General features: G+C 36.2%; 1 protein-coding gene and 1 pseudogene across 10 annotated transcripts; both read left to right on the forward strand.

The window, feature by feature from the left end:
• Positions 1–4,581: 4,581 nt before the first annotated feature.
• HTR1F (5-hydroxytryptamine receptor 1F) lies at positions 4,582–156,832 on the forward strand. 10 transcript variants are annotated; one of them, XM_078059891.1, is made up of 7 exons: positions 4,582–5,011; positions 5,866–5,955; positions 19,014–19,139; positions 32,615–32,736; positions 61,341–61,482; positions 66,862–67,049; positions 154,755–156,832. In XM_078059891.1, the coding sequence occupies exons 6-7, from the start codon at positions 66,959–66,961 to the stop codon at positions 155,909–155,911; spliced, it is 1,248 nt and encodes a 415-aa protein (XP_077916017.1). In that variant the 5' UTR covers positions 4,582–5,011; positions 5,866–5,955; positions 19,014–19,139; positions 32,615–32,736; positions 61,341–61,482; positions 66,862–66,958; the 3' UTR covers positions 155,912–156,832. The 10 variants fall into 10 exon arrangements, 9 of the variants coding, with proteins under 9 accessions (XP_077916017.1, XP_077915996.1, XP_077916055.1 ...); XM_078059870.1 differs by lacking the exon at positions 19,014–19,139; XR_013443113.1 differs by lacking the exons at positions 4,582–5,011; positions 154,755–156,832 and adding an exon at positions 5,297–5,479 and having other exon boundaries at positions 66,862–66,964.
• LOC144380156 (UMP-CMP kinase-like) lies at positions 47,078–48,446 on the forward strand (annotated as a pseudogene).
• Positions 156,833–201,964: the final 45,132 nt, after the last annotated feature.

The following is a 201,964-nucleotide window of genomic DNA, read 5'->3' on the forward strand; positions in this document are numbered from 1 at the left end:
TGCTCAGCGGGGAGCCTGCTTCTCTCTCTCTCTCCCTCTGCTTGTGCTCTCTCTGTCAAATAAATAAAATCTTTAAAAAAAATTAAAAAATAAAAAAAATAAAAAAATAAAATCCTTTGAGAATTGTACTTAATTAAGCAATAATAATTTATCAACAGCTTTACCAAGCTGTTAGCTGGTTAGTCTAATTTCACATTCATAAGAAGCATACATACAAAAACATAATAAACATATTAATTTTTAGTAATCACAATGTGTTCTCCATCAACAACACGTATCAATCTCCTAAATAGTATTGTTTTGGGGTAATTTTGTTCCATGTTAAACACGCAGAGTCTACTTTTTTGTCTTAGTAAATTTCCAGTAGTAGACATTAATTACAGTAGAGCCTGTTTTACATATATTTTAAGGGTGTCTGGGTGGTGCAGTCAGTTCAACGTCTGACTCTTGGTTTCTGTTCAGGTCGTGGTCTCATGGTCCTGAGATCAAGCCCCATGTGGGACTCCACACTGAGCACAGAGTAAGTTTGAGAGTCTCTCTTCCTCTCCCTCTGCCCCTCCTGCTTGTACTCTCTCTCTCTCAAATAAATAAATAAATCTGAAAAAAAAAAAAAAGAACTGGCAATGACCCAGCATAGGGTTTTACTTTGATTTTTCAAAAGCATCCTTGTTTTTACTGGCATCATCTCTATCACTACATCTATGTAGAAATAACCAGCAGGACATTGTGAGGACAAGAGAGAAAGCCATGTTTATCTTAAGTACATACTGTTTTTTTCTCAATGTTGCCATTCAGTACTCTGGTTGATTGAGTCCTCACTGCTACACATGCATGCAAAGCACCTTCTCTGGCCGTCCAGAGCTATCTATGCAAATTACACTTCTATGAAATATCTTCACTTTAAAATTTAGTTTATATGTGTTGACATGATAAGATTCTGATCCAAAGATTAGTAACCTTGAAAATATTTCGTAAAGTGTCAAAACCTGATGGTTTTGTTCTGATTTCCTTGCTAATTTTCTTCACATAAATTTGATCTTCTGTTGTGTAATACTTTACTCTTTCTACGAAAGTTTATATAGTATATCCCAGTATACTCAGGATAACTTCTAGAAATAGATTTGGCATTAATCCCACCTGGAATTTTAGGAAGCTGAAACTGGGAGAAATTAAATATCTTCTTTAGGTCACCAAACTGCTTAATGGCTAGAAGAAATTGAGTCAAGTTAGTTCAGCTCTAATGCAAAGCTCCTTCATGATCCTTATGCATAGTTTTCTCATGAATACAGAGAGAGAACTGCCATTTTCCTGTTGCCTTAACAAATACAGACTAAATGACAAATTGTGAAGTGGTATTGAAAATATTAAGACTAATATAAATAATGGCTAAAGGTAAAACACAATGATAAAATAACTGAGAATAGCATCAAAATTATTAAGAAACATGGCTGTACTGGTGTTGACTATCTCTTAGTTGGAGGGTTAGAATATACAGCGGTTTCATGTTGTTCCTATCTCTTTAACTAAATGTGATCAACAGTTATTCTCCCATGATACCATCATAGTAGACTTAATAACAACTTGTTTTTATACTCGCATAGTCTTCAACTTTTTTGCCCATTCATATTATGTGTCATAGGCAAAATACCAGGTTGCTATTTTTTCAGTTGTGGAACCAAAGAACAACTTGGCAACAGATAAGAATATCATTTAAGTGTTTATGTTTATCTTGTTCACTACTCTTCTGCCCAATAAACTAACTGTGCCCAATTCACTTATGGTAAGATTGTTCCATAGAGACAGACCTGCAACCTTCTAGTTAAGTGGTCTTTCTGCCCTATCATATTGTACCTGTTTGGAAAATAACTCATGAATTTAGCTAACTAGAATGAGAATTTTAATGATTTATGTATAAAAGAACCAATCTAAACTATGAACCCAATTTTTCTTTGGTGTTTTAGGTATTACAGTATTCTCCTAGGGAGAGCTGCCTAGGCATATTTTCTACTTACAAGAAAATAAGCATTATTTTATAATAGGGATTATTTCCCAATCCAGTCTTCCCCTACATATTATGGAATTATTCAATTATATGTATTCAACCTCTTCAATAAGTACTTTTTTATTTGACTTCTTTCCAAAAGAACTGAGCAATTATCTTATGAATTTAATGAATGAATGAAGTCAATCTAAATTATTATGCAAAAAATAAAACATTTTTCCTATAAACTTAGGGAGAGGTTGCTTATTTGATTGCTTTAATTTGCATTATGAGTTTTCATTTTACTCTGCAGCATTTTTTCCAAAATAGAAAAAAGCAGTACTTAAAATAATGCTCCTAAAAAGTGACCTTTTGATGTGATGGAATGAGTCAGTGGATCTTACTTGTGAGGTTTATGAGGTCAGGTTTATCTTCTGTAGGTAACCAAATAAGGAAAATATAAGCCATTAAAGGCAGTCTACATTATGTAGACCTGCACTATTTGTGTTAATTTTGTCTACATTACTTACATCTTTTTACAACTTCTCAGCTTTTATCTTAATTTTACACTTTATGTCTGGCTTTTGTAGTTATTGGAACAGTGCTGTCAGCTTAATTGAAAGGAACAAGGGAGCTTCAACTTAGTCTTAAACTGAGACCAATCAATAGTATCAAAATAGTGCAATTTGTCCTTAATGAAAATCTCCTTTCTGGCAAAATCTCAAGAAATAGACTATTAGTGTCTTGCCTATTAATACATGTCCCTGCATATTTAAGATTAAAAACAAACAAGATCTTTAAGCACTGACACTTTCTGGATCTTTCATCTAAGCTTTTGAAAAGAACTTGTCTGTGATGATTTAATTCATCTTAAACAACTTAAAGCAGTGAACTTAATAACTGACTGAGTTTCTGGTCTTTTTCTCACTGAGACTCAGGCTTCTAAGCTATAGTAGGATATCTAAGGAAGCAGCCTAGTTGCTCATCCTCTAGTTACTCGGAGTAACCCTCACTGAGTGCTATGATTGTGTCTTGCCTACTGGGTTAAGTATCTGTGAACTGAATAGCAACTGGAATATCTCTGGGGTACAACATGCTGTTGCAGCACGCAAGGTACTGTTTCGTCACTGATACCTAAGCAAATTTGTTTGCTGCAGTCGCAATAGCAGAAACAACTGAAACCTTAGATCCCTCCTTGTATCGTATGTAAGGTCTTTCCCACATCTTCACCTAATATATATCATTTACTCCCCAGGTGCACTTTAGAATTGGCAACTCCAATACCACAAGTCCACACAGGGCATCTGGGAACATCCCTCTGTGTAGGTGGATACATTCCCCATTTGTTTGTTGAGATGGTATAACCTTGGATTCTTCCCATGGCTGTCATCTACAAGATTTATTACAAATTACTCTGGATACACGTGTAAAATCAAGGTGGTCAATATTATATCTTCTGGGGAAATTACTGTGTTCTATTAGGAAAGTTATAAATCTTGACTTCCTCTGTGATTATTTTCACTATGCTTTCCCAAATGAGTAGCCATTACCACATAGTCATATATCTATAAGGGACGAGGGCTGAAACTGTGCAAATCATGGCACAGAGAATCAAGTTCCCTTGTTTCAGAATTGTGAGAGAATAAAAATATGAAATAAATGCCAATGATAATCTGAAATCATTACCCATAATTTGGGTAACATTTGGCTAACATTTCTTGATGACTAAGTGCCAAGCATCATGTTTAATGTTTTTATGCAATATCTCATTTAAATATGTGATTCCAACAGAAGAAAGATGGGCTGGAAAATACAGGTTTTATCTATAAAGAAGATGGTCTTTGGGAGGCAGAAAGTATTGAGAAGTGGGAGAGCAGAAAGGATCTTCAGTAACAGGAGTTCCCTTCTGGGGAAAAGGATATAGAAGGCAGGCCCAGGGTGTGGGAGGGGCAATCGGTGAACTGTGGGGGTGGTGCTCTGTACAAAAAAAAATCTGTCCCATCCTTCCTCGCTTTGGAGACCTGTTCCAGTGCTGGAGAACTGCCACCTTCCAAGAAGCACTCAGGTTTCTAGGGGAGTTCTTGGTAGGCTACAGCTGAAGAGACTGTCTCCTGGGCTATCTATCTATCTATCATTAGTCTGGAAAAATGATTTGAGGCCAGCAACAGGAAAGGTCAAGTATTTTCTCAAGGTCACATCCAGATCAAAACACTAGAGATGTATTCTAAGAACTTGGAGAATGAACTGCAATGGATGCCTTAGAATAAAGCCTTGAATAAACTCAGGTCCCATTACCCTGCCTATCTCCTTTGTCATCCTTCCCCCTACCCCATTTTTTGAGGAAATGCCTGCTTTGTGAAATTGTGGGTAAACAGATCTCTGGGCCCACTCAAAGGGTGGTTCTCAATCCCACTTCTTGAAGACTGCTGCCTCTTGACCATTTCTTCGCTTTCCTTATCTGACCTCACCTCATTCCTAGCCACTCAATCAAAGGAGACAGAAAGGGAGAGAGACACTGACTTGGAAGGAGAACCAAAAGGAAAAGGAGACTAAAGTCGTTTTATTCTAGATGTTTTCGGAAAGGTGTTCACGTCATTTCCAGATTCCATGAAGAGATAATCTCCAAGGTATCACTCAAGTTAAAGAGACGGGACTTTTTCCCTCCCCCGCCCTTCACCACGCACCAGTGCAAGACGAGGGAGGAGACGGCTGGGAGAAGAGGGAGGAAGGGGGAAAAGTGAGAGAAGCAAGATGAGAAAGGGGTGTTGAAGGAAGAGATGAAGGCAAGAAGAAAGGCGTGTTAGGGGTGGTGGCGAGCCTCCGGCGACGGCCCGCCCGCGCTCCGGACCCAGCCGGGCGCGGCGCCCGAGTCCCGCAGCGCGCAGCCAGCCCGCGGCCCCGAGAGCAGCCGGGACGCGCCACTCTCCGCCCGGCGGCGGCCGGCGCCCCGCACGATAGCCCCCGCCCGCGCGCCCCCGGACCCGGAGCGCCGCCTTCCCGGCTCCCGACTGCTGCGGGGCAGCGCTCCCGGTGAGTGTGCGGGTCGCGCCGGAGCCTGGCGCGCAAGTGGGGAAGCCGAGCGGGGGGGAGCCCCTGGCAGTGTCCGTCCTCGGCGGGCGGGCCAGGAAGCCCTGCAGGGCTGGAGCCTCATTCCTTTCCGACACTTCTTTGGGGTGAACGAGCAGCGCTGGAATTAAAGAATTGCCCTTGCCCACTCAGCCCGCAACCTCCGCTCCCTGGTGGCGAAGTTGCGGGGAGCAGGAGTGGTTCTGGGCGGAGCAGATGCTCCAGGCTGGGAGGGAGGGGCCCGACCTAGGCCCAAGGGCGAGGGGTGGCGGTCGGAGTCCGCGACACCCCACTTCGGGTGCAGGCTTCCGGCGCTCCTACCTTGAGGAGCCGCTGGGGTGGAGAGAGACCGGGCACCGGCCAGAATCCAGCACTGGAAGGACAGTAAAGTCTTCGAATCCATCCCCCGGTGGGATGAGTCTGAGGAAAATGGTTAGAGAAATGTGAGGAGCCGGGAGGAGGCGTAGATCGGGATAAAAGGTTGTAGTTTTCTAACTTGATTTCCCGCGGGTACGAACCACTGAGGTAAAGGGCAAGAGAGAGCTTCCACCTCGCGGCTGCAAGGTGCCTGGGCGGCTGCAGGTCCTCCCCGACGAAGGAAGGCGCCTTCCTGTTCAGAGGGGCGGTTGAGCAAAGGAGAAAGGGGGTCTGAATGAGGGTTGTTATTCAGGGTTCCGGTCCCCAGAGGGGCTAGGAAAGCCGCATCTGTGAGCCTGGAAAGTTAGGAAATGAAACGCAGGAGATGAGGAGAGCATGTATTCGGAGTGGAGCATTTTGGGTGCCTCAAATGCTGAATGGTGCTCCTGGGTTATTTCCAGAGGCGGCCCCTGATAGCACACTGGATGAGAGCTAAGGATGCACTTCCACGCACCTTGGAAGAAACCTTGAGAAGACTTCGTTTTCTGCATGTAAAGTATTTCCCTGGCACTTGGACGATTGTAATATAGTTAAGCTGATTAGTTAAGTGAACATTTAAGATTACATAAGCAGGAAGAGTCATCAGCCACTCATATCATTTTTTCTGAAATACCTATGTAATCATTGCAGTTTGACTAAATTTTAGTGGGTGTGCTATACCAAAATCCAGGAAAAGGAAACAGGTTCGAGATGGGTTTTACTCTGGTTCCATTTATATACAAATCTTTGAGATTTGATTTGATGATCAAAAGCCTAAATCCTTACGTTTGAGTTGCGCCTTTTGTTCATGTATTTGCTGAGGAAGGAGGACTGGACTCTAAGCTGGTTTTCACTGCGGAGTGGGAGTGTCAAGAGGCAGAGCAAACCTGAGGAAACCTCTCCATCCCTCTGGGCTTACAAATGCTGTTCCTCCTTCTCTTTCCCTTTCTCCCTCTCCAAATTCATAGGCAGGTTTGAGCATCATCACTGTGTGTCTCCTCCAAGGCAAGTGTAGTTCTTGCTCCTCTCCAACCCATTCAAATCTGTGTGTCACAGTTGGTCTTGATAACAAAAGTAGTTATTCACTATTTCCAACCAGAAGTGTTTTTCAATATGCTTTAGGTAGATTGTTCATTAAACTCAGATGTTTCTAGAACAAATGTTATACTTGCCTGGTATAAGCTTAGGAGTTCCCAGATGTGAAAAATAACTTATTTTGTCCAAGATATTTTAATGTATTTTCCTATACCTCCTCTGGTCGGTATGAATCATTTGTCAAGCCTGGTCCACTGAGGCTTATTACAGAGTTAATGAGCTTAGTTACATCAAGGGTGTGTTCCCTTTCAACAGTATAGAAAGATCTCTGTTGGAAGGAAGACTTAAAGCATAATGCAAATTTTGAGACTTTATCTCATTAGGCAAGTTTTATAGATGCCTGGGATTGAGCAATAGCACATTTGTAAAGGCAGCTTTTTCAGTTTTAAATAATTAATGTATTACTTAGCTCATTTTATAAAGTTCTTAAGCATATTGTTCTTATAAAGACTATCATAAAGCTGCTAATAAAAATAATATACCACAACTTTCCTAGCTTTTTTTTTTTTTTTTTTTTTTTTTTTTGCTTTTAGTTTAGGATTGGGTGCATATCTCTTTTAAAAGACTTGCAAAATTACAACATAATTCTTAACTGGAAATGAGAGGAGTGATAGTTTGAATTTTCGTATCTAGTAAGTATGGTCCCTTTTGATTAACTATTACTGAAATCACTTCAAAGATTTTTAAAGGGCACTTTCTAGTATATTAGTAATAAATGGCTAGTGTAAAACAACATGAATATGGTAATATTTAAAAGACCATGGCAGGATTCTCTTTTTTCAATATGAATTTAAGAAGTGGGAGGGATACTGTTTGAGGCAGAGTAAACAAGATGTGGTTTGTTGCTTTCTGATTGCTGTTAACTGAAAGCACTAATAATCCTTAGGTAATAGAGTCCTGAGAGCCATAGGGAAGCATCTGCAGTGATCTGATATTGAACCATAATTCCTGTACCCTACAGTGAGAAACCTTGCTTTTCCATTCCCTCAGCCTTAAATTAGACAGACAAGAAATATTCACTTCGGCTCTAAAAGTGATGAACTCTTCAAGTGTACTAGGGAAACTCAGAATTGGCATCTGTAACAGAAATTATTACTTCTACTCGAGAAGTACCTGGGTGGTGCAGTCAGTTAACTGCCTGACTCTTGGTTTCAGCTTGGGTTTGATCTCAGGGTCATGATCTCAGGGGTGAGATCTAGCCCTGCCTGCGGCTCTGTGCTCAGCAGGGGGTCTGCTTGAGATTCTCTCCTCCTCTCCCTTTATCCCTCCCCACCCCCCACCCCCCCACTCTCTTTCTCTCAAATAAATAAATAAATCTTTTTTAAAAAGCAATTATTACTTCCACTTGAAAAGGTACAAAGAGAAATGTCAGAGCCTAGGACCGAACATTATAAGCAAAAATTAACATCAATGAGTGCACATACGTATTAAAGCAGGGACTGTATTGATCTGATAATTTCTCCAATTTCTTGATGGTGTTTTCTTCTCTCAGAAGTAATAGGTGGCCTTTTAACCCATGGTATGGAGTTTCTATTTTCTTCTATGTACAATAGGAGGCTATTAAAGCATTTCTAGTGGGGAACAGTTTTACCAGGATCCTCCGGCTGTTGTGTTGAAATAATTTTTTTAAAAATAAGAGGGAAAGAAAGGAGACTGTTATGAAGCTACTAGTTTCCTAGCCTCATCTTTGACTAGGGTGATAGCAGTGGATATGCCAAACCCTGGATATATTTGGAGGTAAAGGTGACAAGACTTCATGACATATGAGATGTGGTTGCTGACAGAAGGAAAGGAATCAAGGTTCATGCCTAGATATATGATCAGAGCAGCTGAAAGAGTGCGATTGTCGCCAACTGATATGGGAAGAATAAGGAAAAGCAGTTAAGTTTTGAGCAGCCTATCAGACCTTCAGATGCAAGCATGCCAAGAGTAGTTGGGACAGAGCTCAGGGGAAAAGTCAGAGTTGGAGATAAAAATGTGTAAGTCACTACTGTGTAAATGATATTTAGAACAATGGGACTTCATGAAATGATTTCAGGAGAAAATGTATTTAAAGCATCAGACTGAGAAAAGAGCTCTAGAACAATCCAAAATACGGACACTGGAAAGAGTAGGAGCTAGAAAAGGAAACAGAGAAGGAGCAGTCAGTGAAATAGGGGGAAATCCAGAAGAGTGTAGTATCATGGAAGCCAGAAGAAGAAAGTATTTTTTAAGAAGGAAGAAGTGAGGATCAGCTATGTCCAATGCTGCAGAAGAGTTAAGTTATATGAAGACACAGAATTACCTTGAAATTTTATTTGGCCTTGGTAAGAGCTATTTCAATTGAAATGGTGGTGATAAAAGATTGACCGATAAGGACTGAACAAAGACTGGTGACCTTGTGATTCCAGTCCAAGGAATTTATCTTACAGTTATATTTGCACTTACGAAAGATCATTTATGTTCCAAGTTACTCCCTGCAGCTTTTTATAGAGGTAAACAATTGAACGCAATAAATACCTGTGAATAGAAAACAAGCCAAATAAACTATGCACATTCATTCAATGGAATACTATCCAGCTGTTAAAATTATTAAGTCAGCTTTCTATGTACTAACGTGAAAAGATTTTCAAAGTATATTAAAGAGAAAAAGTTGCAATCTGGTGTGCATGGTATGTTATTTATTAAAGAACAAAGAAAAATCAACCTATATATGAAGTCATATATAAAAAAATAGATAATAGTGGTTGCCTATAGGGAAGAAAACTGAGCAGTAGGGTGCAATAATAGCAGAGAGATAACGTATTCTATATACTTTAATATCTTTGAGTTATGTGCACATAGTTATTCAAAATACTAAATAAAAGTTTATACACAAATCTGAAAGAAAATTGTAATGTTAAATAATAATAATGAGGAAAAAGGAAAGATTGGAAGGCGAGGAAGTGAAAACTCTGTATAAAATAGCTCTTTCAGGAAGAGGATTAAAAGTAGCTAGAGCAGGCCCTGGAGATTTGTTTTTAAAATGGGAACTTTAATGGTATTAGACCAATGAGAATGAACCAGCAGAAGGAAGAGTTGATTTTGAAAAAAAGAGCTATGGGAGCAAAGTCGTTTAATAGTTGGTAGGGGGTAGCATTGCAGAACCTAGTGAGGGAGAGAACTAGCAACACTAGGAATAGGGACAGTGCCCTTTCCTACAAAGCCCCAGACCTGTATCAGTCCTTCGGTCAGCCTCCTTACATTCCTAGGGCTAAGTGCTGCCTGGGACATTTGTATAAGCTCTTTTTTTTTTTTAACAATTGCATTGTTTATTATTGTCATAGAATTTATCAGTCAGTGACAAAAAATAAATAAAATTAAGTCAGGAGCAGACTCATGCTGTCAGACTTTAAAGTATGTTTTATATTTAATTCAAGTTCTCCAGCTTCATTACATCTTTCCTTATAGTGTACGTAAACTTCTCAGATCTTCCCCTAGAGTAGGCTACCTAGGACATAAGGGGCCATCCCTCTAATTATTTCCTCATTTGCATATAGATTTTCTCATTTTAATACTATGACCATAGATGGGTATAAAGTGCATGTATCATCACATTTCTAGTATTGGACACTCGATACAGTTGGACCCCTGTATACAGTTGAGAGTTTACTATACTGACAATCTTATATCCTACTTTTTCATTTATTTTATTTTATTTTATTATGTTGTGTTAATCACCATACATTACATCATTAGTTTTTGATGTAGTGTTCCATGATTCATTGTTTGCGTATAACACTCGGTGCTCCATGCAGTACGTGCCCTCTTTAATACCCAACACCAGGCTAACCGATCCCCCCTCCCCTCTAGAACCCTCAGTTTGTTTCTCAGAGTCCATAGTCTCTCATGGTTTGTCTCCCCCTCCAATATCCCCCCTTCATTTTTCCCTTCCTACTATCTTCTCTTTTTTTTTTTAACATATAATGTATTTCAGGGGTACAGGTCTGTGATTCAACAGTCTTACACAATTCACAGCGATCACCATAGCACATACCCTCCCCAATGTCTATCACCCAGCCACCCCATCCCTCTCACCCCCCACCACTCCAGCAACCCTCAGTTTGTTTCCTGAAATTAAGAATTCCTCATATCAGTGAGATCATACGATACATGTCTTTCTCGGACTTATTTCGCTTAGCATAATACCCTCTAGTTCCATCCATGTCGTTGCAAATGGCAAGATTTCAGGGTTTTTTTTTTTTTGATGGCTGCATAATATTTTATATATATATATATATATATATATATATATATACACACACCACATCTTCTTTATCCATTCATCTGTTGATGGACATCTTGGTTCTTTCCATAGTTTGGCTATTGAGGACATTGCTGCTATAAACATTGGGGTGCACATACCCCTTCGGATCACTACATTTGTATCTTTGGGGTAAATACCCAGTAGTGCAATTGCTGGGTTGCAGGGTAGCTCTATTTTCAACTTTGAGGAACCTCCATACTGTTTTGAGAGTGGCTGCACCAGCTTGCATTCCCACCAACAGTGTAGGAGGGTTCCCCTTTCTCTGCATCCTCGCCAACATCTGTTGTTTCCAGACTTGTTAATTTTAGCCATTCTGACTGGTGTGAGGTGGTATCTCATTGAGGTTTTGATCATTTCCCTGTATAAGCTCTTCTAATTGATGCTACTGTAAAGTCTTAGTTCTAATGTCATTTGGACACTTAATCTCTCATCAAAACTTCTCTTACCAATGGTTGGCATTTTCTACCAGTAGTTGGCACTTTCCAGTTCTCCAAAACAGCCTGAGCACAGCTTGCCACCCTTCTCCTAGCTCTGTCTCTGTCCCTGCCCCCTTTGCTCTCAGGATGATTCTTCTTTACTAGGAATTCAGACACTCCCAGAAATGAAGCTCCCTCCCCTCGTCTGACTCTTGTATATTTAACTGCTCAGCTACTCTCCTCCCCTCCAATCCTAGAGTCAAGCCGACCTCCCCCTCTGCTCTGGATCCTACAACTGCCCCATTCCAATCTGAACCTGGCTTCATGCTGTCATGTCACTCCTATTCTCAAACAGCTTCTAGAAGAAAACCAATTCTTATTTCTTTTTTTTTTTTTTTTTAAAGATTTTATTTATTTATTTGACAGAGAGAGACACAGTGAGAGAGGGAACACAAGCAGAGGGGAGTGGGAGAGGGAGAAGCAGGCTTCCCGAGGAGCAGGGAGCCCGATGTGGGACTCGATCCCAGGACCCTGGGACCATGACCTGAGCCGAAGGCAGACACTTAACGACTGAGCCACCCAGGCGCCCCAATTTTTATTTCTTGCCACTATCTCCTCCCGTCCCATTAATTCCTTTCCCACCATAGCCTGACTTCCACCCCTACCACCCTGTGAAGCTCCTGTGGCCACTGTCATCATATTTTTTAAAACCAGAGGCTACTGATCGCTGAAACCTTAGCTTGCTAAACTATGTAGGAGTAGTTGACAAAGTTAACTATTAACCATCCATGCTTTCTCTTCCATTAGACTCAAAGATAACTTTCTTGCTCTTGAAGAAGGTTAGTGACAGCACTCTCTTGGTCCAGTTTCTTTGTCTTTGAATTTTACTTCTCCGTTCATCCAGTGATCCTCTTCCACTGTCTGTCCTTAGCTCTCTTCTCCATTCACTGCCATTTTTTTCTTATTCCCCTTTGGTCAAAGATCCCTTTGAGAATCTAAAAACAAAAAGAAACAAACAACTATAGTATGTCTTCCCAGAAAAATAAGGCACATAGATAGAAATATTTGCAGATAATTTTTGTCAATTAAGAGACTCACTGAAGTGCATCCATGAGTATCAGGAATCCTTCCTACAGCTTCTTATAAAATAATATCGGGGCACCTGGGTAGCTCAGTCTGCCTTTGGCTCAGGTCATGATCCCAGGGTCCTGGGATCAAGCCCCACGTCCGGCTCCCTGCTCAGCGGAAGTCTGCTTCTCCCTCTTGCTCTGACTGCCGCTCTGCCTACTTGTGCTCTCTCTCTGTCTGTCAAATAAATAAAAATCTTTAAAAATAAAAATAAAATAATATCATTACCTCCTGTGGTTTCAGTTACCACCAAACGAGATCATGGGTCCTAGTTATTTCAAAAGTGAGGACGAACCTCAGTTCTAACATTGCCTATTAATGATTCTCTTTCTCTGTATCCAAGTCCCAGCACATACTACCTTCATGAGTTTTCCATATTTTCACACTACATTATTTCTTCTTTACATAATTTCTCTTTAATTTGAATCACATCTTAAAATATAAATAAATTATAATTTTATCACTGTAGTATGTAAAATCAATATTAATTCACATATAATAGGCAATGATAAAAAAAAAAGTGATACAAAAACAAAAAGAGTAGTGGTCTTGTTAAATTTTAATCAGTGTTTATTGCCAGGTAAAAGCCTTGAGCCTGAGGCCAACTTCCCCTATGCTTAAAAGGGAGATAGCAAAAGTTAAAAACAAATCTTCAACAAACTGCAACTCTCTCAAGGGCTTCATCCAAAGGGAAAGAACACTGAAAAGGGAATTCCTCACTTTGTGATACAGTGTTATTTAATGCCATGACCTAGTGCAAGTGAAGTCATGTTGTATAGCCCCAGTGGGACTTGGACTTGGGAAAATTTCCCTCTCTTGTACCTATCCAGCCCAAACTTCCTCATTAAGCTACAGACCTGGAGATCACCGTATGGACAGACAAATGACCTCTAGGTCCAGTCGACAGGTTCACAATTAAACTCATCTTTTTTCTCCCCTAAATGTAGAAGTCTCTTATATTCCATTTCCCATCAGAGAAACTCCCAGATTCCTTTTGTAAAATGTTTCTGCATACCCAGCCAAACTCAATCAGTCTGTTGGGTCCCTTGAATCTACTTTCCTGATCATCCCTTAACTTACTTTAACTCAATATGCCTGGCCTGGACCTTTTTAAGTACCTTTAACGTCATCTCCCTGGGCCAAGCCTTGCCCCCATGAGTCATTTGTCCCATACTGTCACGAAATTAATTTTAGAGATTAGTTCTGTCCTATGCTTAAAATCCTTTGGTGGCTTCCCATTTCCTTCTGGGAGCAAGCCAAGCTATTTAGCTCCTTCTTCTAGCCCTCATTTACCTGGATTTCTGCTCCAGCTTCCTTCCCACCACTCCCATCCTGCCCACCTGCCAGCCATGCTTCAGCAATAGGGAACTTCTCACACTCATCTGACATATGAGGTTTTCCTCTCTGTTCTTCACTTAGCTCTGGATGTCCTTCCTTCTACCTGGGAAATTGTTAGTCATTTACCAAAATTCAGATTTATTTATTATCCTTTCCAGACCCTTCCTTTAGCCAGAAAACAATTCACTCCCGAGCCCTGGTTATGAACCTTTTGCAAGCTTCTGTGCTGTACTCACCAGGCTATTTGTATTTTATTTATTGAGACATGTCTTCTCGCCAATAGACCAGTGAGTCCTTGGATGCCAGAATTGAGGCTTTTTCATCTCTGTTTGCCCTGACCGAATGAACAGTAGTGTTTGGTACAAAGGGCATCAAAGGCAAACTTGTCTGACTCCCCTGCTGCTCACGGTGAAAGTGCCCATAAAGAAGCCACAGCCCTGAACACTTCACAAATACCCTTGGGTGGGAGTGATTTTGGAAAAATCATTTCAAAAACATCTCTTTCTCTATTCAGTGGTGTCTCTCTCTGTGGCATTTCACTCTTTCGAACTATTTCACAAAATTAAAAGGCCAGAAAATTCAGAGAAGCTTCCTAACGTAATCTTCTATACCCACAATTTCCAAGACAGATGGGCTGTTTTCTTATATAATGAAATCTCAAGAGAGGGATATTATATAACCTCACTCAATAACGCACTTTGGTGTTCAACTACCTTTACTTTTTTATACAATATAAATTGACATTGCTGTGGTCACTCTGTTTTTTTATGAAGTGGACAATACATGGTTACATTTTCCTTATATCAACTTGTCATCTATTTCAAAACAATGTCAACTAATATTGAACGAAACTATCTCAATTAAACCAGGATTTATTGATATTCACTCATCTTTTGCAAATGTCTGCCTCTTAGCTATTCAAGAGGTCTTTGGCTCCAGTTCAACTTACATCTTTCCTCTCTTTGTTATTTCTCCATCTTATAATTAGTATATGTCAGAGTATTCACACACTCATGGTGAGAAACTGATGGACTAAAATCGCCTTTGAGAGAGAGATTTTATATAAGTAGAAACCAGTATATACACTAAAGCAGTCAAGGTTATGTGCAAATACCTAGCCATCAAAAGCCCTAATTTTAGAATTATGTTTTTTAATCTTGCGACACTTCACATTTTGAGGCATTTGTCATATTTTTAAAAAGTTTATAAAGTGTGGGGCGCCTGGGTGGCTCAGTCGTTAAGCGTCTGCCTTCGGCTCAGGTCATGATCCCAGTGTCCTGGGATCGAGCCCCGCGTCGGGCTCCCAGCTCCGCAGGAAGCCCGCTTCTCCCTCTCCCACTCCCCCTGCTTGTGTTCCCTCTCTCGCTGTGTCTCTCTCTGTCACATAAATAAATAAAAAAAAAAAAAATCTTAAAAAAAAAGTTTATAAAGTGTGATTGTTTTCTGATTGCCATAGCAAGCAAGATTTCCTGCCTCCTGCATAAATAGCTAAAACAATTTCAGGAAAAGACTGATTTGGCTCATGCTTACAAGCACGGGTGGTTTAGTTAGGTGGTACAAGTAATAATGAACAGGTTAGTTGCATATTTTCACAACTTCTGATTAAATAATGTTTGCAATAATGAGTTCCCCATTTGGAAAGTGGTCATTTCAACGTTCTGTCTGCGCATTACCCAGTGCACCCACTGCAGCACAACACTCATAACTCAAGGCATCTTTTAGCTGTGCTTTGGCATCTCGGCAGCTGTGCTTGACAAGGCAAGGACCCTTCAATCTTTATAATTCTAGTTGAAATAAAAGCAATGGAGCTCTCTATTCTTACCTTGCATGACTAAAGTCTAGACTGTGTGATTTTGACCCTTTCTGTTTTGAGAAAAATAGCTTGAATTTTAAAAAAAGCTCGAAGAACCATTTTCCCTCAAATTCATCTGCGGATCTTTCTTTCCCTTCTTCCCTGATTAAGTTCAGTTAGCCACCATTATTAGTCCTAAAACATATCAGAAGAGAGAAACTCATATTCTTCCCTTCATAGGCATAAGCCTGGAAAGGGCTTTCAAATGAATGGGTTAAAGTTCTGACAAACTTCATTTTGGTCCTAAAGAAGGTTACCAAGATTTAGCGAAAATCTATGCAAGTTTCCTTTCCTCTCCATATACTCTGTCGCTAAAAGCATTTGCGACCTTTCATTAAATATCATTGCTACCTCAGAAGCTAAGTGGAGAAAATCTGTCAAGATTGTTGCACTTTCTAAAAAGTATAGAAGTGTTTCCACCATTGTAAAATTGTAGACAGACAGTAATTCTGCAGGGGCTAAAGAAGGTTACATTAAAACCAGTATCACATGTTGGAACATTAGATTTTTTGGAAAAACATCTCATTGAATATAAGGTACAAATATGTAGAATTCACAGTGAAACAGTAGGGAAGTGTTTTCTGAATGAATAAATGTATGATTGTCTATAGCATACAAAAGTGGTATTGGACTCACAAAATGAAAATGAAAAGTAGAAGGAATGCTCCTGCTCTGGACACAAATTAATTGAGTGGAAGAAAAATTGACAAAATTAGAACTATACGTAATTCCATGAGTATAATCATAATGGCTTGAGAATGAACTGTTTGATAATTTTTATAGTTGCTTTCCAATGTAGTAGTATATTTTATCTTCACATCCAGGCAGGAATGATTATCCCCATTTTACAGAAGAGGGATGTGATGCCCAGAGACTTAAATGGTTTGTCCTAAATGGTGAGACTGGCGGGGGCCGGGTTGGGGGGGAACCTGGGGCACAAATCCACATTTCACCTTGGTCCATTCATCTCCCAGCTAGAGTATGTTGCCCTTTGACCCTAAAGTATTGGAGAAAAAAACTACATCCTCCTCTGGATTCTTTTTTTAAGGTACATTTTATCATTTTCATTGTTAGGTTTAAAACAAAAATGAGTTGCAAAATTTACACTTAAAACTGAAAAGTATTTTCTCTCATATTACTTTACAGATGCTTCCAATATACAAAAATGTTATTTTATTCTAGTAACATTTTCCTTGTTATTGAAAACATGAATATATAAAACTATTTAAAGAAAAAAAATAAAAGTCTCCATAATTCTATCACAACATTCTCACAAGAATTGTGTATTATATCATAGTTTTAATAAACTTATGCTGAATTGATAGGCAAAATTATATATCTCAACTCTTGTTGATATTGGTGTATTTTTCCTTTGATTTCTTATAAGGTTGAATATATCTTTTTTATTTTTATGGTCATTTGAATTTCTTCTTTTTGAATTATCCATCAGTGCTTTTTTGATTTTACTATGGACATATTTATGTTTTTCCAAAGCCTTGTTTGTTATATGCTGTAAATTTTCCCCTCTCTTGATTTATAACTTTGACCTTGTTCCATGGTAATTACTGATAACACTTAAGTTTAAATTTTATGTGGTTCAACACTTCAGTTTTTTACTTTACTTTAGTTTTAGTTTCATGAAACCAGAAGGAAGTTTACAACTTTCCATCCGAAGATCAGCTGGATATATGTTGGTATTTTCCAATATTTATTATCTTATTTTCTGTTTAGCTCTTTGATCAACCTTTAACTCATTTTTATATATCATGTATGACCTTTTTTTTCTAAAGATTTACCCTATTGTCTTAATACCATGTTTTGAAAAGTCATTCTGTCTTCACTGGTATGAAATATTAAATCTATCATCTTCTAGATGCTTCTGTTTGCAGTGATCGGTTCTGTTTCATTGCTGTCTCTCAATTGTTGTAGTACCTGAACTACTTTTAGTTATTGTGAATTGTGCATTATTTTAGCAACTGTTTTTGGCAAGGGTTTTCTATCATTCTTCTCCAAAATTTTGTGTATTTTTCCTGTTTGTTCCCCCCTTAATGAGCATGGGCAATTTTCTGAGATATCAAAAAAGTTAAGATTTAAAATAAGCATTTTGAGTACATTTAATGTGAAAGGACTGACTGGATTTCCCATGGAGGAATATGATATCTCTCAGTTTATTTAGGACTTGTTTCATATTGTGAATAAAGTTTTATAATTGACTTCTCATGGGTTCTACACATTTCTTCTCTGGGTTTTTCCTAGGTATTTTATGTTATGGAATATTAATATGACTTATGATTATTTCTTATCACATCTTCTTGTGGTTATGGCTAGTTCACAGGAAAGTCACTTATTTTTATTCATTTATCGTTAATCTATTTAGTTTGCTAAATTCTTGTTAATATAAATAGATTTTTTTATTCTCTTGATTATTTAAAATAGACTATAATATATTCCGAATCCAAAAATTTTGTCTGTTTCATATTTTAAGCAAAAACAGTAGTATATAATTATATTTATAAAGCTATGCCATTAGAATTACTAAATATCATTCTCAGTAGTACAAACCAAATAGTATACCATTGAATTCTAATGTTCTTCTTTAATTTAAAAGTTATTTTGAAGAAGCTATTATGAGTGACAAAGTTTTAGGTTTTTGTGTTTAAATATTTTCAGTTGATGCTTATTTTTATTATTACATTGTATCCAGAAAATGCGGCCAGCATGATTTCTATTTAAGATGCTTATGTAAAGTTTTCTTTTTGGTTTATATGTGTTTAATTTGTGTAAAATATCACTGCACACTTGAAAGAGTGAATTATGTGCTGTGTATGGCACTAAAATTTAGCATTATATTAATCACTTCTATACTCTTGTTACTTTATATGATTAATCTGTTACTTATTTATAGAGGTCCATTAAAGTTTCCATCTATAATTGTATTTGTCTATTTTCCAGTGGATATCCAACTTACATTTTTTTGTATATTGTGGTGCTTGATTATTGGGCACTTAAAGATATATGATTGTCTAGTTTTCCTATGTGAAATTTACTTTCTCTTTTTTTTTCATTGAATTCATCTTGTTTAATAGTAGCCTTGTTGTCCTTCTTTTCTTTAAGTTTGCCTCAGGTTTATTGACCTGAATCATATTTGAATTTTTCTTACAAGCAAAATATTACTAGCTTTTATTTTTACCTAATCTGGATACTCGGTCTGGGTATTTTCCCTTTTAATAAATGAGCTTTCCTTACATTTTTAATTAACTACTTTAAATACCACATTCCATTATACCTGGACCAAAAATTTTTCAGTGTTTTCTTCTTTTTTCTTTTGTCACTACCTTTTGATATTGATGGATAATTTCTTGATTTGATTTTATTCTTTTTTGATAGTATAGCCAAGTGGAGTTGATGTGTATTCTATTAGAAATTGATACAGGTCATTGTTTAAATTTCTTATAGGAAGTGAAGGGAACAAATCGTTCAGTTATTTCAGGACATTCAATAGAGTTCTGTTGTGAAAAGACGCATTCCTACAGACAAGTGCTCAAACTACTTGATTCAATAGCTCTTGGCACAACTACACATGTAAGTTGCAATTTTAAAACGGGCAAGGTAGGGCTGTGAATAAATAAGGGGGGGAAAGGAAATTGATGGGTTTTATTTTATAATAGTGGGAAATCTTTGAAGCATAAAGGACACGACAATAATGTTTCAAATGTCAACAGATGAAAACTCAGCTATGAAAGATATATAATAGTAAAGGAAAGAGATTAATGTTAAAATGATTTTTTAAAATGTTTCTAAAGATTTTGGATGAAAATGTTTTGACTAGTGGTATTCCGGTAAATGTTTATCAACCAACAGGGGGAGGGAGAGCAAGAGCCCAGATCTGTAGAGTTTGCTGATCTTCATAGTGCAAACAATATAAATGCCCCTGAAATAATCAGTTCCAAACGACCAATGTGAAGTCACTGAACACAGTTCAGTGGAAAGAAATGTGCCCAATGACTTTTAGCCAGTGGGAGCCAACTCCAGCGTACCTCTAGTATAATCTCAGTCACACTTTTTTTAAAACGATTACCAGGCTATGTAAGATCTAACCGGTAAAAATAAAGGATTTTTTTTTTTTTTTTACCTGGTTGTATGTACTTTCATGTTTAAAGTAATGAACAAGGCAGTGTGGTACAATCCAAAGTGATTGAGACCATTAGGATCAGAAGCTGATTGGCTTCAATCCCAGCACCATCACTTGGTGTGTGATTTTAGCAAAATTACCTAATTTAGCTAAGCCTTGATATATTCATCTGTAAAATTCTGAATAATGAAAGCTATTCCACAGGCATCTTGTGATGACTAAAAGATACAATAAATAAGAATGTAGCTGATATATAAATAGATAATAAAGAATTATTTTTTCTCCATCTTCTGTACTGTTCATTTCCTTCTTCCTGTCCTTACTCATTAGCAAGTAGAAAAAGGAGGTCAGAATTGATGCAATATAATTAGTAAGGAAATGGTCATAGGGTCTCTAGTGTTGGCACACCTACGTAGCAATCTGCACAAATGGCTTTTAGGGGCGCCTGAGTGGTGCAGTCGGTTAACTGTCCGACTCTTGGTTTCTGCTCAGGTCATGATCTCAGCCAGGGTTGTGCGATTGAGCCCCATGTTGGGCTCTGAGCTCGATGGGGAGTGCTTGAGACTCTCTCCCTGGTCCCTCTGCTCCTCCCCCTGCCCCGCACATGCGCACGCATGCTCTCCCTCTCTCTCTCTCAAATAAATAAATAAATCTTTTAAAAAATGGCTTTTCTATGGGAGGGAGAATTCATGAGAAATGCAGACACCACAGGAAGAATTCAAGAAAAATAACCTACATTTGTTTTCTTTTCCATCTTTGAAGTGTCAAAATAAAATAAGCACAAAACTTTGCAGAAGCTAGGGGCAGTGGCACATGGATAATCTTTATGACCCGATCTCGTGGCTTATCATTTTGCAGCCTCTATGGTGAAGGAAAAGGAAGACAAAGAATGTGGAAAGGGTATTGAGTGGATCAACCTATGTATGGTATTTGCCACAAAAGTACAATTCTGCGGAAGGTGGAAATAATATGTCTTGGGAATGCATGGAAGAAAATAACTTCTGGCTATAATAAACAGGAAAGTCTTAAAAGCCTGACATTTAAAATGTTATTTGCAGGATTTTGTTGAATAGAAATTGTCAGATTTGGGGCATTTTCAGTGAATCAAACAAAAAGAATGAATTGACACAGAAGTATAAGAGATTTTTTTTTTTTAAGATTTTATTTATTCATTTGAGGCACAGAGATAGAGAGAGAGAGAGCACGAGCAGGGGGAGAGGCAGAGGGAGAAGCAGAGGGAGAAGCAGAGAGAGAAGCAGGCTCCCCGCTGAGCCAGGAGCCAGACGTGGGGCTCGATCCTAGGACCCTGGGATCATGACCCGAGCCGAAGGCCGATGCTTAACCATCTGAGCCATCCAGGTGCCCCAGAGATTTTTTTAATGAAAAAGTGAGTAACCTAATGTATTTCAAATGCAAACTAGACCTAGAGTAGGATCAGGAGATCTACTACAAAAGTAGCTTGGTACCTAATCAACAAATGAGTCTATGTAAGATTTTCTGTTTAGTGTATAATTAACATATTTGAAGATGCATGCACTATATTGGCTGCTTTATGTGTTTCTATTTCATTCCCAAATCAATACTAAAAAGAAAACAATCTCATTTTATGGAAAAGGAACCTACTGCCAATTATATATGGATGATCTAGGATTATACAGCTTATCAGCAAAGAGACATTTGAAAGGTTTTGACCAGGGAGGTAACATGATGGGGGTACAAATTCCTATAGTTACTTGATGTGTGCTAATTAAAATTCGTAACTTTCTCTACACCAAATGTAAAATTAGAAGCTATTGATTACTAAGGCAGAGAAGTGTCATTCTTCATGTAGCTGATGATAATGTCTTAGTAGACTTCCTTAAGAAAGCAAGAGTGACCACCCTAGCATTTTACTTCCTCCCTCTTTACAACATATCATTGAAGGTGCTTTTGCCCTTTCTGGTATATAAAGCCAAAGTTATCTAAGTAATTATTTCAGGATTATTATCCAAGTTTTCATTGAGGAATAAGTTAACCCATCTACTCTCCTTCAGTGATTAGTTTGGATTAATTTTTCAGTTTCATTTGCAGAGAACCACGCCTTAAGGAAATTTGAAACATGACAAGAGAATGTGATTAAGCAAAGAACATGTGCAAATATATGATTCTAGTTAAGAGGAAGGACTTAGTTGAGTGGCTAGGGAGATATCATTCTCTTGTAATTGTTCGTTCTTAATGAAATCACCAGTGCCCTCCAAATTGATAAATTCAAAAAACAATCTTCAACTTTCACCCTATCTTATCGCTTGGCAGTATTTGCTATAATTTACAGAAGTTACTTCTCTTTTCTTTAAACCACTTTATTGAGGTATAATTAGCATATAAAAAGCAGTAAATTCTTAAAATATGTATACAACTCAATATATTTGACGATAAGTACACATCTGTGAAACCATCACCACAATCTATGTCATAAACATATCCATCAATTCCAGAAGTTTTATCTTGCCCTCTTTATTATTTTTTGGTAATAAAGACACTTAACATAAGATCTAGCCTTTTAGCAAGTTTTAAAGTATACAATACAGCATTATTAATATAGGTGCTATGCTGTTCAGTACATCTCTAGGACATATTCATCTCCCATAACTGAAATTTTGTACCCTTTGACTAATGCCTCCCCATTTACCCCTCCCCACTAGGCCCTGGCAATCACCATTCTACTCTCTGCTTTTATGAGTTTGACAGTTTTAGATTCCCCGTATAAAAAGGATCATGTAGCAGTTACCCTTTTATGACTGGCTTTTTTCTCTTAAGATAATGCCCTACACGTCTATACATGTTGTTGTGAATGGCAGGATTTCCTTCTTTTTAAGGCTGAACAGTATTCCATTGTGTGTGTATTTATAAATGTGTATATATATAATGCATATATACATTTATATATCCAAAGGAATTAAAGGAAATAAAGGAATTAAAGTACTCTTCACAAAACCAAGATCAGGAAACAACCCAGTGTCCATCAACAGAGGAATGAATAAAGAACATGAACAGAGGAATGAATAAAGAACGTGATTACATACACACATATATATATGTGTATATATACACATATATGTATAAATATATACATGTGTATATTTATACACACACATTTGTATAAATGTATAAATGTACATATGTATAAATGTATATACATATGTATATGTGTGTAAATGTATATATGTGTATATACATTTATACATGTATTTGTGTGTATATATAATATTTATATATATATAATCATGTTCTTTATTCATTCCTCTGTTGATTGGATTGTTTTGTGAACTTGGTTTTGTGAATAGTGCTGCAATGAACATGGGCATGTAGACATCTTTTCAAGATTATGATTTTAATTCCTTTGGATATATACCCAGAAATGAGATTGCTGGATTATATGGTAGTTCCATTTTTAATTTTTTAGGTATTTTTCATACATTTTCCACAGTGGCAGCAACAGTTTACATTCCCATGGTAGTGCACTAGGATTCCCTTTTCTCTACATCCTCAACAAATTGATCTCTTGTCTTATTGATAATAGCCATCCTAACAGACGTGAAGTGGTATCATTGTGGTTTTAATTTTCATTTCCCTGATGATTAGTAATGTTGAGCACTTTTTAATATACTTGTCAGCTCTTTGTCTGCCTTATTTGGAGAAACATCTATTCAGTTCCTTTGCCCATTTTTTAGTCAGGTTTTTTGTTTGTTTTGTTTTGTTTGTTTTTGCTATTGAGTTATAGAAGTTCCCTATATATTTTGGATATAAACACTTTATCAGATAGATGACTTGCAAATATTTTCCCCCATTCCCTAGGTTGCCTTTTCATTCTCTTGATTGTTTTCTTTGCTATGAAAGCTTTTTAGTTTGATATAGTCCCACTTACCTATTTTTTGCTTTTGTTGTTTGCACTTTTGGTGTCATGTCAAGGGTTATCGCTAAGATCAATGTCAAAAAGCTTTTTCCTTATGTTTTCTTCTAGAAGTTGTAGTGTTTCAGGTATTATGTTAAGTCTTTAATATAGTTTTAGCTAATTTTTGTGTACGGTATAAGATAGGGGCCCAATTTCACTCTTCTGTATGTGTATACTCAGTTTTCGCAACACCATTTGTGGAAGGGACTGTATTTTCCCCATTGTGTATTCTTGGCACCTTTCTCAAAGATCAGTTGATAATATATATGTGGATTTTATTTCTGGGCTCTCTCTTCTGTTCCAATAGTCTGTATGTCTGTTTTTATGCTAGTACCATACTGTTTTGATTATTGTACCTTTGTGATATATTTTGAAATTAAGAAGTAATGATACCTCCATCTTTGTTCTTCTTGCTCAAAATTGCTTTGGCTATACAGAACCTTTGTGGTTCCATATGAATTTTTAGGATTGTTTTTCCTATTTCTCTGAAAAATGACTTTAGGATTTTGATAGGGATTGCACTGAATCTGTAGATTGCTTTGGGTGGTATGGACATTTTAATAATATTAACTCTTCCAATCCATAAACACAGAATGTCTTTGCAGTTATTTGTGTCTGTTTTTCTTTGATCAGTATTTTATAGTTTTCAGTGTATGTGTCCTCCACCTCCTTGAGAGAGAGAAAGAGAGAGAGAGCCTGAGTGGAGGGAGGGACAGAGGGAGAGAGAGAATCCTCAAGCAGACTCCCCGCTGATCTCAGAGCCTGATGCAGGGCTCAGTCCCATGACCCTGAGATCATGATCTGAGCCGAAATCAAGAGCCAGCCACTTAACTGACTGAGCCACCCAGGCACCCCTAGTTAAGTTTATTTATAAATATTTTGTTCTTTTTCATTCTATTGTCAATGGATTTTTGTGATTTCCTTTTCAGATAGCACATTGTTGGTATATAGAAACACATGTAATTTTTATATGCTGATTTTGTATCCTGCAACTTGCTGAATTCATTTTTTAGTTCTAATGGTGTGTGTGTGTGTGTGTGTGTGTGTGTGTGTGTGTGTGTGTGTGTGTGTATAATCCTTAGGATTTTCTACATATAAGATCATGTCATCTGCAAAAAGAGATAATTTTACTTCTTCCTCTCTTCTTTGGATTCGTTTCATTTCTTTTTCTTCACTGATTGTCCCAGCTAGGACTTCTAGTGCTATGTTGAATAGAAATGATGAGATCAGGCAACCTGGCCTTGCTCCAGATCTTGGAGGAAAAGCCTTCAGTTTTTCACCACTGAGTATGATGTTAGCTGTGGGTTTTTTGTATAAGACCTTTAGTGTGTTGAGGTAAGTTCCTTTTATACCTAATTTGTTGAGAGTTTGTATCATGAAAGTGTGTTGATTTTGTCAAATGCTTTTTCTGCCTCTGTTGAGATGATTATTTAATTTTTATCCTTCATTCTTCTAATATAGTATCACATTGATTCTTTGGCATATGTTGAACCATCTTTGCATCCCAGGGATAAACCCCACTTGGTCCATGTGTATGATCCTTGTAACATACCGTTGAATTTGGTTTGCTAATATTTTGTTGAAGAATTTTACATCTATGTTTATTAGAGAAATTGGGCTGTAGTTTTCTTTCCTTATGGTATTTTTATTGGGCTTTGATATCAGGGTGATGGTGACCTCATAAAATGAGTTTGGAAGTGTTTCCTCTTCTATTTTTGGATGAGTTTAAGAAGGGTTGGTATTAATTTTTTTAATGTTTGGTAGCATTAACTTGTGAAGTCATATGGTCCTGGACTTTTTCTTTGATAGGTTATCTTTTATTTCTGATTCAGTTTCCTTGTGTGTTATTCATCTGTTCATGCTATTTCTTCTTGATTCAGTATTGTTCTATTGCATGTCTCTAGGAATTTATCCTTTTATTTTACATTTCCAATTCATTGGTATATAATTATTCATAGTAGTCTCTTATGATCTTTTTTATTTCTGGGGCATCACTTATAATGTCTCTTTTATTTTTAATTTTATTTATCTGAGTCTTCTCTCCTTTTTCTTGATTAGTCTAACTAAGGATTTGTCAATTTTTGTTGATCTTTTCAAAAAACCAACTCATTGATTTTTTCTATTTTTCTATTATTTATTTCATTTATTTCGACTCTAATCTTTATTATTTATTTCTTTCTGCTAACTTTGGGCTTAGTTTGTTCTTCCTTTTTTAATTGCTTGAGGAGTAAAGTTAGGTTGTTTAATTAAGATCTTTCTTCTTTTTTAATACGGACATTTATCACTACAAAATTCACTCTTCATACTGCTTTGCTGTATTCTATAAGTTTTGGTATGCTGTGTTTTATTTTCGTTTGTCTCGAGATAATTCTAAGTTCCCTTTTGATTTCTTTTTTGACCCAGTGGTTGTTCAAGAGTGCATTGTTTAATTTCCATGCATTTGTGGGTTTTCTCCTTTTCCTTTTGTTATTGTAGTTTTATGCCATTGTGGTTGCCAAGTGGCATTTATGCCACTTACTACATTTATGTGTAGATTATGTATAAAATACTCGAAATGATTTCAGTCTTCTTAAATTTGTTGAGATTTGTTTTGTTACCTAGTATGTAATCTATCCTGGAGAATGTTCTACATGCACTTAAGAAGAAATGTGCATTCTGCTGTTGGGTGAAACATTCTGTATATGTCCGTTAGTTCAATTTATTCTAGTGTTGTTCAAATGATGTATTGCCTTATTGATTGTCTCCATTATTGATAGTGGAGTACTGAAGTCTCCTACTATTATTGTATTGTATTATATTGTATATCTTTAATCAAATTTTTGTGGTTATAGTTATTCTTAACATTTTTAAATTTCAGAAACCACTTAAAGCTCTCTAGTTTCTACAGCAACACTTTCCTGGTTTTCTGACTTTTAACTGTTCTTTCTATATTTTATATATTTTGTTAAATGGTTTAATTTTTTGGGGGGTGGTACTTGGGAGGCAATAGGTTTGGCAAAAGCAAGGAGGTAGAAGAATGATAAAATCAGGTACCTTTAACCTGGTGTAAAGATTCTTCACACTCTGGCCTCTGTCTACATTTCCAACTTCATCTCTAAACCAGATTAACCTGCCATTCTGAATTTCCTAACGGAAGCAATTAGCAATCGCATCCTCAACAAAATCTTCCTAGAGTCTCTCTACAAATTGTTATTCAATTTACTGGCCTCTCACAGCTCTTATTTGTATATATTTATAGTTGAGCTTACTACATTTATGTGTAGATTATGTATAAAAATATCTCCCCCACCCTCACTATGCCGTGAGCTTCTGAAAGGCAAGGAATATGTCTTTAATTATGGTGTACCCAGTGACTACTAACTAAAATAAGGTTTTAAAAACTCAACAAATGCATATTTAATAAGCAAATGAAAGTTTAATGAATTAATATTCCCTGGGCCTCTTATTAATAGTATCATCTTGGTAAAGTCTGTAAACATCTTTGTGTCTCTGTTTTATTTACCACAAAAGAGCTAAAATAATTCTTAGACTCCTTAAAATCTCAAAATTGTTGTATCAAAATAAGAAAATGAATTACAGAAATATTTTATAAACAAAAGGTATTATATGCATAAGTAGGACCAACTTGAATGTTATGAGTCCATAGTTTCTCTGAAATTCCAAATAGCTACTCACATGCATGCAGGCACATGCACGCATACACACAAATGAAATTAAATGCTGCCAGATTTATCGTCCTTACTAATTCCTACACTTCCCAATGTATAGAAAAAGTATCAGTTTTGCTGATTTGGTAGCCCTGCAACTGAATGCTATCAAAGAGGAGGCATTAACTTCACTCAACATAGCTTTCTGAATTGTCTTGTACTACATCATTATTGTTCTCTTAGATTTTAAGTTCCTGAATATGAAAAGTGCATCTTTATATAATACATATCATTATATACAAATCGTCAATAAAAAAGCATCTTTGATAGTGATAATGACTTTCTGAATCGTTATAAATAGGATTGGAAGTAATAATAATAAAAAAAAAACCTGATGCTCAATAAGAAGAGTCAGGCAGTGGTCCTTATCATCCATCCCCATTACGAAATTCTACACAGAACAGTACGCATTTTAGCTAGCAAAACATTTCCAAGTCCTTGAAACTATACTAGTTGGGAGTGCTACACTTGTGGAACTGCTGAGAGCTCCAGCTTTTTATTATCGTTCTGTTCTGTATGAACTAAGCCATGCTTTTGGCATCCTGCAAACTGTTAAATTTTACAAATGAGACGCACAGCTGGAATGTGACTCGACCTCTGCTTCTGGCAATCTTTCAGATGCCTTAACTCCAAGTGACATAAAGGAAGCTTTAATCTAAAAAGTTAGAGAAGACAAAGGGTAAGATTACTAAGATGTTTCAAAATGTGTGTCAAATTTATCATCATTCACTGCGTTGGCAGATGCCGCGTCGGTACCGCTGCTCACGCCGCTGAGGAAGCCATGCTATATAAAGCACAGCTCTGTCAACTCCAAGGGAGCTAGCAGAAAGATATTCTTTGTCAGACATGGAATTGACAAGTACATTTTCTGTGGAAACTGTCTGATAACCTTCAGCATGGCACTCTGCTTTTATAGGATCCTGAAGAGACACCATTATCAGGAAGGAAAACAAGAGTTCTTGTGATTTATTTTTGGTTGCTTTAAAGAATTATACAAATGCTGTGTAACTCTGGGAATTCTGCACATGTTTATTTGCTTCATGTTTGAAGAGCTCTCAACAGAGAGACCTTAGCTTAGATGTAAAGCAACCCTCTGAATGAATCAGAGAACCTGTCAAGTGCTGTACCAGGTACGTGCATATGTAAGACACACATCTTCAGATTTTTTTCCCAAGTATTTCCCAAGTATTGATACTGATACCAGAGTATCAGAGTCCAGAGAGTTTGTGATAGGAACTTTAAAAATAATCCATGTACAAGGCAGTGGGACTGATGGTGGGGTGACAGTGAAGAGTCAAACCCACTGTTTAGCATAGCGAGGTTGCATATTTCCTGTAGGTCGGAGGGAAAATCTGGACAATTCTGTATTTGAGACGTCCTGCCAGTACCACACCATGAAGGCTGCTCACAGAGTAAGCCAACTCCAGAAGCAAAGGGATCTGTGGAACAGGAGGAATGGTGGAAGATGACAGCATACAGCATAGACCTAAATGTCCTCCCAGACCTCCACTTGATCCACCTGCAACCCTACCCTGCCAATGGTGGGCTTTCAGGCTCCTCCACTGCCACCCCTCCTTCAGCCCCTCTTCCCTCTCCTCCTATCCCTTTCCTTTCTCTAGTTATGTTTTCCCCTGTTTGTGTATCCTACAGACATACCATTGAGTCTATAGGCCAAACCAACATCCAGCTAGTAAAGAAATCTAGAGCAAAATATTTAAGGAGGCATTTACTCTCCGGGCTGTGTCTGTACCTCCTTCAGTTTTGCTCACTGGGAACCTTACTTGTTTCATCTCAGTTGCAGATGAGAGGGAAGGGTATAATAGGGCATCTTAGTTCAAGATGCTATTACAAAGTACCATAGACTGAGTGGCTTACAAACAATAGAAATTTATTTCTCCCATTTCTGGAGGCTAGGAAGTCTCAGATCAAAGTATTCACAGATCTGGTGTCTAGAGAGCTTGTTTCCTGGTTTATAGATGGCTGTCTTCTCCCTTCTTCTAATCCTCGCAGGGAGGTGGGGTTAGAGGGAGCTCTGGGCTCTCTTTTTTTTTTTTTTTTTTTTTTTAAAGATTTTATTTATTTATTTGACAGAGAGATAGCACAAGTAGGCAGAGAGAGAGGGAGAAGCAGACTCTCCACTGAGCAGGGAGCCTGATGCGGGGCTCGATCCCAGGACCCTGGGATCATGACCTGAGCCGAAGGCAGCCGCTTAATTGACTGAGCCACCCAGGCGCCCCTGGGCTCTCTTTTTTTAAGGGCACTAATACCATTCATGAGCGTTCCACCCTCATGACCTAATCACTTCCCAAAGGCCCCGCCTCCTAATACCATTACATTGGGGACCAAGTTTCAACATAATGAATTTGGGAGAGACATAAACATTCAGTCTGCAGCATGGGGTAACTTTGGGATCTTCTCTTTATGCACTGCAGGAATTTGACTAGCTTCAACAACTCATTGAAACTTATAGAACCTTATCATTAGATTTATAAACTTATATATTGGTTCTTGTTGCCTTCTGGATTGAGCTTTGGCCTAAAATTCTAGGGAACAAGAAAAATATCCTTTAACTTCTTTTTATACCCATAGAACAACAAAGAGAGTTTACATCAAGTTTTTCACTGGTATAAACAATTCAGTGAATTGTCTCATATGCATACTTTTTTACTTCATTTAAATTATTTCTGCATGATAAATATCCAGCAGTAGGATAACTAGTCAAATGATATGAACGTTATTGGGACAGGTTGCTTATTGCCACATTTCTTTTGAAAAGAATTTTACCAGTTGTCACTATAAATATGTATGGTTGTATTCATTTCTCCACAACCTGATATACATAAAAGTATTTTAATTGCTAATCAATTGGCACAAGATGATAAGATTTTATTCTCAACTCTTGAATATTTTTATATAGTTTTGTCAATTGGTTCATCTTTTGACTTATTTTCATAGGGCAGTTTTATTTTTCATCTATTTTGTGAGTTTGGATATTTTAAATTCAAAGAAGGCAGCTAGAATTTTAGTGAATTACCTCAATAACTAGACTCTTCTTTGTTATTTTTTCTCTTTTCTTTTACATCACCATTATAGTGCTATTCCTTTTCAAAATATCTTCTAGTTTTGTTTTGTTTTGTTTCCCTGTTCATGCTGGGTATGGTAAGTTGTAGAAAGAAATAAAACTGGAAAATTAATTAATTTATTATTTATTAATTAAAAACTTTATAATTAACCCGTATCTCCATCACACTAACATAAAAGATCATAAAGTTTTAATGTTTGTAATAAGATAATAAAAGAACATTAGCTATATGAAGTAAAATGTTTTTATATTTTATAAATTACCTAAAATGAGATTCAGTATTAATTAGTATTTTAACCAAAATCCATGCTTAATATTGACAAACTACAGACTTTAGTAAAATTAGGAAAAATTTAATATTGAATGTGAAAAATTTAATTCAAACTTGTTAGACCTCTTTTCAAGAACATTGCACTGATAGGGGCACCTGGGTGGCTCAGTTGTTAAGCGTCTGCCTTCGGCTCAGGTCATCATCCCAGGGTGTTGGGATCGAGCCCCACATCGGGCTCCCTGCTCTGCGGGAAGCCTGCTTCTCCCTCTCCCACTCCCCCTGCTTCTGTTCCTGCTCTCGCTATCTCTCTCTCTGTCAAATAAATAAATAAAATCTTTAAAATAAAAAAAATAAAAAAAAAAAGAACATTGCACTGATAATTTTATTTTTTAGCTTTCATTTTCTGCTTTTTTGCATTTCTGTGTGGATATTTTAATTTCTTTTTGAGCAATAGAAATACTTCAACCCAACTTTGGACAGTAATAATAATGAGCAAGTTTAAATCTTAGAATCTGATAGACAAAAGTGAAAGAAATAGACATGAGTAAATATTTCAATAACATTAGTTTCCTAGATTATGAACCATTTTACCATGATTAATACTTGGTTAAAATCAACCTCATAAATGTGTTATTTTTTTGTTGTTGTTACTATTAATGTTACTAGTTTTCTATCTTAAAGGCAAAGGAATAAACCTAAAATAAAGTGGCTAAGATTTACAAATTTGACCAGCAGTAGTATTTATTACCCTATTTATGTTTTGTAAGTTTTGCATGACCATTTGAATACTAATTCAGGTAAATCAAATTGTAAATTTATCTTGAATGATACTAAATATGGCCAAATCAAAAGCCAGTGTAAGCACTCTGGAACATATCAAATAAAATAATTTTTTTAATTGAAGATTACGTCCATTGATTTCCAGACTAACTGATTAAGACAAGCAGTAATAGGCTTGCCAATTTTAAAACAAAGGCATAAAATAAGTTACATTTATATAATCCTTGTATTTTCCAAATTACCTCTAAGTACATTTTCTTTGATTTTCTTATCAACTGTATGAATTAGGAAAGACCAAAATTATTGGTTTCTTTTTTTTTTTATGAGAAATTCACCCCAGCTGACATAGCCAGCAATCTTATGGTATTCTATCCTTAATCCCACAAAGCATGAAATGTAGTATGCTACTAGCTTATTTTATATTAAATGTTAACAACTTGATGCCCCACACCTGCTAGAAAAGAGACTTCCCATAACCCCTTAAATCTCAAAATATTTGTGATTGCTTTTCCGTTATTGATAACACTAGTCCTGCTCCCTGTGTGGAATAAATAGTATCTTTTTTTTTTTTTTTTTTTTTTTTGAGAGAGTGAGCGAGAGAGAGAACACAAGCCAGGGGGAGAGGCAGAGGGAGAAGCAGACTCCCCGCTGAGCTGGGAGCCCTTTGCGGGGCTCAGTCCCAGGACGCTGGGATCACGACCTGAGCCAAAGGCAGACGCTTAACCCACTGAGCCACCCAGGTGCCCCAAATAAATAGTTTCATAAAGAGCAGGTCAATGAACCCATTCTCCCAAGTGTCATAATTAAATTTGCTCTCGGTTCTCTAATTGATTCTCTAATCCAATGTCTGGTAGATATTGATAAATGTTAATTACAAAAAGAATAGCCAAATATCCTTATTTAGTATGCATTGTATAACACAGCCATTATAGTTTATATTCTCACAAACACACACGCGCGCACACGTGCATCTTTTTCTCTTTTGACTTCTAAACCTGATGTTTCACTTTTAAAAGTGGCTGTTGATGGGGATGGAAGAGGAAGGGCGACTGCTACATCAGTACATCAGAACCAGGGCATATATTGGCTGGAAAAGTTTTGAGAGAATCAAAAAGAAATAATTTGCTTCATTCTTTTTTTTTTTTTTTAAGGAGGAGCTAAGAAGAGAGGGTGAGATTAAAGTGGACTGTGAGCCTCTTGCTGACTTCTCACAAGAGCAGGAACATGAGGAGGCAGAGTGGTGATGAAAACCAATAATTCAATCTATCACAATATGGTGAGCATTCTCAGATTTAAATGATGAAGAAAAATAAGTTGTGAATTAGGGAGAGTATGATAAAAACAATGTGGTAAATCAAGGAACTAAAAGCAGATGTGACACTAGAGGGATGAAGGTGTGAGTACTGTTTCCAGGAAAGGCCACCACCATTGACTAATCAGTTTGCTAATGGCCGGTCGTGTTTAAAGGTGCAAGGAGGATAGACCCGAGAACCTGCTGGAAGAAGATACGGTAGAAACTTAGAAATGTTGCTAAGAGAACAGCTGAGTGAGTGAACATGGATCAACGAAAAAGTGAATTAAGATAAATGCTTCTAGAAAATGAAAAATAGACATAAAATACTCTATCAGAAAGAAAACCTGCAGAATTTCAGGTTTAGCAAAGAATTTTTACAATCATCATCATCACTTGGAAGATCCAGTTTTTCATTTTTATTCTTTGGAGGGATGATAGCTATCTCTAATAAAATGACAAATCGGTTTTAGCTCTTATCTCCATGTTTCTGCGACTATTAGACGTAATGGTCAAAGTGAAGTATTTTAATCGCAGCTACTGATTAGCTTGCTCAGGCTGCTTACTGCCCCGTGTGAAGGGCATTCATACCTTACCCATGCAATACACAGTCTGCACAACCCATACACGTCTCTGATTCTAAGCATAGATAAGAAATATGCTATGGTGAGTGCTGTGAATTGTGTAAGACTATCGAATCACAGACCTGTACCTCTGAAACAAATAATACATTATATGTTAAAAAAAAAAGAAGATAGTAGGAAGGGAAAAATGAAGGGGGGGAAATCGGAGGGGGAGACGAACCATGAGAGACTATGGACTCTGAGAAAAAACTGAGGGTTCTAGAGGGGAGAGGGTGGGGGATGGGTTAGCCTGGTGATGGGTATTAAAGAGGGCACGTATTGAATGGAGCACTGGGTGTTATATGCAAACAATGAATCATGGAACACTACATCAAAAACTAATGATGTAATGTATGGTGATTAACATAACATAATAAAATTTAAAAAAAAGAAGAAATCAAACCACATAATAAATGGTGTGATCTTGGGAAGAGCAATGGATTAGAGTCATAAGATCCTCATTCAGGTCACATATACCTAGCTGGATGACATTATTCAAATCAGTCAGCCTCTCTGAATCCCATTGTGCCTATTAGCAAAATGATGATAATATTTACCTTCTAACCCTTACATAGTTGTCTGAGTTAATCAAAGAATGTTTCATAAAATTCCAAGTTTTATAGAAACTCTTATTATTATTTAGGATATTAACACAACCATAAGATAACTCTGTTGCCATGTATATGGATTTTAATAGTTCTTAAGAGACAGTCTGGCATATTATCTCATGTAAGCTACAGTTCCAAGCTAGAAGTATTTGTTTAATAATTAAACTATTTTTTTGTTAAATGGAAAGCCAAAATGTTACCATCTATGAAAAATACTTTTAAATTTATACTAATTTGTAATTCTATGTATTAGATTTTAAAACTCCAGTGGTCCCCAGTCTCTTATTCTTTTTAAAAGATTTTTATTTTCCCATTGCATAGATTCTCAGTTATGATAGAGAATATTAACAATTTATAAGCTGTAGTGCTTGCCAGTTTGAGTTACAGAGAAGTAATGTAGACAGTAGAGGTATTCTGTATCAAGAGCCTCTTGCCCACGTAGTCTACTTTGCAGTTCATCGTCCTTTTCAAGACCTCGAGATGTAGGAATGCTCTTGGAGTCTCAGGCCTCTTCCCTTCTTTATCCTTATTCATATTGTCTCAACTGTTCCCACAGCTTAAAAAAAATTTACATATGCAGAAGTTTTCCAGATTTAGAGCCCCAATCCTGAATTTCCCATGACCTCTAGACTTAGACAACAAATGGCTCTGCACCATCTTTGTATCCAGTCTACATGTCCAGATCAACTTCTCAGTGTTCTATCTAAAATTGTTCCTCCCCAGTTTTTCCCTATTTTTCCTATGGTGCCACTAAACCCTTGGTTGTTTAAGTCAAAAATATGGGTGTCATTAGTGACCCCTTCCTTTTCCTCTCATTGTCATCCAATCCATCATCAAGTTCTACTGATTCTACTGTAATATATATCACTTATCATGCCCTATAAAATGCTATATGATCAGATCCGTGGCCACTATTTTAAGCTCAACTATGTAAAACAGGCTTTTTTTACTTGTTACTCTTCATATCACAAAGCCCTCTTGGAAATTATATTTCTATTTATATGGGGTTTTTTTTATTGTCTCTTTCCCCTATTAGGAAAGGACTTGTCCAGTTTTATTCTCAGGTCCATACCTGCAATGCTGCCTGGCACAATAATACTTGTGAATGAATTAATTCATAGCCATTGTATGAATCCATCAGTGGAAACAGGCTTGGAATCCCCAGGAATCAGATTAACAGCTGCACATGACCATCAGTGTGCTAGGTGTGGTTCCATAAATGCATTCTTTGTTTACGAAGTACATTCTTGGCATTCCTTTTGAATACAGATGGCCAAAAATACCATATTGATTCAAAGATATAATCCTACCTATTTTCAACTCAGGGTAATTCTATAAGAATGGAAACTCTCAAAAACTAAGAAAGGGAAAGTCATTTTTGTTTTTGTTTGTATTATTCATCTCTCCAACTTCCATCCCTACCTCCTGAACGTTTATACTTAGGAACATCCTTTGTCTTTCCCCTCTTGGTCAAAAATGGTATTTGGACTTGATGATAGTGATCATCAGGAGTAATATTATGCCAAATCCTTTCAAATTGTGCTGTAGCTAAAGCATAAAAATATGTCATGGTGGAAAAGAAATGTCATGATGGTAAATCTGTTTTACTACTCTTCAGACCTTTTATTTGCCCTAACAACTTTTCAGACCATAGCCATAATAGATTAACTTTGCAGGGTGGATTTACATATCTCTTACCAGAAAAAGTAGTGTCTGCTTCAAATCTTTAAGTTGTATTTGAAATATTTCCCAAATATTGACCCTCAGAGTTGTCTGGACCTGACTGATAACGAATTATAGTCTGCTATGGTTGGGCTTGCAATAAATTAATGACCAATGAATGTATGAAATGTGGTATGGTAAAATCTCTGGTTCCTCTCTTGTGAATTTGTTTGAACTAAAGTATGTCTCATTGTTTTCAGGTCAAATTTAATCTCCTAATCATGGAGCTTGTACCTCCTCCTATATTCTGTATGTTGGTTGATGGTACCTTTTTTTTCAATCCAGTCTCTCAAGACAGAAGATTCATTTCTTAATGCCCAGCTTCCCCTCATTTAATATTATCTATTGGGTCACCATATCCTCTGCTTACAAAATATTTCTGGCATCTGATCCCTTTTCTCCATCACTGTGACTTCTTTGAAAGATTGACCCATTCTAGTCTCACAGAGGTGTATTGACCTGGTTTCTGACTGCACCATACCTTCCCTATAAAACCAGAGAGGGGTCAGCTCAGAATCATGTCCCTGAGAGGCAGTATGGTTTGGGACTGATGGGTTGGAGAGATGCTACATTGAAATAGGAGATTCTACAAAAAAGAGTGTAAGTGATGATACCAGACAAGCAGGGTTTCAGATCCTGTCTCTGCCTCTACCAGTGGTATCACCTTGGGTAAGTTCCTCTCTGGAACTTAATTTAACCATATTTGACTTTGAGATAATAATTCACACTTCATAGGGTTATTGTGAAAACCACATAAGATTATGTTACTAAAAAGTATTTCCTGACATGTGTTGAATGCTCACCAGACGTTAGTTTTCTTCTTGCATTCTCCTACCACTCTCGGCACCATTGTCTGTTACCCAGAATGCACTTGCAGAAACCCTGCTTGCTTTCCTAGGCGTCTTGTACTGATCTCTTTGCAGTAGCAAGGATTTCCTTTTTTCTCTATACCAGGATAAAGGAACTCAATAAGACCCTATTCTGTCTCAGGGAACCTGTTTCTTTCTATGCTTCTGCAAATCCTCATTCTAGAATACCTGAAACCTATTTCCCTTCATGCTGTTTTCTTGCTTTGATATACATCAATGACCCTCTCTAGGTGAGAAACAAAAATACAGATTTTTTAGCCTTCTCTCCCCTACCCTTGCATATTTTTCCAAACTCAGTTCCAACACTCATTCTTTTCAGCTGCTTGGCTTTCTCATAAAGTTCATCTTTGTTCACTCCTTTGTACCCACATGACCAGCCTCTCCAATTAGAATGCCTCTCCCCACCTGCTGCTTATATGTCCAGTGAATGCCTGATAGTTTCAGATAAAGTCCTTTATAAAACTTTGTCAGCCTTGGCCTCAGTCCATTTTTCTCAGCTTAGTATTCCCCTTGCACTTGGATATGTCTCTATAAGCATGTATCTTGTCATATCAGTACTGTTTATGTGCTATTTGTCTTACCCACTATCAAATCAATTCCTTGAATGGATGACAGTACCACAGCACCTACAATATGCTTGAAGGTCCATAAATAATGAATGGCTAATGGAAGGTGTTATCATCATTATTCCTATTGCCCTATTTAAAAATTTATTTCCAAGATTTTATTTGTCAAACTGTACTACCATTTTGTACTCTATATCATGAACAAATATGATTTTTATGTAAAGCTATTTTCATGTAATTCTGAACATCAAGATGTAAAAGCCTAAACAAATAGTCTAGTATGTGTGCTTTTCTCATTTGCATGAAAACAATGTTCTGCAATTGAGATTTTAAGTTCAGAAATTTCAAAGCCCTGATTTAAAAAAACCGAGTCCTTAGTAAAAGTTATCCATATTTTAGCCAGTTTATTTAAATAAATTGGAAAGCAGTGGGGCGAAATTTCATCAACCTTCAAAATAAGCACTCACCTTTTATTCACAAATTTCTTTCATATTAGAAATTAGTGCTAAAAAAATAGATCTACCTTGATAGCCTTGAGAGAAACTCCTTACTTGGAAAAGGGTGAGGAGATAGGAGAATAACCGGCATCCAGCTATTGTACCACATTTAAGCTCAATACAGCCAGGCTAAGCAACCACACACATCCACAATCTAGATCTTTCTCTCCTAGGATAACTTAATGAACTTCTCTGGTTCCCTGCCCTGGGTCTTCATCACTAAGGAAAAGTCAGAGAAGGCAGAGCATTTGAACATCTAGCCAGCAAGCCTACTCTACAGTAGATCTAGACCAGCAGGCTTGAAGATTTCTATAATTTTATCTGGGGATGGGGAGGGTAATTGTACTGTCTTTTCCCATATATGTGATGTGTTTATATTATTTGCATTATTTTAAGATATTGTTATAAATTTTGTTCCATCTCCTAAGAAATCTGGTGGATTATCTATGTCTTTACATTCTTTGGTTCGTGTGTGAGAATTTTCAAGAACCCACTTTGTAAAATAGCTGACAAAGTGGGGAACTTGTACTTCCTGACAGAACATGAGTTGAGAGTGTCATTCAAGTTCAATTAGTTAAGCATTAAAAAATATTAGTCTCATGCCTGGGAAAAGATAAGAATATCTTCAGCCCCTTTTCATTACTTTAAAAGGAATTTTCTAACAAATCCAGTTTAAGTATAAATACAACTCCTTTTTTTTAAGATTTTATTTATTTATTTGAGAGAGAGAGAGAGAGAGAGAGCAGGAACAGAGGGGAGGAACAGAGGCAGCAGGAGAAGCAGACTCCCCACAGAGCAGGGAGCCCGATGTGGTGTTCAGGGTTCGATGCGGGTCTCCATGCAGAGCTTGATGCAGGGCTCAATGCAGGGCTTAATCCCAGGACCCTGGGACCATGACCTGAGCCGAAGGCAGATGCTTAATCAACTGAACCACCCAGGAACCCCATAAATACAACTCTTAATTGTCTATAACAATGGGGAATAGAAAATTGAAACCTACAGATAATCCAAAATTTTATTTTAAAGAACACATTAAACCTGTTACCAATGAGCTTCTTAACATTGCTCAGAGTTGAGAATTAATTAGTGTGAATTCTCTCTTTTTGTATTTGACACCTCACCCATGGAGGATGAGCTGATCAGTAGTAAATTAGGCACTCAGTAGAGAGTAGCCAGAAAAGACTGAAATCAGAAACCAAAGGACTTGAAAATTTAAAATAAAATAAATCTTCGTTTTGGTTTTATTATAGCAATGAACATTCTGAGAACTAAATACAAAACATTTTGAATGTGTGGATTTTCTAGAAAATATTATCTCTTGTCATTCAAAAGTATAGATTAGTATCTTTGATTCAACTCTCTGAATCAAACAGTGAAATAACTATTTCCTACTGTCTCAAGTCCATTCCTTCCTGAGCAACAACATAGAGAAAAAGAAAAAGAAACTTTCTCTGTTTCCCTTCTGGATTTTCCAAGTGCTCTTCATCAACAGAAAACCATTTGTAGATGGGGTCCCGTTTCGAAGGTAGACAAGTAATAGTTTTTATTTGTGGTGTAAAGTCAGCATGCAAAAAAATAAATAAATAAAAAGTCAGTAAGATCTGTCCAGATATCTTTGGTTCTGCCCCTCCCTTTGAAAAGGCTCACCCCCCAGACCAGCAGTACCACCCAGCAAACAAAGCCACGACCACAGAGAGCTTCCTCCACAGGCTCACCAGCACTTCCTACTGCCTGTTGCACAACTTCAGTTTTGTCTCCAAACTCTGACAGTTTGCTTGGGTGATTTCATGAGAATTAGCCACCAATTTCTGAAGGGATATTCATTTTCACTTACTATCCTTTGAGGATAAGTCATATTCTGTATTTGTATGTAACATGCAGAATCTGAAATCCAGCACTGAAATTCTCAGATGAAGCATAAGTGACCTGTTGGAGGTGCCTAAAGAAATAGGCATCTTCCTTAATAAGCTAAAATCCAAAGCCTCCAAAGTTGGCACAGGCACAGAGAGAGAGGAATCCTGCACTCATGGGAAGGCATGCAGACCCATACCCTTCACAGTCATGCTCCTGGGACTTCCCATTTCTTTAGAGATCTCTTGATTCCATTTCCACATCCACAGTGGCTTGAGTGGAACTGACAAGTGCTGCATCGAGGTTCACACACTTGCCTTCCATTCTCCAACCATGTAATTACGACTGTGTGTTCCTTCAAGGACACCAGCCAGTCTTGTAAGATACACCATTAGTCTGACAGAGAAAATACTCAAGTCCTCCTTTGGAAAGAACGTCATTTACTTAAATTGTGAAAATACTGATGGAGACAGTGCTTTTTAATCAAAGGTGTATGCAATTTGTGAATACTTTGGAAATTACTGATATCCTCACATAAAGCCAATAATAAATATTTTCGACAGAAGTGTAAATATGATCTCAGTGAAAAGATGAACTATCCTTTGTTTAAAGTTTGTAGCCCCAAAATAGTATTTAATCTAACATATATAATGGTATTCCCCTAATTTAAGCACACTTAACTTTTAATCTTTTTACAAAATAAATTGAGTCATATTATAAGATTTAAAAATGAATTTTAAATTTTCAAGTGAAAATAATTTGGCAGAGCATACTTCAAAAAAAATCTCCCTGGTCATTTAAATATTTAATGTAGATACAAGTTTTTTGTAGTGTATTCGTTACTCTAGATACTATTCTAGAGGTATTACAAGCCCTTTGAAATCATGTGCAAAAATGTACATGTCTGCATATAATATTTTTGGGGAAAAGATAAAATTGCCTACCTCAGAACCACAGCATAAAGTAAAAATCCATTTATGATGTGTAAATTCCTCTATGTGTGCAGGTTTTTAAATACTAAAAAATATCCATATGTATGGATTCACTGAAATGTATAAGAATATCACAGAGTCCTGGGGAGCCTGGGTGGCTCAGTCTTTAAGCGTCTGCCTTAGGCTCAGGTCATGATCCCGGGGTCCTGGGATTGAGCCCCGCATCGGACTCCCTGCTCCGCGGGGAGCCTGATTCTCCCTCTGTCACTCCCCCTGCTTGTGATCGCGCTCTCTCTCTCTCTGTGTCAAATAAATAAATAAAATCTTAAAAAAAAAAAAAAAGAGTATCAGAGTCCATCAGCATATGCTCGTAGATATATTTTCAGAACAGCATGAATATTCTTGGTCACAAGATAAATGATATGTTTTATAATGATACAATTTTATTATTCATTAGCTCATGTTGTTATGCTCTGGTTAATCATCATAAAGATACTAATTTCTCATGACTTCTCTTATTCACTTTATGGAAAGAAACTCTTTATTGAAAAACCAAATAGTAGCAAAATAGATTTGAGAGGATCTGTTTAATGAGTATTTAGTGATATCTCACTACATTTTGGTTGCTTTATTTTAAAATACAGAAAAATATTTTGGATGTTTAAAAAGTGAATGTGCAGTGGAGAGTGACTAACGTGAGCACCAGCATTATATTGCCACCCATGTCTTGAACTAGGAGACTGATGGACTTGCTCCGATAATTTGTATGATGAAATTTTGGGGTAAAAATGGATATCACTTAACAAAAATGCTTTTCCATGGTTCTTTTTTCTAATCAATGCTTATGGCACATTTGAAGTAGAAATGGGTCTTAAATATCACATATAAATATAAGTTACAGTTTCATAAAAGAAAGGACTGTGTCCCGTTCAGTGCAGTATTCTCAGAGTCTGACATTCAATCAATAATTGACGAATGAAGAAACAATGTTTGTTGAACAGTATATACAGTGAATCAATAGTTATTCTTCTGATCCCTGTAAGTAGTAGGTGCATTGTGTGAGCGAAGAATAGCCTAAAGAGCTAGATGTTCTTATATAAATGAGAGGAATTTACTGTTATGATGGACAAACATCATGATGCAGCAAAGTGATAACCTAGTTGGAGTGCACAAACATTTTAGCCTACAAAATACACAATAGTAATAAAAAATTAGTAACTAAGTTTTATAGGGTCCTCATACATTAAAGGATATTAAGAAAAATTATATAAACAAAGCAAGGGAGCATGCTTTTAATATCTAACAGGCACACTCCAGATTATTTAATCATCTAAAGAACGTGCTTTGATAAATTCACTGTTGGTGAAAAGTCCACATTTCGTTACATGTTAACTTGCAGATGTTTTTCTAACACAGAAATAATTTCTGTCCTGGAGAAAAATAAACGCAACTATCATAGATTATTATCCCATAGGACATTAATCAGTGTTGAATTTTACCTAGATCTTGTACTAATAATGTTTCAAAATGCCTATAAATGCCCAGATCCTCAAAATGCTGTGAGTCAGCCTTGCCATCTGATTGGTTTATCCATTAATTAGTGGGTTGAATAAAATCTTTGACCCATATTTAACTTATATTTGTAAATGAGTCATGTTAACTTTTTGAAAATTATACTTACACTATGGATTATTGTACTCTTCACCACCCCATGAAGTAAATAAATACTAAAATCATCCCCAAGCACCATTAATATTACTAATCGTATGACAGGTACTACCATCACCCCTGTAAGGAAACTGAGAACTAGGGAGGTTAAGTGACTTGCCGAAGGTCACACAGTCAGTAGGGATTGCAGACTCTAATTCCACAAGCCTGTGCTCTTAACCACTACACTGTGACACCCGTCTAGAGGCTAGAAGAAAACTCACACTGAATAAACAAGCTAAAAGCCATGTCTCACGTGAGTCTGAAAAGCATTGTTAAAGGCAAAGTGAATTTATAAAAGTACTTGCTTCATTAAATGAATGTGATGACAGATACAATTAATAATATATATAATGTATAATATGTATGATACATATGTATACACGTGCACAGGTACATACATGCGCAGAAATACTCTTTCTTGTAAGAAAGGATCATCATAGTGCATTCTCTGCAACTGAAGTCATAATAGAGGCAAAAACCTTTGTCTCTTTCACCAAGTCAAGCTAAAGCTTTTTCAGATCGCCCCAGGGTTTCACATTTGACGTTATCAAGAATTCATATTATAGCAAAATAATGATGTTTGAAAGTTGTATTTGAGATATTTGAAACTTGTATCAAAATCTCAGGAATAAAAAGCCTTTGGATGGTGGATGAATAGAGAAAATATTTGCAAGGTTTTGTTTGTTTTTGTCTTCAAATTGGCAAATTTCAGACTTGTATAACAAGGTTTAAGTGTTTTGAAATCACCATTTTTTTACCTGAAGGTTTTCTTTAGGGTGTGAGAGTCTGAATCAACAACACCTTTTCTTTAGCTGTTAAGAAAAGGCCATGTATGAGAGATTTTGGCATCTTGTTTAGACTGAAGTTGCAAAGGGTAACACTCAGTTTGTCTTTGTCTGCACTGTTCTTCATCCTGACTGTAAACTGCTTAGAAAATTGCCATTGTTTCCACTGGTAGCCTCTGCTTCCTTGAGAGTCGTTTTAAGTAAAAGCATATAGAGCAAACAGGCTTCTGTCTCTTTTAAGTGCCTAGAATGTTCCTAAACTGGAACTAGGAAAAATAAAAATAAAAGCCTTAACTGTTTGCCTCTTAAAGCCTTTTCCCATATGTTGCCCCGAGCCTACTATATCAAAACAACCTAATCTACCTGTTTTTAAAAAAATGTATATTTCTTGGCCTTGTTCCTGACCTACTGGATCAGAACCTCTGAGCTGGAAACGAGGAGATAGTATTTCAATAAGCAAAGCAGATAACCCTTGCACTCTACAAAGCACGTTTTTAAAAAAAATCCTCCGTATATTTTTATACAACTTGGACATATACACAGATTCTTAACTTTTTACTCTGAAAAAAGCATCTACTTACATTTTAAATAAGTAACTTAGGAATCAGAGTTCACATGCTAAATTCTGATTAACTTTAAAGGAAAGTTAAAAAAAGAAAAGAAAAAGTTATTTTGTTCCATCTGCAAAATATATATAGATTGGGTACTTAACTCAGGAGAACATTTTGTTTTATGCATGGCAAGAAACTGCTTAGTAAGATTAATACCCTAACTGCTGCAAATTAGCTGATAATCATGTTCATAATTCAGCGGTTGTATTTCTGGGACAGAGATAGTGTATTTGGATATAAAACCCAAAGGGGGAGTCCTCTAATCGGTAAACTACATGTAATATGTGCTTGAATTTCTAAATTGGAACTGTAAGGTGTGGGTGTGTGTGTGTGTAGACTGATGTATACATACACACACATACAAGTTATGCATAAGACTTACGTGTATATATGTACATACATGTGCACACGCACACACAATACACTGTTACTCTATCACAAAACCAGATATGATGCTTTCCCAAGTTAAAGAATCTATCTGTGCCCAATTTATACAGTAATGCAATATTTGGTATCTACCTCAAAAAGTTAGAAAGTCTATAGACCACACATATAAAGCAATTAGCAATGTTCTCAGCTATTTATTTTTCAATTTTCTGTACTTCCTTCCAGGACTGATTCAAGAAGTAGTATTCCTATCATACAAGACTAAATGTCATTTCCCAGTTCTTAAGTTGAAACCAAATTCCTTCCTACCATGAATTTCATCTATGCCTGGATCTTACATTCTCCTAGAGAGATGTCCAAATTAGAAGTAAATTGGACCATTAGTTGGATCCATTTTGATTCCTTGTGAATAAGTCTTTCCCAGAGCATTTGTTAACTAGTCTGTACCCTGTGGGTACACACCTTCTAAAACTAATGAGAAACGTTCCTCAGGGCACTTTCAGACCTTTGCATTAGTTGCAATCTGCCAGTGCAAAGAATCCTCACTTGATAGTTTTAGGGTCACAAGGGCTAATCCTAAATGAACACCTTCATTGCTTGTCCTGATTATTCTCCAGGATTCTACCCAGCAGAAAAGGAAATATCTTGCATTCCGCTCACTATCAACAGAGCAGTCAACATATATTTTCTTGTCTGCCAGGGGATATACTGCCCCTCGGGTCAGATGGACTCCATGCTAGTGCTTAGCTTCTTTTGGAAGTCTTTTTGTGGCTCTGTGCCACCAACTCACAGCTTTAGGAAGAAAGCAGTAATTCTACTGTTACCACAGAGAACTCAGATTGTGAACTCAATGCACTCATAAAAGCAGCATCAGCAAAAAGATTGCCTCTCCCATTGAGATGATTGTTTTTAATATGAGAAGGCCATTTCCTCTTTTAGTTTTTGGGTTTTTGTGCTGAGTCACACAACAATGTGTCCTAGTAAATAATAATTTCTCAGAAGATTTTGTTTGTTTTTCATATTAAGTCACACAACTTTTATTCGGAAAAAAATTTTGGTATCCACGAGTGTTTTTTTTTTCCTCCATAAAAACGAGTCATTTGTTTTGGATAATGGAAATATTCAGTAAGTGTCAAATAAAGATGAAGCTACAGAATTCCTTAATGCTTTATTTTTTTTTCAGAATTCCTTAATACTTTAAATATAATAAGTTCTTAACTTATTAAGGACTGATATTTATTGGTATGTGAATATAGCCATCCAATTATAACTCCAAATTATATTTGTAATGCCCCCATCTCTGAGAAGCTGACAGTACTGTATACAAGTAATCCACGATCGTTTTGCACTCCAGTATCTACTCATTCCTATCCTTAGTTGTATAATTATAAATTAATGGTGGTGATGTTTAACTTTGAATTATTAATATAGTATCATTACAACAAAATAATACTTTGTAGAATATAGGGAAAGCATTTCATACAATTAATATCAATGCATTAGATAGCACCTTTTTTTTACTTTTTATGCTATTTTTTTTACTTCAAGTATAATTAACATAGAGTGTTATATTAGTTTTAGTGTAAATATAATGATTCAACAATTCTATACATTCCTCATCAAGAGATTTGTACTCTTAAACCCCTTTATCTATTTCACCCATCCCCCACCCACCTCCCCTCTGGTAACCACGGGTTTGTTCTCTGTATTTAAGAGTCTGGGTTTTTTGGTGTCTCTTTTTTTTTTTCTTTTTTGTTAGTTTGGATTTTTTTTCTTAAATTTCACATATAGGTGAAATCATATGGTATTTGTCTTTCTCTAATTGACTTATTTCACTTAGCATTATGCTCTCTAGTTCAATGCATGTTGTCTCAAATGGCAAGGTTTTATTCTTTTTTATGACTGAGTAATATTCCAGTGTGTGTGTGTGTGTGTGTGTGTGTGTGTGTGTGTGTGTGTGTGTATATATATATATATGTGTGTGTGTGTGTGTGTGTGTGTGTATACACATAACCCACTTCTTTATTTGTCTAACGATGGATACCTGCGTTGCTTCCATATCTTAGCTGTTGTAAATTATGCTACAGTAAACATAGGGATGAATATACCGTTTCAAATTAGTGTTTTTGTTTTCTTTGGGTAATTACCCGGTATTGGAGTTACTAGATCTTATGGTAATTATTTGGTTAATTTTTTGAGGAGCATCCATACTGTTTTCCACAATGGCTATAACAATTTGCATTCCCACCAACAATGTATGAGAGTTTCTTTTTCTCCACATCCTCATCAACACTATTTCTTGTATTTTTGATCTTAGCACTTTTTTTTAGTTGCAATATCAGCAATCCAATTAAACTTTTATTAACAAAAGAATTTGTTAATAAAAAAGAATTTGACTGGGGCGCCCTGGGCTGCTCAGTCAGTTAAGCATCTGCCTTCAGCTCGGGTCATGACCTCGAGGTCCTGGAATTGAGCCCCACGTTGGGCTCCCTGCTCAGCAGGGAGCCTGCTTCACCCTCTCCCTCTGCTGCTCCCCCTGCTTGTGCTCTCTCACTTGCTGTCTCTCAAATAAATAAGTAAAATCTTTAAAAAAAAAAAAGAATTTGATCGACGTAACTGAACAGGCCATAAATTCAAGGTCACACACAATAAAGGCTCAGTTTTTCTCCATATTCTCAACTCTGCTTTCCTCTGGTAGCTTCATTAACAAGCCTTCATTATCTTTATAGAAATAGTCATAGCAACTCCAGGTTTATCGTTTGCTAGCCTAGCAATACTAACAGAATAGAAAAGCTCTTTTCCAGAAGCTTCAGCCAAAGTCCTGAGATTGGCCATCATTGCAATTTTTTGATTAGCCACTGTGAGGCATGTTCACAGTCTAGAAGCTAAGAGTACACACCTAGCCTTGCCTGAATCACAGGAGAAAAGAGTAAAGAGGAATAGTTTCCTAAGGAAAATCAGATGTTCTTCCTGGGAGTGAGGATAATGAATTCTACATAGGGAAAAACAGGAAACATCCTCCATAATTTAATAATAGAAATAGATGAGAGATTCAAGGAAAGACACTTGCCTGGAGAGGGCATGGAAGCCCTGTACCCTCATGCTACGCATCTAGCTGGATGTTCCTGAGTTACATTCTCTTTATAGTAAACCTGTGATCTAAAATATGGCTACACACACCTGTCTGCAGGAGAATTTCTTCATGATGAAAGGAGCAACCCAGACTCACAGTATGATGAACTCATTGAAAAATACATTAAAGATGTATAAAGATCGTGCCAGTTGAGATAACCATCAGTTTGTTAAAGAGGGAAATGGAACAGGGGTACGTGGGTGGGGCAGTTGGTTAAGCAGCTGCCTTTGGCTCAGGGCATGATCCCCGGGTCCTGGGATTGAGCCCCACATCAGGCTCCCTGCTCAGTGGGGAGCCTGCTTCTCCCTGTCCCTCTGCTGCTCCCCCTGCTTGTGCTCTCTTGCTCATGCTGTCTTTCTCAAACAAATATATAAAATCTTTAAAAAAAAATTTTTTTAAAGAGGGAAATGGATCAGACAATTGCTGCCAATGCTCAGAAGAATGAATTCTTGATTGATGGGTTTCCAAGAAATCAAGACAACCTTCAAGGTTGGAACAAGACCATGGATGGAAAGGCAGATTTGTCTTTCATTCTGTTTTTTGACTGTAATAATGAGATCTGTATTGAACTATATCTTAAGAGGGGAAAGAGTAAAGTAAGAGTGATGACAACAGAAAGGGCTTGGAAAAGAGAATTCAAACGTATCTTTAGTCAATATAGCCAGTTACTGGCTTATATGAAGAAATGGGGAAAGTCAAGAAAATAGATGCCTCTGAATCTGTCATTGAAGTTTTTGATGAAGTTGTGATGAATTTTTACAAAGAAAGTAAACTCTAAACCTGAAAGCATCCTTGAAATCATGTTTGAATATTGCTTTGATAGCTGCTATTACAACCCCTTCTTAAGGCAATCTTAACCTTTCATAATTACACCTCAGTTAATGGCTGGCAAGTATATAGTAAGACAAATTAAAATTTTTATCTTTAATTTTTTTTGGTCACAGGAGTAGACAGTGAATTCGGGTCTAACTTCATCTTACCTATGGTACCCACAAAACAAAGATATCAGCTACATCTTTGTTTTTACTCGAAAAGCATATCCTTTTATAATTTGTGCCTTCTGTGAGCAAAGCTTTTTAGTATGTGTGTACATCCCTTTAGTAATTACAGCACGTTAGGATCAGAGATTCCCCACTTCCTCATTTTCTTGCAGGTTTTAAGTTTCCAACCTGTTAAGTGAGTTTGTGGGCCAAATACCAAGGAACCTTTTGTGTAGTCAGTTCTTAAAAAATGTATTTGGTAAACAAACTCATAAAGTAAATTCCTAGAAGTGTTTTAATATTGGGGCTCCTGGGACCCCAATATTAACCAACTGAGTTGGTTACGTGGCTGCCTTCAGCTCACGTCGTGATCTCAGGGTCCTGGGATCAAGCCCCGCACTGAGTCCCACATACAACTCCCTGCTCAGGGGGGAGTCTGCTTCTCCCTCTCCCTCTTCCCCTCCCCCTGCTTGTGCCTCTCTCTTTCTCTCAAATAAATAAATAAATAAATCTTTAAAAAAAACATGTTTTAATATTTATCAAATAACTGACCATTTCCTATAGAAAGGTAAGAAAACCTGGGCTTTGTTTTATTACAACTTATACAAAGTTGTGTGATGTGACAGGACATCTTCATTGTTTCCAGGGATTGGGACGTGGTCATTGGGGGTTCAGAGCCTGGAAAAATTGTCAGCTTTATTCTGACATAAATCTGAGGATAGGAGGCAAGGATCACATCCAATGACCTGTGTTCCTGTACTCTATTACGTAGTGTTACTAATGCTTAAACTGATCTTAACAAAATTCCTAGCAGTGGAATCTTGTAATGCATGTACTGGGTTTATGGTAAAATGATTTGTTTAGCGTTTTAATAGTACTTCATTTAGAGTTTTTTTGTTTGTTTTTTCTAGACTAAATGTGGGGTTTGTATGAAATAAAGAAATCTAATGGTTAAATTTCCCATCTGTGTTTCTTTCTTTTTTTTTTTTTTTAAAGATTTTATTTATTTATGTGACAGAGAGAGACATAGTGAGAGCAGGAACACAAGCAGGGAGAGTAGGAGAGGGAGAAGCAGGCTTCCCGCGGAGCAGGGAGCCCGATATGAGACTCTATCCCAGGACCCTGGGATCATGACCTGAGCCGAAGGCAGACGCTTAACGACTGAGCCACCCAGGCGCCCCCCATCTGTGTTTCTTGAATACTTTTTTTCAGTGACTTGTTTAAGGATATTTAAAAATCATTGCACTCTGACCAGAAAAATAATAAATATATCTTATAAGTGTTAAAAAAAGAAATAGATGAATCTTAAAGACTCCAAATGCATCTTGATAATTTATTATTAGATAATGTTGAAAGCATATTATATATTGGCTAACAGTTTTCTAAATTCTTGCCTTGTACTCTCTTTTGTAAATAGAACATATTTTTTAAATAAATGGTACTTAACCTATTTCCCTGGATTAAGTTACATTGAATGTGTTCACCTCCTCCCTTCAGTTAAGGCAGATAAAATGTTGTTATTACCATGTTATGGCTGAAGAATCTTTTTATCTTTTATCAAAAACCGGTGTGCCATATTTCTATTTACTTGATATTTTTCTAGAATTTATTTTATCTGTGGGAATACTATCTGGAAATAATAACTGTGATTGTTGAACAATTTTTTTCAGAAAGCAAAGGTATTTATTTTGAGATCTCTGGAAAGAAACCAGATTGAAGCCTCCAAGAAGGCCCACTCAAAAAGTGGGCCATATAATCATATAATAATTCCTAATAGGAACTGACCCATTAGGGAGGAGAGATGTTAAGGGCTGAGTTAGCTGGGGATGGAGGAAGCCACTACTAATCAAAACACCAACCTATAATTCTTCTATCTCCTCTCAGTGGAAGAAGGACCCTTTAAGAGCCAGGATAAATATTTTCCCTTTCTTCTGTATTCCATACCCTCCTGCCACTTCAGAGACCTGAAGTGTCTCTCTATCTAGTTCTCTATCCCCCAGGTCTCTCTATCTTCAATCTTTCTCCATGATCCTTTCTCTTCTATGCATATGATTTCCCTCACTCTGTGTCCACGATGTATTTGTTTCTAACTATTGCCCATCTCTCTCCTTTCCTTGGCATCTGTAATCCTGAGACTGATTTCATGTGATATTATTCACTTTTTCATCTTTTATTTATTCCTCAACTATTATTCCCAGTAAACTCAAACTGCTTTTATCACAATTGCCGTGGCCAAGCATTGCCTCAGAGCATCAGATGCTCTGATCTTCATACTCATTAGATGTTTGGCTCTTTAGACAAGATTGGGTGTGTTCAAAGTGGTATGGCTGTAGACTGATGTTTGGCTCTTTAGCTTGACTACTCACCTATTTTTGAATCCTTTTCACCTCCCCCCCCCCCCGCCATAAACAAGGATTTAACTATCCCTCTGACTCCATTCTTTTTTTTCCATTTACCACTCAATCCACTTCAAAGTGACTTTTTCCCTATCCCTTTATTATAACCAATGAAATCACCAAGCTAGCAAATCAAACAGCCAGAAGTTGAACACAGTTCTGCTGGTCCCAACCCCATACTGGGTTTCTGTTATATTACTCTGTAGAAAGTGTAATGTCACATTCATCATTTTAAATTCTCGATCCATATAGGGAATTTAATACAGAAGATAAATTACCATAGCCCTTTTTATTGATACCAAGGAATTTTTAGAAGTCCATGCATAAAAACCCAGTAAAAACCCATAAAACTACTATAATCTTTTCTCCCTTCTCACTCTGAGACTTCCTACATGATTTTGGCTGGTACATTTATTAGAATCAGTTTTCTTGAGTTCTGATTCTTGCCTTTACATTTTGAAAGTTTTAATTTGTTACTAAAATATAATATGCAGGGGAGGTAACTGAACACAAAAGACATTTTTTTATTATATGAAAGACTTCAAGACTTCAAATTTGGGTTTATTTGGTATCTCTAATATATGACAGGATATTATAAAACCTATCTTAAAAATGAAATTCATGGGTAAAAGTTTCAAGTGATTAAAAGACCGTGATTATTTGCTAATAACCATGGTCCTTAAAAATTTATTTTGGAATAATTAATAGAGTCACAAGAAGTTGCCAAATAGAACAAAGGGGGTCCCAGGTACCTCTCACCCTGTAAACTTGGTAGTTATATTTTATATAACTGAAATACATTATCAACATCAGGAAACTAGTTTTGGTAAAATTCACTTACATATTTCTGTGCCATTTTATCAAATGTGTAGATTTGTGTAACCACCACCACAAACAGAATACAGAACTGTTCCAACGCCACAGAGTTAACCCCCTTATACTACCCCCACACTCTCCCACAACTCCTAGCTCCTGATTACTGCTAGTATGTTTTCCATCTCTGTAATTTTGTCATTTTGAAAAGGTTATATAAATGGACTCATGTAGTATGTGAAATTTTAAGATTGGCTTTATTCACTCAACATAATGTCTTGAGATCCATTCAAATTACTGTATGTCAATCAGTTATTCCTTTTTATTGCTGTGATTGCCTGTTGGTACTTTGTAATTGAAGCGTTTTAGATTTAAATTGCTGCAATATTACTCAATAATGGACTGAAATGAAAACAAATTAAACTATACACACACATTATGGAAAAAATATATAAGAAAACAGGGGCCCCTGGGTGGCTGAGTCAGTTAAGCGTCTGCCTTTGGCTCAGGTCATGATCCCAGGGTCCTGGGATAGAGCCCCACATCGGGCCCCCTGCTCAGCGGGAGCCTGCTTCTCCCTCTCCTCCCCAGTCATGCTCTCTTCTCCCTATATCTGTCTCTCTCTCTCAAATAAATAAATAAAATCTTAAAAAAAAAAAAGGAAACAGAATTGGGACAACTCCACATTTTTAAAATCCAAGAGTCTCTTCAATGGGAAATTCTAGAAAGGACCTAACCTGTGTCTAAAGTAGAATGGGTGACCTACCGCATGCTAGAATCTGAGTGGGTCTGAAAGCTTCCTTCCAAAAATAAATAAATTAAATAAAAAATAGAATACTTCTCTAGGTTTGCCTTAGTCCCTGGATTCTCCATCATTAATCAATCCTTTTGATTATACCTGGCAATGAAAACTCTTCTTTACTTATAATTGCACTTTTTGAAAGGCAGAGATGAACTAAAATATTAATCCATTATCCCATTAATTGTTATAGCAAATACATGAGAATACAAGGGGAGTTGAGCACTCAGGTGAGTAGAACCACTAATTTAAAGAAAATGCATTTTTTTTCTATATTATTTGGAATTCTAGACTTCTATGAAACTCAATAACGTAAAAAACTAAAGTGAAATAAATTTCATGTTTTGAAGATTTCCCGAGAACTGCAGCTCATACCTCACTCCTGGTCACTTTTTTTTTTCTCCTTTTAAAATTAAAAGTTGATGAGATTATAAAAGTATCTCTTCGTTACCACTAAGATTACATTGTATACTCACTCTTCTGGAAGTCGAAGAATATTTTAATATTAACAACTCAACAACTCAAAACAATAACTTTCATGAAGAGACCCAATACATTGAAATGAGTTATAAAACATCATTTGAGCTGCAACAGAATTTCAAATATCTAGGATTTTGTATCAGTAAAATAGTTTCCTGGAAAACAAATTCTTAAAATAATGGCAGCCTCTATACTCAGAGAAATCGTAATGAAATATTACTGCATATGAGATGGCTCTAAAATTTTTATACCAAACAGTACCCACATCTTTTCTGGAGGAAGAACCAGAAGCTAGAAATCTCTACAGATTACAAATCAGAAAACTTTGAAGACTTACTCCTTATGAAACAAACTTACAGCACTTAATCTGTAGTGTATCGGGATGTCTGCCTAAGGAAGAAATGTATTTCCCTCCACCAGAGACCATAGTCAAGTAATTTTTAAAAGCTGAAATATCCCTCTAAGAACCATGCAACAACAGGCACACATTCACTACAGGATTGAAAGGACATGAGTACAGATACTGTGGTTGGTTGGGTCTTAGTGAACCTGGGTGTCATGCTCACGGTCTCCAAGTTCAGACAAGTTTTCATGACTCTAGCTCTGAAGCATGGCTGGCCAACTCCATTATTCGAGTGGACCTGTGTAACTGAAGCCCCTGAGATTGCAGTTCCACCTGTGTATCCGGAACGATGCCAGAAGTTTCCTGCAAGTAGTGATAACTTATATTCACTCAAGAACAATCTCAGAAATAAAAATATTAATAAAAGCAAAAGTGAAGATAACTTGTAAAGCCTTTTGGTTTATGTTAGTGGTGTCAATAATACCATTTAAAATTATTTTAACTTCTTGAGGTAACCTGCATATGTAACTCATTGATATGTTTAGCTGGATTCTGTTTATGATGTTATTTCTTGAATATTTTATATATTTCATCCTAAAACATTAAATGTGAACTGTGTTCTTCCTGAGTGTACTTCATAGTTCTGTTTAATGTTGACATTGTATCCTTTGAAGTATCTTGTGACCAAACGCAATACATTTATCGATATCACATAAACTTACTGCTGCCCCTTCACTATCTGACTTTCTTTCTCAAACAAAGGCAAGGCCTGGCATAAGTTCTATTTACAAAAGAAAGAGAAAAAGAAAATCTGTTTCCGTGCATTCCTCAAGTTCTCATTATCTGATTTAAGTGAATATATTTGTCAAATGATTTGGACATTTTATATGTTACATATTTCCCATTTTTAACTCCTAGTTTCTTATTTAGAGATGGAATATATTCTCCTCTCTGAAAAGATTATTTTGGCATTTTCCCTCAGAAACTCATCCACTGGATTATAAATTCCTTCCGAGCATGGGTTTTATTCATCATCAGATTTGACATTTTTTTTAAAGATTTTATTTATCTGTCAGAGAGAGAGCACAAGCAGGGGGAGCAGCAGGCTCCCCGCTGAGCAAGGAGCCGGATGTGAGCCTCGATCCCAGGGTCCTGAGATCATGACCTGAGCTGAAGGCAGATGCTTAACGGACTGAGCCACCCAGGCGCCCCTTTTGACAGTTGTTAATGGAGAACTCACTGTGTGCCTGCACTCTTCTAGGTGATAGGGGTAAGCAGTAACTCAAAGTCCTCACTCCTGTGGGGTTTGACATTCCAGTGGGGGAGGAGACCGACAGTAAATATAATCAATAAACGTACAGTGAGTTACATAAAGGTGGGATGAAGACAAAGCAGGATAAGTGAGAGAGAATGCCAACTTTATAATTTATAATTTAATAAATGAGAAAAATAGGCTCATGAAAGGTCAAATGACTTTTCTGAATCACCCAGCTAGATAGTAACATAGTCAGCATTCCTATTTGTTGTTTTTTTTTTTTTTTTTTTTAATTTTTTTTATTGTTATGTTAATCCCCATACATTACATCATTAGTTTTAGATATACTGTTCCATGATTCATTGTTTGTGCATAACACCCAGTGCTCCATGCAGAACGTGCCCTCCTCAATACCCATCACCAGGCTAACCCATCCTCCCAACCCCCTCCCCTCTAGAACCCTCAGTTTGTTTTTCAGAGTCCATCGTCTCTCATGGTTCTTCTGTTTTTTTTTTTTAATTACAAATCCAACTTCATTGTCATGACTGAATGCTGTCTTCAACGTTTGACCGGAAGGAAGACACTATACTGTAATATTACAGAATCCTCTTGAGCATGAAGTTTGATTGAAAATCTTCCTGGTTAAAGACAAATTCTTCATGGATAAGAATGTAATTGTATCTTAACTGCATAATATAATTGATAACTTTTGAAATAGAAATTCCAAGTTTTTCACACTGGAGTTTAATTTTATAGAAGTCTTACAGGAATTTTCTAGCGGACAGTAAAATGTCATTTTGTGGCTAATTACCTTGTTAATTTGCTTTAATTGAAAGTAAAATAATCACATGGTCATTGTATTCAGAAATGTCCATTTTTCCAGATAAGTGTATTATTTTTTTAATTAATTTATTTGAGAGAGAGAGAGCAAGGGGGAAGGACAGAGGGAGAGGGAGAGAGAAAATCTCAAGCAGACTCCCCACCGAGCACAGAGCCGGATGTGGGGCTCGATTTAACCACCCTGAGATCATGATCTGAGCCAAAATCAAGAGTCGGACACTTAACTAACTGAGCCACCCAGGAGCCCTAAGTGTGTTAGTCTTTTTTAAGGTATGTAGCACATACACACAAATATCCAAATCCAAAATGGGGGGAAAAAACTGAATATAAAATTCATTAAATAAAATATACAAATGGTTATTTATCATGAAAAATGTACAACTTTCCTCAAAAGAAATATAAATTAAAAGATTAATGAAATGCTTTTGGGAGGTTTAGGCTTTTATAAATTAACAAAAATTTGTAAATAGTCATAATGATGATTTGACAGAGGCACTTTCATGGTATACTTTTGGCAAGGGGGTTAATTGGTACAAATTTATATAGTTCTACTTGACAGTAAGTATCAAGTCCTTAAATATCAAGTACCTCGAGCTTGGACTGAAGAATTCCACTTCCAGAAATTTATTCTTAGAAAAAAATCATAGAAAATCAAGATGTTTCATAACTTATTGCAGTGTGTTGAGTCCTTTTTTATTTTTGGGTTTTGAATAGTTAATATTCAAAGATTCCTTGTTTTCAAGAAGAGAGAGTATACATGTGACCTGAATGGGAATAGAGAGATTCTTTCTCAATCTAATCAACATCTGATTTTAGGAGAAGAGGGGGAGAAAAAGTGACCAGGAATGAGGCATGAGCAGATGTTCTTGGGAAATCTTCAAGAAATAAAATTTGTTTGGGGCACCTGGGTAGCGCAGTAGGTTAAGCGTCAGACTCTTGGTTTCCACTCAAGTCATGATCTCAGGGTCGTGGGATCGAGCCCCACATCAGGCTCTGTGCTCAGTGGAGAGTCTGCTTGAGATTCTCTGCCTCTGCCCTCCCCCCCTTAAAATAAATAAATAAAATCTTTTAAAAAAGAAATAAATTTTTTTTATTTTAGTGTTTTAAGTTATTAAGCTTTAAAGAAGTTTGATATTTCAAGTAATATATATATATATATTGAAGACTTTTTTTAAAGCAGATATTAGGTACAAGATGTTTAGGATTCCAAAAACAGATAATTTAAATGTTTAAAAATGAGAAAATGATTTAACATCAATAAATTATGATACATTCATCAAATTAAATGTCAATATGAGAAATATTTTCAAAGATTAATGATACAAAAACACAGTATTTTATTAAGCAAAAAGTATAAAGAAAAATATATACACCCTGAAAATGCAAAATGGCATATACAAATTTTGTATACAAACTTAATTATATACAAGAACAGAAAAAATACTAGAAAAAATTAACAAAAAATGATCGGTATTTCTGTGTTCTGGAATTAAGTGATTTTTATTTTCTTATCATAGTTTTCTATTTACATAAGTTTTCTATAGTTTTCTGTAATATGTATATACTGTTTTTTTTAATTTTATTATGTTATGTTAATCACCATACATTACATCATTAGTTTTTGATGTAGTGTTCCATGATTCATTGTTCACGTATAACACCCAGTGCTCCATTCAATACGTGCCCTCTTTAACACCCATCACCAGGCTAACCCATCCCCTACACCCCCCCTCCCCTCTAGAACCCTCAGTTTGTTTCTCAGAGTCCATAGTCTCTCATGGTTCGTCTCCCCCTCCAATTTCTCCCCCTTCATTCTATACTACTTTTCTAAAATTTGTATTCATTTGATTGTTTTGTAATAATTGAAGCAGAATAGCTATCTTAAAATGCAGAATTAACGATTTCTACCTGCCTTCCAACACCTCACCTCTGCTCTCATCCCAGCAAAGTAAGAACGTTAACAAGCCTAGGATGCCTCTTTCCACCTTTTTCTCATAGTTGATAGAAACATACCTTTTTAAATACTTGTTTCTAATTTCTAATTTTCTATTTTTTTCTAATTTTCTTTTTTTATCAAAACAAAATTCCACTATGCCCATTATTTTGCAATTCTCTTTTTTCACTTAACACAGTATCATGATCATCTGACAAGCAGATAGATCTAATTCTATATTTTTATTTGAATTTCTTCATCACATGTGTCATTTACACATGTATGATTTTACCGAAATGAAATGTCATGTGGATTTATTATTACTATCTTATTTAACATTCTCTCACTCAAGTCTGTATGCGTCCAAGTATTCCATTCCCACTCCCAGGTAGTAATCAGTCAAAATCTACTTACATAATTACTCACATGTACAAGGGGTTTTGTTTGCTTTTTAAAAATACAATAGTGTGTACACTTATTTGCATCTTAATTTTATTGCTTAACATTTCATGGGAATCTTCAACTATGCTAATTCACTCTTTTTAATGACAGCCTAATATTCCATGTTGTTGCTGTGCCATAATTAATCCAATTATTCCTCTATGGTGTTCTTTTTACGATGATACAGTAAACATCCCGGAACATTGAGCCTAATGAATTGGTGCTTCAATTGCTATGGGATAGATTTACAGGAGTGGCATTGCCAGATCTAAGGATATGTTTCTTTTAAATTAAAATAGATAGTGCTAGATTCCTCTCCCTCCCACACACAAAAAAACATTTACAGATATATATAACAATGTACACTATGTACATTTCTACAAACAAGATTTGAGAATATATTTTTCTCAATATCCTCACTAGCAATAAATATTTTTGCCAGCCCGATAGGTATGAAATGGTACTTAACGGTTACTTTCATGCTCATTACCCTGACCAATAATGATTTTCATCATATCTTTTATATTAATTGACCTTTGGATTTTCTCTAGTGTGCACGGATTTTCCATTTTTTTTCCAGTCCAAGTTTTGATTACATTTTGTCTTCTTGTCAATTTAACAATTTTTTATTGACGTTTAGCTTTAACCTACCATACTTACTATAAATTTTGTAGCAAAAAGTCTCTGTTTTTTAAATACTGTATGCACTTCTGTTTTTGTTTAAGAAGTCTTTTCCATCCTTGGCTTTTGCAGGTAGCCTCCAATGTTTACTTCTAAAACTGTTCTTCCTTAATACATCTGAAATTTATTTTGCATATGATGTAAACTGGGTCTTCAACTTAGTTTCACCCTGAAATAATGCCCAGATATGTTTATTAAATAAACCACATTTTCCCCAACTGAATTGATGCTGCCTGTGTTATACATTAAATTTTCATATATTCTGCAATTTGTAGAATCTCGATTCTGCTACATCGATCTCTTTTTATCTGTACACCACAACTATATGATCTATTTTTTTAATATAGACTGTTTGCTAAAGCCAGTTCCACCTTGGTAATCTTCTTTTTTATTTTCACTTGGCTGTTTTTGACAGCTGTTTTTCCTTGAGAAATGTATATTTGTCTTAGGTGTTTTAAACCACAAAAAACTAAGCTGCACTGTGATTCTAATTACAATTTCCTTCCCAGATATCTTGGCATTTCATTGCTATATTTTTATGTCCTTTCATAAAGTTTCATACTTTTTGCATAATCTGACATAGTTTCAATAATATTTTAAAGACTGCCTTTTAAAAGCTAATAAAATTAAGCTGTGAATCCATCTTGATGCCTCTTTAATATCTTTATATTGATCCATTTAAGTTTGTCCCTTCTTATGTTAATCTTAGTGATTTGTCTTTCTGGGAGAAGATTTTCTCTAGGATTTAAACTGCACTTGCAGAATGATGCATGTATGGTTCCCTAATGATTCTTAACAGTTCAGAGGGTGAATGCTCTGCAGTGGCTTTTTCTCCAGCTCCCTCAGCCAGTCTGACTGGCAGATGCAGAAAAGATAATTTACTTTGACGTTGAGAACGGAGAGAAAAGTGGGATGCATTTAGCTGCCACATTTCTCGAATCCTGTTTCTCCATCCATTGTGTTACCTCTAATCAGAATAAAGTAATATATTAAAATTGGGTAAGGAGGGCGGGGAGTATATGTCAAGTCTCTGTACTTCCTATTCAGTTTTGTTGTGAATCTAATACCACTCTAAAAAATAAAGGCTGTTTTTAAAAAAAAGAAATATGTAGAAGTAAATATATTTGAACATGATTTAAAAGTTTAAAGTATCCAAACGGACAGTCTGTACTTGTCTTGTATGGCGTATATTTGATATTTATACCCCTGGTCTTTGGGGCATGTGCAAAACGAAACTGCTTTCTGCAAAGAATTTCTTCCAACATTACTGAGGAAGATAAACCTCCAATCAGTTGCTAACACAGAGTTATTAAACCAAAAAGGTTAGGGGCACCTGGGTGGCTCAGTTGGTTAAGTGTCTGCCCTCGGCTCAGGTCATGATCCCTGGGGTCCCTGGATCCAGCCCTGCGTCAGGCTCCCCGCTCAACTCCCTGTTCATCGGGGAATCTACTTCTCCCTCTGCCCCTCACCCAGCTCGTCCTCTCGCTCTCTCTCTCAAATCTTTAAACCAAAAAGGTTAAAAAAAAACAAAAAACAAAAAACTTGCAGAATATGCAACTAACCCATTTTCTCCAAAGTTTGTGCCAATGTAAATGTCCATTTGGACAAACGTAATGTCGTAGAAACTAGTGCAACCTGCATCATATCTCTAAGAATGGAATAAAAGTCTTAGACTGCTATTATAAACTTCAATCTGTGTGTCTTCACATTAAGTTTTACCCTCTGAGAATCTCAGAACACAATCCCTGGGACATTATTAGTAAAATTGATGCACATCAGCTTCTATTGATTCTGGCGATGTTTTCATGCAGTTTACAGCCTGTGTTAGTTACCCTTTCATTTCTCCAGACTTGTTAGTGTTTTCTATGTTTTGCTCTCTTCCTTTATGATGTTGCTCTGCCTAGGACTATTTGGTGAAACAAGAAATTATTTTATCATGTTCACATTTGCTGCTTGAAGAACACAATGAGGCAGAATGGAGACGAGCAGGAGAAAATTGTCTCTGAATGTTCAAATATACAGTTTGCCAAATATTTTTATGTTGCGCCAAATTAAGTATTTTCCAACAAACAGAAAATTCTAAACACACTTGTCTAGTTCTGGGAGAGAATACGTATAACTACATCATCGTAATTTATATTCCATATGCACACTATAATGACTAGGAAGAATATCAAATGCATAATCCAAATTTTAAAAATTAATTTAATTAATTAATTCCTTAGCTAAAGCCAGCCATACAGATTTATAACACATGACAAATGCCTTCCAAAAGGAAGAATGATCCTAGGGGTGTTTGTTCCATCATAAATAAACCCAAAATAGGAAAAAAAAAGGGTAACTAATTTTGAAGAAGGTATTTTAATATGTCTTTTAAATGTCCATGATCTTCATTCCATTCAGAAGAAGGAGGAATCTCTTAAAGCCTTTCAAAATTGTTCTTTAATAGACAAGATATCTCGGATTCTGGACTTCAGAGTCATGCAAATTTGGTTACATATCTTGACTCTGTCAGTGGCTCTGAAACTGTCAGTTTCCCACTCTCTGTGTTCCATTATCACTGGAATAGCATTCCCTAAGGTTCTGTCCCAGGCACTTTTCTTTCCCCCTTGGTATACTTTTGTCAGTGACTCCCACATATGTTTCTCAAGCCCAACCTGTTTTCTGAGTTCCAAATCCATATATCTAATGCCAACACAGTCTCCTTACGTGAATGACTCAAAGACATTTCAAACTCAATATATCCAACAGAACTCATAATATTTTTTCCCAAACATCTGCTGGAACATTGCCCTTCACGAAAAATCGCCCCATGTTCCCTGTAGTTGATGCCAGAATTTTAAAACTACTGTTGGACTCCAAATGCCCCATGCCAAATCGAGTCCATGCCAAGCCTAAATATTTCTTAAATGTAGCACATTCTCTCAATCTTCATTCCTATCATTCTTCCCTGGTCTCCCACTATGGCCTTTTAATTGTCCTGGAAAACAACACTTGACCTCCTTTCCGATCCATTTAAACTCTTGCAACCAGAGGAATACTTAAAATGTGAACATTTTTGAATTGCACACTAGTTTAAAATCCTTCACTCATTTTTCATTGTTTTTAAGATGAGATCCAGGGACCTCCCTGTGCCCACCTCTTCAGCCTCACCCAGACACTTCTTCCCTTCTTTCGGTCATTCTGGTCTTTGGGGCATGTGCAAAACTCTAAAGTTTGTGAAGTACTCTAAACTTGGCTTTCTCTCTAGACCTGCCTCCATGGTATAGCATTTGCTCAAGAAAGTGTTTCCCCCACCAACTTCCGTCGCTTCATCTAACTTACTCCATTCTAGGTCTCATCTAGGACATGGTATCTTCAGAGCATTCTTCCCTGACCTCCTGGGCCGTATGCTGGTCTCAGTTTTACAGGCCAGCAGCACTCTGATTTTGCCTTCCGTTTCCAGCAAAATGTAAGGACAATGCCAGAAGACTTAGGTTGGTGTCATTCTTTATTTTTAACCACTATGTCCCAGCACTTAAGATAGAATTTTACTTATTATAGGTTTTTAATATTTTTTATAAAGTGGATGAATACGGGAGTGAGTGAATATAAAGGCTAGACAAATTAAGATTTCTTCATCTTTAAACTGAGGGTATTAATGCATATCTCCTAGGGCCATCATAAAAGATCAGTGTAAAGGGGAGGGCTAAGGTCAAATAATTTTGTGTCCACTCTTTTTTTATCAGTCTTGATGTATTCATTTTCAAGTGTTGCTGTGACAAATTATCACCAACTTAGCAGCTTAAACAACACAAATCTATTCTCATTCGCAGGTGAGAAGTCTACTTCAGGCTACACTAGGTTAAAATAAAAGCAGGGCTGTGTTCCATCTCCAGGCTGTAGGGAAGAATGTGTTCCGCTGCCTTTTCCAGCTTCCAGAGGCCACCCCCATTCCTTGTCACCTCTTCTTCCATCTTCAAAGCCAGCGACGGCAGGCTGAGTTCTCTCACACTTCAACATTCTTCTCCTTCTTTTCCTGCCTTATCTCTCACTCCCACGAGAGAATGTTCTCTAAGATTATATTGCGCCCACGCAGATAATCCAGGATAATCTTCCCATCTGAAGGTCTATACTCTTAATGACACCCAAAAAGTCCTTTTTGCCATGGAAAGTAGAATATTCACAGGATCTGGGGGTCTAGAACATGGACATCTTTGGGGGTTATTCTGCCTACCACAAGGTGTGATGGTGATATCACTATTATTTTTATTAAACTAAATTTCTTCAGTATTCTAATGCCTTAAAGGAAAATAGAAAAATGAAAAATGGTAAAAGGCACTGTTACTGTATTTCTCCTTTGGTAAGGAATGCAGTAGTAAAAGGAGAAAGAGAATCATAACCTATTCTCTACCCCCAACACAAACTCAGACCCTGGTCAAATTACTTTCAATAAATCTCAAAATGTTGTTCGTGGATAAAGGAGTTTAAGGCTTGATAAATATGCCCAACATGTAGAGTCTAAGTGAGTTCACAACTTTCGCTGAGCAAAGTAACATATGGAACAATGTCAAAGTTTGTGTACCTCAGGCATATGCCCAGGCTCGGATAGGCCTATCACATTGTGGCTCGTGATCACCTACGACCCTCTGCTCATTCTTAACTGTCTGTATTGGGCTTAATCGTAAAAACTTCACTCTTAGCCAGCGTATTGCATTGGTTAGTCTGAGAAGATAACATTACCTTTTGTTTGTGCTTTGCTACTGCTTGGGCTTCTCTTTCTACCAACATGAAATGCCCTTCATATCAACCACCTTTTTGCCTTTGCATATTTTACTTTTTAAAGATATTTTGGAATTCCATGTGCTTCATGAACTTTCTTATATGTCATTGTCCCTATTTTAGAACCCTGAATACCATTTTTGCGAATGTGGTTTCAGTGCCTTCAAGGACCTGCAATCACCTGTAAAATTAATTTTATTTGAGAAAGATGGATATTCTATGTTTTTTTACCAACAATGGGATATTTTGTGTACATTTCCTCCTTTTTACTAAAACCAAGCATATCTTTACTAAGAATGACAGAAAGATGCTTTACCATAGAAGTCAGCACTTACTTTGTAATGGATCAAACCATTTCTATTTCCTTTGCAAATCCAGGCTGCAAAGTCACAGATCTGAGACACGTGGTTGCAACACTTGGGTTTTTATTAATTTCCCTCTTCTACAGTGCATTTCCTTCCTTGAGTTTAAGAAGTTTTGTCAAAGGAATGTATTACTGCTATTCATTGCTATAGCACATTAGTCTCACGTAAATGGTCATTCTAAAAAGATACTAAATTGGACTGAGTCAGGTTTCTGGAGATTGGCCAACACGACCAGCTGGTATCTTAGTGTGCAGTATGTCATTCCATAGACAACAGGAATGAGGTACTAAAAGAATGTTGCTTCTAGAGTAGAACCACAAAAAGCATCATCCCTACAGCCATATGACATTGATTGGTTTTCATAGCTACAATGCTAAGGAATCAATAGGGCCACTAATTAAGGGAAGCAAACCTTTTTTTTCATGTTCAACACCTAGGGAATTATATCATCTACTGCTCCTATATTTACCCCTAAAGGGTAAGTTCCTGCCTAAAACAACAGTATTAATTATTAATATGGCAGACAGCAACAATAAGTCTGTCTTCTGTGGAAGGGATGAGCTGGAAAGGGGGTGAGATTTATGAAGCACTCTAAAGTGTGGTCTATGAGCCCAACACCATTGACAACACTTGGGAGCTTCTTACACATGTCAGCCACTTATGCAAAGTCTACATAAGACATTGAAGATAATGTAGAAATTTCAAAATGCAGTGCATAGATATAAAATTTGCTAAGAAATGTTTATCATAATTATCTGAATATATTATTTTTCATTAAGAGCATTTTAGATAACATGCAGTTTAAAAGTGAAAAATGGAAAATTTTTATGAATATAGGTAATTGTAAAATCAATTCTCTTGTTTAGAGTGCAACCAATAACTTTTTTTTTTTAAGTAGCCTCCATGCCCAATGTGAGGCTTGAACTCATGACCCTGAGATTAAGAGTCGCATGCTCTACTGACTGAGCCAGTTCAGTGCCCTCAATAACTATTTTTTAACTTACTATGCCAATCAATAAATATAAGGGTATTTCTATAATATGTAAATACATGAGTACCATTGAATGCTGGGTTACAGTTTGTGTTATTATTTAACTGAGGCATAACGTACATTGGGCTGTAATTTTTAGGGAGCATCAGGCTGAGTTAGGAATTCTTTTGTTGTACTTTGTCTGTGGAACTCTGACTCAGGGCACATCTGTACCCAGACACACCTACTTCTTTGGCATTCACCACCCCTCCCCCGTTTTTCCTCTATTGATTTTTATTATTTCTTAGATTCACAGTCATTTTTGGTTGTTTTGATAAACTGCCCTATACATTGAATTTTATATTTAACTTTCCTCTCTTATCATTACTGATGTAATAAATATACAGAGTGAGATATCCTTTTTTTTCAGTTTTGTTAAGATCCAGGTTTAGAGTCAGAACAGGATATTAAGTTTATCTCAATCACAGTTCAGCATTTCTTTGCTTGCATAAGGATATGGCATAATAATTGGAATATTTAAATTAATGCTTTGCCCAAGAAACCTTTAGACTCAAAACAATTTTAAGTGACGTATTGAATAAATAACTCTGGAAGAGAATGCCAGAGTGTGAGCCCATTTTACCTAAGAAGGTATGAAATTTTGCTTTTGCTTGTAAGCAGAAAATTGAAATAGTGGCTCCACTGTTTTTACCAGAAATTAGGTTCACCTATTAAGAAGAACATTGTGTCACCCTTCCTATCACTGTGAATACTAAATCTGTTATGAATGAAGTCAAAATAATTAAATTTTGAAGTAAAGCCCCAAAAGTTAGGATGAAGAATATTACCTCCTGGAAATGACAAGCTTCTTTAATCTTCTTAGAAGAAAAAAATCAAAATGATTGCCTTTACAAGAGCTACATTTCCATTAATATGCCAATAATAATTATTGACATTAGCCTAAACATCTAGATAAGCCATTTTCATCCCTTGTGTAGAATAGCAATATTCAACATGCCTTACAGTTTATCTTATATGAGATTTAAATTTCTCTTACCAAAGTTTAAGGCCACAGAGCTCATAAATATTTTTAGAAAACACAAAAATAGTTTTTTTCCATTGCACTGTGAAAATTAGATGGCTGCTTCCTTTCCACACCTCTTCTAGTTACATAAATTTGTGTTTTCCTAAATCTTTGTTGATGGTCATTTATATATATTGGGTTTTAGTATACTTTTAAATGACTTAAGGAATTATAAGGAATTATATCAATTATATCAATTAAATAAGGAATCATATCCTTAACTTTTCACATTTTAGTTGCAGTTAATATAGTACTACTACACATAAAATATCAAAACCATGTAACCATGTAGATCTATTTACCCCCCCATCCTTTATGTTATTCACATGTATTACATTTATATATGTTAGAAACTCCACCATCCAGTGTTATAATTTTCCTTTAAACAATTATTTATATTTTAACTAAGAGGGGAAAGAACAACTTGCTCTTATATTTACTGACACATTTACTATTTCTGATATTGTGCTTTAGTCCTTCCTAAAGAGTCAAGTTATCGAATTTGATCCTTTTTGCCTGATAGTTTTTCTGTAATTACATCTCTTTAATTTCACATTTTACTCTAAGAAGCAAGAAGAAACCAAGCCACAGCTTCAACACTTTGCTCAGAAATTTCCTCAGCTAAATATTCCTGTTCATTACTTACAAGTTCTACTTTCCTTATAACTGCAGAACACACTTCTGCTCACTTCTCTGCTGCTATAGGTCCCCTTTTTACAGTTTCCAATAGCATGCTCCTTATTCCCTTCTGGGTTCTCTCTAGCAAGTGTATTAACATCCATGTTTTTACTAACAATCTGTTTAAGGCAATCCAGGCTTTTCCTATAATGCTCCTCAAAAAATGTTCCAGCTTTAGTCCATTGCTCAATTCCAAGGCCACTTCCCCATTTTTAGGTATTTGTTACAGCACCACCCCACTTCCAGTACCAAAATCTGCATTAGTTTTCTTTGGCCTTTGTAACAAATTACCACAAGCCTAGTGGACTGAGCAACACAAATTTATCTTACAGTTCTGGACATCAGAAGTCTGAAATTGTTCTCACTGGGCTAACATGAAGATGTTGGCAAGACTGCATTCCTTTCCAGAGGCATTTAAGGGAGAATTTTTTTTTTTTTTTCTTTTTCTAGTGTCTTGAAACTACGAATTCCTTGGCTGGTGGCTCCTTTCCATGTTCAAAGCCAACAGTACTCTTTCTCATATCCCATCACCCTGAAACTGATTCTGCTGTTTCCCTCTTACACATTTTAGAACCCTTGAGATTACATTGGGCCCACAAACATAACCCAGAAAATCTTCCTCTTTCAGTTCAGATGACTAGCGACCTTACTCCATCTACCTTAATTTCCCTTGGCATGTAATTTAACATACTGACCAGTTCCAAGGATTAGGACATGGGCATCTTTGGGAGGCTTATTATTTGACCTACCATACATAGCCAGCTTAAACCTAAAACTATTTTTCTTGCAATGGCAGCAGCCCAAATGTCAGTTCATTTTTTGTAGCCTTAGCTGTGCTGTTAGGAGTCTGTCCCTGCTTATGTGTCGTTCAGATCAGTCAAAGAACTAGTTAGTGTTGATACATGGAATTCGGGGCTCCTCCTCTTAGGCTCTCTCATTTTGGGAATCTCACCTGACATCATTCAGTGACTATGGTTGACCCAAATTCTGTCCTCAGGTTCTTCAAGCCAATAAGATTATGGATTTTTTATTGAAGTTTTAGCTACCCTACATGATGAAGACCGGTGCTTGTCATCAGTTGAAAAGTCATATATATGGGAAGCCCACTCCGTGTGATTCCATTCTACCAAGCGTTGATTTGTCTCCAATGTCTGTCTACTTTCGGACACTATCTAGTGCCTGCAGGTAGGTTTTCTTTTTACTTCAGACATAAAATATATCTGTGTGAAGGTTGGTATGAAAGTTAGTCCAAGGGTTGATCCCAGCCCTCTAACCATACCAGAAGCTTTGATATTCATTTTTTAAATTGCTGATGACCAGGCAATTTCTCACTAAAATGAGCACTAAATAATTTATAAAAATAACTTCAATAAGTCAATATTCCAGTGTTCTAAAAGAATTTCAATTGATTGTCCACTGCTTCTACCTAGACTATTCAAAATAAGAGCCTCAAATGCAAAAGCAAATATTGTTACTAAGGCGTTATCAACATATGTCCAATCTGAATATTTATAGTTGGATAGAGATTTAAAGCTGCTAGTCAGAACGTGACTTTAGATTCAGATCCTTGCTGGAGAGAGACTAGTTAAAGCAATTAATTTTGTTTATAATGCATCCATAAGCAAAATCATAAATACTTTGAACAAAAAACAACCAGTTGCTTCAGAATGTCTTTTGAGTGTATTAAAACACATCCTCATCTTTACTATAGGGCATCACCAGATTTTACCCTATACATTCCTATACATACTTACCTTATACCTTCACATTATAAGGGAATTCAGAAATTGACCTAGAGGGACATATCAAAACACAGGGTGTTTGCTGGTTTCATTATGCTTTCTACTGTTTTGTTTCTTATACACAAGATTTCTTTCTCTGTACTTGTAAAAAGAAACAAAAACAAAAAAGTTTTAATGGTTTTTCCTGTAAAATATGTGTGTTTGATTTCTTTCAGTTATTCACCAGAGTTTCTCTTAGGCCAGTGATTTCCATAAGGAAGCGAAATTGTTTGGGTTAGGATTTATTTCAGAGGCATGCATGCCAAAAATGTGTGTGTGTGTTTGCACACATGTGTGCATGTGTGTTTGTTTTCAGATGGTAGAGCAATTGAGGAAAAGGGAGGGAGTATAGTCCCACTTTTCTAGATTTCTTTATGCCCACCCCAAGCAATATTTCTGTAAAGAACATTAGCTTAACTTGAGATGAAATCTTAGACAATTGTTTAAAGACAAAATGTTGATGCAATATGATTGTTGGAAGAAGTCAACTGCTTTATGAGAAGTGTTTTGATATAGAATACAACAAAAACAATTCAGTACTAGCTTGTAATATGTTAAAGTATATTTTTAAACACCGGGCCATGGAATCTTTTATACTTCAAAAGGAAATATCCTTGTTTGAGCTCATCTCAACCTGTGGCAGCACTTTCCACTTTCAGTGATGCTGGCTTCATATACTTCAGCATTTTCCTCTTTGATGAGAATGTGGTAGTAAGACAGCAAGTTCTGGGGCGCCTGGGTTGATCAGTCAGTTAAGCATCTGCCTTTGGCTCAGGTCATGAACCTGGGGTCCTGGGATCGAGCCCCATGTCGGGCTCCCTGCTCCATGGGGAGCCTGCTTCTCCCTCTTTCTCTGCCTGCCGCTCCCCCTGCTTGTGCTCTCTCGCTCTCTCTGTCAACCAAATAAATAAATAAATCTTTTAAAAAAGCAATCAAAAATAAATAAATAAATAAATAAAACAGCAAGTCCTTAGAGAACATAGAGGTATCAGATTTTTAAATCTCTCACTGCACATTAAAATTTTCTATCTTACTCCCTCCTTCCCTCATGTTCTCTGTTTTCTCACATACCCACACAGAAATCTTCAGAACAGTTAAAATGGGGAAAAAATGAAACATATATTTTATTTGCTCTAGCATTGGATAAAATCTTTAAGGGGGCAAACATTTTTAATTTTTATTCAGAAACCTCTAAGTAAAATAGATTATCCAGGAAGATGAGTTATATCCTGTATCCTTGAGTGACCTCCAGCAAATTGATCTATATATGTTCCATGGACTATGCATTTCTTACTATAAGAAGCTGGACATGTTCTCTCCAGTGAAAGTCTATTAATTCTTCTAATGCACGGGTTTCTTCACTTAAAAAATATCAAATTCTGTTTCATTCTTATTACCATAGGTGTTCTCATTTTACTCACGGGCGAAAATGCAGTCTGGCTGAAATTTAAAATGGTACCTCTTTATCCATATAATAGGGACCTTGATGTATACTTGCACCTTGATGTATACTTGCACTAGAAAACTTTTCCACATCTGGATTTGACTTCATAGCTTCCTCTTTTTCTTGTCTAAATCATTAATTAAAGACTTAGATCTAAATATCGTCTCTGACACAAAAACAGGATAAATGACAGGTCAAAGTAAATATATTTTGCTATGGTTTATGACTTGGTTTCTTTCTTCAACTTTCATTCGTTATGTTTCCTTTTAGTATTTCCCCTCTGTGGTATTCCTATGGCACTGCTATAATTTGCCCTCTCCTCTCATCTTACAGGGTTAACCAACCACACCAATTCATGAAATAAAGTATGTACAATTTCTGACACTTTAGAAGATGACTTTGTTGCCACACTGGCTCTTAGCTTGGAGGTTTCTCACATTTGTTGGATCTCATTGTTTCTTCTAGCTTTTTTTCCTTTTTTTATAATAAACGAGTTTTGCTCAGATTAACATTTGATAAATTTATGAACAATTATGAAGAACTAATTAGATTAATTCTGTAGTCTCTTTTCCTGTTGAGATTTGGATTAGTGTGTGATTTTCTTTTACTGTGGTGGATAAGTAACACTTGCGAAAAGATCTGCTTAGAAAAGGAGAAAGAAACAGATGGCTCACAAAGATATGCTTCGATAAAAGAGTCAGTGCAACACAAATCTTGATAGCAGATTTTCTTAAAATATTTTCTTATCCCTACTGACTTTGATACTTCTGATTATATTTTGTTCTCTTAGGTGAAATGTTATCTACCTGAATTGTTATAAAGTGGTTAACATTTCTCAAAGCATCAGGAAAAAAAATATATATATATAAGGAGTAAATAAAATTGAACTCCAAAATAGATTGCCTTGTCAGAGAATTATAGAAAAACCTCTATCTGGTTTTAAGCCTGTGTCTATAAAGTACAAACAAAGATTTTATTTATTATTAGTATTTTCTACTCTATAGAGTATAGACTTCAATTAAGTGCATTTAAAGATCTAGCATTCCCTATGGAATTAGCATTGTTGCATTGAATATCAGTGTACATTTACTTGCAACAAACGTTCTGGTCCATCGTCTGAACCCTGTATGGTCTTGCCTTTTTAAATTATTACTAAACCAGGAGAAATAACTGATACAGGCATTTCCAGCAAACTGTGCTCCAAAATGAAAGAGAGATAAAGACTTTAACAGATAAACAAAAGCTAAGTGAGTTCATTACTACACTGGCCTTACAAGAAATGCTAAAAGGAGTCATTTGAATTCAAATGAAAGGATGCTAGACAGCAACATGAAAGCATGTAAAAATATAAAGCTCTCTGGCAAAGGTAAATATACAGATAAAAACAGAATCCTATAACACTGCAATGGTGATCCATAAATCACCTTAATTCTAGCCTAGAATTTAAAAGATAAAAGCATTAAAAATAACTGAACTATATTATTAGATTAGTGGATACAAAATATAAAAATACCTAATTTGTGACACTGATGACATAAAATAGGGAGGATGCAAAGGAGTGGAGTTTTTATGTGCAACCTAAATTAAGTTGTTACTAGTTCAGAACAGAGTCCTATAACTGTAAGATATTTTATGTAATCCCTATCATTACCACAAAGAAAATTTCCAAAGAAGATACATGAAAGGAATCAAGTATGTCAGTAAAAAAAATCAGTGGAACACAAAGGAAGATAAATAGAAAGGAAAAGAAAAATAAAAGAGCTATAAAATATTCAGAAAACAACAAAATGGCAATAGTAAATCCTTACCTATTGGTAATTATTTTAAGTGTAAATGGATTAAACTCCACAATCTAAAGATATAGAGTGGCTAAATAGAATTTTTTGAAAGATTTTATTTATTTATTTATTTGAGAGAGAGCATGAGAGAGAAAGAGAGAGAGCACAAGGTGGGGAGGGGGAGAGGGAAAGGGAGAAATAGACTCCCTGCTAAGCAGGGAGCCCAATACGGGGCTCAATCCCAGGATCCCGGGATCATGACCAGGAGCAAAGGCAGATGCTTAACCGACTGAGCCATCCAGCTGCCCCTAGAGTGGCTAAATAGATTTAAAAACAAGATCTAACTACATGCTGTTTGTAAGAATGACTTTAGATTTAAGAACACATATAGACTAAAAATGAAAGAATGGAAAAAGATATTCCATGCAAATTATAACCTATAGAAAGCAAATGTGATCATACCTTTAACAAGCAAAATAGATTTTTAAATCAGAAACTCACAAGAGACAAAGAAGGACATTATATAATGGTAAAAAAAGGTTCACCAGGAAGATATGACAATTTAAATATTTATGCACATAACACTAGAGCATTCAAATATATGAAACAAACATTGACAGAATGGAAAGAAGAAATAGAAAACAATAAAATAATAGCAGGGGATTTCAATACCCCACTTTCAATGATGGATAGATCATCCAGTCAAAAGCAATAAGGAAACAAAACTCAAACAACACTAGAGAACAAATGGACCTAACAGACATATACAGAATATTCCATCCAATAGCAGCGGAGTACAGATTATTTTCAAGCACACATGGAACATTCTCCAGGATAGATCATATGTTAGGCCACAAAACAAGTCTTAACAAGTTTAATATTAAATTTATATCAAGTATTTTTTCCAACCATGATGGAATGAAACTAGAAATCAACAGCAGAAGGAAAAGGGAAAATTCAAAAAGAAGTGGAAATTAGAGAACACACTCTTGAACAACCAGTGGGTCAAAGAAGAAACCACAAGGAAAATTGGAAAACATATTGAAACAAATAAAATCAAAAACACAATTTAACCAAAACATGGGTTCCTGCAAAAGCAGTATTAACAGCAAGTTAATAATGATAAACAGGTAATTAAAAACAGGAGAAAGATCCCAAATAAAGAACCCAATTTTATATTTCAAGGAATTAGAAAAAGAAAAACAAACTAAGCCCAAGTTAGCAGAAGGAAGGAAATAATAAAGATTCAAGCAGAAATAAATGAACTAAAGAATAGAAAACAATAGAAAAAATCAACAAACTAGAGCTGGTTTTCTGAAAAGATTAACAAAATTGACAGACTCTTAGCTAGGCAAACTAAGAAAAAAAGAGAAGACAACCAGACAAAGATAATATTAGAAGAAAAAAAAAAAAAAACTACAGACCAATATCACTGATGAATATTGATTCCTCAAAAAAAAGTTAGCAAATTGAATTCAATAGCATACTAAAAGGATTATAACATCATAACCAATTGGAATTTAATTTTTGCAATGCAAGGATGTTTCAAAATATGAAAATCAATCAGTGTAATACACCAAGTTAACTGGATGAAAGACAAAACTACATGATCATCTCAACTGATGCAGAAAAAATATTGTACTAATTCAACACCCTTTTGTGGTAATAATATAAACAGTCAACAAACTAGGAAATGAAAGAAATTACCTCAATATAATAAAGGCCACATATGAAAAGCCCATAGATATCATATTCAACAGGGAAATCTGAAAGATTTTCCTCTAAGATCAAAAACAAGGCAAGGATGTCCATTCTGCAACTCTGTTCCACATAGTATTAGAAAGCCTAGCCTGAGCAATTAGGTAAAAAAAAAGAAATAAAAGGCATCCAAATCAGAAAAGAAGTAAAATTATCTTTGTTCACAGATGATATAATCTTCTTGAGGAAAATCCTAAAGATTCCACCAAAAACTATTCAAACTAATAAGCAAATTCAGAAAAGTTGCAGGACACGGTCAACACACACACACACACACAAATTGGCTTTCTACACACTAGTAATGAATAGTCTGAAAAGGAAATTAAGAAAACAATCTCATTTACAGTAGCATTAAAAATAATAAAATATTTAGGAATAAACTTACCTAAGGAAGTTAAAGACTTGAACACGGAAAATAACAAAATGTTGCTTAAAGAAATTAAAGACACAAATAAATGGAAAAACATCCCATGTTCATGCATGGATTAGAAGACTTAACATTGTTAAAATGTCCATACTACCCAAAGCAAAGATTCAATTCAATCCTTATCAAAATCCCAAAGGCAATCTCTTTCAGAAATAGAAAAAACAATCTTAAAATTCATATGGAATTGTAAAGGCCTTGAATAGCCAAAACAATCTTGAGAAAGAAAAACAAAGTTGGGGGTCGCACACTTCCTGATTTCAAGACGTTTTACAAAACTACATGCCAGTATGTACCAACTGACATACAAACCAACTGAACAGAATAGAGAGCTCAGAAGTAAACCTTCATATACATGGTCAAATGACCGTCAACTAGAGTGCCAAGGCTGCATAATGGGAAAAAGATAATCACTTCAACAAACGTGTTCGGAAAACTGGATATTCCAACTGTGGGAAAAAAATGAAGTTGGACTTTACATTACACCCTATACAAAAATTAAAATGAATTAAAGACCTAAGTATAAGACTTAAACTCTATTTCCTAGGAGAAGATATAGGTGATAAGCTTCATGACATTAGATTTGACAATGATTTCTTAGATGTGACAACAACAGCACAAGTAGTAAAAGCAAAAAAATAAGCAAATGGGACTATATCAAACTTTAAAAGTTATATTACAGCAAAAGAAACAATCAACAATTGAAAAGACAACCTATGGAATGGAAGAAAACATTTTGAAAACTATATATCTGACAGGGGGTTGATAATCAACATATATATACAATTCCTACAACTCAACAACAACAACAACAAAAGAAAAAAAAAACCTGATTTAAAAATAGGTGAAGGATTTAAATAGACATTTTCTTTCTTTTTTTTTTTAAGTAGGCTCCACACCCAGTGTGGGGCTTAAACTCATGACCCTGAGATCAAGAGTTGGATGCTCTACCGACTGAGCCACCCAGGCATCCCTTAAATAGACATTTTCTTAAAGTATATATACACATGGCCAATAAGTATATGAGAAGATGCTCAACATCACTAATCATTAAGTATTTTATGAAATAAAAAATTCAAAAAGTATTGATGAAGATGTGGAGATACTGGAACTCTTGTACGCTGATGATGGGAACATAAATGATGTAGCTGCTATGGAAAACAGTATGGAGATTCCTCTGAAAATTAGACTTAAAACTGCCATATGATCCCACAATCCCACTTCTTGGTATTCATTCAAAAAATTTTAAAACAGGATCTTGAAGAGTTATTTGCACCCCCGTGTTCATTGCAGCATTATTTACAATAGCCAAGAGCTGGAAACAACCTACATGTCAATGGATGGATTAATGGATAAAGAAAATGTGGTATATACATACAATGGAATATTATTCAGCCTTTAAAAGAAGGAAATCCTGCCATATGCTACAACATGTATGAACCATAAGGACAGTATACTAAGTGAAATAAGCTCATCACAAAAGATAAATACTGCATGATTCCAATTACATGATGTATCTTTGAGTAGTAAGACTCAGAAACATGAAGTAGAATGGTGGTTGCCAGAAGCTGGGGTTAGTGGTGAAAGCAGGGTTGTTGTTCAATGGGTGTAGACTTTCAGTTTTGCAAGATGAAAAAGTTCTAGAGATCTGTTGCAAAACAATATGCATATAGTTAACACTACTGTACTGTGCACTTAAAAATGGTTAAGGAGGGAAATTTTATGTTTTGGTTTTTTATCATAATAAAAAAATCAAACTTTCAAAAAGTAATTTTAGGCCTAGGAATGTTAAATATAATGTCTAAAGAGTTAATAAGGAAGCATCATTTTTTGGTGGGGTCAGTCCATTGATTTCAGTTAAAATAGAAAAACTGATAAAGTAGAAAGAATAAAATACTTGCAGTGAGTTAAAATCTCTGCAAAGTAACCTAGTTTTGCCCTTTATAAGTTCTAAGACATTAGCCAAACTATATTATCTCTCCAATGTGTTTTTCTTCTTTGTAATAAAAGAAAATAGGATAAGTGTGACCACATAGTATATTATAAGGATTGAATGAGATAATGTGCCTGACTTAGCTAGCCTAGTGCCTGCCCAGAGTAGATAATGAATTTTCTCATTCACTTCCCTTTTCTTTCCAATTCATGAAATATTGATTGGGTGTCCACTGATGCACTAGAAAAATATCCAAAAAGATAGGTGAAGAATTTTTAAATTATGTGGCAGATTAAAGAAAATATTAATTTGATTAAAATATTAATAATATAAAATTAATTATAAATTAATAATATAAAACAATATTGTTATTGCAATGTGCCAGGCACCATAAATGCATGATTGCCTTATATCTTACCATTCTGACAACAAATATGAGGAAGACACTATTATCATTCTCATTTTACCAATAAGGAACCTGAGGTTTAGAGAATTTAACCTATCCAAAACTCCAGCTAGTATGAGCAGAGCATGACTCCATATCTGACTCTAAAGTTCAAGCTCCCAACTGCTGCTATATTGTACTGCTTATGGAGAATGAGCTCAAATTATAACAGCCTTGCCTCGAAATTTAGATCAATCAAAATGTAGCAGTCTTTATCTTAGGTAAGGATAAGGAAAAGGGGAGATGAGTAAGCAAACCTCCTTCATTCCTATTATACTTCCAAATTTCCACCTCTTTCCAGACCTCAAGTAAAATGGATTTTACGGTTTCCCCAATTTCTTTCTCAGTTTTATTGTCTTGGTAATCAAGGCTTTCTAAAATGCTTTACAAATGGGAAACAAACATGGACTTGGACGATTGATACTAGCTTTAATGGAGGAGGGAGAATGAGCTGTATCTTGAGAAATGGGTTAAGTTTGAATAGACTGAGAATATAGGGGAAGGCTCAGAGGTAGGAATTAGCAGGACATTTTTGTGAACAATAATAAGATCCTAGAGCAGAAGTTTTGCTTTGAAAAGATTAAACTGGAACTGTATGGAGCTTTATTAGACCATTCATATATTAGACTTTGACCATTATGACCCAGATCATTGGTTATCAAATCACCTTGAAGAAAAGTCGATATTGCTTAAGATTCTGGAAACATTCCCAGAGCAACCCTGGTAGACCCATTTAGTAACTGCTAAATCATCTGACTGGTACAAAAGGTCTAATTGAACCAGAAATGTTGACAAAAATTATTTCCCACAGGACAGGGATGTAACAAAAGAGGATTTTGCCTTCTTCAGCTGGATCAGACTCTATTGCTCATAGTTTTGTTTCACTTAGAAGCATAGGATGAGGCAGAGGCAATATCTTTTTAAGCTTGTCCATTGTGTCTCTGAGTAAAACTGAGGCATTTTGCTTTCGTATCTACTCTTTTGTATTGATCTCAGTCTTTACGTACACACACACACATATGCATACACACACACACACACATTTTTTTTTCTAATGAATGAGGATAGAGAGAAAAATAAAAACAAGGAAAATACTTGTAGGCTCTTTCCAGACATTATGTAAAGTTATTTGTTGTTAGTTCATCTCTTTCCCTGGTCTTTGCTTGAACTCAAGTTTTATGTATAAGTGTCATATTGTAGTTGAGAAAAGCAATATTCAGTTTGTTAAAGCTATGAAATACAGTAGGAAATCTGTTATTCTTTTCATCTTTCAGTAAAAAAAAAATGTAATTGACACCCCCCCCAAAATGTTACAGATAGAGGTATAAATATTTTTAAGTATACCATGGAAAATGAAATTTGATTTGTGCTTTTTAAGTATGTATGCACTAATCATATAGAATCTTTTGAAATCATAGATGCTATGAATCTGTTCTTGGTTACCTATAGATTTCAACAAAGCTGTTTCATTTTTTAATTTAGAAGTAGGCTGGAAGTCAAAAATGGTGATATTATCTGCAATCTAAGGGGGAATGTACTGCATATCATTTATTGTTAAACAGAGTTAAAATCTTGTTTATCACAATAAACCTTTTCTAAAATTCTCAATTAAAATATTCACCTTGGGTTATTTTTAATCATATTTCACTTCCTATTTTCACTTATACAATATAATTCTTAACACCGACGTATACATGATATTAAATATCATTAATGTTTTGTTATTTCACTGAGTATTAACCCATAACCCTCCATAACTTCAGAGTTGCCTTACAAGTGAAATTACTTTATTGAATGTCGAGTTGATAGTTCATTAGCCAATGGCCCCTAACACATAGACCACACACACACATACACATACCCCTCCTTGGATGCTATATTTAATTAGATTTTTCTGTAATAGTGTCATAACAACATTCTAGTACATGTAGAATCGTTCATTACAGAAAAAGATGTCAATTTCCCAAGATTCTTAAAATTTCAGCAAAAGAAACATTTCTCATGATTTTATCCTAATGTGTAAAGTACTACCAAAATTTCCATAAAATGAATTATTCATTTCCTGTACAGCTTACCCAATATATTTATTTGTAAGTAAAATTTAGTTAGATAAGCAAGATTTATTTAACCTCCATACTTAAAACACCAGCCTACCTTATTTCTCACACTATTAATAAAATATAAATTTTAATGATTTTTTTTTGTTATCTATCCATAATTTTAAAATATACAGAACCTTAGGAATTTCCTCTCCAATGATTCTAATATATTCCCTTATACTTAAGAGCGATATAAAATTTAACATTTAAAAAATATTTTTCATATAACTAGAAGATGAAAATCTGAATACAATCTGAGGGTTAACTCCTAATAAAATTAACTTGACTATGTCTGTGCTTCAAATGATTTCTATCTTAATTCAAGAAATATTCATAGATTTCCAATTTCAATCATAAAATCACTTCATTCAAAACAAATATTTGTTCTGCAACCTATTTTCATATAAAACTTTCATCAGAAGCCACTTAAATATACCTCACTCTAAGTTGCAGAAATGGCTAACATAAACATAAATTATACTCAAGACAAATAGTGGTGTTCACATACAGGATTTTTGCTTCAAGAATGGCATAAGAGGAAGGTTCTTTACAGATTGACACTCCTCCGTGTAACAACTATATACTCCAGACAAAATAAAACAATAACAAAATAAAACTAACAACCTGAAAGCTCTGGAGTATAAACGAAGACATGTAGACCCTTGCAGGAGAACTAAAATTTGAAAGAAGTTTCCAAAATGGTTTGAATTTCCCACTATTGTAGACTTGGTCCAAGAGCAGGCCACAGTTATACAAGCAGCCAAGAAAAGTGACCCACTCTCAAGAAGTAAACAGTCAATAGAAGCCAATTCCAAGATATACCAAAAGGGAAAATTGTCAGAAAAGGACATTCAAGAAGCTATTATAACTATACTTAATATGGCAAAGGAAAATATACTCATATTGAAAACCAAGATAGAAAATCTCAGCAGAAATATGGAAAATGTTTTTAAAATCCCAATAGAGGGGCGCCTGGGTGGCTCAGTCGGTTAAGTGACTGCCTTCGGCTCAGGTCATGATCCCAGGGTCCTGGGATCAAGCCCCACATCGGGCTCCCTGCTCTGCGGGAAGACTGCTTCTCCCTCTCCCACTCCCCCTGCTTGTGTTCCCTCTCTTGCTGTGTCTCTCTCTGTCAAATAAATAAATAAAATCTTTAAAAAAAAAAAAAAAAATCCCAATAGAGAAATTGAAAAATAAAATATCTTAAATTAAAAATTCAGTGGAGATCTATAATAGGATAATGGAGATGACAGAAAAGAATCAGTGAGCTTAAAAGATAGATGGTAGATATTATCCAGTCTAAAGAAAAGAAGAGGAAAAAGATAGAAAAACACATAAATTTTCAAGAATCTAAGGAGAAAAGCAATTAAAATAATTAATTAGGGCGCCTGGGTGGCTCAGTTGGTTAAGCAACTGCCTTCGGCTCAGGTCATGATCCTGGAGTTCTGGGATCGAGTCCCACATCGGGCTCCCTGCTCAGCAGGGGGTCTGCTTCTCCCTCTGACCCTCTTCCCTCTCGTGCTCTCTGTCTCTCATTCTCTCTCTCTCAAATAAATAAGTAAAATCTTTAAAAAAAAAAAAATTTAAAAAAAAAATAATTAATTAATGTGTACTTAGAGTCCCAGAAGAGAGGAGAGAAAGAATGAAGTGGAAAAACTATATGAAGAAATTATGATTGATAATCTCCCTAGTTTGGTAAAAGATATAAATGTAGAAATCCTCAAAGCACAGTAGACTCCAGGAAATATAAATGCAAAGAAAACCATGCCTAGGAACAATATACTCAAACTCGTGAAAACCAAAGATAAAATCTTGAAAGTAACCAGAGTAAACAACATATTACATATAGGGAAACAATGATTCAAATACTCTAGCTTTCTTGTTGAAAACCACAGAGGCCAGAAAGCCTGGGAGGGATTATTTAAGAGTTGACAGTAAAAAACAAAAAACAATAACAAAAAACAGTTAACTCACAATTTCTATTTTCAGTGAAAACATCCTCTGAGTACAAAAGTAAAAAAGAAAAAATTTAGATAAAAGGATTTGTTGCCAGCAAACCTATATTATAAGAAATGCCAAAAGATGTTTTTAGGCTGAAGGGAAATCTTTTTCGAAAGAAGCAAACAGCACTGGAAATGATAAATATCTGGATAAAATAAAAGAATATTTTTCTTCTTAATTAAAAAATATAATCATTTGAAGCAAAAATTAATTTTATAATGCAGATGTAACATGTATAACAATTGTGACTACAAAAATCCTTGTCTAATGAACACATTTTAAAAATACCAAGATGGTATACCTCAATCCATATCAATAACCACATTAATGGATTAAACAGTCTGATTAAAAGGTGAAAAATTTTCACAATAGATGTGAAAGCAATACCCAAATACATTCTATTTACAAGAGATACACTTTAAACATAAAAACAAAGAGAGGTGCCTAGGTGGCTCAGTCAGTTAGCCTCAGGTCATGATCTCAGGGTCCTGAGGTCCAGCCCTGTGATGGGCTCTACACTCAGTGCAGAGTCTGCTTGAGATTCTCTGCCTCTCCTGCTGTCCCTCCTCCCATGTGCTCTCTCTCTAAAATAAATAAGTAAATAAAATATTTAAAATAAATAAATAAATATAATAGTTGAAAGTAAACAGAAGGAAAAAAATCTAGCATAAGTAGTTTGGAAATACTCTATTATAATATTATATGAATAATACTATATTAATATCAGATAAAATAGGCTTTAAGATAAAAAATATGGCCTGAGGTAAAGGAGATTTCATAATGAAAAAAAGATCAATTCATCAGAAATACATAGCAGTCATGAAAGTATACAATAATAAGAGAGCAACAGATTACATGAAACAAATACTGACATAATTAAAGGGAGAAATAAACAGTACTACAGTCTTTGTAAGAGATTTTAACACTCTTTTTTCAGCAATCACTAAAACTAGAAAAAAAAAATTAAGACATAGATGATCTGAGCAATACTATAGGACCTTAACAGCACTGATATTTATAGATGATTATACACAGCAACTGCAGAATACACTTTTCATTCACAAAGATACACCATGTGACAGAAAACACAAGTCTCATTACACTTTAAAGGACTGAATGCATAAGAGTATGTGCTGTGACCACAATTAAATAACCCAATAAACACTAGGCAAAAGATTGAGAGGACACTCTGCAAGAGAAGATGATTGAGCAATTAGCGCAAGATTCTCAACACCATTAGCATTAAGGAAGTGCCATTAAAATTCACAAGGAGATAACACCACACTTATAAGGATGCCTAAAATTAACATGCTGACAATACCAAGTGCTGGAGAGCATGTGGAGCAACTAGAACTCTCAAACACTGGGGTTACAGAGGTAAAATGATACAATAATTGGAAAATTGTTTTACAGTTTTTTTAAATATTAAAGATAGACCTATTTTACTACCTAACCATTCCATTCTTATCCAAATTAGTGAAATCAGTCTTATACATGAATATTCATAGCTTTTTTATTCACAGTAGCCAAAAATTGGACATGATTCAAATGTCCATCAATCAGTAAATGATAAACAAGATGTGGTATAGCCATACAGTAGAATATTACTCAGGAATAAAAAGGAGAGACTACAAATACATTCAGTAGCATGAATGAATCTCAAAATCACTATGCTGAGTGTAAGAATCCAGGCTCAAAAAAGTATACAACATATGACTACATTAATATAAAATTCTAAGAAATGTAAATTAATCTATAGTGACAAATAAGTAAGTGACTGCCTGGTCTCAGGGCAAAGGAAATGATGGACTACAAAGGGACACAAGAAAACACTGGGGAGTGATATAAAAGTTCCATATCTTGTGGTGTGGTTTTCAGGTGTATATGTCTTTCAAAAAATGTATCAAATTATATATTTTAAGTGGACACAACTTACTATACATAGATTACACCTTAATAAAATTGATTTTAAAAGAGATACACTTTTTACCAAAATTAGAACTCTTGAAAAGACATCATCAATAAAAAAACAAATAGAAAATATCAAAAATTCAAGTTGAATAAATAAAAATCCATTTTCTTTTGATAAACTGTGGTTATTGAAATCCTGGCAAGAGTTAAAGTTGATTTAGAAATGTTAGCTGGATTACTCCATTTACCTTGTCAATGCAAATTAAAAAAAAAAATTTTTTTAATTTTAAAGAGAAAGGAAAAGAGTTTTACTCAAGCCTAGGTTGACAGCTGGACAGCTGTCCAGGATTCAAAATCTTCACAAAGAAGAGTATGCTCTGGGGAAGGAACATTTGGTGCAGGGCTGTATACTTTTTTTCCATAAAGAGCTACAAATCATCATGATGAAGGACATTCCAGAAAGTTGCAGACTTTATCTTATGGTTTTAGTATGTGCAAGGCTGTATGACTTTAATCTTATGGGAACGAGGTAGGTTTTTTTGTTTTTCTTATCTTTATATTCAGAATGCTCCCTTTTGGTTATTTTTTTAAGGAGGCAGATGTACAATCAATGTGTTCTCAGGACAGAAATAGAGCCCATGCTTTGAGGTTTTGTGGAGTCATTTTGACCTTCATAAATAGCTTCTCTGGGAGCCTAGGAGCAGGGCCCACAAATGTTGAAGGTTGAAATTTTCTTTTATCAACAGGAATAGACTTAAAATATATATATATTTCTCCAATTTATTCATTGGTACCTAAAATTAAAATTTCTAACTAACTCTTTAAATTGTTCAGCCAAAAAAGTGTATGTGTGTGTGTGTGTATATATATATATAGCATATACATGCATTGAGGAACATCTCCACATATGTACGAGAGAGAGACTGAGAAAGAGAGAGAGCAAATATGTCAAAATGTTAACAATTTGTGGGGCGCCTGGGTGGCTCAGTTGGTTAAGCAACTGCCTTCAGCTCAGGTCATGATCCTGGAGTCCCGGGATCGAGTCCCGCATCGGGCTCCCTGCTCAGCGAGGAGCCTGCTTCTCCCTCTAACCCTCCCCCCTCTCATGTACTCTCTCTCTCTCATTCTCGCTCTCTCAAATAAATAAATCTTTAAAAAAAAAAAATGTTAACAATTTGTATATATAGGTGAACTTATGTGGATTCTCATGTTACTATTTTTTCAATTTTCCTCTAGTTTTGAAATTTTCAAAGTAAACAGTTGAAGTAAAACATAATCAAGACTTACCAAATTTACATTAATGAGTCTGCCCACTGAAATTTTAATACCCAGGAAATTTTAATAACCCAGGAAGTGATGTGAATACATATTTTATAAAGCATTAAAATTGAAGCATGAAATTACTAAATGTATTGAGGATGAGAAAAGAGCACTGTGAGAGCGTCAAAAAAAATCCACCTAATCAAAGCAATTTTTATATCAAGACCTCTGATTATTTTGGGAGTATAAAATAATGACTGGTTATGACTATAGACTCTGCAGTCTATTCCTTCTTGATCCCTTACTAACTATATAACTTTTTTTAAAACTCAGTGTCCTCATATGTAAAAATGAGGAAAATAAAAGTACTTACCTCAAGGATGTTGTAAAGATTAAATGAGATAATGAGCTTAAAGTGTATAATGCAGTGCTTAGTACAAAGTAAGAACTCAAGAAATGTTAGCATCTATAATTCCTATTATTTTAGGAGAAACTGAGGGAGATACATTCATAAAATTGTGAATGACTAAATTTACTATACAAAAAAATTCCTATTTTTATCCTACCACATGCCATTCCCAAGTTATTGTGGAAGACTATTTCATTTTTAGATTTTAGGTCGTTCCGAGAAGACTTTAGATTTCTTTTTACATTTTTATTTTAATTCCAGTTAACCTACAGTGTCATATTAGTTTCGGGTGTGCAATATAGTAATTCAATACGTCCATACATAACCCTGTGCTCATCACAACAAGTGCACTCCATAATCCCCATCACCTATTTAAAGCATTCCCCCCCATCTCCCCCTCTGGTAATCATCAGTTTGTTCTCTATAATTAAGAGTCTGCTTCTTGATTTGTCTCTTTCTCTCTCTCTCTTTTTTCCCTTTGCTTGTTTTGTTTCTTAAATTCTACATATGAGTGAAATCATATGGTATTTGTCTTTGATTTATTTCACAGCATTATATTCTCTTGCTCCATCCATGTCATTGCAAATGGCAAGATTTCATTCTTTTTATGGCTGAATAATATTGCATTGTATATATATACTACTTCTTTTTATCCATCAATCAATGGACACTTGGGCTGCTTCCATATCTTGGCTATTGTAAATAATGCTGCTATAAACATTGGGGTGCATGTATCCCTTTGAATTAGTGTTCTTGTATTCTTTGGGTAAATATCCACTGGTGCAATTGCTGGATCATAAGGTAGTTCTATTTTCAACTTTTTGAGGAACCTCCATACTGTTTTCCACAGTGGCTACACCAGTTTGCATTCCCACCAACAGTGCAAGAGAGCTCCTTTTCCTCCACATCCTCGCCAACACCAAGTTATTTCTTGGGTTGTTGATTTTAGCCATTCTGACAGGTGTGAGATGATATCTCATTATAGTTTTGATTTGCATTTCCCCGATGATAAGTGATTATGAGCATCCTTTCACGTGTCTGTTGGCCATCTAGATGTCTTCTTTGGAGAAATATCTGTTCATATCTCCTGCCCATTTTTAGTGGATTATTTGTTTTTTGGGGTATTGAGTTGTATTAGTTCTTTATATATCTGGATACTACCCTTTTATCGGATATATCATTTGCAAAAATCTCCTCCCATTCAGTAGGTTGCCTTTTATTATTGTTGATTGTTTCCTTCCCTGTGCAGAAGCTTTTTATTTTGATGAAGTACCAATAGTTTCATTTTGCTTTTATTTCACTTGCCTCAAGAGACATATCTAGAAAGAAGTTGCTACAGCTGATGTCAAAGAAGTTACTATCTGTGTTGTCCTCTAGGATTTTTATAGTTTTAGGCCTTACATTTAGGTATTTAATCCATTGTTAATTTATTTTTGTGTATAGTGTAAGAAGGTGGTCCAGTTTCATTCTTTTGCCTGTTGCTGTCCAGTCTTCCCAACACCATTTGTTGAAGAGGATGTTGTTTTCCCATTGGATATTCTTTCTTGCTTTGTCAGAGATTAATTGACCATACAGTTGTGGGTTTATTTTTGGGTTTTCCATTCTGTTCTATGTGCTGATCAATGTATTTTTGTGCCAGTACCATACTGTTTTGATTGCTACAGCTTTATAATAACTTGGTATCTGGAATTATGATGCCTCCAGTTTTGCTTTGCTTTTTTAGGGTTGCTTTGGCTATATGTGGTCTTTTGTGGTTCCATACAAATTTTAGGATTGTTTGTTCTAGTTCTGTGAAAAATGCTGTTGGTATTTTGATAGGGATTGCATTAAATGCATAGATTGCTTTGAGTAACATAGACATTTTAACAATACTTGTTCTTCCAATCCATGACGATGGAATGTCTTTCATTTCTTTGTGTCATCTTCATTCTCTTTCATAAGTGTCTTTAGAGTACAGGTCTTTCATCTTTTTGGTTAGGTTTATTCTTAGTTATCTTACTATTTTTGGTACAAGTGTAAATATGATTGTTTTCTTAACTTCTCTTTCTGATGCTTTATTATTGATGAGTAGACATGCAACAGATTTCTGTACATTGATTTTATATCCTGCAACCAAATTAATTTATCATTTCCAGCAGTTTTTTGGTGGAGTCTTTAGGGTTTTCTACACATAGTATCATGTCATCTGCAAACAGTAAAAGTTTGACTTCTTCCTTACCAATTTGGATAACTTTTCTTTTTGTTGTCCGATTGCTGTACCTAGGACTTCCAGTACTATGTTAAATAACAGTAGTGAGAGTGAACATCCTTGCATTGTTCCTGAACTTTGGGGAAAAGCTCTCAGTATTTCCCCATTAATGATGATGTTAGCTGTGGGTCTTTCATATATGGCCTTTATTATGTTGAAGTATGTTCCCTCTAAATCTACTTTATTAAGGGTTTTTTATCATGAATGGATGTTATACTTTGTCAAGTGCTTTTTCTTTTTCTTTTTTTAAAAGATCTTGTTTATGTATTTGTCAGAGAGAGAGAGAGAGCGAGCACAAGCAGGGGGAGGGACAGACAGAGGGAGAAGCAGACTCCCTACTGAGCAGGGAGCCCGATGTGGGACTTGATCCGAGAACCCCGGGATCATAACCTGAGCTGAAGGCAGACACTTAACCGACCGAGCCACCCCGTCAAATGCTTTTTCTGCATCTATTAAAATGATCATATGGTTCTTATCCTTTCTCTTACTGATGTGATGTATCACGGACTCGTTTGTGAATATTGAACCACCCTTGCATCCCAGGAATAAATCCCACTTAGTCATGATGAATGATTTTTTTAATGTATTGTTGAATTCAGTTTGCTAGTATTTTGTTGAGAATTTGTTGAGGATAAGGTTTTTAAAACACAAAACCCAATTTTATCGACTTAAGCCTAGAGAACATTTTTTTCCCTCCAAATTCGGGCAAGTTTTCTGACTGAGAAGACTTAGAGGTGGAAAAAATCTCACATATCTAAGTTTGAAATGCTACAAGAAAAATGTTAGGCAGTTAAAATAATCTTTTGAAACAAGGCTTGTCTGATGATCCAGACTACAGCAAATTGATTGTTTTCTTGTTTCCTTTAAATGAGCCCATGTTTGATCATTTGACATTTACTATTTGATTATTTAATAACTGGAAACTTATTGCACTCAGTAATTGCCAGCCTGCTGATCTCACAGTGAAATTCTGATATGAAAATGAGATTAATAATTTAACTGTGATTTAGACATGATAGCCTTTGAATTTAGATTACAAGTCTTACATCAGGGACCTCTGTTGAAAATATAATTTGGATTTCATTAAAATAATAAAGCTGGAAAAAAAAAAAGTAATAAAGCTGTTTTAAATTTTCATTAAAATATTTTATCATTCTTTTCCTGGTATCAAATTGTCAGGATACAACTATAACAAAGGTGATCTTATGATTTTAATAGGAAGTTTGAAACTCTGTGTTATATATGTGTGGTTCTTACCTTATATGTACCTTTTATCCTGAACTGCCCAGCGCAGACTCAGATAATATAATGTGATCATGGATAACACCTATACAATGTGCTCCTTTTGAAGAGTTTGTGTTATCCAATCAATAGTCAGTATTCTCTTCATTAATGAAGAGTTTGCTCTTTGTGGCATCTTGAGGAAGCAAAAACAATTTAAGTTAATATTCAATACCTTAACACATTTAGATAAGATGTACTCCTATTTTTAAATATATACTTTAAAACTTAACTTCAAAAATATACCCGAGGGAATATAATTGCTTAAAACTTTTCAGTTTTCACAGAACTTCGTATCTACTCATATCTATTATGGATCCTTTTAGCAATCCTTTAGGGTGTAACAGGTAATTTTAGAGATTGGAGTTTTCAAGAGATTAATGAAATTGGGAGAGAAAAAGCAAATCTTCTTTACAGAAGGATTCTAAATAATATATGTAGATAGCTCTCCCTCCAGGAGGTGGAGTTTAGCTTCCACCAGTTTCAAGTATGGGCTGAACATTAAAAGGGGAAAATAGTAACTTGACAGTGGAGAAACCTGGCAATACCTTAACGAAGTGATCTAGATTAAATCACTAGTAATGTCATATGGATATCATGTACCTTCTGATATGATGGGATAAGAAGGGCACTTTTCATTATTCCAAATTATTCAAAATAAAGTTTAATTTTTTTCAAAAAAGTACTCACATATGGATATCAGTGCTAGGAGTGAAGTGGGTTCCTGCTGAATGTGTTCCCCACTCCACCTCAAATCAATCATTTCCTAATGTACGGGAAGAAAATTTTGTGCATATATATAAAAAGAGTGCTGACACTGGTGCATATTTTAATTTGCATTCAATTCAATAAAATTACAATTTAAATTAAATCTTCAGAGAAATCCTATCTAACAAATGCACATATAAATCTAGTATTTTTGTTAAATAAAAAACAAAACTTGTTCTTTGATCAATGTTCAACTGACTTTTAAGTTTGGCAGATTAATTTCCCCTAAACATTTAGCAGCATTTATAAGCCTGATTAATTCAATTTCCTTAGACATTTTAAATTACAATTACAAATTTTAACACATCCAAGTCTCTCAAGCATTTTAAACACCTAACAAGAGAGATTTGCAAATCTAATAAACAATCTCTTAAGCACTTAACTACTACTTACAAACCTAAAAAGTCTAAATTTCTAGAGTACTCAAGTATCAAATATGTAAGCAATCAAATATCATATACAAACAACTTCTCTTTTCTTACATTTATCAATTTAAAATCGTAAGTACAAAATGTACATCTCTTAGTTATTATTTCTTAAAATCAAAATTATAACATCAAATAAATAATCTTGAAAAATCCCAACTAAAAACTGTAAGTTTAGGGGTTCCTGGTTGGCTCAGTCGGTAGAGCATGGGACTCTTGATCTCAGAGTCATGAGTTCAAGCCCCATGTTGGGCGTGGAACCTACTTAAAATATTTTTTAAACAATTTAAAAACCATAAGCTTAATATCAATCACATTTTCTTAAACATTTAAATTAAAACAACAGATCCAACATGACAGATTCTTTAAAGTCAAATCATCTTCAACATTTACAAACTTAATGAACAAAACACACACAAGTTACATGAGGCTTGAACTATTCCTAAGCTTAGCATAAATGTATTATATGCCTTACTTCCATATTTTCTCTATACGTTGTAAACATTTACATATTTGTAAACATAATATAAACATTTCACTGATGTAAATGACCTGCGGAGTCATTTGCTGACTACAGGGGGAGAAGGCCATCCAGGCCAGATTAGAGGTGTTGGTAAACCAAGATGCCAGTTTATGGGAATTTGGGTTCACCTTTCAAGATGATTTATTAGCACCTTTTTTTAAAGGTCTTTTCTTATAAAAAATGGAACTTTCCAAATGCTCTCCTTTTCTTGCAAAGACTCTACATGATTTTTAATTGTCTGAATAGAATGGAGATTTGGTAGTCCTATGCACACTGCAAATAATCTGCTTACTATCTTGTTGGTTTCTGAACCCTCTTTATGTTTTACTTCTTATCTGTCAAACTCATCATTATTTAAGGTCATTTTATTGATACATTGCTGTATCTCATTTTATGTCACCTTTTTAGATCTTTTTCATGGATGAATGACCATAAAGTTATCTATTCCAGTCTCCAATTTGTTGTCAGATTCCATTCATTATTATTTCATTATTATTTCATTATTATTTTTCAACTCAGCTACTTCTTTCACAATTGCTATCATTTGTACTTAATCTCTTTGGCTACCGTATAATGTTGGCTGGGGTGGGGTGGGGGGGCGAGAAACAGAAAATTTAAGTCAAGCTCATGTTTCTGTTGAACTGTCAATTCAGCACTTATTTTCACTCTCCCATGGGATGTCTTCTCCTCTTCCCCAGATCTTGTAGAAACCTAAAGGGGAAGAATTGCATTAAAATCACGTTAAGTGTTGCAACCCCAATTCTGATATCAGCATCCTTGTTTCTTATCAGAGCCCATCAGTAGTTTTGTGACTTCAATTCTGATGATTGTGGATGAAGCATCTCAATGATACAATTTCATTTAACTTAGATAATAAGCGAAAGATTTATAGTTGAGAGATGCTGTCATGATACTTTAAAGATAAAGAGTATTAAAAACTATGAAAGGGGACATACTGCAAAATAGCCAAATTTAGTTTAATTCTGTTACTGGCACTTTCCCTAGAAGATTCAAATACCTAGATTTCTTTTATTTAATATTTCTATTTCCAGTGATCACTAGAGTTGTCCATTTTAATATCCAGATTCACTATAACGTCTGCATGCTTTATGATTGCCCCAAAGGCAGCAAGACATGGTAGAAAGAACTTAGTTTACAAAGTCAGAAACTTGAGTTTAAATTCCAACTCTTTTTACTTCACTTTTCTGACGGTCAATTTTCTCTTCCTGAACAAGGGGATTAAAACCTGGCTTGAAATGAGTTAATATTTGCAGAGTTACTCAGTACAATTGCTGGCCCATAGTCAGTGTTCCAGAAATAGTAGTACTTTTTTCATGTCATTGCTTTTCAGCTTAGATTAACCTATGGTGTTAATTATATAGAAAATGTTGCTCCAATGCCACCTTTTTAAATACAGCAAAATTATATTATGCACCTTTTTTGAGGGGCTTTGTTTTATTTTCACCTATACTGCAATGAAGAGCAGTTATTTTGCATCTTGGATCTCTTGGGCGAGTTGCAAATATTTTTGTGATGTAGCTAATATCACAGTTGTTAATAAAGCATGACATGCTACTTGGCACCTTTGTCAAAGTTTTTATGAAAAATTGGTTAAATCCCTAAAAAGAAGAGGGTCACTAACATACAAAAAAGAGAGAGAGAGAGTTATCATTGCCTTTATTATAGAACTATATAGATCATTAGATTGTGGGTATTTGACATCTGAAAAAGCCCCTTCCAACTTATATATTTCACTAAAGAGAAAATTGGAAATCAGAGATATGGTACAACTCTAGGTTTGTATGGCAAATCAGCCAGTGAACCCAACTCTTCTGAATCCATTTCGACTGCATCTCCATTACATCATGCAGCCTCGATAAGCTGCTTACCTCATACGGTTCCCTCAACCAGAATTCTTGTGAGCAGCGATTAACTAGCCATCTTTTTAACTCCGGTTCTTATTAAACCCAAATTTTCTTTCTGGTATCCATTTAGTTAAGTAGGTGGCTCAAGCCTCAAATGTAATTTCAGATTTATCCTTATTTGGTTTGGTAGTGAAAACATTTAACTCTGACTCATTCAAAAAGATTATGAAACAAAGATACAAATGCAACGTGTTAAATGAGTTGAAATAGCCATCTTATTTCCTCACTTTTATTTTTTAAAATGTCTCAGGAATCCTACTTTTCCTGTGAGCAGTGGATGGTATTTCAGCATCATTTGGTCTGAATATTCTAGCACCAGTTCTGCCGTTCCAGTAACCATGTAAATCAATACATGCATGTCTGTTCACATTTTTTCATCATTCCCCAAAAACGATTCCAGACACAGTAATGGTTTTAATTCACAATGCATAAATTTAAGCAATTATCAACTCCTTTTAAAGAAAAATAAATTGTCATAGAATCCCAATACATTTTTAGACTCCAGAGTTTTGCGGATTCTCATTTGAGAAACACCAACGAATGGTCTCATCTCTTTGACACTTCACTCTAACATACCAAATTGAGGAATGCTAGGTCTAAACATCATGCCAAGAGCAGCAAGTAGCTGCTAAAACACCTGACCACAAAGAAGAAGTTTTTAAGGACTGTGGCCTGGGACTGTTTAGCTTGTTAGTATAAATTTGTGTGTTCGTATAAAAACCTGACCCATGCTAAAATCCTTTAGAACAACACTGCTTTGCGATACATGACAGGAACCAGTGATTTTTCATAAGATTCATCCTGACTGATCTCAGAGAGTTATACTCTGCATTCTTCCTTAAGAACACAGGAATATATTCATCCAAAATGAATACATGTGTCATTAATTTTATTATGATATTGCATAAACAAGATGCATATAGTTTCTTGAAATTAGTCACTTGTCTCTACACATTATGTTACAGGCTTTACTTAGCCACTTATCCCTCAATCATCTTCCTCAGTTGGCTTAACTTTTCTGAATTATTTACTCTTCAAAAAAAAAAAAAAAAAGTAAAGAGCAAAGACTCTGGAGCCAGACAATCTGAATATGAAATCTCATCTCTGCGTCTACAGCTGGGTTACCTTGACTGAGATACCTCATCTCCTTTTGCTTCAGGTTTCCCAACTGGAAAATGGGGATAAAATAATAATAACCACCAAATGAAATTAAGTGAGTTAATCTGTGTAAGGTGCTGAGAATAATCCCTAGCACATTAGAAGGGCTACAAAATGTTGCTGTTATTAACCACCTCTAAGAATTTTTGAGGGGGGCGCCTGGGTGGCTCAGTTGGTTAAGCGACTGCCTTCGGCTCAGGTCATGATCCTGGAGTCCCTGGATCGAGTCCCGCATCGGGCTCCCTGCTCGGCAGGGAGTCTGCTTTGCCCTCTGACCCTATCCCCTCTCATGTGTTCTCTCTCATTCTCTCTCTCTCAAATAAATAAATAAAATCTTAAAAAAAAAAAAAAAGAATTTTTGAGGGAACAGAATAGTGTGTATAACACCTAGCATGGTGCCTGGCTTATGATTATGGCCCAGTTAATGGTGTGAATAGTACTATCTCTGCTGTAGAACTAAAATACTGAATTAGATATTAGCCCCAAAGGATCAAAGGGATTTAAGTAGTTTGTAAAATTCAAAAACTGTTTTAAGGAGTATCTCCTCAGAGGCAGCTATAATGAACAAACACATGCACAAAAAGGGGGAGAGGGGTACAAACAGATGTGAGTTTGCCTTTTACTAGTTAGATAACACTGATCAGGCTACTTAACTTCTTTATTGACACCATGAAGTTAAAAACACTGATCCCATGACATTATTTTGAAATTTTAATGAGATAATATATATATGAAATATCAGTAGAAAGTAAATACTCCATCAATGTTGTTTCCTGCTCTTTCCCTTCAAAAAAAAAAAAAAAAAAAAGGTTTGCTTATTGGGACTGATTTCCCCACCATACAAAATACATCTTTGGATTTTACCAAATTTATAGCAAGTTCAGTTTATTGGAAAAAAAGGTACTACGTTCAACTAAGTGATTTCTGTTTCTCATAGTTTTCAACTAGCATCTCTAAATTGCCTGTTATTTTCCAGATTAAGTGGGTGAATGTGTCATACTTGTAGATAAAAAGCTTTTTATTTAGTGAGCATTCATTATTTTTTAAAGTTTCTTAAAATGAAATTAACACATTGATGAATTTTTGTATTTTTCCAACAGTTCAGGTAAGTGCAGTACAGGTAAGATATGGGTTAAAACCACTGCACCAAAAAAGAGAGATGGGAGGAAAGAAACATTGGCAGGTGGTGTGATGAGAAAGTGATTTATAGTAGTAATGAATTGAAGCCCTTCCAAAAGATGTATTTACCAGAAGAGTGCTTTAAAATGTCACCTACATTGCTAAATAATAAATACTTTTAAAATAAAATGGTAAAGAGAAACTGTCGTGAATCATTGATTTCATCCACTTTGGGACAATGACATTGCTAGGGAACAACAGAGGACCTACTGGACTCTGAATGCCACCTTTCTCAGTGCTGCTCATCTAGGACCTCTGACTATTCACCTGTCATTCTATTTCATCCCAGAGCCATTAACAAAAAGGGGCCTTACCTGTTCAATGTCTATGCTAATTAATGGTCACAGCTGCAGCATGGGCATCCTCCTGAAGAATGCAAAGGATACCTGGAACCTAACTGAGCTGAATTCAGGAAAGGGGTTTACAGTCCATCTACCATTTTGTATGATTGCCTAATGTGTTCCAGCCACGGTGCTAGACATTATTATATCATGTTACCCAAGATAGAACATTCCTTGTATCTTTATTCAAATTAATTAGCTGAAAGAACACTAAGTGATTTAAATTTAAAAGTAGATCTACCTAACTTAAATTTTTGGACTCTGTAAATGACATAAAAAAATGTTCTTGGCATCAAAATTTAATCATTTAAAATTTGATCAGTTCTCCACTATCTATCTGTTTCACATTTATTTTAGAATATCCTGTCGTAGAAACAGTTTGTTCATCTAAAAGGGATCTTCAAAGTAGTTTTGATTTTTTTTTCATGAAATTAACAAGAGTTTTGTCTAAATTAGTTTGTCTGCTCCGGTTCATAATATTGGTGGATATTTACTATCATCATTTCAATTAAGCAAAGGACTATGTCATGCCTTTAGATTTCTGAGTTCTTATTTTTATAATGAATAATATTGAATGCTCTCTAAGGTGAAATTTAATCAAAATTGGTAAGTGCATAGCTCTGTTACACAGAGGCTCCTCAGGATTATAATGCTGCTGAAATTGATGAAGGCTACAAAGCATTTGTCAAATAAGGAAAATTTAACAAATTCTCTGAAATTTAATTAAGCTGAAGTTTCAGCTTTTAGGATATCCCATTGTGGTAAGTAATATTTTTCTTCAAACTTTTCCTCAAATAGGAAATTATTGCACTTTTTTCTGATTACTAAATCAATATAATATTGTCGATGTAAAATTATAAATAGTATAGGGATGTATAAATAAAATGCAGAAGTCTCCTATAATCTACCTCCAGAGAAATAACCATTTTTAATCAGTCTTATTGGCCCAATACTCAGGTTATTTATTTTTATTAACTGAATCTCTCAACTTAGCATGTGAACTATGTGTGGATCACTTTTTATAATTCTCTCATTTTAAATAACTTCTTCATTTCTTAAAATTTTATTTTTAAGTAATCTCTACACCCAACATGGGGCTCGAACTCACAACCCCAAGATCAAGAGTCATATGCTCTACTGACTGAGCCAGCCAGGTGCCCCTAAATAACTTCTTCAATTACAGAACAACTTTCAATTCAACCTTCTCAAACAGGAAAACTTACTCAGTTTAATTTGACAGTAAAAAAATAAAAACCTTCTTTAATTTCTAAATGGATCTAATGATCCCATGATAATATTAGTTTTTTGAACTTATGAACTTATATCTATCCTACAAAGACTTTACCTTAATGCAATAGTACCCAATACAGTATATAGAACCCTTTGAGATCCAATGGCACCACTTTTCCGGCCTTGTGTCTTATGACCCCTCCCTTTTCCTGCCTCCCCCTGGACACACATATGTACTTTCACAGAAACAACAAATTTGCTTTATCCATTTTCATATTCTTTCATACCTCTACACAAGTCATTTCTTCCATCCTGTCTTCCCACTTCATCCTGAAACTCTTACAGGTACCTCTTGCTGGTAATTTTTGCTATTCTCAACCAACTTTGTGATGCATATTTATGCAACCTATTTATTACACTTACCTCAGTATATTATAATTGGATTAAATGTATGTCTTTCCAACATTGTAAGGCTGGCCCAAATTAAGTGCTCAATAATTAGTTGGTAAACTGAGTGAGTAGATGGCTTGATGGATAGATGATGGGTGCATGGTTGGATGAATGAATAGATGGCTAAAAAAATAGATGAATGTATGATAGGACGCATAGTTGGATGGGTATAAGTAAGACAGAATGGAATTTCCTGAGACAAAGGAACCTCATTTATTCAGAAGTAAGACCCAAGGTTTTCTCTAAACAAGAGGCAGCATGTAGAACATGTAGAAGTTTCCATGATGACCAAACATTTAATAATATCAGAAAAGGACATATTATGCTCCCTAATTTCAAACTGTATTACAAAGCTATAGTTATCAAAATAGTGTGTTACTGGCACAAAAACAGACACATAGATCAATAGAATAGAGAGCCCAGAAAGAAACCCACACTTATATGGTCAGTTAATCTACCACAAAGGGGGCAAGAACATCCAATGGCAAAGAGAATGTCTCTTTCAAATAAATAAAGGGTGTTGGAAAAACTGGACAACTAGAAGCAAAGGAGTAAAACTGGACTTCTTTCTTATACCATATACAAAAATAAACTCAAAATAGGTTAAAGATTTAAATGTAAGACCAGAACCATAAAACTTCTAGAAGAAAATAGGCAGTAAACTCTTGGACATTGGTCTGAGCAATATTTTTTTGGATCTGTCTCCTCAGGCAAGGGCAACAAAAGCAAAAACAAACAAATGGGACCACATCAAACTAAAAAACTTTTGCATAGTGAGGGAAACCATCAATAAGACAAAAAGGTAACCTATCTTTTTGGGAGAAGATATTTGCAAATGATATAACTGTAAGAGGTTAATATCCAAAATATAGAACGAACTCACACAACTCAAAACTTAAAAAAACAAGTAATCCAATTAAAAATGGGCAGAGGATCTGAATAGACATTTCTCCAAAAGACATACAAATGGTCAACAGACAATGAAAAGATGTTCAACATCACTATTCACCAGAGAAATGCAAATCAAAACCACAGTGAGATATTATCTCACACCTGTCAGAATGGCTATTATCAAAAAATAAGAAATAACAAGTGTTGGGAAGTATGTGGAGAAAAGGGAACCCTTATGCACTGTTGGTGGGAATGCAAAATGGTATAGCCAATATGGAAAACAGTCTGGAGGTTCCTCAAAAAATTAAAAATAGAACTATCATACAATCCAGCAATTCCAGTTCTGAACATTTATCTGAAAAAAATGAAAACCCTAACTCAAAAAGATACAGGCACCCCTATATTCACTGTAGCATTCTGTACAATAGCCAATGTATGAAAGTAACATAACTATCCATTAATAGATGAACAGGTAAAGAATATGTGGTATATATGTATATGGTGGACTATTACTCAGCCATAAAAAAAAAAGAAGGAAATCTTGCCATCTGCAACAACATGGATGGACTTAGAGCGTATTATGTTAAGTGATATAGGTCAGAGAAATAACAAATAATATATGAGTTCACTTTTAAGTGAAATCTAAAAACAAAATAAATGAACAAGCAAAACAGAAACAGACTCATAGATACAGAAAACAATCTGATGGTTTTCAGTGGGGGGGCGGTTATAGGTAGGGATAAAATAAGGGAAGAGTATTTTTTTTAAGATTTTATTTACTCATTTGAGAGAGAGCAGAGCAAGAGAGAGAGCACACAAGTAGGGGGGAGGGGCAGAGAGAGGGAGAAGCAGGCACCCTGCTTGAGCAGGGAGCCCAGCGTGGGGCTTAATCCCAGGACCCTGGGATCATGACCTGAACGAAGGCAGATGCTTAACTTGACTTAAGCCACCCAGGCGCCCCAATAGGGGAATAGTATTAAAAGGTACAAACTTCCAGTTATAAAATAAATAAGATACAAGGATGCAATAAGCCACATAGGGAATGTAGTTAATAATATGTAACAACTTTGTATGCTGACAGATGGTAGCTAGATTTATCATGGTGATCACTTTGTAAAGTATATAAATGTTGAAAGTGTACTATGTTGTACACCTGAAATTAATATAATATTGTATGTCAACTGCACCTTAAATAAATAAATAAATAACAGAAAAGGTTAATATTGGTACTAATTTTATTCCCTAGAAAAAGATTTTTTATTTATTTATTTTAATATTTTTACGTTTTTATTGTTTTGCGGGGGGAAGGGCGAAGGGAGAGGGAGAGAGAGAATCTCAAGCAGGCTCCATGCCCAGTGCAGAGCCTGACTTGGGGCTCGATCTCCCAACCCTGAGATCATGACCTGAGCCAAAATCAAGAGTCAGATGCTTAACCGACTGAGCCATTCAGGCACCCCAAAAATTTTTTTAAAAGAAGAAAAAAATGTTCTAATTATAGTCCTTTATATGAACTGCTTACACTTGTATCTAATTATCATTCAAGAATAAACTACTGGGGCACCTGGGTGGCTCAGTCCGTTAAGCATCTGACTCTTAATTTCGGCTCAGGTCATGATCTCAGGGTCCTGGGATCTAGCCCCATATCAGGCTCCCTGCTCAGCCGGGAGTCTGCTTCTCCCTTTCCCTCTGCCCCTCCCCCACTCCTTCTCCCTCTCTCTCTCAAAATAAATAAATAAAATAAAAAAATAAAATTTAAAAAATAATAAATTATTATACATATATATCATTAAATATATGTCAGATGACCTTTCTGCTAGAATTAAAAACAATATGCTTATGTGTCCGAGTACCTATAATTTCCATTCTGTTATCACTATATTTTATATTATATCATTCTATATTATTAGTATTATCTATGGATATAATCCATGAGTCATATTATCCTCAATGGGGTACTTGTGTTTCTAGAATTAGTAACCATCTATAGCTAATCCGAACACTTCAGTGTATTGGGAGACTGCATCTATCATTCTCCCACTGTTACTCTGCACATGGCAGTGTTGAAATCTTCCCTAAAAGACCCAGTAAAATACTATTTTCTAATGGTGCTTCATATGCTTAAGGAAAAAAAAAAACCAGTCATAAAGATGTTAAGAGAGTAACCAACACTGAAACTACTGTGGGTTATTGACTAATACCTCTTACGTACCAGGTAAGGTAAGGGTCGAGCACTGGAAACAAACATCAGACATGGTTCTTACCTTCCAGGTGCTCAGTTTCAAAGAGAACTTAGACAAAATAGCTACTTTAAATTCTTACCAGGAAACAAAACGGGCTAAAAATGACGTAAGTGAAAAAAGCCCAAATTACAATCCAGTGTGATAAGACTTCAGAGAGAAGTCAATACAAATCTGTACCAGGTGGGCTAATTGTGTAGTCTTAGGTTGTAGAATGGTGGAGCCCAGAATTCATCTTCAGTTTTCTAGTCCTAGCCTTTCTTTCATTTTAAGATAGAAAGATGAAGCCCAGAAATACTAAATTCCTTGAAGCCTTGAGGAAGTTACTTAGCCTTTATAGGTTTTGTCTCATGCTGATGTTTTTCCTTTAGGCACAGAACATTGGGTAAGAATCAAATGGCAGGGGTGCCTGGGTGGCTCAGTGGTTAAGTGTCTGCCTTTGGCTCAGGTCATGATCCCGGGGTCCTGGGATCGAGCCCTGCATCGGGCTCCCTGCTCAATGTCTTCATCAAGATCACCATGATCATGAACAGAAAAAATCAAAGACATAATGATTATCCTCAAAAAAAATTTGGCAAAATCAGGGGCGCCTGGGTGGCTCAGTTGGTTAAGCGTCTGCCTTCGGCTCAGGTCATGATCCCAGGGTCCTGGGATCGAGCCTCGCATCGGGCTCCCTGCCCAGCGGGAAGCCTGCTTCTCCCTCTCCCACTCCCCCTGCTTGTGTTCCCTCTCTCACTGTCTCTCTCTCTGTCAAAAAATAAATAAAAATCTTAAAAAAAAAAAAAAGAATCAGATGGCATATATCATAAAGCTAAATCATAATTCATGCCTCAGGAGGTTAACTACTAGTAAGATTAAGACAATATGATTCAGTTCTCTAACATTCTAGTTTTTACCAGAAAAAAATTAGGTACCTACTATGTGCTAGGTTGGCTGATATAACTACAGAGATATGGTAGCTGACCACCTTTTTTTTTCCCTTGGGGACTCTGTATTTCATTTTACCTGTTGTTTTTTTTTTAATGCTTTTGATTTACATACATATTTTTTATTCATCCACCTGAGTTATAATTATTTGCCTGCTGAAATTCTTTTTATAAAAATGTTTATTAATAACCCAGAGAAATTCAAATTATATTTTAAAAATAGATGCTTGGATGTTTGAAAGGCTGATTTAGCAATTATTTCTGAGGCAAAGCATTGGTTTATTGTGTGTGTTTTCTCTCCTTAAGAAATAACGTCAGTCCCTTTACAAGGGAACTGTTTCCCTTTTTGTTCTGAAATTGTAACAAGATTTTGCTGTGAGAAACAAAACATTAAATATACTTAATACGGTTCGGGAAGTAAGCATTGACATTAAATTTTCTGTGACAGAGCTAATTTTTATCATCTGTGGTCCACTTTTAGCCTTATGAATATTTCATTCATCAAAATTAAAATAAATAACACAAGTAAGCATGGCCCTTTGACAAAGCTAGCCAAGCCAAATAATATATTAAAAAAACGAAATCAACTTATCTTCTCAGTCTCAGACACAAAGGAGAAAATGCCCTAAGTATTTTTATGTCATCAGTATTGTTAATATACCATGGTATATTTTAGGTGCACTTTCCTTTGACCACGATAAATACGATCAGAATTCTTTCATTAATACAGCTTTTTAAAAATGTTCACACTAATTTAAGAAACAAAACAGAGGATCATAGGGGAAGAAAGGAAAAAAAATCAGGCAAGACGAAACCAGAGAGGGAGACAAACCATAAGAGACTCTTAATCATAGGGAACAAACTGAGGGTTGCTGGAATGGAAGGGGGTGGAGGGATGGGGTAACTGGGTGATGGACATTAAGGAGGGCATGTGATGTAATGAGCACTGGATGTTATATAAGACTGCTGAATCACAGACCTCTACTCTGAACCCAATAATACATTATATGTTAATTAATTGAATTAAAATTTTTAAAAATGTTTAAAAAAAATGTTCACACTAATCTATTCTTGGTAGCTAGCTCCTTAGTTTTTGTTTTATTTATAACAAAATGGAAACTTGTTAATTTACAAAGGACCTAGTTATATGTTAATAAAAATTAAAGCTCATACAGGAAACTTATACATTCAATACTCTTTTACTAAGCAAATATCATTGCTAGCTATTTACTCAACAGATATACCCAATATATAACACCTATGTATTCTCCAAAGAAAAAATAGAAGAAGGCCCCCAGCAGCTTTATTTGTAATAGATCAAAAACTGAAAACAGCCCAAATGTCCATCATTAGTAGGATGCCTGAAATTGTGGTATATTCGTACAATAAAATAATATACAGCAGTAAAAAAAGAAAAAAAAACAACCATTGCATGCAATCATATGAATATCACAATTACAATGTTGAGCAAAAGAAGCCAAGCACAATAGAATATATACATATCACATGTCTCCATTTATATAAAACTCAAATACTAGCAAGTTAATACGGTGATGGAATTGAGAACAGTGGTTACCATTTGTAGGGGCGGGAGTGATAATGTCTGGGAGGACATAGGGGACCTTCTCAGGTGCTTATAGTGTCCTTCTACAGCCTGATCTGAGAGGTGGTTTATGATATGCTCATTTTATAAAAATCCATAAAGCTGTACACTGATGATTTATTCACTTTTCCATATTTTATTCTTTAATAAAAATATTTGTCCAAAAAACAAAGAAAAAGAAATTGGTGCCACTTACATTAATTGTTGGCCTAGACTTATCTAATATTCCCTACTTGAAACCTTTTTTCTCTTCTTTTGTTCACTGTCTCTTGATTTTTAAAACATACCTATTTTCTTTTCTCTCATGGATATATACTGAGATCACTGATTTGTGACAAAAATTTTGTGTGGCCCTCACAAAGAAAAAAGTGCTATAAAAATAAATTGTAGGAAGTTTGGATTCTTCCCATGACAATATTGACTATCATCAAAACATTTTTTAGATGGATTTCTTCTAAAGAGTGTTATTACTGATTGTCAGTATTTTGAATGAGTAGGAGAGTAATGCAAATCCCATTCAAGAAGGACTTAGAGGTATAACCTTTTCTATTTTAAAGACTTTTTATTTGGCAAAGATGGAAACAGTCACTCCACTTTTCCTTTTTGAGAAACTGGCACCAAGATAGCATTTTAAAAAGTTTTAAAGTAAAATACTTAAAGGCTAAACTGTGGATTTAGCCAAGGATGCACACTTGGGTGATAAAGCACAAAGAAACACAGGGATTTGATATCTGTGGAAGTCAACATAATGGTTATTGTTGGGAGGAGAATAAGGGCCATGATTGGGATGAGGAGCAAAGAAGGACTTCTGGAATAGCTGACAAGGTCCTCTTTCTTGACTTGGATGATGGTTTCAAAGAGTGTTCACCTTAAAACAATTCATTGAAGCATACATTTGTTTTGTGTTTGATTTGACAATAAAAATTTAAAAATAAAGTAAAATGCTTAAGTTGTCACTTGAAAAAAAGTATCCCAATATAAGACTCAGGGCAGGGGGAGGGGGGAATACCAAAGATTATAATGGTAGCCTAACTTTTCAAACTTGGTTTTCTGTAACTCGCATTCATTTAAGCTGTTTATTATAGGGTCTCATGAAACTTACCTGTCCTTTCTATCTGTATTGATATCAAAGTATATGTTTTGTAAAAAGCAATCACTTCAGGTTACTAGAAGGAATAGCAATTGAACAAGTCATTATAGGACTGCTATGCCAAAACTGTTTTCTCACATTCAATTTTGAAAAAAATCCTTTTCTGTTGACAGTCTACTGATAATGTTGTTTGCTGAACTCTTTTAGTTTTAATTAGTAGGAATGAAGAGTTAATGACATTTTTAATCAAATGATTTGAACATAAAATTTAAGTAGCTATGTTTTCTTAATAAAAAACATAATGAGCTGTCCAAAACAAAACTGATTTGCAAGATCTTGTTAAGCCATAGCAAATTTGTCAGATGCTTTAATGGTAAAAATAACCATAGTGACCATTTATTCTAGAAACAATTGTTTTCCATATCCACCATGAGAATGCACTATTCTAGGTTAAAAGGTGTGCAGGAAAGAAGGAATAAGTAAAGTAAATATTAAATAACTAGACTGGAAGCAAGAGAATAAAACAAACCATAATACTAGCATTAAATATAGGTAAATAATAATGTGGTTTCTGAATAAGGAGGGCTTTTTAGCATAAAAGCAGTGGAAGAAATAGCAAAGAGAAAGATAAGAGATTCTGGTACCGTGATACTTTATTTAGAGCAGTTCAATAAATACCACTTTAAGGAAACAAAAGGAATGAGATTGATGACTCTTGGATTAAAATGCCAGTGAATCTTGTATTTTGTGAAAAATAGCCACATTGTTATGTAATCGGTAGGAAATGTTTGAAATGTTTATGTAGCTAGCTAGCATCAGCTGGTCAGGAAAGTCTTCTCAGGATCCTATTCACAGAGAAATCTGATTTGTTTACTTAGATATTATTTTAAAAATTCCCCAACTGGGATAAATGTCACAGCAATATTTTAGTCATGGGAGGTAATTAGTTTAATAACTTAAATGTGTTTGGAGGCTATAATGTAGTTGCTGTATTCTGAATAAAATTATATTTTGAAAGAGAGAATTCTAGAAATATTTAGAATTATGTCCATTTCCCTTCTCATATCCTATATCCTTTTCCCTATGCGCTGGTTTCAATAAGTCTTATCTGAACTGTACTTAAGAGATGCCCCTTCTGTGTCTGCTAAATGAATGGAAGAAAAAACATGTAGGTGCTTGTGAATCTTTAGGATTTAATGCTCATCTTCTTCTCAGGCAAAGAGACTTGTTATTTCTCAAATTGCCTTATACCTGCCAAAGAGAGATTAGTCTTGTAGAAATTCTTACCTGGAAATCTTTTATCTTTTTCTTTATGGTGGAAAACCTTCCTTAAAAAATTAAATTTCAGTAATCCCCCATATCTGCAGGGGATACATTGCAAGACCCCCAGTGGATGCCTGAAAACACAAATCGTACCAAACCCTATATATGCTATATTTTTTCCCATACATACACACCTATGAAAAAGTTTAATTTATAAATTAGACACAGTAAAAGGCCAACAATAATAAAATAGAAAAATTATAACAATATACTGTAATAAAAATTATGTGAATGTGGTTTCTGTCTCTCAAAATATTGTACTCACCCTTGTTGTGCTGATGTGAGATGATCAAATGCCTACATGATGAGGTGAAGTGAGTGACATAGGCGTTGTGATGTAGCATTAGACCACTATTGATCTTCTGGCAATACGTCAGGAGGATCATCTGCTTCAGGACCGTGGTCAACCTTGGGTAACTGAAACTGTGGAAAGCAAAACTGCAGATAAGGAGGCACTGCGGTAATTACAGTGAAATTTTGTAACCAAAAGGTAAAAGCACTTTTATTGTGCATTACATGTTTCCACATAGATTCTTTTACATTTTAGTAGGGTAATAGATATTGCTAATGTTTCCCAATCTCTTCTTTTCTTCTGCTTCTGAGTATCAAAAAGGCTATATTTTCCTACCCCTTAAAGTCAGTCATGGTCTTATACATAGTTCTGGCAAATGAAATGTGAGGGGAGATTATGTGTCACCAGCAGTAAGTACTGGTACCCAATTATCTAGCCCATTCTTCCCCTTCTGTGCAAAGCAGGTATCATATGATGTGGAGTGACTACATGAAAAGAGTCCCCAATCAACCCATGTTGAATATGTACAGTGAGCAAGAAATTTTGTTTTAAGTCACTGAAATTTTGGTGTTCATTGCCACAGTAATACCCAGCTCATATGCTTCAGAATATCACTCGTCTGTCTCCATATACAATCTTTCTTCAATACCACATATGCATTCACTAACAGTGAAAAAAAAGCAGATTAGTGTTCACAATGTGCTTTAACTCCTTGATTTAAAAGTAGAACAAGTCATCGATATGTGTTTAAAAGATTCAAATCATCAAAGTATAGTTTCCCTTTCTCTTCCCCTTTAGAAGTCCACTATTGGTAGATACTTTGTAGAAATTCAGGAGCCCTGGAGATACAGCATCAGTCTCTGTGAGAAGGATTAAGTTCAGGTATAAAAAAGAAATAAAAAAATATATCCTTAAACATGATAATTTATTTTTCTTTTATATAAAGCTGAATTTGAAATCTAGGGCCTATATGGTAGATCCATAAAGTCTCCAGAAATCCAAGTTTTATCTTTCTGTTCTACCTTCCTCAGTTCATGGTTTTATCTTCAAGGTTACCTCTTGGGTCTAAGATAGCTACCAAAGCTCCAGCTATTACACTGACGTCTAGGCCTTCAGGAGGAGAAAAAGGAAGATGACAAAAGAGTGTCTTATCCAGCTTTCTTTAAGCAGCCTTCATGATTCCTCCTGGAAATTTTTTACACTTCCTTTTACATCTCATTGGCCAGAACTTGGTCACATAAACTCACTGACCTGCACATATAGCTTGGAAATATAGTCTTTAGCCAGAATTAAAAGGGGGTTGGATATTAAATGGCAGCTACAATCTGGACCACATTCCTTGACAAAGAATCTATTCCATGTTGGCTATAATAACTTTCTATATAAAAATTCTTTTAACCCCTTAAAATCTAACTACTAGCCCTACGTATCCTTCATATACACAATGACAGCACTCTCTTAAGTATTATACCTTTTTCTCTTTTCTTGATAAATTAAATGATCCTTTTTTTATTTCAAATCCTGTTGGCACCTATTACAACTTGTAACTCTTACAAATTGAAATAATACTACTCTCTCCTGCTTCTCCTCTTCCCTCTTTGATTATTCCTTTCCTTATGTTTTAATTTACTATCTCACGTGGCATCTTCCATAGCTCAATACTTGGTCTTTAATATAATTCTACATATATACACAATCGAGCTTTTCCTTATCACTGACAAAGTAAGCTTATCTTTCTTATTTGAAGAAGACTCACCAATAGAAGATACCTACTTCCAGGTGTTCAGAGGAATCATTAAAATTAAGGAAAAAAACAATATGACATATGGGAACATAATTCTGTTTGTTGTACTGACAGCCTAAAACAAAATAGAAAATGACAAAGCACCTACTGTCAAGTATATTGATTGGATTTAACTTACATTCTTCCATGTGAGAAAATTATAATTTATCTTAAGAATTATGTTTTTGTTGGAGATTTGCCTCAAAGCAAGGTATTAAGTAATACTGGTTTAACTTACATGCAAGGCAAGTTCCACAAGGTCATGAACATTTTAACTTGACAAATATTATTTACTCTTTGCTTTTTCAAAAACAGATACTTTCATTTCACATTTTAAGGCTTGAGCTTATATGAGTCCATTTCACAGCAATACAATCATATTCACATATTCATATTTCTTTGGCATTGCTGAAATGAGAGTACCTAAGTGGATAAACTTGGTTATTGATAGATCTTCAACATGAGGTTGACCCTTGGAATTTATGTCCATGAGTCCCTTAAAAGGTACTCTCTGCAGGTGACTCAGTGGTGACTCTCAAGTTTAACAGGGACTTCAGATAAACCAGATCCTTTACCTTAGACAGTAGATCAAATTAGGATATGTATATAGACAAGACTCTTCTTGGAACAGTATCTTTCCTGTCTCCCACTTGTCAGCACAACCTCAGCCATGTATCTTTATTATATGCTCCCACAGTACCCCATTTTGGTCTGTCAGAACACTCATAATATTCTAATTATTAGTTTATTTACATGTCCCGTATTCTGTGGACCTCTTATGACGAAACACTGATCATTAATCTTTGTATTCTAGACTATTTGGAAACCCCAAATGGTATATTATATTTGGAAATCTCAAATATTATATTTTGTAAAACTACTTGTTCTTTGAATAAAGAAAGAAAAAAATGAATATGAACCTTTATGGTGCAAATTTATTCTGATTTTCCTTTCTATTTGTTCTATTTGTACACATACCAATCAGGATTTGCAAATACCTCAACTGAATTACTGCATTTATTCATTTATTATGCAACAGACATTTATAGATGTCTACCTATGCAGAGCATAGTGCCAGATACTGGAGATACAAAAGTAAATAAGACAGGGAACAGTGCAGAGCAAATAAGCCCTCAATGACTTGAATACACAGTAATGTCAATTAATTTTATAGATGGTAATTCTACAGTGCATTAATTTTAAAGCATTATTTCAAATTTTGCATCAGAGGTAATCATGAAATGTGTAAATAACCTCCTCTAGTGCCTTGATAAATAATTTTGTATAATCATTTTCTGTGTCTTAAATTGTGTATACAAATGTCTGTAGTTCAGATAATCTTCATTTACGTCTAATTGAAAAACACATAAATGCTTTCTTCAGCTATATAGTGAAATTTGTGAATCGAATGTGCTTTATTTGGATGGCTTTAACAGTTCTAAGTCATAATTTTAGAAGATTTGGGATCACTTATTTATATACTTTTTTAAAATTTCATGATTAAATATGATTTCCTGTATCCCTAAAAATGAAAATCCTGATTGAATATGAATATTTCCACTTGGACAGATACAACTCACTTATATAGAGTCAATTCATGTACGAGAAACAAATCTTGCTGTTTGCAACAGTGCATACGTAATCTTGCTCTAGAAACACTGCTGAAATGAACTGCCTTCCATGGGTTTTCATTCTCCTCACTTTATGCTTTGGTTTCAGTCCTTTCATTCTTCGTTTGCCCCATTTATCTTTTATCAGCTTACTTTTCCTCCTGTGAGATAAAAGCACAGAAACTAGGCAAGACCACTGTTCATCAGGAGAAGAAACAGAAAACACTTATCTGTAAAGAGGGAGAAGGAAATACACATTTTGTGTGTGAAGGTGCAACTTATCAGTTCCAGGTGCCAAGAAAGCCATCAGTGAGAAAGAACCATCGCAGTCTAACTGCTCCCCGGAGCAGCTCTCTTGGTGAAAATGTAGCGAAAGCACATTCATTTTTATTGCAAGAACGCAATGTGTGAGTTCAGAAAAATGAGATGTCTTACTTTTTATATTGCTTTGTCAACCAGAGGTAGGTAAACAGGGATATGAGGCTTGATGGATTTAGATTTGAAGGGTGAGAACCTTAGGCTAACAGGAATCAGTTACGTCTGGGAGCAAGGTTCAATAGTTTAGGTGTTTGCCATTCAGACCATGCTGGTCTCTGCAGTGAGTGCAACAATAAGGAACAGCCATGTAAAGTGCATGGCACCTGACACTTTACTGGTAGAGTGCAGTCCGCAGCAAAACAGTGACAGAGTTCTGCACCAGGGTAGAACTTGCCCTGACTTTGACATGTCAGTGAAAATGTGGTGTCTTGAAAGACAAGGGAGAATATCCCTGGCTGCCATTTTGGTTGGTCTTTCTCAGCTCTTAAGGTCCTCCAGCTGCTAAGTGTTATTCTATCCTCAAACCCAGATATCTTACTCACCCAATGCACTTTCTACAATATTCTATTGGCTAAGGTTCTTGAGTTTCAATTAACAGAATCTAATTATAGCTATTTGATCAAAAGGGATATTTGGATACTGGAAATTTCAAATGAGCCCTACTCTTCAGATAACATTAATAGGATTACATCTAAGCATAAGAAGTTAGAGACTCTTCTTCCAAAGGGATTAAAAGTCTAATTGGTATACCAAGAGTAAGTCTAGGCCTTTAAAATAAAAGTAGTGGAAAAACAAATAAATAAATAATAAAAGAAAATAAAAGTAGTGAGAAGTTATTTTCCAAAAATGAAACCAAATCTCATAGAAAAGTAAGGATTTAAAGTCAGAAAATTTATTATATTTTCCTACTTTAATTAAATATTCAACAGATATTTACTATATGTTCATTATAAGCCAAGGACATTGCACCTACTAACTGTAAGACCTTAGGTAATTCTTTTAACTATCTTGAATCTCAGTTTCTTCTTTTGTTTAAGACAGGGATTTTTAAAATCCCCTACTGGGGATCCAAATGAAATAACATATAAAATAACATTATAAACTCTAAAGCACTGTACTAATATCAATTATTGAAAGTCCTTTTACTTTACAATCTTACCTTAAATTGACTTTGTACTTCTGTACCCATCTGGTAGATTGAGTTAATTTTATGTGCTGAGTGACTATTTCTGGTGTCTACAGAAATCACTGCATGTGTTTAATGACACCAGAAGAACTACCAAAAATTAAAACATTGAAATTAGTAGGAATTACCACAATTGCCTTCTCAACTCTAAATATTCCAGACTTGAGTTAATCTACAATTAGTGCTCACTATACAAGAACTCCTTTGACTAAAAAATAGAAGGTAGATTCAAGAGATGGAGAGTCTCTTTGAAAGAAAAAAAAATTCTAATAACAGCTAAATGCAATGCCTGAACTCACTGGATAGTGGACTACTAAAAAAAAAAAAAAAAAAGGAGTAAAAATAGCATTTATTTGACAATTGGAGAGATTTGACTATATTGGGTATATTAGATAAGACTATAAACATATTAATTTTCTCCAGTTGTGATAATAGCATTGTAGTTAGATCATAAAATGACAAGACACAGAACGGGAGACAATCCACAAAACATATAAATGGCAAACTATCTGTATCCAGAATATACAAACAGCAAAGTAACAGTAACAAAAAAATGAATGAGAGGTTGAGATAATGTGAGAAGTATAACAATAAAAGCTAACACATACTGAGAGCTTAACATCTGCCAAGCAATGCTGTGACAAGTTGTAGCAAAAACTGTTGGTGTTTCACCTGGGTCCCCTCAGATCTCTAATGCTTTTTCTGTGGAATATCACCCTCTATCCCTCACCCCCAGCAGCCCTTAAGCTGGAGGACAGCCCTTGAGCTCCTGGAGCTGCTATGTCCCCTGTGCAGAGAACCAGAAGTGCCTGGGAGTTTATATCCCCTTCCCCCAAAGTGAAAACCAGTGACTGACTGGTACGGGGACCTGTGCCTTGAGTAGGACAACTCTGAGGTGATATTTATACCCCAGCTTGTGAAATCAGCCCAAGGCAACCCTCGGTGGGACTTTGCATTGTGGCTTCTTTCCCCAAGTCTCTTGTTGGTTTCTCCCAGGATATAACTTCCTCAGCAATCCCTGGCACACAAATCTTCATCTCAGGGTCTGTTTCTGAGAAATCCAATATAAGACAAAGCAGTTTACAGTGTGTTATTTTTTTTTCATCTTCACAACAACCCTAAAAGGAAAGCTAAGCAACTTACCTTAAGAAGTACAAAGTTGGAGTGGCACCTGGGTGGCTCAGTCAGTTGAGTGTCAGACTCTTGATTTGGGCTCAAGTCATGATCTCAGGGTCGTGGAATCGAGCCCAACATCAGTGAGCTCCTCACTTAGTGGGAAGTCCGCTGGAGATTCTCCCTCTCCCTCTGCCCCTCACCCCTCAAATAAATAAATAAATCTTAAAAAAATAAAATACAGGGGCGCCTGGGTAGCTCAGTCAGTTAAGCAGCTGACTCTTGATTTCGGCTCAGGTCATGATCTCAGGGTCCTGGTTTTGAGCCCCATTTGGGCTCTGCCCCTCCCCCTGCTCTCTCCCTCTCTCTCTCAAATAAATAAATAAATCTTAAAAAAAAAAGAAGAAGTATAAAGTTAGATTAAAAATTCAGGATATCGGGGAGTCAGTTAAGCATCTGCCTTCAGCTCAGGTCATGATCCCGGGGTTCTGGGATCGAGCCCCACATCAGACTGCCTACTCATCAGGGAGCCTGCTTCTCCCTCTTCCTCTGCTGCTCACCCTGCTTGTGCCCTCTCTCTCTCTCTCTGTGTCAAATAAATTTTAAAAAATCTTAAAAAAAAAAGAATTCAGGGGCACCTGGGTGGCCCAGTCAGTTAAGCATCTGACTTCAGCTCATGTCATGATCCCAGGGTCCTGGGATCCAGCCCCAAGTCAGGCTCCCTGCTAAGCAAGCTTCTTGCTCTCTTCCCTGCTTGTGCTCTCTGCCACTATCTCTGTCTCTCTCTCAAATAAATAAATTATCTTTAAAAAAAAATCAGGATATCTGACTTTAAAGCTCATGCTCTAAACATTACTTCACAAAAGTGGGACCTTATTGGTAGAGAACAACAACATGAGGAGTACCTGACAAGGAGCCAAAAACTCTAAGAGAAAAAGAGCGGAATTAGGGTAGCACCCGACCTCCTCCATCTTCACGTCACTGCCTATAACCAACAGGCTCCATCACTAGGTAGTTTGGCATCACACTAACCGTTCCTTAAGAGTTGACTTCACTTTCCTCTCCTGTCCCAGAAAAAGGAAGGTCAGGTAACTTGTCACCATTATCTCCCAGTTTTCACCTAAATAATTCCACCAGGGTAAGACTCCTGCAGTAGGACTGTCCTCACTAAGGATTTCCCACTTAATCAAACTGCTTTGTTCAGCCAAAAGACTTACGAATTGGAAATTTACAACTTGAAAATTTTAATTGGGGGATGCTTGGGTGACTCAGTCGGTTAAGCGTCTGGCTTCAGCTCAGGTCATGATCCCAGGGTCCTGGGATCGAGTCCTGCATCGGGCTCCCTGCTTCTCCCTCTGCCTGCAACTCCCCCTGATTGTGCTCGTGCACTCTCTCTCTCTGACAAATAAATAAATAAAATCTTTTAAAAAAGAAAAGAAAAAAGAAAATTCTTAATTGGTTTAAAATATTCTATGAAATGTACTCCAATTAAAATTTAGAACAATCAAATAATCTAGAAGCAAACCATTGGTGTTTCATTAATTTTCTGTTTTGTTGAAAAAAATAATAAAATCATAAAATTGTGAGAGACTTCATTAAATATTTCCGTGTTAGAAATTGATTTAATGGCTGCACATGAAATAATTTGGGGAAAGAAACTGCTAACTTTAAGAAGTTTAGGCTTAACAGCAATCCCAACATTTTTAGAGTTTTTCAATGTTTGCCAATACCCCGTCTATCATATACTTTAAATAACGTACTAATACTCAGAACAAATTTTACACAATGGAGAATTTTTTTAAAGAATACAGTTGTGCATTCAGAATCTGAAACTAAATGCCCTATCTCCTATTATAACTTTTTAATATAGAAAATTAAGCAAATAAAAGTGAACAATTATAAATGACACTATAGAATACACTGTGTTTTGATTGAAAGATTTATAATTTCTTCTTCAGCAATCTGAGTCTCTATGCCTGCTTGAATTTCAGCTTAGGTTTTTTTTGTTTTTTTTTTTGATTCATTACTAAATCATTGATTCTACTGGATGAAAGGTAATAATTACCTTTTTAAAATAAATGAGTAAGTGACTTAGAAAAAAAATAATTTTTCTTTTTTATAACACTCCAGTGAAAGACTGACCATGGAATGGAGGAAAAAATCTGTGATATTTCTAACCAAATGATGCAGCAAAACTTCTGAAAATAGTGTTATAAAACATAAATAAGAGCTAGAGTGAATTTCAAAGCAAAAAAAAATACATCATTTAAAGTTGACTTTATACATGAAATCATGGAACATAAACAACTGAAATAAGTTTTGTCTGGGTTTCAGAGCAGCTGCTGCTCTTAATAACAAACGTTTTTTTGTTTGTTTGTTTATTAAAGACTTTATTCATTTATTTGAGAGAGAGAGAGCACGAGAAAGGGAGGGTCAGAGGGAGAAGCAGACTGTCTGCTGAGCAGGGAGCCTGATGCAGGGCTCGATCCCGGGACTCCAGGATCATGGATGAGCTGAAGGCAGATGCTTAACCAACTGAGCCACCCAGGCACCCGATAACAAAACTGTTTTATGACACACTAGTAAATACATAAATCCATTTATTTGACTGAGATACTCATTTTTCTTGAAATCGTAATGTTGATTATGGGAAATTTATTTTTTCTTTCCCCTCATCTGTGGTCTCCACACTTTTTGTAATAAGAGTGTCTTAAGTAACAAGAAAAAAATACTTCAAAAAACTGTAGGGGCGCTTGGGTGGCTCAGTCGGTTAAATGTCTGCCTTTGGCTCAGGTCATGATCCCAGGATCCTGGGATCAAGCCCCACGTCAGGCTCCTTGCTCAGTGGGGAGCCTGCTTCTCCCTCTGCTGCTCCCCCTGCTTGTGCTTTTTCACTCTCTCTCATTCTCTCTGTCATAAATAAATAAAATCCTTTAAAAAAAAAAACCTGTAAAATATTATTTCACAAAGTTAATGGAATATTAATTTATTCATATTTGAGGAAATACTGGCATGTATTAACTCTGTAAATATTGGCAATTGATTGGCATTTGAATAAGAAACAAGGAAATACAACTTGAAAATATTGAACATTAGTACCAGTGGCATTCAAAGGATTATACTTGAGCTTACATAATAAATACTCTGTTTTAATGTTCTATCTAAAATTTTGAAAAGTCTCAAAGTTATCATTCTAAAAACCAATTATTATATTTTTCCATAGATACAGAAAGTTAAAAAAAGATAAAGCTAAAACTGTACTGCCCATTGATAATTTATTTTTCCTAGCCCCTTGATTTATCTTGTTCTTAAGTTCCAAAAAAATTTTGAAAACTACTACAGAAATATAATTAAATAAAAGAACTTGTAATCTTGCCATCCAAAGAATATATTATACTATAGTAGTTGAATGTGGTTCATTGTTATTTATAAGTATAAAACAAATGTAATTTTTCTAACTTTTCTAAAATCAAATGTTTATTCACACATAAGAAAAAAGTTGAATGTACTGATACATATGAATAAAAGGATAGAGATAATTCACATATAAACTAAGTCCAGGGAAGGCGAGAAAAGGAAAAGGAAAATAAAGTTCTGTCCCTAAATATTCTGAATTGTTAATGTCTTAATTGAATGGCTCTGTTGAAAATAGTCATGGATATTTTGAGTCTAGGAACACATTTGACCTTTCTCGCCAAGCATTTCTTTCAATGAGTATCTTTGGACACCTTTAAGATTAAATCTGTAATTTAAAATCAGCAATTTATGGTATTGTTTGATACAATTATTTTTGCCCTCAAAGTACTATTATTGCCATCACACTATTTTTTCTTTGTTATTCAGAGTAATTTGAAATTTTCATTACTGGAAGGAGTATGCTAAATAGAGGTCTTTTGCTTTCAAATTGTCTTTAAGTTAGATGTGCAAGTATAGGAGAAAAGTGGTTTGGGTAGATAGCTTAAGAAAACATGAATATATGTGAAATGCTAGAATAGTTCTCTCGTAATTAACAAAAAATAAATTAATCCTCTCAGCATCTTACATTATAATTTTAAGTCTAAGAGAAAATTGACACTTTTCTTTTTGTTCAATGAACTTTAGAACTATTTTCACATACAGTATTACATAAAAGCATAACATTTAGAAAATTAAAAATATTTTTGTTAGCTATAACCACAAATGTCCAAGGTACAGAAAATATTAGAGAAGCTCAATAGTATGGTATTTAAAAGCTTGGGTTCTGGAGGGCAAAAGGCCAACAAAAGCCACTTCCTACTGCAAGCCCTTGGGAAAATTATTTAAATTTTCTAAGCCTTATTCTATTTCATCTGTAAAATAGGATATAACACCTACCCTACCACCTAGGAATTTGATGATTAGTGGAGATAATGTATGTGAAAACTAAAATGCTTGGCACAAAGTAATTGCTCAAAAATATTAGACATCTTTATACTTATTATTATAATTATTATTATTTCATTATGAACAAGGCTAGTTACCATTGAACTAGATTAATGAAATGCTAATGTCTTTCTGTTAATACACCCAGCCAAAATAATGTTGCTGTGTTATTTTAATTTGGTTTATTATTGCAAAATCAAAGTTTGAAATTGTCAGGATCAAATCTGCTCTGTTTTAAAATTTATCAAACCACTCATATGTATGACTTTGTCGAAGAATGAAAAAAAGATTCTTATCTAGTTAACACTAATCTTCTTAGATCCTTACTTCGTTGAAAAAACTTACATTCAGAAAAATACTACAAAACATTAAGGCTTATCCTAACATCCTAGAGGAATAAAGAAAAGTAAATATAGTTGACCTTCAATTTTAAAAGTCCTGATTTTTAGGTTGACTATTTTCACTGCTTCATTCATTCTGGCTGAGTTGCCCCCAGTTTTCAGAGCAGCCTAGTTAATTATTACAAGATCTTCTGTGTCTAAATGTATTTGAAAGACCAAAAGGTAGGTACCCTTACTTAAAAAATGAAGAGGTCACTAGAATAAAAAGTCTCCAGGATATTGTACTGTATCTAAAAATTCATATCTTTGTCCTATTAAATTACTTCTTCATTAAGTCCATTTATGCATAAATTTTAAGTCCCAAGTAAGATGAGGACTTAGGAAATATCACATTTTAGTTCTCCTACCAGCTGGTATCCTTTTTTATACACTGCTCTTTTAAAATCACTATTTCAGGACTATTCTGTAAAGACTTTAATTTTTAATATTATGTTTGCTTTTTGATAACAGAACTGAAAGCCATGTTATAGAACCTTGCTTTTGAAGTACTTACTAAACCCCAGTAACACTCTCAATGTTGTTAAACACTAAAACCTTACACTGAGCATATTTACTAAGGTCTATAAAAGAGGAAGTATATTTATTTTCAGATTAGTTACACAGACTATTCTGTGTCTACCAAATTTTGTATCTCTAAATTCAATCAGTGTTTATTTATCTTAGCTTAGGTTTTAGAAATTACAGTTTTTGAAGACAACTCTCAAACCAGACTGCCAACTTGCCGAAGTCTTTGTGTAAATTTGTTCTTCAGAGCAAAAAGAGTTTGTGTACACACAGACCCACACAGACCCAAAAGAAATTCATTGTATTGCCAAGTAGACTGGAGATTCTTCACGGCATAGCTTCTAATACTGCCCTACAAATAACTCCATTCTAAATACTTAGGAAATGATTAATGACTTAAGGGCCTCCACTACTGACAATAGTCAGTTATGAAGAATAGCAGCAGCCTGAATGTATGGATCTACATCTCAAGAAAAGAAGGTCATTTTAGGATGTAGATCCATGCCTCTTCTGCCCCAGTCTTTGGGGAAGGACAACTCATTCCAGAAAGACACGCTACTGTAAAGGACTGCCAAATTCCTTCAAGTCTGATAAGTGTGTTGAGGGAAAGACATCACACTGAGAAAAGTAAAGAGTTTGATAGCAGATAATAAAGTTCAAATGAAAGCCACTACCATCTGTCTTCTGTCTCATGGAACCAGAAGAACAAGCTGGCCTTCTTTTTTCTTATTGCCACTTCCAGACCTTTAGTGTCTCACCCTGAGTCTAAAATCCGCCCTCCCCGCGCTCCCCGAAGTCCACACCATCTTCTTTATTTTATATCATTCTTCCTGTGACCTCACTATTACCATCTACTGACCTAAGGTCAGAGGTCAGAGGTTTTTAGAATTTGATTTATTAAGTGTTTTTCTCCCATTCCCTGTCAGGACCCATGGGTATTCAAAACATAAAACCCTGTAGCCTCACAGTTCCCAGTTTAAATGATTTTTACATATATTCTAATTTTTCCTCTCACAAGTACTTTCACACCTTGGACTTTTCCTATTACTCCAATCTGGTCCATTGGAGAACCTTCTAGTTCCAGAATCTGGTGTTCTAAAACTATCTTTCCTTCTTTCAGACTTCATTCATTTCCCCTGGCGTTTACACTATTTTCAGCCGTTTAAGGACACAGAAAAATTACCTCTTACATATATGTTCTTAAAAATCATTTGAGTATGGGGGCACCTGGGTGGCTCAGTCGGTCAAGCATCCAGCTCTTGATTTCGGCTCAGGTCATGATCCTAGGGTCCTGGGATGGGAGTCCCACGCCTGGCTCCCTGCTCAGCGAGGAGCCTGCTTCTCCCCCTGTCCCTTCCCCCACCCCAGGTTGTGCTCTCTCACTCTCACTCTCGCTCTATTTCAAATAAATAATAAAATCTTTAAAAAGTATCATTTGAGTATGTTCTCCACCAAAATAGGCATTAACTAAGAAACATGAAGATATTCCCAGAACCAGCTGTGGAAAGCAGTTATTGGAAGGCCCACGGTAACAATTTGTAGCAAGAGCAGAGAACAAACATGCTATCCTTGAGCAAGAGGCAACAGAGTCCCTAGAAAGTTACCTGTGAAGGAAAAAAAATGACTATATATAAAAATTCGATTGCGTGGTTAAGTTTAGGAAAAACTGCGGCTATCATGAAGCAAATTGTGCAAGAAAAATGTAGGGAAACTAGAAACTTTAGGAAAAGGAAAAACTGACATGAAAAAGACTCATAAGATTAGTAGTCATTGGTTTTGTGATAAATAATATGTGCATATTATATGTAAATATATGTAATTATATGTAAATCAGATATACTCCCACAAATATGTACTTGATTTCTAACTTATTCTAAGCTCTGTGAACTTAATAATGATAAAATTGAATTGAAATGTTAGGAACTTCCACAGTATGAAAGTAGAAGTTGTAAGGTATGAGGCAAAACGAAATTTAAGGGATCAACAGGGGTGTAAATATCCTCATTTCACATAATAGAATCAAAAAATATTTTTTGTTAATGAAAGCAAAGAGAAAATTGATAGGGTGTTTCTAATAGTCACAAAGATAACCAATGAAAACATTTTAAATACTGGCATAAATATGTAGGAGGAATGGCGCATAGAAGGTTGGATAATAGAGTAAATAAATGAAATCACAATCTATTACAGCAAAAAAATGATAGATTTTTTTAAAGATGTAAAAATCAATAGATTATTTCTGATCTGAATTTTTAAAAAGCAGTGGGAGAAGCTTATTTAACTTTCAGTTCATTTTCCTGTCTTCAGCCCCTCATCTTACTCCCATCTTATATCATACCTGGTGTTTGTAGATCATCAATTCTTTCCAGGTCCTCCAAGATAAACTGGTTCTACTCCATGCTATATTCTGTTTGGTAAATATTCTGGCCTATGGTTACTCTGCTTTAGGGCCTCAATTATTATGCCCCTATCTATTTTTTGTTTTATTTTGCTATCTACTTTATCAAGGGTAATTTGCATAAGATAAATTATATCAATTTATAATGTAAAATTCTATGAATTTTAATGGTCGTATATACCATGAAACCACCACCATAATCAAGGTACACATTTAAACTATCTTCAAAAGATTCATTGAGCCTCTTTGTAGTCCTTCCCTCCCTTTGTCCCTGGAGCCAGCAACCATTGATCTGCTTTTTGGCACCTATATTAGTTCACATTTTATGTTAAGTGTTATAATATAAAATGTACACCTTTTGGTTTGGCTTCTCTAACTCAGCACAGTTTTGAAATTCATCCATGTTATTCCATGTATCAGTAGTTTGTTGCTTTATACTAATGAGTAGCATTCAATCGTACAAATGACATATCTTGTTTATCCATTCACCTTGGTGGACATTGGGTTGCTTCTAGTTTGAGGTGATTATGAATAAAGTGTATTGAACATTCATGTGCAAGGCTTTTTGTGGACATACTTTTTCATTTCTCATGAGTAAAGATCTAGCAATGGAATGGCTGGATCATAGGACATGTATGTTTAAGATTTTTTTAAATGTAGAGTTTTCCAAAGTAGTTATATTATTTTATACTCCCATTGATAGTACATGAAAATTCCACCTGCTTCATATCCTCACCAGCAACTGGTATTTTCCATCTTTTTAGTATTAGCCATTCTAGTGATAATTTCATTATTATTTTAAATTAAGTTTCCCTGATGACTAGTATGTTGACCATATTCCATGAAATTTGGGCTATTCAAATATCTTCTTTTGTGAGGTGTCTTTTAAACCATGTGTCCACCTTTTAAAATGAATTATTTGTCTCATTATCTCATTATAAGAGATCCTTATATATTCTGGATATAAACCTTTTGTCATTTATATGTCAAATGGATATTGTCTCCCATTCTGTGGCTAGACTTTTTATTTCTTAAGAATGTTTTTCAGAAATGGAAAGGTTAAAACATCAATAAATTCTAATTTAATTATTTTCTTTCACTATGCTTTGTATTAATTAATCCTGTCTACAAAAGCTTTGCTTAGTCTAAAGTGACTAAGATTTTTTCCTATGTTTTATTTAAAAAGTTTTAAAGCTTTGGCTTTTCCTTTTATGTCTGTGATTCAAGTTATTTTTTGTTCATTGGTGAAGGACCAATATGCATTTTTTTCCCATATGGATAACCAGGTATTTCAGCATGATTTATGACTTTTCTTTTCCTGAATGGATTACCTTGGCAACTTCTTCAAAATTCATTGACCATATGTGTGTGTGTCTGTTTCTAAACTCCTTTTTTTTTTTTTTTTTTGCTTTTTAAGTTTTTAATTCCAATTAGGTAAAATACAGTGTTATATTAGTTTCAGGTATACAATATAGTGATTTAACAGTTCCATACATCACCCTGTGCTTATCACAAGTGCTCTCCTTAATCCCCATCACCTATTTAACCCATCCCCCCCATCTATCTCCCCTCTGGTAACCATCAGTTTGTTCTTTATAATTAAGAGTCTGTTTCTTAAAAAAAAATAGAGAGAGTCCATTTCTTAATTTCTCTCTCTTTTTTCTTTTTGTTTGTTTTGCTTCTTAAATTCCACATGAGTGAAATCATATGGTATTTGTCTTTCTTTGACTTATTTTGCTTAGCATTATATTCTCTAGTTCTATCTATGTCATTGCAAATGGCAAGATTTCATTCTTTTTTATGGCTGAGTAATATTCCATTATGTACCACTTCTTTATCCATTCATCAATTGATGGACACCGGGCTGCTTCCATATCTTGGCTACTGTAAATAATGCTGCTATAAACATAGGGGTGAATGTTTCCCTTTGATTTAGTGTCCTTGTATTCTTTGGGTAAAAATGCACTAGTGCAATTGCTGGATCATAGGATAGATCTATTTTTAACTTTTTGAGAAGCTCCATACTATTTTCCACAGAGGCTGCTCCAGTTTGCAGTCCCACCAACAGTGCAAGAGAGTTCCTTTTCTCCACATCCTCGCCAACACTGGTTATTTCTTGTGTTGTTGATTTTAGCCATTCTGACAGGTGTGAGATGATACCTCATTGTAGTTTTGATTTGCATTTCCCCGATGATTAGTGATGAGCATCCTTTCATGTGTCTTTTGGCCATCTAGATGTCTTCTTTGGAGAAATGTCTGTTCATATCTCCTGCCCATTTTTAGTTGGATTATTTGTTTCTTTGGGCGGTGAGTTGTATCAGATCTTTATATATTTTGGACACTAACCCTTTGTCAAATATATCATTTGCAAATATCTCCTCCCATTCTGTATGTTCTCTTTTAGTTTTGTTGATTGTTTCCTTTGCTGTGCAGAAGCTTTCTATTTTGATGTAGTCCCAATAGTTTATTTTGCTTTTGTTTCCCTTACTTCAGGAGACACATCTAGGAAGATATTGCAATGGCCAATATCAAATAGGTTACTACCTGTGTTCTCTTCTAGGATTCTTAGGTTTCAGATCTCACATTTAGGTCTTTAACCCATTTTGAATTTATTTTTGTGTCTGGTGTAATAAAGTGGTTCAATTTCTTTCTTTTGCTTGTTGCTGTCCAGTTTTCCCAACACCATTTGTTGAAGAGATTGTCCTTTTCCCATTGAATATTCTTTCCTGCTTTGTCAAAGATTAATTGACCATATAGTTGTGGGTTTATTTCTGGGTTTTCTGTTCTGTTCCGTTGATCTATGTGTCTATTTTTGTGCCAGTACCATACCATTTTGATTACTACAGCTTTGTAATATAACTTGAAATCTGGAATTGTGATGCCTCCATCTTTGCTTTTCTTTTTCAATATTGCTTTAGCTATTTGGGATCTTTTGTGGTTCCATACAAATTTTAGAATTGTTTGTTCTATTGTTTCCAGGCTCTTTAAGGTATTCCTGTGATTTATGCATCCATCTTTTCACCAATACTACACTGTTTTATTACAATAACGTTAGAATATACCTTGAAGTCGAGAACTGTACATCCTTAAACTATGTTCTTTTTCTGAAAAGTAGGTTTAACTTTTTATTTAATTTTAGATACAGCTTGCCAATTTCTAAAAGTGAGCATACTTGTATTTTGACTGGTACTAATACTGAACTGACAGATAAACTTAAAGATAATTATTTTCATAGAGTCGTCAAATCCATGTGTCTCCATTTATTTAGGTCTTCTTTAAATTTATCTCAACCATGTTCTGTAATTTTCAGAACAGATGGTTTGCAATTAATTTTATAAAATTAATTCCCAAATACTTTGTGTTTTTAGTGTTCTTGGAAATGACTTTTTATAATTTCATTTACCAGTATATAAAACTCCAATCGATTTTATTAACCTTGTGTCCTGTGACTTGGAAAAATTCACTTATTCTAGTAATTGGTTTTTAGATTTCTGTACATTTTCTAAGTAAATAGATGTGCCATCTGCAAGTAGAAAAGCTTTACCTCTTTCTTTTTGACCCTTATGAATTTTTTCCTTGTCTTTTTTGACATGTCTGTAGCATACAATGTTGAATAGAAGCTGTGAAAGCAAGCCTCTTTGCCTGTTCTCAGGTTTAGGAGAGTAGCATTCAGACTTGCCCAAGCAAGTATGATGTTAGCTGTAGATTTCTAATAAGTACCTTTTGTCAGATGGGGAAGTTCCCTTCTATTCCTAGTTTTCTGAGAGGTTGTTTTGTTTTTTTTTTTTTAACCATGAATGGGTGGTGAATTCTAACATTTTTTTTCTCTGCTTCTATTGGAATAATAGCATGGTTTTTCTCCATTATTCTGTTAATATGTTGAAATACAGATTGATTTTATTAATGTCAATGTAACTTGCAGTTCTGAGATAAATCCCACTTGATCATGATGTGTCATCCTCCTTAAATAGTACAGAATTCAGTTGCTAGTATTTTGGCAAAGATTTTAACATCTAAATTAATGGGGCTATTGGGTGGTTTTGTTTTTGTTTTTGTCTTTAATGTCCTTCTCTGGTTTCCTTATCAGGATAACATTGCAAATGTTCCCTCCTCTTCTATTTGCTGAAAGCATTTTTATTAGATTTATATCATTTTTTTCTTTAGATATTTGGTAGAATTCACCAGTGATACCATGTGGAGTTTTCCTTATGGGAAGATATTTAGTGACCAGTTCAGTCTCTTTTACTGATGATATAGGGCTCTTCAGATTATCTTTTTTTTTTTTTTCTTGAGTGAACTTTGGTAATTTATGACATAAATTACCTGCAATTGCCTGTAATTCTGACACTATCTCTTCATAGATAGCATCAGATCTCACAAGTAGAAGCAGCTCAGTTCCACAAGACTGCTTCCCACCCCCACTTCAGAAAGCTAGGTTATCTCCTGTGCTTCTGATGGACTGGCTAGAGATCCAAGGTTCTAATGACCCCTCCTTGAGTTCCATTAATTTGGTAGAGCTGTAATCTGAAAACTGGGTTCACCTCTTGGTGGGCATCAAGCCAAAAGACACAACCAAGCCAAAGAGTGGAAAAGGAAGGATTTTACTTGTAACAAATAAGGAGAACACTGGGGATATTTCCCAAAGCAGTGTCTCCCCAAACAACAAAATTAGGAAGTTTTAAGCTAAGGATGCATGCACATTCATGAAGGGGGTTGGCGAAGGAGAATTCAGTATAGAATTGGGGCAATAGTTACCCTAAATTGACAGAATCCAAGTCCTAGTTGACTGAAGTCCTGAGGACCAGCAAGGGTCGGCATCATCAGTCCTCTGATCCAGTTAGTACGGTGTGTAAGTGCTCAAAGGGGCTTGAATCCTGCAAAAATGACTCAAGAATGTGTGCTGGGTCGACCTCTACTTTTGAAACAGCACTAGTTTTATCACTGATGTGGTTAAGCTATTATGGGGCCTGGTAGAGACTGTTAGTTTATACATTCCCTTTGTTTCCTTAAAATCCTTAACTACTAAGGTTTTTGCGTTTCTTTATAATTCCAACGCCTCTAGTAAGTTCTGCAAGAAGTTTTCTTGGGCAAATACAGCAAGTTGGGCAGAGATCATGAAAATAGCTAGGGCCTAAAAATAGCTTTTTTGTGTGTTCTAGAAGCTATGTCTCATCTTTTCTTTTTCTGGGAATTCCTAACTTTTTACAGAGCAGCTCACAGACTTAGGAAAATGCTTACTTACCTTTACCAGTTTATTAAAGAATGAAGAAATACCTCAGGCAAGGTCTGGGAAGGTCCCAGTTCGGGAGCTTCTGTCCCCGTGGAGTTGGGGTGTGCCACCTCCTGGTATGGATGTGTTCACCAGCCTGGAAGCTCACCAAACCCTATACTGCTGAGATTTTTATGGAGGCTTCCCCACATAGGCATAATTCATTATTAACTTCATTTCTAGCCCCCTCCCTTCTGTGGAGGATGAGGGGTAGAGCTGAAACAGCCAAGCTCCTAATCATGGCTTGGTCTTTCTGGTGACCAGCCCTCATCCAGGAGCCCACCCAGAGTCACCTCGATAGAACAAAAGATGCTCCTACTGCTCTTAAGACCTAGGAATTTAAAAGGGTTTTAGGAGCCCTGTGTCAGGAACTGAGGCAGAGAGCAATATAAACATTCTCTCATAACTCATTAGTGTCCTTCAAGGAATTTGTCCATTTTATCTAAATTGTCTAGTTCGTTGACATTATTATTCCTAATATTCTCTTAATTATGCTTTCAATATCTGTATGATTTATATGGAAAACTCTTCTTTCAGTTCCAATATTGCTAATTTGGTTTTAATCTTTTATTTTTCTTGATTAATCCAGAATTTCATCACTTGCTGTCTTTTCAAAAAACCATTTTTTGACTATTTTCTTTATTTTTATCTTTTTATATCATTGATTTCTACTCTTTATTATTTCCTTTTTTCTACTTACTTGGATTTAGTTTGCTCTTCTTCTTCTAGTTTATTGAGTTGGAGTCCTTTTTTTCCTTCCAAGCTTTTATTTAAATTCTAGTTAGTTAACATACAGTGTAATATTAGCTTCACTAGAATTTAGTGATTGATCACTTACGTACAACACCCAGTGCTCATCATGAGTGCCCTCCTTAATCCCCATCACCCATCCCCCTGCCCACCTCCTCTCCAGTAACCCTCAGTTTGTTCTCCATAAAGAGAATGTCCATGTCTGTTTTCTGGTTTGCCTCTCTCTCCCTTCCCCCCACCCCCATGATAAGCAAAATAAGTCAGACAAAGACAAATACTGCATGATTTCACTCATATGTGGAATTTGAGTTGGAGTCTTAAGTCATTGATTTCTAATACAGGCAATAAGTTCTAATTTTCCTCTAAGAACTATTTAGTTGTCTACTGAAATTCTGATATATAGTATTTTTATTATCATTCATTTCAAAATATTTACACTTCCCTTGCAATTCCTTATTTGACCCATGGATTATTTAGAAATGTGTTTTTCAATTTCCAAACACTTAGGTGTTATCTTATGTATATTTCACAGTTGTCAGGCATTCTGTAAATATAAATTAGACCATAGTAGAAAATTGTATTGTTTAGATCCTCTGTGTTCTTACTCTTTTCTTTCTGTTTTTCTCTTTCTTTCCTTTTTTTTTTTTTGATCTAAATGTTTTATCATTTGCTGAGAGAAGTGTTTATGGTTTGTTTGTTTGTTTTTGTATTTTTTAAGATACGAAAAAAGATTTGTTTATTTGAGAAAGAGAGAGAGCAGGGGTGAGGAGCAGAGGGAGAGGGACCTGAGCTGAAACCAACAGTCCCATGGTCAACCTACTGAGCCACCCAGGTGTCCCAGTTTTGGGGTTTTATTAAAACTTCTACTATGTTGTCTATTTCTCTCTTTAACCCTTGAGCACACAGAATCCCAAAGTAGGGTTGTTAACTCATTTAAAAACATGTAAAACCCTTCAACAGTTCATGAACCATAGGAAGCGTTCCAGAAATATTAGCTACTTCTAAACTAACACTCTTTGTTTACTCAGTAAGTCTCTATTACAGCCCTACAAGGATATTAAAACCATTCCTTAGAAGGTTGCTAATAATTTGCTAATAGTCAAATCCAAATCAGGATCCCTGTACCTGCACCCTCTTCTAGTATATTTCTGATGCATTTGACACACCGATCATCATTTCTCTCTTAAAATCTCTTCCCTTAATTTCAGTGATGTGCATGTACTTTATTTTGTCATCTCTCTCCCTAATCCACTTGTGCCCTATCTGCTTCACCATTAGAGGTGTTCCCTTACAGGATTCAGTGTTTAAAACTCTTCTTGTTTTGGGGGGGTTTTGTTTGTTTGTTTTTAGCGAGAGAGAGACCATGAGTGGGGAAGGGGGGTGGGGTGCAGAGGGAGAGGGAAAATCTTAAGCAGGCTCCACACTCAGTGGGGAGCCGTACATGGGGCTCCTGAGATCATGACCTAAGCCACATCAAGAGTTGATTGCTTAACCAACTGAGCTACCCAGGTACCCCTAAAACTCTTCTTGTTTTGTACTTCTTCCTTTGGTTATTTCGTCTCAACCACCACCTCTATGCATATAGTACCCACATCTTTTTCTCTAGCTCTGAACTTACTCCTGAATTTCAGATCCATATTGTCAACTGCTTGATGAATACTACCTCCAGGTAAAATTCCAGCACCCCGGATTACATATGTCTAAGTACAAACTCATTACTTTGACGACTACCCCAAAACTATTAATTGACTTGAATCATACATCTATGTTATTTGACATAACCAACCTCTCAGTCACCCAAGTTGAGGAAGGCAAGAACATACATTGGTTAGGACTACAGGCTCTAGAGCAAGATTCTTTGAGTTCAAAACTGCTCTCTGAATTCAGTTCTCCCAACTATATAGATGGGATAATAATAGTACCTAAATCTTAGTATTGTTGGGAGCTTTAACTGAGCTGATGACAATGATGCAATTAGTACATCATAGACTTTTGCCAGCCTTATTATCTTTGGATTTTCCCATACTTCCCATGTGCCATGCCACAGCCTGGCAATTTGAGCTCTTTGCCTTTTCAATAAATACCATTGTTATTGTCATTACTATTACTTTAGCATTTTCTTTTAAAATTAAGATTATACTATACTAGAACAAATCTAATAAAGTCTTCTTCAATTTTTTCTTCAGTTTTGCAAATTAGAAAAAAACAAATTAACATCCAAAATTAAGGAAGAATTTGAAAAATGTTTTAGTACAGCAAGAAAGTGGTAGCTTGCCTAAATTCACTTTATGAGACTTCAGACAATGTTAGTATGAGAGACACAAATGTGAGATGTATAAACTGCATTAGCAAAAGGATTTAAGACATTGCTATGGGGATATTTCATGCTGTTTTGATAATGTGATTTTCTTAGTGCAATAATTAAATTTACCCTGAGATGTGATGTGAGACCACCATGGTTTAGGGAGGTTATGAGTTTTACAGATTAAATAGAAATGACTCAGTAACCTAGCTAATGAAATAAGTACATATTTTACACCATAGTACCCCAACTGAATATAAATATCATTTAAATAGGAAAAGATATCAAGTTGCAACTTGCTCATTTTCCATCTGAAAAAATTGACTGGGCATCTATTTAAAAAAAAAAAAAGTTTGTTAAATAAAAAGTAACACTGACGTATTTCCTTTGCTTCTTTACGGAAATACTAAAAAGTTCATCTTGATCACCTAAAAACAGTGATTCTCAAAGGCCTGCCTGCACATTACAATCACCTAGGTAGTGTTTTAAAATCCCAGTGCCACACCCCAGATCAATTAAATCAGGATTTCTGGGACTGAGACATAGGCATCAGCATTTTTAAAAGTCCCTAGGTGATTTCAAAATGGCAGCCAGCAAATTAAGAACATCTGCCTTTGCAGTACCTGATGACCCAAGTGGTTACTGACCTACAATTTGGAAACATTCTAGATGAATCACAAAAAGAAGTGGTCATTGTAAATTACCATAAAATAGTAGCTGTCCAGTTGATTAACATAAAAAAAAGAATAATTGCTATTTTAGAGTGGTAATTCTCAAAACTGAAGTAGTCTGGATAGTTCTTGGGATAGCAAAATTCAAACGAAATTGACTTTAAGTGGATTTCCATGAGTAAGGAAAGAATACATGTTTGATGCCTAAAGAACCTGTATCAAATCCCAGTTGTGCCAACTTGACTGGAAATATGACAATAAACAAATCACTAGACTTCTGAGCCTCAGTTTCTTCATCTATAAAAGGGTACGATGCTTTTGTTATGAGGATATTATGAAAATCATATAAACAAACCATATAAGGCATCTTGCGCAGTTTCTAGTACTATAGTGGATACTCAACAAAGGTTATTTCCAAATTTCGACCTCTAAAGACAAAATATTTCTGCCTAAAATTTTTCATCCAAATTGAGATGTACCAAAAGTATAAAATAGACACTGGATTGAAGACTTAGCACAAAAAAAACCAAAAACACCAAAGAGTAAATAATTAAAAATTATTTATATTGACTATATGTGAAAATAATATTATTTTGGATATATACAGATGAATAAAATATTATCAACATTAATTTTAGCTGTTTCTTTTAAATTTTTTAATGTGTTCACTATAAAGTTTTAAATTACATAGTATGTAATTTCTCTTGGATAGTGTTGTTCTAGATTCTATCTTGTGAACAAACACTAACTTTTCAAGACAGCTCAGTATCACCTTTGTGGAGTCAATAACCCTATACTGAAATATTAATAACAAGAGTTAATAACTTTAATAATCATTAACATGAATTAATCTTGTACACCAACTGTAGTAAATGCATTTTTTAGCATTATACCTATGTTATTATATTTATCCTTTAGAAATTCACTTGCTAAATATTTAATGAGTGTTTACTATGTTTCAGTTTCTAGAAATAAAGAAGGCTATGCCACACACACAAAAAGCTTATTTCCAATTTTCCTTTTGTTCCACCCCTGTGCCTTCCCTATTCTCTATTCCCTGTTACTTGTTAATTGAGTTTATTCAATTTAAACTAACCCACCAATGATCAGAGTGGGCCATTTGAAATCTGTCCCTTACATTCCGCCTTACTGATACTCTGGTAGACTGGTTTCTGATGATTGTCATATTACTCTAGTGTTCAAGCCACCTATGATCTGGAAATCAGATGAAAATGAGCTGGAACTTTCTTCAGAATCCCCAAACTGTGTTTCCTAGAACTCTAATTAGTCTCACAAAATGTACTTGGTGTGCCACACACACAAAAAGGTGTATTGTCAAAAAAAAAAAACAAAAACAAAAACTAGGGAAAAGCAGTATACTGTGGTCCCCTCTTACAGATGCCCGGCAAAAAGTAGCATACTGAAGCTTCAGAGAAGTTCTGCAGTAGAGATATGCCTTTAACCCATAATATTCTAACCTTTATCCCTATCCTATCCTTTAACCCTCCCCCCAGAGGCACCCATTAACAGCTTTAGTGGGCCAAGTCCAAGGAGCACAGCTTGAGAAATACTGCTGAATATTATTGATGACTAGTCAAAAGCGAGAAAACTCATTTTAACTTGCTCCCCCTTGCCATTAGATAATAGCCCATTCCCAGCCAACTCAAATGAAGTGACAAAGCCTAAAAGCTGTGGGGGAAGTTTTAAAGTAAATTCTGAGGTGAAATGTTAAGGTAGAGATTTAGTTAGAGTTTAAAGTGTCATCAGCATTGTGGCTACTTGTGCTGTTGAATTTTTTCTTATAACTTTAAAGTATGATGTGTAAATATAGCATCTAGTATTATGACAACTCCTCTGTAGGGCAAAAATTATACAACTGGATTCACTGTTTTCTCATTTTGTAATCCAAAAATAAATAAAGAAGACAGTAAAAAAGAGAGGAGATAGGATCTAAAAAGGAATGGAATGTTTCCACAAATCCTACCAAATATGATAAAATGTGTTAGGGTTGCCAGACAAAATGCAGGACACCAACTTAAATTTGAATTTTAGATAAACAATGAATATTTTCGTCAGAATAAGCATTCCAGACATACTTTAAAAAGTATTGTTTATGTGAAATTCAGATTTAACTAGACATTATCTATTGTTTTAATTTAATTTTTTTTTAATCCTGCAACCTGATTGTACTAAATATCTAAACTTCATTAAAAATAACATACATAGGATACAAGCAAAGAAAATTGATGAATTTTTAGCTTTCAAATATTGACATTGCTACAATTAAAAAGAGAAAGGGAAAGAGAATTAGGCAACTTCGATTTTTTGCAAACAGATGATAAAAATTAGGATCTGTCTAGGAATTCAGAATAGTTTATTTGGTAATGACTTAGGACAGCAATATTTACAGACAAAAATGGATAACTAATAAGCAAATAAATTAAATTTTGCAGAAACTGTTTTGGGAAATGGAGATAATAATGGAGAAATAGCTACAAAGGCGATTTTAAACTGCATTTTTTAAAAGTCATAAACCTATAAACAGCTTTTATTTGAATGAATGTAAAATGCCTTGAGCATAAAACTAAAGATAAGCCAAGAAAGACATTCACATGCAAAAAGAAAACATGAACTTCATTATAGTTGAGTCAACATTTGAGAATTGCACTGTCAGAGAGCTGCTTTTAAAAATAAAAAGGAGCAGAGGTGCCTGGGTGGCTCAGTTGGTCAAGCATCCGACTCGACTCTTGATTTGAGCTCAGGTCATGATCTCAGGCTTGGCGCCCGAGTCAGGCTTGCACTTTGGCGTGGAGTCTGCTGCAGATTCTCTCTCCCTTCCCCTCTCCCTCTGCCCCTTGCCCCGCTTGCTTGCACTCTTTAAATAAATAAATAAAATCTTTAAGGCATAAAATAAAATAAAAAATTAAAAAATTAAATTTAAAAAGGAGTTAAATGTATATCTGCATTATGCTTTAATTCATTATAAACATAATAGATTTTTTCCTTTATATTTAAATTAGGAAGATATGAAGTAATCAGCAATTTTTGAAAACTAAATTATATTAATTGCATTGATTGGCATTTTATCTCAATATTTATAACTCCTTAGATTTATATCAACAAAATTTTTATAGTATCTAACAAATGGGGGAAAAACAGAAACACAGAATACAAACAATTTGTCCTTGTTAGGAAAGATAATTTCTAAATAATCAAAATTTTAAAAAATTTTTTTAAATAAATAAATAAATAATCAAAATTAAATTGTTTCTTAATAGCTCTTAAACAAATGCAGACACCACCAGCCCCCCTCCCCGACACACACCACTACCACCACCACCACCACCACCAAAGTCCCTCTTTGGTTCCACAGTTAAACCTCATGATCAGGGGTGCCTGGGTGGCTCAGTTGTTAAGCATCTGCCTTTGGCTCAGGTCATGATCCCAGGGTCCTGGAATCGAGCCCCACGTCAGGCTCCCTGCTCAGCGGGAAGCCTGCTTCTCCCTCTCTCGCTCCCCCTACTTGTGTTCCCTCTCTCTCTGTCAAATAAATAAATAAAATCTCTAAAAAAAAAAAAAAAAACCTAATGATCCTGATGTACAATAAATATCACCCTAATAACACCAAAAATTATGTTTCACTTTTTGACTCTTTTCATAAATTCCTAATAGATCAAATAATTGTGATTTCATCTTTTTCAGTAGTCTGCTTAGGATTAATTAAAATACTGATTTTATACCCTGATAATGATATTTTACTAAATTTTTCAATAAATAGAAAATGAGTAGTCTTAGGCAAGAGTTAGTGACATGTTTAACCTTTCTAACCACATAAATCTATCAGATGTGAATTATTGGCCTTCTCATTCATTGAACCATCTTTGTTTTCTTCATTTATTTTTCATACTAAATTTACCCTAAGAACATTTTCATTTGCTTCAGACATGTGTTTAGAACTAACACGCAATGCCTTCTCAATAAGGATTGCTTTGGGACATTAATCAGAGACATTTATACGATTTCTAAAAAAGTTTCATGTTATGGAAAAAAAAAACAGTTCCTGCCACATCTCTAGAAAAGCTTCTTATATCAGAATATATCAGAATATATCTTATAATATATCAGATATAATATATCAGAATATCAGGAAGGAGGGGATGAGTGTCCTGATCTGCCTAATTGCCTAAGTGTGAAGAATTTAAGAAACCCAGAGTTATCCTACTCAATCTTATTTGTTCCTAAAGGCTGCAAGAGAAAATGAGACTTTGGTGGAATGTTGTGTACTCCATGGTGACACAAAACTATCACCTTCGCCTGGCCAGGTTGCAACCCTCACTTTTGACATTTTTGTTGCCTCAAGGTGTTGCCTACAACATTGGTTCCTGCGTAGGAAATCCATGATTTTGTAGTTCAGAAGTAAGAACGGGGTTCATGACTCCTCAAACTCCCGTAGAGTTGAAAGCATTCGGGGGAGAGCATTTATACTATCGCCTCAGGGCCAGAGAGCTTAACTCCCTCTAAATTCATGGCGTTATCTTATCCAAGCCTATCCAGCAATACCCATGATTCTTCATTCTGGCTGAGTTGTAAACCCTTTGAAATCAGGGTCTGTAATTGGTTCTTATTTTTCAAAGCCCCAGAGCAACTGACTTCATACTTGGTAGGAACTCATTAAACATTCAGAGACTAAGAAATTAAACACATCTTCTTCTGTTTAGCACCAGAACCTCTCTCCAGTTCGGGTCAGTTTTCTGGGCTTTCCTTCCCTCCTTGCAGTAGGATCCAGGAATTCAAACCACTTTCTTCTTCCCCAATACCCACACAAGCCCTTTGAGGTTCTTTTCCCCTAAAATTGATTTCCTAGCAGAACACAGTTCTCGGCTTATTTATTTCTCCTACTTCAAGATTTAGATTAACTCTTCTCGAAGAAGCAAGACCCAGGGAGGGAGGGCATGCAAAAAGGCTGGCACTGTAAAAAGGAGTTCAATTAGAGTAGTTTCCTCTGAGACTGCCTTGACATCGTCCTGCAAATACAAAGTGACCTAGAGAGGAAGGAGTAGCCACATTTCAAAGAGACTGGGGCAACATCTGTGCCAACTGCCCAAAATATCACGGTCATCAGGTCTTCTGATCTGGTTTTCTCCCTGCCTTGGAAGAACGCCAAAGTATTCAACCTCTTTCAGGGATCTTCTAATGGCAAGCCTACCTTAAAATGCTATAACATTGTCCCAAATATGAGAGTATAAAAATGTGGCATAGCCCAAACTCTTACTCTGAAACTTCTCTTCAACTGAGTATACATTAGGCCAAAGTAAGTCACTGCTAAGGCTCCAATGTCACTTATTTACCCTGGTCACAAACATACCAATAAAAATAATCAACATGGAGCAATCAAAAATGTAATTCTTCAACACTATCTAATATTTAGATTTCGTTGACATCGTTTGGGGTAATTGCCCCTTCTCTGAAATTCCTTTGTCCATCCACCCCACCTTACCATAGCTCCTAAATCCACTGCACTGGCAACATCTAATACCACCTTACTTTAAAACCAATTCAAGCTTTCTCCTCAGAAATTACCAAGAGGGCAGAGAGATACTGAGTCAATTAACTGCTCGATGAAGCAGGCAGTTGAATGGAAAAGTTATACAACACTGTAGCCAGGACTTCGTGTTGGTCGATAAGCAAACAGACAAAGTTAGTAAAGAAAAGAGCAAAGGCAAATACAGATGAGAGAGACCAACTGAATCTGGAAAGAAAGTAGGATGATTCCCCTTTCCATTTCCCTTTCAGTCCCCTCAGTGGCCTACTATACTTTATTTTCTGACCTCGTGTGATATAAAGTCCTTGTTCTAATGACCCCCTTTGCTTAATCTGGCTTGATTGGATTTCTTTTTCTTTTTTTATAAAAAGTTATGCCCTTCATAAACCCACATGAATTCAATTAATAACATATTAATCCAATTAATAACAGGAATTTGCTGAAACTGTGAATTAAAGACCTACATTTTTTTAAATTTATTTATTTGAGAGAGAGAACAGGGGGAGGGACAGAGGGAGAGGGGAGAGAGAATCTCTTTATTTTCCCCCTAGATTATTTTTTTCATTTTTATTTAAATCCAATTAATTAACATATAGAGTATTATTAGTTTCACAAGTAGAGTTCAGTGATTCATCAGTCTTATGTAATGCCCAGGGCTCATTACATCACGCGCCCTCCTTAATGTCCATCACCCAGTTACCCCATTCCCCCACACCCCTCCCCTCCAGCAACCCTCAGTTTGTTTCCTGTGATTAACAGTCTCTTATTTGTCTCCCTCTCTGATTTCGTCTTGTTTTATTTTTTCCTCCCTTCCCCTATGCTCCTCTGTTTTGTTTCCTAAATTCCACATATCAGTGAAATCATATGATAATTTTCTTTCTCTGCTTGACTTATGTTGCTTAGCATGATAAATTCTAGTTCCATACATGTCATTGCAAATGGCAAGATTTCAATTTTTTGATGCCTGAGTAATACTCCATTGTGTGTGTGTGTGTGTGTGTGTGTGTGTGTATACATATATATACCACCTCTTCTTTATCCATTCATCTGTCAGTGGACATCTGGGCTCTTTCCATAGTTTGGCTATTGTGGTCATTGCTGCTATAAACATTGAGGTGCAGGTGCCCCTTCAGATCACTACATTAGTATCTTTGGGGTAAATCCCTAGTAGTGCAATTACCGGGTCATAGGGTAGCTCTATTTTCAACTTTTTGAGGAACCTCCATACTGTTTTCCAGAGTGGCTGCACCAGCTTGCATTCCCACCAACAGTGTAAGAGGGTTCCCCTTTCTCTGCATCCTCGCCAACATCTGTTGTTTCCTGTGTTGTTAATTTTAGCCACTCTGACTGGTGTGAGGCGGTATCTCATTGTGGTTTTAATTTGTATTTCCCTAATGCCGAGCAATGTTGAACATTTTTTCATGTGTCTGTTGGCCATTTGGATATCTCTTTGGAGAAATGTCTGTTCATGACCTCTGCCCATTTCTTGACTGGATTATTTGTTCTTTGGGTGTTGAGTTTGATAAGTTCTTTATTGATTTTGGATACTAGCCCTTTATCTAATAAGACATTTGCAAATATCTTTGGGGAGACAGAATCTTAAGCAGACTCTGTGCTGAGCATAGAGCCCCATGTGGGGCTCGATCTCACGACCCTGAGATCATGACCTGATCCGAATCCAAGAGTTGGATTCTTAACTGACTGCACCACCCAGGCACCCCAGTGACCTATGTTTTCATGCAAACAATATGCTAATAATATTTCTCTAAAAAGATGCTCCAAAAGCTGTTTAATAGACATTTCCTATCATTTTTTGCACTATTCACTTACTTTTTCATATATATTACAAAAGTAAACTTCCATCAAAAGGAGGAGCTAATGTCAAATTATGAAATAGGAGAATGGAAATTGTACAACTAAACTGGACCATACAAAGCCAAAGCAAAATGTGGGAGAGGATGCCATTTCATTCTGGACCTTCCATAGAGATAAAAAGCATTTTGATTGTATGCTGCCTTCTTAACAGTAAAGTCAATAGACATATTCCAAGGACAATAGATAATAATGATGTCTTTAGAGATAACTGATGCCATAACCTATGAGTAAATGTAAGTTTTCCAAGACATTTTAAAGATACTAAACAAACACAGAATTAACACAAATGCCAAATGTTATACCCACAAAACACTAATTTTAAATATCCTGTACAAATACAAAATTTAATACAAAATTTAGCCAGGAGAGATCAAGGCAAGGAATATCTATGTACCCATGAATTGTTCTTCAAGTCAATGCTAAAAGGTTATTGACTAAGGCTAGACCTACCCAGGTCAGAGCCACATCAGCTGAAACTGCTAACACTCTACTTTCCCTTAGCTTCCCTGCATCTCAGATGACCTTTTGAATTACCTACTAAAATGTCCTTTAGGGACTTCATATTATGTCCTCCTCTTCTTAGATAGAGTAGGACACCAAGAGAGGTATCAGAACTGTTGTATAATTAACCTCTGAATCATTTTTTCTCTCACTTTTGTGAGCTTTTTTCCCATTCAAAGGAGAAAATTGATTCTAAATATGGTATTCTATTTCTATTATACGTTAAACTTCAGCTTTGACAGAAAAATAATGGTCTGTCACATGAACATTTTTTGCATTGTAATTTCTTTTCATCCTTTTATGACAATTGACATCTGACAGAAAATGGTAAATAAGTTAAATTTTAAGTTGATGATAACCCAAATGACAAAAATAAACCCACTTCATTAGTGATCTAAGAATTAAAATAAATAATTATTTACTAATTAGATTATTTTACATGCTTTTTAAAACTCATAAGACAAAAGACAGCTCTGCTTTAACAGGGCTTAGAAAATCTTTCAAATACATTAACTCATATACTCAATTCATTATTCTGCTTGCTGAATCTACAAAGGGTGTTTGCTTCCAGAATTATTTATATGATTTGTTGACTTTAAAAATTCCTATTACAGTACAGATCATTAAAATATTAACCTAAGTCTGTTCAAGCAGTAATAAAATTTAAATAGAAATGGGTTAAATCATGTTTGTTTAATTCTTTTATTTATAGTACTCATGTTTATGGTTTTTAAGCCCTTTTTGAGCACAAAGATCAATACTTTAATAGTCAAGTATGCTGGTAACAAATGTCTGAAAAATAAATAGAAATTTTATATATATTTAGTTTTCTGGATATTATTGTAGACATTCTACCATAGCAGAATACCACGGTCACATGATACCACTAAATTTTGTTTTAGAAAGCTGTTATATTTTAGATGTGTAGATCTATGCAAAGTAAGCAGTGACAGAAGTGGATAGATTCTGGTAGACAAGTCCAAGTGATTGGACATTTCAACACCAAGTCCTTCAGACAGTGTAGAGGCACCAAAAATGAAAGAAAAGGTCACCCATTCCCACTCCCCAACCACCACCTTCCCCCTCTGCCCCTAGCTCTTTCCATCCCTCACTCAGCTCTCCATGAACAGTCAGGAAACAGTCTGTGCATTTTGAAATCTCACCTACCCTCTGATACCCCGTCCCCACCTCTAGTTCTCTACTCCCATAGAACCCCCTTACACTTTGCTCTTGTCTAACACTTAACATATCACATGAAAAGTTGGCTCTTTTCTTGTTTCTTTCTTTTTTTTTTTTTAAGATTTTATTTACTTATTTTGGAGGGAGAGAGAGAGAGAGAAAGAGCAGGGGAAGGGAGAAGCAGACACGAGCAGGGAGCCTGCAGGGAGGGCTCCATCCCAGAACACTGAGATCATGACCTGAGCCGAAGGCAGACAGTTAACTGACTGAGCCACCCAGATGCCCTTCTTGTTTCTTTTCATACTCTAACTGAAAGTTTCTTAAAGGCAGGGACTAAAAAAGTTTTTTAACAAAAATTGTGTTACCAGCATAGGGCCTAGCATGTAAGAGGCATACAATAAAATGTTTGTCAAGTGTTTACTGAAATCTTCTATACTAGATATTGTTCTTGGCACTGAACAGCATTGAACCAAAAAGTCTAGATCCTTGTTTTCATGAATCTTACAATCTAACAGGGGAAACACATAATACACAAGTAAAAAACTGTAAGAATTTTAGATAAGGATAAATACTATGAAGAAAAATAATGTAGTATGAGAGTGTCCGAAACTTTAATGAGGAAGAGTCAGTTGTCTAGGAGAGAAACTTCTAAGCAGAGGGAACAGCAACCCAAAAGGCCATAACCTAGGAAGGAGTTTGATTTTATCAAGTAGCAAAACTAAGAAGGCCTGGGGTGCCTGGCTGGCTCAGTCAGTGAAGCGTGCAACTCTTGATCTTGGGGTTGTGGGTTAGAGCCCTATGTCGGGTGTAGAGATAAGTTAAAAATAAAATCTTAAAAAAAAAAAATTTAAAAAACTAAAAGGCCTGTGGCCCCAAGAATAGTAAGCATACAGGAACTGATACCATAGGAGACTGAAAATGTGAGTGAGAACCAATTCATAAGGGCCTTGAGGGCAATGTTAAGGATTTAGGCTTTATTCTAAGTGTAATGGGAAGTCATTGAAAATTTTGAAGAACAGAAAAGAATCATTTAGCCATGTTTTTAAAGACTTGCTTTGCCTAAAATATAAATAATGGACTATAAAAGCCAAGAAGACCATATAACATGAATAAAAATTAAACATTCTATTTTGGGCTGACACCCTAAGAAAACAGATATCAACTCTCATATTCCACTACAAGATGTTATACTAAATTATGCCCTGTTCAGAACTGAGAAAGCAGTGGGGAAACCAAGTTTTAAATCTCTTAGCCTTCACTACCTCAAGATTATTGCAGTGTTAAAATTGAAGAGGGTAGGAATTAGAAAAAAGGATGAGGATGGTATTTGGAGAAAGTTATAGATTTGCTGAGAGTTTACCTCCACTTTCTATAAGGAAGTGTGTTTGGAGGTAAGGGAGGTTTGGGGGTGAGGGTGGAGGTCTCACCTCAAACTGAGAGAGAGGAACTCTAAGGAGACTGCCCATAGCTTCTACAGTCTGGAAAACCGAGATTGGTGGGAGACCCACACCTGGAATATCCTAAGGTTGGGAGACTTTTGTTGACCAACTGTTTTGCCACAAACCCAGCAAAGGTGACTGCTTTGGAAATGGCTATTAGACAATGGACAAATAATCATTTTACAAATATTGACTGAGGTCCTATTATACATCAGGCACTGTTTTGGGAACTTGGAAGATATCAGTATCAACAAAACAAAAAGATTCCTGCACTCAAATCAATTAGACAAAAACATTCATATGAAGTAAACATATAGTGCAGGAAATTATAAAGGGTAAGGATAAAAGAACAAATAAAGCTGATGAGGAAGATGGAGGGGAAAGGGTACCATAAGAAGGAATGAAAGGTAAAGGTGGGTTGAAATATTAAGTAGAGTGGTGGGACTTTAAAGCAAAGACCTGAAGGAGGTGATGGGGTTAATTAACCAAGTGGTTATCAGGTAAGAGAAAACAACTAGAGCAGTTGTTTCTAACTTGAGCATGTGTCCAAAACCTCCAGAGGCTTTAATATACTCCCAAAGTTTCTGATTCAGTGTCAGGAGAGGGGATGAGAATTTGCCTTTCTATAAGTTCTCACCTGATGCTGATGCTGCTGGTCCAGGACCTGCACTTTGAGAATCATTGAATTAAAGCAAAGGCCCCCAGCTGGTAATGTGCCAGATGTGTTCAGATGGTTCTCTGTGAGGATTGCTCAGTGAAGAGTTAGCTGGAGCCATTCTGAAAGAATTTTACCCTGGAGGGCTACCTTCTGAGGCTGTGGGCTGAGCAACAGAAAACCACGGGCTTAGGGAAAATTTTCGTGACCAACTGGACAAAATCACAGCTCAGCCTTGAAATTCTCATTTGGCTCATTAAATTCACCCCATCCTTCAAGATGCTACCTCCTCCAGTTGTAATCTAAACTTATTTCCCAACTGGTGTTGTTATCATTTGACTTTAGCTACTTTTCTGTGAATATCCTCATTGTGCTTCTCCCACAAAAAGGTATATAATCCAACATTGATTTTCCACTCATACCAGGGTTACTGAGCATTTCCAAATTAAAATTGCACTGGGGTGCCTGGGTGGCTCAGTAGGTTAAGCATCCCACTCTTGATTTCAGCTCAGGTCATGATCTCATAGGTTCTGGGATTGAGCCTACATCCAGCTCTGTGCTCAGTGGGGAATCTGCTTCAAGATTCTCTCCCCCTGCTCCTCCCCCTACTTGCGTGTGTACGCGCCCTCTCTCTCTCGCTCTCTCTCTAAAATAAGTAAATAAATCTTTTAAAGAAAATTGCACTGTAGTAAAGAATGATGTACACAGAATTCTTTTTTTCTGCCTTTGATCATTCCCTTCGTACTCTCTATAGCAACTGTGCCAAATGTTCTTCTTACCCTTCATGATCCCTGCCTCCTCCCCCTCAACAGATGACAATGTCTCCTATTCAGAGAGAAAACACAGTCTATGACACGTGAAAACCTCCAAGTTCCTGCCATTTTCCACCCTCCCCCAATACATATGTGCTCACATGTTCACTAGCTACAAACTTATTTCCTTCACTTATCTTCTTTCCCCTGGTCTCAAATAAGACCATACAGACAAAGTATTTAGGAAGGTGTTTGACATAAACTAATGTGCTCCAATAAGTTTGGTGCTTCTTTTTTCTGCTTTGTTAGTTTATTACTTTTGAAAAATAGGTAAATATATAATGAGTAAAATTTAGAGTCTCTTTCCAAACCCTTTTCCCTATTTCTATTCCCAGGAGACAACCACAGTTATCAGTTTCTTGTGTGTTTTTCCGGAGATATTCTATATATAAATAAGCAACTGTATTCATACATATTCTTAATGTTACACAAATAGTAACATACCATACAAACTTTTTTACCCTCTGATTTTTACTTTAAAATATGTTTTAGAAATCTTATGTCAGAATATAAAGAGCTTACTTGTTCATTATAAGTATGCACAATAATTTATTTGTATGTATTGATGGACATATTCATTTCTTATACATGGTAATATATTCATAGGATAAATTCTTAGAAATAGAATTATTGTATCAAAGGTTATCACCACATTGTCTCCATGGGTAGTTTATGTCAGCAATGTGTAAGAGTACATGCTTCCCTCAGTCTCAATCAACAGAGTATTTTCCATTCATTATTCATTCATCAAATATTTTTTTTTAAAGATTTATTTATTTATTTATTTATTTGACAGAGAGAGACACAGCGAGAGAGGGAACACAAGCAGGGGGAGTGGGAGAGGGAGAAGCAGGCTTCCCGCTGAGCAGGGAGCCCAATGTGGGGCTCGATCGCAGGACCCTGGAATCATGACCTGAGCCAAAGGCAGATGCTTAACAACTGAGCCACCCAGGCGCCCCTCATCAAATATTTTTTGAGTGACTATTATGAGCCAAATTTTGTGCTAGGCCCAGGAACTAAAGTTTCTGCTCTTACATAGCGTACATTCTAATGAGGGAAGATGCAATAAACAAATAAAGAAATGACAGTTGAGTTTATAATTTAACTTTTCACTTTGCCTGAAAGCTTTAGTTCCCATGCTGCATAAGTACACCAAATTATGTTTGTGTTTAAAAAAAAAAACAAATCTCTCAACCCAGAGTTTCTATTCTTTTTACCTTTTGAAAAGTTTCTAAATTTTAAATTTTTCATTAATAATCAAACCCCTTAAAGGAATACTTCATACTGACTTTCTCCAATTCTTCATCTTCCATTCATTCTTCAGTGCATTGCCCTCTTCAATCCCTAGTGATTTTATAGATATGCAGGGATTCAGCTAATAATGTGTGAATTAAATTTCCAATCCCAGATCTGCCTTCTAGATGATTCCATACAGGTTGTCTTATATGTTAGTCTCAGTGTGTTTGAAACTATTACTTTCACCATGACCCTATCCTTTTCCCTCCCCACCAAACCTCCTTTTCCTGTGTTCTCTCCATGTATATGATATTATCATCCAACTGGTTGCCCCTCATGGAACACAGGAATCATCCTAGGCTCCTCCTTTCACCTCAAGCTTCACTACCCCCCAAATTAAGTTAACTGTCAAACTCTGTCATACATTAAGAAGGGGTTTAAAACTGTTTTCTCTCCTCATCCCCTTGTTTCATTCCTTGGCTGAAGACTCACTGTCTCTCACCTAGCCTACTTAATCATTTTTTATCATAGCCTCTAACCTTTACCTAATTCTGCTTCATATTCTCCAGTGGCTCTGCATGGCCTCCAGCATTGTGGTATATAAAACTCTTACTTCATGTCCAATTCTTCAGCCTCAACTCTCATACCCATGCAAATTATCTCCTACCATACTCCTGCTGATATTATATCTTCACAAATTGTTTCCTCCCTCAAAAGGCCTTCACTGCAACCTACTGGCCCCATCTATTGATCCAGGAAACTCATTCTTTTTTTTTTTTTTTTAAGATTTTTTTTTATTTGACAGAGAGAGACACAGGGAGAGAGGGAACACAAGCAGGGGGAGTGGGAGAGGGAGAAGCAGCCTCCCACGGAGCAGGGAGCCCGATGCGGGGCTCGATCCCAGGACCTGAGATCATGACCTGAGCCGAAGGCAGACGCTCAACCGACTGAGTCACCCAGGCACCCGCAGGAAACTCATTCTTTAAGTCTTAGTTTAAATTTAAATTCCTGTGTAACGTCTTTTCTGGTCTTTCCCGGCAGAACTGCTGCAGTTTCCTATGAATGATCATGGCTTCTTTCTTACATATTTACCAATGCATGTATCATATAGTACATTTCAGGTTATAAGTAGTGGCTTCATTCTCGGGCTTCACGTGGTGGCAAAGGCATTTCAAGAGATCTAAACTTAAATAATCATGGCTTAATGTCCAGTGGAAAAATAAAAATTCCTCTTCTTCGGAACTCCTACAAAATTACTAAAATTCACTTGTCTTTGGTACATGCTCACTTCCAAACTCATCATTGTTAGTTACAATCATTGCCATTACCTGAGCTGAAATCAAGAGTCAGACAATTAACCAACTGAGGCATCTAGGCGCCCCATGACATATTCATTTTTATATCCAGACTGCCAACTACAATGCTGAAACTAAATTAATATTTGCTCAATAGATAAATGTCTCTTTTCCCCAACTACTGCTAAACAATATAGTCCTTGATGTCATGGGCTGCATCTTTCATGCATATGCATCACATGTAGAACCTAACACACAGTGCATTGCTTAATAAATTTTATCAACTGATGTTCAAAACTTAGGAAATAAATCAGGAGGTTCAACCGTTGTGTTCTCCAATATTTTGTCATTCTGTCCAGATGACAGTTCCGGTTTGTTCTATGCTAAGTCACAGCTAGGTAATATATAAATCATCATCATTTAACCATGCCATATCTGAAACATCCAACAAACTCTTTATAATTTGTTTATAATTTTCTCTAAAATACGACTTTACTAGTGTCAACTCCAAGTGCATGCATTAAAATATTTTTAATCTAAAGATAATAATGGCCACTACTATAGTAATAAACAAAGTAGAAGAAGGGTAAAAGTAATTGCAGTTGCTGAATGAGAATGTGTATTTTATTTTACTTTATTTTTTTTAAGATTTTATTTATTTATTTGACAGAGAGAGACACAGCGAGAGAGGGAACACAAGCAGGGGGAGAGGGAGAGGGAGAAGCGGGCTTCCCGCGGAGCAGGGAGCCAGATGCGGGGCTCGATCCCAGGACGATGGGATCGTGACCTGAGCTGAAGGCAGACGCTTAACGACTGAGCCACCCAGGCGCCCTGAGAATGTGTATTTTAAATTACAAAAAGCTAGTGCAAAAATCTTGGAGAAGAGAAAAACTATTTAGTAGCAATTTCAGTATTCTCAGATGGGAAAAAAAGTTAAGTCAAAGTACATGAAGAGGAGTTCTTTCTTGTTATTCGGATATAGACAGATTTCTCATAATTATTTTGGGATTGAGTCTCAAGATGTTACTATCTTAACCCGGTGCTTCAATCTGTATCTTGGCATTTTAGGATAATTTACTGTGTAAAACACAGAAATACAAGATATTATATTCCAAAGCATTATGTAAAGCCAACTAAATAAAATGAAAATAGAAAGATGCCCATCTTATTTAACATTGTAGCTACTTTGTACCATAAATTTAAAGAAAGCCAGTGTATATTTAAGCTAAACATGTTTCAGTCAATCACTGCCTATCTTATCCAAATTTAAAAGTTAAGCTTTTCTTCATATTATAGTTAATAGCCTATAGTTAATAACCAGCAGACTGGAAGACCAGATTATGCTTAAGCAGAGCTCCAAGTCATGGCTATATAATATCTGTCTTGTGTTTCAGTGCTGAACATTCTATATTATCATTAATTGAAGATGACAAATCAATTACCCAATTTCAACTGACAGCAATTAAGCACTTATATTATGTTACTAGATATTCTGCTTTATATATCAGCCCTAGCAAGCCTGTGGTGTCCAATGTCAATATTAATCATTTGTTTTTTCTATGATACTCAGTTAATCAAAGTGGTACTTACTAAACCTACCAAATATAAAGCTGTACTTTATTTTTTTATTATTAACATATAATGTATTATTTGTTTCAGAGGTACAGGTCTGTCATTCAACAGTCTTACACAATTCACAGCACTCACCATAGCACATACCCTCCCCAATGTCTATCACCCAGCCACTCCATCCCTCCCATCCCCCTCCACTCCAGCAACCCTCAGTTTGTTTCCTGAGATTAAGAGTCTCATGGTTTGTCTCCCTCTCTGGTTTCTTCTTGTTTCATTTTTTCCTCTCTTCCTCTATGATCCTCTGCCTTGTTTCTCAAATTCTTATAAAGCTTAAATAAAGGGGGTCAAAAGAAAGAAAGTGAATTAAAGATGAAAAAAGAAGAGAAATACTTCCAATTTAACATATTTACAAAAGGAAAATAGAAGAGCATACATCCCAATCAAGTGAAATACCTTTCATTCCATTAGTTACATTTGCATAAAATATAAAATATAATAGTCTAATAAGAGCTGGCTAAAAAAAAAAAAATCAGAGAGAAAAAAAGAGATTGTTGTGCTTGAAATTGCTTAAACCTTGCCAGCTTGGTGCAGTTAAGTAGTTATTATGCATCAAAATAATTGAAGTTGTCAAATCAAAAATCATCACTAAAATTAGATCTCTTTTAATCTCACAACAGCTTTCACTGAGTTTTAACACATCCCAATGATGTGATTTTTTTTTTTAAGTAAATAATTTACCATGACATTTTTATTCATGTTCAGGTAAACTTAGCTATTGTCTCCCCACATTTTAAGAAAGACTTTGTCCAATCTGATATTTTATTCTAGATTAAGAATACAAAATTAAGTATCTAGATGAAGATATTTACCAGATTGTTAATAATTAATTTGAGAAAGAAAATTTTTAGGGGTGCCTGGCTGGCTCATTCGGTTGGGTGTCTGACTCTTGATTTCAGCTCAGGTCATGGTCTCAGGATCGTGGGATCGAGTCCCACTCTGGGCTCCGTGCTCAGCAGGAGTCTGCTTTAGATTCTCTCTCTCCCTCTCCCTCTGCCCCTCCCCTGCCCCCATTCACTCTCTCTCTCTGTCACTCTCTCTAAATAATTTTTTTTAAAAAGAAAATTTTAAAAATATTCTTCATATCTAGCATATAGCCAAAACTCAATTTTTTTTTTTTAAGATTTTATTTATTTGACAGAGAGAGACACAGCGAGAGAGGGAACACAAGCAGGGGGAGTGGGAGAGGGAGAAGCAGGCTTCCCGCTGAGCAGGGAGCCCGATGCAGGGCTCAATCCCAGGACGCTGGGATCATGACCTGAGCCGAAGGCAGACGCTTAACGACTGAGCCACCCAGGCGCCCCATCAAAACTCAATTTTTTAGTAACCTTCCAGTAAAGGTACAGAATTTCCAGATTCTTTGCCTAGTTCCTGGTGATAAACACTTACATAAGACATATCATATCCAGTGTCATTATGGAGTGAACTATTTGCCTTCCTGAATACTCAAGAATAAGTAATGTCAGGCAAGGAGGAGAGAAAGATCATGAACATATTCTTTCAAAATTTGATCTCTAGCTTGCTAACCTATTACTTGTTTTCCATTTTAACTCAAATATTAGAAGAGTACATCATTTCTCACTCATGGTAATTGCATATCGTTTCCTCCCACTGCCACCTTTACGTGGAATTAGAAAATTCGGCATTACACAATGATGGTACTACAGATACTATAAAATGAAGACTGAGGTAAAAATAAAAATATTGTCATACTTTTTCCTTGTTAGATACATTTAATGCTTTCACAAATGCTTACTACAGAGAACAAATGTAAATACTGAGTTTATTAGGGGCCAGGACCTAAGGGATTTATATTTAATCTTTAACCACACTTTAAAAGATTTGACTCTTATTAGCTTCATTTCACTGAAGAAGGCGAGTCTTTGAAAGTTGAAATGACTTTTTGAGCTCATACGAGTAAGTGGGGACACAAACTTCAGATGAAGATTTGTTTAACTCTAGCACTGAGGCTTTTATTCGCAATATGTGGTAGTCTCTTAATAAACTGAAGCCCCAATTTCAGGAATATGCATCAGTTCTTACTGCCTTCACAGCCCCACTCCTTCCATATCCTCCATCCCTCCTCTGCTCACACGCATACACACATTTAGCTTCTTCCCCCACTAGGTTTCAGCAACAAATAAAGGAAGTAGTATAAAATACTGAGTTTGTGCATGTGTATTTGCTTCCCTTTCCATAAACAAGGGAGAAGCAGGCTCCCCGCAGAGCAGGGAGCCCGATGCTGGGCTCAATCCCAGGACTCTGGGATCATGACCTGAGCTGAAGGCAGACGCTTAACGACTGAGCCACCCAAGCGCCCCTTTCCTTCTAAATATTTTTAAGATTCAGTTAAAGTTGGTTAATGCTTCAATGGTTAAAACTGCTTTCACTGGGGCGCCCGGGTGGTTCAGATGGTTAAGTGTCTGCCTTCAGCTCAGGTCATGATCCCCAGGTCCTGAGATGGAGCCCCACATTGGGCTCCCTGTCTCAGCAGGCAGCCTGCTTCTCCCTCTTCCTCTGCCTCTCCCCACTGCTCCTACTCTCTCTCTCTCTCTGTATCTCTGTCTCAAATGAATGAATAAAAAATTCTAAAAAAAAAAAAAAAAACGGGGCGCCTGGGTGGCTCAGTCATTAAGCATCTGCCTTCGGCTCAGGTCATGATCCCAGGGTCCCAGGATCAAGCCCTGCATCGGGCTCCCTGCTCGGCGGGAAGCCTGCTTCTCCCTCTCCCACTCCCCCCTGCTTGTGTTCCCTCTCTTGCTGTGTCTCTCTGTCAAGTAAATAAAATATTTTAAAAAAACTGCTTTCATTAGCAGTCTTAATGAAAATATTGCTTAATATTTTCAGTATTCAGTTACAGCGGCTTTGGTTATTAATTTCCAACAATTACCTAGCAGTGTATCTGCTTGTATTAGCCTGGGACTGGTCAGGGAAACAGAGTCACTCAAAATATTCCTGGAATATTAATTAATTAATGAAGACACTGGAATTTATGTTAATGTGGAACACCAGGATGGGGGAAAGGTCAGGAAAGTCAAAATTTCATTCAACCCAGTTGTTGCCTAAAGTCAAAGGAGACACTGAAGCACCTTAGCCTAAAGCCCCTAAGTAGGTAGTTCTCAAAGACTTTCTTGGAAACTTTGTGGTTCTCAAAAAATCTGAGAAAATTCCCAACAACTATTTCCGAGAGCATACAGAAGCTGCTGTCAATGTTTGACCATGCATCTGGCTGAGACCACATTCAGAGAGTCATCAACCATTCTTCTCTTCTACCTCCTAAGCCTTGTGGGAATTCCTCTCACTATCAAACCCTACAGCCAGATTTAAAGAAGCAGATTCTGGGAAATGTAGTTCCCTACTCCTCCTTACATTGCAGGTATTGAGAGCTCATAGTGATGCCAAAATGACAACAAACATTCGAGCACAGTCCATCCTTGTAAACTCAGCATCAATACACATGACATTGGCGTTGGAACAAGGTAGTATACTGAAAAAACAGTGAGAAGACTATTAGTGCATGAACTTTTATGGGGGCTAGAAAGGAGGTGATGAAATCATCTTAGAGACTAGAAAAAGGGCAGCCCATGTTTTGTTGTAGCAAAATAATTGCTAAAAATGTGGCCTCCAGTAACTTGAAAGATAAAATGTGCTTGATGAACTTATGGATCTGGCCAAGAGGATTTCTAGGCAAAATGTGTAAAGTGCCAACTGACAGTTTTTTAGCTGTATGTAATAAGGTGTGGAAAGAAAGAGCAATTAGAGTTTGCAAGCAAAATTTAGAAGAAATATATAAGAGCCAGGACTTGTCAAGATAGGAAAACAAACCTATTTTGTGGTATTTCATATCACTGATCTGTCTAGATAGCAAAAGATTCTCAAAATAAAAATAGTCTTAGGATGAAGAATAGATCAAGGATATGGTTTTATTAAGACTTCAGAAAGGTTTAAAGGAGTGCCTAGTAGAGTCCTCAGCTAGGCAAAAAGGCTTCTGAGAATCTTAAGGATGTTGTCCCACAGCCCTAATACTCTAGGCAAAGTAAAGAAAAGTCTGTCTTGTAAAACTATGCATGTGGCATTTTGGGGCCTGTCATGACTTCCAATCAGATTCATGGGGAAACATAAAGTTTTTAAGAGAATTTTACTTACTTTGGGCCAAAGGGGAAAGACATAGTTCAAAATGAAAAGCTTTTCTATAGGCAGAAAGCAGGCTGTGAAGTCTACTTAGCTGTAAATCCAGACTATTTCTCATGGAAAGACAGGACCTCTCTGAGAGCAGAGTCAAGAGCCCAGAGAAGGGATTCAAGAGCCACAGTGGATTAGAGAATTAAATTAACAAGCAGAAATGGATCTAATGAGGATGCATTTCTAACCCTCAGAATAGAACACTCTGACAGCATTTGCCTGAGTAGATTTAAATCAGTGGCTGTTATGTGTCTCCATTTCCTCATCTTTTTGAGGGTGTGTGTGTGTGTGTGTGTGTGTCTGTGTGTGTGTGTGTGTGTGTGTATTTTAAGTTGATAACAACTTAAATTTGAACACATTCCAAAACTCTATATTTCTGCTCCTTCCCATGTTTTATATTTCTGAAGTCACACTTTATGTCTTTTTATTTTTTTCCCTTCACTAATTATATTTTAGTTAATTTTCCTAATTTTGTCTTTTAACCTTCACAATAGCTTTATAAGTTATTAACCCACTGCCTTTACTATATATTTACCATTTCCAGTGAGATTTTTACTTTCATGTATTTTCTTATTATTAATTACTGCTATTTCTTTTCAGCTTAAAGAAGTTCCTTTAATATTTCTTATAAAGTTGGTTTACTAGTGATTAGCTTTTGCTTGTCTGGAAAACTTTATCTCTCCTTTAATTCTAAATGATAGTCTTGCTGGGTAGAATATTCCCGGTTGGAAGTTTTTTCCTTTTAGAACTTTGAATATATCATGCCACTCCTTTCTGGCCTGCAAAGTTTCTGCTGAGAAATCTTCTGTTAGCTTTATGGGGGTTTCCTTTATGTAAACAATTTGTTTTTCTCTTGCTACTTTTAAGATTCTCTCTTTATCTTCAACTTGTGACATTTTAACTATAATGTGTCTTGGTGTGGTTTCTCTCTTTGGGTTCATCTTATTTGGAACTTTCTGGGCTTTCTGGACCTGGATGTCTGTTTCCTTCTATAGGTTAGGGAAGTTTTCAGCCATAATGTCTTTAAATAAGTTTTCTGCCCCTTTCTCTCTCTCTTCTCCTTCTGGGTCCCCTATAATGCAAATTTTATTCCACTTGATGTTGTCCCATAGGTCCCTTAAGTTATCTTCATTTTAAGAAATTGTTTGTTTTTGTTTTGCTGCTCTGTCTGGGTGAGTTCCACTGCTTTGTCTTCCAGCTCACTGATCTGTTCTGCTTCATCTAATCTGCTATTGAACCCCTCTAGTATATTTTTCAGTTCAGTTATTGTATTCTTCAGATCTGTGACTTCTGTTTGATATTTTCTTATATTTTCTATCTCTTTGAAGTTTTCACTGTGCTCATCCATTTTTCTCCCAAGTTCAGTGAACATCTTTATGACCATTACTTTGAATTCTTTACCAGGTAGATTACTTATCTTCTTATCATTAAGGACTTTTTCTGAGGTTTTGTCTTCTTCTTTCATTTGGAAAATATTTGTTTCCTCATTTGCTTGACTCTCTGTGTTTGCTTCTATGTATTAGGTGAAACAGCTCTCTCTCTCTCTTTCTCTCTCATTCTTTATACTTGTGTAGGTAATGATCCTTCTTGTTCAACCTAGCTTTTGGTTGTCTCTCAAACCTTTGTGATTGTCTAAACCACCTGATTTATTCTTGATATGCCCTAGTTGTGGAGGGTATACCAAGACCTGTCAATGATCCAAGGGGAGGAATCTCATTTAGCACCTAGTTTCAGCCTGATTGGAAGTCAGACCCTGAGGCAACAGCTTTTAAAGTATGCAAATATATACAGTCACGTGGGGCCACAATCAAAATCCCTGCTAACCTCTGGATGAGGAGACCTGGAGGTATCCCATAGGTGACAGTTCAAAAAATTGGGACTCCAGATGAGTGTAAAGCTCCTTTCTGGGAGATCTCATCAAGCTATAGGGAGGCTGGGGTGCACAAGGATAATTTCTCCCTGCTTATATTTTGGAAACACCTCCTTAGCTTCTAGTTGTATGGGAAACCTGAAGCCTGTCCCTCAGGTTAATGTTCCAGGCTAAGAAAACTGACCTTTTTCATAGAAAGTCTCAGGTTGTATTTCAGTATGCTGTCTGTGTAGTGCCCTGAGGGGGTGGCCTCCAAGACTGTCTTCTGGTTGTTACATTCCTGGGAGTTCAGGAACTCCAGCCCCCTCAACCACCAGGGCCAGGCAATTAAAGGGTATCCTCTGTGTGGATTGCATGTGCCTGCTGGCTTTAGCTAGAAAGTTAAAGTGCAGGGGATGGGGCACTCTGGCAGGCTTCAGGATGGCAGCAGGGAAGTCTTGACTGCAGGCACCCACAGGCTTCAGGAATACAATGGGAAAGAGCCTTGTCTGTATGTGTGCTGACTTTAAGTCGAGAGCAGGAGAATGCTGTGACCCATGCTCACCAGCCCCAGTTAGGACGGGGCTGGGATGTTACAACCACTCACTGCTCACTGACATTAGCTGGGGAACTGGAGAACACTACAACCACTCATGCTCACCTGACCCAGCCAGGGAACAGGGAAGTGCTGCAACCATCTGGGCTCTCCAGCTTCCACAAGGCAGTGTGATAGTGCTGCAACCACTCACCCCTGCCTGTCTTAGCCAGATAGCAGAAGGGTGTGATGTCAAGCTCCCTACCTGTGGAGGGCGGGTGAAATGTGCCAAGATGGTGAAATGTGCAAAAATGGTGTCTACCAGTGCCTCTGTCTCCAAGGAGAGTTTCAACTGCCCTGGGCCCCTCCAGCAGATGCTTTTAGATTAGCAAATGAATCTCCTTTACCTATAGTCTAGGCACTTTTCAAATTGCTGTTTTCTTACTGGGTCTCAGGGCAAGTGAGACCACACCAGAGTCCTTTCAAAGGGAAATCTCAGTTTTCTATAACACTTTGGGTCCCTTAGATGTCTAAGCCAGATGTTTTGGAGACTTATCTCTCCAGTGCAGATCCCAGGGGTTAGGTGCCTAATGTGGGGCACCAACACATTGCTCCTCCAGGAGAAGAACCAGACTGGTGAGATCCCACCCTATTGTGTATCGCTACACCACGGACAGGGTTTTTGGTGAGACCATATCTCTGCTTCTTCTACCTCTCTGGATGTGGTCTTTAAATCTTTTGCTGTGGAGAAGCAGTTCATCTAATTTTCAGATCTTTTTCAGAGGGAAATGATCCATATGTAGCTGTAGATTTGGTGTGTCCATGGGAGGAGGTGAATTCAGGATCTTTATGCCCCCATCTTGCAAAAGTCCACATCTTGTGTTTTTATGCCTCTGCCTTTGCTCATACTTTCCCCTCTACCTGGAAAGTCTTTCACTGTTTCACCATGGTATGATTAATTCATCAATTTTTCTAGGGTACTAAACACACTCTATGATACCCTTATTGCATTGTATTGTTGTATTATATGTTTGGCTGTTTCATTAATGTGCTAGATTCTTAAAAATAAGAACAATGTGTTGTTTTGCTGTTTTGTTTTGTTCAGGGGTATGTTTGCGCGTTTGTTTTTTGCCATTCTTTTATACCTAGCAGATTAATCAGCACATAAATAGCACTCAGTAAATATTTCTTAAAGGAATAAATGGGGGCAAAGAAATATAATAAAAACACAAAGGAAGTCTCTGAATTAGAAAGGCAGTAAAAAAAAAATTGAAAACACTATGAACACATTTCTATTACAATTTACATATTTTGACATAGTCACTATTTTAAACTTCCCCATAAAGAAATAAGCAGTTCATTCTACTGGATATTTGCCTATACTTGAAAACACTTCTTACTCTATAACAAAATCTTTCCTACAAAAGTTGGAAAGTAACTACAAAAAAAGTAGTTACTTTGCAGATCTCATGACTATAACAGAGTCATTAAGTAAAATAAGAAATTTTTCATTGACAGGAAAATGGTGATTAAGGGAATGGGTTTGTTCTACCAATTATTTGTTATGTTATCATCATAGAGAAGTTTATTGAACTTTGGTAACTCAGTTTTCTTATCCATGAAATGAGAAACAATAATTGCACCTACCTCAGGGTGCCTGGGTGGCACAATCAGTTGAGACTCCGACTCTTGGTTTTGGCTCAGGTCTGATCTCAGGGTCATGAGACTGAGCCCCACACCAGGCTCTGTGCTCAGCAGGAAGTCTGCTTGAAGATTCTCTCCCTCACCCTCTTTCCCTCCCCCTCTTGCTCTCTAAAATAAATAAATCTTTAAAAAAATAATTCCTCCTATTTCATAGATTAGCAGTGAGGATTAAATGAATTAACATATGGAAAACACTTAGCACAGTCCCTGCAGAAACACTCAGAAAGGATAAATATTATTATTATTCTAATTGAAGCAGCTAACCTGTAGGTTCTCAAGAGGTTTGATAGAACTGAATTTTATTTTCTTATCTTTACAATGTTATTATTAAAACTATTTTTGTATGACATCCCTCCCCAATGTTATTTACAATATAAAGTAAACCAAATTATGCCTCTATGAACTTATAGTTTAATTTGAATGAAATATATTTGGACATTAAGATCAAACTGACAGCTGAACATAAATCAGCATAAAAAAAAAAAAACCGTGTAAATAGAGGAGTAAATGCATCATGTTGCTACATCAATAAATTGGCAAATACTCATGCTGAGTAAAGCCTGGGGAAAATTTTCTATTTGTTATTATCAAGAAGGCTATATACAATTGATGGGACTACAGGCTCTGCTTAACAAGTAATCCTGACTATTTCCCAGTGAAGACGTTCAAAATATAGAAAGCAATCTATGTTCTAAGAGTAGGAGAATAATGTGTGACATAGTCTGTCCAGTAACCCAGAGGTGGTCCCTAGCACTGTAAGGACTCACAGTGGGAACTTAAGATGTAAAGGAATAGGAAAGAATCTGATTGAAGGTCATGTATGAATTAATGAAGGTAGATGGTTTACTGAAATTCTAAGTGGCAAGGAAAATAAAACAAAAAGAAACCCAATTGAGATTGCTTACATTTGTTTTCCTATTTTCTTTGTTTTTGATAAAAAACAACTATCAGAAGATTAGTTTTCTAAATTTAATAATGGTAAGATTTCTTAAAAACCGCAATCAAATTTGTATGACACATTTTGATTTTTCCCTTAGCATTAACTACCATTTTACTGAACTTAATTTAAATGCTACAATATGATTCTTAGAGGATTCAGTTGAATTATCAAATAATTCACCTGCTAATTTCAAGCTGGTCCATTTACTGACAGAATTCATTTTTATTATGAAAACACACATAACTATTTCCAAACAGTTCCTCTTGTTCAATATTCTATTCAAAATGTAATTTCAGAATTACCTCTTGAAGAGACTTTTATGTCAAAACTGTTTATCAGGCAAATTAAAGTGGAAAGTTATTTTTGCTTATAATATGGAAAATGTCATCACTTTTAAATCAACAGCATAACACTAAATAAACACTAGATAAATTCCCATAATGCTAAATAATAAATTAATTAATTAAACACTAAACACTGTTGGAAAGAATTAACCAATCAGGAAAATATTTAATTTTTTAACTGAATATTTGGTACAAGTTTGATAATGAGAGGATGGGGGAAAATTAGAAGGAAGGTAGAAATTAATTAATCTACCATGTTTCTAATATGTCTAATTGGCTTGGAGTAAGCATTTCACCTGTGACTATTGACTGCCTAAACATATTTCCAGGGTAAATAGCTATAAAGACTGTGAGGTCCACTGATATTGAAAGCACATAGCAAGAATTTTCATGACAATCCTGATGGTACAGATGATCACACCATTATACCTCAGGCCCTGTGATCCAGTATGGATTTAGGAAATATGGGCATAAGACCTAACTCTCACTACAGGCTGAAAGGAGTGGAAATAATGTTGGGGGAGGGGAATAACAGTCCTAGAGCTGGAGGTCCAAGAGCTGTACTGCAAAAAAGACAGCAATAAAAATAGTCACAGAGAGGCGCCTGGGTGGCTCAGATGGTTGGGCGTCTGCCTTCAGCTCCGGTCATGATCTCCAGGTCCTGGGATCGAGCACATCAAGCTCCCGGCTCAGTGGAGAGCCTGCCTATCCCTCTCCCTCTTCCTCTCCCCCTGTTGTGCTCTGTCTCTCTCTCTCTCTCTCAAATGAATAAATAAAATCTTAAAAAAAAAAAATAGTCACAGAAATATCAGAAGAAAAGCTAGAGTGAGATCATCTATTTAGAAAACTCCAAGAAATAAGAATGTGAGAAAGAGAGATGCTGAGAAAGTCGTACACAGAAATGTAAGAGCTGCTCTCAATTGAGAGGAATTCACAGACGCTATAGCAGTAAAAGGATTAGACAGACAGCTGAGTAACAGCCATGTTGGGTTCTCCCCAGAAACCTACTCCCTGGACTAACAGCAGCAGCAACACCTGGGACCTTGTTAGAAATGCAGGTGTGGGGCGCCTGGGTGGCTCAGTTGGTTAAGCAGCTGCCTTCAGCTCAGGTCATGATCCCAGGGTCCTGGGATCGAGCCCCACGTCGGGCTCCCCGCTCAGCAGGAAGTCTGCTTCTCTCTCTCCCTCTGACTGCCACTCTGCCTACTTGTGCTCTCTATCTCTCTGTCAAATAAATAAAAACCTTTAAAAAAAAAAAAAAAAAGAAATGCAGGTGTGAAGGCCCCAGCCCAGTTTTAGTGAATCTCTAAAGGGTGGGACCCAGTAATCTGTGTTTTAACAGTCCTCCTGCTGGTTCTGAGGCCAACTAAAGCAGAGAACCGCAGGTTTAGAATATGTAAGGAAACTTTAGCTTCCATTCTTTATCTGGAGCTGCCTTAGTTGCCCTTTATAAATGGGCAAGTGCTGATATAAATAATGTAGATATATAACTCCTTCTCAACTACACACAGGATAACTACTCATTTTCTGGGTAGAAGGTATTCAAATTTCTTGTGCCACTCAATTCGCTTAGGAGCAAGCCATCAGCACCTGCCTTCAATGAATATCAGAAAATAAAAATTAAATTTAGTCCTGGTAACCAAACACAAGTAGAATACTAGATACGCTGTACCTCAAGGTTCTATTATACACACACACACACACTTCATAGGAAGCACTTAATATGATAATATTAAGTATTTTAAAGTACTGTTTTATCAGTTCCAACAAATGAAACATAACCACTTTAAAATAAAAATAATTTAAGGAATATGGAGGTACAATAATAAAGCTTCAGATCTCTGTCTTCTCTCTGTCTTTTCCTAAGATATAGGTAGCTGCAAAAGTGAATTATTAAACTTATTATTTTAAATGTTATTTAAAAAGAGGGGTGCCTGGGTGGCTCAGTCAGTTAAGTGTCTGCCTTTGGCTCAGGTCATTATCCCAGGGTGCTAGGTTCAAGTCCCACATCAGGCTCCCTGCTCACCGGAAAGTCTGCTTCTCCCTCTCCCTCTGCCACTCTCCCTGTTTGTGCTTGCTCTCTTTCTGTCAAATAAATAAATAAAATCATAAAAAAAGAAAAAAGAATTATTAAAAAAGAGAGAAGCTTCAGAGGGGAGGGGGTGGGGGAAGGGGTAGCCCGGTGATGGGTATTAAGGAGAGCACATGTTTTAATGAGCACTGGGTGTTATATGCAAATAATGAATCATTGAACACTACATCAAAATAATAATAATAAAATAAATTTAAAAATTTTAAAAAATAAAAAAGAGAGAAGGGCTGATGCAAAAAATAAATAAATAAATACATCTTATAAAAAAGATTAATCCGATTTCATTACACTCCAATTGCTGTCTGACTTATAATTAAGCAATAGCATGGACTGAAGCAAAAATTATAAGCCATGTTTGAGGTGTCCTCTTTCAGAAGTAACGTTATATGGTCCTTATGATGGTGACTTATAAAGAAGAATAATTTCCATTTCAGAGTGAGTGCCATTATAAGGTCTCCATGCTGGCAAGTTCACCTTGTTAAGTGAGTTACTTGGTCATATATGTCACTGTATTAATGGGCAGTGTTTTATGGTTATTTGACTCCAACTAATTTTATTTCATCTTTTTAAACCAAATTAACTACTTATATCCACAAAGACTACTAAACACTCTGACATTTTCCTAATTTCATAAAATGATCAAGAATGCTAGGGATATACTAAAAATATTTTTTGTTTATTTCCCTTTTTATAATCTTTATATCCTGACATGAAATACATTAAAAATTCCTTTAGTCTCCATGAGCCCAATGATAACGTCCTCAATGTAACTTGAAATTAAGTACGAAATTGTTTATGATTTTGAATACTGCCTTTAATATATTTTCTTACATTACATTATCTAATGCATATATATATATATATATATTAATGGCATGTGCTACTAAACTTTTTCTCCATAGATGAAGGGAAAAACATAGCTAGGATTAATACAGTTTTTAAGTGCAATTCTATAATGGTAGAGATTTTACTAAGTAGTAGGTTAAGTTTACTCATAAAAATTGTTTTATTTGAGCTGTATTTTAAGAAATGTTTTGAAAGTTATTATTTGTTACTGTTCTCATCAGAATTTTTTAATTAAATGAAAAGAAAAAGAAAATCTATAATCTAAACTCCCATTTTTTTTAGTCCATAGAATATTCTGGGAAAACATACACATATACTTTTTAAAAATTTATTCTGAAAGGGAGAGAACAATTTTTGAAGACTTCTCTGAACTGATTTTCTCCTCCTTTGTTACAGGTATCCATTTTTTCAGCTCTATTAATCTTTTAAAACAAACCAAAAAAAAAAAAAAAATGGATTTCTTAAACTCATCTGATCAAAACTTGACCTCAGAAGAACTGTTAAACAGAATGCCATCCAAAATTCTGGTGTCCCTCACTCTCTCTGGGCTGGCCCTGATGACGACGACCATCAACTCCCTTGTGATTGCTGCAATTATTGTGACCCGGAAGCTGCACCACCCAGCCAACTATTTAATTTGCTCCCTTGCAGTCACAGATTTTCTTGTAGCTGTCCTGGTGATGCCTTTCAGCATTGTGTATATTGTGAGAGAGAGCTGGATTATGGGGCAAGTGGTCTGTGACATCTGGCTGAGCATTGACATCACGTGCTGCACGTGTTCCATCTTACATCTCTCTGCTATAGCTTTGGATCGGTATCGGGCAATCACAGATGCTGTGGAGTACTCCAGGAAAAGGACTCCCAAGCATGCTGGCATTATGATTACAATTGTTTGGATTATATCTATTTTTATCTCTATGCCTCCTTTATTCTGGAGGCACCAAGGAACTAGCCGAGATGATGAGTGCATCATCAAACACGACCACATTGTTTCCACTATTTACTCAACGTTTGGAGCTTTCTACATCCCACTGACATTGATTTTGATCCTCTACTACAAAATATATAAAGCAGCAAAAACGTTATACCACAAGAGACAAGCAAGTAGGATTGCCAAGGAGGAGGTGAACGGCCAAGTCCTTTTGGGGAGTGGTGAGAAAAGCACTAGACTAGTCTCCACACCCTACATGCTAGAAAAATCTTTATCTGATCCATCAACAGACTTTGAGAAAATTCATAGCACAGTGAAAAGCCCCAGGTCTGAATTCAAGCATGAGAAATCTTGGAGAAGGCAAAAGATCTCAGGCACAAGAGAACGCAAAGCAGCCACTACCCTGGGATTAATCTTGGGTGCATTTGTAATATGTTGGCTGCCTTTCTTTGTTAAAGAATTGGTTGTTAATGTCTGTGAAAAGTGTAAAATTTCTGAAGAAATGTCAAATTTTTTGACATGGCTTGGCTATCTCAATTCCCTTATAAATCCACTGATTTATACAATCTTTAATGAAGACTTCAAGAAAGCATTCCAAAAGCTTGTACGATGCCGATGTTAAAGAAAGTTTATCATTAAAAGGTTGGGGATTTCTTGAGGGGAAGTAACTAAATGGATGCTGAATAATAAAACATTTAAACTTTTAGAAGGAAATAAATTAAAACTGCTAAAATTATAAGAATATAATTTATATTTTAATAGCAACATGACTATAAACTTATTGAGTAAAAGATGCTTCTTTTGACCATCATTCTAGAGTACTCAAATGAGAAGATAATTTATTGTTTATAAGCAATACTTTGCCTATGCAATGTCCCTAACAGGCTAACTGGAAATATATATTATAATTACTATTATTAATAACAATGATTTTCCAGGTTTATGGCTTACAATAATTATAGGAGAGTGTTCAATTAACAACATCTGTAATTTCTATATAATCCTATGGTTTTATTATATGATTCTGTTATTTTATAGGAAAGATAATTCCCCACAAAGCACACATTTCTCCTACCTAACTATTCCTGTCCCTCTTCATCTTATCCTGGGAAAAACGGGAGGGGGGAGGAACAAACAAGGACTCCTGGGGTTCCTGGCTGGCTCAGTTGGGAGGGCATGTGACTCTTGATGTCAGGGTTGTGAGTTTGAGCCCCATGTTGGGTATAGTGATTACTTAAAAATAAAATCTTTATACAAAACAAAACAAACAAACAAAAACAAGGACTCCTAATATGACTGGAGGAAATGTCAAAGTCAGAGATTGATACTGTCTTTGTATTTAGATAGCAAAGAGTAATCATAAAGTGAGTTAGGCATGCCAAATAATCCTGAATACAGAACTGTACACATTTGACATACTCTTTTTTTCTTTTTTTTTTTTTTTAAAGATTTTATTTATTTATTTGACAGAGAGAGACACAGCGAGAGCAGGAACACAAGCAGGGAGAGTGGGAGAGGGAGAAGCAGGCTTCCTGCGGAGCAGGGAGCCCGATGCGGGGCTCCATCCCAGGACCCTGGGATCATGACCTGAGCCGAAGGCAGACGCTTAACGACTGAGCCACCCAGGCACCCCTATATTCTTTTTTTTCAAAACAAATTCCTAGAATAATATTTTCTTAACCATGTATTACCAACATTTGAAATCAAAACCTTAGTCTAGTAACAGTAATTCAAGAGGGGTGCAGGGAAGGTGTTCTAATTGTCCCATGTTTATTTAGGAATCCAATTTAAGGCACTAAGTACCCTAGGTTACTCACCATAGTTATTATATTCCTAATGTCTTTTTTATATAAAATAGATTTCGTTTCTGTTAATGTTAACAAGTTCAGTTGCTAACTAAAATTTCAGTGGTACTTGGCACTTCAGCAGCTCCGTACCTTCAATTTAAACATTATATCCCTTTTATTAGAGGGAATGTGACAGGAATTCTTAGAACTTTCCACTGACTTCCAAAACATCTCAGTTTTTCAATTGGTAGAAATCGACAGGCAAAGATTCATATTATGCTAATTATAAATATATTTTTTTATATATCTCCCAGTCACTCCACTAGTTCAGTAAGCCAAAGCAATACCATAAATTTCTCTATTTATTCTCTTACTTATAGAAGGATTGAAAAATAAAATAACCATGCTTCTGAGAAGATTTCATTTCATTTGAACCAGCAAGTTGATAGACTGCCTTTTGGAAGGCATACCATCAACCAAGATCATTTGAAAAACAATACATTCCTTTTTTTAAGCTACATTTTTATGTGTATTTTAAATATTATTTCCTGGTCAGGTACTTAAGAAATCATCAATTTTTTTAATGTATCTATGACACATTACTCTCAATCTAACAAATATTTACAGAGTTCTCATTCTGTTTAAGGCATTGAGATATACTGTATGGAAGATACAGAAAATAATGAAATACGGTTTCTCCCCTTAACACATTTACAATTTAAAAGGTGAAACACAAGGGGGTGCCTGGCTGGTCAGTCGGTAGATCATGCAACTCTTGATCTCGGGGTCATGCATTCACCCCATTGGGCATAGAGTTTACTTTAAAAAATAAAAAGGTGAAACAAAGAAACAAATGAACGTTATAATAGAAAAGAAAAAACAAAGCTCTGGCATTGAAGTTGTGTGCATAATTATGATGATTCAAAGGAAAAGTTGATCACATTTGATTGAGAAAAATCAGCAAAATTTCATAAAGAATGTATCGATAACAAACAGCATTTGGGTAAGAGAAATGGAAAAGCATACTCCGGTTGGTGGCAACAACAGGAGTGAATCCTGCCAGCACTTCATGGCTTTTGTTCATGAAATAGCAATGCATTTGGCAGCTATTTAGGACAAAAGAAGAGATGAAAAGAGAAATTGGCCATTATTGTGGCTGACTTTAAATGTCAGAAAAGGCAGTTTACAGTCAATTTGGTTGTGTGTCAGTGAGTGGTCACTGATGCTTTTTAGTAGAAATATTACAAGTTTAGGTTAATTCTAAAACAAAAATATGTATATTTGAATGAATTTGAGCAGAAAGGGTACAGGTGATAATGACTTCTTAGAAAACAAATCAGTAAATCCATGCTAGCAAGAGGTGAAGTTCTGAACTTGATTCTGGCAATGGGAATGTAAATAAAAAAAACAGAAGAGAGACAGTATGGAAACAGAATCTACAAAATATGGCAAATATGTTAATAAGCAGACAAACGGAGAGACACTGAGATGACTTGCTCTCAACTGAAATGAGGAACTCAAGAGAAGGGGCCTGTTGGTGAAATGGTGACTTCTGTTTTGCATATGTTAAGCATTTAAAGACTGGGAGAGCTCACAGGCACCGCTGTGCAGGTCTGGCCCAAGTAAAAACAACAAGTTTATCTACTGCTCCTGGCCACTTCTTTTGTCCTCCTTTCTTCTATCTCCTGGGGCCCTATGCTATGTTGACAGTCCAAAGCCTGCTCTAGTCCCCGTCATTCTCTGCTTGTTTTTCTTACCACTTCTCACTAAAATTTGATTCTGTGATTTATTCGTTCAAAGACCTTGCTAATGCAGAAATAATCTGTTCAATTAATTTATTTACACCCACCTCAGAAATTTAGTTAGTTATACAGGAGATCTCTAAGAGACACACAGCCCATCAACCCTAAGGAGCAAATCTCAAGCAGGGTGAGGCTCACCCAAATACACACACTACCATCTACTCTGAGCTGGACTAAAGCTCAAATCCAGGAAAATAATACTGTCAGGTCACAGGGAAGTTAAATCTCCCCTCAGAGCTCAGGGAGAATCAAGTTTATTATTTCTGTGTGTATGCGTAGTTTTTTTTTTTTTTAATCCAAAGGGGCCATAACACATTACAGTACTTAATCACTTTATCTTTGTATTTCCTCCACATGCTGAAGGTATAGATCATGCCATCCCTCATGAACAAATATAAGTGATTTCTCTTTGATCTTTAAATGGTAGGTAACATCAGGGCTAATAATCTGCCATTTTCACATTAAAAAAAAAAAAAAAGAACGCCCCAAATTGCATCACTTAGGCCAAGTCACCTAACTGAGGTGTAATACCTAACCTAATTGCAGTTTCAACCTCTCACCAGAAATTAAGTTTTAACTGTTCAGTCAGGAATTTTCTGATAAGCACCAATGATGTAATCTGTCACCTGAGCCGCTCTGTCCCCCAAAGGAAAATGAAGTAATCTGCATGATAAGACCCCCTGCTCTTCCCCCTAAGGGAAAGTTACCTTGCCTGCTAAAACCCTTTTCTTTTACTAATAATTTCCTTTCCCCCTAAGGGAAAGTTACCTTGCCTGCTAAAACCCTTTTCTTTCACTAATAATTTCCTTCCCCCCCCCCCCGCCCTTCTTCCTATGAAAAACTTCCATTTCATACAATTCCTCAGAGCGCCCAATTCATGAATCACTTAATAAAGCCAATTTGATCTTCAAATCTATTCAGCTGAATTTTTGTTCTTTAACAGCACTTTCTTCGAAATTTATGAAGAACAGATTACACATAACAGGATGTACTTCCCTGAATATATAGGATTTATTCTCTCAGTGAAAATTCCTCAAGTCACTAAAAGCTTAAGATTTTCACAGAAGAATATTTTTTCACATCTATAACAAATGTAACTATGATAATGTATATATTTAACTGATAGGTAGAAAAAGAAAATATAAGCATCATAGAAAGTGGTTAAATATTACATTAAAAAGGTTAACTTCCTGCTACAATTTCAAATATACCAGCACCAGAGACGTAAGTGGAGGTTTTATTTTTGCTCTGCTTCTTCTAAATATTTTCAAGTAAAGGATATATATATAATAAAAAAAGGCAAGGACAAAAACACCAAAGGAAGATAGAAAGGCAAACTACTAGATACTAAATTCAGTTCAATACATCACTATGTACAAATTCTGTTTGAAAATCCACTTCTGCTTATGAAGGGGACTGTCTTTATTTTACTGGTATAGGAATCTGGATTGCCTACCTTGTTGTTTTGTTTCACAATAGGCCCATATATTTGACATAAACAGCTTATCCAGGACTGGCAGGTCATGGGTCAATCTTTAATGTAGGCCCAGTTTCCATTTTGTATCTCTAAAACCAATCTTCCTTGCGCTTTTTCTGGTGCAACTGATTTCCCTCCCCCTCGATTCCTGGGCTCTAATGGTTCCCTGGTTGCAAGTGAAGAAAAACTTCTTTAGGGTTCAGTTCCAAATTCTTGCTTATATGAGTTTATGTCAGTTCCAAACTTTAAAATTCCCTTCATAGATGGGGCGCCTGGGTGGCTCAGACGGTTAAGTGTCTGCGTTCGGCTCAGGTCCTGATCCCAGGGCCCTGGATGGAGCCCCACATCAGGCTCCATGCTCAGTGGGGAGCCTGCTTCTCCCTCTCCCTCTGCTGCTCCCCCTACTTGTGCTCTCTCACTCTCTCTGTCAAATAAATAAATAAAATCTTTAAAACAACAAAATAAAATTCCCCAGTAGCACCAAATCTTCATATTCATTGGCTCAATCCTAAGCTTGTCCCTCTGTATCCAAGAGTTTTGTATCAGAAAAAAAAGAAAAAGAAGAATTAATTGGAAGCCAATTACTAGAAAATCTGTTGTCTTGCTCTACCAAATATTATGTGAAATGTTGGGGTTCGGGAGCAAACGATCAAAAAAGAATTCTTGAGACGTCTTCGGTGCAAAAAAAGGTGGTTTTATTAAAGCACGGGGACAGGACCCGTGGGCAGAAAGAACCGCTGCACTGGGGCTGTGAGGGGCAGCTGATTATATACTTTCAAGCTGGGAAGGGGTTAGGGATAGTGTAAATCTTTAAGGAATCTGGAAGCAAGGTTTCCAGGAGTTTGAGGGGCTAGCTATTATTAGGATAATTCTTTCACTACTATCTAGTAAAACTTTAGTCATGAGACCCTTCAGTTGTATATCAGTGGGCCATATGTTTAGAGGATGATTGCCAACATATATCCTGGGGGGGTAGAGATAAAGGAAGTTTCCAAAGTTAAAGACTTACACAATCCTGGAGGTAGGGCTAATGTCAAGCTAAGGTTGCCTTTTGCCTCTAGCAAAGTATTAACATTGAGTCAGTTGAGTTCCTGGAGGAAGGTCACTCTGCCTGTCTAAGCTACCTGTCAATGAGCAGTTAACTTGTAAGGAAATTTAATTTTTTTTCTATTTTTATTTTGCCTTTGTTCTCCACATCAAATATCATGAAAGTAGGGGTGCTCTTATGCTTCTTGCTGAAATACTTTCCTCTACATCAAGGAATGAACAGTTTCCTCATGAATTTAGACAAGAGTTTGTTGACTTACTGTCAGAGAATAAGGTTTACTGTATTACAGTAGCAAGGACTGAAGGATTTTTCCTTATTATATTCTAAAGTCCTTCAAAAACAATTGTGTTCAATTCAGAATGTGTCCACATTCATTTGTTTCGGAAAATTTGTTTCTAATCTCCTCCTAATAACTCAAATGATTACATTCAGACTTTTATTCACCAGAAAATATTTCTAAAGGCAAGTTAATATTTCTGTCATGAATAAAGTAAATATTTTCTTATGACATTGTGGTAATTTTTCTTGGTCTTATGAATCAGTATGCTTTCTCCATTATTTAAAATGAAGTTATTGTTGAGAGAAATATTTTCCAACATTATAATAAACGTGTGGTTATTGATATAGAATATCTTCTCTGTATAAAACATGATAGTAGTACTTGAAACCCACCTGGGAAGGATAAACATTTTTCAGAATTTATGCTCTCTGCTTAGGCCAGAAACCATAAAAATTCTGAGGAAAAAAATGTACATTATCAATAATAACAGCAATGTCTCATCCAAGCAGCCTTTCAATAAAGCTGATATTTAGTCACAGGTCTGATTTCTGCCTTGGAGAGTTTCCACCTCTGCAAGGGCAACAAAATGACCTTACTGATTTATGTCCACACGGCAAAGCTTGCTATGACTTCCTTCCTATGCTCACCAATAGCCTTTTCATTATGTTCTAGTAATATTCCTAATTTATATGTAATTAATATTCACTCCTAAAAATTATACTTATTATATCATCATATTTTTATATTGAATCATTATTATTATAATGTATTATATTGCTGGGTCTGCTGCCTTGGGATTTCCTCTACTGCAAACCACTTAATAAAGAAAAATTTTACTCATCCCCAGGCCCCCTCCACACACATACACATCAACAATTTCCTCCTTGTGTTGGTTGTCTTGGCTAGGATTCAAATGGATCTGTGACCATAGTATAGAAAGAGAGAGGCAGAGTGACTTTGCAGATGTTAAGGACTGACCTGGGGATAAAAAAAAATGTTCTCCTTAGCACAGCACATATTGAACTTGAAGATGAAGGAGGAAGAGGAGGAAAGGGAGATGTTTTAACAGAAAGGCAGAAGAGTAATTCCAGTATCAGATTTGTAAAACCAGTGTGCATAAGAATCACCTGAAACGCTGGTGGCAGAGTCCAAAGATTCTAAGTGTGTAAGTCCAGAGTAGAGCTGCCAAAATCGGAGTTTTCAGCAAGATTCTCCCCTACTCTAACAAAGGTGGAGCATGGAGCTTTCCTACAGACCACTGCTTGAAAGCTCCTAGCTAGTTAAGTGTTCTGTGGAACAGAGTTAATAACTCAAACTGAAATTTCACCACCATTTCACTAGTAGAGGACCCATCAGAATCCAGAAAACTATTTTGCTACTACATGAGAAGTGCCTAATTCAAAACTGAACAGAAGTAAAAGTCACATCAACATTGCTGAGTGTATTATAAAGCATTCAGTTAGGGAAAAAAAATAACCTATTAAAATCTATTTTCAATCAGTATGTTATTTAAATTTACTAGGACAAAGAATACAAGCTTTTCATCACATATGAAGCAGCAACTTAGAGGATTAGAAAATTCTCTATTTGAAATCAGCAAAGGCTAAAATGGGAGTCCTGATTCTGCTAATCATTATCTTGATGCTGAGCAAGTTCCATCTATCCTTCTTGCCTCACATTAGAGTTAAAGGCTAAGGAGATACAGTGAAATGAAGCCAACACTCCTGAAGAATGCTGAAGGACTACAAAATGTAAATTAGCATTCTTCTTCTCCTCTATGGTAGGTCTGGAAAGACTCAAAGCACATTTGACATGGCAACTGGTCTTCTACATTGTACACTGCCTTTTTCTGAGTCTGGAGAGAAGCAAGTCCTTGATGGCCAACTGCGCCTGGCTCCCTCTGGAAGCTCTATCCTGGGTAGAGCAGTAATTCCTAACAGCCCTCTCTACAGCTATAGAAATGCTGCCCTGGAGGGCCTGACCTTCCTTGCTCTATCCTGGCATTCCTCTTCCCAAAAGCCTGGCATCATCAAAAACATGTTGAGCTTTCTAGAAGGATGCAATGCAATCCTTCTACCCTATTTAAAATCATCACTACCATTATTCCAGCATTAATTTCTTCTATCAATAGATTCAGAGGTGATTTCCCATATGTTTCAGGATTAGGGTTTTATTTTTAATCCTTTAAACACTACAGAAGAAGCTTTAATTTGAAAAGAGAATTCTAAATTGGTGAAAACAAGACTGCAGGCTTAATTTTGGCTCTACTGAGTGTAAGAAAAAAATTACTAATTTATAATAAGAATATTAAAATTTAAACTACTCCGTAATGGCTCCCTATCGTTTATGACACTGCATCTAGACTCTCTTGCTTGCCTTTTAAGGCCTGGATATTAACAACAAAGATACTCTCTAGAAAACCTTATTTCCCCTTATCCTACCAAGCCCCAACAAATGCTCTCTTCTTTAATCTGGTCCCCCTTTCTTCCGGGTCCTCACAATATGTCTGCTCATTCTTGCCTCCATGGCTCTTTTAGCTTTTTTTCTCCCCCCTCGCCCCTGAAGTGCCCTCTACTTCCTTGATGTTTAAGCAGCTTATTGTTCAAAGCACAGAATAAATTCCACTTCCTCCTTAGACTGAATGAATTTGTATTCAGTTTCAATATTGTAAAGACACAGGATTGTCTTCACTAATTCCTTATCTGTTCTGACTATCACTAATTTCTTCATGAGTGTTTGGTTTTTATAGCAACTAAACGTAGTAAGCTACTTGAAGGACATATGTTTTTTTCTTTATATTCCTTCTATACTTGTTTCAAATATCTTTAAATGCCAATCTTCTTTTCTAAGTAAATCCGGTCCATTTCACTGTGTACTAGTAGCTGAAATGTAGTTAAACAGTTGATTTATCGTTATTTCTAAATTTAACAAAAAGAAATCCCAATGGATTTTTATCAAAAAGGAAACTGAGAGGTAATGTGCGTTTTGCTAAAAATAGAAAGCTAACCCTTATTTTTCAATGACTAGGTTGTATATTACTGACAATAAAATAATGAAATACATGAAATTCATAGAACACGAATTTTTTGGCAATATCTAAGCATAATGATAAATTTCAATAAGCTATTTGGTAAGGATACATTATAAATCATATATGCACTATATAAAAATGCTTTAAATTACCTCTTTCTAAAGACAATATTTCTAAATTGCTATTCTAAAACACATACAAATAAATACGCTTGTTCATATTAAAGTTCAGCTATTGGCTTTCAGCCTGCCTGACATGAAATCACTCTTCTTCATATACCCTCCCTGGCCCCAGTCCTACTCTGTTTCACAATTTGTATGCGGATTAAAGGAGGATAGTATTTTAGAAGAGGAAATATCTCTGCAGTTAAGTACAAAATGCAATATAATCTTCAGCTCAAAAAGAACAGTTATTACTTCCTGGAAAATTCTAGAAATCATTCCGTATATTTTTAAAAGCTGGAGAAACAACATTTCTTCACTTTCACTTGGTTAATCTTCGTAAAAGAGGTAATAAGTAATTGAAGCCCACACCTACCTCACCATCCTGTATGTCATTGTTGTCCTTGGATTCACAAATTCTGGTTTTAATTACATACTTCTAAAAAAAGGAAATAAAAGGTGAATTACAAGTTCGTATTTTTATCTATGTTTTCATTTATGCTGACGTTTCAAAATACAAAACAACTCAGCAATGCCTTTTTGTGTTAGGCTTGATTTTTGTTTCTATTTATATCTTCCCATCAATCTAAAAGTTTAAATTCTATCTATTCTACTTGTAATACTTCTACAAAATAACTAATTATAAATGCATGCATGCATGCATTAGGAATTTTCTGTCATTTTCCCGGTTCTCACAGTATGCCATAAACAAAATATCTGGGGGCTCAGATTGGATAACTGACTTGTTACGTTTGTATTTTCCGCTGAGAAATGGCTGAACTAGAGTTGTGTATGTACACTATTAAACCTGAGCCAACACTTCAAATGTATTTTCTTTCCCCCAAATCTTCCCATTGATGAAAAATAATACATAGTAGTTATTATCTTTAGTACAAAAAAAGACATGAAAAACCACTTATTTAACAGTTTTAATAGCAAGTGCCCAAACTTTAGAAAATGTTCAAACATGAATTTTAATAGTCTATGGAATATGAAAGTCTACTCAGTTTGTTGCTGTTAAGAGGGTCGTAAAAATAAATGTATGCTGGAATTTGATGTTGCTTAGCCTAAAAACATAGTAAAATGTGAAATAAACCATATTCTTCAAATAATGAGTGTTGGTTTTCACTTTATTGTTTCAAAATATCCAACAGCATTCTACTTAAAAAAACTACAAAGAAAGAATAAAAAATATGCCGCAGACATGGAGTCTTTAAGTGTCCAAATGTTTCTTCATAGTGTTTGTGGAAGCCTGAGTTATAAAGTGAGTCTCTCTTATTTGACCATATAAACTGGAACAATTTCCCTTATGGACCTTCACCTCGCTTCACTGAAAGAATTGACATTCTCATTTTTTAAACTCTGTTTAGAACAAGGGCAATTCCTTTTACTTTCCTGAATTAAAAAAAAAAAAAAGTAAAAAGTAGTTCCCGAAATACTATTAATATATAGCATTCAAGTGCAGATGGAAAAGAACAATGGGAGTTTTCCTCATCTCTGCATTGTGTTTTATTTTGAGTTCCAATCTTTCAAGAACAGTTTTGAGTGGAATCATGTTGAATTATGTGTTAGGTTTTGAGAAACAGCTTCTTTCAACTTTTCCCTCTCAAAATAAAGGACAAAGTGAAGGAAGCGTTGGCACTTACAGAGGACTTAAAGAAGAAAAGGTTATAGTGCCAAAGAAAATGTTTGCACATATTCCACAAAGATATATCTTCATTAATTATTAAGCAAACCGTATCAGAAGGAAACTATAGGGAAAAAAAAACACAAACATTTGCACCCATTCCGAAATATTTGTGCTACTTCTAGAGAGGTGTGGGTTTGTTTGGTTTTATTTGGTCTTTGTTTCTTTTTCTCCTCCTCCCCTCTCCCGTCCTCCTCCTTCTTTCTATTACAGTATCAATTTAGTGTACACATCTGCGATTTAGATAGTGGAGTTTTCCAGCAACTTGATGACTGAGGTGTATAGTAAATGGAATCTGCAGACGAAGGTCTGTCCTTCCTCTGCAGACAGAAAGCCCACGACCACATCTGCCCCCTGGCGTTGGCTTTGGGGCTTGGCGCGATTCAAAAAGACCGCGTGCTTGGAATTTGGAGCATGCGCAATCCAGGCGCTCGGACGCTGACTCGGACGCTTTGCCTTCAGCGACAGGGTTCGCGCAGAACTGATTTGACTGTACAGTGCCCGGGGTGTTTATTTCCACTACGCAGCTTGAGGTAACCGTTTTACCACACAGTGGATTTTTTTGTTGAGTCTTCAGAGCAAACTCTATCTTTGTACGTTGTCAGTTTAACTCAGCTGAATTTAATTTAGTGATACCAGCACAATTGAAATACCACATTTGCCTGTTTGAAGATGTAGGTGCTCGTATCACGTCTTGACATCGGTCTGAAAGGAATCGTACATCATGTACCAACGTTTTAAAATAGAATCTTTCCAAATGACAAAAAAAAAAAAAAAAAAGACTTATTCAGGAATAGGATTTATCCCAGCATGGGTTTCTCTAGCAGACTTGGAAACATGGAAGAGAATTAGATGTGGATAAATCTCTTCCTCTGATAAAAAACTGCCATAGAACTTCAAAGATTCTTTCCACTTTTCTTTTCGTTTTTCCTTTTCTTTAAGTGACCTGCGATTTAACTATGGGGGATTTGACTTTGGCTTTCTTTCAAGTTTTTCTCCTCAGACTTTATTGGAATTCTTGGTTCTAATGCTTTTCTTTCAGGAGGTTCTGAAAAGTTCTCAATCACGATTTTCAAATATCGCCTCCTACCCCAATCCGCCCCCTCTGGAATTCCAGTTGGATCTCTGTTAGACCATCTTAATCTGTCCTCCATGTCTCTCATATTTTCTACTTCCCTGCATCCCTGGGCTTCAATTGTAGGTAGACACTTTGGTGTAAAACCATCTATTGAGTTTAAAATTTCTATTTTTTTTTTTTCTAGAAGCATTGGGTTTTTTACACATCTCTTTACTCCTTACTTGTGATTTTATGCTTTTTTTTTATTTTTTGAAACATTTTAAATAAACGTATTTTTATTTTTACCATCTGAAGATTCCTGTATCTGAAGACTTTTGAACCTTTATGTTGTTTATGCTTGCTCTCATTCATGATGCCTTGTTTTTCTCTGTTTATTGATTTTTTTTTTTCCCTCTCTCTCTCTTTACTTTGGGCTCTCATTTTCATTTGAATTTTATCAGTGGACATTCTTTGAGGCCTGGAAGGATTTCTTCCTGGGAGGATTAGCATTTGCTTCTGTTAGGCATCCGTAGGCATTATCAGTGCTGTTTCAATTTAAACTAAATTACTGACTTGAGGTTTTTACTTGTATGTGTGTGTGTTTCATAATACCAGATGGTGTGAATTCAGGATACAAACTTAAACGGAGCCCAGATGGTGGTTTTGATTCTTTAGGAGAAATCCTTTTCTACCTCCAATCAGAATCAAGGTTCAATGTTCAAGTTGCAAGATGAGTAGGGTTTTTTTCCGTCGGTTCCCGACTGGTGTCAGGGTGTATTTTCTAGCTCATTCTTAAAGTGGAAGTGTAACACTTTGGGGTTCCAGTTTTATTTTAAAAAGGGTCCCCTAATATAATCCCTGAGGTCTGGATTTTGTCTCCCATCCTTGAAAACTCAAAAATTTATGCTTAAGATATCTGAGCTCAGCAAATGCCAGTAAGGCAAAAGCCAACCTCAGGGCCTTACTTATATCTCAGAGTTCCTGCCTTTAACTTATTTTTTGGCCTAAGCAGAATTTACCTTTTTTGCCAGCATTTAAATTTTTTAAAAATATTTTTGCTCAGCAGTTGTAGTTGTTTTCAGCAATAGGATCAGTTCAGGTATTCAGAGGCAAAATTGTTTTAAACGTGTTTTTTCTTCTGCATTCATTAGAATTATCTCAAGCTCTTACTCCATTTTATTATCATTTTGTCTCTTGCTTGTTTCTGATATTATGATTTATTTGTTAAGTTGACAATTATGGGTCAGTTCTCAGATTGTTTTCTTGTCTCTGAAATCTCCTTTTAACCCATTAACTCTAATCATCTTGGTTTTTAGCTCTTTTATTGGGTTATATTTTGTTACTATGTTACTGCATAGCATAAAACACTCATGGGGATTCTGCCTCTGTAGTGTGAGTTATGTCTACTTCCAGACTTTTGCATAATATGAACTGTCTCTTTCTTGTTTCCTTGCTCCCTTCCTTTCTTCATTCTTGTTTTTCTTTCCTGTCTTCCTTTCTTTCAGTTTTTTTCTTTTTTACTCTACTATAGTTTCATTGTTATGTGATTTATTTTTACCTTGATCACATTTATCGTCAGGTATTACTGCCCAGTTCAAAACAAAGTAGATCATTTTCCTTGAATCACTTGGCATCTAATCTAAAACCAGCTGGTCTTCAAGCATTTGAGCATGCAGGGATGGCAGGGTGCAGGCTGAGCACACAGGGATCGTGACGGGGTGGAGGCTGAGCAGTGGAGATGATGGTGGCAAGGGTGCAAGAGCATGGAGGCATGGTGGGCAGAGTGCAGGCTGAGCATTGGGGATGATAGGGATGGAGGCTGAGCATGTGGGGATGACAGGGATGGAGGCTGAGCATGCAGAGATGGTGGGAGGGGTGCAGGCTGAGCATGCAAGGGTGACGGGGCGAACCCTGATGTAGGGGAGTTACATTTGCTAGGGATCTGGCATCTTGAGTTCCCTTCTAAGATTCAGTCATGAGTGGATTGTTGGATTGGCTGCCATTACAGTGTCACACAGTTCCATTAAACATAGTAAGCTTGTTGGCAAACTTTCGTATCTGATGAATTCTCAAGGATGTAGTTAGGATTGAGTTTGAGGGAGCTTAACGCCTCAGTCTGCATATTTCCAAACTAAGTGACATTAGTGAGAATTTTCAGGATACTCTGGACTCCTTTTCCCCACTAATTCTTCTGGGAAGTGAATCGCAGGTTTAGAAGATCTAACACAATATGACAATATTTTCTGTTTCTTGCTCTCACCCCCCTTTCTTTTCACTTATGGTATTAGGTTGTGACCTTTTATTTGTTGTGTTGCTGGTGGTAGGTTTTACCACCACCATCCCCCTTTTGTAAGTTTTTGTAATTATTTGATCATTGGCCTACATTTGGGGGAATCTTGCTTCATTTTCACTGTCCTTAGCCAAGCAAAACTTACTTTAAAATGCCATCCTAAAATAAAAAGTATTCTTTTTATGAATAGTTTAATTTTAGATAATTAGGTTTCAATAATATATATCTGTGAAGGATAATGTGCATATAACAAGGGTAGTTATTCTTTATAAATTATCACTACCCATAAAAGAAAATGCAAGTAGGAATGAAATACAAGATAATTTTTTTTTGTTGGAGGGGGTGTAATTCTGGATGCTGTACTTATATAATAGCCCACTGGGAGACCAGTGTTCTCAGTATCTAGAGGCAGTGAATAGGTCCTGGTTGTCTGGAAAAAAGATCTAGAAGTACCAGAGGAATACAAAGCTAACAAAAATAAATTTGACTTCTTCTTTTTCACTAACAACCAGCCTTCCACTTATTTTTTTTAAAGTAGCCACAAAAGTCTTCCTTATGTCAAGAAAATTGTTCAGTGTTGATTTTAAATACTGTGAACTAACATTCATTCTTTATTCATAATAACTGCTACTCCAAGACTGAGGTTTAAAGCACAGGATTTTTTCACTACTATCTTCTGCCCTCTGCAGGGGAATTTAAAACTCACAGATATATTGGAAGTCCAGAAGAAACCACCCTCCCTATATTCCAATGTAAACTTGACACAGGAATGCTCATAAAATCTCGAAATTTTATTTCTATTGCATAGATGCCATATGACTGGGAAATGTTACTTGATAGATGATTGATAAATGGAGACTTCTCTTTTGAGTGTAGCAGTGAAAGGAAAAGAGAAATGTGCTTGGGATAGAAGTTATGTGTCGTTTGGTTTTGATTCTTAAATAACAGGTAGTTGAACATATTGGCCAAAACGTGAAACATTACTTGTTACATTATTTTCCCCTGAATTTTCTTTTCATTAGTTGATTCCCATTCAAGGCAGTTTCGCTGGAATAAATGCTAAATAGTGGCCTTCAAATTCAGAAGCCTCAATACAAGTATAACATAGAAGAAAATTTTTTAAAGATTTATTTATTTTACAGAGCAAGAGAGCAGGAGCAAAGGGAGAGGAGGAGAGAGTCTCAAGCAGACTCTGCGCTGAGGGTGGAGCCCAAAACTGGGCTCAATCTTATGACCCTCAGATCATGACCCTGAGATCACGACCTGAGCCAAAACCAAGAGTTTATCGCTTAACTGACTGCGCCATCCAGGCATCCTTTTAAAACATGTTTGTCTCATTAAGTCCCACTAGTGATTGAGTTACAAAATATGGAGCTGGGTAATAGAAACTCCAGAATTTATTCAGGGTACCTGAAAGTGAAGGATTTCTTGAGCTTACTTTCCTTCTGGGAGCCTTAGCAGCTAGGAGTTCCCAGAGTTTTCCATTCTAGAAGACTGCAGTGGGAATCTCTTTAATATAGTTGCATAGGATATAGGGGTAGAGAAAAGACTGAAACAGGCCCAGTGAGCATCCTATGGCCAGGGGTAACATGATAGTTCTCTCCAAAGATCCAAGATAGGAGATAGATCTCAGAAGTGAGAAAGAGAAAGAGAGCCAACCAGCAGCTGCCTTCAGGGGCACTTAGGGCCACTTTGATCACATCTTGAAAATTATATCAGCATAGAGAGAGAATGTATGAGTACCATATAAAATGAACTACCTTTCAAAGATTATAACACAGCATTGAGACAGATCAAACAAGAGAAGTTGATGTATTTTCCCAAACCTGGGAAGAAAGAATGTGGTGGAGAGCAGATTCTGAATTTGAATAACATGTGAAATACTCAGATATCCATGGAGCAATTGAACTTATTTGGAAATAATTAAGCTTTATCCTTCAGACAGAATAGGGTCTTAAGATAGAGATTTTTGTCCACATACAAAAAAAAAAACAAAGTTATATTTTTCTTACTAGCATCTGTGATTGGGGGGAAAAAAAAAACAAAGATTCAAAAGAGATTTCTGAAGAAATCTTACCAGTGCTAGAACTTGGCGTTTGTCCACCCTTTTGCTACATCTTCCTCTCTGTTCATGCTTGGTGTTCAGAATGTCTCCTATTCTACCTAGTCCCTTTCTTAGTTTGGTTAACTGTCCCCGACGAAAAAGAAAGCACCAGGAGGACAGATGTTGTATTGGTTTTGTTTATCATATGTCTTCAGTACCTAAAATGGCTCCCGGCTAATAGTACATGCTCAATAAATACTCATTAAAATGAAATAATTAAAAAAAAAAAAACTAGATGACTGAAACTTAGAGGAAAAACAAGTTTTTTGTAAGATATGCAGAAAAAAAAGCAAGATATTACCCTCACCCTTTCCTTCTCCTTAATGGACTGTGTATAATTTTTGTGGGTACTTAATTTGGTATGTGGCAGTTACTTAGGACCCAACTTAAAAATAATAAGAGATTCACCATTTGTCAACACAAAGGACTGGCAGAGTGTTATCCTTTTCTTAGAATTGTATTTTAAATGGTATTCTTTTTCCCTTTTGGATGCTCCTCTCACCCTCAATCCTTCTGGCTCAGCATCACTAAGAGGAGAGGGAAGGGGGTCAGAGACATATTCATGAAGCAAAAAGAATGAGCGGACAGATCCAATAACTTAAGGTATTTCAAACAAACATTGTTGTCTGCTGCCCCTTACTGGTAAGATAATAAAATTGCTAAATTACATTTTAAAAGTGTAGTTCTTGGCACTGAAATCCTATTTTACAGGAAATAGGTCCTTTACCACAATAAAAATTATATAAGCAAATCATCTCAAATGCTAAACACCATATGAGGCAAGTCACTTCATTGAAGGCAGTTTTCTGGCCTTCAGTTTGGATAAAGAGAAAAGTGAAGTAGGAAAAATACTAAAACCAACCCCTTTAGTATAAAGTGTTCTCCCTTGCTTGAAAACTTGAAAGTTATCATTGGCAACAAATGCCCTCGATTGATTTCTTTGAACTGACAGTCTCATTTCATTTATTTTTAAGAAAATATCTGCCAAATGCCCACATCTGAATAACCATGGTCTGTCTGCCAGTCACCCTTTCAAGTAAAAATGGCATTCCACAAAAAGCAGCAGCTAATTCAGGTTGCAGCTGAAACTAGAGGCCAAGTGCTTTCCTCAAGATAACCATCATAATACCTCAGTATTCAGCAAATTGCCTTATGCACACTTCCCATGTCATCACACAGGACATTAGAAAGGAGCAGGCCCAACCACTGGGAAAATGCTTTAGCAGGTGCTTTAGAGTAAACCATCGAATTCTGAGGGCTTACAGAACTGCGGAGGTTGGACCTCTGAATGCAGAGCCAGCAGTTCTGCCCTGGTCTCTGTTAATGGTTAATGAGCCCAGAGATTCCAGTTACTAGAATAATGTTCTACCTCTAGTGCCAGGTTAGTTGGCCGTGGAGGACTTTAATTTGGGCATGAAATGACCATGGCTTTACCAAGGAGGTGATCCGGAACTGTGGGTTAACAACCTAATGCGTGGTTTCAACTGCTGTATCTTCGGTCAACAGCACTGGCCCTGGGTTTGGGTTGAGATAAGCACCCCAAGGCAGCGTACAGAAAGGACCTCATTCTTGGTCAACAAGGAGACACAATGATGGATAAGCAAACAAGACTGAAAATTTAGTCTAAAAGTCAAGGCAAAGTTGAAAATGGAACGTGAGCAACGAAGTCAGAAGTCAAGATTGGGGGACAGACAGAAGGAGGAAGCAGTTGAAGAATCAATTTGGCTAAAGGTGAAGAAAGCAAGCCTCCAACAGCACAGAGTTCTGGCCATCCCCTCTCTGTGGTACCTGGTGTGTGACTGGGACTTGTCAGCTCCCAAAGGGATTACACTGTCCCTGCCCCGCTGTCCTCTACAGCGCTGCAGAGGACAACTGGGCAGGGAGAAAACTACCTGAAGCCAAAAGGAAACAGGATCAGAAATAGTGGCCCCAGGAGGGGAGCTAACAGTCAGGTGGTAATTCCAAGCAGAGACATGGCAAATTGTATGTTGTTTCTGCTAAGCATAGTGTCCTCTGCTCCGGGAAGAAACTGTTGTCTCTCCTCTTACCTTTGTTGTAAGCTATGAGAAAGAATAATGCTGCCTCCCCTCTCTCATTTTCAGTCAGTGTACTTAAACTTCATCCCCCACACTCTGCTAAAACTTGTAGAGGTCATCAGTGGCTTCTTAACTGAAAAATCCTATTGACTTGTTTTAATCCCCATTTGCTACTTTATTTCCATCACACTTCTCAAAGGTCTCTTCCTAAGAGAGTCCTTCCCTGATCTCCCTAATGAAACAGTGCTCATTATCACACAGTTGCTTTCCCCTGTGTTATCCTCTTTTTATTTTTAATTATAGAAAATTTCAAATATAGGAAAGTAGACATGATAGCTTCAACAATTACCAAACGCATGGACAAACTTATTTTATCCAGATCCAAATTCACATTCCCCTCACGTAACTATTTTGAAGCAATTCCCAGACATCATATCTTTTTATCCATAAATATTTCATATGTATCTCTACAGGATAAAGACTCTTTTTGTTAAACAATCAATACCATATCATGACCAAAAACAAGGCAATAATTCTGTAATATAGCAAATATCCAGTGTTCAAATTACCAATTTACTCATGAATGTCATTTTCCCCTAATTTGAATCAATATTTAAATAAGATATAGAATTGTGGTTAGTTGTTAAGTTTCTTAAGTCTCTTTTAACCTATAGGTTCTCTCTCTGTCTCTCTCCCCTCTTTTTCCCCCCTGCAGTCTCTTTATTGAAAAAAAAAAAAAAATCATTTGTGTAACATTTCCCACAGTCTGGGTTTTGTTTATGAGTTTCATTACTATGTTCCCCTGTCTTTCATATTTCCTGTGCAGGGGTGGCTGGATCATATGAAACTTTCTTGGTGAAACTGCTTCACAGTGGGTGTAGTATTGTTCCAAAAGAAAAAGTACACTATTTGCTTTTGTCATGTAGACAGACATTGGTGGGCATTGCCTAGATCCATTAATGCATTAGCAGTTGCAAAATGATAAAAGTCCAATTCTGTTGTTCCATCTTAATTCCTTAACTGGAGTATTTCTATAAGGAGAAACCCCTCTCATCAACAGTTTGGTTACTCTGTTATAGAGTTCATATAGAAAAGACAGGATAAATGCTTGATTGGTTCCTTTTTAAAAATTATTTCAAAATAAGGGGTTCACTAGCATTCTGCAACAGTTACCAATCAGTGTTGTTATTTGTCTCAATTAGCTATTATTAGGTTAAAAAAAAAAAACTCTCCGTCTCCCACGCCTACAAACTCAATTGCTTAAAACAATAAAGCACTTCTGCTTCTGGCCAAGATGGAGAAATAAGGCACAGATTACCCTCCTGCCTAAAATAATTTTTTTAAATATACAAAATACAAGAAACAACTGTTTGCAAGACAGTGGATGTTAGGGAACAAAGGACAGTTATCCCTGAGAGATGGAAAACAAACAAGGTAAGCCCAGTGAATGCCCCACCATACTGATTTAAGGGAATTTATAGGCCATGACACAGGGAGAGAGAATTGAGGCAGACCCCAGAGTAATTACTTCCTAGGTTGAGGAGATACAGTGGAGCTTATAAGGAGTGCAAAAAACTGGAGTTCACAGGACAAGTACCAAAAAAGGAGAGAATTGTTCAGAGCTGTAGAGATAGGCAGAGATACTTCCTCAAGTATTAGCTGAGTGCTGATCAGCAAATGCATGTGAGGAAACTACATGAGATTAGAGGAGGAAGAACCATCTGAAAGGATTAGAGGCAACAATGCCCGCCACTCACATAGGGCCAGAAATAGTGCTGACCCCCACCAGCCAGTCTAGAAAACCCTATCATTCGTTAAGCATTGGGAATAGTACATGGAAGGGTCTTATCTCAACAGTAGGGATTAATTAGTACTAGACTAAGTACTGAGTTGGTTTCACCTAAGAATCTTAAATTGAAGAGTCAAAGGTCAGGGGCACCTGGGTGCCTCAGTTGGTTAAGTGGCTCCCTTTGATTAAGGTCATGATCTCAGGGTGCTGGGATTGAGCCCTACATCGGGCTCCTTGCTCAGTGGGGAGTCTGCTTATCCCTCTCCCTCTGCCCCTTCCCACCCTGCTCATGTTCTCTCTCTCTCTCTCTCTCTCAAATAAGTAAATAAAATCTTTTTTTTTTTTTTTTAAAGATTTTATTTATTTATTTGACAGAGAGAGACACAGCGAGAGAGGGAACACAAGCAGGGGGAGTGGGAGAGGGAGAAGCAGGCTCCCCGCGGAGCAGGGAGCCCGATGCGGGGCTCGATCCCAGGACCCGGGATCATGACCTGAGCCGAAGGCAGACGCTTAATGACTGAGCCACCCAGGCGCCACCGTAAATAAAATCTTAAAAAAAAAAAAAAGAGTCAAAGGTTAAACTGTTTTGAGCTAATATAATTATAACCTGGAACAAAGCTCAAGAATCCTTTTAGGAATGTAAAAATATCTCTTAACACCCAACAGGGTAAAATTTACATTTTCTGGCATCCAATAAAAAATTATTAGGTATGGGGGCACCTGGGTGGCTCAGTCAGTCAAGCATCAGACTCTTGATTTCAGCTCAGGTCATGATCTCGGGGTCCTAAGACTGAGCCCCACATCAGGCTCCATGCTCAGTGTGGAGTCAGCTTGGGATTCTCTCCCTCTCCCTCTGCCCCTCCCCCTGCTCACTCTCTTTCTAAAAATAATACAATCTTTAAAAAAAAAATAAAAAATAAAGACCTCAAAGATGTTAAAAAGATCCAAAGCAAACTTTTAGAGATTAAAACTGCAATGTATGAAATAAATGTCAAATGTGATTAATGGAAGATTAGACATTTCAGAAAGAGAGATTAGAAAATTAAGTAGACTTTAAGATACAGCAGTAGAATCATCCAAAATAAAACACAGAGAACAGGGAATTTTAATAAAATGAGCAAAACTCTGAGTTGGCACAACTGAAGCAGACTAATCTGCACCTACTCATAGTTCTCATAAGAGAGGAGAGAGAAGGGGACAGAAAAAGCATTTGAAGAAACACAGCTGAAATTTTTCCAAATGTGATGAAAAGAATAGAACCGCAGATATGGAAAGCTCAACTAATCTCAGGCACAAAAATAATGAAAACTACACCAAGATACATCATAAACAACTTGCTCAAAACCAGGGTAATTTTAAAAGCAACCAGACTAAAATAATAATAATAAAAAAAAGACAATGTGTACAGAAAGAAAAATTCAGGTATCAGAAGATTTCTTGTCAAACAATGCAAGCAAGAAGCTAGTGAAGCAACAATTTTAAAGTGCTAAAAGAAAAAAAGTTAGGTCTATGCTTAGTGAAATCTTTCAAAAATGAAGGTGAAATAAAGACATCTTCAGACATACAAAAGCTGGAAGATCTCCACCATCCCATGCCATAAGAGGTATTAAAAGAAATCCTTGATTAGAAGAACAATGATGGGAATATGATCTATACCAAGGAATGCAGAGCGCCAGATATGCTACATTCATTTGTATGAGTGAGGTTTTTTAAAATTATTTAAATATTTTAGAAGATAATTGATTGTTCAAACAAAGATAGTAACAATATAGTGTGGAGTTTATAACATACCTAAAAGTGACGTGTATGACCATAATAGCACAAAGGTCAGGAGGGGAGTGAGGGGAGTATATACTATTGAAGGTAGCCTGTGATAAAGTAAAGGTGTATACTATAAAACCTAAAGCAACCACTAAAATAAAACAATAAGTTACAGCCAATAAGGGAACAATGGAAATAAAATGAAATCACACAAAACATTTAATTGAGCCAAATAAAGGAAGAAAGAGATGGAAAGCGGAGCAAAGATCACATGAATCAAATAGAAGACAAATAACAAGATGATATATTTAAACCTACCCATACTTATAATCACATTAAATATAACTTGTCTGAATATCCTAATTAAAATGAGGAACTTGTCATATTGGATTAATAAACCTCAACTCTGTGCTGCCTACAAAAAATACACTCAAATATAAAGATACGAATTGGCTGAAATAAAAAGAATGGAAAGAGATATATCATGCTGTCACTAATCACAGAAAGTTAGAATGACTGTATCAATACCACACAAAGTAGATTTCAGAGCAAAGAATATGAGGGTAAAGAATGTCATTTCACAATGATAAAATTGTCAATTTATCAAGAAGACAAAACATTCCTAAATGTTTGTTTGCCTAACAGATCTACAAAATATATGAAGCAAAAATTTATAGAACTATAAGGAGAAATAAAATCCACAAGTATGTTCAGGGAGTTTAATACCATTCTCTCAATAATTGATGGAACAAGTAAACAGAAAATCAGTAATGACCTCTGTTCTCAGAGGTCAGCAGTCTATGGCCTGAGAGCTAAATCCATTCATCTCCCTGCCTCCCGTTTTTGTAAATTTTATTTTATTGGGTGAGAGACAAGCTCATGCATTTATGTATTGTCTATGGCTGCTTTCACATTACAACACAAGAGTATATGGCTGCTTTCACATTGTAGCAGAAGAGTAGTATTTAGGGGGTAATTTATAGCACTAGGTGCCAATATTTTGTACAGAATGAAAATAAAAACCAACATAACAAACTTTGTGAAACACCACTAAAGCATTACTTAGAAATTTATAGCACTAAGTGCCAATATAACAAAAGAAAAACGATCTCAAATAAATGACTTCAATTTCCACCTCAAGAGTAGCATAATTGTGACAGCGATTCTATGGCCTGCAAAGCCAAAATATTTACTATCTTTCCCTTTAAAAAAAAGTTTACTGATGCATGACATACAAGAAGAGTACAACCACTTTGACCTAATAGACATTTATAGAGTACTCCATTCAATAAAGCAAAATACACATTCTTTTCAAGTGCACGTAGAACACTTAACAAGAAAGACAATATTCTGAGACATAAAACAAGTCTCTCTTAATTCAAAAGGATTAAAGTCATACGACATATGTTCTCTGATTACAAAATTAAATGGAGACGATGGCTGTATCTGTCAAATCGTCATGATGATGGTTTTATGTGTGTGTACATACACCAAAAGTTATCAAGTTATACATGTGAAATATGTATAGCTTATTACATGTTCGTTATACTTCAGTAAAACTTGTTTTAAAAAATAGGAATTAAAAAAATAAGCTTGGGCAGGGGCACCCTGGTGGCTCAATTGGTTAAGCATCCAACTCTTGATTTCTGCTCTTGTCATGATCTCAGAATTTTGAGATTGGACTCTGTGCAGGGCATGGAGCCTGCTTGGGATTCTCTCTTTACCTTTCCCTCTGCCCCTCCACCACCCCCCCCCCAAAAAAAAAAGCTTAGGCAGTTCAGCTTCTCTAGGCTGACCTTGTTGGTCACCAGGTGGCTTGTGGCTCTCTAATGGCCTCAGCCGAGATGATTTAATTCTGTTCCATATCATCTCACACTGGCCAGCAGGCTAGCCTGGACTTTTTTGCAGTGTGGTGGCAGGGTTGCAAAAATGAGAAGGCACAGTTATATAAGATAGCAAGCAGAAGCATGTGAGGCTTCTTGAGGACTAGTTTGAGAACTGGCACACTATCATTTCTGCTGCATTCAAGCAGGTTACAGGACCAGTTCAAATTCAAGGGAGGGGGAAAATACCTCTTGATGGGAAGAGCTGCAGTCACAGTTGTAAGGGGCTGAGATACAGGAAAGGGAATAATTGAGGTTGTTTCTGTAATCAGTCTAAGAATTATTATTGACTTATAGACTCAATCATATTTGATGTATTTTAGTCAATTGCAGTTATCCTTACTGATATTCACATTGTCCATATTAGGATGCTGGGAGCTGGTGTTTAGTTGGAAAGCTTGCCCCATGCAGTCTGGAAACTACATTTCCCAGATTCACCTTTCCTATGTGATTTGAGTCAGATTCTGTTAATGACAGGAACTTGGGTAAAATTTAAAAGTTGGAAGCGGAAGTGGAAGTGAAAGCCATTATTTTCAGGAGTTTGCTAGGACCAGATTCAATCTCTTCACAGACCTATGAGCTCCTACTTCTAAGACATTGTAGGTAAAATTGACAGCCTCTCAAACTCCTCTAGAATTCATACCTTTCAAACCAAGCTCCAAGCTTCAGGCTGAAAACAATAATGATGTGATTTTGTGGTTTCTTTCCCAGATTTTCCACATTCATGTAAATTCAAATTCTTGTAATAAACCCTTTTATTCTCATAATAGTTGTGGTGGCTCTTCTTTTGTTTGAATATGGGCTGATGAAGAGTTTCTTCAAATTGGTTCCTGAGTCCTTTTGACATAATATCATGTAGTCTTTCATAATTCATTCACTTCCTGGTGTAAGAAGATACTCTATTTTGTACTGTTACTGCCCAAGATCTGGAATTAGCCATTTCTTCAGGGATGTCCTGTTTGTTTGTTTGTTTGTTTTAAGTCACTTGGAATAGTTCCTCTCTACCTGAGTACACGATTTATTAATAATAGTTTCTATCACTATCTGACATTAAATTTGCTCATTGTCTGTCTCCTCCTTTAGAATATAAGTCTAATGAGAGCAAGGGCTTTGCTTCATATACCATTGTATCCCTAGTACATTTCCAGCTACTAAATAATTTTGTTTTCTTCCTCTCATCAAGGGATTTCTTATAATTTCTGTTTTATTACTAATAGCGTGAGTCCCTTTAATGCAGAATTCCTCCAACAAAAATTGAAGACATTATGTTCTTACCTTGTTTATTTATAAAACATGTCTCACAGATTTCCCTTTTTTTTCTTAAGGGTTTTTCTTATGCAGTGAAGAAAATGTTGGTAAAATAAATAAATAAGTATAAACCTTTTGTGTTAAAATTATTATGCAAGGTGAGTAGTTATTTTTTTCATCTTTATTATACTAAAGTTCAACATGTTTTTTAAGATTTTATTTATTTATTTATTTGGGGGGGCGTGAGCATGAGAAAGGGGAAGAGACAGAGGGAGCCCAATGTGGGGCTCCATCCCAGGACCCCGGGATCATGACCTGAGCCAAAGGCAGACACTTAACCAACTGAGCCACCCAGATGCCCCTTAAATTCAACATTTATTAACAATTTTAAAAAAAGTTTTCAGAAAAGTGCCTGTGAGACCAAGCATTTTTCTTCCAGGGACAAGTCTTAGAATACATACAGTAAACGTCCACCACACTGGGACAAAAGTAAATGTGGCTTTGAGCAAAAATTTGCTGCAGTGCAGCTGCTATGTGACACCTAGTAGCTCTGTGGTTTTTGTGGACACAAAAAATAAGTAGTGAACTCAAAAAAGGTATAACCACAGTAGTCTATTCTATACAAATACACTGGTGCCAAACATGTGATGCTAACCACAGAGCGAAAAAGTCAGTATGCAGATTAATGCATGGTAAAAGTTGAAATGTAAGTAATCATAATCACACCACTACAAACCACATGTTTTTCATAAAATGTTGTTGGCAGGCTGAGTACCTGTAATTGGAGGAAGGCTTCAGACTAAAGAAATATAATCTTTCTACTGTAAACTTCAGTGATTTGAATTGATCGAGATAGAGGAGTAGCTATAAATTTTGGGGGGTTTTTACAAATCAAATTACCACAGCTAAACTAAAAATGTAGCTGAAGAGATCCTTTATGTTTTATTAAATCAGTGTGCTTTAATATAAAAAAGTACATATTGAAATTATATTTGTAAAAAGTGTTTCTAAAATCAAGTTTTAAAAAACAATTCTTACCTTTATATTGTACGCATGCCTTCTTTTATCTTCTTTATGAATTCGCCTAGACAACTTACAAAGAGTCTGAATTCTTAAGTTTTAGTGTTTTATAAAGTAGCAACACACTGAAGATGGAAAATGTTAACTCTCAATGAGTCAGAAACCACTCACAGATTTCTTAAAACCAGAAAAGTAAACAGGAATGACCTAACGAGTACTGCCAAACCAATACCCAAGTTGTGATCTGCTGTGGCAAAATGAGTCTGATAAACTATGAATGGGTTAAAGAGATAATGGTGAACATTTGTATTCTCTTTATACTATAAATATAAAATATGTCATGTCAAGCCAGAGAAGCCTATAATAAAAAGTCTATTGATCTATAATAAAAATGTATCTATTTTTTGATAACCCAAAATTCATTTCATTGCAAGCCTTGATGGGGCGGGGAATAGAAAAAGCAGAGCACGCTGGGTAACAGAAGTACAACTCCCATGGCAGCATGCAGAAAACGATCAGGTTTCAAGTCTTCTGGGCTGGGCTTAAATAAATAACACACACACACACTCGTTTTTTCCTCTCAGTCTGGGCGTTCCGGAAGCAGACACCAAGATGAAGTTAGAAATGCAAGAGCTAGAGAGGAGGTAACACCTGTGAAAGACAAAGAGCAGAGGGAGCAAAAGCTGACAGACACAGCCTACAGTCTGCAGTGCACGTCTGACACCTGTGAAAGTGAAAGGGGAAGAATGAAAGACCAGCCAAGAAGAGCTGCAGACCATAGTGTATGTCTCTGAGGAAGTCTCAGGCAGCCCAATGGGGAGCAATGGTGCAAAGATTTCCCACAGCGGAGTTTCAAAGTAGGAGGAAATCGCCAGGCTCTAGTAGCCTGCTGCGTTTCGTCTCTCCAGGGAGCTCTTTGGAGAGAGCTTGGCCTTGATGTGAACACTGGGGCAGACCCCGAAGGCACTGCAGTTGGAGGCTGGCAGCTCACTGCAGCTTCGCCCTTGAGGGGAGATCTAAGCGGCATACCTTCACAACTGCTGCATTTCCCATTCAAAGTATGGGGATCCATAAAGCTTGCTTTTTTTTTTTTTAATGATAAGATAGTTTTTAAATGCCAAATATAATATGTACTATCTTAACAATGTCATATGGACTATTCTTTCAGTTATTGTGAAAATAAAATATGTACAAGGAAAAATAGATTTCAGAGAAATGCAACAAGACATCTACAGTAGAAAAAGATTTAAAATGACATCAAACTTTTAAAGAACAACAATAGAGGGGCGCCTGACTGGCTCAGTCAGAGCAGCTTGCAACTCTTGATCTCGGGGTTATAAGTTTGAGCCCCACATTGGGTATAGAGGTTACTTAAAAATAAAAATCTGTAAAAAAAAAAAAAAAAAAAAACCACAAAAAAAAAAAACCCAGAACAGAAGTAAGGGGACAATAGAGTACTCATTTGGAAACTCTGAAGGAATTTTGAATTGGAGTTTTATATCTAAGTGATAGGAGGATAAATGTGAGGGTAAGATGAAGATGTTCTCAAGCATACAAGGTCTCAGAAATTTTATTACACATTTATTATCAAAAACAGAGAATAAGCATTCCCAAAAGAAGAGAAATTAACAAAAACATTTACTGGTTTTTATATGATCACTACCAAAAAAAGAAAGTAACAAAAAGGGGAAAAAAGGGAAAAAGATGCATCAATAGGATGCTGCAATAAATGGATAACAATGTCAAAACCCTTGAAGGGTGCTAAAAAGACCAGTGGGAGTGGAGAGAGGGCTAAGATATTGATCTTCTTTGAAGGGAACATAACAATCTTGTTTTAGGCTGGATTTTCCCAGGATCAGACCCTGAGCCAAAGATTTGAGTACAAATATTTTATTTTGATGGTAACCCCGAAAATCACCAGGAGGGAAATGCAGAAGGGAGACAGGGAAGGGAAGAAAGCCAATATAGGACATGTTAGGGAGCAGAGTTTCACTTTGGGCAATGAAACTAAATCCCACTGGGGCCTTCTGGGAGATGCAGGACAGGCCTCAGATTTGTCTCATTCAAAGAACAAAAAACTGGGTGTTACCCAACCAATTCCTGTCCCTCATTGGCTAAGGGCTCTTCCCGTGAGCATTAGCTCCCTTGAGATCCCATTCGGCCCCATATATGGCCAAGCACTCCCCTGAGGCCCAGGAAACTTCTAGTTTAGGGTCACAGTACTCTAAGTAAGAAGCTCTTGGCATGTGTGGGAAACATAATGGCATAAGGGATATGGCATGGTCACCAACAGCATCAACTAGAGTCCACCCCGGCACTGCACAGATCTACTTATGTCCCACATTACGTTCCTTCTGTCTAGTCACTGCTCTTCCATTGAGTGGCCAGTCACAATTTAAATAAAATGAAATACTAACGGTAGGAAATAGCTGGCATTTCTGTTAGTCTAACTTGCTTCATTTGAGTGAAACTCAGACCCTCATTCTTGAAGGGTCTGATCTCCTTTTTACTTTTTTCTAGCCAACCCATGGTTGTTGCAATTGGCTTTTCGCTGTTACCATCAAAAAAGTACCAAGAAGAACCCAGTGAATATCCTAAGTTCCAGACATACTTTTCCTTGGCCTGAGGAGCCAAAAATGACCAGGTGGCAGCCATAGCTTCAGATTTAGTAGAACTTTATTGGCCCTGTGTAGTCCAGGAGAAGTCCTACTTCTATCCTTTGATTCCAGGATTTATGTGTTCTGGCCGTCACAGTCATAGTGCATGTAATAAATGTTGGTTCAAAGCATGTATCATATCTTGAAGGACAGCACTGCAGTATCACGGAATGTCATCCACAAGCTAATGACTTAGCTTGTACCTATTATGAAGTCATTTCAACATTGTATCGCACTGGCAGATTCGGGTAATGTAGTATAGGACCAGTGGTTTCTGGTCTTCTGCACATTGTCATGCCTCCTTTGCTGGTAAAGGGGTCCAAAGCATCCAAATTGCCACAGAGTTGTTGATTGATCTCCTTGAATGACTGTACCATTGGGGGCTCAGCATCAGTCTCTGCTGTGGCAGATCTGGCATTTCAGCAGCAGCAGTAGTTAGATTAGCATTGGTAAGAGGAAGCCATGCTGTTGAGCCCATGTACAACCTCCATCTCTACCACCATGACTACCCTCTATAAGTATGCTGTGGCACTGGCCAAGGACAGAGGCTAGCTAACCTCCAAGGATGTGTTATTCTGTACACTTCGTTGTTAAGCTCCTCCTCTTCCATTGTATGCTTATTCCAAAAACCTATCCACATGTCTGTTACTCAGTGTTCCTTGATTCTGATCTTTCAATCTTGGCTCTTTCTAGGCTCCTGACCCACCAGCCAAGGTACCTGGCATGTCTCAAGATCTTATGTATAGTCTTCTTTCAGACTACTTTTCTGTCTACACAAATGTGGTGACCTAGGGTCCTGCCTGAAGCTGTGTCCTCTGGGAGGATTTCCCTTCATCATTGTCTTTCAGTGCTACATCTGAGTAGGTCCATAGTGTAGCAGTGGTTCATTTTTAGCTCACTCCAACTTACTGAGCCAACTTATCTGTAGAGAAGGGCATAAAAGAATGTCTTAAAAAATATTTTTTTAAAAAAAAAACTGTTTAGAGATTTTATTTTTTTTAAAGAAAGGGATGGGGAGGGGCAGAGGGACAGAGGGAGAATCTTCTCAGGGCTCAACACAGGGGTCAGTCTCCCAACCCTGAGATCCTGACCTGAGACAAAATCAAGAGTCAGATGCTTAACCAGCTGAGCCACCCAGACGCCCCTGTTTGGAGATTTTAAATAGCATTCTACTAAATGACCTCTGATTAAACAGAAAAATAAGAGAAACCTGTGAAATACTTAGAGCTAAAAAACAATGTACTGTGTATCAAGTCTAAGGAACACTACTAAAACATGGCTTAATGGAAACATGATAATTTTAAATGTATTTATCAGAAAACTGGAACAATTAAAAACAAATGGGCTAGGAGTTCAACCTAAGACGATAGAGAGGGAACAACAGAGTAAAACTGGTGAGGGGAAAAAGGGAAGAAGGAAACAATAAAGACAGAGGAAGAATCAACAAAATAGAGAATGACCAATAATAGTAATAAAGTGAAAAGGAGAGATTAATAAAACCAAGAGCTGGGGGCGCCTGGGTGGCTCAGTCGTTAAGCGTCTGCCTTCGGCTCAAGTCATGATCCCGGGGTCCTGGGATCGAGTCCCACATTGGGCTCCCTGCTGGGCGGGAAGCCTGCTTCTCCCTCTCCCACTCCCCCTGCTTGTGTTCTCTATCTTGCTGTGTATCTGTCAAATAAATAAATAAAATCTTTAAAAAAAAATAAAAAAAATAAAAATAAAACCAAGAGCTTTTCTTTGAAAAATCAAATTAGATAGACAAGTAAATACACATATAACCTATGACTCAGAAACCCCAGTCCTGGTAATGTGCCCAGAGACAGTCTTGCACAAACCCCTAAAAGAACAGATACAAGATAGTTTGTCTCAGCATTATTTGTGAAAGTGAGCATTTGAAGGAATCTTAGTTATCCACCACTGAGACAATGGATAGATAAAATGTGATGATGCATATTATAGAATGCTATGAAGTATTCAGAAATAATGAACTAGAAATAATCAAAGCCACATGGATAATCTTGAAAACATGAGAAGTGAAAAAAAAATACATAGTATAATGTCATTTGTGTAAATTAAAAACACATGAATAGAGAAGAAACACTACATGTTTTAGGGATACAAAAATTTTCTAGGACATAAAACACATTAGCATATACCCTGGGGGTAGGGGAGCAGATATGAGTTGGAATAAGATCTGAAGAGAAATATGATACAATTAAATAAGATAAAATCAAAGAAGAGAAAGCTATGTTAATGGTGATAGTGTATCATGAACCAAGAAATGAGACTGGCAACTATTTGTACCTGAGGTTAAAAAAGAAATTGTATGTCACTATTAACTACTAGTTACATGACATGGAAAATTTTATTTTATATAATGTAGCGATCACATTTTTTTCATACGGCCGAATAAATAGACACCAGATTTGATTTCTGATTCAGGTTTCCCCTGGGTTTTATTGCGCTTTTTCTGTGAGCAAACTTTGGCCATAATTTTCTCAATCCCTAAGGAATTCAAGTATTTATCCAACTTAAAGCTCCATAGAATATTGTCATTCAGATGAGTTAATTAAGATAATAAATAATATTCAGTGAAAAAAGGTCAATACTATGACTCATAAATAGAAAATTCAGAAAATGTCTTTAAAGGTATCTAAACAAAATGCATTTCTTCCTATGTATCAAATATTCTAGACAGAAATTTCTATATTTCTAAATTCTCAACATTTATTCACGTAGTCTTAGAGGAAATATACTCCTAGTAAACATCAAAATAAAAATCTAAAAGTAGATACTTAATAGAATAAAACATTCCCTGAATTACATCAGAATCAATTTCATCTTTTTAAAAAATTCATATCTAAATAGGAAAATTAGAAATTGTGGAAAAATACATAGTTAATCAAATTTCAAAACATCCTAAAAATAATAAATTGTATTATTTGATCCTAAAATCCTAGTTTTAGATCTACATTTTTAATATTTCAATTCCCTTTTTTTTAACTTTTATTTTTTTTAAAGATTTTATTTATTTAAGAGAGAGAGAGCACGAGCAGGGGGTAGGGGCAGAGGGAGAGAGAAGCAGACTCCCCGCTGAGCAGGGAGCCTGGTGTGGGGTTCCACCCCAGGACCCCAGGATCATGAACTGAGCTGACGGCAGACACTTAACCCACTGAGCCACCCAGGCGCCCCAACCTTAAGATATTTAATGATTTTTAAAGTTGATGTACATGAAGACATTTTAAGACATTTTAATTGACTTATGTTATAAAATGTGCATTTTGTACATTTTAAAGTATATGTTTTATAGCTATAAGATCTTTCCCAAAGATATCAATTTATCTTTGTTTTGGACACCAAATTCATGTATTTTCCATTGTTTTGAATACTGATAATAGCTTTATCCTATGCCAAACATGGTTTTATACAAAAACCTGCATATTTAAGTTTCGTGATCAGTTTTGGAGTGGAGACAGAATAAAATTGTCCTTTAGGCAAAAATAATCCAGAGGGGGTGCCTGGGTGGCTCAGTCGTTAAGTGTCTGCCTTTGGCTCAGGTCATGATCCCAGGGTCCTGGGATCGAGCCCCACATTGGGCTCCCTGCTCAGCGGGAAGCCCGCTTCTCCCTCTCCCACTCCCCCTGCTTGTGTTCCTGCTCTCGCTGTCTCTCTCTCTGTCAAATACATAGATAAAATCTTTAAAAAATAATAATAATAATAATCCAAAGAAAACTTGGCTCCAGGGTTAAGGCTGGAAGAGGCCTTAATATAGTTCATGAAAACTATTATCTAAAAGTATCACTTGTGTTAAAAGTAAAATTTACATGATTTAATATACTGGAAACCTAGCTGGTATTCAATTAATATTTTGAAGGAAGGAAAGGCCAACACATCTTATCACAGCATATCATTTCCTTTTAAATACCCTTCATTGAACACTTTTGTCTGGAGAGGTAATTAGAAGGTTCAGAAGGCAGGACATAGGGCCTGGAGGATAGTGCAGTTGAGGCTGAGTGACAGTTTTGTCTGCGCTTCTAAAATTTTTTCTACTATTGCTCCTCATATTCCCTATACTAGGTCTCTGGCTGAATATGTATCAGGAGGTGTTGATGTCCTCGAGGGTATAGACTTTGTGACTTTTAGTGCTGTTGTAGATCAGATGCAAATATACATACGTATGCATTGATGTTAGTGAGTAGGCTACTGCGAATTTATTCCCATCAGTTTCACTTTCAATTTCTTGCAGTGTTAATGGTTCCGTTTGGCAATGCGTATTACACTGCTGGCACCAACTCTTTAAACTTAGCTTCCTGTAAACCTCTGTACCAAAGAGCATCCTATATGAAACTTTTTATAAAATGCCATTCAGAGATTTATGCTTATTCTGCATATTTAATTTACTTGGGCTTTTGTTGCCCCGCTTTTGTTTAACAATGTTTTTCTTGTTCTCAACTTGCACTCTGTGATTTTAAGAACATGATTTGTCCCTTGCTTGCTTGGTGCTTGGAGAAAATGTCTCCTGCTCAGTTTCACATCGATCACTTGGTATCTTAATAACTTCCCAGGATTTGGTGTTTTGTTCTTATAGCTGCTGTGATCTATCAATGAGCCCTTACAACTCTTCGGATGTGAGCTCTGTGGTTTCACATATCTGATTTAATTTCCAAATTCCTCCTTGATCTCTGAACTCCTCCTCAAGGCCGGAAGCTGTGACTTACTCATCTTTGTATATCCAGGATCAAGATCAGAGCCTGAATTATGGCAGGTACTCAGTACTTGTCGAACAGAAAAAGAAGCAGATTTGGGACTGGAATCTGGAAGAAACTTATTCTAAATGTCAAATTTGTTCTATACTATATGTCAGTGTCATATTATGTGGCCAAGTTATTTTACAATAGGTGCTTTTTATATATATGCTGCCGCCAACCTCACAACAAAGTAGGAATTATTACCCTCACTTTATTAAAAACAAAACAGAAAACAGCAAATCCAGTGCTCGGAGAGTGTGAGTAACTTACTTGAGATGAAACAGGATTAGTATGAGTAGTAAGAAAAAAATCTCTTTCAAAAATTTAAGCTCTGTTATCTAATTCCAGCTGCTAGAAGATAGATATGGAATTTCTCCCAATCCCAGCATGGTGTCAACCATGGAAGGCAGGAATATTTGGGGGGAAATGGCCTGTTTAGAACAAGAGGTGGTTGGATCTTACTTAATGGAGTTTGAATTACCAGGTGACAGACCTAAGGGAATTCTGGTCCTCTAACTGGCATGCAACCACCCAAAAACAGAAAGGAGAAGAAGCAAAAAGCAGTGTAGAATTAATGCAATTTTCTGTCTAGATGTTAACATTCAAGTAGTCATCAAACAAGACCCAAGATTAGAAGGTCTGATTTTGTAAACTGCCTTCCCAGTATACCATAAACCAAATAAAACTTCCAGGACAAAAAGACAATCTAACAATCATTTATCAGATTCAGTTACCTATTGCTTCATAACAAATTACCCCAATATTTAGCAATTCAAACAATAATTTTGCTGTATCTCACAATTTTGTGGGCAAAGGAAGTTGAGCCGGTCTCAGCGGAGAGACTCTTCTGCTCCATGTGAGATTAACTGTGATCATTGGGTTATATAAAGTGGTGGATGGGATGATCTGGAAGGTCCAAGACCTTTCACCTGCATAACTGATACCTCGGTGGGAAAATCTAGAAGGCTGAGTTCAGCTGTACTGTTGCCCAGAGCACCTGTTTATGGCCTTTCTAGCATGACAGTTGCAAGATAGTCAGACTTCTTACTTGACAGCCCAGGACTCCCAGAAATCGTTTTTCAAGAAACAGAAAGTATAAGCTGCCAGTTTCTTAAGGTCTGGTCCTAGAAACTGCCACAGTGTTTTTTCTGCCATAATTTATTGGTCAAAGCAGGCATAGAACCCACAATGATTTAAGGTGAGGGGACATAGACTCTCACTTCTGGATGACAGGAATGTCAAAGAATTTGGGGCCATTTTTAACCCACTACATAGCCCAATTAACTTTCAGTAATTCTTGCTTATAAATTATATCCTTCAATACATTTTTTTTTTCAAAACCGAAAAGAAACATTTTTGTTCCTCTCTGTTCTCATATTACTACTCCTGTAGCCATATCATATCCTACCTTATATTATGGCTACCATATATATTTTATCACCACTTCTAAAGTTGACACTGAGATATTTTTACATTTATGCCCCATAATTGCTTATATACCAATATGAATGGATAGTTCAGGCAGAAATTTCATAATTTCTTATTGAATTGAATATGAAATTTCATAATGAATTGTTATTCCCACTCTTTTGTTCTTTGCCTCTAACTGTTTAAATACTTTCAGACTCTGCTCTTCTAAGAGGAGGCTGAGTGTGCTGCCATTACCAGCGTCTCAGTGTGCACAGAATTTTTCCCATTATCATTAAACAGGAAAGTGTAAAGCCAAAAAGCATTTGGGGGACTGTATAGACCAGACTTGACATTTCACAGAAGTAAAAACCGAGGTTCAGAGAACTTTATATTAACTTGTCCAAATCATGCAAATAATTTATAGGTCAGCTGGAACTAAATCTAGGGCTCATGGGTCTTCTTCAGTCGTACTGACAGTATACATATTTTGTGTTGGTATTTTTTCAGAAGGAATCTTATTTGGGAACTAAAAAGGAGAAACTATTTTTAAAATGCCAAATTAATCAAATGGAATACCAAACCATAGAGACTAGTGAATTTCCTGAAGGCAGATTTAAAACAAAAACAAAAATAGGGGTGCCTGGGTGGCTCAATTGGTTGAGCATCTGATTCTGGATTTCAGCTCGGGTCATGATCTCAGGGTCATGAGATGGAGACCGTGTTGGGCTCCACACTCAGTATGGAGTCAGCTTGGAATTCTCTCCCTCTGTCCCTCCCCACCCCCCGACTCACCACCCCCCCAGCTCGCACGCTCACGTGCACTTTCTTTCTCTCAAAGTAAATAAAACCTTAAAAATAAATGTCACAAGACTCAGTCTAAATGCTATTCATGGTATTCATCTCTCTCTCTCTTTCTCTTTCTCTCTCTCTGGCTCTCTCTTTAAACTAACTTCCCTTTGTCTTCTTCCCCTTCTTTAAAGGCATCTTTCCAACCCTTCGTCCTTCTTCTGGTTACCTCTTAGGTCTTTCCTGTCTCCAAGACAGTTCTGGTCACTTTGGCCAAATGGGACTACTGGCTCTTAATTGTTTTCAAGATAATTCCTTGTAGAAAACATAATGTATTTTCCTTCCACAGGAATGTGCTAACATATTAACCCATATCTCAGATATCCAGTAGAAAACCTATAAAAGGCAAATCAGCTTCAGATTCCATTTTAACTTATTGGCAAACATAGTTTCTTGAAACTTCCTCAGACTGCTTGCCTGGTATTGAGGATATAGGTGATAAATAACACTCAAGTAGATAAAATTATAATGCCAACATTTGTAATTAATGCATTTAATTATTTAATTGATTTTACAAATAACTAGAAGAAATTCAGTCACTGTGAGAAATCTCACTCCAAGGAAATTATAAATCTCATTCAGTCAAGGTGATAACCAACCCTCTCAAACCACACAATCTAAATTGAATTTCTTTTCTTTTTCTTTTTTTTTACTGTACTTTTCCTGTAGCCTATTCTCCTCGCTGAGGAAATAACATTTACTTTATGGAGTCACTATCAATAAGCTCTAGCTGTTGTAATGGTGAAAGTATAGACAAAATTCTTTAAATAAACCAATAACCACACCACTCCACTTGCCAGGGCTATTAAGCACCATTTGTAGGAGCAGTTGGGTAAAGAGGAAGGATGCCAGAATGTTATATATCCTGAGTTATTAGAGTATCAGTCGTACAATGAAACTTTTGACACCAGCTACACGGATCCTAAAGACTGTAATTCTGAATTAATATGACCAACATATCTTGAGGCCCTCTCGCAGTCATAAAAGTAGCATGTACATAACTGAATATCTTTGTAATAAATTTGATAGGCTCCCATTTCCCACTGGTCAACTGTTTGCTCCAGGGACATTAACTGCCTCACATTTTCAGGTTAGAAACCATGAATATGCATGTACAAGAAAATGAAAATTCCTGAGAGTCTCCTACCCAAAGACAAATGTTGTAAATACCTCAGGATGGATTTATTTGTAATTTACTTTTTCATTTAATATAAAAACATAATGTGAAAATTTTTTCATGTCTAAATCCTCTTCTACAGCGTCTTTTTCTAAGAGCTGTGTAGCATTCTACCCTATTACTGGTTCATAAAAATGGACTAATTATTGGTCATTTAAATCTACTTCATTGTTCTTAAAAAACTGCTGTCATGAATATACTAGAAGTATATTCATTGCATACATTCATGACTGTTTCTTCATGACAGAAACAAGTGGAATCTCTGGACCAAAACATTTGCACATTTTAAGGCTTTTACTGTGTATTCTCAAAATGTATTCAAAATCTACCATTTTTATCCTCTTTTCCTTTTTTTTAAGATTTTATTTATTTATTTATTTGAGAGAGAGAGAGTATGTGTGTGCGTGCATAGGCACAGGGAGAAGCAGAAGGGGAGGGAGAGGGACAAGCAGACTCTCTGCTGAGTGGGGAGCTGGATGCGGAACTCAATCTCATGACCCTGAGATTATGACCTGAGCCAAAACCAAGAGTTGGACGCTTACCCAACTGAGCCACCCAGGCCCAGGCATCCCCCCTCATTTTTTATTCTCTTAACATTATATGAGATATCCATCTTTCCCATACGCTGATAACATTTAAAAAATACTAGTCATCTTTACTAGCCAAAAATAAGTTATCTCACTGATAATTCAATTTTCATTTATTTGAATAGAGTGAAGTTATTACACTGTACTGGGATTTTTTTCCCTCAATTCTTACCCTATTAAAGATTCTTGAGGTTCCTATCAACTTAATCTTGTGTTCCTCAGGTCAAGAGCAGAGTGTCTCTCACAACACCCAGACCGGGGTGTACCCAATAATGTTTGTTGAATAAATGAAGATGGCATCAGAAAAAATTAGACCAGAAACTTAATAGATAGCAAAGTTCGCCCATAATTAGGAATTGGTCATATACTCATATACACACAAATATACAATGGAACAATTCACACATAAATAATATTAAGAAGAAATTAATTCTCTCAAAAGTGTAATAGAAGAACTTTCTTTGGGACTAATAGGTAAAAGATCATTCTAATGTAGGTAAAATCCTTAACTGTAGAATTCTTAAATGTGGTTTTACTAATTTATAAATATACCCCTGCAACTTGAAGTAGGAGCTTCTTAATTCCTTTCTAAGCCTATTTATGGGCCTGCTGCAATGAACAGACCAGATGCATATATAATTAGAGCTTTCCCTTATGTATATTAAATTCATTGCTAAAACATTAAAAAAGTGTATTCTCTTAAGTAATACGATGAATTCTGTTGATTATCGAAATGCTGATAAAAGAAAAAATATAGTAATCGTATATAATATAATAAAAACCTCAGTTAGGTGAAGGAATATAATGCAAACCAGCACAATACAAGGCATAACTGTGTGGAGTGAGTTGGTGTGTATCTGTGTGCTTGTCTCTCCATGATACCACAACCCAGCTGAAGCAAAGAAAAAGTTCACTGTTCTGATGACCTTCTAGAGGGTGACCTTCCTTGACGACAAGGCAGTGTCAACATTTGATGTTACCACACAGTGCAACTTCCCAAGCTTTTTGTTTTGTCAGTTCTTCCTTTAGAGCCTGGAGTTCAGCCAGCAGAGGGGAAAAAGAATGAAAGAGGTTAATGTGGTGTCTCTCCGGATTGGATGGGGGCCCCCAAATGTGGGGCGACCGGATTGGGTGGAAGCTGATAGCTCGGGCAATGAAAGAATTCACCCGAGGCAGAACAAAGGAGATAGACGTTTATTGAACACACTGCAAGGGCAGGACAGCCCAGCAGAAGCCTCTGCCACAGGGCAATGGGTGGGGGCTGTATTTAAAGGGGGAAGGTGAGGAGGTATGGGAGCATATGGAATTTTCCTTTTTTGGTACCTGTGTCCAGGTGTAAGTAACCCATTGGTCAGCTAGGGCTTATTGATATTTTGAGGTGGGTCTCCTGATGGGCCTGTCTGTATTCAGCCAGGGGGCTCGGGTCACTGTGGGCCCTTTCTAATTCCATTATTCAAGCCTGTTGCCTAAAAGCAGCCTCTACAGTTGACATTTGACTTCCACTCACATTCCACCAGCTAGCACACCATGACCTGAGAGAAGGAGACTGGGGAATGCAGTCCAGCTGTATGCAAGTTTGAGGAGCAGCTAGCCATTCTGTGCCACTTGGCCTTTTGGGTTTTGTCATATCTGTGTGGCGTCACACAGTGCCTTGGAGTATTTTGCTCTACCCAAGTCTCATATATGCTATTATTTATTTGGTATGTTTTACATTCACTTATTTTTTATACTTAAGGACTTATTTTAGAAGAAACCTAGCAAAACTATAATTGGAAAACCAAAGTGAAATATCCATAAATAGAACTTAACTATAAAAACTGATGTACTAAAAACAAAACAGTGTTATAAATTCTAAGCCTCTGAGCTGAGGCTGGCTCTTTCTTTGATGAAAATGGAGAGTAGAGGGCTAGAAAGAGGCAAAGTGTCTATTAAAGTATTCTTTTTCCATTTTACATTTGTGAATTCTATTTGTTCTTTTTTTTTAAGATTTTATTTATTTATTTGACAGAGAGAGAGAGCATGAGCAGGGGGTAGGAGCAAGGAGAGAGGGAGAAGCAGATTCCCCGCTGAGCAGGGAGCCTGATGACACAGGACTCGATCCCAGGACCCTGGGATCATGACCTGAACTTAAGGCAGACGCTTAACCGACTGAGCCATCCAGGTGCCCAAATTCTATTTGTTCTTGACTGTAATATTTTCAAAAATGTTCGTTTTCCTAGCCTCTCACTCATATACCATTTTCAAACTTTTGATGCAATTTGAAGTACAGTTCTAAGTTACTTTTTAAAAATCCAATATTCTTTCAAAAGCAAACTTTTCTATATGATAATGACAGATATATTTGGATTCATTCCTGCCACCTCATGTTTTGTCTTTCGCACTGCTTTCTTCTTTTTTTATTCCTTTCTTGATTTGTTTGAATAATTTTCTTTTTCTAAATTTCATTTCCATTAATGGGATTGGGAATTACACATACAGTTCCTGTTCTTTCATTAATATACACATTTATATGTTTAGTAATATCTATAGTCAATTATATCAACATCTAAAAGTTATAATTTTAGCAATAATTAAGGTTGATCTTAGCATGGTTTTAGGTTTTATTTACTTTGGTTTTTACTCTAAACCTTTATCCCAGTCTCTAAATGTTGTCATCAAGAATTTTAGGACCATATTTTTCACTGTTTTTAAACGTTATACATCAACACTATTAAAATCTAACTGTGTATTTATGTGCTGCTCTTGTTTATTACATCTTCTGTTATATTCATTTAACATTTTTTGTTATGTATTGTCATGTAATTATATTAAAGAGGTTCTGTGGGTGATAACTTTTGGAGCCTTTGCAGGTCAGAACATTCTTTTTGATCTTACATTTAAATTCTAGTTTGGATGGGAGTGTCTGGCTGGCTCAGTCAGTAGAGCATGTGACTCTTGAGCTCAAGGTTGTGAGTTCAAGCCCCGCATTGGATGTAGAGATTACTTTAGATAAATAAATAAATAAATAAATAAATAAATAAATAAATAAATTCTAGTTGGATAGGTAAATACTTGTGATTTCAGAATAATTCATACTCAGCATTTGGAAGGTGTTTCTAGAGTATTTTCCAAAACCACCAAGTGATTCTTCAATTCTCAGTGGACACCAACTGGGTGTCCTACAATTGTAACTCAATTATGACACTACCTGGAGATAGCATTAGATCCCACCACTTAAGGACTCAGTCCTGCAAGACTGACTTCATGTCAGATGCCAATCACAAGTTCAGGCTGTCACTTGTGCTTCTGACAGACTGGTTATATATGGGAGGTTCCCATGACCCTCTCTTCAGTTTTTTTAATTTGCTAGAGGAGTTCACAAAAGTCAGAGAAACATTTACTTACATTTATCAGTTTATTATAAAAGATATTCATAAATAGCTAGATGAAGAGGTACATAGGTGAGGTCCAGAGGGCTCTTAAGGGCTGGAGCTTCTGTCCTTATGGAACTGGGATGCAACACCCTCAGCATGTGGATGCCTTCACAAACCTGGAAGCTCATCAAGTTCAGTAGCATAAACTCAGGTGTGTTCAAAAGAATTAGCCATGAATAACAAAAGACACACCTATCTCTCAGGAAATTATAGTTTAGGAGCTCTGTGCTATGAACCAGGGATAAAGACCAAATATATTTCTTACTATACCACAGTATTGATATATTGACTTCTGTTACCCAGTAGTATTATTCAGTACTAAAGTACTGTCCAGCTCCTGGAGGCATTTTCTGACCTTGGGATACAGTCTCAGGGAATGTCATGGTGCCCCTTGAGTTTGCAAAGCATCATTTCCTGTTTGGATAGTAGTTTTCCTTTTGGGGAGCTTTCAGCAATTTTTCTGAGTCCTAAGAGTTCTGAAATTTCACAAGTGATTGTCTAAGGCAAAGATTTTTATTGTGTTAACATTTGAAAAAAAAAAAAACATTCAGAGCACTCTTGTAAATTTCAATGTTTGTGGTTTTGGGCATCATGGAAAATTTCCCTTTGTTGCATATTTGGTTATTTGTCCCCTTCAGATTCTCTTTTTCTGTCTTTCTGGAACTTTTATTTGATAGACAACATACATGCTCACCTACTCTTTCCTGCTCTTTGCCTTTTGCCCTTCAATTGTGGAGAGTTCCATAACTTTATCTCCCAAATCATTTAGTACTGATTGTCCATTTATTAAATTTTATTATTTTTCATTTGGAGGAACTATGTTTTCCTCTGATTGCAGTCTTTTTGTTGCAACCTATAGTTTTGTGAATACAGTGTTCTCTTGTATGATATCCAATCTGAAGATAGTTCATTTTTTTAAATGTTCTCTTGGTGTTTTGAATCATCTGATGGGTCATCTTAGTCAATGTTATTTAATGCCTTTGGTTTTGTCAAATACCTGGTAAACTTTTTGACTGATGCACTAAGTTAATGAGTAAGTTGGTATTATGGGGTTGAATTGTGTCCTTCAAAAAGACACATTGAAGCCCTAACCCCAGTACCTGTGAATGTGACTTTATGTGGGAATAGAGTCAATAGAGTCTTTGCAGATGTAATCAATTTAAGATGAGATCACTAGCATAGGCCCTAATCCAATATGACTGTGTCCTTATAAGAGGGAAATTTAGGGGCTCCTGGGTGGTTCAGTAGGTTAAGTGTCTGGCTCTTGATTTTGGCTCAGGTCATGATCTCACGGTCCTGAAATCCAGTCCCTGCATAGGGCTCTGTGCTGGGTGTGGAACCTGCTTAAGATTCTCTCTCCTTCTCCCTGCCCCTCCCCCCCTTAAAAAAAAAAAGAGGGAAATTTAAGTACAGGCACACTGGGAGAATGCCGGAATGTGACAACAGAGGCAGAGATTGCAGTGCTGCTGCTGCAAGTCAGAAATTGCCTATAAGCCACCAGAAGCTGGGAAGAGGCAAGGAAGGATTCTCCCCTGTAGGCTTCAGAGGGAATATGGCCTAGCTGACAGGCTTGAGTTCAAATGTGTAGCGTCCAAAACTGTGAGAGAATACACTTCTGTTTTCATGTATATATGCATTCATATACATACATAAACATACATACATACATACATATATAGATGAAGATTATTACAGGGAATTGGCTCATATGATTATGGAGGCTGACAAGTCCCAAGAACTGCAGTTGGTAAGCGAGAGACCCGAGAGCCAACGTTGCAGTTCCAGTGTGAATATTGGCAGGCTTGAGACCCAGGAAAAGCTGATGTCCCAGCTCAAAGGAGCCAGGCAAGAAGAAATTTCCCCTCACTTGAGGGAGTGTTAGCTCTTTTGTTCTATTCAGGCCTTCCACTGATTGGGTGAGAGGACAATCTCTTTTATTCGATTCAAAAGTTAATCTCTTCCAAAAACACCCTCGCAGACACATCCAGAATACTGTTTGACTAAATATCTGGGCATTCCATGATCCAGTCAAGTTGACACATTAAATTGACCATCACAAATCTGCCCCTGGTCAACTTGGTACCCATACACATCTCATTAAACCATACTTAATCTTCAAATAAAGACAATAATAAGGTCATAATTCCATCTAATATGGCACAACTATCCTGTGTACAACCAGAAACATACTAACCCTTCCTTAGAAGAAAAGCTTAGGTCTTGATGTGAGGTTTACTCTTCTCTTTAATATCCTTTAACTTAAGTTCTGTGATGTAAAATTAATACCTAAATAGTATGATATAAAGGCAATACATTTATGTACCATGATAAGGGAATAGGAAAAGAAAGAAAACAAAGAAATAGATACAGATACATAAACACACAAATGTATTTGTAGCAAAAAAAAAAAAAAAGAGGGAATACTCAGTGACAATTACAGTCTTCATTTCTGTGATTGGTTTTGTGGTCATTGCTGGTATTTATAACTATCTTCTTTCACTGTCCACTCTGTATTCTCTTTACCTTCAGGAAATACCTCAGCTGGGCATGTTACCTGGTTGGGGGACCCAAGTCTTCATTTCTGAAGGGTTTGGGCCCTATGTGGCCCTGCCTGGATGAAGTTGTCAGAGTTTTCCATTGACCTTAATCACAGGGCATGGCAAAACTAAGAGATACCCTAAGGGATCTCTGTATTCCATACCTACTCTTCCTTACCTCCATTGTGGAGTAGCAGTCCAATTTCCCCTTGGCAGTCAGGTTCAATTACCCCAGCCAGCCCAATAACTCCCTTCCTTGGCTATTGATGCAGAGACATGAGAAGCCCAAAGTGGCTGAGCTGTTGTCTCAACTTCCAGTTTAATAGAACATCATAGTTGTGTCTCCTGATGGAAGCATTCCTCCCTTTCGAACTAAGGCCTCTAGGCCAGCAGGGCATAAAGTCATGAGAACAGGAAGCAAATATTTTGCTAGTGGGTCACCAGGGGTAATAGTAAGTGGCACCACTCCCATTTCTACTCCTTGATTCCCGCACTGCTTGTGGGAGAAACAGTACAATATATTGGATGCTGATTCAGGGTATATATAGCCTTCTGGAGAACCTTCCCCAGCCCTGTAAGGTATTGCCATCTAGCTAACCTTATTAGCCATTCACCCTGCTGATTACTCAGAGACAACATCTCCTTCTCTTCGTATTCATTCACTTTGAGCTTGCCATTTTTCTGGATCTGTTCTGAATTCTTCAGTGGTTTTCTTCAAAGCATTTGGGCTTTGTTTTCTCTCACTGTCTCACTTCTCAATCGATCTAATACAATCTACTTTTCATCATCCATATAATTCAATCTTTCCATTATCCAGAGATTCCTTAAGATGGCGTATGTGCTCATGAAAACCTTTCTTATTTTCTAATGCTACTATGTATTTCTTCTCAGATTTTACGGGGTTTGAGACATAAAGGGAAGCAAATATATGTGTTTGGCTTGTTATATCTATCCACTCTCTGGCTTTGATGTTTAAACGTCACATATTGAGACCAGAAACAAAGGACTTCTGGTTAAAAATGGTGAATTAGTGGAGTGCCTGTTTGGCTCATTCAGTACAGCATGCCACGCTTAACCTTACAGTTGTGAGTATAAGCCCTACATTGGGTGTAGAGCTTACTTTAAAAAAGTAAATAAGAATATTTTTTAAAAAATCAAGAAATAGTTATTTAAAAAAAAAAAACCCTTGTCCAAGTCTTTATAAAAAAAAGGTGAATTAGGATGTTTTTATCTCCTTTGTCTCATAAAACTTCACTAAAATAAAAATACATAAATTAAAAGTGTGTGTGTGTGTGTGTGTACATGTGTATAAAACACAAGGACAAATGAAATGGGAAAGGACACATTAATATATGATAAATTTTGCCAACTGTTTTTTTTTTTTTTTTTTTAGAGAGGGAGGGAGAGAGAATGGGGGGGGGCAGAGGAAGAGGGAGAGGGAGAATCTGAAGCAGGCTCCACACTCAGCACCAAGCTCAATCTCACAACCCTGAGATCATGACCTGAGCCAAAATCAAGAGTCGGATGCTTAACCGACTGAGCCACCCAGGCGCCCCATGCCAACTTTTAAAAGCTAGAGTGTGGTTGGGCGGGTAATAAGTGACTGCCTGGAGTGGAGAAAGTGCCCAAGTCATTCACTCTAGGCTCAGCACTTACAAGCTGAAATGAGGCTCTGAGCATGCTGCAGTCCCACTTCCCTAGACCACACAAGTAGGTAACCATTTCCCCACTCATGCATCTCCACCCCTCACCAAAGAGCCAGAAGGTTATTCTCTGGAAAATGTGAGCCCGAGAAACTCTAGATTCAGGAAAGTCAGCCAAATAGAGGGTAGTAGTGAGGCAAGGGGCTAACTACATGGGGTTAAAAGAATTATTACGTATTGAACCAGAAACTCCTGTATTAGTTTCCTCACGCTGCTGTAACGAAGTACCGCAAACCACCAAGTCGGTGGCTTAAAGAGCAGAAATGTATTGTCTCACAGCTCTATAGGCTAAAAGTCCCAGATCAAAATGTAGGCAGGATTGGTTCCCTCTGAGTGCTATGAGTGAGAATCTGTTCATCTCTCTCCGAGCCTCTGGTGGTTTGCTGGCAGTCTTTGATGTTCCTTGGCTTCTGCCGCATCACTCCAAGCTCTGCCTTTATCTTTATGGGGCATTCTTACGAGTGCATGTCTCTATTCAAATTTCCCGTTTTCACAAGGGACCATGATATTGAATTGGGGCTCATCCTCTTCCAGTGTGACCTTGTCTTTTTTTTTTTTTTTAAGATTTATTTATTTGACAGAGAAAGACAGTGAGAGGGAACGCAAGCAGCGGGAGTGGGAGAGGGAGAAGCAGGCTTCCCGCTGAGCAGGGAGCCCGATGCGAGGCTTGATGCGGGGCTTGATCCCAGAACCTTGGGATCATGACCTGAGCTGAAAGCAGACGCTTAACGATTGAGCCACCTAAGCGCCCCTCCAGTATGACCTTATCTTAAGGAGCTATATCTGCAATGACCCTATTTCCAAATAAGGTCATATTCTGTGGTATTGGGGTTTAGACTTCAACATTTGAATTTGGGGGTACATAATTCAATCCATAATAGTTCCCTTACTCATCCTATTCTCAGAATTCCAATAATTGGGTATTCTATACATATCTTTGTCACCCCTCTCCCTATGTGTTTGAAAAAATTAAAACTAGATAAAAGATTTTAAAAAACTGACATTTGGAGTTCTTCAAAGACTGTGTTTTGCTTCTGATTATTCTACCTGTTGTCAAGTCTCACCCATGCATACAGAGATTGCAATCAGCTCCTTAGTTCTTAAATATGAATGAGCATCCTAGAATCACTAGATAC

This window comes from Halichoerus grypus, chromosome 1 (genome assembly GCF_964656455.1).
Source record: "Halichoerus grypus chromosome 1, mHalGry1.hap1.1, whole genome shotgun sequence".
Classification (NCBI taxonomy): domain Eukaryota; kingdom Metazoa; phylum Chordata; class Mammalia; order Carnivora; family Phocidae; genus Halichoerus; species Halichoerus grypus.

What these genes read in the sequence shown, in the direction of transcription:
- HTR1F (XM_078059891.1), top strand. Translation starts at nt 66,959, where the DNA reads ATGGGAAGCCCACTCCGTGTGATTCCATTCTACCAAGCGTTGATTTGT. An exon ending in ACACTATCTAGTGCCTGCAG is followed by an intron (nt 67,050 to 154,754) that starts GTAGGTTTTCTT and finishes CCTTTGTTACAG; the next exon opens with GTATCCATTTTTTCAGCTCT.